Source organism: Dreissena polymorpha, chromosome 1, assembly GCF_020536995.1.
Source record: "Dreissena polymorpha isolate Duluth1 chromosome 1, UMN_Dpol_1.0, whole genome shotgun sequence".
Lineage (NCBI taxonomy): Eukaryota > Metazoa > Mollusca > Bivalvia > Myida > Dreissenidae > Dreissena > Dreissena polymorpha.
The window spans coordinates 40,168,358-40,456,715 of NC_068355.1; the positions used below are offsets into that span (position 1 = coordinate 40,168,358).

The 288,358-nt window shown below is 35.9% G+C and overlaps 13 protein-coding genes and 1 long non-coding RNA gene across 47 annotated transcripts in view; 7 read left to right on the plus strand and 7 right to left on the minus strand.

The window, feature by feature from the left end:
* The first annotated feature begins 304 nt into the window (after positions 1–304).
* LOC127877458 (uncharacterized) lies at positions 305–3,780 on the plus strand. Of its 2 annotated transcripts, none has more exons than XM_052423372.1 (3): positions 305–1,297; positions 1,669–2,881; positions 3,261–3,780. In XM_052423372.1, exons 2-3 carry the CDS (start codon positions 2,638–2,640, stop codon positions 3,623–3,625), a joined length of 609 nt encoding a protein of 202 aa, XP_052279332.1. In that variant the 5' UTR covers positions 305–1,297; positions 1,669–2,637; the 3' UTR covers positions 3,626–3,780. Both variants share the same exon structure in this region; 1 of them encodes a protein (XP_052279332.1).
* Positions 3,781–20,121: 16,341 nt separating this feature from the next.
* Positions 20,122–48,922, plus strand: LOC127877468 (cilia- and flagella-associated protein HOATZ-like). The gene is made up of 4 exons (XM_052423386.1): positions 20,122–20,380; positions 24,179–24,217; positions 24,592–24,722; positions 48,143–48,922. Exons 1-4 carry the CDS (start codon positions 20,197–20,199, stop codon positions 48,311–48,313), a joined length of 525 nt encoding a protein of 174 aa, XP_052279346.1. The 5' UTR covers positions 20,122–20,196; the 3' UTR covers positions 48,314–48,922.
* A 14,753-nt stretch (positions 48,923–63,675) lies between these two features.
* Positions 63,676–67,530, minus strand: LOC127877474 (polyubiquitin-C). Of its 8 annotated transcripts, none has more exons than XM_052423444.1 (6): positions 67,409–67,529; positions 66,296–66,803; positions 65,912–66,067; positions 65,206–65,683; positions 64,761–64,988; positions 63,676–64,173 (listed from the first exon to the last, which is right to left on the minus strand). In XM_052423444.1, the coding sequence occupies exons 2-6, from the start codon at positions 66,797–66,799 to the stop codon at positions 63,938–63,940; spliced, it is 1,602 nt and encodes a 533-aa protein (XP_052279404.1). In that variant the 5' UTR covers positions 66,800–66,803; positions 67,409–67,529; the 3' UTR covers positions 63,676–63,937. The 8 variants fall into 8 exon arrangements, with proteins under 8 accessions (XP_052279404.1, XP_052279406.1, XP_052279388.1 ...); XM_052423446.1 differs by having other exon boundaries at positions 65,206–65,611; positions 65,840–66,067; XM_052423428.1 differs by having other exon boundaries at positions 65,206–65,383; positions 65,612–66,067; positions 67,409–67,527.
* A 9,730-nt stretch (positions 67,531–77,260) lies between these two features.
* Positions 77,261–102,067, plus strand: LOC127877518 (fibropellin-1-like). 6 transcript variants are annotated; one of them, XM_052423457.1, is made up of 12 exons: positions 77,262–77,564; positions 82,623–82,777; positions 86,019–86,151; positions 87,359–87,507; positions 88,684–88,820; positions 90,162–90,287; positions 92,940–93,155; positions 93,335–93,463; positions 93,865–99,537; positions 99,927–99,988; positions 100,390–100,490; positions 101,055–102,067. In XM_052423457.1, the coding sequence occupies exons 1-12, from the start codon at positions 77,517–77,519 to the stop codon at positions 101,227–101,229; spliced, it is 7,104 nt and encodes a 2,367-aa protein (XP_052279417.1). In that variant the 5' UTR covers positions 77,262–77,516; the 3' UTR covers positions 101,230–102,067. The 6 variants fall into 6 exon arrangements, with proteins under 6 accessions (XP_052279426.1, XP_052279417.1, XP_052279459.1 ...); XM_052423499.1 differs by having other exon boundaries at positions 77,263–77,564; positions 93,865–95,295; XM_052423485.1 differs by having other exon boundaries at positions 77,266–77,564; positions 93,865–97,038.
* A 346-nt stretch (positions 102,068–102,413) lies between these two features.
* LOC127877558 (serine/threonine-protein phosphatase 6 regulatory ankyrin repeat subunit B-like) lies at positions 102,414–115,484 on the minus strand. The gene is made up of 6 exons (XM_052423532.1): positions 115,350–115,484; positions 112,319–112,446; positions 111,778–111,874; positions 111,055–111,248; positions 109,048–109,176; positions 102,414–106,871 (listed from the first exon to the last, which is right to left on the minus strand). The coding sequence occupies exons 2-6, from the start codon at positions 112,412–112,414 to the stop codon at positions 106,665–106,667; spliced, it is 723 nt and encodes a 240-aa protein (XP_052279492.1). The 5' UTR covers positions 112,415–112,446; positions 115,350–115,484; the 3' UTR covers positions 102,414–106,664.
* Positions 115,401–138,247, plus strand: LOC127877547 (uncharacterized). Of its 2 annotated transcripts, none has more exons than XM_052423512.1 (10): positions 115,401–115,555; positions 115,900–116,020; positions 116,437–116,840; positions 117,705–117,788; positions 118,867–119,004; positions 122,760–122,868; positions 128,812–128,897; positions 130,208–130,427; positions 134,390–135,598; positions 138,028–138,247. In XM_052423512.1, exons 1-10 carry the CDS (start codon positions 115,517–115,519, stop codon positions 138,069–138,071), a joined length of 2,454 nt encoding a protein of 817 aa, XP_052279472.1. In that variant the 5' UTR covers positions 115,401–115,516; the 3' UTR covers positions 138,072–138,247. The 2 variants fall into 2 exon arrangements, with proteins under 2 accessions (XP_052279472.1, XP_052279482.1); XM_052423522.1 differs by having other exon boundaries at positions 115,900–116,011.
* Positions 138,248–139,574: 1,327 nt separating this feature from the next.
* Positions 139,575–168,613, minus strand: LOC127877575 (eukaryotic translation initiation factor 4E type 3-like). Of its 3 annotated transcripts, XR_008048489.1 has the most exons (8): positions 168,432–168,613; positions 161,033–161,105; positions 160,468–160,562; positions 158,128–158,188; positions 154,570–154,636; positions 154,026–154,181; positions 147,396–150,884; positions 139,575–147,240 (listed from the first exon to the last, which is right to left on the minus strand). XR_008048489.1 is itself a non-coding variant. In XM_052423556.1 (7 exons), the coding sequence occupies exons 1-7, from the start codon at positions 168,578–168,580 to the stop codon at positions 150,832–150,834; spliced, it is 654 nt and encodes a 217-aa protein (XP_052279516.1). In that variant the 5' UTR covers positions 168,581–168,613; the 3' UTR covers positions 139,575–150,831. The 3 variants fall into 3 exon arrangements, 2 of the variants coding, with proteins under 2 accessions (XP_052279516.1, XP_052279526.1); XM_052423556.1 differs by having other exon boundaries at positions 139,575–150,884; XM_052423566.1 differs by lacking the exon at positions 168,432–168,613 and adding an exon at positions 163,340–163,398 and having other exon boundaries at positions 139,575–150,884.
* A 1,646-nt stretch (positions 168,614–170,259) lies between these two features.
* Positions 170,260–171,285, minus strand: LOC127877586 (uncharacterized). The gene is made up of 2 exons (XR_008048490.1): positions 170,747–171,285; positions 170,260–170,430 (listed from the first exon to the last, which is right to left on the minus strand). It is a non-coding gene; the product is annotated as an uncharacterized LOC127877586 (long non-coding RNA).
* Positions 171,286–175,066: 3,781 nt separating this feature from the next.
* On the plus strand, positions 175,067–181,509 carry LOC127877565 (probable imidazolonepropionase). The gene is made up of 8 exons (XM_052423544.1): positions 175,067–175,443; positions 176,017–176,123; positions 176,611–176,675; positions 177,001–177,275; positions 177,686–177,911; positions 178,338–178,556; positions 179,016–179,176; positions 181,322–181,509. The coding sequence occupies exons 1-8, from the start codon at positions 175,292–175,294 to the stop codon at positions 181,410–181,412; spliced, it is 1,296 nt and encodes a 431-aa protein (XP_052279504.1). The 5' UTR covers positions 175,067–175,291; the 3' UTR covers positions 181,413–181,509.
* Positions 181,510–181,835: 326 nt separating this feature from the next.
* On the minus strand, positions 181,836–200,991 carry LOC127877587 (OTU domain-containing protein 5-B-like). Its single transcript, XM_052423593.1, has 9 exons — positions 200,401–200,991; positions 196,000–196,093; positions 195,079–195,143; positions 192,898–193,054; positions 192,277–192,431; positions 188,761–188,955; positions 187,246–187,432; positions 186,706–186,822; positions 181,836–186,045 (listed from the first exon to the last, which is right to left on the minus strand). The coding sequence occupies exons 1-9, from the start codon at positions 200,836–200,838 to the stop codon at positions 185,888–185,890; spliced, it is 1,566 nt and encodes a 521-aa protein (XP_052279553.1). The 5' UTR covers positions 200,839–200,991; the 3' UTR covers positions 181,836–185,887.
* Positions 200,992–214,267: 13,276 nt separating this feature from the next.
* LOC127877591 (uncharacterized) lies at positions 214,268–223,311 on the plus strand. The gene is made up of 3 exons (XM_052423607.1): positions 214,268–215,301; positions 218,721–218,969; positions 221,122–223,311. The coding sequence occupies exons 1-3, from the start codon at positions 215,228–215,230 to the stop codon at positions 222,635–222,637; spliced, it is 1,839 nt and encodes a 612-aa protein (XP_052279567.1). The 5' UTR covers positions 214,268–215,227; the 3' UTR covers positions 222,638–223,311.
* A 9,490-nt stretch (positions 223,312–232,801) lies between these two features.
* Positions 232,802–243,281, minus strand: LOC127877595 (uncharacterized). 3 transcript variants are annotated; one of them, XM_052423628.1, is made up of 5 exons: positions 243,231–243,281; positions 237,491–237,569; positions 234,950–237,178; positions 233,913–234,123; positions 232,802–233,760 (listed from the first exon to the last, which is right to left on the minus strand). In XM_052423628.1, exons 2-5 carry the CDS (start codon positions 237,567–237,569, stop codon positions 232,941–232,943), a joined length of 3,339 nt encoding a protein of 1,112 aa, XP_052279588.1. In that variant the 5' UTR covers positions 243,231–243,281; the 3' UTR covers positions 232,802–232,940. The 3 variants fall into 3 exon arrangements, with proteins under 3 accessions (XP_052279588.1, XP_052279579.1, XP_052279597.1); XM_052423619.1 differs by lacking the exon at positions 243,231–243,281 and adding an exon at positions 242,745–242,872; XM_052423637.1 differs by lacking the exon at positions 243,231–243,281 and adding an exon at positions 242,745–242,872 and having other exon boundaries at positions 233,592–233,760; positions 234,007–234,123.
* Positions 243,282–246,522: 3,241 nt separating this feature from the next.
* The window catches only part of LOC127877921 (uncharacterized), a 219,059-nt gene continuing 177,223 nt past the window's right edge, over positions 246,523–288,358 (minus strand). Inside the window, 13 exon segments of the mRNA XM_052424245.1 lie at positions 246,523–250,627; positions 251,597–251,700; positions 255,117–255,266; positions 259,855–260,067; positions 264,754–265,398; positions 267,310–267,360; positions 268,772–268,940; positions 270,014–270,207; positions 272,496–272,667; positions 274,164–274,374; positions 274,376–274,924; positions 275,580–275,705; positions 276,457–276,533. Of these exon segments, the coding sequence (XP_052280205.1) occupies positions 250,550–250,627; positions 251,597–251,700; positions 255,117–255,266; positions 259,855–260,067; positions 264,754–265,398; positions 267,310–267,360; positions 268,772–268,940; positions 270,014–270,207; positions 272,496–272,667; positions 274,164–274,374; positions 274,376–274,924; positions 275,580–275,705; positions 276,457–276,485 (2,691 nt within the window). The 5' untranslated portion in view covers positions 276,486–276,533 and the 3' untranslated portion in view covers positions 246,523–250,549.
* Positions 283,556–288,358, plus strand: part of LOC127877682 (dnaJ homolog subfamily C member 2-like) — a 242,849-nt gene continuing 238,046 nt past the window's right edge. For all 16 annotated transcript variants that reach the window (XM_052423908.1, XM_052423898.1, XM_052423850.1 and 13 more), the window contains exon 1: positions 283,556–283,719. In XM_052423908.1, coding sequence (XP_052279868.1) covers positions 283,629–283,719 — 91 coding nt within the window. In that variant the 5' untranslated portion in view covers positions 283,556–283,628. The remainder of the gene's footprint in view (positions 283,720–288,358) is intronic.

Genomic DNA, 288,358 nt, shown 5'->3' on the forward strand with positions numbered 1-288,358 from the left:
ACAGTGCTCGATGTGCGCACATCCCGTTGAACGTTGCCTTAGTCCCCAATGGATTCATCCACATAGTGCATATGTTTGTTTACTTTCGGAAAATGGAGAACGTCTGTGTTCATGCAATTCTAAACACATTTATCGTCAATATTTGCCGGAAATTATGAGGTTTTGTAAGTAATTAGCTGATTACTGACTTCAGTAAAGGTTGCACGATTGATCGTTTTAGGTGTCCTTCTTTTTGGTCAAATGTCCGGACATTTTTAATGGACTGTCCCGATTTGGACCCGATAATTTCTGGCATGTATGTGTTTATTACTTAAACCTACTTTGTTATAATTAACAGTTTGAACACTTATAATGTACAAAAATAGCAGATATTTACACTGTATTATGGAGAAGTGTGACCATTGATTTATTTTAAATGTGGTGTCGTAACATAAACCAACTGACAGTGGTTATGCGATATGAGTACCTGTAACAACTCAACCAGAACAAATAAACAGACACTTAAACAGATTTCAAGGTTAAGTTCAAAACGAAAGGAGAAATAAAAAATGGCTTCCAATTTAGAGAGCTCATTTCATAAAGGATCAGATTGGTTATTTGACTTCTTGCTCCATCTGCCAGGAAAAGGACAGAAATACATAGGCTGAATTTTACTGTCAGGAATGTTGCAAGTTTTACTGTACAAACTGCATGGAGTACCATAAGTATTTTTTAAAGACACATGAAACTTTGGGTAAAAAAAACATCAGCCAGTGGCCTCAGAACAATGTGGATGCACAAGAGCAATCAAGTTCATCAGACCAGCTGGTAGAGAAATATCAACCAGGTGCAGCAACCAAGCCTGATCCAATAATAATAGTGACAAGTAGAAAGAAGTTCAATGTTCGAATTAAGGGTGATTCAATCAAATGATGGATAAATGGTATCTGTGAGACATCTAATGGAGAACTCCTCATCACAGACCACTACAACCGTAAAGTGAAGCTGCTGAATCAGACCTACAAGATAGTGGATCACTATGAGTTGCCTACCGGTAATTATCCAGTGTCCATGTGCAGCATTGACTCCAGTCTGGTGGCAGTTATAATCTTAGAAAGCAGAGAGATTCACTTCATCAGAGTGACCACCAATGGTCGGCTGGTACAAGACAGGAAACTGAACCTCCAACATGACTGCTCTGGTATTGCCCATCACCACGGCAACCTGTACATAACATCAGGAATAGCCCTGTACCCGTACTCCTTAGATGGGACACTGTTGAGAAAGTTGTATGACGATACAACAGGTCTTTACAAAAGTAATGATCAACAATTTGTCAGTTCTTGCACAAATTTTTTAATAAATACGTAAGAAATTTAAGTTTTGTTAAATGTAAATTATAAACTGATCATGTCTCACATATGCAATCCATTTTCTATAAGTATAATTAACAGAAGTATTATATTATTAAAACTATATTTTCACAGAATGAAATGATAATAAATGTTTCTATGGTGATTTTTATTTTTATATTTTTTAAACTGATCTATAGCACAAAAACTGATAAATGACATTCAAAAAGGACTTTTTATAGTTAAATGTGTTTTTCTTTCTAAAATGTTTTAAGCTTGTACATGTATTTGGGTTCATTGAATAAGCACCTAATCTTCAATACCTTCCTTGACGCAGGTAGCTCCTGTGCAGTTAGTCATGATGGAGAAAGGATATATGTGGCAAACAAGAGCATCAAGTCCATAGACTTTCAACTGGTCACTCTGTCCAGGGATGGCATAGTGATCTCCAAACTTACTGAACATGAAATTTGTTTGAGTGAACGATTTCCACCTGGCCTCCATGTGACAGATTCAGGACAAGTTCTGGTATATTACGAATTTTCCAAGAACATCTTCCAGATAGACAGAGATGGAAGAGAGAAACTGGCAGTGGTGGTCAGAAGTAAGAATAAAGAGCCATTATCTGTCTTCTTCAGCAAACGCACAGGGTCACTCATTATGGGAGCGAGAGATAACAATAACATTAAGGTGTTTAAGACACAGCGACTGTTGGAAAATGATGATAAATCACAATTTAGATATACATCAGTAAAGTTGATAGTTTAAACAGTATTTTAATTATATATGTGCCATTTGTCATCAGTAAAATGGTTCTGACATTTAACAAAATATTGTAATACATTGATGATTTGTAAATGAGTGTTATTACTGGTATATCATTACTGTGAAACCATTATTAATCGTCGGGCATTAATTTTCGTTAATGTTGCAAGTTTTACTGTACAAACTGCATGAAGTACCATAAGTATTTTTTAAGACACATGAAACTTTGGGGAGAGAAAACATCAGCCAATGGCCTCAGAACGATGTGGATGCACAAGAGCAATCAAGTTCATAAGACCAGCTGGTCGAGGAATATCAACCAGGTGCAGTAAGCAAGCCTGATCCAATAATAATAGTGCGGAGTAGTAAGAAGTTCAATGTTCGCATCAAGGGTGATTTTACCAAATGTGATATAAATGGTATCTGTGAGACATCAAACGAAGAACTCCTCATCACAGACCACTACAACCGTAAAGTGAAGCTGCTGAATCAGACCTACAAGATAGTGGATCACTATGAGTTGCCTAATTATCCAGTGTCCATGTGCAGCATTGACTCCAGTCTGGTGGCAGTTATAACTTTTGGCAGCAGTGAGATTCACTTCATCAGAGTGACCAACGGTCGGCTGGTACAGGACAGGACACTGAACCTCCAACATAACTGTTCTGGTATTGCCCATCACCACGGCAACCTGTACATAACATCAGGAACAGACCTGTACCAGTACACTGTAGATGGGACACTGTTGAGCAAGTTGAATAACGATACAACAGGTCTTTTGGAAAGTAATGATCAACAATTTGACAGTTATTGCACATATTTTTTAATAAATGTGAAACAAATTTAAGTTTTGTTAAATGTAATTAATAAACTGATCATGTCTCACATATGCAATTCGTTTTCTATAAGTATATCAGAAGTGTTATATTATTTAAACATTTTTTTACAGAATAAAATGATAATAAATGTATTTACGGTAATTTTTTATTTTTATATTTTGTAAACTGATCTAAAGCACAAAAACTGAAAAATTACATTAAAAAGGACTTTTTATAGTTGAATGTGTTTTTCTTTCTAAAATGTTGTAAGCTTGTTTATGTATTTGGGTTTATTTTATTTGAATTATGAATAAGCACCAAATCTTCATTACCTTCCTTGACACAGGTAGCTCCTGTGCAGTTAGTCCAGATGGAGAAAGGATATATGTGGCCAACAAGGCACAAGAGGACAGCAATCTGGTCACACTGTCCAGGGATGGAAGAGTGATCTCCAAACTAACTGACCCTGCAATGTACTGGTTGGAACAACTACCACCTGGCCTTCATGTGACAGATTCAGGACAAGTTCTGGTATGTGGTGTATTTTCCAGCCTTGTCTTCCAGATGGACAGAGATGGAAGACAGAAACTGGCAGAGGTGGTCAAAAGGAAGAATGAAGTACCATTATCTGTCTTCTTCAGCTGGCGCACAGGGTCACTCATTATGGGATTGTTGGATAACAATAACATTATGGTGTTTAAGGCACAGTGACTGTTGGAAAATGATGATGAATCAAAATTTAGATATACATCAGTAAAGTTGTTAATTCATGCAGTATTTCCAATGTGTATATATGAGTCATTTGTCATCAGTTAACAGTGTTCGGACATTTAACAATATATTGTAATAAATTAATGATTTGTAAATGAGTGTTATTACTAGTATACCATTACTTTGTTAATATGTTATAACGTATGAATGATATTATATTATTTTTGCCATTTAAATAAGAATTATTATAAAATAATGTCTATTATGCATTTTGCAAATTGTTCCTAAGTCCATATTTATTTACTGATAACATGATTAAATCAATGTGCTATAACAAGAACTGTCACTAAAATTGCTGATTTCCCCCAAAGTATTGTTCTGAATGAAAAGTGTTATATTGACATTTAAAGAAGGTGAAAATATACAAACTTTATTTATATATTTAAAAACAGATAAAAAAAACAATAACAGCACTAAAATACTGAAGACATACTTCAGAAATGTGTACATTGCACTGCCTCTTAGTGTTCTGTATCATTCTATAAACTCTTTAAATTCCTGAAATTCTAAGAGTGTAATACTCAAAAATAAATAAAATTAAGCACATTTTTAAGAAAACAGGATCTCCATGAAAATATTTTACAAGTTTAGGTCATTTATTAGTGACAAATTGTTGACATTAATTATCTTATATTACAATTAAAAACTACAGATTATTTGAAAATAAATGAATAAAAAAAATAAGAGGGCTAAACATAAGGTTACTCACCTGAAACACCTAGAAACTAAACTTTCATTAGCAGTGCAGGTGATACTTTTTTACATTCAATTGATCTGAAGGGAAATGTGTATATGAAATGGGGCGAATATTTCTGAAGCAGAGGAATCGGCCATAAATTAAGTCATATAAGAGCCCTGTATATACAGGTAAATATTGCCCAAAGTCAGTCAAAAGAGTGCCCTATGGCTATAGGGGAATGCGGCTCAATGTCAGTCAAATGAGAGCACTGTGGCTATAGGGGAATGTGGCTCAAAGTCAGTCAAATGAGAGCACTGTGGCTATAGGGGAATGTGGTTCAAAGTCAGTCAAATGAGTGTCCACGGTGGCTATAGGGGAATGTGGTTCAAAGTCAGTTAAATGAGAGCACTGTGGCTATAGGGGAATGTGGTTTAAAGCGAGTCAAATGAGAGCACTGTGGCTATAGGGGAATGTGGCTCAAAGTCAGTCAAATGAGTGCCCACGGTGGCTATAGGGGAATGTGGTTCAAAGTCAGTCAAATGAGAGCACTGTGGCTATAGGAGAATGTGGCTTAAAGTCAGTCAAATGAGAGCACTGTGGCTATAGGGGAATGTGGCTCAAAGTCAGTCAAATGAGAGCACTGTGGCTATAGGGGAATGTGGCTCAACGTCAGTCAAATTAGTGCCCTGTGGCTATAGGGGAATGTGGCTCAAAGTCAGTCAAATGAGAGCACTCAAATGTGCGTATAGGGGAATGTGACCAAAATTGAGTAACATGAAAGTCCTGTGCATACAGGGAAATGTGGTGAAAAATTCAGTCAAATTTTAGCCCTGTGTACAGACAACTGAGCCCTTATTCAGATGAGAGCTCTGAATGGGGCCCAAATTAAGCAAATTATAGCCCAGTAGTTATAGGTTAATGCTGCTCAAATTAAGCCAATTAGAGCCTTGTTGTAACCGGTAAATGGAGCATAACTGTATTCATATCAGAGACCTGTTGATACATAGGACTGTGGCCCTCATTCAGATAATAAAAGCCATGTGGATACAGGACTGTGGCCCTCATACAGAAAATAAAAGCCACGTGGATACACAGGAATGTGGCCCTCAATCAGTAAATAAAAGCCATGTGGATACAAATGAATGTGGCCCTCTTTCTGGATATAAAAGCCATGTGAATACATAAGAATGTGACCTTGATTCAGGAAATAAAAGACATGTGGATACATAGGAATGTGGCCCTCATTTAGGAAATAAAAGCAATGTGGATACATAGGAATGTGGCCCTCATTCAGGAAATAAAAGCCATGTGGATACATAGGAATGTGGTCCTCATTAAGTAAATAAAAGCCATGTGGATATATAGGAATGTGGCCCTCATTCAGTAAATAAAAGCCATGTAGATACCTAGGAATGTGGCCCTCATTCAGTAAATAAAAGCCATGTGGATACATAGGAATGTTGCCCTCATTCAGTAAATAAAAGCCATGTGGGTACATAGGAATGTGGTCCCCATTCAGTAAATAAACGCCATGTGGATAATAGGAATGTGGCCCTCATTCAGTAAAAAAAAGCATGTGGATACATAGGAATGTGGCCTCATTAAGGATATAAAAGCCATGTGGAAACATAAGAATGTAGCTCTCATTAAGTAAATAAAAGCCATGTGGATACAGAGGAATGAGGTCCTCATTCAGGAAATAAAAGACATGGGGATACATAGGAATATGGCCCTCATTCAGGAAATAAAAGCCATGTGGATACATAGGAATGTGGCTCTCATTCAGGAAATAAAAGCCATGTGGATACATAGGAATGTGGCCCTCATACAGTAAATAAAAGCATTTTGGATACAGGAATGTGACCCTCATTTAGTAAATAAAAGCCATGTGGATATGTAGGAATGTGGCCCTCATTCAGGAAATAAAAGCCATGTGGATACATAGGAATGTGGCCCTCAATCAGTAAATAAAAGCAATGTAGATACAGGAATGTGGCCCTCATTCAGTAAATAAAAGTCATGTCAATAATAGGAATATGGCCCTCAATCAGTAAATAAAAGCAATGTGGATACAGGAATGTGGCCCTCATTCAGGAAATAAAAGCCATGTGGATACAGGAATGTGGCCCTCATTCAGTAAATAAAAGCCATGTGGAAACATAGGAATGAGGCCCTCATTCAGTAAATAAAAGCCATGTGGATATGTAGGAATGTGGCCCTCATTCAGTAAATAAAAGCCATGTGGATACATAGGAATGTGGCCCTCAATCAGTAAATAAAAGCCATGTGGATACATAGGAATGTGGCCCTCAATCAGTAAATAAAATCCATGTGTATACTGAGGAATTGGATCCAAATTCAGGTGATGAGATCCTAAAAGGTGCCCAAATTCAGCCAATGTGAGCCCTGTAGATACAAGTAAATGGGGCTTAAATTCAGCCATAGAGAGCCATGTATATACAGGTAAATGAGTCTCAAATTCGGCCAGATACAGGTTAATGAGGCTTAATCCAGCAAGATACAAGTGAATGGGGCTTATAAGTTCAGCAATAGAGTCCTGGAGACACAAATGAATGGAGTCTAACTTGAGTCACATGAAATCTCTGTGGATACTGGAGAATATGGCCAAAATTTAGTCAAATGGGATCTTTTGTGAATACAAGGGAATGTGGTCCAAATTCAGTCATAAGCCCTGTAGATTCAGAAAAATGTGGACCAAATTAAGTAGAATGAGATCTCTTATGGGTACAGAGAAATGTGGCCAAAATTCAGTCATATGAGAATATTGTGTATGAGAATATTGTGAAAACTGAGAAAGGGGTCCAAATTCAATAGACTGAACACAATCAGCCATTATGGACGCTTGATTCGCTTACTACATATAATGCACGTATTATTCGGTTACCTAGTTCTTCTTCAATGCTATGAGGGTCAATAGCTGGGAGTTGGATTATTGCAACTATATATTCGGTTACCATGGTAACACTACGCTCCTAACAAGACATCGTCTGTTTGTTAATGTTATTAGATTTATATGCTTTTTTCAAGTCAACTAGTGTTCTAGTCCAAATTTTTGACGCTCTTAAATATTAAGCTACTTTTTATATGGGTAATATTTGGAGTTCCAAAGAATTTAGCCCATATAAAAAGTATCTCTTAAAGGGATCTTTTCACGGTTTGGTAAATTGACAAAATTGAAAAAAGTTGTTTCAGATTCGCAAATTTTCGTTTTAGTTATGATATTTGTGAGGAAACCGTATTACTGAACATTTACCATAGTCCAATATAGCCATTATATGTATCTTTTGACGATTTGAAAACCTAAAAATTATAAAGCGTTGCAACGCGAAACGATTGAATAATTTGGAGAGTTCTGTTTTTGTCGTTTAAATTTACGAAACTACGAAGATTGCTTATATAAGGTATAAAATACTAATACCGTTCATGCTCGGCGGAATAGCCGAGAGGGCTAATGCGTTTTTACTTCAGACTAACTCCAGGACTCCGGGGGTCACTGGTTCGAGCCCTGGTACCAGCTACTTTTTTTCCTTGTTTTAATTTATTCTTGATTTTTTTCTGGAGCTTTTAAGATCCAATGTTTACATTTATCAATATAAAGCATTTAATGACAAACTTCAAAATATGCCAAAATCTGTGAAAAGGCCCCTTTAATTCTTTGCGCGTCTTATAAATGAGACTACTAGTGTTCCAAAACATTATTGTTAGTAATATAATATTAAAGTTAATTCATAAAAAAAACGATTGTTGCCCAGTCGAATCCGAACTGATATCTCTGATGGCAATATCTGTATAAGGGTGTTTTTGCTCTAATCGCGGTTCGCCCCGTTATGATTCCTTTCCGACGGAGTAACTGAATCGATTAAATGGGCAATTAAACGCGAACAAATCAACCTTCAAATACGAATAATAGTTTATCGACAAGCTTTTCGGCTACAAACAATAAAGTTGTATTAAAATAAAAAAAAATAAGCGCCTGTTCTATGACCACACACAATTAGTAATGCACAACAATTAAACATTAAAAAAAGTTCAGTACGGAAAAGGGGGCATTGAAAATGTTCAACCACTTACTCAACACGAGATTGATAGTCCCCTACTGGTTACAACGGAGCGCAAAATAGATTTACTCTGGTCCGTCTGTCCGTCCAAATGCGGATGCTGCGATAACGCAAAGCTAAAAGCTGAGTTGGTGAGACTCGGCATGTTCATAGAGGGTTATTAAGGTAATAGTTATGTTATTTATTTTAAGTTTTTCTTCAGACCAAAATTGTGGTTGCTATGGCTGGAGAAATAATTGCAAATAAAATCTACATCCTATTAGAAAGGAAAAGTTATCACGTATGATTGATGTAACTAATGGAGAACATTATTACTCCGACAACATGAACGCGGTAGGGGACTGGTGGTTTGTCGGCGAAAAGGCTGTTGTACTAATTAACCACATAAACGAAACGTGTTTAAGCATTAAGTTGAGGGAGCTGTTCGAGAAATTACCAGAAAGGGATCGTAAAAAATATTTAGTTAAAACCATCTAAATGGAAAATGGTTCCCGCGTAGATCTGCAGTCTTCATTATAAAACATTATAATTAGGGCACATTTACATCACGATATATTTTTGGAAGATGCACATACTTTGCGCCGATATTTAATCATATTCAAGTGCAGTATTTGTTAATTAATAAGGTATCTTTCACATTTAATTCATTTCAAGGAATATATTGGTCGTGCCGCTATTTATTTTGACGCTGTACACTTTAGTCATTATCTCATACACATTGTTTTTACTGTCTTGAATAATATAGGGTCCTTGACCCGGTTCCTCGAAATGTTCGTCGCTACTTTTAAAAAGCTGACAGTCCATCAAATTAATACCTACATAAAATGGATTAAAAAAATCCAGCATTATGATAAAAAATATGTAAATCACCTTAACGTACCTATTTGTTTACGATAAACACATCGATTAAATATTAACAAACAATTTAAAAAAAAAGAACAATCTCGAAACGGAAAAAGAATTATTAGCACAACCGACTTATTTATGTCAGAATTCACATTTATTTTACATGCCATCAGGCGTCTAAGGGATTTAATGTCCTTTTCGACCGCTCGAATTAGCGACTAAAATTTTCTTCAAGCGAGAATGATATCCGAAATACACGCTCACTTTAAGATCAGTCGGCGCCTTTTATAGAGTATTTCGTTTGATAGAAGTGTCTTTTAAACGAAAAAAAAAACAATTAAGGCGGATAGTGTCGTCCATGACACCACTGTACGCACATGCAGTCGCAGAATAAAGCTCTGATATTTAAAAACAATCCCTAGCAAAGAGGTGCATTGATGGCGAATGTTTGATAATTGCTTCAAATGTCCAGGTTGTTTGTATCTTGTTTGACAAAAAAAGATATATATAATATGCATGTCCGATTTTTAATTATTGTAAAAAAAGCAAACAACAAGAAAGTAGTCCCTTCAAGGTCAAAAGTAAAAAATACAATCCAAGGGAAGTAATCAGCTTTAAAAGGGAGATAATTTCTTAACCTGTCAAATGATATAATAAAATTTTATTTCAAAGCGGCGCAATGAAAGTCTCGTGAAGAGGCCAGTAGGACCTGTAAATAAACTCTGAAACACACACGGGTCACAGTAGCGGATCCGTGGTCTAGTGGTAACACACTGGCTTTACAATCCAGAGATCGCTGGTTCGATCCCCCGCTGCACCTAACCTACTAACTCGTCTTTCGCATGAGACGTTAAACCGAGGTGCAGTGTACTAGGTGCTATACACCGGGCACTAAAAGACCCAGGGTCACCTCTGGAACGGGGTGTCTTCTGTATCTTGCACTATCCCCCGTAACCAACTAACACGTTTTTCTGGGGGCGATGGCCATATGGGAGGCAATCCCGGTGCACTCGATAAAAAACAAAAAACAAAAGGGTCATTGTGTTTCTCACAAACACATCTTTATCATTTAAATTATGTCGCATGTATATCGAATGATTAATATACAGATGTTAATCGTGCTGGTTTGTTTTTTGTCCTCTGTAATCCACTGTTGATTCATTGCGCCAATATACAACGATTATCGTAAGTGTAATGACTGATCACATGTGGGTATTCGACAATGTCGCTTTCTCATTTCACGCGTTTCCGCGGCAACGGTAATTTGTGTCACATCCAATAAGCATATTCTTATTAATCATTGAGAATAATATTGTCGGTCATTTAGATCGTTAGTATTAAGTTAGAATTTCTTGTTACCTTGACATCTTGTCGCACGCGGGCACCGATGGATATGTTCAAACGCGTTAATTGCCAAAAACAAAGAACAATGTGCTAATGATCGTAAAACTGTTTCTTTCGTCCTGGTGAAGCTTACTGTTCACTTTACGTTTTTAATAATTATGTACAGAACTCTTGTAGAATCTTCTAGGGAATTACAATTATATAAAGAATAATCTGTAACCGTGTTCAACAATCGAATATATCACGTGTTTAGCGCTCAAGATTTTCAGCAATTATTATTTATTTAGAAAAGCGCATGTACACTATGTTCAGTTTTAACATAATATATGAGCCGCGTTCTGAGAAAACTGGGCTTAATACATGTGCGTAAAGTGTCATCCCAGATTAGCCTGTGCAGTCCTGCAGGCTAATCAGGGACGACACTTTCCGCTTTTATGGTATTTTTAGTTTCAAGGAAGTCCCCCCTTACCGAAAATCAAGTTTAGAAGGAAAGTGTCGTCCCTGATTAGCCTGGGATGACACTTTACGCACATGCATTAAGCCCTGTTTTCTCAGAACAAGGCTCATATATTATGTTCTTGAGTTGAAATTAATATCTGAAGAAAAGCCCATTTTTAACGTTCCATGCAGAAATCCGAAGTCCTCTATTTTTAGAAATATCTCAATTTATTGACAAAAATGACATTAACTTGCTCAGAAACATAGTTCAAAGGTTGCTCCGTTATTAGTTATAAAGGGCTATGTATTGCATTCGTTATACTTACAAACCCGGTAAGGACGAAAAAGCAGTTAACTTCAAGATTATTCAGCAAAAAATCAGCATTTGACATTTCATGGATATAAGTATTTGCATATTTTCAAACCATACACTGAACATAAGAAGCAGTTGCACAATATGATGGAAAACCGAATACATGTTGTGTCGTGGTGAACTATGTAAGAGACTAAAATTGTTATTATATGTGTATGTATATATATTAAAGCAATCGTTTAGTACGCCGAATGCAACGGTGTTTCTTTCTTTAAATAAATTAATACTTGTTTTTATTGTTATATATTTTGCGATTTCGTTTTTCAACCAATTTTCATTCAACTGAATTCGAGTTATCTCGTTAAACCGATAGCGGTTTGCTTGCAACGATTTTGTTCTCAACATATCCCTCGCAAAACAAATCGCCGACCAATCTTCAAAATGAAATGCACCGGAGTAGATACTATTATAAAATATGTGATATTTTCCCACTTAAAACTTATGCATGCTCTTTGCGTTTCTAACGTGTAAAGTTTTAAAGTGTTGAAATTGAACAGCTACGAGGGTACCAGTAAATTGTCCCGATAAGAAATATTTAAAGTAACAAAATAAAAATCGTGCGTTAAACTTATGCACCGCCTCCTCCCTAAATGCGTAAGGATTTAGAACTGGCCGGCGTTCTTCCTTTCGTGCGTAGTAGCATGTGTGCGTACGTGCGTCCGTGTTTCCGTCTCTGTAGACAACTTTCATGTGTGCAGCTTCTCCTACATCGTGCATGCCATTTTCATGAAAAGTTTACAGAATATATATCTATAAGGGCTACAGCTACAGCGTATGTTCTCATAGCTTCTTGTTATTTTAATTTGTTTAGCTTTGTGTATTTTCTCTTTATTTTCTTCCCTTTTTTTCTCATTAAAATTATATTGCAAAAATTCTTACTGTATCCTTCGATAACCATGCAAGCATGGCATAGTACGCCCTTTCTGTGAACTATTCTTATTTAGTTGTATTTTCTAGCGTTAACAGAAATTTTCTTTCACTTGCACTGTCAGTTTTTTTAAATAAATAATATTTTGAAATATCTACATTTAACCACGAGTCCATACTATAAAAGAATACTTAAAGTTATGCCTGACAGAACGTCACAACTAAAACAGCGAACGGCGACATACATATATCACAGTTGTGTAGATACAAGTAATTCAAAATCAATTATAAGATTTAACCCACTCACCCTGTTGGAACACTTATTACACTCCTGCAAGTCAATTAAGTCATTCCCGATGTATGCGTGGACGACAGCGACGACGTTAAGTAACGGTACAAGAAAACACAGCACAGCGCGACACCATGTGAACAATTCCATTTCTTAGCGTCTCATGTCGGAGACTGTCAAAGCATGATTGTCGTTTGTCTTAGATCATGAAAAGACATAGCGACGCGGCACATGTGGTAGACGGCGAAAGTAAGAATCGATACTTGATGATGTCTTTCGCGACATAGAAATTCTGCAAGGCTACAGCTCGTTTTTAAATCAGGTCAAATTAAAGAAAAGTGGAGCAAAAGCATCGAACTGCTATAATGGTGTTTGGATTTTTCATAAGTAATTTTTGGACAGATTTGCGTGGGTAAGTTTTCTCTGCGATCCACATTTAATGAATAAGTTTCAGTTTCAGTTTATTGGCAAAATCAGCAAATACATGCCTTTGGCCACATAGTAAACAAATATACATAAAGACAAAGACCTATAGGTGTATTCTATAGGTCTTTGATAAAGATGATCACACAAATGAAATATTAAACAAAACACATTTCACATAAATGGATTATTAAATAAATACGTGAATACATGATACATAATTGGTTTTCAACGTTAACATGAAACAACAGAGTAGCTAGCTAGCAAGGTAATCATTTCTTTTTAACATAGCATTGTAAATAAATTTGGAAATATTTCTTAATTTTCTAGAGTTAGAACGTGACATCATAGATACGAACTTGTTGACAGTATAGAACGATTGGTAACAGTATACTTAATTCTTAAATCTTGATAACGCGTACAAATACATAAAAAGTGATATTCTGTTTCAACCATGTTACTGTTACACAGTTTGCATTTTCTGTTTTCTCTAGGAATGTTATTGTATCTACCAGTTTCAATTTCTAAAGAATGGGCGCTTAATCTGAATCTTGTTAAAGCTTTTCTATGGCAATCATTATCAACACATTCCAAATATTTTTCAAATGTATAATCCTTTTTAAATTTAACATAATAATATAATTTACTTTGCGAATTTATCATATCATTCCATGACTGGACATATTGATCTCGAAGACGTTGTTTAAGTTTTGGATAATGGTCTGTTATGTTAACATTTTCGTGCAATACATAGCTAAAGCTTAAATTGTCAATAAGGTCTTTGACAGATTTGTCCAGCATAGTTTTATATTAGTGTTAACTAACATGTTATCTGTGATATTCTTATCGTACATAGATCGAATAAGTGAGTTTGGTGAATTAATAATTTTGCACCAGAATTTAAGGGACCACTCTTTACATATAATAGATAATGGAAAACGTCCTAGTTCGCCTAAGACGGCTGCATTTGATGTCTGTTGTCGTACACCTAATATGTATTTACAAAACTTTAGATGTAATTTATCAACCTCACTGTTTTTATAGATCCCCCAAACTTCACAACCGTATGTAATTATAGGTACATCTAGACTGTCAAAAAGTAACAGTTTTGTTTTTACATCGAGTTTTACTCTACTAAATATAGACAGAAGGTGATTATATGCCTTTAAGGCTTGCTCATTCAGGGTTTTGACAGCGTCATTGAGTGACCCATTATAATTGAGTTTGATACCAAGGTAAGTAAATTTGTCAACAATTTCAATTATTTCATTATTCAATGACCATAGGTAATTATGTTTAGTTTTCTTTTTTTGGAATATACATATTTTAGTCTTTTTCACATTTATTTTTAGACCCCATTTTCGAGAGTAAGTGTCTATACAATTCAGCTGGGCTTGTAAGCTATAAGGATCTGTTGTAAATAACGCTATATCATCCGCAAATAATAACATATGCAAAGATAGTGTATCAATATCCTGACAAGTGAGATTCTCAAAATCTAAACTATCAGTTATATCATTTAAAAAAGAATAAATAGGAGAGGAGAAAGAGGCTCCCCTTGTTTGACCCCTAATGAAATATCGAAGAATTGCGAGAAGGAATTGTTATCTGTATTTTTAACACAGGATTTGACATTTTGATAGATCGATTTAATCACAGTTAACATCTTACAACTTAGACCAAATTGAACTATTTTTACCCACAGTGCGTCATGGATGACCGTGTCGAATGCTTTTTCTATAATCTATAAATGTGCAATAGAGTTTCATATTATTTGCTAAGACGTTTTGGATTATAGAGTGAAGTGTGAAAATGCAGTCAACCGTACTGCGATTATCTCTGAATCCAAACTGAGCATCATTATATATGTTTTCACTTTCACACCACTTATTAATGCGATAGCGAAGGATTAATGAAAATATTTTAGACATTATATTGACCAAAGTGATGCCTCTATAGTTAGAGGGATTATTCTTTTCACCCTTTTTAAATATTGGAACAATGGCGCCTTTTGTCCATGACTCTGGATAACTTCCCGTGTTAAAAATATAATTGAAAATATGAACAAGATAGGGTGCAATAAAATCCTTGCAGTCAATGAAAAATCGGCAACATTTCCTGTAAGATCACTGCTTTTATGTCTTGACATAAAAGAAATTACTTTAATTACTTCATCAACAGACAAAGGACAATCTAGACATTCAATATATACTCCGTCGGCTGAGTCCTGAAATCTAACATCACGAAAGCAATTGTCATTGGGCATTGCAGACATGTTTTTTTTAAAGTGATTCACAAATTCATCCACATTAATTATATTTTTATCAGATTTATTTTTTAATATACTTCCAGAACTTACGCGAGTTAGATTTGCTCAGTGCGCATAATGCGTGTTTTTCTTTATTATAATATGCAGTTATAACTTTGCGCTTCAAACAACAATACTCACGTTTTATATTTTTTCAGTTAAATCACTTTGAGTTGCCTAATTATCCAGTGTCCATATTGGTAAAATTCGGATAAGTCGTGATTACATAGTCAACAACGCTAGCACCAAATGAACTTCTATTTAAATTGTAGCAAGTAAAACGGCCCGGCTCGATTCTACCGTTAACTATACAAACACTACATTCTTTAGACAAGTTCAATAATTTGTTACCGAACCCGTTCGAGATATCATCATTGGAGTTCCGTAACGGTAAACTATTTACATCATAGTCCTCCACTGGCATATTAATAAATCGTTGTAAATCAATATTTTCAACAAAGTCAGACCTTTGACCCACTCGCGCAGTTAAATCACCAGTTACAACAACATCGCCGACCTGTTTATATATCCGTATAAGATTTGAAATATGTTCGAAGAAATCATACTCAAATAGTGGGGAATAAATTGATTTATATACGCTCGAATCTTCGGGTGGGATATAGTAATGGATGAAATAAAGATCATTTTCAGTGCCAATTAACGATTTCTTAATCTTAATGGAAATACAGCCTAGCTCATTGAGATCGACAAGTTCAATGTGACCCGAATATGTTTTCTTATAATATACAATAAGCCCTCCACTACAACGTTTAGCTTTCTTATTGAATTTAGGTCTTGGGCAAGAGAAATTGTCAAATTTATCTAAATTGATATTTACGTTTTTTGAATGCCACGTTTCACATAACAGCATAATATCACAATCATTAAGGTAGCGCACCTCTAATGGGCACATATCCAAATATTATCTAATTAATTATTTTCTTAATCAGCATCATTTCACTGAACTACATGCAAATTTGTAGGTAGGCTTTCCATGCTTTTTAAAAAAATATACCGTTTTTTTCAAAACCACCCCCACGCTCAGCTTTTGTACAGTTTATTTTCACCCCTGGGGTATATACAAGTTCCATAATTCATTCAAATTTACAAATATGGGCTTGCTGTTGGTGTGTATAGATGCAGTAAAGGTGTTTAAAATTTAAACAAGATGAAATAAGTATTCTTTTACAGACATTTATTTTTTACAAATTTTTATCTATGGAAGAGCGCCATGAAATGTAAGTGATTTCAGCCAAGTAAAAATTGGGTCGGTTAAAAATAAAGTGTAATAAAATTCAAAACAGTATCATTTAAGTTATATTTTAAACATAGTTTTTATAGAAACACTATATACAGCAAAAATACCAAGAAATAGACAGATTTACCGTTTACTTTTTGAAATAAAAATAAAAATGAAACATGCATCATTCGTATTTTCAGCAGTAAATCACCTAATTTAGCCATAACGTTGTTTTAATTTTAAAAATTTCAACATATTAAACAAAAAACATAGCATATATGCTACATTAAATCAAATTACGTTAGAAAAAAATAAAACGTGTCGCAAAAAGTATGCGATGTCGGCAGGATTCGAACCTGCGCGGGAAGATCCTAAAAGATTTGTAGTCCATCGCCTTAACCACAAGGACATGACAACTTCACATTTGTACATGCTTAAACTAGATATCCATAAGTAAACAGGTAAAAAGGCTCGCTAATCTTTGAAGAAATCGCGAAATCGTATTTTTTTCAGATGATATTTGGATCAAAGTCAATATTTATTGTGAAAATAATGTATTCTAAAGGAATTACGTAAACAAATAACAAGATTCGAACTTTGAAAAAAATAAAATGCATCTCTCGGAAATAACCGATCATTGAAGATCGGCAATGATCGTAAAATAAATCGCGGGAAATCATTAGAGGTGCGCTACCTTAATTAAGTTCAGAAAGTCATTATCACACAGTTTATTAACAATACCCTGAACATTCCAGAGTAAAAATTTGAGGTGTGTCTTGTTATTGTCTTACGGTCTATGAATAAGAACTTCAACGGAAGATTAAGCTTTAATTAAAAAAATGTTGAATCACGTGCATGTGCACTTTTTTTATTGCTGCAGCTACTGTTATTGCTGCCGCTACCACTTCCACATTGAAGACAATGCTATTGCGGTGATCTTGTATGAAAATTAGTGAGCCATAAACGTTTATGAATTGGATTGCCAGTAAACGCAAATAATATATATTTATATAACTGTAAATAATCTGTTCTATATAAGGAAAAGATTAATTACAGTTTGATAAGAACCACTCACTTTTTACAAGCAATGGTACACCTAATAAACAATAATTAAAGGGTTTTCTCATAGTAAAGTGTATCGACATCGTTCATCGTTTATATCTTCTAATATAAAAAAACTGTTTAACTTCAGCTGCACAAACAACAGAGAAGCTGTATTAAAGCAACATATAAAACATCAAAATAATCCCTGACACACTGTGTGAATAAATTTCATTAAAGAAGATATTATTTTTGTAGTTGGCGAATTTGTTGTTGCGTTGAAGTTCTTATTTTATCAATTATAAAAATCGAACAGAAAACGTACTTTTTTCAGTATGCATGCGGAGCAAAACATTTAACTCATTAAACAGATTGCATTTTAATACAACTTCACGGTCTGTGTACGTTGTACTCGTATTTGAGTATAGATCTGGCAATGCTGATTTAACTTTTAAGCAACACAATTAAAATTATGTCAGTTTAATTACGCTTTTCTAAAGAAAAACATTTAGTTTTAATTGAGGCGATTAATTTCCAATTAGCTATATTAACGATATTTAAAGACAAACATATTTATAGTAAACCAATATTATAAGTACCGGTACTGATGATTTATCAATTATTAACATATATCATTTATTTAACTAATGCTACAAAACGTTCATTTGGCATTGTGTCAACAAACCTTAAAATTGCAGAGTTGAATTTACATGAGTGTTGCTCATATATATCAAAGACCTATAGTATTCTATAGATCTTTGTATATATAACAAGAAATATCTTTAAAAAAGATATACGGCGTTGATTGTGGTCGATGTTTATGAACGATCAAAAGTTATCTCTATGAGATAAAAAGTAGCGGATGCCTTTTTTCTGCGCAGTTGTTAGCTACATCATAAGCAAATCAATTACGGGGTGTTGCGCCAGATTTCGTGGCTTATTTTGCTTTATGTGATATTATTACTCAGATATCTATATTTACAGAATAGAAAAACACAAGAAACATGAAAATAAACGAGTGCATATAGGTCAGCCGGCAATACTCGAATCTTATTTAATTGCATAATTATAGTATAGCGAATTATTGTGGTCATGCTTAATAAACTGATCTAAATGGATAAATATTTCTAATTAATTTTATCAAAATTGGTCCTTATCATGCAAATTTTGAAACCATATTAAAAATCGATGATTGACATACCACAATAATGTCGCCGAATATCTTTATTTAGTATCTTTCTGATCAAAACAGACTTCAAGTGCACAAAGTTTACGAGACGGCGTTTATATAAAGATTTCTGCAACTGACCGCAAACTGACCTTGATACCTTGCGGATTGGAATGCAATGCATTACAGTCACTACGTTATTGTCAGTAAGACACAATGATCGCAACCCCTTTTGCGAACTCCGGTGATGAACTGTATATAAACTCTGACTTTCACAAAATGACCGCGTGTTGACCCGAAACCTCGCGGGTTGAAATGCAATGCAAGTAAGTACTAAATATGACAACATAGCCTTTAGTTAAACGCTTTTGCGCTGGTAATTCTCTGAAAATAAAAGGTGAACGCACAAACTGTATTTATGTCGAAAATTGATTGTAAAACTGTTCTATCTATTGGGCCTTTTTATTAGAGATAAAATTGTTTCATGCAGTAAAACAGTGTTACAAAGACGCGGATATGTTTCCAATGTTCTGGTGTTATACTCAAATCAGCCAATGGAATAAATGAAGTGTATTCATTCGTACCTAGCCGCGGGAAATTTTATTTGAGTATTATTGGACACTTACAAAGTCAGGGTAAAAAGCTGGCTTATTCAGCTTACGCCGAAAAATGAAGAATTATGTCCTGTTGCACCACACTTTTGTTTTAACTAAAGTCTAAACATGTGTGTTCAACTCTAACGTCTGCGCAGGCTTATCATGGACTTAACCAAATATATAAATAAAGCTGATTAAACTGCATTTCCCGTATGAAAAGATTTCCCTTAAACGAAAAATACAATTAATAACAGTGGAAAGTATCGTCACTGGTTCGACTGCACTGGCTAATCTGGATCGACGCTTTCCCATGTTTTCGCACATGCAGTTAACCCCGATTTCTCAGAGCGAGGCTAATTTCAATTGATAACTTTTATTTTCCATGTTTTTATCATAATTTGAATATTTTATTGAACAAGACAAAATATATACAAACAAAACGGTTGTATAAAAAACAGAAGTATTTTTGTTTCAAAATTAACCGCTTAAATGATGTTTGTTGTGAACTAAATTGTCCATATGCCTTTTTTTCAATTAATCGATTACACAATGCTGTGATTTTAGTTCAACGTAACCTCATTCCATGTTTATTATCAATCTGAACGCCAATCGTGATACATCGGCTATCTCGGATTCCTCCGTAAGATTGATTTATGAAATAAATCGTCTGCTGATCCAGAGTGTCTGAACGCATCGGACAGTGGGCTACACCACACACGATCGCCGATATGGCGGAATTGTCCGAGGTGTCCCGATTGGTTTATTATTTTCGATGAAGTAAGCGATAATTTGTTTACATCGGCAACAACAGAAGTACAGAATGGCTGTAGTCGTAGATCTCACGAAACAAAACGAAACTACGACGTTCTATGGCTCATCTGAAGAAGACGTTAGCTATGCGAATAATTTCTGGCAATCTATTCAACTTCATCCGCCCATGGAGTCGAGACTCGTGTCCAGTGACATCAAACAACGATTAAAAGTTGCTCCACCAAGTTCACAAGGTTTATTTCTGAACATTTGTGAACCCGTACGCACTCACTAAATTTGACAATGATTCTTAATTGTTTATGGATTTTCAAGTAATCTTGGGCTTAAAAATATGTGACAGAAAATGCCATATGCCAGGCCATTAAAAACATGAACTCAAAGTTGGAAAAATTAAAAATACGAAGTAGTCTGCAACACGGTTAGTTAGCAACAGTAGTCTTGCGAAACTCAAATATTTAACTTCACATAATAAGATATTGCCTTTTTATGACGAAAATCCTTTAATTTTAACTGCAGAAGAGAAGAATGAACAACAACACCACTGTTGGTGATTGTTTTGTTTTATTTCATTGGGTAGATCTGCGGTTAATAGGTTAAACAGCACTTATATAAAATAAAACATGAATGAACAAAGATCCTACATACCTTTCAAAGTAACAATCAATAACGTTTATAACAATTTAAATATATGGAATTCAAGACATCAAAAAGAATAAGTTATTTCCAAGCACTGTCTGATTTTTTAAACAATCATTAACTTTAAAAATTCAGATATTGTTACAGACATACAGTCTGAGTTTTATTACATTTAATTTTCAAAAATCCATTCATACTGGCAGTTTTGTTTTCTGGCAGAGATGTTTTCTGACAGAATTGACAAGTTAGTCATGCAGATTTGTTTTTATGAAATACCGCAAGATAACCTGACAGGCGAGTTAACTGGGTTTGAGTATATACTGGTCATGTACGTAATTCCGGCCACTTTTGGGACTATTTAAGAAAAATCTTAAGTGTGAGGCAACTGGTTGAAACTAAACTTCACATATATAATCCTGGGTTCAAAACTCACCTAGCATGAAAATTTAAATAGAATTAGATCGGCGAATGTTACTTAATGAACAGAAAATGATGACATGTAAACTATCCATTTTCGTAGGTTAAATGTACCTAAATAATCGGCCACTTTTCAGTTTGATCTGAATATAAAATTACAAAGCAATATCTTTTGACAAATGTCCTCAATTTCAGAGTATTAATCAATGTTTATACTATTAAAATATTTGACTTGAAATTTAAAATAAATGCGAAATTATTAAACCAGTTACTCCCCCTTTTTTCTTTTTCATAAATATAAACAATGGGAAACTGCTCATTCATAGAAAAATATTTCTTTTTAATGTGTTTAATAAATTTTTTCAAACATAGCTAAAAAAGTAAATACATTTTGTTTGAAAAGTTGACTTCAGTGTTGATTATTAGTAAACGCTTATATATAATATTAAAACATGTAATCTAGTAATATTCTTATAAAGGGAGGTAATTCATATATTAAAAATTTATATTTAGGTTCTGATTTGTATGTTTTGAATATAAGTTTTTGTACACTTAATTGGTAAAACTTTAATTAAAGTTTATTAGATAAAATAAAAATAATTTTATCAAATATATTTGTTTTTTATATGAATATAATTGTTGCAACTATTGTTGACATCACTCTCCCCATGAACCAAATATTTCCTGCAATATGTGTGACATTTTAACACAAAAGTTTCCAGTGATATGGTTCTTACATTTGCAAAATATTAAGAGTGGGAATGGTTTTCATGTTGATTTTTCTAAATAAAAACAAAATATGTGCGTTAAGATCATGAAAATGATTTTACACAGGTGGCCGATTTTTTACGTACAGGCCGGAATTACGTACATTACCAGTAATTAAAAGAAGAGAAATCAAAAGTTGACCCAACTCACATGTTTGAGCCTGAGAAATATGGATCAAAGAACCAACACCTTGCTGCCTTAACATGTCAATAGTGCTGGCTTATACATGTATAACCAAATATATTATCTGAAAATATCCAGAAACATTTTAATCCATGGTTAAATTCCAGCCAGAAAATCTATATTGGACTGCTGTTTGTCAGATATCGTTTTTTTATAGGACCAATATTGTATAAGCAAATTAAACTTTTTTATGTGATGCAGTTATTTACTTCTTCACTAATACGGGTATAGCAGTAAAACATTTATGATAATGTAAACAACACTATGATATGACTGAACATATATATTTATTTTGAAAACACAGATTCAGTGGAAGAAGCAACGAAGTAAAAAAAACACATAAAATTATGATTCTATATGCATGTAAATATACAAAAGGTATCAAGGTATTACCATGCCTGTGGCTTGTGACTTATGTCACGTAAAATTCAGAGCACCAACAGCCCAAGTGTATTATAATATGCATTCAGTATTTATAAATAGAAAACATTTGCTCTAGTATATAAATAGAAAACATATACCCTATTATATAAACACACATTAATAATTAAATATTAATACATTAGGGACAAATAAAACATATCTTTTAATAAGCAATTCTATTGACCTAAATTTACAATAAAATTATAAGTTTTAATGGATTAAAAAATTAAGTATAAGTTATGCAAACCCATAGAATATCTTGTTTTAAATTTGTTTAAGAAAACACATTAAGAAAGAAGTGAACATAATACAATTTATCTTAAATAATTATTCCTACTAGATTTACTAATTGATCCTTGATAACAAATACCTTGTTATTATTGTTGTAACAAATTTTATTCTTAGGAGCGTTCAATCATTAAATTCTTTTTGAGCCCGATCATCTTACAGTTCCGCCTTTGATGAAATATACAGTTTCATTTTTGGTTACTTTTGCGATGATTTGATGGACAGCTGCTAAAAAAGAGCACATATCGGTATGTTGATAATGATTAAAATACATTTGCATCAATGTTTTTATCATGAATTTTTAATACATTCCCACATGATTCATTCATGTTAACTTGTAACTTAGGCAGATGAAAACTATCTTTAGATCAATAAAAAGTAATTGTATTACTAGTGTTTCAATAAACCAGGGCAAGCCCCAAATATTATATAAATGTCCAAATTTATATTCCATGTACACCCAAAACAATTGTTCAGTTGGAATGTACAGTAAATATTAAACTTTATTGAATGCATCGCAAGCTCTATCCTTCGAATATAAACAAAATAATATTTACAAGATGTTACTACCTTGAAGTCATTTACCAAACAATTTACATGAAGGTTAAAATTATAAGTGGATTATTTATTGTAATTTGCAAATACTTAATATTTTGTGAAAAATCTCCTTAAGAATGGAAGTACACAATATCTTTGTTTATAGTCTTATTTGTTTTGAACTTTCTGCCAGATGGGTAGGACAATATCTTAAATCAGAGGCTGGCTTGGAACATACACATTTCCATTAAAAGTATTATTACTATATTAAGACGCTATTCACCTGCTTTTGCAAAATTAACTATAAGTTGCGTATTTTTCATTTACCACATTTGTGTTTCACCGTATGAGCGTTCGTATATTTAAAATATTTAAGCAAAGTTGCTGCATATATATACATGCTGGCTTATTTGCTTACAATGTATATGGGGCAGTGAATGGATTTACATCTGATAGACATTGGATTTATTTTCTGATATGCTATTTAGTTAATGAATCTGTCCAATAAAGCTTTTTAGGCGATATTGCTGTTCAACCACCATCAGCTAATTAATATCACGATTTTTATTAAGTTTTAAATAGACGGATGATTACCAAAAGAAGAAGGGGAACTAACTTTCATTTTTACTGAAGTTTAAAAAAGTAACCTGGTGAAGTTAAATCTTTTGGTCACAATAGAAGGATGATTCATCAATGTGCCAGCTCTAAAAGAACCCCCTGATTACATTAATTACATTTTTATGTTTGATTATTTTTCTAATAAGATATTTTCTTTTCAGCACGACATGTGTCCCAGTCAAGGCAAGAAGAGCAACCAGGTATTTTCTGTTAATATATAGAAGAGACTACTTTTATATCATATGGTCTGTTAGGTTGTGTTATTTAAAAAATGAGGGCATATTCTATCGAAAAGGATTTTAAGAGGCTCTTTCCGTAAAATACAGAGAAAATGTTTGGAAACTAAACAAAATATTCTTTTAAAAAACTATTCCTTAAGATTTTTGTATAAATTAAATTTTAATAAATTCCATGAAATACCCTGTTGATAATGATGTCAGCTAAGAGCAATACAAATTTTCATAGGATTTATGTTTGGTATGAGATAGCATCTGTTGAAAATTTCCACAACTTTTCAATAGTTTTATAATAGGCACATCCGGAACAACTGATATTTGTATTTATTGCTTTTCAGGTTTTAGAGAATTCATATCTAAAGCGAGAACAATGGAACATTTAGAAGAATATGCAAGACTTCAGCAGTTTGCAGAGGCAAAGGCAGAAGACAAAAAATTATTAGAAAAACACAGAGAAACTAGGAAGAAGGTAATTCAAGTATAACTAGACAGAACTTAAAAAAATAATAATACTTCCAATAATTGCCCTTGTTCAAGGACATCCATTTTCTTCATCTGACTAGTTGAAATATCAATCATATTGTCAAAGAGAAATGCAAGATTTGTGCCATGTTCGGCTGTTTTCAGTTATGCAATTTCTAGATTGTCGTTGTAGTTAGGGACATTCTTGTAGTTTTTTCAAAGAAAGTGTCTCAATATTATTGAAATGTCAATATTTATCTCTTTTTTTTCCAATGAAGTTGGATTAAAAAAAAACAACCTGTTAGCAAATATCATTATAATTTATGTAATATTCATTTAATAGTTAAATCAATATTGGCATAAAACATAATTGACAATCATATCTAGTCAGTCACATGTGAAGACAGTGTGACCCATGTCCCAGGTTCAAGTGTCATATATGAGCCTCTAACAGCCTGCGCAAACTTCAATATTCACCGCACCGTTTTCGGACAAATTCAGAAATAACATGCTACACATTTTCACAATACATGATGAGTTGGAAAGACTGTATCACAGATTAGAGATCAATTTGATACTTACTGCCAATTATACAAGTTTTGCAGACCATAACTTCCATAATTGAAACTTCAATTTATTTGCACATGCCTTGCATGATCACTCTATTCAGAAGAAGGCTTAATAATATTGGTGTCCCAAGCTCAAAGGTCAAGGTCAAATTCCGTTAAAAATAATTTCATTCTTGACATGTTGCCAAAATAAATCTGGTTGTAAAATGCGTTTCTCTTAGCCTAAAAGGATATCCTTATGTTTCATGAGGAAGGCACTAAGAGTAATAATTTCTGTACATGATTCATCAGATTCAATCATAATTCAGTTATGCTCCATGATGTTAAGGATCCTGGCATAACTTGTAATGCAACCTTCTGACCTGTAGTAGTCAGAAGTGCTTTCTTGCACAACAGTATCTAGTTATCATCACTGGCCAGCATGTTAAACATTACTTTTAAGTCCTCCTGAGCTTAAAAGGGCCTTTTCACAGATGTTGGCATGTATTGCAGTTTTTCATTAAATGCTTTATACTGATAAATGTAAGCATTTGATCTAAAAAGCTCCAGTAAAAAAACAAGAATACAATTAAAGAAAGAAAAAAGTAACCCTCAACTGGGCTCGACTACTGACCCCTGGAGTAAAAGTCTATCGATTAGACCACTCGACTATCCATGCTCATATAATGAGTGATGTATTTTAGACTTCATATAAGCAATCCTCGTAGTATCCCAAAATATAATGACAAGAGCCGAACTCTCCAAATTATTCAATCGTTTTGCGTTGCAACGCTTTATAATTTTCAGGTTTTTAAATAGTCAAAAGATGCATTAAATGGATATTTTAGAGCATGGTAAATGTTCAGTATTACTCTTTCCTCACAAATATCATATCTACAACATATTTGGGAATCTGAAACAATTTTTAGCTTGACTATTATAAATGAAAAATATATAGTGGAGCTATCCTACTCACCCCAGAGTCGGCGTTAGCGTTGGAATGTTAAAGTTTGCGTACCACCTCAATTATTTTCCATGTCCCATGACATATTGCTTTTATATTTTGCATACTTCTTTACCAACATGACCCCAATCTATAAAAAGAGCAGACAACTGTATCAAGCATTTTGTAAGAATTATGACCCTTTTTTCACTTAGAATATGCATATTATTGATAAATCTATGTTAAAGTTTGCGTACCACCTCAAATATTTTCCATGTCCCTTGACATATTGCTTTCATATTTTGCCAACTTCTTTACCAACATGACCCCAATCTATAAACAAGAGTAGACAACTGTATCAAGCATTTTGTAACAATTATGTTCCCTTTTTATACCTAGAAAATTGAAAATTTGGTTAAGTTTTGTGTTTAGGTCCACTTTATTCCTAAAGTATCAAAGCTATTGCTTTCATACTTGCAACACTTACTAACTATTATACGGGGACTGTGCAAGCAAAGTTATGTATCTCTGACGGCATTTTGACAGAATTATGGCCCCTTTTATATTTAGAAAATTGAACATTTTGTTAAGTTTTGTGTTTTGGTTCATTTTACTCCTAAAGTATCATAGCTATTGCTTTCAGAATTGGAACACTCACTAACTATCATAAGAGGACTGTACAGAAAAAGTTGCATAACTCTGGTTGGCATTTTGACGGAATTATGGCCCTTTTTTGACTTAATTACATTGAATATTTGTTAAATTTTGTTTTTATATCCCATTTACTTCTAAAGTATGAAGGCTATAGCTTTCGAACTTCAAATGCTTTCTTACTCTCATAAGGGTACTGTACCTGGCAAGTTGAATTTGACCTTGACCTTTGAATGACCTTGACTCAACGTCAAATTATTAAATTTTGGTAAAATTGCCATAACTTCTTTATTTATTATCAGATTTGATTCATACTTTGACAAAACAACACTTTCCTGACATACCAAAATAGACTCCACCAAAACCATCCCCCAAGCCCCACCCTAGAATACCCCTCACCATTTTTTTTTTAAACTTATTTTTTTTAAGATCATCTAATAAATGACCACACCCCCACATTATACCCCCCTCTCCACCCCCTCCCCAACCACCCCCCACCTAAAAAATTTTTTTTGTGGAAACATGGTAAAAAAAACACAGATATTTATTTATTTTATTTTTGAAGGACCGTCCAACCATCCCATCCAATTTATTGCTATCAAACTTGAAATAAAATCTAATTAGTTTGTTTTATTTCTTTACAAATGTTCAATAAATTGTGGAAATTATACTTGAACTTATTCAAAACATAAGCGATCAGTATGTTTTAATTATGGTCCTCTTCCACTTTGAATATGACTATATTACCTTGACCTTATTGAATATGAACAATTTTCCTATGATGGCTTACGTCATACTGTCAAGCACTTGAAAAGTCGAGCGCGCTGTCTTCTGACCGCTCTTGTTTTAAATTGTGTCAATTTACCAAACCGTGAAAAGGCCCCTTTAACTCGCACATGTTGAGCTTTGGTGATCGCCTTTTGTCTGTCATCAGTAATTCTTAAGCAACATAGAACATTCTAGAGGATGTTATAATTGCCCAATCTTTATTAAACTTGGTCAGAATATTTGTCTTTGCCTTGTTGGAAACTGGATCAAGTGGGGTCAAAAAGCAGGTCACTAGGTCACATTATAAATAAAAACTTGTGAATACTCTTGAGGACACATTTATTGCCAAATCTTCATGGAGCTTTTTTAGAAACTGTGTCCTTATTTATCTCATCTGCATTTAAAATTGAGTCACTTTGGGAATTACAAAATAGGTTCCAAAAATGATATCAATGTTGAGTAGCATGTAGCATGCAAAGCCTTTGATTAAAGGTAAAGGTAACATTAATCTCAGAATTCCAGAAAGTTTTGACAAAGCTTTGTTGAAAATGGTTGAACTTATTGCATTTACAATTGGTGCTTTTATTTGAAGTCATCACAGGCTTATCAGGGATGACACATTACTGGTTTTTTTTTGGGGGGGGGGATTTTTATTAAAGGAAGTCTCTTCTACCGGTAAATGAAAATCCTTCCTGTGTAGAAAGTATTGTCCGTGATTAACCATGGCAGAATGCACAGGCTAATCTTGGACAATACTTGATGAACATGTGTCAAGCCTGGTTTTTTTAAGAGCAAGGCTTTTTAACATTAGTTTCAAGATTATCTTGGTTCTTTTCCCGCCAAGTCAACAATTCAACAGACACACAGATAATTGTCCTACAAATACTTTGTGTACAAACTTCCATATGGAGTTAACTTATTTTCAATGGCCGGGCTCCCTCTGGCTCAACATTTTCTGTAGCCTAATTTTCATTTTTATGTCTTAATTCTTATTATTTTGGATATTTTATGGGTGAAAATGCAGTAAACCTTGTAGCAAAATAGAATTTTGTGTACCCAAATTTCCTTATTTGTAGCCATTGGTTAATTTGGCGAAATGCAGAGTAAGCCCTGAATGGATATGACAAGGGTCATCTCTGTCATGTTTAATAACAACAAGCACATCTGATGTTCTCTAGTATAATTTATTTTTAAGTAGAATAATGATAACTTTTTGGAAACAACTATGATTCCAACTGACTTTCACGCACGGTTCAGAGCACGGCTCATTAAAATTTGTTCCAAGATGGTTCATTCCCCGCCATGACAATAACAGACACACATTTAATTGCCCTACATCAATACTTTGCCAGATGGAGTTAACTTATATTTAATGGATATGACAAGGGTCATCTCTGTCATGTTTAATAACAACAAGTACCTCTGATGTTCTCCAGAATCATTTATTGTTAAGTAGAATACATGTAAGGATAACATTTTTGAAACAGTTATGATTTGAACTTACATTCTTTAATGAAGTTTTTATAATTAAAATATCAAGTACAAATGGACATTTATCTAAATCTTTATTATATGATTTGTCATAATAACTTAATCTTGAAACAGACAAATAATATATTTTAAAGTAAAACAAATGACATTTTATTTTGTTGATTGTTGGTATTAACACTCATTTAATATCTACCCTATCATATGACCAACAACAGTTTGATATAAAACGTGTAAATAGAGTCTCAAATTAAAGAAACACAACATTACATTGCATAATAAAACAAGCTATACTAAAAAGCATATACAACTACAGAAACTATCACTTAACATTCAATGTTGTTTTTTACATATAAACGAATTCATTGGCTATACTTTTTTTCTTTCTATTATTGATAAGTTTCTCAAAAAGAAAATAAATAAAAAAAAGTACAAATTTGAATTATTGAATTGAATTATCAAAAATACATTGATATAAATACAATGTTAAAAAATGGTATAAGCTGGGAAAAACTAGCTACAATGTAAGTTTTAAAAAAAAATCCTTGTGTAGTGATGAGGTTTACATAATAAATATTAAGTTAAAACTGATACCAGCAAACACCATGCAACTTCCACCACATAACAAAATTTCAATAAATGACATTAAATAGTAAGTTGTGAATTTACATTATTTACACTGCCAAACAATTTGAAATATGGAACCATGAACAAAACGCAACTTTTACATAAGTTTCTTTAATAAATATTTGAAAATATCTATTCATATCTTAATTTTGTTTTGAATTCTCTAAAAATGGTTTTTAATGTTTTATTTAAAAAAAAAATTCAAAGCTTTTCATTTCAAATAAAAAAGCATGAACATATATTATAGTAAATATGAAGTTGGTAACACATGCATAACAATGACAAATTTCTAAACACTGGACAGTAATTCTGTCCCTTATAAAATCACTACAATATGTCTATCTAACAGTAGTCAACATTGAAATGTATTCAACAGTTCAAATCTCCATAATTCAACACAACATCAGACATTTCAGTACCTTATACCGAGATACATCCAGTCCACTACTTCCAACAGTTGACATCCCATCTCCCATGAATCATGAGGTATATCCACTACTTCCAACAGTTGACATCCTATCTCCCATGCATCATGAGGTATATCCACTACTAACAACATTTGACATCTCATCTCCCATGCATCATGAGGTATATCCACTACTTCCAACAGTTTACATCCCATCTCCCATGCATCATGAGGTATATCCACTACTTCCAACAGTTGACATCCCATCTCCTGTGCACCATGAGGTATATCCGCTACTTACAACAGTCGACATCCCATAACTAATGCATGAGGTATATCCACTACTTACAACAATCGACATCCCATTACTCATGCATGAGGTATATCCACTACTTTGAATAGTTAACATCCCATCTCCCATGATGAATGAAGAGAAAGTTCTGCACCTGAGGCACATTCACCTGGAACAGGTGGTCCACACTGGCCTTGATGAACTCTGTGCACTTCCTCCACAAGTAGACACTAACCTGACTTGGAAAGCACCTCTTCACGCACATCTATATCGCCTGGTAGCGTTTCCTATGAGACAGCTCATGAAGCGTATGTTGCTGGAGTTCCCGCAGGGTGAACAGTCTGAATGCAAGGTCCCTTGCAAGCAGAGCTGGACTGGTTTGATTGCATTTTTCCAGAACCCAGTTGTGAATGTTGCCATCTGTGTCCAGCATGTTGCTGAAAAGGTCCTTGTTGAAATCCATCTGACGTGCTAAAGCTATGAGATACTCCCAAATATCCCTTTATTATGTAATTCACAGCATACTTAACTACGGAATTCATCACAGATGTTTCATTTACAGCGGATTCACACAAACTATGTTCATTCAGCGTAGAACTACAAATATCAGACAGCACCTTGGGACTAAGTTCCAACAAACTAATCCTTCCACACTTACGTCCTCTTGGAGTCTCATGCAAACTGACATCAGATAACCTCCGGTGCTCTCCAGATTGACTCCTGGTCTTCAAAACACGTATGCCACTGATCTCTAGGTTATCTGCATACTGACTCACAGGTTCAATAGCACTGAGATTGGTCAAACTTAAGTCATTCTTGCTTTCATCTGCAGCATCCCAAACGCTATCGTCTGCTGAAGAGGAATTTACCTCCCCTTCAGGTGACTTAATTTTGGAGGCCCGTTCAGGGGTCAACCTGTTCAGTTCACCTGATGTGATATTGGGGGATATCAGAAGACTGTATACCTGTTGATCCATTGACATTAGTCTCCGTGGAATTTGACGCTTAGATCCCACGACTCTGCTATCAGGCGTAAGAGCGCCTGGTGAGATCTCATTATTAGCAAGCTCCTGGTGATTGACAAGGCGAACCTTGCACAGGCTGGAAGACTTTCTCCTTAAAGGGCTGGCTGGTATACAAGACAATAACTGTGGACTTGTTAGCGAAAGTTTTGAGTCTAATCCAACAGGATTACTGGCACTGAGATTTTCTGTACTGGTTTTGCTCTTCTTATTAACTGCAAACAGATTGTCCACCTTGCCACTTGCTTTTTCCATCATTTTTGTGTACAACAATGTCATTTCCTTCACAGACTTCCCAGCAAAGGCCTGAATCTTCTCTTTATGTCTAAGTGAAAGAACGTTGATTTCTGAGAGAACTTTGTCCTTAGAGTCAGCAATATTGTAAACACATTTCACATCTTTTGCAAGGTCTGCAGACTTTGGAGACCCCTTCTGGTGTTTTTTGTCTGTTACAGACCGGATTTCTATTTCTGAGAGAACTTTGTCAGCAATACTGTCAACATATTTCACATCTCCCTCAAGGTCTTCCGGTTTTGGAGCCCCTTTCTGGTGTGTTTTTTCTGTAACAAACCCTTCCACTATGTTAATTGGAACGTCACACTTGTTGTTGACCGTAAGTTCCGCACCACATACGTCATTTTTCAGTCGAAATTTTGCCCTAGATTCCCATAAGCTTTGTAGTGACCTAAAGTCTTGTGATTTTACCTCGTGTTTTGGCGCCCCATTGTCATCAGATTTTTGATGATGAGTATCAGTAGATCCATGATTATTAATTGGTTTTGTGGATACATGTTCCTTTCTGGCTAAAGGCTGACATACTATTTTAAGAACCTGTTGAGCCTTTAGTAGTTTTGGAGTCTCAGTCACTAATTTCATGGTTTTTTCAACTTCCAGCTTTATGCGCAGAGGTTTGATGGGTTTAAATTTAGCATCTTGAATCTCAGTTTTACCATTTCCACCACTCAATATCTCCGCCTGATTAATTCCGACACTACTGGAGACCCCAGGGTCCTTCCCCATCTCCTCATTGAAGAGCGACACTGCAGGGTTATTGGGCGTGTCCACAGGGAGAGGTTTGGGGAGCAGGGACAAAATGCTCTTGCTCCTTCTCACATGCCTCACACCAGGGTCCGCCTTGCAGCCCAACGACCTGAAATATTAAATGTAAACATAAACATTAATTTTATCTTCAAGGAAATTTGAAAAAGTCTGCTTATCTATTGTGTAAATAAACTTAATTTGCAGCAATATGAATAAGCATTAACCATTGAGCAATTGGTCCATGAAATGTTTGCCCCTAAATTCTATGTTCTTTATACATGAAGTACTTAAAGAACAAATGGGTAGTGCCATGCAAAACTGGGTCTTATGCCATATGCTGCCAGTGTAGCTCTAGATAGACCTGTGCAACCATGATCTTATAAGCAAACTGTTGACCAAACTGTGCGGATGTGCATGGCAGTCTTTAGCTACACTCAGCACATAATACAACTCTGATCTGCATCATCAGAATGTTAGTTAGTTAATATCTCTGAGATGGCTGTTAGCACTGTTGTAAATGCCCCTATAATCACTTAAAGATATGTCACCTTTTAGTGTAACACAAAGGCATTACATGCAACCTATTTCTCAACAGGGTGAACACGCAAGGTATCTTAATTAAAAACTTGCTGTTTGAATGATACAGCAAAAGCAAACGCTTTATCATGCCCAAATGTCTAGCATTAAAACATGAATTTTTGTACCTTTGAGCTAGGGACACTGGCCTTGTATGTTTATTGTCATTACCAAATGATAGTCCTTTTTTTGTTTTTTAATGAATGATAATTTTAGTACAAGTAATGATATATTGACCTTGAAAATATGGCTAAGTATACAGTGCGTGACGAGTTATATTCAAACTTTATTTTAACTTTTGACCTCTAAATGTGACCCAGACCTTTAAACATGGGAAATTGCCACATGCAATCATGACAGGATTCTCTAGATTAGGGTCAAATTTGACCTTTGCCCTCCAGTGTGACCTGTGACAGATGGTGAACATTTGTGAAAGTTATTTTAAATTTGCATTAATAAAGTTACAGAATGGAATAATGCATGCCTGTACACTCAAATGCAACAGCTATATCAAGCTTCATGCAAGGCAGCAAACATAAAACAGAAATATATATAAGAAAAATGTTGAAAGGCCCTTTAGGCAATTAACCGAGTCCCCAAGAAGGGAATGGATCTGAACAACACGAAACTGCAACCTCTGGCACCCATGATTTTCAAGCAATGTTTCTCTACTGCCATATAAGGAAAACTGCAAGTTAAGATAACTTGATGTTCATAGCAAGTTTATAACTGAGACAAATTTATGAATGCCCTTTCCCATGACCCACAGGCGACTATGGTTTTCAATGAGAAACGTTTTTATTCCCCAGATTGAATGATCGGGGGCAGGGCTCGACATTAACTTTTGGAGCCACTTGTCAAGTTGGACAAGTAGACCAAAACTTCACTTGTCCTGACCAGAAAGCAACTTGTCCTGACCATTATATCTTATTTTGCTCAGTTCTTTGCAAAATATTTAAATAATACAAAAAGCTCAAATCATAAAGACTTAAATCATTCAAAATACATGTTAACATAATTTTAGGCAATTTCAATACAAAAAGAACTGACTAGATAACAGGAAAACTGGATATTATTGATTTTTTAAACATTATACAAAGCCAAAATAACTGACAAAAACTTGTGTTTTGCCACCATACTACTTTAATTGTCTTAAAGATCAATGTGTACCGGTGTCGTAAAATGCATATTCAGTACAAGGGAGAATAATCTTGTTATATTGGCAAAGAAAAATGTTAAGGGTTGCTCCCCTTGTAAACAGTACGGTGTAGTATCCCATGGAACTATTGGAATATCTCTTCCTTTGTCGTTTAAACGTAAACAAAATATATATTTAAAAAAAAGGGTGGTTACTCCACAGAAATAACGGATTTACAGGCATTTGTTCTAAGTAATTTAATTATAACGACCACTTGTCCCGTCGGACTAGCAAATTCTTTATTAACTTGTCCAGACTAACACTTTGGTTGGCCCAAACAGTCGGACTACCTTTAATGTCCAGCCCTGATCGGGGTATATTGTTTTTGGCCTGTCTGTCTGTCATTGTATGTGTGTGCCCCAAAACATTAACCTTGGCCATAACTTTTGCAATATTGAAGATAGTAACTTGATATTTGGCATGCATGTGTATCTCATGGAGCTGCACATTTTGAGTGGTGAAGGTCAAGGTCATCCTTCAAGGTCAAAGGTCAAATAAATGGCTTCAAAGCGCAGTAGGGGGCATTGTGTTGAACTCATTTTATGAACATTTGTCATGCAATTGTGCTAAAAGTGTGATTTCTCAAGGTTTCACATAGCAATGCACATAGCTTTCACATAAAGTTAATCCTCAACTACATACAACTAAGAGTACAGTCATGATGTGCAATTAAATTTCAAAATCTTCAGAAACTTTTATGTTATTTTAAATAAAGAACAATCACTCGTAAACAATATTTGAAACTTTGCTTTAGCACGTTGAGATAATCATTATGTAAGCACAGTTCAAAGAGCTGCACAAGCTTTTATATGTATTTTAAGACAAAGGGCAATGTTTTTCTAATGTTCTAATGAACTTTCATAATTATTTGTCAAAAAAATAAACTAGTATGTTTCAAAATAGCAAAGGGAAACTGCCCCATTCACTGGTGGCCCATGCGTTTTGGTCTGCAAAATTGGTCAAAATAACATGTTCTGACCTAGTTTCAAAAGATTTGTTATTAAATGTTCACCTGTATAATTTATGATAACCGAATCAAAACCTAATCCGATTCCAATTTTCAATGAAGTTGGTCTGTAAAATGTCCTTTAGAAACGATTTCTGATTATTTAAATCAAAGTGTTCATGTCTGAGACTTCAAAAATGAGTTTGAGTACAAAAGCTTTGTAACATATGTACAAACAGACAGACAAATGCAATTCTTACTCTATCCCACTTGTATACATGAAATATGCAATTAACTGGTGTTCCAATCGGCAGAAGTTGGACATTTGTTAAAACAGAATGAAAGTGTAAGTTATTTTGCTGTATATAAATGCAAGAAACTAAATCAACATGGATAATATCTGTACCAGTAATGCAGCTAATGGCTAACTGAGTTTCCAAGAAATTATTGAGTACAGCTCAGTATAAAACACAAACATGATGTTTTCCTGGTAAAGTACTTTTCTGCAGGAAAAATAGATCCTAGATTGTTTTCAACCCCATGTATTAAAAAATTGCATGTTTAACCTGGTTGCTAAGTAGCTAAAATACAGGAATTTTATGACAAACATTTTTATTGGATTGTTTGTGAATACAAAAATTCAATTTTTATTCTATCATAGCAATTGAGCAGAGCTAGACCAAAAAAATGAAAACATATAAGTCTACTTGCACATTACGAGTAATCTGTACATATTTGAAATATTTGTTTGTGCGCTCTGCCAACAGACCAGTTTTTGTGGTTATCTGGACATGGTTTTTAGCTCGGCTGTTTTCCGAGAAAACCCAAGGATTTTCATAGCCAGCTCGTAGTCCGCCGTCAGCTGTCCACCGTAGGCGTCGTGCTTAAACCTTAACATTGGCTCTAAAATCAAAGTGCTTCCACCTACAACTTTGAAACTTCATATGAAGATGCACCTTGATGAGTTCTACACGCCACACCCATTTTTGGGTCACTAGGTTTGCAGCCGAGCGTGGCACCCGTTATGCGGTGCTCTTGTGTTATTTGATTTATGTTAATAGTATGATGAACATCGCTTTCATGCCTAATAAATTGGTCAATATGGTGGAATAACTCTTATAAAATTAATCAAAAATGGTAATCATAGAATTGTTCAAAACACATTAAGAAACTGTTATTGACATATTGTAATACAATCTCCAAATATCTCCATTTAATATATTCCTGGTAAAATTTAATTCAAATTCACCTAGTTAACACGATAGTGTTTATGTAATGATTCTCTTACTGACCTTGAAACCTTGCGAAAGAAAAGTATTGCATTGAAGTGAGGTAACTATTCCACTGCTGAAACAATGGCTTGTTTAAACTCTTTCCCACTCAGAGGCAAATTGTAAATGGCTATGTGCAAACAGCATAAAACCAGAACAGCTTGCGAGTGACTCGCAGTCTGTTCAGGTTTTATGCTGTTTGCTGCTCATCAGTATCTAAGGGTTGGAGATGAAGTCTTTATAACAAAATCTAGTAAGAAAGGTCTTTAATTAAATTTAACTTTCTAAGGGACTACAAATGCTTAAAAATACGTATCTAAGTAGTAAAGGGATTATAAAGCTTTATCTGTTTATATTTTCGACAACAATTGAAAATATTTTAGTCAAAACCAATATCAAAATAGGGAACAACACTACTTCTGCGATCTTAAATGTGGCTTTGCGCCTAATGCAATATGGTAGGAATTACTAAATATTACAATATACTATTCAAATATAGCCTGTATGTACAACACTCTGGCACTGACAATCTTCTCAATATAAAGGGGCACACACAAACTGTCAAGAGTGCAGCGTGAAACTGTCCCATCCCTGAAGCCTTTTCATTAAAGATAAAATTGTTTCATGCTGAACAAGCCGTTAATATCGTTGCAAAATACACTATAGCATCCCTTTTCATACTGTATACTACAGAAATTAGAAAGCCAATTGAATTACCTTTAAATTTTTATTTTTTCTGGCTTTCAGGCAGGAAATTTTATTCAAATTTCATTGAACATTATAAATTCCTTTAAAAACAACTCATAATATCTGAAAATATGAACTGTAGTTATTATTCATAATCTGAACAAGGACCATTATCAGGGTTCCCAGCAAACTTGGAAATCAGGGAAGACCTTGAAAAAGAGTTTCACTTTTTCCAGTCAGGGAAAAGTCAGGGAATTTGAGAAAAGTACCTTAAATCAGGGAAAAATCAGGGAATTGTTTGGCCAGACTTTTCCAACTTGTGTCGAAAAGTCCATATTTTAAAAACAGCAATAATTCATCTGTTTTGGCTATGGTGGCTTTGTAGTATACATGTAGATTAGTGTACTACAGGTAATAGCAAACCTACTTCTTTCTCTGTTTCTCTCTGTTTATATAGCAGCTGTGATGCACCTATATATTTATTGAGGGTGTTTAAAACAAGAAATAGGTCGAAATTATGATCCTGGAATTTTTATTTTCCATCAGGGAAACATCAGGGACAAATCAGGAATTTTGTTAATACCAAAAGCTGGGAACCCTGATTATACAATGTTACCAGCGGTATATACTAAACATGTAACCCCTCAGTCTTGATATTTGAAGTTACAATTAAAGTAACAAAGTATCAAAGCTATTGCATTCAAATATGGCACACGTACTTACATCTACATCATGAGGGGACTGGGCAGGCAAAGTAAGATAACTCTGGCTGGCATTTTGATAGAATTATGTGCCCTTTTTATACTTAGAAAATTAAAAATTTGGTTTAGTTTTGTGTTTAGGTCCACTTTATCCCGAAAGTATCAAAGCTATTGCTTTCATACTTGCAACACTTACTAACTATCATAAGGGGACTATGTAGTCAAGTAATGTAACTATGACTGGCATTTTCACAGAATTATGGCCCATTTTATACTTAGAAAATTGAAAATTTGGTTAAGTTTTGTGTTTTGGTCCACTTTACTCCTTAAGTATCATAGCTATTGCTTTCACATTTGGAACACTCGCTAACTATAATAAGGGGACTGTACATGACATGTTGGCATTTTGATGGAATTATGGCTCTTTTTACTTAGTAACTTTTTTGTTAAATCTTGTGTATAGATCCACTTTACTTCAAGGTATCAAGGCTAAATTGCTTTCAAACTTTAAATACTTTCTTACCATCTTGAGGGTACTGTACCTGGCAAGTTGAATTTTACCTTGACCTTTGAATGACCTTGACTCTGAAGATCAAATTATTAAATTTTACTAAAATTGCCATAACTCCTTTATTTATGATCAGATTTGATTCATACCGTCCAACCATCCCACCCAAGAATCCCCCCCTTTTTTTCATTTGTGAAAGATAATGTAATAAATGACCACACACCCACACATTACATCCCTCTCCACTCCCACCCCTCCCCCTTTTTGATTGAAGAATTGAGATTGTACACTTCACCTTTAAAAATAAAAATAGATGAGCGGTGCTCTTCATTATTTTCTTTCTAACCATACACCAACTTATTGCCATCTTATTGAATAGATGAACAATGAAATCTTCTGCATCTCAATATATGTACATTAAGAGAACAATCTCAACAGATGAATACTGCTATAAAACCATAATTCAATGAATAATGCTATAAAACCAAAATTCAATGAATACTGCTATAAAACCATAATTCAAGGAATACTGCTATAAACGAAATTGTTGAGAATAGTGTCATACAACCAAGCTCCAATTTATCATACTGATATAAGACTAGTTAATACTGTCATTAAACTGAAACCCAATGAATAATGCTATAGAATGAATACTGATTTAGCCGTTTACCACTTAGATATATATTTTCACACGTTTGTAGTCCCTCAGAAAGTTCAATTTTTTTTAAGACCTTTCTTACTAGATTCAAATTTTAAAGGCCTTATTTCCAACTTGTTACTAGATACTGATGAGCAGCAAATAGCATAAAACATGAACAGACTGCGAGTTACTCGCAGGCCGATCTGGTTATAAGCTGGTTGCAAAAGTCATTTTCACTTTGCTTCTTATGGGGAAATGGTTAAAACCAAATCCAAACAAATACTAATCTAAAACTGAGTCACACTGAATACTGATTCAAAATCTAAGTCACACTGTATACTGCTTCAAAACTGAGTTACAATGAATACTGCTTTAAGAACTTATTCACACTGAATAACGCTTCAAAAACTGAATACGCTGAATACTGCTTCAAAAACTGAGTTGAAATAGTGCTTCAAAAACTTGGCCACAATGAATACTGATTCAAAAACTGATTCACACTGAATAATGCTTCAAAAACTGAGTCACGTTGAATACTGCTTCAAAAAATGATTCACACTGAATACTGCTTCAAAAACTGATTCACAATGGATAGTCCTTTAAACTGAGCCACATTGAATGCTGCTTTCAAACTAAGTCACAATGGATACCCCTTTAATCTGACCCTCCATGAATACTATGTTAATCTGAGTCCCAATGAATACTACTTTATAAATTAATCTGAGTCTCAGTAAACACTGCTTTAATCTGAGTCCTAATAAATACTGTTTTAATCTGAGTCCCAATGAATACTATTATAATCTGAGTTCCAATTAATACTACTTTAATCTGAGTCCCAATGAATACTACTTTAATCTGAGCTCCAATTAAAGGGATCTTTTCACGCTTTGGTAAATTGACAAAATTGAAAAAAGTTGTTTCAGATTCGTAAGTTTTCGTTTTAGTTATGATATTTGTGAGGAAACAGTAATACTGAACATTAACCATGCTCTAATATAGCCATTATATGCATCTTTTGATGATTTTAAAACCTAAAAATTATAAAGCGTTGCAACGCGAAACGATTGAATAATTTGGAGAGTTCTGTTTTTGTCGTTCAATTTTGTGAAACTACAAAGGTTGCTTATATAAGGTATAAAATACGTCACGAATGTGTACTCGGCGGAATAGCTCAGTAGGCTAGAGCGTTTTTACTTCAGGACTCTGGCAGGACTCCAGGGGTCACTGGTTCGAAACCTGCTCCGGGCAATGTTCTTTTCCTTTTTTAAATTTTTTTCTTGATTTTTTACTGGAGCTTTTACGATCCAATGTTTACATTTATCAATATAAAGCATTTAATGAATAAGTTTAAAAAATGCCAAAATCTGTGAAAAGGCCCCTTTAATACTACTTTAATCCCAGTCCCAATAAATACTGTTTAAATCTGAGTCTTAATAAATACTGCTTTAATCTGAGTCCCAATGAATACTACTTTAATCTGAGTCCCAATAAATACTTCTTTAATCCCAGTCCCAATAAATACTACTTGAATCTGAGCCCCAAATACATACTGCTTTAATTTGAGTTCCAATGAATACCTTTTTAATCTGAGTCCCAATAAATATGCTTTAATCTGAGTTCCAATGAATACTACTTTAATCTGAGTCCCAATAATACTACTTTAATCTGAGTCCCAAGGAAAACTACTTTAATCTGACCCTCCATAAATATTGCTTTAATCTGAGTCCCAATAAATACTGCTTTAATCTTAGTTCCAATAAATACTGCTTTAATTTGAGTCACAATGGAAACTCCTTTAATACGAGTCCCAGTGAACAATTAATACTTCTTAAATCTGAGTCACAATAAATACTGTTTAAATCTGTGTCACATTAATACTGCTTAAATCTGAGTCACAATGAATACTGCTAAAATCTGAATCACATTAATACTGCTTAAATCTGAGTCACAATTAATACTGTTTAAATCTGAGCCACATAAATACTGCTTAAATCTGAGTCACATAAATACTGCTTTAATCTGAGTCAGAATCGATACTGCTTAAATTGGCATCACAATAAATACTTTTTCAATCGGAGTCAAAATTAATAGTTCTTTAAAACTAAGTCAAGTTTAAGACTGATTTTATCTTATTCACAATTAAAGTGATGTGCATCTAACAATATATGCTATGTTTATACGTGTGTTTTGCAACCGTTGTTTATTTTTGGTGTTTTCACTTCATATACACTTATATTTGTTAATGCGGTTTCAACATACTAAAACAATATCCCGGAAAGAGAAAAATAATGCATTTGAATATCAACCGTACTTTCGTGATGACAGCTGACAACAGAAATGATTCCAAAATTGTACGATGTAAATCTTAATTTAGTTTTAGTGCAGATTCAGTCACACAAACACTAACTCTGATCCTAATAAAAAGACCGATCCACTCGACTTAGGACTGTACAGTCATGTAAAGTATAAATATAAGTAATATATATTTTTTATAAACAACTGGGTCAGATGCAGATAATCGGTCAGTTACCACATTTTAACGAACTCTTTTGATCTGTTAATTCTTTTCAGCTCAATTCAACAGTGTAAAATGTGCATCATATCACTTAGATAATGCATTCTGAGTCTTAATTAATACTGCTTGGTCTAAACGAATAAAAACGAAGGAGTTGCAATGACTAAAACACTCAGACATATTAAACAATTATTTGAACTGATTTCCAATGAATATTGTTATACAATTGAGTATCTATTCATACTGATATACAACTGCATTCCAATGAATACAGCTATAAAACTGAGTCCCCCAAAATACTAATAAAACACTAAGTTAAAATTAATACTGGTGTCCAAATTAACAATAAATTAAGAGAAATAATGTAGGCACAGAACAAGCATGGACCCCATTGGAAATAAGCTTTCAGCTTAATAGGTTATCCATAGGTCCTCAGCATTCATGCTCATATGAACGTACTACTGTTAAAAAACTCTTGTATTATTAAAAGTATGCATACAGTAACAGCGTTTAATTTGTTGCTCTTAAATTGTGAATTTTTTTTTTAATCAGCCTTTAAGTCTTAATTCCTTGATGTCTGTGATATATTATATGTTAATCAGTGATCATTTCTATGTCTTATGTGTCATATATGTGTATGTGCCTTTGACCTTAAATGTAAATAAATAAAGAAGCACAGATAGTAATAGAGTTGAACTTGTATGCTAAATAACTCCACAATGAGTATATATATAACAAGAGCACCGCCTTGCGGGTGCAGACCGCTCATCTATTTTTTTTTAAAGGTGAAGGGACTCTCATTTTCAATCACGAAGGAGGGAGGGGTGGAGTGAAGAGGGGTGTATAGTGTGGGGTTGTGGACATTTATTACATTATCTTCCAAAAAAGCGAAAAAAAAAAAAAAAATCGGGGGCGGGGGGGGGTGGGGGGGGATGGGGGGTATTTTTTGGGTGCGATGGTTTGACGGTATTTCAAACATAACCGTTTTAAAAAAAAAATGGGGGGGGGGGTATAGTGTGACGGTGTGGTGGTAATTTGTGAGATGATCTTAAAAAAAAAAAAAAAAAAATCAAAAAAAAAATTGGGGGGGGTGGGGGTATAGTGTGAGGGTGTGGTGGTCATTTGTGAGATGATCTTAAAAAAAAAAAAAAAAAAATTGGGGGGGAGGGGGGAGGGCACGGGGGATGGTTTGGGTGGAGTCTATTGTGGTATGTCAGGTAAGAGTAGTTTCGTCGAAGTATCAATCAAATCTAATCATAAATAAAGAAGTTATGGCAATTTTAGCAAAATTTAATAATTTGACCTTGAGAGTCAAGGTCATTCAAAGGTCAAGGTAAAATTCAACTTGCCAGGTACAGTAACCTCATGATAGCATGAAAGTATTTGAAGTTTGAAAGCAATAGCCTTGATACTTAAGAAGTAAAGTGGATCGAAACACAAAATTTAACCATATATTAAAAGTTACTAAGTCAAAAAAGGGCCATAATTCAGTATCAATGACAACCAGAGTTATGCAACTTGTCCTTTTACTGTACCCTTATGATAGTTTGTGAGTGTTCCAAGTATGAAAGCAATATCTATGATTCTTTAGGGGTAAAGTGGACCAAAACATAAATCTTAACCAAATTTTCAATTTTCTAAGTATAAAGGGCCCATAATTCCAAATGCCAGTCAGAGTTACATAACTTTGCCTGCACGGTCCCCTTAGGATATTTCTTAAGTGTTGCAAGTATGAAAGCAATAGCTTTGATACTGTAGGAATAAAGTGGACCTACCACAAAACTTAATCAAATTTTCAATTTTCTAAGTATAAAAAGGGCACATAATTCTGTCAAAATGCCAGTCAGAGTTACATTACTTTGCCTGCACAGTCCCCTTATGATAGTTAGTAAGTGTTGCAAGTATGAAAGCAATAGCTTTGATGCTTAAGGAATAAAATGGACCTAAACACAAAACTTGACCAAAATTTTCAATTTTTTAAGTATAAAAAGGGCACATAATTCTGTCAAAATGCACGCCAGAGTTATATAACTTTGCCTGCCCAGTCCCCTCATGATAGTAAGTAAGTGTACCAAGTTTGAATGCAATAGCATTGATACTTACTGAGAAAAGTGGACCTAAACGCAAAACTTAACCGGACGCCGACGCCGACGCCAAGGTGATGACAATAGCTCATATTTTTTTTTCAAAAAATAGATGAGCTAAAAATAAAATCAATATCCATTCCATGATCTTTTGCAAAGTGGTAACATCATCTCAATGTGACAGGTCATTGGCATAAACATAATATTTAAAGTAACTGAATTCTTATTAACAAAGTATTGCTTATGAAAAAGTTGTAATTTAATGTACAGTTTGAAATCAACTTACATTTTGCTTCTCAAATCTGTGTTAAGTAGTTCCTCACAAAACACAACAAACAATGTTGAGAACTGAACATACGTTAGATTAAATATAAAGCAAATCGCCATGATCCAATCAAATCAAGTAATATTCATCCAATTATTAGAAACCATTATAAAAAAAAAATCCCAAATGCCATGTATATGCCAGTGACATGAAAGGACCCATGTCATTTTTACCTGGCCCCAAAATTTCCTGGCTTCCTCCATATTCTGGCTCAGCCATGTTGTCTCAAGCAGTGGCAGTCACCTAATTGGCAATTGACACCTCTGGCTCCTTCCTGCCTGTTTCACACCTCTCACCCTTGCCTGCAAGCCAGTAAACTGTCACCAATGGACCCTGCCCATGTCTGTTCAATAAGACTAGTGCCAGCAGTTTCACACCTTTCATTACACAAGTTTGTATTAAGAAAAAGTCCATTTTTAATTGGAAGTCATAAAACAAATTGTTATTCTATACATAAAATTTAGACGCTAACTTGAAATTTAATGATTAAAAAAGCAAATAATTGAAATTTCAAAAATTCAAAATGTTTATTTTTATATAATTAATTATACCATGAATATGATCTGAAAGATCTGTTATATTATTGTTACTTATGCAAGTATTTGAGCTGCAGTTTCATAATTTATAAATATAAATAAACCTTACAAACAAATAACAGTTCCAACAACCTGCTTAAATAAGGTTGACAAGCTTGCAAAAACTAAAACTAAAAAACACTATATAGGCTACACTTTGGGTAAACAGGACTTAATGAATGTGTGCAGAGTGTCCCCCAAGATTAGCCTGTGCAGTCTGCACTAGTTAATCAGAAATGACACTTTTCACACTTTTTATTGAATTTTAAGTTTGAAGTAAGTCTCTTCTGAATGAAAATTCCAGTCTAGGCAGAAAGTGTTGTCTGTGATAAGCTTGTGCACTCCTCTGAGATGACACTTTAAAATGTCAAAAATAGCATTGGAATAATTTTCTGTGTAAACGATCGTCAGGGATTCTTTAATTATGGGTTTTCGTCCATAAAACATTAATTAGTTTTCAGATTTTTATTTCCCTGCATAGTTCAAGTCCAAGTTCATACTACAGTATCGGTAAATGCAATGCTCATCTTTGAACCCATTGGTAAAAGTTCAATCTTAAAGTAACTTTCTGTATAAAATTAAAACATGTATTATTATTTAAAATAAAGTGCAAACATATATAAAAGAGTATCCGGAGAGGCGCCCCTCCATAGAGGTGCTCCCTGGAGAGGTGCCCCCTAATTTTAAGGGGGCGGAGAGGTGCCCTCCCATCAAATCTGGAGGGCAAATAAGTCAGAATTAAGTAGGCCTCACAATAATTCAATTAAAAAAGATCCTATGAATAGACAAATCCTGCAGGATCAATCTGCTCAGGGTGTTTTTTAAAGGGAAGACAATATTTAGGGGGCACTTATCCAGGTCATCAATTCTGACAAGAGGGCACTACTCCACCCCCTATTTTTCAGCAGGAGGGCAGTTTTCCGCCCAATAAAAACAGTTAGGGGCTAATATCAGCTCAGTGAAAAATCTTTGAGGTAGCACCTCTCCAGGGGGGGGACGCCTATCCTAGAATCATATAAAAGTAATTTATACTATACTGCGCGGTATTTTACAAGCAGGTGATGTTAGTAATGGATACCATGTACGCTTTCCATATTGCATATTCATATCCGATTGTCTATGCAATATGCTTTTTAAAGTGTCTCTTAATTTTCTTAAACATTTCCTTTGTCTCTAAACTTTCGGACACCTGTAGTTATTGAATATTTTTTGGACACTTAACAAATATGATTATTTTTAAATGTTCGAAAACTAAAATAGTTACAGTCATCAGTCTGACAAAGTCCAAAAAAAGACTGCTTTATCAATTGCCTCCTTACAAAGAGTGTTTTTTCACAGCAATAAATTTGGTTGCCCATTGTCCGGACGGAGTATTTACCACACCCTGCCTTTTTTTGTTCATTCCCGGACAAACAGCACCTCTTAAATTTGTCAACATGCAGGACAACTGGCACCAGATTAAATACTCCACTGGCACGTCCTAGAGGGCTAATGTCCGTACCCCACCCGCACAATGTGCCCCCAAATTAAGTGCTGTGAAAAAACACTCTTTGAAAGGAGGCAATTATGTGCATTCATGGCTGGTTACCTGGTGTGGTTAATTTATATTCATGTTATAACAAAACAAATGAAAACTTTTAAATGTAGAATTTATTTTGTATTAGTTCCCTACCGGTTACACCGGAGGGGACTTATGGTTTGCGCTCTGTGTGTCCGTCAGTCAGTCAGTCTGTCACACTTTTCTGGATCCTGCGATAACTTTAAAAGTTCTGAATATTTTTTCATGAAACTTGAAACATGGATAGATGGCAATAAGGACATTATGCAGGTCATTTCATTTTGTTCCTACGTCAAAAATTCTGGTTGCTTTGGCAACAAATAAAAACTAGAAATGGCGCGGCAGAGGCCGACGCGTATCCCCACGCCGAATGTTTGACCTAGGTGTGCCCCAGGGTTGGTAATGGGGCCATGCATAGCTGAGATTGACCGTATTGTCATAAGAGAAGTTCATCATCAATTAGAAGTGAATTGGTGTAGAAGTGAAGAAGTTATAGTAAAAGGCAATTTTGGGTGGGTGTGACATATGTGGGCAGGGCGCCCTAGGGTTGGTAATTGTGCCATGCATAGTTGAGATTGACCGTATTGTCATCGGTGTAGAAATGAAGAAATTATAGTAAAAGGCAATTTTGGGCGGGTGTGGTCTATGTGGGCGGGGCCCCAGGGTTGGTAAAGGGGCCATGCATAGTTGAGATTGACCCTAATGTCATAAGAGAAGTTCAGTATCAATTTGAAGTGAATCCGTGTAGAAATGAAAAAATTATAGTAAATGGAATTTTTTGGCGGGTGTGGCCTATGTGGGCGGGCGCCCCAGGGTTGGGATTGGGGCCATGCATAGTTGAGATTGACCATAATGTCATAACAAAAGTTCAGTATCAATTTGAAGTGAATCCGTGTAGAAATGAAAAAATTATAGTAAATGGAAATTTTTGGTGGGTGTGGCCTATGTGGGCGGGGCGCCCCAGGGTTGGGAATGGGGCCATGCATGGTTGAGATTGACCGTATTGTCATAAGAGAGGTCCAGTATCAATTTGAAGTGAATCGGTGTAGAAATAAAGAAGTAAATGTAAAATAACCTAAAAAAATGAGTGATAATTTCTGACGCGGCTCCACCCCAACCGCTATAACTTTTGACCCAGGGGTCAGATCAAAATTCCAAATAGTGCAGGGTCGCACATATGCTCATAGCTACCATGTGTGTAAGTTTCAAGGTTCTAGTGCTTTTAGTGTAGGAGGAGATAGTGGCCAGGACGGACGGACAGACAGACAGACAGACGGACGGACGGACGGCGGAGATAACCACAATATCCCCACCTTTTTTTCAAAAAGCGTGGGGATAAAAAAATTAAAAATCTGACAATGGTGGAGCCGGTAGGGAACTTATATTGCTTGACAATAGTCTTGTTTCTCCTGGTATGTAAAAGATATTGCCACAAATGTCAATTATATTCAAATTACTGGCCATTATAACAATCCTCATACTTAGACATCAAGGTTGCAGTAAAATATATTTAATAGAAAAGAGCAAAATGAGCCCATTAGTCTGTTTGTGTTAACCCATTACCACTTAGATATGTATTTTGACGCATTTGTAGTCCCTTAGAAAGTTAAATTTGATTAAAGGTCTTTCTTACGTAGTTGGAACCAAGTTTGTAAAGTGTCAGTTCCAGCCCTTAGACACTCATGGGCAGCAAACAGCATAAAACCTTAACAGACTGCGAGTTACTCGCAGGCTGTTCTGGCTTAATACTATTTGCACATTGCCATTTTAACGTAGCATCTAAGTGGGAAAGGGTTAAGGGAAGTGTTCAAGGCCGAGTCATTATATTATACTACTCCTCGGGAGTTCTTTTGACCAAGAACTGGTTTAAGATCTCCCCCATACACCCAAAGTACTGGACTAGTCCCAGGAAATGGACTCTGAAGAGCATTTCAAATAAGACTTAGGCTTTCTATGCAATAGTGCTTAAATAAATAGGTTTAAACTAAATGAAACAAATCAAAAGCACACACACTTCTTTGTTGTTTTCTTATAACTCTGTTTTTATGTAATCACAGAAAGAGGAGGTATCCAGGAACAAAGGAATCAAACAAGTGGAAAAGCTTGAGGACAAATTGCCGAGAGAGGATTATGAAGTGGAAGAAGAAAACGAAGTGGATGCGTTGAAACAGTTGGATGATTTTGAGAATGAACGATTTGAGAATCTTGATGATTCTGATTCAAATTGATCTAGACTGTGCACTTTGGTTGATTATGTTATGATATTTTTGTGGGTTTTTTTTGTTGGCAACATATGATTATTAACATGCATGCAAAAAGCTTTTCATCCACATTGTATATACATTTAGCTGTAAAATATTTAAAACGATATTGAACAAGCAGCAATATGAGGGAAATATTTATTAAGTTGTGTCATACAACTCATGTAGAATGCCTAATATGTACAACACATTTTAAATTGTTTGCTTATTTAATCATTTGAAATAAGATAATAGGCACCTTAGTGGATCTGCAGTAATGATGTAATTGATCGTGTCAGCATGCAACAAATGCATTTTTGGAGTGAGAAATAGTTTATTTGGTAGATCTGAAATCATATCTGCTTCATGTACATAAAAACTAATGTTACCAAGAGCAATGATTTTTGTTTCTTGATTTAAGCACAAAACCTCCAAGTCTCAAGGTTAAGGGACATAAAGATAATGAATAAGGCATTGGAGTTTGAAAAATAAGATCATCTTCAAAATGTATAAATTAATTGGTTGCTTGATTGGTTGCTTGACACATATGTATTGTTTGTTTCAATGCTCAGTAATAAATATATCTTCAAAACTAAAGGTTGTCAGATGGGAAACTCTTAGTGAGTGCAGACAAATCAGTATTTGTAGTTAAATCTTTATGAATTAAAAATAAATGATTCACTTCTACAGTATGCGCAATATCAATAACAGTAATTTAATGTAGTTAAATTTTCATTTAATTACCGTAGTCTTTTTTTGTATGTTTGAAGCCCACTCCCTGCTATAAAAAACTATTTATGGAATTGTGCACGAATTGTATTCATTTTTTCCCAATGATTTAAGTTATACCTTATACAAGCAATCCTCGTAGTTTCACAAAGTATAACAATAACAACTGAACTCTCCAAATTGTTCAATCGTTTCGCGTTTGTAACACTTAACCATTTTTAGGTTTTTAACTTGTCAAAAGATGCATATTATGGATATTTTAGTGAATGGTTAATGTTCAATATTACTGTTTCATTGCAAAAATCATAACTACAATGGAAAAAAAATTGTGAATCTGAAACAAATTTTTATAGCATATAGTTGCCAGTTTGTCCTTCCGTACTTTGTACAGAAAAAAAAGTTACAGTTTCTCATAGCACCTTCAATACTTTACCGATCTCTTTCATATTTGGCATGTAGATACCTTGCATGGACCTCTACCTTTTGATGACGTTTGAGGTCACTGGGGTCAAGGTCACCAAGGCATATAATAGACTTTTGTTACAGTTTTTCATAGCACCTTCAATACTTAACCGATCTCTTTCATATTTGGCATGTAGATACCTTGCATGAACCTATACCTTTTGATGATATTTGAGGTCACTGGGGTCAAGGTCACCAAGGCTAATAATCAGGGATCATATTTTTTTCGGTTTTGTCGGTCCTAGACAGATTGGGGTCATGAAAGACAGAATGAAAATCCCAAACAGTCGGTCCGATTCTGTTAGCTAAAATTCCCGAGTCATGAAGTCGATTACACTGTGCACATGCTAACATACCCTCATTTCATTCTGATCTCGATTAGGTGTGATAAACAACTCGCTGCAGTCTCTAAACCGGTAAGGACCAGTTTATTGCACGTCAGCCGACTAGTATCAGAGTATGACCCCAAGCAGCGAAGATTCGCGCGGTTGTGTATTAGTCATGCGCGAATAACCCCGTGTCAATATCAATCAATAGTTTCACTGGCTTATACCTTGCACACTAATTGGTCAGTAACGTGTACTCGTCCACGATAAAATCGTTGAGTTACTTCGGAGATGAAAACCTCGATGTTATCCTCGTGGAAATTGTGCATTTCATGCATGATACAGTAAACTTTCATATAAACAAAGAAGAAAATCTAATATTCTGCAATAATTATACACTGAGAGCACGCACTGTAACTTGACAAAACATGCCTATACATTTTCCACCAGCGTGATAATTCGGCAATAAATGTGAAAGTCGCGGATCTGATCGACAGTACAGCCAAAAAAATTTTTATAGGCGGAACTTGTCTTCACATAAAAAAGTACACAAGAAAAATAATATAAATTGTATAAATCTTTAGTAAAAATCGTGTTAGAAACAAAATAATTCGTGAACATTATTGTTTGTTGTTGAATAACCCACGACCGGAAGTTTAGATGCGTGGATTCAAATCACTCATGCTTTAATCCTTACGCATCTTAACTATTGGCCGTGGGTTATTCGACAACAAACTTTATAACGTACACAAATTATTTCTTAACTATTTGGTTTTGTTATTGTCAGTAGCCAACAAACGAACAGACATTTGTTTGGTTCAGTGCATGTTTGTAAGCTATTATCGAGTCGACAACGATTTAAAACATCGGTATTGACTAACACAGATTACTAATAATGACAACCGTTCACTCACTGTTACGATGAAAAAGTCAGGGCCCGTATTCACCAAACAATTCTTAGACTTAAGTCTAAGAATAAAGAAAATTCTTTAAATTAGAATATTCAAGAATTTCTTTAATTTTGAGTCAAACTCTGCAGTAAACATCTATATCTATATTATACTTCATATAGAACATTTTGTTAATGATATAATAACCAGCAGAGGCCTGTATATATTCAAGCACTGAACACATTTTTCTTGGTTCTAAGTCTATTCTTTATTCTTAAGTCTAAGAATCGGTTGGTGAATACGGGCCCTGATCAAACAGCACACGAAACAACAATGAAATAGCAAATGATAAAACCAATTGAGAAAACTCGTATGTTCCGTTTAAAAAAATGCCTAAGGGAATTTAACTTGTACATTTATGATACCACCCTCATGAATGGCAAAATCAATGGCATATATTTAAACGTAATTTGTCATGATTTCTGATATAAATTTTTGGACACTTTTTTTCCCCATTTGAATCCAGACCGATTGATGTTGCGGGAAAATATGATCCCTGCTAATAATAGATTTTTCCATCACACGTTTGTTACAGTCTCTCATAGCACCTTCAATACTTTACTGATCTCTTTCATATTTGGCATGTAGGTACCTTGCATGGACCTCTACCTTTTGATGACATTTGAGGTCACTTGGGTCAAGGTCACCAAGGCTAATAATAGATTTTTCCGTCACACTTTTGTTACAGTTTATCATACCACCTTCAATACTCTTTCATATTTGGTATGGAGATACCTTGCATGGCCCTCTACCTTTTGATGACATTTGAGGTCACTGGGGTCAAGGTCACCAAAGCTAATAACAGTTTTCCGTCACACTTTTGTTACAGTTTCTCATAGCACCTTCAATACTTTACCGATCTCTTTCATATTTGGCATGTAGGTACCTTGCATGGACCTCTACCTTTTGATGATGTTTGAGGTCACTGGGGTCAAGGTCACCAAGGCTAATAATAGATTTTTCCATAACACTTTTGTTACAGTTTATCATACCACCTTCAATACTCTTTCATATTTTGTATGTAGATACCTTGCATGGACTTCTACCTTTTGATGACGTTTGAGGTCACTGGGGTCAAGGTCACCAAAGCTAATAACAGATTTTTCCGTCACACTTTTGTTACAGTTTCTCATAGCACCTTCAATACTTTACCCATCTCTTTCATATTTGGCATGTAGGTACCTTGCATGAACCTCTACCTTTTGATGATGTTTGAGGTCACTGGGGTCAAGGTCACCAAGGCTTATAATAGATTTTTCCGTCACACTTTGGTTTCAGTTTCTAATACCACATTCAATACTTTACTGATTTCTTTCATATTTGGCATGTAGGTACCTTGCTAGACCTCTACCTTTTGATGAGGTTTGAGGTCACTGGGGTCAAGGTCACCAAGGCTAATAATAGATTTTTGTATGTCAAGGTCACACGTTTGTTACAGTTTCTCATAGCGCCTTCAATAATTTACAGCTCTCTTACATATTTGGCATGTATATACCTTGCATGGACCTCTACCTTTTGATGACGTTTGAGGTCACTGGGGTCAAGGTCACCAAGGTTAATAATAGATTTTCTCAAGGTCACACTTTGGTTACAGTTTCTCATAGCGCCTTCAATATTTGACCGATCTTTTATATATTTGGCATGTAGGTACCTTGCATGGACCTCGACTACCTTTTGTTGAGGTTTGAGGTCACTGGGGTCAAGGTCAAGGTCACTGAGGCTAATATTAGATTTTCTCAAGGTCTCACTTTTTTCCACACAATTAACCCATATATCGACAAAGCATCATTGAGGAGCATCCATCAGTTTTACTGATATCCTTGTTTTAATTTTGTCAATTAACCAAAACGTGACATGACAAATATTTTAGCCGTGCTCTGTGAAAATGGAGTTGATTGCATGTGCTTAAAGTGTCGTCCCAATTAGCCTGTCCAGTCCCCACAGGCTACTCAGGGACGACCCTTTTTGCTTTAATGATATATTTAGTTTCAAGAAAGTCTCTTCTTAGCAAAAACCAAGTTTAGACGAAAAGGTTTGTCCCTGAATAGCCTGTGATGACTGCACAGGTTAATCTGGGACGACTCGTTACTCACATGCATGAAACCCCTTTTTCACAGAGCACAGCTCATTTGGTAACATCATTTTGCTTGTGTTTGACATTTAAGATCTATATGTAACCTTTACGTAACCAAGGGCTACAGTTGCTGCATGTGAAATGTTACCCTAACATAGTAATCATTTGCACTGTATTTAATGTGTTAACAATCCAAGGGTATTTAATGCATACAGGACCATATATTTGATTGGTGTGACTGTAACATTTAAGCATAAACAAATGCTGTCGGTAACTGCAATCCGTCTGCATATTGTGAAAATAACAAGTTTTACTTGCCTCATCAACAAAAAAGTATTGCTTAGTTGAATAATGCTTGTATATGACTTAACTGTCACTTTTGAATAAGGGAGAGGAGAGAAGATCACCGAAAGGTATATCTGCAAAACCATGCCCCAAAAGATTTGTCAAACAAAGACTCACACATATTTCAATGTCATAGACTCAGCTGGTGCATTCAAGAATTCACAATTAAAGAAATTGCTGGCTCAAACATATTACAACTGAGATGCATCTCGCTGCATTATTTGAAGAAAACAAAACTGATGTGGTTATATTACCCAATAAACAACACAAAATGTGTGTGTGCAGCAATGAAAACACAAATGTAATTATATAAAAAATATTTCATCAATTATGTTAGATTCAATATTATTCTTACTTTATGATCTAAACTAAAACATTCCACAATAGTTTTAGTTTACACTGTGCTGCTTATAAATGATTCCCTCCTTTAGTTTGTGAACGTGCTAATGTAAATGTTACTGAAAAAAGTCAGTAACATTACACAATGATCACATGCTTAGCAGTTTAACCCTTTCCCACTCAGCATAAAACCAGAACAGCCTGCAAGTAACTCACAGTCTGTTCAGGTTTTAGGCCGTTTGCTGCTCATCAGTTGAAAATGAAGCCTTAAAAACTTGAATCTATTAAGAAAGGTATTTAATTAAATTTACCTTTCTATGGGACTACAAATGCGTCAAAATACGTATCTACGTGGTAAAGGGATAATTATCTTACACAGAGGTGCAAAGTTGTGCTTCTGTTATTTTATGATTTTCAATCGTGAAAATAAATTTGAACAACTGATCAGGAGGTGTTTTTACTATTTGTGGCAAATCCATCTTTCTATTGTTGGGCACGCACTAAGTAGTGTGACATACACTGAAAAACAGTTTTTTACCAGTGATTTTTTGCCCAACTGGGAAAAGTACCAGTGCCATACCAATTGGGAAAAATCAGCACGAAAAACCATGAAATTGAGAACATTCAAGTCGTGTAAATTTCAAGATTGAGAATTATGTGTCTTTTTAATTGCTTAGTATAAATTGCAAGAACAAATTCAAATATACATATACATGCATTCTGGCTTAGAATGTTCAGTTTCAGTGCTCATTTTATTACTGCACTTGCAGATAATGCACTTTAAAAAGAAATTGTAGACATTTTCCTTCCTGTTGATTATTTTTCAGACACTAATTTTGAATTTTGTAGTTTTACCTCAATTGAGAAAGAACATTTTATGAGTACTTTATACAGAAGGCTTTCCATGCATGGCATTTATTGAATTGCTGGCGGACATGATCAACAAAGAGAAATAAAGACAAGAGAGCCTGAAAGGCCCAAAGTTGCTCATCTGAGATACAAAGGAACTGACCTGCTCAGTGCAGCCCCAAGATATCATTAGAACAAATGTTCTTACCAAGTTTCATGAAGAGTGAAGTATACATGTAACTTTTAGAGTGCTAACAAGGTTTTACTATATCCATATTAAGTGTAATTCCCCGACCCCTGGCGGCCATGTTTTTAACAGTCCGGAACTATTTTTGATTTGATCCAAAATGTCATTTTCGAACACTTCCAAGACATCATTGAGACAAATCTTCTGAATAAGTTTCATGATGATCGGACAACAAATGTGGCCTCGAGAGTGTTAACAATGTTTAAATGCCCCGCCCCCTGGAGGCCATGTTTTCAACCAACTCGAACCTATATTCAAATTCGTCCAAGATATCATTGGGACAAATCTAACCAAGTTTCATGATGATCAGACAATAAATGTGGCCTCTAGAGTGTTAACAAGGTTTTACTATAGTCATATTAGGAAAAATGCCCCCCCCCCCCTGGGGGCCATGTTTTTCAACCAACTGGAACCATTTTTCAAACACGTCCAAGATATCATTGGGACAAATCTGACCAAGTTTCATGAAGACCGAACAATAAATGTGGCCTCTTGTATTAACAAGATTTTACTATAGCCATATGAGGGAAAATGCCCCGCCCCCTGGGGACCATGTTTTTCAAGCAACCATAACCATTTTCAAACTCGTCCAAGATATCTTTGAAATGAATCTTATGACTAAATTTCATGAAGATTGGACAATAAATGTGGCCTCTAAGAGTGTTAACAAGGGAAATGTTCACGACGCACAACTCACAAAAACTCACTATGATCACATTGTGATCAGGTGAGCTAAACAAGAGGGCCTGAAAAGCCCAAAGTTGCTTACCTGAGATTCAAAGGAACTGACCTTTTCTGTGCAGCCCAAGATGTCATTAGAACAAAATGTTCAAACCAACATTCATGAATAGTGAACACCCCGGCAGCCAAGTTTTTTAACAGACCAGAACCATTTTTCTACACATCCAAGATATCATTAAAACCAAATATTCTGACCAAGTTTCATGAAGATTGGACAATAAATGTGACTTTAAGAGTGTTAACAAGTTTTAACAATAGCCATATAAGGAAAAATGTTGGCTGGTAGCCATGTTTTTAAACTAACTGGAAAAAAATTTGAACTTGTCCAAGATATGATTGCAACAAATCTTCTGACAAAGTTTCATGACGATAAATGTGGCCCGACTGGCATCTAGAGTGTTAACAAGAGGGCCATGGGCCCTAAGGCGCTAACCTGAGATCCGAAGGAATTAAACTATTCTGTGAAGGTGGAGTTCAAAATGATAAAAGTACTTCATGAAACATAAATATTATCATAAGGTTCACAAGAAGTAATTTGCTCACCCCTGGAAACCATGCTCTTCAGAGAACCGGAACCATTTTCAAACTAAATCAAGATATTACAGGAGCATATGTTCTCAGCATGTTTCATTAAGATTGAACTAAAATGTGACTTATAGAGAGCTCACAATGTTTTACTATAGCAATAAAAAAAAATCTGTCACCCACCTTAAGGCCTTGCTTTTAAACAAACTGGAACTATTTTCAGACTTACCTTGCAATGATATTTCCAATTACAACAACAATCAACCCTATTTAAAACACAAATTTTTGATAATCACACCAAAACTACCGACCTCATCGATAAACTGTGTGCCATTACAATTGTATTCCACTCTTATCGGTCTTAAGGTCTTTGATGGGAGTTTCCAGCTGGGGCCTATTTCTAGGGACTAAGGGCATTTAAGCTGCAAGCCTGTTACATCATATTACCATTTCAAAAGGCATCAATGAATACTACTGTACCAGAACAAGTCAGGCACAGTCAATAGGGAGGCGGAAAACTACAACGGGCGAGGCATGGTCAGGGGTGACAACCCCAAAAAAGGGTAAGGGTTAGGATTAGGGGTCGGGTTAGGGTTGGGTTTAGGCTAACCCAAACCCTAACCCGACCCCTAACACTAACCCAAACCCTAACCCTAACCCTCTAACCCCCCCTTGCGCAATACCATACCATGCCTCGCCCGTTGTAGTTTTCCGCCTCCCCAGTCAATAGAGAATTAATTAGTTGCTGTTCAGCAGGTGGCTGAATGGGTTCAAGTGGAGAGATAAGAGTGCATTCCTGAAAAGCCATGCATTCATGATTTGAGGTCAAACACAATTAAAGTTATATACAGTTGTTTCCCCCCAAAGTTATTTTCTGTGAAATCAATATTACTACTCAGGGCTCGACATTAACTTTTGGAGCCACTTGTCCAGTCGGACAAGTAGACCAAAACTTCACTTGTCCTGACCAGAAAGCAACTTGTCCTGACCATTATTTCTTATTTTGCTCAGTTATTTGCAAAATAATTAAATTATACAAAATGCTCAAATCATAAAGACTGAAAGCATTCAAAATACATGTTAACTTAATTTTAGGAAATTTCAATACAAAAAGAACTGACAAGATAACAGGAAAACTGGATATTATTGATTTTTTAAACATTATACAAAGCCAAAATAACTGACAAAAACTTGTGTTTTGCCACCATACTACTTTATTTGTCTTAAAGATCAATGTGTACCGGTGTTGTAAAATGCATTTTCACTACAAGGGAGAATAATCTTGTTAACTTGGCAAAGAAAAAATGTTCAGGGTTGCTTCCCTTATAATCAGTACGGTGTAGTATCCCATGGAACTATCAGAATATCTCGTGCTTTGTCGTTTAAACGTAAACAAAATATATATTTTAAAAAAAAGGGTGGTTACTCCACAGAAATAACGGATTTAAAGGCATTTGTTCTAAGTAATTAAATTATAACGACCACTTGTCCTGTCGGACTAGCAAATTCTTAATTAACTTGTCCGGACTAACACTTTGGTTGTCCCGGACAGTCGGACTACCTTTAATGTCGAGCCCTGCTACTTGAAATTTGGAGAATATTTAATAAAGAGGTTTCAGAGGGCATACCGGGGAAAATATGTTTCTTGCACTGCATCCCCAACCAATCATCATCGTAATAATCCTCTTCAGAAAGGAACAAAAAATAAATAAATAAATGGCAATTTAACTGTACATCTTATAGGTAGAGTTAATATTCAGATGACTGAGTGGAGATGATGAATACCATAACATGCATACATTTCATTCACAGTGTACATTGGTAATTTCTAAGTAGAGTGTAAACAAGGTTACACTATAACGCCATTTAAGGAAACTACCCCGTCCCGTGGCAGCCATGTTTTTCAACAGACCATTACCATAAAGAAACTCGGCCTAGATATCATAAAAGCAAATGTTGTGACTAAGTTTCATAAAGATTTGACTACAAATATGAATTCTAGAGTGTTAACAAGGTTTTACTGTAGCAATAAAAGGAAAACTGCCCCGCCCCTGGCAGTCAATGCCCATCAACAAACTGAAACCATTTTGGAACTCAGCTGAGATACCATAAGAACAAAATGTTCTGAAAATTTTTCATCAATATTGGACTATAAATATAACTTCTAGAGTATTAACAAGGTTTTACTATAGCCATATAAGGAAAACTGCCCAACTCTCTGGCGGCCATGTTTATCAACAGACCGCAACCATTTTCAAACTGAGCTGAGCTATCATAAAAACAAATCTTACAAAGTTTCATGTAGATTGGAATATAAATGTGACTTCTAGAGTGTTAACAAGGTTTCACTATAGCCATATAAGGAAAACTGCCACGCCCCCTGACGGCCATGTTTTTTAACAGACCAGACCCATTTTTTAACTCAGCTGAGATATTATTGAGACAATTAATCTGACTACGTTTCATGAAGATTGGACTTTAAATGTGACAAGGTTTCACTATAGCCATATAAGGAAAACTGCCCCGCCCCCAGGCATACATGTTTTTCAATGGACCGGAACCATTTTTGATCTCAACTGCGATATAATTGGGACAAATATTCTGACCATGTTTCATGAAGATTGGACTATAAATGTTACTCCTAGAGTGTTAACAAGGTTTTACTATAGCCATATAAGGAAAACTGCCCTGCCGCCTGATGGCCATGTTTTTAAAAGGACTGGAACGATTTTCGAACTCAGCCGAGCTATCATAAGAACAAATGTTCTGACCAATTTACATGAAGATTGGACCATAAATGTGACATCTAGAGTGTTAACAAAGTTTTACTATAGCCATATAATGAAAACTGCCCCGCCCCCTGGTGGCCATGTTTTTCAACCAAGCAAAACCATTTTCGAACTCACCTGAGAAAACATTAAGACAAATGTTATGACCAAGTTTTATGAAGATTGGACAATAAATGTGACTTCAAGTGTTAACAAGCGTTTTCTTAAATTTTACCTAGTTACCTAGTTTTTGACCTCACATGATCCAGTTTTGAACTCGCCCAAGATATCATTGGGACAAATCTTGGGACGAAGTTTCAAGAAGATCAGACAAAAAATGTAGCCTCTAGAGTGTAAACAAGGCAAAATGTTGACAACGGATGATGCACGACACACGACGGACAAAAAGTGATCCCAAAAGCTCACCATGAGGACATTGTGAAATGCCCCACCCCTGGTGCCCATGTTTTTCAACCAACCGGAAATATTTTTCAATTCATCTTTGATATCATTGGGACAAATCTTCTTACCAAGTTTCATGATCGAAAAAAAAATGTGGCCTCTACAGTGTTAACAAGGTTATACTATAGCCATATAAGGAAAAATGCCTTGCCCCCTGGTGGCCATGTTTTGCAACCAACCCAAACAATTTTCGAACTTATCCAATATATCATTAGGATGAATCTTCTGACTAAGTTTCATGAAGATCGGACAATAAATGTGGCCTCTAGAGTGTTAACAAGGTTTTACAAAAGCCATATTTAGCCATATTAGGAAAAATGCCCCGCCTCCTGCTGGCCATGTTTTTCAAGCAACCAGAACCATTTTCAATCTTGTCTAAAATATCATTGGGACCAAGTTTCATGATGATAGGACAATAAATGTGGCCTCTAGAGTGTTAACAAGATTTTGCTATAGCCATATACCGGTAAGCTAAATTGCCCAGCCCCCTTGGCGGCCATGTCTTTCAAGCAACTGGAACCATTTTGAACTCATCCAAGATATCATTGGGACCAATCTTCTGACCAAGTTTCATGACGATGGGACAATTAATGTGTCCTCTAGAGTGTTAAGAAGGTTTTCACTAAAGCAATATAAAGCTATGTTTTTAAAACAACCGGAACCATTTTCGAACTTGTCCAAGATATCATGGGGACAAATATTCTTACCAAGTTCCATGATGATCGGAAAATAAATGTGGTCTCTAGTGTTAACAAGGTTTTACTATAGCCATATAAGGAAAAATGCCCCTCCCCCTGGCGGCCATGTTTTTCAACCAACCGGCAGAATTTTGGAACCTGTCCAACATATTATTGGGATGAATCTTTTGACAAAGTTTTATGACGATCGGACAATAAATGTGGCCTCTAGAGTGTTAACAAGGTTTTTACTAAAGCCATATATAGCCTTATAAGGAAAAAATGCTCCACCCCAGGTGCCCATGTTTTTCAACCAACCGGAACTATTTTTTTCAACTCATCTAAGATATCATTGGGACAAATCTTCTGTCCAAGTTTCATGATGATCGGACAATAAATGTGGCCTCTACAGTGTAATTAAGGTTTTACTATAGCCATATAAGAAAAAATGCCCCACCCCCTGGTGGCCATGTTTTTTAACCGACCCAAACCATTTTCAAACTCATCCAAGATATCATTGGGATAAATCGTCTAAATTTCATGAAGATCGGACAATACATGTGGCCTCTAGAGTGTTAACAAGGTTTTACTAAAGCCATATAAGGAAAAATGCCCTGCCCCTTGGCAGCCATGTTTTTCAAGCAAACATTACCATTTTCAAACTCATCCAAGATGTCATTGAGACCAATCTTCTGACCAAATTCATGAAGATTGGACCATAAACGTGGCCTCTAGATAGTTAACATGTCAATTATTGATGTTGCACGACGGACAAAAAGGCGATCACAAAAGTTCACCATGAGCACATTGTGCTCAGGTGAGCTAAAAACAAGAGCTGCATCTGTGAAACGCAATGCCCCTACTGCGCTTGTAAGTCCCACAGCAGCTATTTTAGAGAGAACAAGACCATAACTTTACCAAACATCAACAGCTCGGAACGAAACTCACTTTATCTGTAAGTCATGTAGGTAGAATCGCATACCAAAATTGAGCTCAGTATCTGAAAGCATTGCATATAAAACCTCTAAAAAACAGTGATTATAAAGAAAAAATCTATGTTCAAGTTATTACAGAGAAAATATGCAAGTCCAAGGCCCATAATTTTGCCAAAAATCAATGGACTGTAACAAACTTCACAGGGCTCAACAATAACAGTTGTCCTATTGCCACCAGCAAATAAATGTTGTGTCCGGGAAAGTTATTTTACAATCTAGTTGTCCGCCCAGGCAAGTGCAAAAAAACAAAGAGCATTAAATTATATCTTAAATTAGACTTTAATTGCTGTTATCATTTTGTTAAATGTGCAAAAGTAAAAAAGGTTTTGTGGTGTATCATTTTGATCTTTATTAAAACAAGGGCTGTTTGTAAAACATGCATGCCTCCCATATGGGCTGTTAGTTGTAGTGGCAGCCATTGTGTGAATACGTTTTTGTCACTGTCACATTGACCTAGTGACCTGAAAATCAATAGGGGTCATCTTCCAGTCATGATCAATGTACCTAAGGAAGTTTCATGATCCTAGGCATAATTATTCTTAAGTTATCATCAGGAAACCATTTTACTGTTTCGAGCCACTGTGACCTTTGACCTAGTGACCTGAAAAATAATAGCGGTCATCTGCCAGTCATGATCAATGTACCTATGAAGTTTCATGATCCTAGGCGTAAGTCATCTTGAGTTATCATCAGGAAACCATTTAACTATTTAGAGTCACTGTGACCTTGACCTAGTGACCTGAAAATCGAAGGGGTCATCTGCCAGTCATTATAAATGTCCGTATGAAGTTTAATGATCCTTGGCATAAGCATTCTTGAGTTATCATCCGGAAACCATTTTACTGTTTTGAGTCACTGTAACCTTGATCTTTGACCTGAAAATCAATAGGGGCCATCTGCCAGTCAGGATCAATGTTCCTTTGAAGTTTCATGATCCTAGGCGTAAGCATTCTTGAGTTATCATCAGGAAACCATTTTACTGTTTCGAGTCACTATGACCTTGACCTTTGACCTAGTGACCTGAAAATCAATAGAGGTCATCTGCCAGTCATGATCAATGTTCCTATGAAGTTTCATGAATTATTGATCCTAGGCATAAGCGTTCTTGAGTTATCATACGGAAACCATTTTACTATTTCGGGTCACCATGACCTTGATCTTTGACCTGAAAATCGATCGGGGTCATATGCGCGTCATGATCAATTTACCTATGAAGTTTCATGATCCTAGGCATAAGCGTTCTTGAGTTATCATCCGGACCATTTTACTCTTTCGGGTCACCGTCACCGTTGACCTAGTGACCTGAAAATCAATAGGGGTCATCTACAAGTCATGATTAATGTACCTATGAAGTTTCGTGATCCTAGGCGTAAGTGTTCTTGAGTTATCATCCGGAAACCATTTTACTATTTCCAGTCACATGACCTTGACCTAGTGACCTCAAAATCAATAGGGGTCATCTGCGAGTCATGATCGATGTACCTATGAAGTTTCATGATCTTAGGCCTAAGCGTTCTTCAGTTATCATCCGGAAACCATCTGGTGGACGGACATACGGACGGACTGACACGAGCTAAACAATATACCCCCTCTTTTTCGAAGGGGGGCATAAAAATCAATGGACTGGGATAAATTTCACACATCATCTGTAGGTCATGTAGGTAGACTCACATACCAACAAGGGACGTTTTTGTCAGAAACACAATGTCCTTTTCTGCGCCGCTTTGAAGCCATATATTTGACCTTGAAAATGAACTTGACCTTTCATCACTCAAACTGTGCAGCTCCATGAGATACACATGCCTGCAAAACATCAAGTTGCTATCTGAAGCAACATAGAAGTTATGAGCATTTTTCGAAACAAACGGAAAAACAGACGGTCCGATCACTATATGCCCACCCACCTTCGGGGGCATAAAATTCAGCTCAATAACTTCTTTTGTGTTGTGTAAAAAAAACTTCATAAAAACAGTATTCAACTTCAATAACTTTGCCAAAAATCAATAGACCAACATGAATTTCACACTTCATCTGCAGTTCATGCATGTAGACTCACATACCAACAAGATGTGTTTGTGAAACACAATGTCCCCCTATATGATGTTTGACCTTGTAGGATGACCTTGACCTTGTGAAGGATGACCTTGACCGTTCACCACTCAAAATGTGCAGCTCCATGAGATACACATGCATGCCAAATATCAAGTTGCTATCTTCAATATTGTAAAAGTATTCATAAAATAAGCCATTTGGGCCACATATATTTGACCTCTGACCTTAAAGGATGACCTTGACCTTTCACCACTCAAAATGTGCAGCTCCATGAGATGCACATGCATGCCAAATATCAAGTTTCAATCTTCAATATTGCAAAAGTATTTATAAAATAAGCGTCTTGGGCCACATATATCTGACCTCCGACCTTGAAGGATGACCTTGACCTTTCACCACTCAAAATGTGCAGCTCCATGAGATACACATGCATGCCAATTATCAAGTTGCTATCTTCAAAATTGCAAAAGTATTCATAAAATGAGCGATTTTGGCCACATATATTTGACCTCTGACCTTGAAGGATGACCTTGACCTTTCACCACTCAAAATGTGCAGCTTCATGAGATACACATGCATGCCAAATATGAAGTTGCTATCTTCAATATAGCAAAAGTTATTGCAAAATGTTAAAGTTGGCGCAAACAGACAGACCAACAGACAGGGCAAAAACAATATGTCCCCCACTACTATTATAAAAATCAGCTTATGTAAAGCATGACTTTTTAAATACCATAAGAACTGCCTGTTTGGGATTCGCATCACAAAAAAGTTATAACTAATCACCAAGTCCAAGTGAAACAAGTGCAAAAAAAATCCAAATTTTTATTTCCACTTTTAAAACATTTTCAACTCTGAAACATTCACTGACTGTTTTCAACATGATGACAATAAGCTTAAATTAAGTTCTTGGTTTCATCTACATAAATGATGGAATTAAGTAGTTTTTTTTAAGTTATTGTTAAAATTTAAAACTTGAAGAACAGGTTGATGAAGATCTAAGTACTAATTGCACATGTCAATAAATTACCAATAAATACAGTTTAAGTCTTTGACACTCAATGCATGAACTTATAGGCCGCCACGAAGACGCAAGACCAGGTGGAGAGTTGACTCTTTCTGGATGTTGTAGTCAGAGAGTGTGCGACCATCTTCCAACTGTTTACCAGCAAAGATCAACCTCTGCTGATCTGGGGGAATTCCCTCCTTGTCTTGGATCTTGGCCTTGACATTCTCAATGGAGTCAGAGGGCTCAACCTCGAGGGTGATGGTCTTTCCAGTCAGGGTCTTCACGAAGATTTGCATACCTGAAAGAACAAGACATTATCATTAAACTGCATAATAAGGATATAAAAGATTTCATTAGATTTTTTTTGGCAAAATTAATTATTTCAATTTGTAATAAAACCATTTCCAATTTTAATATATTTTATGCTTTCCAGTGGTGTATAGAGAAATACCAGAGAAATAAAACTGATATTTCACTCTTTAAACCAGTGAAAAATAACAGTGAAAATTATCTATATTTTTTTAAGTTTAACTCTGAAATGACATCATTTTTTCGACTAAATGACATCATTATAAAAGCCAAATTCTCAGGTAAACTCTTTTACAATGTAAATAAACGGTGAAAAAACACAACAAAAAACATTGTTTGATTCGGCGGAATGTAATTTTAATTCACTTGTGATCATAGAAAATATGTATTTTCTATGATCACTCGTGAAATAAAATCTATATTCCACCAAATATCATCTCTATATTATTTGCATATTGCTTTACATTGCCCTATCACTTACCATGCATAGGTTTAAAACTCTTTATCATAAATGATGTTAAACAATATAACAAACAATTAACATTTCAAACGGCCTAAGTTTTGCAAAGAATATACCTCCTCTAAGGCGCAGCACAAGATGCAGGGTTGACTCTTTCTGGATGTTGTAGTCAGAGAGGGTGCGACCATCTTCGAGCTGTTTACCAGCAAAGATCAACCTCTGCTGATCTGGGGGGATGCCCTCCTTGTCTTGAATCTTGGCCTTGACATTCTCAATGGAGTCAGAGGGTTCAACCTCAAGGGTGATGGTCTTGCCTGTCAGGGTCTTCACGAAGATCTGCATACCTGAAGAATAACCAAAACTATAGTTTTAAGAACTGCTCTCTAAAGGCTGTATAAATAATTGCTATTTATGTTATCATTTCACAGCTCTTAATTCATCTTATTGCTGCAACAAGCGTTAGCAAGTGCTTTAATTTTTTTTTTTAATCTGATTATTAATTACAGTAAACAAATCTTACTCAATAAAAACTTATAACAGCATGTGTTTTACAAAATTTACCTCCTCTAAGACGCAGCACAAGATGGAGGGTGGACTCTTTCTGGATGTTGTAGTCAGAGAGGGTGCGACCATCTTCCAGCTGTTTACCAGCGAAGATCAACCTCTGCTGATCTGGGGGGATGCCCTCCTTGTCTTGAATCTTGGCCTTGACATTCTCAATGGAGTCAGAGGGTTCAACCTCGAGGGTGATGGTCTTGCCCGTTAAGGTCTTCACGAAGATCTGCATACCACCACGCAGACGCAAGACCAGGTGGAGGGTAGACTCTTTCTGGATATTGTAGTCAGAGAGGGTGCGACCATCTTCTAGCTGTTTACCAGCAAAGATCAACCTCTGCTGATCTGGGGGAATCCCCTCCTTGTCTTGGATCTTGGCCTTGACATTTTCAATGGAGTCAGAGGGCTCAACCTCGAGGGTGATGGTCTTTCCAGTCAGGGTCTTCACGAAGATCTGCATACCACCACGCAGACGCAAGACCAGGTGGAGGGTAGACTCTTTCTGGATATTGTAGTCAGAGAGTGTGCGACCATCTTCCAGCTGTTTACCGGCGAAGATCAACCTCTGCTGATCTGGGGGAATCCCCTCCTTGTCTTGGATCTTGGCCTTGACATTCTCAATGGAGTCAGAGGGCTCAACCTCAAGGGTGATGGTCTTTCCCGTAAGGGTCTTCACGAAGATCTGCATACCACCACGCAGACGCAAGACAAGATGGAGGGTGGACTCTTTCTGGATATTGTAGTCAGAGAGGGTGCGACCATCTTCCAGCTGTTTACCGGCAAAGATCAACCTCTGCTGATCTGGGGGAATCCCCTCCTTGTCTTGGATCTTGGCCTTGACATTCTCAATGGAGTCAGAGGGCTCAACCTCAAGGGTGATGGTCTTTCCTGTAAGGGTCTTCACGAAGATCTGCATACCACCACGCAGACGCAAGACAAGATGGAGGGTGGACTCTTTCTGGATATTGTAGTCAGAGAGGGTGCGACCATCTTCCAGCTGTTTACCGGCAAAGATCAACCTCTGCTGATCTGGGGGGATGCCCTCCTTGTCTTGGATCTTGGCCTTGACATTCTCAATGGAGTCCGAGGGCTCAACCTCGAGGGTGATGGTCTTTCCGGTAAGGGTCTTCACGAAGATCTGCATACCACCACGCAGACGCAAGACAAGATGGAGGGTGGACTCTTTCTGGATGTTGTAGTCAGAGAGTGTGCGACCATCTTCCAGCTGTTTACCAGCAAAGATCAACCTCTGCTGATCTGGGGGAATTCCCTCTTTGTCTTGAATTTTGGCCTTGACGTTCTCAATGGAGTCAGAGGGTTCAACCTCGAGGGTGATTGTCTTGCCCGTCAGGGTCTTCACGAAGATCTGCATACCACCACGAAGACGCAAGACCAGGTGGAGGGTAGACTCTTTCTGGATGTTGTAGTCAGAGAGTGTGCGACCATCTTCCAGCTGTTTACCAGCAAAGATCAACCTCTGCTGATCTGGGGGGATTCCTTCCTTGTCTTGGATCTTGGCCTTGACATTCTCAATAGAGTCAGAGGGCTCAACCTCGAGGGTGATGGTCTTTCCTGTCAGGGTCTTTACGAAGATCTGCATGATTCTAAAAAATGTAACGTCAGGTTTGAAAAGGACAAAGAAGATTACATTATTAAACTGGAATGAATTAACTAACTAAATGAGCTGAACTGCCTATGGTGTAATAACGGTGTACTGTGTAGGGATGGTGAAATATGGTGTGTTTACCTAAAATGAGACAAAAGTAATATCCAAGTACAGTCAAAATACTTTGTAACAGACTAATGCTAGAAATCTTTCCTCTCTATCTGTACTGTTAAAATTGCATAGGAAAACGATTCAATTTAACAAAGAACAGTCGCCATCTTGAATTTAAATATTCAGATGCTGAGAAAATCATCGAACACACCATATAATGGAAAGTTTAATTTAAATTTATTTTCTGCCCATTTCTTCCATTTAATAATCGTGCGTTTTTCATTCTATTGATTTATTGTAATTAAACTCTGAATCGCCGATCTATTTAAAATCATACGGTTCAAAATCGAAACAAACATGGCGGTCTGAAACAGTGAGATTGAAAGGCGACGAGAAAATCAATAAAACAGAATCATAGACTGAGAAACGACATGCATATAGTTAATTTAATATATATAATCTACATCATAATTTGATATCACAACAACTTACCTAAATGATGCGACGCAATGTAATAGTAGTGTGTGTGTTTTAATTATCGCTTCTGTTCTGTTCTTGTCCGCCTAGCTGAAGAAAACGAGTTTATATACACTTTTGTCATGTGACTTTTGTGGCTGTATCTATTGGAAGATTCTAGAACAAAGATATATGACGTCATTTAGGCCCACAAACTAACACATTGTTTGGCGTTACCGCCGGCAATCTTCAGAACAAAAGTGAGAACAAAAGTGTGATTGACAGATCTAAAGTCGTGTTTCTGCATGTCACCGCCAGATGTTGCCTTTGGTAAAGAATAGACCTGTGCCGGAAAACAAATTAGCCAATCAACCATATCATTTCAATAAATCAACAATAGAGATCTAATCATAATTAAGTTTCAAAGTAGATTCTACACGCGTATACTTATTTTATTACGCGAAACAAAGGCCTTTATCAGATTCCAGACTAGACAGGAAATATGTATTTGAGTTCTACCTTGTAATTGAAAACTGATGTTGCAAAAAAGTCTTAAAAATAGTACGTTGACATTATGTATTACGATATTAATGAACAATATTATTATAGAATCTATCATCTCAAATTATGCTATTTTTTAAATTTACGGCAAAACAATTCTGTGTGTACAATAACTAATTATGACTTATTTTAAAGGCTTTTCTGGATCACTTGTGTAGGCACATTTCGAATTTTCCGTAGGTGTTATTATATGAAATCAATCGCCCGCACACCACTTAAAACATTGAGCAATAGGCCTACAGAAGAAACCCTTTAAACGAACATTTTTAAAGCCAGTCAATACAGGCGTTTTAGCATTAAAGCTTAAATAGTGATAAACAATTGTAGCAAAGAACATAATCTTTTATTTAAAGCAGCAATTAAGTGCTGACAAGTTAAGATAAAACAACAATGAAACGTTACGTGTATTTCACAGTTGTTTTGTATACATACAATCGGGCATTAGCACATGTATACGTAGACATAATCAAGCGTCTTCTTTGTTGTTGTTTTTCATCATTTTAAAAATAAGAAACATTTTGCAAAGCATTCTTTTTGTATAGTATTATATTTCATATATCAAATTCATAATATGTCTAGCTTCTTTTGTAATAAAACGTGTTATAAAAACAATAGTTGTGGGTATTTAGTCGGACTAAAAATGCTTCGGAGGATATGGTGGGGGACTGAAACTGGAAAGGTGACGCCTGTCGTAAAAAATAGTAAATAGGTAAACTTCATAGATTGTTAGTGACTCAATTGTACCTTTAACGTTTAAGTATTTTTTATTAAAGAATCCATTCAGTTAATAATCCGTAAATTACTGCATATTCCAATACACAATCTCCAAAAGCCAATTCAAACACGGAACATTGTCAAATGAAAGGGAGACAAAGGGGCATGAGAGGTTTAAAAAAAAGAGTGTGAGGCATGAACATGGAAGGGGGCCACATGCATATTTGCAAAGGATGGGGCATAACACTGGAATGGGGAAGAGGCGGTGTCTTTCTACTGTAGCTTAATCCCTAATGTGTATACAGCGAACAGAAGGAAAATGTTCAATTTCCAATTCTTGTTAACCTTTTTATTTCCGAAAATAAATACAAGCTCTTTAAAACTCAACGACATCCAAAGAGCTTCATGAATACAAGCAAAACATTGGTGACGATAAACTAAAGTGTGTGCTGTTGGCCTATAAATGTTAATACCTCGTGATATTGGTTAATATATTATGTATTTATAGTACTTATGTCGGTTGCACCATACAGCGGTTACAAATCAGGATACCGACCAGGCTTTTACGCAATGACGACTACACAAATAATGAATAACAAATGCTATTTGTTAGATGTCGTTAAGACTGGGTCCAAAATGTGACGCACACCTGTTTTGACCTAGCCTATTGACTCGAGATGACAGTGAAAAACATGTAACAAATGAAAACATACTTTCACTTCAATATGTCCATTTGCTTTAAAGTTATATGAACAACATTATACATATTTACAGAGACGTAGTTATCTACGTCTCCGATGTTTATGTTCCATTTATCTGACATCGCCTTGGTCTATGTATAGATGTCGATCCATAACGCTCTCACAATTACTGTATAAATATTAAGCCGCTTATCATAATTTGAGCCACGCAAACAATTACATACACTGACATTATATTACCTAAGTATCATTATATCATCAGAAAACTTGGTGATATTCACGTAACAAATGCAACCTATATGTATAATACAAGCGTCATGTAACAGCATGACTATAAATGTGTCTAGTGATTGTTAGGGGCCTAGCTATGTTATATGTAGTTCTGGCTACCATAACTTTAAATGTCGGTTTTAATAATTTTTGACTGTCGCGACTTTTTGTACAGGTCTGTCAATACTATATAAACTGTACGCTGAAGTTTCTTTAGCTATGTTATATGGTGATATTCACGTAACAAATAAACAAATTAAGTAATATGTTTAATGTTAATACCACATGTATACTGTTTTCTGTTTCGTTTATCTATAGGAGATTTAATTACCAAAACAATATCAATTTGATTTAATCCCATGCCTATAAATAATATTTCGAACATAAGTGTGTAGATCTATATGATTACTATGTTTATAATGTCAATGTTAACTGTATTTATCGCTGACGAAGTGTAAGATCTATATTGTACTGTTTATATTATGCTTATGATTTGTGTGAACTATTGTAAACTTTTGTCAGATTATTTGTTTAGTCCTCCATGTATATGGAGGAAATAATGTTATATATCATTTTCATGATGTTTTCGATAGTGATTATCTATTATGCGGTATTATACCCATGTACAAAGCAGAGAACAGTTGTATAAAATACAATTAAATATTATGATAGACCAATACAACACTATAAGTGGAAGACTCCCTGGAGGGACAAGACATTCCTTAAACTTCATTGTAATTCAACAACACGCACATGTACATGATATCTTTTTTGAATAGAAACCAGTTGCTTTTATGTGACTCTGTTTCGAGAAATTCAGTTAACTTCCCTGATTAGATTACAGAGTTGATGGGCAGGACGGAAACACTAAAGTGGAGAGGGTTCGTCTTAAAAGAAGAGGGGAATAAATAAGCGATAGGTAAAACTATGGTGAATAAAAAAACAAAGGAGTCGAAAGTAGCGGGAGGCAATATATCATGTGAAAGTTAAAAGCCTTTAATTATCGCGTTATATTTCAATATCGACATCGTATTGACCCTATTTACAGATTTCCAATTTGTATTTGGAAAATAAAGCGCATGTCTGTGCACTCATACAATTTTGGACATGGTTACGAATAAAACAGTTGTCTTAAATTGTATAATCTCTTTTGTACTAGTTGCAAAATAAGCGTAATAAACAGATTACTGATTTATGTAATATAGGTTGTCAGTACAATACACTATGTAATATAGGTTGTCAGTACAATACACTACTGATTTATGTAATATAGGTTGTCAGTACAATACACTATGTAATAAAGGTTGTCAGTACAATACACTATGTAATATAGGTTGTCAGTACAATACACTACTGATTTATGTAATATAGGTTGTCAGTACAATACACTATGTAATATAGGTTGTCAGTACAATACACTTTCATAAGCGTAGTTAAGCCTATAAGCGTAATCTGCACATTCTTCGTTTCTTTGTATAATGCTTACAGTGGATTCAAACGCAATAAACATACACTATTGATGAGCCTTAAAGAGAATGCGTGTCATAGAGTAATATAGTTTGGTAGGATTTGTATATTTCAAAGTCCTCGAGGTCTTCCCGTGCCCAGAGCTGCATTATGTAAGGACCCGTATTGTATCCAAGCGCCCCATCCTTACAAAATTACTTGACTCAAGAAAGTTCGCTCGAAGTTTGAATTGCAGAATGCTTAGTTTTAGTCTGTGGTGGGAGAGAGAGGGGGTGGAGGCATTGTACCCGGAGGACACACACGAATAACCTTTGATAAGCTAGCACCTTTGGGAATTTCTTCAAACGAAGAACCGCACTTATACACTTTCCTTACATCCTTTAAAAATAAGCATCATGAGATAACAATGAAAGCATATCATACAATACAAAATGTACAAATGTGAATAACGTGTGTTTGTAAGTTATGACAGTTGTACTTTATTTTATCTCTGCGACTGTTGAAAATACCTAACCATTTATCAGCATTCAAAGACAACTTTGAAAACTACAAACGAAGAAACATAAACCAGTTTAAGTAAATTTCAAATATATTCCTTTATATGTCGGTCGATCTGCATGCAACCTGTCACCTACGCCTCAGTAGACTGTTTACAGCCCTGCATTATCATTTTTATCGAGATAACTCTCTCCTACTTCTTGTACTGTACTTATACTATACAGAGTTGCGTTTTCTTATCTGCTCATAATTCAGCCAGAAGAGAAAAGGAGCTTTGATATTGTATTGCAATACATCTCAAGAAGTAATTGTGAAATTAGAAAAGAAAAAAAAAATTATCAGTCTGTTGACAGATTAACGCCGCAGTAAAACCTTTCTATCTTTTGTGCTTTTTCCTTATTCGGGATATTAAACATATTGTTGGGCTACACTGCTTGTGAAAACTGAAAGAGTTATCAAATGTGTTTTTTAACCCACATGTAACTTGATACTCATTGTTGGTCTTGCCAAAAAGAGATCCAACGAGATACTATAACTAAATTTACACAAAGGAACACGTGTATTAAACAACCGGAAAAAATATTTATCATTTTGGTTACAATTGTAAGACAATTTGAACGTTTGGCGTATATAGACATAAGAGTTGTACGAGCATCCTAATAAATGCTAATTTAGGATAAATTACTCATAATACTATAAAACATGAATAGTTATGTGTATCACATCTTATTTAAAACTTACAATGTGAAACAGCAGCTTGACCAGCTTAAGATAAACCTTTTAACAGAATGTGGTGCTTGGTGTAGTGTCAATAGGCCAATTGTCAGGCAATGAGACGCAATACCAATGTAACAGATTGGGAAGTCAAGTCCACGAACACACAAACACGAGTAAACTATGGTCACCGCCTATGAACGGTCAGTTCAAAGCATTGGAGTTTTATACCAGTCCTAAGGAGCTCCAACCCTCTAACCCCGCATTGTCACAAAGCATTCAATCGTAAATTGACATAAACCACATAGCATCACAATCCAAATTTAACAGCAATAAACGGTAAAACAGAATTAATAATTATTAAACTACGCAAATACAAACCATAAAACAAAAATTGAATCTTTTTGAGACACGATAAAGTTAAACTCGAAAAATATACCGGTAGTTAAATATTTAGATCAGCGCCAGGCACAATCAGGAAACGCGTTCGTACCAATAGCACTTACTTATATTTATTGAGGACACAATTATATCAACATAATTTTAAGTATTTTATATGGACATCGGGTACTTACTTAGTATTAATACTCTTTTATAAAGCTTCTTTAATAATATTTAATTCTCACTGTGGATAGGACAATAATTTTTAAATCATGAGATATTCTGTTTAGAAATTACAACATAATTTTTCATAAAGTAACGAGTCCCTTCAAGAAAGATTTAAAAAGTTTTTTGTTCACATTATTCATGAAATCTTTACTGCGCTTTTTTTTTAATTTATCTTTTAATACGAGTTTAAGCGATGAGCACCCTTTCTAAAACTCATTTTTAAATTTAAGATTCTACATAAGAAATACAATGTTTACTTTTTTCTTTGTTTGTCGCTGTTCATTGGCCATTTATAATCGTTGTTGTTGCGAAGGAATTTTACCCAATTTTGGACAGAATGACACTATTTTGAGAGAAACTCAAAGTGTGGGGCCCGGACGTAACCTGCCATGTTTTCGTTGACTTCGGAATTATTCCGACAATATGTATGTGTATATGCCTGCAAATGCAGTACCCGTATGGGCCTAGTATCACGAACGTTCTCAGGTCTTTATGATATTGAACACAGGCGATGGTCAATATCGTTTTAACATATTCATCTAGAGAGTAAATCAATAAAAAAAATGTTTTAACCAGTAAATGGAAGAACAATATTTTAACACACATCAAAGCAAAATCACGTGGCGTTATATTTTTAAAATATGGTTACATATGTTTTTCGATTTTTTTTGTATCGGTTGCGGTGACGAAATAACGGTTTTCGATAGTTTTTTTATCAATGATTCTACGTTGCATTAAGGGGTACCTTATTCTGCGGAAGTAATAAGGATACTATTTCAGAAATAGTATCAGACATTATTAAACGAAATTGGACATGGTAATCGAGTTTGTATTGCGACAATTTTAATGAACCTAACTCTTATAAACTGTGTTTCTTAGTATATATTGCAGTTACCTCCCTTAAAAGTGTCTTACTATTGGGCATTGAACAATCAAAGCAAATGTTTATGAAAAATAAGAAATTAAACATATTCAATTCAAATTACCTTTTTTATGTTTCTGTTTTATCAATGTGTTCGTTTGATGGGTCGAATGTTTGGTTAACATTTATCACCTGCTATGATTTATTTCAATTATGATTTCATTGGGAAGGTATGACGAGTCACTAATTGACGAGCACATCATTAATAAGCAGTTAAATACTTTAAGTAAAATGAAAAACAATAGACTTCTCAAGCGGATTTCACCCAATGCACTTAAAACGTTGGCCTAAGACAATACAATGAACTGAATATTAATGAGCGATTTCATACGAATGGCTGGTTGATGAAGATTAATGAGGTTCAGAGTGCAATAAAAAGTGTAGAATGCAATTATACTGTTGAATAATTTGGCAGAGACATGTGTTTTAATGAAATAATTGGTTCCTTACACGGAAAATGACGATTTGGTGTAAAAAAATAAGTAGATAACTGCAAACATTTTCCGTTTTCAGAACAGTTTTGGTGATATTTTAATTCGTTGGATTTAGGTAAAAAAAGTTATGAAGTGTCAAATTAAGTCCATGTTGGCTTACATCATTTTAATACATTTTTTATTTGTGATATGGTAACGTTTTAATACTGGTATCAGGAATGAATAACATAATTAAGTATTTTTATTTCTCAATTGCTCTTACATTTTTAATTCTTACAACAACAACACAATCATTCTATTCGTTTACTTTATTGCAATAATTAAAACAACTAAGCTTAATATCTTAACTTTTCATTGGGCACTTATAGTCTCAGGGTCGCCCCTGGAAAGGCGCCTCCTTTGTACATCTTCCACAATCCAAATAACAATAGGGGCAAATGCTAAACGGGAGAAAATCGCAGAGTACTCCTTAACCTTTATTCACATTTGAAGCAAAACTGATACATAAGCCCGTGTGAAATATGTGCAAATGCGATCAAGACAAGATCGTCCGATGTACCTACATCTACATGTGATTTACAATAGGGGGCTATTATTCTGCTGCAAACTCTTGGATGATAGTGGGACCCACTTTGACGTTACCAATTGTTATACGGAAGTCGGACACTTAGGCCTAAAGTGGTTCGTTTATACTGACATAAGTGGTGTTCTTGGAAGAAGAACAATATTTTTTTGTTACACAATCAAGGAGGGTCTTAAATCGTCTCTGAAGGCTTTTTGAGCCTCTCTTAGGTTGGTTTCTTGGGTAGTATCAGTGTTTGGTGCCTTAAGGTTAGATATTCAGAACGCTCCCAGAGCGTGCATCAAACCTGGGACATTTGGATCGATCAGCATGGTACTAATGGTAAATATTTCTGCAAGAAAGATTTAGTGTTTGTTTCTATCATCAACTGATTGGTTCATTGTCAGGACGTGCAGATCTGATGTGTTAATTGTCAGGATGGGTGGATCTGATTGGTTGATTATCAGGACGTATGGATCTAATTGGTTGATTGTCGGGGTGGGTAGTCTAATGTTTGATTGTCAAGATAGGTGAATCTGATTGGTTGAATTGCAAGATGGGTGGATTGGATTGGGTGATTGTCAGGATGGGTGGATCGGGTTGGTTGATTGTCAGGACGTATGGATCTAATTTGTTGATTGTTGTAATGGGTAGTCTGTTTGCTAAGATAGGTGGATCTGATTGGTTGAATTGCAGGGTGGGTGGATCGGATTAGGTGACTGTCAGGATGGGTTGATCGGAACGGTTGATTTTCATGATGGGTGGATCTGGTTGGTTGATTGTCATGATGGGTGGCTATGATTTGTTAATTTTCATGATGGGTGTATCTGGTTGGTTGATTGTCAGGATGAGTGGCTCTGATTGGTTGATTGTCAGGATGGGTGGATCTGGTTGGTTGATTGTCAGAATGGATGGGTATGATTTGTCAATTTTCAGGATGGGTGTATCTGGTTGGTTGATTGTCAGGATGAGTGGCTCTGATTGGTTGATTGTCAGGATAAGTGGCTCTGATTGGTCGATTGTCAGGATGGGTGGATCTGATGGGTTTATTGTCAATATGGGTGGAATTATAGCGGAACATATTAATAAATCATTGATTGAAATTTTAAACGGAAAACGGTTAAACGACCAAAAGACGGATGGAAGCACATATTGGTTGTTTGTTTGATGAATTGTTAAGAACTTGTTTACATTTTATAACATGACCGTTGATCTGTCCAAAACGAATCCGCTTCTGTTGAATGAAAGTTGACAAAAACTCATTCTGTTCCCACATGTTTGAACCGACGCGTGAACACGCATATTTCATGTTTAAATTTTACAAAAGATGTACATTAAAAATTCACCAATAAATACACATATTGAATGAAAATCGTAAAGAGTGAAAATAAAGTAAAGAGTGAAAATAAAGCTCATTCAATTTTCAAAACGTTGAAATGAACTACTACAGAGAAAATTGCCAATGTTCAAGTGAAGAGACTGCGAACAGGTAATGGTTAACTCTTTCAGTGCTGGAACCGAATTTTGAAGGCCACGTTCTGTGGCGTCGTATCTGGATCCAAACTGTTTGCTATTCTGATAGTACTCTTTGAAAAAAATCGAAGAAAATGCTAATTTTAGAAATTAAGCAGACGACATATTAGCAGAAGACAAATTTCCCAGCGTGCAAAGGGTTAAAATGTGCAGAGTGATGCTCCACTACACCGCTTATGACAATAACTAGTTTCAGATGGGGGAATATTTGGGGTTTTCCGTTTACTTAAATTGTTTGTGTTGGATTAATTATCTAATGATTAACAAAACTAATTTAATTAACTGGTAAAAAATATATAAAAGATAACAATCAAACTTATTTCAGATGTTAAGATGCAATGATAGGGCATTGTTAACATACATGAATAGCATGCGCTACTTATTATCATTCAACTTAGGAAATAGAGCTGAACTGGTTAGACAACGATTTGTTCACGATTCCAATTGTATTCGACATCATATGCCGACTGAGATGTACATGCAACCGGAAGATCGCATTGACTCAGCCTTTTTGCGGTAGTCAATAACTTATTCAGTTAAGTTCACAGAGAAAAGAAAGTGCGAATCCAGCATCTGTTTGCAGTCGTAAATAACAGACATAAAAAGTAATATAACAATTAGCACAATAATTCATTGTTGATATGAAAACGTATTAACAACGTATTAACATAAGTTTGCGAGTGTTGTAATAATATATCGGTATTAATTTATTTACATCCCAATACGTAAATAAGAATATCAATCAACATAAATGAAGCAAAGCAACTTTTTTTAAGGACACACAAAAACGTTGTCGTTATTTCGTGTTTTTTTTTGTTGCAGAAACGAAATGTCTCTTATTGCAGTTGTGACATAATAAAACAAAATTAAAAAAAAAACGAAAATAACCGCTCTCTTTTGTTGACGCATGTATTTTTTAATTCGAAAGTAAAACGCACGAAAAAAGTGAAACCGCTCGTGACAAGGAAACAAAAGAGATATGTTGTGTGGCCCTCTCGTACTGCACCAGCGTAATGACTAGGCACGAAGAGGACGACACTTACAGATGGAGGCTTATTGTAATCTTTGGACCCGCTGACATTTTATGTAAACATCCAAACTAAAGTGTAGTCGAACTTGAGTGTCGCTCAATGAGCCTGGATTGAACAAGCGGTCGACAATGGACGGAACGCTGACATTGTTTGTGCTCCTTTCAACAGCTGTCGTGGTAAGTTTTTTTAACCAATACAATTTCGCTACTTATTTTTATTTCACCTATTTACGGACATATCACCACAAACATTTAAACTGTGTAATTGTCGAGTTCCGAACGTATTCGCTGATGTTGCGGAAGACGATCCGCCATTTCGCACATGGATGAAAATAAATTTATATAATTATAGTCGGTTATGCAAGCATCATATTAACTTCACTAGCATGCACAATGTGAAGATGGATGTTAGCCCACGTAGCGTTATTGTTTTTAGAACGTTGCTTAGTTCCAAACTATAACATTTTTTTTATTGTCATTTCAAATTTAAGCGTCAAACAGAGAATTTTTTTTCAAAATCTGCATGCAATGATGCACATTGTCAAACACATAAACAAATACTTGCCTAATTTTCTTTAATTCGGCGGTTCCATTCAATAAACGAACACTCGGATTTGAAAAATGGTACTAAACACATTGAATGTCAAATTAATGCGTGTCATGATATTGGCAGCTGTGCAATACAGCGCATACATACGGTCTAATCGAAATCCTTTGCCACTGAATTACTTTATCATTATTTCAGGTTAAGGTCGTATACGTAGTATCATATCTAAACCGAAGAAAATAACGAATAGACCGATTAGGAGCGTGATGCTTATAATATCTGTCATATATTTTCTATGCCATTAATTCGTATAGTAAGATAAGCCTTTGACTTTCCATGCTGATAAGCCCTCTGATCAAGATAATAACCATACCGCTGACCATACAGGTTTATAATGCACCAACGTGAAATGTAATTTAGGCACATCCGTTGCAGGCTCATCAACACGTGCGGACTTAATTTGAAACAGCAGAACTATATTAGACTGACGCAGTATTTTATTTCAAAAATCAAATTCACGTAATGCCATATTCAGATAACACTTGGCAAATCGATTCGCTGAAGACAAAGCGTTAAATCTGGTTATATGACTGATATCGTATGATAGTTTGTCATTAAAATGTTCAGAAAATATGTTCTACCATATAAAAAATAGAGCTCGTTCAAACGTATGTCTCCTTTCATCATGATATTTCCAACGCGCAAAATATCAACAAATGTCAAAAGTTGTTTTGTAAATAGCGTATGCAACATGAAAGGCCCCGTCGATCATCAATGGCGCATAATAGGAACGGCGTTTGACAAATGGTAATGGATGAGACTACAAACTTTTACCGAAAGATGGATTACTCGAATCACTGTTGAGTTAGGTGAAAGAGACTTGGGCATACCTACATGATTAAAAAGGAATGTGAATATTTTATAGATACATCTTCAAATCAGGCAGTATTCCTTTACCTGATAAGGATAATATCAAATATATGACTTGCTTACACCTTTTTGTGAATATAGGATTGACATTATGCGAACTGACTGGCAAACTAACTTTAGACTGCTTATACCTTCTTCTTAGTAACAAATAGGCTTAGTGAAATATTTATTTATTTCTGTTGATGATTATGAAGGCATTCACCCACTTTTACATGAGACGTGCTCTGTGAAAAGGGGGTTTAATGCATGTGCGTAAAGTGTCGTCCCAGACTGCACACGCTTATCGGAGACAACACTTCCCGCTTAAAACTGGATTTTTGCTAAGAAAAGACGTTCTGTAAACATAAAATATCATAAAAGCGGACTGCACAGGCTAATCTGGGACGCCACTTTACGCACATGCATTTAACCCCCTTTCCACAGAGCACGGCTAATATATATTATAAAGACATTTTATACATGCACCACCTTTATACGCCCATGCAATAGCTCAATGTATTTGTATTTTATCTTATGTTTGAGATTTCGAATTCTTGCCCGCTCATATTTGGACTTGAATAAATAATTATACGGTCATTTCCCTCTACATCTGATTCAAATCGTACTGTTTGCTTGAATTATAATGCGCACTTACTACATGCTAACAACTTAGAACTGTCATCAAGACAAGACAAGACAAGACAAATATTTATTCAGACTTGCACAGTGTACATCGTCTAAACACTAGATATTTCACATACAATTATGTCACAGAGATAAACATAGTAATAATATAAACATAAGGAGCATCGTATACGTTTAGGAAAAGTTACAGAGATAAACATAGTAGTAACAATAACATAATCAGCATCGTATACGGTTACGAAAAGGCAAGGTAATATATGGAGGATTGCTATATAAATTGATTAACAGCATTAGTAATATTATTTCTTAAAATCAGAGCTTCTTTTACAAATTTGGCTAACTTAATAAGTTCAAATTTATTCGTTGTATTCAGCAACTGGTGGAATTTGTAAAAAGAAGGCCTATTGTAATAACATTTCTTTAAATAGTTTTTTCTAATATCAACGTATAATGGACATTTACAGACAAAATGGTACTCATCTTCAATATCTAATTCGTTACAACAAAGGCAAAAACGTTCATTTCGTGGTATATTTTGACCAGCATATCTTCCAGTTTGAATTCTCAGTGGTAGGCTGGAAGATCGAAGCTTTGCGACATAGTGTCTTAGTGATTTAGGTAATAAATCTAAATAATTTTCGTATACAAATGTTGACTTAAACACACGGTACATATCTAAAACAGAGCTATTTTCAATGGATCGAAACCACTCTTGTTTATAAGTATCAATGACAACAGTTTTAAACTGTGGTATAACTATTTTAACATCGACGGAGCTTGGATTATTAAACACGTATGAAAAACCGTAAGTGTCTAACAATAGTTTAACATTAGATACCCAATTAGAACGACCATTTTGACAATCATTTAATGCTTGTATATAAATCGATTTTAAAATTATGTTATCAGTTTCAATAAGTTTAAACCAACATTTAACCATTTTAACATATCTATGGATAAATAGTGGGTATCTTCCTAACTCGCCATACACCACAGCATTACATACAGTTTGCTTAACGTTTAACAATCTTTTACAAAACTTTAAGTGTATCCTCTCCAATTCCATGGATTTTGCTTTACCCCATATCTCACATGCGTAATTCAGTATGGATCCAACAAAGGCATCGAATAGCTGGAATTGTGTTTTTGGTTTTAAGTCAAACTCTTTACATTTGTTAAATAAAATATTCATAGCTTTAAGTGCTTTTCCACATAAATATTCCTGATTTAAATTAAAATTTCCAGTGTAATTAAAAACAGTTCCCAAATAATTAAAATCATTTACTACTTCTATTTGCTGACCTTCAAATGTCCATGTTTCAGATGGCAATAATCTACCCCGTTTGCGAAACACCATTATTTTAGTTTTATCGGTATTAACCTTTAATCCCCAGCATTTACAATAATTTGAAACAAGATCCAAGTGTTTCTGCACTTCCGCGGGCGATTTACCAATTATAGCCATATCATCTGCGAAAAGTAACAAAATCAATACAATGTCATCAATACTTAGGCCGGAAGAGACGTCATTCTGTAAAAACATTTCTAAGTCTTCTACAAATAAGGAAAACAACAAAGGGGACATAACTTCACCTTGCCGTAATCCTACAGCGTAGTTAAAATAGTCTGAGTATGATGAACAATGCTTAACACATGATTTAACATTTTCATACATACTTTTTATTATTCTAAGCAATTTACCTTCTATGCCGGCCTTGTATATTTTCAGCCATAATGCATTACGGTAAACAGAATCAAAACATTTCATCATGTCAACGTATATTACATAAAGTCTTTTATTTTCATTTATATATTTTTGAACCAGGGACATGAGAATGTATATAGCGTCAATTGTTGAGCGCCCTTTTCTGAATCCGAATTGGGCGTCCGAAATTATATTAAAGTTACTACAAAAAGTTTCTAATCTATTGTTAACAACTGAGGTAAATAGCTTAGATAAACAACTTAGAAGAGTAATCCCTCTATAATTGTTCACATCAGATTTATCACCTTTTTTATGTAGAGGGATTATAATACCTTCCGTCCATTTCTCGGGGAAATGACCAGAGTTCAACACAGCATTAAACAAATCACATATATGCAACGCTAAAATATCAATACATTCAATCAAATATTCGTTTAAAATATAGTCACTTCCATATGCTTTGTTGCGTTTCAATCGTTTTACAGACAATCATCATCGGATAACTATGCCTTACCATTTCACTCCAAGCCATTCACTCTACCAACTAAATCGAACCCAAAACCAAAAAATAACACCAAATAAAACAACCAAATAACGAAGCAACCAAGCAAACAGAGAAAAAAAAACACAACCAACCAAACAAGTTAACCACAAACAACCAACCTCATACAAACCAAAGAACTATAAAACAAATCACCAACTGACCAATTAGTTGCCAACCGAACCTAATTACCCTCTACCCAACCAACAAACCAACCATAAAAACAACCAAACATCCAACCTAACAACCAGAAAACCAACGAGATAGCCAGCCAGTCAGCCAACCAACGAACCAACCAAACAAACAACAAAACAAACAAACAAACCGACAACCCAACAACCAATCAAACAAACTTAACACACACGCACGCACGCACCCACTCACCCACCCACCCACCCACCGACCCACCCACACCCCCCCACACACACAACATAAAATAATTCACCAACTAACCAATCATTGGTCGAAACCGAACCACCGTCTCTCAACTCACTCACTCACTCACTCACTCACTCACTCACTCACTCACTCACTCCCACTCACTCACTCACTCCTCACTCACCTCACTCACTCACTCACTCACTCACTCACTCACTCACTCACTCACTCACTCACTCACTCACTCACTCACTCACTCACTCACTCACTCACTCACCTCACTCACTCACTCACTCACTCACTCACTCACTCACTCACTCACTCACTCACTCACTCACTCACTCACTCACTCACTCACTCACTCACTCACTCACTCACTCACTCACTCACTCACTTACTTACTTACTAACTAACTAACTAACTAACTAGCTAACTAAATAACAAACTTACTTACTAGTTAAGTTAATTACTTACTTACCTTACTTACTTACAATAACGCGTCGTCTACAGGCCGCACTTGGTGGGGGGAAGCTGGAGCTGCGATTCATAAGCTACGTCAACCCGAGAGGGCTGGGGTCGAACGGCCACTGTTGCGACGGCAGGTCCATCTTCTGCTTCAGCTCCTGCGACCACTACTTCACTGTTTGTTTGGACAATAGGAATGGGTATGTACCTTCAAATAAATAACACCAAGCGCGTAAAATGTCGTCTCCGATTAGAATGTGAAGTGTACTGTCCGTACAGGTTTACCAAGGGCGGCACTTTCCGCACACAGTTGGTTAGCGTGTGGCTATGATATTAAAGGGGCCTTTTCACAGATTTTGGCATTTTTTTAACTTATTCATTAAATGCTTTATATCGATAAATGTAAACATTGGATCGTAAAAGCTCCAGTAAAAAATCAAGAATAAAATTAAAAAAAGGAAAAGAACATTGCCCGAACTAGGTTTCGAACCAGTGACCCCTGGAGTCCTGCCAGAGTCCTGAAGTAAAAACGCTTTAGCCTACTGAGCTATTCCGCCGATTACACATACATGATGTATTTTATACCTTATATAAGCAATCTTCGTAGTTTCACAAAATTTTACGACAAAAACAGAACTGTCCAAATTATTCAATCGTTTCGCGTTGCAACGTTTTATAATTTTTAGGTTTTAAAATCGTCAAAAGATGCATATAATGGCTATATTAGACCTTGGTAAATGTTCAGTATTACTGTTTCCTCACAAATATCATAACTAAAACGAAAATTTGCGAATCTGAAACAACTTAAAGGGATCTTTTCACGCTTTGGTAAATTGACAAAATTGAAACAAGAAATATCTTTAAAAAAGATATACGGCGTAAATAGTTTAATGAATGAGATCAAGTATAGCGAATGTCTTTTTCTGTGCAGTTCTTAGCTGCATCACACGCAGTACGGGATGTTACGGGGAGTTTTCGCGGCTTATTTTACATTATAACATATTGCTGGTATAAACCTATAGATACAAAACAGAAAACCAAAAGAAGAATGGAAGTGAAATTTAAACATATGAGTCAACCGGCCACACGAGAAGTATCCGTATTTATAGGCGCGTTCTTCGAACAAACCTGTTTTAGTGGTTTGTCGGGCATTGCTATTTGATTCGATTATTAACAGTATAAATTATCATCGTGCTAATGCTTAAAGTGATATTATGGGCATTTTGCACTGTTGAATTGAGCTGAAAAGAATTAACAGGTCAAAATAGTTAGTTAAAATGTGGTTACTGATTAATTATCTGCAACTCACCTTGCTACCAGTTGTTTATAAAAATATATTTTATACTCGATATTCTTACGTGACCCACCCAGTCCTGTAAGCTGAAATGATCCGTAAAACAATTTCGTGTCTTTGTGTCGTATGAACAAATCTGCACTAAAACTAAATTTAGGTTCAACTCGTAAACGCATGATCAGTTGTCAAACGAAAGTACGGTTGATATTCAAATGCATTATTTTTCTCTTTCTGGTATATTGTTTTAGTATGATGATGCTGCATTAATTAATATAAGTGTATATGAAGTAGAAACATCAAAAATAATAAACGGTTGCGATAGACACCTATAAACTGTTACATGCTCATAATATCACTTTAGTACATTAGGCAATATGGACGAATAATTATTGTTAAATTTATCAACAATAATATTTATCATTGTATTGTTGAAAACACATTAAGAATCTATTATTTACATACCATAATTATATTGCTGAATATCTTCATTTAACATATTTCTGGTCTAAAGAAAATTCCAGGTCACCTAGATCACGGATAGCGTCTTTATTATATAACGATTATTTTACTGGCCGCCAACTCCAGTGATGACCTGTATATAAACTCTGAATGTCCGCGAATTGACCCGATATACCTCGCGGGTTGAAATGCAATGCTTTAAAGTGAGGCCTCGCTTCCATTGCTCTTTATACTTTTACATGTTAACATGTTGACAGGAATAAGGAAGTAAGTACTAAATATGAGAACATAGCCTTTTAAGTATAAACGCTCTTGCGCTGGTAATACTCTGAAAATAAAAGGTGTACGCACAAACTGTATTGATGTCGAGAATTGAGTGTAAAACTGTTCTATCTATTAAGCCTTTTCATTCGAGATAAAATTGTTTCATACAGTAAAACAGTGTTACAAAGACGCGGATATGTTTCCAATGTTCTGGTGGTATACTCAAATCAGCCAATGGAATAAATGAAGTGTATTCATTCGTACCTAGCCGCGGGAAATTTTATTGGAATTTTATTGGACACTTACAAAGGTCAGGCTAAGGTGAAAAGCTGGCTTATGCAGCTTACGCCGAAAAAGTTGTTTCAGATTCGCAAATTTTCGTTTTAGTTATGATATTTATGAGGAAACAGTAATACTGAACATTTACCATGGTCTAATATAGCCATTATATGCATCTTTTGACGATTTTAAAACCTAAAAATTATAAAGCGTTGCAACGCGAAACGATTGAATAATTTGGAGAGTTCTGTTTTTGTCGTTAAATTTTGTGAAACTACGAAGATTGCTTATATAAGGTACATATACTTCAAGTATATGTACTCAGCGGAATAGCTCAGTAGGCTAAAGCGTTTTTACTTCAGGACTCTGGCAGGACTCCAGGGGTCACTGGTTCGAAACCTGGACCGGGCAATGTTCTTTTCCTTTTTTTAATTTTATTCTTGATTTTTTACTGGAGCTTTTACGATCCAATGTTTACATTTATCGATATAAAGCATTTAATGAATGAGTTAAAAAATGCCAAAATTTGTGAAAAGGCCCCTTTAATTAGTGAAATTATCATTTTGATTGATATATATATATATATATATTTGATAGTGAATTTTTTTTGCAGAAAAGTTGATTGTTCGTTATATTATTATTTATCATTCAAAATGATGTTTTCACTAATTAATATTATAGCCACACGCACGCTAACCACCTGTGTTTCCGCATTGCAGCGGACTTTATGGTTAAAAGTAAGTTCTATGAAATAGTCAATACCATAAAAGCTGCGACACATTACGCACGTGGTGCTTTTAATAAAACCCGGTTTAGCCATGATGTATTTACCGAAGGCATTCACCACGTATCAGCGTCCTACCCAACAAATTGGTTATAGGGTCACTAAATGAGGGCATAATGCGGTTTAATTACTATATGTGATCAGTTTATGTATGAACGTTATACATTTTTGTGGTTTAGATCTTATTTAAAGGTAAAATTGTTAACATAAGCAAAATATGAATTTTTAAAATACAATAAAATATGAACGTGCCAATTTATAAATTCATAGATAATGCATGCGAGAAAAGGAACGGCATTACTGATGATCGCAATGCAAAGCCAATTATTAATCACGGTGTGATTACTTTTATTTTATGCAGACCGAACAACATGGTTTCTTGTCCACACGGTTTGACGCGCACTGGCGTCATAAATGACGCGGACACGATAACGTTTTGGAGCAGCATCGGCGGAACGACGAATCCTTTGACATTCTCTTTCACCACGTGGCCTGTAAGTAACAGTTTGTATGGTCTAATCTTCACCAACTCTGATCAATGTATGGTTAATAAGTAACCGGTGTTCATTTACATCATAATTGTTGTCAGTGGCATGTTAAACCCTTTGCATGCTGGGAAATTTGTCGTCTGCTGAAATGTCGTCTTCTGAATTTCTATAATTAGCTTTTTCTTCGATTTTTTTCAAATGAGACTATAAGAATTGCAAACAGTTTGGATCCTGATGAGACGCCACGTTCTGTGGCGTCTCATCTGGATCCAAACTTTTGTTCTGTGGCGTCTCATCTGGATCCAAACTGTTTGCAAAGGCCTTCAAAATTCGGTTCCAGCACTGAAAGAGTTATGTTAAGAAGCCAGGTAGCATATAAAGTTAGGATGATTACGAATAGCCAATTTAGCCGCATTTAAAAATGACGATCTTATTTCGCGGCGAGCGTCTCTTTCAATAAACTATAGGCCAGGGTTTTGTTAAATGTCCATAATAAATTAGACTAACCAATATCGTCAACATTTTATCACACGCGTGCCATGCTCGCAAGTGTCACAAACATGACATGTTACATAACATATACACATACTCAAATATTAAGTACATTCTTATGACTTATAGCTCCTTTAGGTACTATTATGACATATTAGTTTTTTGACTACCGATATGTCGTCGACAGTTACGTCATCGACGGTACGTCAGCGATGACGATTGCCTCTGGTCACGTTACTTATATTCTATGTTAACAACGTTTCACACTATGGTTTGCAAATTAACGTTTTTTGGTTAAGTGGATATCCATTGATTTAATTATGTGTAAGCTTCTAGTATCGCTCATTGGATCATTGTCGACCTGAAATGGCTTGAAGTCACCCTGTGGTGACTAGAAGCCGATTCATGTCACCCTGGGGTGACTTCTAGCCGATTATCGTCACCCGGTCGGCTTGAAGTCACCCCAGGGTGAAATGCATCGGCTTGAAGTCACCCTAGGGTGACAAGAATCGGCTTCTAGTCACCCCGGGTGACTTAAAGCCATTTCAGGTCGACAATGACCCAATGCGCTCTAATATCCGTGATGTGAGTTCATGATATTTACCAACATTTAGTCGTTTATTTCGTGTATAACGGTAACTTTGATATTGCGTTAGCAAGTACATGTACACACGGTTCAGATCGGATTTATTTCATATATGTTTCTTAAATTACTATAAAGGGTTCCATAAAAGTGAAAATTGAGGTTCAAGACCATGACGACAACTCAAACGACTATGTTGATTTCATACCGTCCCAAATCGAAGCCAAGCCGGCAAGCAATCGTGATCAATCACCGGAAGTGAGATTCGAAATGAACCAGCGTACAAGGTAAACTATCCACGGCTATGTACCGTAGTTTTGAATGACACGTTTAGTCAAATAAACGGGTGCTATTGACACCCGAGTCTTGCTGTGGACGTGTCTCTGCTTTTCCCATGATCACATCGTGCCGTTGAATACATAGTATTCTGAACAAGTTAAGATAAGGAAAATTAAACGGACAGTAAGTAACCTGGCACAGCCAATGAAAACTTTTTAATTTTGTGAACTAAATGTACAGGAAGTTTTGGATATAATAGGCATTTGCATTACGTGTCTTTCGCTAAATTGTTCAGACAAGTGTCGGGCAATTTGTTTCGTTTAAACAATCAATTACAGATCAGAGCAAATTGTCATCCGCACCAAAGCGGAAAAAGCGTCTTAGAAAAATAGGCACATGTAATAATGTTTGTGACTCATTTAAAAGAAAAAAAGATCGTGCATACTTACAACATTTAATAAATTAACATGCAGTCTCTGTGTCGATTGCACGTTAATATTACAGGTGCATGCAGTGTGCAGTTTGATTTTTTTTTAATGGTTGGTTGTCCGCCGTCCCTCCTTTAACCAAAATTACAGGTCGCCGTGGTGTAATGGATATGGTGTCCGCCTGGCAACCGGGGGGTCATGGGTTCGATCCCCTCTGTGGGTGCGTTCTTTAGATCTCCCCCAAAGACATCACGTACTGGTTCTAGGCCCAGGAAGGAAACGGACTCGAGAGCATTTCAATAAGCCTAAGGCTTTCGATGCAATCGAGCTAAAATAAATAGGTTTAAACTAAACCAAAATCCCCCCATCTCCTTGTGGTCCTCGGTTGCACGACTCTTGTGATCCCCCCCCCCCCCATCTCCTTGTGGTCCTCGGTTGCACGACTCTTGTGTCGATTTCGATCACACCTATGAGTAACATACACACGAACAAAATGATCAGTTCTTGCTTGGTATTCGGTAAAATCTTTAAAGCTGGAACAAACATTGAATTATTTTAAAGCAAAACATGAATTACCTACAGCTTTGTACGTAACAATTGGACAAGACATTTGCTAGAAACTCATACTCGTGTCGCTATGTTCTATTTAATAATAAGTAAAGGAAATAAAATATAAATAAATTGACAATAACAATAATGTTAAAAAAATGTCTTCACAATATCTATACGTTTATTAATTAGCTTGTTCACCATCAGACTGTCTCTAGCGTACCGCCTGTACTGTGACGTCAACTACTACGGTTCCCAGTGCGATGTCTATTGCGTGCCCAACGACGACGTACGCGGTCATTACACCTGTGACAAGAACACTGGAAAGAGAACCTGCATCGACGGTATGTTAGAAATATAACACGAGACCGCGCTTGACTGCATGCAAATGTAAAGTATAATAACAGAGAGGTTTAAGTAGGGCTAAATTGAAACGTGGGCAAGTTACTTGAACACTGCCCTATTTTTTATAGGAAAGTTACCTGAATCAAAATCATGATTGTTATAGGCATGTTTTATGAAGGCTCATGACTGGTACAATTATGTTACCTGCACACCACCTTATTTGTTAAAGGCATTTTGTCAGAAGACCGTCCTAATTGATACATGTAAGTTACCTGAAAAACTGCCCTGATAGTTATGGGAATGTTTCCAGGAGACCGCCCTAATTGATACATGTAAGTTACCTGGATCACTGCCCTGATTGTTATGAGAATATTTCTAAATGATTGCCCTAATTGATACATGTAAGTTACCTGGACCACTGTCCTCATTGTATGAGCATAGTTCCTGATGATTGCCCTAATTGATACATGTAAGTTACCTGGACCACTGTCCTCATTGTTATGAGCATAGTCCTGATGATTGCCCTAAGTGATACATGTAAGTTACCTGGACCACTGTCCTCATTGTTATGAGCATAGTCCTGATGATTGCCCTAATTGATACATATAAGTTACCTGGACCACCGCCCTGATTATTATGAGCATAGTTCCTGCTGATTGCCCTAATTGATACATGCAAGTTACCTGGACCACTGCCCTGATTGTTATGAGCATATTTCTTGGTGATTGCCCTCATTGATACATGTTAGTTACATAAACCACTGCCCTGATCGTTATGATAATATTTCCTGATGATTGCCCTAATTGATACAAGTAAGTTACATGGGCCACTGTCCTGATTAGTATGGGCATATTTCCTGATGATTGCCCTTATTTATACATGTGAGTTACCGAAACCACTGCCCTGATTGTTATGAGAATATTTCCTGATGATTGTCCTAACTGATACATGTAAGTTACCTAAATCAATGTCCTGATTGTTATGAGCATATTTCCTGATGATAGCCCTATGTTATACATGTAAGTTAACTAAACCACTGTCATGATTGTTATTAGCATATTTCCGGATGATTGCCCTAATTGATATAAAGTAATTTACCTTAACCACTGCCGTGATTGTTATGGACATGTTTTCTGAATACGGACTTTTTTGTTTTGGATTTGTTATCTGAAAAAAACTTGCATAATTTGTATGGGGTTTAATAAAAAATACTTCCCTTATTGTAAATAAAGAACATGCCATTTAATCAACAGAACAAATAACCAAATACAATTTGTTAAATTATAGCAAGTAAACGCAAGCGAGTAACAAAAATCTTGAAAGAGCAATTACTTTTTCAGGTTGGTCTGGTGACCAGTGCAATATTGACAAAGACGACTGCTTTGGTAACCTGTGCAAGAACAGGGCTCGATGCGTGGATAGGTTTAAAAGCTACGACTGCGATTGTAAAGACACCGGATACAAAGGTATGACTTAATTATGGCCCGGTCTAACGAATATGTAACGGAGAGAAAAGTGACAAAATATGCAGATTATGGTTATCCGGTGATAAAATTTACCTGCTCTGCCGCTCAAGACTCTCGCAATCGGTGTGTGAAGCGTATGAAACACACAATGACCGCACAAGTACCGGTGATATAACGGGAAAAACGTACGTTTAACGGATATGTACCGGATAATTAACGATCGGCTAATGGATATTACCGTGCGAGTAACGGACTTCTACCAGATAAAACGGCGGTGTAACGCATTAGGACCGGACAAAACGTTCTCTCAACGTGAGAGGAACGGAAAAGTACCGAACACCATCGGATGCAGCACCACGACCTCCAATGTCAGCCCAGACGAACTTGTAGTCAGAATCCACCAGAGCTAGCAGGGCAACAGAGAAGTACTTCTTCTAGTTAAAATACGTAGACCCGGACCTGGACATTTGCAGGCAATAATTATGTTTGCCATTAATAGCACCAAGAGTATGGGGAAATTTCAGCCGTCCCTGAAGCCGTCCGCTATTCGCGTCCAATGGGCAGCTGTTGTTGGCAACGGCATCACCTCGTCAGCTTACTCATCTATGACTGCTCTACAAACCTGACGTGTAAAAGATAACAGTATAATAACATGATAACAGTATGGATAAGCTATCGTGGATTATAAGTGTATGACACAGTAGATAATCCATAAGGTAAAACTATACTACTTGATAAACCGTGCTTATAACTGGGTGCATTTCAAGATATGCGCACAAAACAGTTCAAATGGTAATATACACTTTAGGAGGTTAGTGTTGTAGTGCGCGCACTCATCTATTTGCCTTTTATCCAATAACTAAACACAATGCAATATATATATATATATATATATATATATATATATATATATATATATATATATATATATATATATATATATATATATATATATATATATATATAATGACTAACAGAAGCCTTTTTAAATAAATTTGAACTTAATAGTAAATTAAGTGCTACTTACTTCTGGCATGAGAAGAGAAATAGTGTTGTGGGGTACCCTCCAGCCGAATCGCATATCACGGTACTTTGAACTAGACGCAAGATGCCGCAGCGCAATTGCTAGCTTCATCCCTGGTTCCATTAGAAGTCTGTAGTTGTTGCGCTGTTTCGTTATCATTGGGCCCACTCGTGCGAGAATCTCATCAAACATCTCGGGTGGCATTCTCATGAAGTTGGTGAATGCGCGTTTGTCCTCTCGTCGTAGTTCGACCATAAGTTGGTCACACAGACCGAACTGACGCCTCCGCTCGGAGCCCAGCCAAGCCCTGATCCACCATCGGCGCTGCCTCCGTCTCATTGCTCTCTTTTGAGCAAGTCGATGCATGGACAGATTAGCATCCAAAAGGCCAATCTGGGCCTGCACGAGGGTGGCACGCCACTCTAATTGAATGCGAGCACGACACTCCATTGCACATGTCCTTCTCACAAGGCGTACCAAAATGAGATGATACTTCGACCCATAAGCTCATTACGGTTAAATGTATTTCAACAGTTTTGTTCCGCCACATTTCTCGCACTTTGTATACGTTAGCTGCCCGTTATTTTCTGTTGAACATGCGTTAGGTGTCCGGAACGGTCCGGTTAATTCGTTGCAAGTCTTGTATTAGTTTGGTAGTTGTCCGGTGGTGGACCAGGACAACCGGACATTAACGAACTTAAACCGGATACGTACAGGAGGTGTAACGCACGTGTTCCGAACAAACCGTAAACTAACGTATGAAGACCGCACATCAAACGGAGGTCTCTGTCCGTTTTATCCGGTGGAAAATTTTGAACATGCTCAAAACTTCCCAACGGACGAAACGGATGTAAACGGACATCGCCGAACAAGGAGCGGATTCACCGGATAAGAACGGACACGAACGGATAAAATGATTTTATGTCCGTTTCTCGTCCGTTACCTCGGTGTGACCGGGCATTTAAGAGATACTTATTTTATGCTTTCCGATGGTTTATAGTTTAATATCGTTGAATTAAAACTGATATTTCACTGTTTCAAACAGTGAAAAATAACAGTGAAAATTATCGATAATTTTCTTTGTTTGACCGGAACTATTTTTTAGATATCTTTGATTTCCCCATTGTCGATTACTCTGAATTGCGTGTTTATTAAAAATACGGATAAGCTTCACTTGAACATACATGTAAAAACTATTTCGGGGTGCCCAAAGGGGAATATTTTCCGGAACGGCTGCGCCACTCGTGAAAATATCATTTTCTGTGATCACTCGTGAATTAAAATCGATATTCCACCGAATCCAACAAATAACCTCTATATATTTACATAATATTCGTGTAATCACAGCCCGTTCGCAGAATAGGGTTTTGAAAATCAATGCAATACTTATTTCTGCTTTAAAGATTATCGTCATTAGCTATTTCTTAATTTATAGTATAATGTACATTTTGTTTTGGGCTATATAAAATGGAACATACACTGGACATCGACATTTCCATCGGTTACTTGTAAAATAGACGGCGATCGAGTAATATTGAAAAACATTCAGCGCTTCGATCGTAACTTATACTAGCTATTAAACAATGACGCCACCTTTTTGAAAGCAAAAACATTCTGTTTTGTTTCAGGTACATTTTGTGAAACGGACATTGATGAATGTGTTATACAGCCCTGTGAAAATGGCGGGACTTGCATAAACACGCCAGGAAACTACACGTGTTCCTGTTCGCCATCTTGGACCGGTGCACATTGCGAAACCACTTCGAACATTTGTATCAGTAAGCCCTGCGAACATCAAGGAGAGTGTATTCCAGATGGCATCTCATTTAGATGTAATTGTACAGGTGAACAATGTTTTGAATGATTGTTTTATTGATAGCAAGTAAAGTTTGATCTATTTCAGAACCGATACATCACGAACAAAGCATTATTTACTACAAAGCCTAATTAATGATACAACAATTTATTTATTTATTTTTCGGCTGGCGATATAAATCTAAATATTCGAATTGTGGTTCAACAGGTGGGTGGACGGGAATGAGATGCAACATAAATATCAACGAGTGTAAGGAAAGACCCCGCTGCAAGAACGGTGGAACGTGCATAGACCTAATGGGATCCTACCAGTGTGTCTGCATATATGGATTTGAAGGTTCGAAACTTCAAATCAGAAACTAGAGGGAAAGGTTTTTTGACACAAAGTGAAACTTCAGCTTACCAACGGGAAAGAAATCTTATTATAGCACGTGGTCCTATAGTTTAATTTCCGAACAGTAAATTAGTAAAGAAACATTAGACGCAACAAACAAATACGTGAGAAACACGGTCATCGTCTTTGAACGGTCCGTGCAGAGCATAGATAATCCTGAAGTAAATGGAAGCCATTTGCACATTAATGTTAAATCGGTCTTTGCAGATCTACCAATTGAGTTTCCATTACCAAATGTCATGCTTGCGTCATTTTATCTCGAATTATGTTAAATTAAATATCTGTTTGGGAGAATCGAAACATTAAAATATATACATGTATGTTTATACTCCAATTTGTTTCAGGAAATCATTGTCAGGTAAACATTGACGACTGCAAGTCCAATCCTTGCATTCACAACTCGATCTGTGTTGATCTCGTCAATAACTATCGCTGCGACTGCAAGCCTGGCATGACTGGCAGCTTCTGCGAAAACGATATACCCGAGTGCGAGTCCCATCCGTGCAAGAACAACGCAACGTGCGAGGAGTTCATAGGCGGGTTCAACTGTACATGCGCACGAGGATTTGATGGACATCTGTGTGAAAATAATTTAGATGACTGCGATCCGATGCCGTGCATGAACGGAGCAAGTTGCGTAGATGGTGCCGATTCGTACGCCTGTATTTGCCCCAAAGGGTTTGAAGGTTCCCATTGCGAGGCGGATGTGAACGAATGTGAACTGAATACTAGGCTTTGTCAGAACAATGCGGTTTGCATTAATACGGATGGGTCGTTCGTTTGTGATTGCCTCGAAGGATTCACGGGCGAAATATGCGACACTGATATTAATGAATGTGAATCTAACCCGTGTTCGAATAATGGCACCTGCGAAAACCGGATAGGTCCTTTTGCATGTCTTTGCCCTAAAGAATTCAAAGGACAGTTTTGCGAACGTGAAGTCGATGAATGCGAATCGACGCCTTGTGAACACGGAGGATCATGTACGGACGCCGTTGGTGGTTTCTATTGTCAATGTGCTCCGGGTTTCGATGGGGGAACGTGTGCAATAAATGTGAACGACTGTGATGAAATTAAGTGCCAGAATGGCGGAACGTGTGTAGATTTGGTTAATGATTACTCGTGCCTTTGTGCACACGGTTTCTCTGGAAAAGGATGCGAGTATGATATCGATGAGTGTGTTGATAAGCCTTGTATGAATAATGGAACGTGTGTTGATCAAGTAGGTGACTTTGTTTGTGTCTGTGGTAATGGTTTTACTTCCAAATTGTGTAACACAAACATTGACGACTGCAATGGGTCCCCGTGTAAGAACAACGCAACATGTGTAGATTTCGTGGCCGGTTTCTCATGTCTTTGCCCAAAGGGTTTTACGGGTAATGTTTGTAAAGAGGAAATAAATGAATGCAGGTCAAACCCATGTCTTCATAACGGCTCTTGTGTCGACCTAATTAATTCATTTAAATGTATTTGCCAACCCGGATTCACTGATATATCATGTGCAATGGATATTAATGAATGTTCTTCATATCCATGTAGAAACAATGGAACCTGTTCAGATTTAATGAATTCGTTTTCTTGCCATTGTGCTGACGGCTTTACGGACCTTACATGCGGAACTAACATCAATGAATGTGAAGGGATCACCTGCCATAACCATGGAATCTGCATCGATGGGGTAGGAAAATTTGTTTGCGATTGTGAAGCGGGTTTTACTGGAGATGAATGCGAACTTGACGTGGATGAATGTTCAAATGTTACCTGTCAAAACAACGGTACATGTGTTGACTTAATTGCTGCTTTCAAATGTCAATGTATGCATGGCTTTACTAACACTTATTGTGAATCAGATATCGATGAATGCGTCAACGTTAAGTGTCTTAATGATGGTTCATGCCTGGATCTTGTTGGAGGATACAGATGTCAATGCGCCAATGGGTTTGCTGGAAATAATTGTGAAACAGATATTAATGAATGCGAACATACGGAGTGTGAAAATAATGGTACATGCGTAGATCTTGTTGGTGATTACAAATGTCTATGCGCCAACGGCTTTACGGGCAATAATTGTAAAACAGACATTAATGAATGTGAAAATGCTATTTGTTTAAATAATGGAACATGCGTGGATACAATAGCGAATTACACGTGCAGTTGTATCAAAGGATTTACTGGAATTCATTGTGAAAGTGACATAAATGAATGCGAAAGCGTTACATGCCAAAATACTGGCACTTGTGCGGACTTTGTGGGGGGTTTCAAATGTATTTGTGCTAATGGATTCACCGGTACACACTGTGAAACGGATCTAAATGAATGTCTTCATGTGATATGCGAAAACTATGGAACTTGTTTGGACTTAGCAAATGATTTCAAATGTTTATGTGCCCCAGGGTATACTGGTGATAATTGTGAAACCGAAGTTAACGAATGTCTGAATGTTTTATGCCAAAATAATGGAACATGTTTAGACTTGTTAGGAGAATTCCAATGCCAATGTGCAAAAGGATATACTGGTTTTAATTGCGAAACTGAAATAAATGAATGCCTAAGTGTAACATGCAAGCATAATGGAACTTGTTTGAACCTTGTACATGATTTCAAATGCCAATGCCGAAAAGGTTTTACTGGTAAATATTGTGAAACTGAACAAAATGAATGCATCAATGTAACATGCCAAAATAATGGAACTTGTTTAGACTTAACGGGTGAATTCAAATGTCAATGTACCAAAGGATATATTGGTATACAATGTGAAAGCAATATAAATGAATGCCTAAATGTATCATGCCAAAATAATGGAACTTGTGTGGACTTACTTGGTGAATTCAAATGTCAATGTGGCAAAGGATATACTGGTGTACACTGTGAAAGCGATATAAATGAATGCCTCAATGTATCATGCCAAAATTACGGGACATGTGTGGATCTCGTAGGGAAATTCTATTGCAAATGTTCGGATGGTTTTACTGGACATACATGTGCTGAAAACATCGATGACTGTGCTGACAATCCCTGCATCAATGGTGGGAGTTGCAAAGATCTCGTTGCGAGTTACAAATGCATCTGTGCACCAGGGTTTTCAGGGAAAACATGTTCTGAAAATATTGACGAATGCTTGTCGAATCCATGCAAAAATAATGGAACATGTAAAGATGGTTTAAACGGATTTGCGTGCGCTTGTGTGCAAGGTTTTCAAGGAGACATCTGTGGAATCGATGTTAATGAATGCGATGACGACGTGCAGCCATGCTTAAATGGTGGAACGTGCGAAAATGGGCTCGGTGTCTACAGCTGCATATGTTCTGATGGGTTCTCAGGACAAAGATGCGAATATGACAAAGATGAATGCGAATCCAAGCCATGCATCAATGGCGGAACGTGTCAAAATGTGATTGGGGGATTTGTGTGCAATTGCCATAAAGGGTTTTCTGGGAAAACCTGTGAACAGTACATAGATGAATGTACGACGACACCAACGCCTTGCTTGAATGGTGGATCGTGCCTAAATTTAATTGGTAACTATGCATGCGCATGTAACCTGTCTTTTACAGGGCTCGCATGTGAAACCGATGTTCATGAGTGTCGTTTTAGCGCGTGCCAGAACGGAGGTATTTGCGAGAACGTGCATGGCTCGTTTATTTGTAATTGCATGCCTGGGTTTGACGGCAACGATTGCCAGCATGACGTTAATGAATGCGAGTTTGATGTATGTAGCAACAATGGAGTTTGTGTAAATAATATAGGCTCTTTTTCCTGTATTTGTGGTACCGGTTACACCGGCAAAGTTTGTACTCAGGAAATTAACGAATGTGAAAGCTCACCATGCAAAAATAATGGTACATGTGTTGATAAAATAAGAAATTATGAATGTTCGTGTCCAAAAGGGTTCGGGGGGCAAACTTGTGAGGAAGATTTAAACGAATGCGTCAAAAATACATGTAAAAACAACGGGACTTGTTTTGATTTACCAGGCGACTTTGAATGTCATTGCAGTCCATTGTTCTCTGGAAAAACGTGTGAGTCTGACATAAATGAATGTGCCTTTGAAATATGTGACAATAATGGTACATGTGTTAACACTCACGGTGATTTTAATTGTAAATGTGGGATTGGTTTCGAAGGCATATTTTGCGAAACAGACGTCAATGAATGCTATTTGAATCCGTGTGTCAATGGTGGTCAATGCACAAACCTTTACGGTAGCTATACTTGTTTTTGCCCCAGTGGCGTTACCGGTGTAACTTGTGAAAGCGATATCAACGAATGTGGTATAGGAATTTGCAAAAATGAAGTAAGTTGTAAGAATGTCTTTGGTTCTTATATATGCGAATGCAAATCTGGTTTTGAGGGAAAGAATTGTAGTGAGGACATTAACGAATGCAACAGCAATGTTTGTAAAAATGAAGGCCGGTGTGTTAATACTCTGGGGTCTTTTTCGTGCGACTGTACTCAGGGTTATACAGGAGACTTATGTCAATATGACATTGATGAATGCCTCGTGGTTTCTGGGCATTGTGTCCATGGAACTTGTAAAAACACTCAGGGTTTTTATATTTGCACTTGTGATATTGGTTATTCGGGTTTTTCTTGTTTAGATGATATTAATGAATGCAAAGATTCCATTTTGTGTCAAAATGGGGGAATCTGTGTCAACAATCCAGGTTCATTTTCTTGCATATGTGATAGCAGATTTACAGGAACTTTCTGTGAATCCGACGTGAACGAATGTCTTTCGGAGGTTTGTTCAAACAATGGGACATGCAGAAACGTAATAGGCTCTTTTTTGTGCGAATGTCAAACAGGATTTGAAGGAAAATACTGTGAAACAGACGAAAATGAGTGTGTCGGAAGCGTTTGTCACAACGGTGGATCTTGTGTCAATATGTTAGGGTCTTACCGTTGCGAGTGCATGGTGGGATTTGTAGGCGATGATTGCTCATTAGTAAAAGACTTTTGCCTCGGTGTTCAATGTGAAAACGGCGGCGTCTGTATCAATAGTTACAAAACATTTCAGTGCGTATGTGAAACGGGTTTCCGAGGAGAGCTGTGCGACATGAATGTAAATGAATGCTCAGGATCGGTTTGTTTAAATGGTGGTCAGTGCATTAACACTCTTGGGAGTTTTAATTGTTTGTGTACTCCAGGTTATACAGGGCAGAACTGTGTTTCTGACATAGACGAATGTGAACTTTTAACATGTCAAAACAATGCTGCTTGTGAAAATCTACATGGGTCGTTTAACTGCACTTGCCAGAGTGGGTATACGGGTCGGCTTTGTGAGAATGACCTGAACGAATGTCAAAGAAATCCTTGTTTGAATTCCGGCCGTTGTATCAATACACTCGGTTCTTACGCATGCCAGTGTCAAGCTGAGTGGACCGGAGAATCGTGTGAAAGGGATGAGAATGAGTGTATTGCCAGAAATCCTTGCGAGAACAACGCAACCTGTATAAATACCATTGGAAATTATACGTGTAAATGTGCACGCGGCTTCGAAGGACGGCATTGTGATCGCGATGTAGACGAATGCAACGACAATCCCTGTCGTAATGTCGGAAACTGTATAAATACCCTTGGCTGGTTTATTTGTGAGTGCATAGAAGGTTTCACGGGTACTGACTGTAGTGAAGACATTAATGAATGTCTATTAAGAAATCCATGCATGAAAAACAGTTCTTGTTTTAATACTTTCGGTTCTTTCATTTGCAATTGCAGAACCGGTTTCACTGGTAACAATTGCCAAGATGACATTGACGAATGCGCGGTTCAGTCTGATGCTTGTGATCATGGCATGGAATGCGTTAACACAGTGGGTTCATTTCAGTGTCATTGTCCGATAGGTTTATCGGGTCCCACGTGCTCAGACCTGATAGCTGATTGCAGACAGACCGGGTGTTCGCATGTCAAGAAATGCATGTCTGTAAACAATTCTTTCAAGTGCATGTGTCCTGATGATGTGCCCGAATGTGAAATACATCCTGAGCAACTGCAGAAATCTATGTTAGAACTATGGGGTAATCATCTTTTACTTTTTATAGAAATCATAACCATCTAAGAATTTGAACCTCTGCTTTTAAATATATCATTTTTAAGCATATAAAATAGGCTAAACAGTTATTCGTTTCCTTATTTTAATACTTTAAGTCGCGCAATAGTACTGCAAATGTCTTGTGATAAGTAAAGGAACCGCATTGTATAAGTTTTCTCTCCTTTCGATGCAGCGGAAGTTTCGCTTTATTCGTATTTAATGTTTAAATTGCAGCTTCTTTGTTACAAAATAACAAATTCGCTTGAAACAGTGTTCATTGTTACATGTAGGAAGACTATAAAAAAAAGACATATTAATATTACCCTGACGTCAATAAATGTAACATTATTTTATCCTGGTATCAAATCATTTCAGAAACCGGTGACAACGCTCGAGGGAGCGTTGGTAAAGCTGATAAGCAGGGGGCGGAGGAAAAGGTATGGAAGTCGGGTTGCCAATATATATAACGCAAAACTTAAGTCGGGAACATGGGTTGCTGTCACAATATTTGAACGACATATGAAGGAGGGGGGATGTTGGGTATTCTTGCTGTTGTTAAAGTTTAAAATAATGTATACTTTGTTTTATAATTAAATGATGGATCTGTATGTGCGCAACTGTACTGAAAGGCACATAAATAACTATATGCACAAAGTGACGTCTGAGATGATTAAATACTGCTTTCATTGCTAATGTACATGCCTGTATGCCAATGTTCAGTGAATTTATCATTTTAGTATACGGTGATGTATTTAACAGTTGGTTTTGTCCATACGCGTATACATTAAACAACAATGTACAAAGCAGTTATACCTTATATTGGCATATTCCGTTGCAGTTAAGTTGGGTTGATTCTAACTGGTACGTGATACTGATACTCAGTGCGGCCACACTCGCCTTGATCTTCATCCCTGCGGCAATTGCAATAAAGAAGCGCAGGCTAGTGGTCAATTTTTATTGTTTATTAAACTGTTACTCCTTCTCTCTCTCATCTAAGCTTGTTGTGATATTAGTTAAACGAGTAAGAATGTCAACGAATTTTTATTGATCAATTAAAAAGATGCATAAAAGAAGAAAAAAATCGCGTAATAGAATAATTAACAAACAACTAGTCATAAACATGTAACTGCTTATCTCTTACACAGTAACAAAGCCGTTCAACATTCAACTATGAGAATATGAGCCTTGTTCTGAGAAAACAGGACTTAATGCATGTGCGTTAAGTGTCGTCCCAGATTAGCCTGTGCAGTTCGCACAGGCTAATCAGGGACGACACTTTCCGCCCAAACTAGATTTTCGGTAAAAAGGGACTTCCTTTAAACGAAAAGTACCATAAAAGCGGAAAGTGTCGTCCTTGATTAGCCTGTGTGGATTGCACAGGCTAATCTGGGACGACATTTTACGCACATGCATTAAACCCAGTTTTCTCAGAACACGACTCATATGTATAGGTTTTCATCATGAAGTTATTTTCCAGTATACGATTACTTTGCTCGTTTGCAGGCATAAGCGAGCTCGAGCTATCGACATGATCAACTACTATCCGACCCAGGAAGAGCTAGCGGTGCACGGATTCGACAACCAGCTGTACGGAATGGAGATCTTTCAGCCCGTTGAAATCGTCACCGACAATCAGGCGACGAGTTCTCATCAGCAGCCGAATTCATTTGGACATTGAATTATCGGGGAAATACATCTTGTGCGGGCACCGGCCAAAATCCTTTAATATTGAATACTACGTAATTAATAGAAAAAAAAATAAAAACCGATTTAAGAACAGTCGGCCGAAATACTTCGGCTATTGAATTATCGTTAGAGTTAATACACACAGGGAATCCGTCGTCCAAAATCCTTTGTGTATTGAATTTAATTTAATTGCAATTAATATACGAAACAACTCATCAAACTGATCAAAACACTCAGCCCGTACACAAGAAAAAAACGTTAAGGGTCGCCACAACAATTTGGGGTCTGACGGGTTTGTGGAAACACTCATTTTGTACACCTTACTGTAGCGATTCGATCGATTTGAAGACTAGTTGCACCATTTTTAGTCAAGTATACATTGATGAGGCGCTTGCTTTAAATACTTAGTACCTCGTTCTATCAACCAAAGTGTTTTGTTGGACATTGCCATGAAGTGGATTGTGGTTCATTCGTATGCATGTTATCACAGGGACCAATGCTTTACCAAAGCGATGGTATTTTGAAACATTTTTTTCTCAAGACGAAGCTTTGAATGAATACATATGGACCATGTGTCCGTCGAATAAAACATCGTTTGGACATGTTTACATTACATGTATATTATGTTGTTTGAAACAATGTGATGGCTTGTAATCTCTATATGTGAATACTTAATTTTATATCAAAATATGCATACTTTTGATCCACCATGCATGTATATATGTTTCAGATAATTAAGTGCATATTATATGAATTATCCGTGTTTTCAGAGTGTGTGCTATTGCAATTTGCCGTAAATATGCTATGTCAATACAAACATTTAAATTTAAGTTATTTGAAACGATTTTAAATCGACCAACCTATAATCTCTAACGACTCCATTCAATAAGGTTATGTTGTTGGTGGTGATTTTAAATTGTGTCTTGTTCTGAGAAAACTGGGCTTAATGCATGTGCGTAAAGTGTCGTCCCAGATAAGCCTGTGCAGTCCCCACAGGCTTATTAGGGACGACACTTTCAGCTTAAACTGTGCGGACTTCACAGGCTAATCTGGGACGACACTTAACGCACATGAATTATGCCCAGTTTTCTCAGAAAGCGACTCAATTGATTTCTTAAAGCCTTATCAGGCGCCCTGAACTGAGTAAATGACCATCTCAGATAACGTACACAACTCTTCTTTTCATAGTTTTTAATATTTCAAGATATTTAGTTTCAATGAACAATCAACAACAAAGAAAATGCAGGAGGTGTGCAAAAAAATCATTTAATATAATAGTATTTAAAATGAACATCTACAATTTGTGATACAAAAACAGTTTTTTTATTCCCAACATTATTTGTTGACAAGTTTTTTTTCTTGAATAAATAAATATGTACAATTATATTTCTGTAAATTACCAGTACTTAGGTATAACTGGTGAAAACATGGGGCAATGTACACTCGATTACACATAGAACCAACTTAAATAAAAATGTGTTTAATTAAAACTTTAAAAGTAATTTGGACAATTATAAGTTTATTAATGGTGTCCACAATATCTAGGGGCCCAGATGTATTATAAGAGGAGACTTAACTATTTGGGATTTGCGGGTCACATAAATCATTTGGACAACAAACATAATTGTACAGGGAAAATTTCAATATGAATTGCAATGTCAATTGCCTTTTATTGTTTTTTTAAGCGTAGGGGTATTTTACAACTATATGGAAATGCCTGGCTGTGATAAAACAAGGCAGTCCAAAAGAAAGCTACAACCAAGATTATTTTGATCTTGAAGTGGTGATCTTGACTTGGAGCTAGGGTGACTGACTCAAGACTTCTGAACATCTCATTTACATTACCCTTTCAAGTAAATACTTTTAAAATTAGTATAGGAGATATGAAACAGATAGAAAAAAAATAAGAGTAAAGTACATTTGTATTTAACCTTTAGGTGCGACCTTTTCCTTGAGCAAACGTGGCTGACACATGCTTTCTGAACTTAGTCTCACTGACCGTATCGTTGTGGTCATATTTAATGAAAATCCTTCAAAGGATATTAAGCGCACAAAAAAACGGAAGCTCAAACTTATTACCTTAAGGTATGACCTTAATTTGAACCGTCAGAACTGACTCGTAAGTTCTGGACATTGAGACAATGTCTCATCCACCATACTATGTAAGGCACATTTCAAAGAAATCTGTTGAAGGAAAGTGGGCAGACACAAAAATGGAGGCTCTAATTTTGACCTCCAATTGTTACCTTGACCATCAGCCTGTGACCTTACTAATTTCTCCTGCACATCTTCTCACTGATGTCAACATTTTAACAATGTTTTAAAGGGAATAAGAGATATAGGCAGGGAATGTAAATAAAAGCTCGAACTCCTGACCTTAGTTTAAACCTACATGTATTTATTTTAGCTCGATTGCATAGAAAGCCTAAGGCTTATTTGAAACGCTCTTCAGTCCGTTTCCTGGGCCTAGAACCAGTACTTGGTGTCTATGAGGGAAGATCTTAAGAATGCTGCCACAGTGGGAATTGAACCGGTGACCTCCCAGTCGCTAGATGGACACCATAGCTACAGTGACCTCGTGACCTTCAAATGTGACCTTGACCTTGTGCCAGCATCACTGACTCATGACTTTCTGATTACATTTGTATTAACTAAATTACCTAAACATAAAAGCCAAGTTTTATGAAATTCCTGCAAATGGTATAGAACATGTTAGTATTGAATGGACACAAAATTTGAGGCTCAAACGTTTGACCATGAAGTAGGACTTTTGTCTTGAGCCAACCAAGATTTATGCCTTTTGCACATTGTCTCAAAGCCCTTAACATTTGAGGGAAGAATTATGAAAATATGTCAAAGGGTACAGGAGCAGACATAAAAGTGTTATGAGCAAACTGAAGGTCAGACGAAGGGTATTTGTGTAACATATCCCCTCATGCTTTTCCGCAGGGCATTAACAAACTAGAAGAGGTTCATTTAAACATGTACAAGTAACTATCAGAAGTCACAGAACATGCCAGTGTGTCTTACAATTTTAAACAATACTGATTGTTTGATATTTCACACAAAAACAGAATGTACATCAGGAATTTGTGGTATCATTTTTAACATAATTAACAATACCATATTAAACAAGAGGGCCATGATGGCCCTGAATCGCTCACCTGACTAACCAAATACAATCCCAATCCAGATTTCATCAAGATTAACATTCTGACCAAATTTCATAAAGATTTGATGAAAACTGTGACCTCTATTGTCTACACAAGGTTTTTCTATTATTTGACCTAGTGACCTAGTTTTTGACCCCAAGTGACCCAAATACAATCCCAACCCAACTTTCATCAAGATAAACATTCTGATCAAATTTGATAAAGATTGGATGAAAACTGTGACCTCTATTGTCTACACAAGGTTCTTCTATTATTTGACCTAGTGACCTAGTTTTTGACCCCATATGACCAAAATACATTCCCAACCCAGATTTTATCAAGATAAACATTCTGACCAAATTTCATAAAGATTGGATGAAAACTGTGATCTCTACTGTCTACACAAGGTTTTTCTATTATTTGACCTAGTTTTTGACCTAGTGACCTAGTTTTTGACCCCAGATGACCCAAATACAATCCCAACCCAGATTTCATCAAGATAAACATTCTGACCAAATTTCACAAAGATTGGATGAAAACTGTGACCTCTACTGACTACACAAGGTTTTTCTATTATTTGACCTAGTTTTTGATGTAGTGACCTAGTTTTTGACCCCAGATGACCCAAATACAATCCCAACCCAGATTTCATCAAAATAAACATTCTGACCAAATTTCATAAAGATTGGATGAAAACTGCAACCTCTATTGTCTACACAAGGTTTTTCTATTATTTGACCAAGTTTTTGACCTAGTGACGTAGTTTTTGACCCCAGATGACCCAATACAATCCCAACCCAGATTTCATCAATATAAACATTCTGACACAATTTCATAAAGATTGGATGAAAACTGTGACCTCTTCTGTCTACACAAACAAATTGTTGACGGACACACGCACGCACACACATAGGGACGCCGGACATCACATGGTCATATAAGCTCACCATGTCACTTCATGACAGGTGAGCTAATAAAAACCATTAACATTACCATGAACATGCATCTATGATAGTGATTGAAATACATTTGTCATGAAATACACAACAAGAAAACAGTCAACCATAATTATATATTTTTCTTTTAGTTTAAAATAGGTGCATTTGATAACAGATTGTTCAGTATCACATTGTTTTCTAGTAAACAAAGTGAACTACCGGTATTACAACAAGTGTGTACATGTATTTATCATTTTAAAATTCAAGCAATGTCCATGAACACAATAGAACACATTTTTGACAATTGAATATTTAATACCACACAATAACGATTGCTTAATTAATTACTTTAATAAATATTTATTGTGATATGAGATCATAAAAATTATCCAAAATTAAAATTACACATAATTAAAAATAAAAGTAGGATACACTGAAATTTGCATTTACATCCATTATTTAAAAAACAACAACATAAATGTCCCATTAAATAACAAATTGAACAGACCCACCTGTTGTTAAAACAGATATGCCCCCTTAAGTAAAAAGTCACAAGGAACAAGCTTTGATCGTAGAGATAAGAACCTAAAGAGTACATTTTTTATAAACTGTTTAATTTAGAAAATGGAAATGCCAACCAATTCTTACTTCGGATGGAAATGACAACGAAGGCTGATTTTGGTTGGAAATGGCAACCAAGGCTTATTTCAGTTGGATGTGGCAACCAAGGCTAATTTCAGTTGGATGTGGCAACCAAGGCTTTTTCCGGTTGGATATGGCAACCAAGGCTTATTTCAGTTGGATGTGGCAACCAAAGCTAATTTCATGTGGAAATGGCAACCAAGGCTTATTTCTGATAAAAATGGCAGGGTTTAATGCTTATAATTCAAGGACAAAAACTCCACAATTATTTAGGTAAACAATTTGATTTAGATATCTAGAGAAACATTTTGTTGCAAAACATTGATTGTAACAGTTGGAACTGCACATGAAGGCCCATTTCATATTATTAAAGGGCCACTTCTCAACAATCCCAGGGGTGATTTGGCAGATAAAATATTTCAGCCAAGGCATTATGCTATACACATTTTTCAAAACATTTCCTGGGAGTTAAAGGTGACAGTGCAAATCAACTTAAATATCTGTATTCAATGTTTAACAAATATATTAAGTCTGCAATAAATACAATGCAACATTTACTAAATAGCCAAGTAAATAACCACCATTTGATGGAAATATAAATATTAATTACAGATTCTCCTTTAAAACAATCATGAAATTGATCTACAAGTGGGTAAACTAACTTAAGCCCATAAAAAAATATAATAAATAAAAGCTCAATTAAACTCATTCAACAAAATGTAATCTTTCAACTGACGTGGCACCTCTAATTCTCCGACCCTGTGAACAGGGTTGCCATTTATGTGATTTCGGATCTTTGCTCGACACAACTGCTGCAGGGAACTAGGATTCTGAGACATTGTCACAAGCCTATCACAAAATTCTGGATACTTCATAAGCTCTTTAGGAATGTCACCAGTTTTCTGTAATCATAGACAAATTAGAAAATTTAATGAGTCTTTGACACTGATGCTCCCACAACACATGTTTTGGCTTATACAAATCCATGATCTAATCTATCCACGCCGCCTATGGCCCCCATTAGTCAGACAAGACTGGTTGAAGTAAAAAAAAATAATTTTCACAATCATATGCTCAATGAAGTCACAAATCTGTGAAAGATTGAGTGAGATTCACCAAAAGCTTGGAGGAAGTAAACAAGAGCAACGCATAACGGGTGCCACTCTCAGCTACGGGTGCAGTTTTGAATGAATGAAAGCTTGTCAGATTTTATTTTATTTTTAAAGGTCACAGTCACCTTGACCTTTGACCTATTGACTCAAAAATGGGTGTGGCGTGTAGAACTCATAAAGGTGCATCTACATATGAAGTTTCAAAGTTGTAGGTGGAAGCAATTTGATTTTAGAGCCAATGTTCAAAAGCTTAACAAAATGTTAAGGTTTTAGCACGACGCGGATGTCGGACGACACGACGAGCTGACTATGACAATACCTCGGGTTTTCTCCGAAAACGCTGAGCTAAAAACACAAAATTTTGTAACTACATATTCTAAAGTGAAAAAACAGAACAAGGACCATACTTTGCCAAAACTTGTAATAGTGCTGTTTTCACAATCATCTATACGTTAACATAACTCAATTATGAACATTCATTGAGAAAGACCCATCCTCAAGTCCAAGAGGATTTCAAAACAACACATTTTGGGATTATTTATTCTATAGAGGCAAAATTGACTTTGGGGCATACTTCTGCCAAAACTCATCAAAGCCTAATCTTTTTCTAGATCTTCAACAAATTTCGGTCATTTGACTGTGAAAGTTTGAGTGATATCCATCCAGTAGAAAAAAGGAGTTGAAAACACAAGCTTCAGGAGACTACATATATAGGGGAACAAGAGATGTGTTTGTCAGAAACACAATGCTCTCTAATGCCCCGCTTCGATTTATTTTTGTTGACCTTTGACCTTGAATGATGACCTTGACCTTGACCTTTCACCACTCAAAATGTGCAGCTCCATGAGATACACATGCATACCAAATATCAAGTTGCTATCTTCAATATTACAAAAGTTATTGCAAAAGTTTAACCAAGGTTAAAGTTTGTGACAGACAGAAAGACAGAAAGACAGAAAGACAGACAGACAGACAGACAGACAGACAGACAGACAGACAGACAGACAGACAGACAGACAGACAGACAGACAGACAGACAGACAGACAGACAGACAGACAGGCCAAAAACAATAATTATACCCCAGATCATTCGATCCGGGGGCATAAAAACAGACAAAGGGGCATAACTCGCCAAAACTTTCCACAACTATAACTGTTGTTTGTTCAATCACTTACACATTGAAGTGATTCAACTATGAAAGTTTGAGTGAGATCCACCCGGAGGAGTTGAACAATTGTGGAACTATATACATGAAACTCCAAACAACAAATTTAAGTTACAAGACTATTTTTGCTTAATTATTATCACTGGTAAGTGAATTTCAGTATTTTGATTCATTTCCTTTAATCTTTAACACGCTGTTTATTTTAGGCACATATTGATCAATAAATTATGTATTTGTTATGAGCTGGATTTTAATTTATAACTTAAATTTGTCATAAGATCCTAAATTAGACAGTACTGCCACTATTGAATGACAAATGATATGGATCTCATTTAATCTAAATCACAACCTTGAATGTACAACATGCATGATTTTACAACAAATATAAAAAGTGTCATGTCACCCATACAACACATAAGATTTTTTTACAAATAACTATGCTTTTTATGAAATTACTGTACTTCTAACAGTAATATCCTTCGGCTTTATGTTAAGACAACAAGACATGCCTTGTAAGGGTCAATCCTGTTTTTGATTATTGATAGTTAAGCTGCTACTTTTTTACTCATCTCTCCGACTTTCACACATATTTTTATCAATAGACTTGTAGTAATTTAGTGCAATATTTATAATTAAATGTTCCTGGAAATATATTTTATTCATAAATACAAAGTATGCATTTGTTTGAAAAGAGAAAAACAAAATGTTGACTAAACGATGAATTTTAAAAGTGTATGTAAGTGCAATAATTGCATAAGTAGGCAAGTTAAACGTTGCTTATGATGGAAAATAGGACCTACCATATTTTTAAAGGAAAGTTTAGCTCCCGCAGCCAACAGATACTCTATGACTGCAACCTGACCACTGGAAGCTGCTTGGTACATTGGTGTCACACCCCAGTTGTCTTGAGCATTCACATCAGCCCCATTCTTACAAAGTTGAAAGTATAATATCCTTAATATCATTACATATCATCATCATCATCATCATCATCATCATCATCATCATCATCATCATCATCATCATCATCATCATCATCATCATCATCATCATCATCATCATCATCATCATCATCATCATCACCACCACCACCATCATCATCATCATCATCATCATCATCATCATCATCATCATCATCATCACCATCATATATTATCATCATCATCAACATCATCATCATATATTATCGTTATGATACCACAGACACAGGGATGAAGAAAAGTAACTGGGTATTCAAATATAACTGAAAACATGTCATAATGTATCTGGGAAAAAATGTGACATTCCATGTCACCCCCAAATTATCTAATCATGACTGGCAAGAATTGACATCATACAGTTGTCCTTTCAATGATAATATACAAACAATGTCAATATTAGGCAGAACTTGTTTGTTGCTTACTGCAATCATATCAACTGAAAAGCCACTTAAAGGTACTGTCTATTACTGACATACATGACTTTTTACCCCAAAAAAGCAAATGCAATTTTCAATTGACTTTTTGCATTATTTTGCCAGTTTTTATGATCGTTGTATCAAACTTGCATGACGTATGACAAAGTTTTTGGGAGAAAATGATGAGGCTGCTAGCTCAGTTGGTAGAGTCCTTGCCCATGAATCTGAAGATTGCAGGTTTGATACCCGCCCAGCCACATAACATATGTAGGAATGGTAATGGAATCGTTCCCACTGACTATCTCCCTCTACCACTGTTTTAAATAAGGCACTTGCCACTTACGGGCATAAGTTTGTGCCCAAAGTACTGGAAAACCAGCTTTCCAAGGAAAAGTGTGAAATTTTGTATTGGTTAACTGACCACTGTGATATGATAGATAAAATGGTGAAACATATAAAACAAAAATTAAACAAGAGCATCGCATAACGGGTGCTAACGCTCGGCTGCAGTGCAGTTTTGAATAAATGAAAGCTTGTCAGAAGTTTTTTTATTATTTTTTATTAAAGGTCACAGTGACCTTGACCTTTGGCCTAATGACCCCAAACTTAGTGTGGCGTGTGGACCTCATCAAGGTGCATCTACATATGAAGTTTCAAAGTTGTAGGTGAAAGCACTTTCATTTTAGAGCAAAATGTCAAGGTTTTAGCTCAACGCGGATGGCAGACAAAGAGCTGGCTATGACAATACCTCGGGGTTTCTCCGAAAACAGCCGAGCTAAAAATAAATAATAAAATAACAGTTTACACAAGCTGTTGTATTGCCAAAGTTGACATTGACCTCTAAACAAGACCTTGATCTATGAGGTAGGGTGATAGATGTTTGACACAACACGTTCTCTCATGATGGTGAAAACTTGTTGTAGGCTACACATGTGTTTTAAAATTTCATGAAAAATGACATAGTAACAGTTCAGACTAGCTCAGATGAACATACATACAATGGCTCATTCTGACGGCTACATAGAACTTTCTGCAAGCGGGCTCAACAAAAACAAACTAGAGCTTTGTCACAGACGTGACGAATACCCCCACATGCCGCATTGACACAGAATATTTTGCATATTGTCTTCACAAAAAACAGAGGACACCATGCTCAATGTTTAAAACGCACTAAGTGACCCAGTGACCTAGTTTTTGACCCAGCATGGCCCATGTTTGAACTTGACCTACACATCATCTAAATAAAACTTCTGGCCAAGTGTGGTGAAGATCGGATGAAAACTTCTTAAATTAGAGAGCGGACACGTTTGTGGGGGTATAAAAAACAACTCATGAGAACCTCTGCATTCAATTATTGTATTTCAATATTAAAATAATATACAACACTGTTTAACATAAATTGCATATTTACCTTGATCAACAATAAGGCACAGTTTGGATACAAGCTTCCGACAGCATGCAGTGGGGTTCCACCATGTCGACATTTTACGTTGACAGAGGCACCAAACTTTATTAGTTCTGCTATACAGGCACTGTGGCCTTTGTAGGCTGCCCAGTAGAGTGCAGTTTTGCCGTAATAGTCCTTTTTGTCTATGTTTATTGTGCCTGTTAAATGGGTTAGAAGACAGAAACAAAGTTAGGCCCTGCACTAACAATGAGTCACATGCACTTTTTAATATATTGGCTATATCTGAGAGAATTCAATATAAAGAACTAAATTGATTGGGTTATTAAACTATGTCAAAATGTTTAATTATTTTTTGTTAACCTTATTATTTTTGCTTTACTGCATCTAAATTGGTTTGCTAAGAGACAATAAAATGAAAATAATAAAATAAAAAGTAATGTTGGTGTTGTACAGCCTGTATGGCCAATGGAAACGCATTAAAATTTGCTCCCAAACAACCCTGCTTTGAACAAAGGCTTAGGAAAAATATGTGGCAGGTTGAGTTTTATTCTAGTAAATAAATCAAAAGATTGGTAAAACAGATTCCTGACACAAATCTGTAGTGCAGTTTGAAGAAAAATGGATTTGATTCTATTACTTAAGAATGACTGAAATAACACTTTACTTATGAGTTTGTGGCTGTGACCCCAAAAGACTCCCTTTTATTTAGATAATCATCCCACTGACCATGTTTATGAATGATCTCATGGATTCTTCTGACATTTCCATGGCTGGCCGCATAATGCAGGTCTGTCCAGTTGTGGTTATAACTCGGAGGTGGCACCTGGCCAATATATTTTAAAATACTTAGAAACATTCAATACAATGTTTGTTAATATACTGTGTTAATTGTTTCACCCAATGCTCAAACATTCAGAACAATGATTCATTAATTGTCTGAGTCAATGCCCAAATAACTTATCTCACTTCATCTTACATCTAAGTTTTGTCACTGCAATACCACTATTGCTTATTATAAGCGGCTTATAATAAGCAATAGTGGTATTGCAGTGACAAAACTTAAATGTCAGCAAACATGATCTGTTGCTAAATGGCATAAATTTAACCTTGAAGTAGTGTTAACATTTCTTAAGCAAGTAATACACCTATGCCAACGAGTATAAATTAAGAAACATATCTTCCAACAGATTAAAAGTTGTTTCTAATAATTGACTGTGAAACTGCACTATTCTGGGTTTCCAATTTTTAAATCAATCCAAGTTCATACTTGATAGCAATAGAAGTAAGTAGGCTCCTTGTTTTGCTGGGCTAATACAGTACTGTAATCACACCACATTAGGCTGCTAGCTTTTATACCCATCATTGGTCATGTCCATGCTTGCTGTCGTAAAATCCCTATCACAATGAAAATGAAAGATCAATAATGTGGAAACATAGCTCGCATTTTTCCCTAAACAAATAAGGAATCTGTTAAATAATTCTTTAGAAGGTAGTATGATGGTACATGTAGCTGGTTTCAGCCAAAATGTGATTGTAGCTTCATTTATCTTATCATGCAAAACTAAGACAACAGAAATAGGCAAAAGATTCTCTGTTCATCCTGATTTGTGTCCCCATTTCCCCATTTTTTAATGATTCCACAGACAAAATCGATGGATATGTTAGGAAGCCAAACCAAGCTTATAACACAAATGAACCAGGGATAGACAGATTATCTTTCTGTATCGTCTGTCAGGGCTTTTTCTCATAATTTTGGGGAATATGAGCTATATCATCTACATTGATAATTTTGAGAGTCAATTTACTTTAAATTTTGTAACCTTTTTTCAAAGAATTGTATTTGCTTTAAAATAACCATTGAATTATTAAGTAAATAACCATTTAATTATTTAGCAAATTCAATTGATATTTAAAATAAATTAATACAATTTTTGAAGTACAATATAATGTTTATGTTGATACTTGATAGTCTTGAAAACAAATTGTGTGTGCATATGTCACAGGGTGAGAAAATTGTGCGGCCAGTCCGGGACTCGAACCAGGGACACATCGCTGACAGGGCGAGTGCTCTCCCACCTGAGCTTACCTGGCCGCTACACAACATCTCCCCTTACGTGACCAAGTTCAGACAGTGACATACACCCCCACTTGAATATGTATTCGTCCTCGAATACAGGGATTCGGGGTGATATATAATTATTCATGGGTCTCTGTAGAAGTATACCCAGGTAATGTCACGGTCCCCTGTTGGAGGGACTAAACTTTAACAATGTTTACAGCTGTTTACAAAGTTATCGATACTTTCTCTTTAAAAAATATCTCTTTACTGTTATATCAAACTGTCTGGTTCTACCGCTAGTTCTTGTAATAGTGTATATGAGTTTCTTGTGTGTTTAAAAAACATAAAAAAAACATGTATATGTGTATATATGAGCTATGTAGTTGTTTTTCATGTGCTTAAATATGCTTTTTTATACTCCCTTTTGTATGTGTATATATGTGCTATTTATTTGTTGTAATATGTAGTTATTGTGCATGTGCTTGTATAATTTATGCTTTTAAACATGAATTGTGTGCTATACTTGTTTTAATATCTTAAATTTTAATATAGGTCTGCAATGCTTTGTTTGTACAACTTAAAAGTGTATAACATATGTTTTAATTATGACCTATGCAAAAACAGCTCCAATATAGTTTTTATGTATACCGTAATTACTCTATGTTTTCGAACACTCTAAGTTTTCGGACACCCTCTTTTTTAGCAAAAATAATTATTTTTCGTGACTATTTTCGGACACACGAGTTTTCGTCCATTATTTATGTCTCTAAGTTTTCGGACAGTATATTTAACAGCGCTATTTTACCAAATTACGAACCTGTTTTCGATATCTAATGACACTTCGATCATGGGGTTTTACCACCAGATTAACATCATAAAATATTGCGGGTGAATGCCTGAGGGCAATGGACCATTACATTTGCATTATTGGGTAAATAACCTTGTAAACCGGTATTAAACAATGGTTTCGCCCGATAGCATAAGCATTATGACAATTACCAGGGGTAGTTCCAATTAACAGTTCAATTATCTACCGCAATGCAACTACCCCTCCTCAGTAAAATAACTGTGACAAATACTAAATGTTTCAAATTGTGATGCACCCTATTACAAGTTTAACAAACAATGGAAGGTGTTACACAACAACTATCGGAAATGAACAAACAAAGAATTCATAGTTTGCTTTTTTTGTTGCGTTAATTACAGGTTCATACAAGCGTGTATCGGTACATCACATGCTCATTTTTGAACTCGTTGGTCAAAGTACAACCTTGAAGTAACTTTCTGTCAAATAAATTAAGCATTTACAATTATTTAAAATGCAGTGCAAACATGTATAACTGTTATTTATATACTATACGGCATGGTATTTTAAAACCGCGTGCTATTACCGGTAGTCGTTGATACAATTGACACTATTTTCGGACACTTCCATTTTCGACTCTAAGTTTTCGGACACCTGTATTTTGTTAATATTTTTCGTATCTAAGTTTTCGGACACGAAAAAAAATAATTATTTTTAAGTGTCCCAAAACATAGAGTTATTACGGTATTTCCCTTTGTCGTATTTGTGTGTAACTTACAAAATATTATGCTTTTAATGAACATTTTTACTTAATTTTGTGTTTTATATGCTTTAAATATGTCCTTGTACTATAAATGCTTATATAATATCCTTAGATCACATGATTCTGCTTTTATCCTGTTTTTAACTCGACTAATATTCTCACCACATGCACAGTTGTATATGTATATATTTAAGTCTTAAGGGCTTAAGGTGTTAGGTTTTGCACCTTTTTTTATCACTGTTGATAGGATTTTCCTGAGTGGATTGAGTAACTCGGGAAACCTATCAATCTTTTTCTTTTTAACCCCCCACGCATGGCCATAATGTATTAGTATTGAACATAGCCATATTATTATAAAAGAAGAAGAAGAAGAAGAATATGCTTAATCTTTCTTTCTTTCAGCTCAATATACACTTGTTATATATTAACAATTGTTTTGTCGGGAAATAGCTCATGAGCTTATGTTTATTGTTATTCACATCCGACGTTAAATAAAGATTCTTGTATCTTGTATCTTCTTGAATACTCTGAGCTTTTCCCCACTCGGAGTTGGATTATTGAAACTAGTTCTACCGCATTAGTTGTCCCCGACAGTTGGAACCTTCACTCGATAAACCTCTAATTTATTTGATTTTATAAAATATATTGTAATGTTAAATGACATCACTTACAAGATTCCTAAAACGGTACTGCAGCTGCTCTTTTTGGCGTTTTATGTCAACATTTGCAGGAAGTGATTTATTTACTTGGACACCGCCCGAAAATTATGTAGTCAGCGGCAGGATTAAAAGAGAAATATTTATCATTTGCCTTATTGATACAACTATATTATTACAAAATGTTTGAAATTCCTGATGGAGATGATGATTTATGGAATGTAAGCACGACTATACCAAGTCTTAGACAATAATATTGTTCAAAACTGAGTATTTACGAAATATAATTCGTACCCGAGATGATTCGTAACATATTGAAGTAAAAAATGAAATTTCTCATATTTAGTTCTTATAGATTGACTTGATATTTGTGTGAGTATTTTGTTTATATTTTAATAAAGATTGAAAAGCAGAAATTCATTGGTACTATTAAAAAAGTAAAGTAAGTCATACAAAATGTGTGTGCTTTTTCAGTTTTCCTTTTAAACGTTTAATTTAGAAACAAATATTGTGATACCTTTACATGTTAGTGCACAAAATCATACAATGAAAGGTATGTTTTCAGGACGATTGGTTTGAACCATTTGCGAAAATGCAGGGCAAGAATGGGTCAGAGATCAAGGTCAAGGAAAATCCTCGCCACACTCCTGTCCTAGACAATGAATGTCTCTCTGCAAGTAAATCATGTCAGTCAATGATCTTATATTATTCCTCATCACCATTAAAATAACCCTTTCCCACTCAGAAGTAAAGTGAAAATGGCTACATGCAAACAGCTTAAAACCAGAACAGTCTGAAAGTAACTCACAGTCTGTTCGGGTTGTATGTTGTTTGCTGCTCATTATTTAAGGGTTGGAAATGAAGCCTTTAAAACTTGAATCTAGTAAGAAACTTCTTTAATAAATGTAACTTTCAAAGGGACTACCAATTCGTCAAAATACGTATCTAAGTTGTAAAAGTTAAATCTATAGTAATTAAAACATACTTAGCATAGTGAGTCACTAAACCTATGTCAGCAACCCATTTTTGTTGAATTTAGTAGATGAATAAACAATGATGACAAATATGTGTTAGAATACAATAATCCATGTATATTTTACAGGCAGCAGTGACAAGAATAACAGATCAGCCTTGGCCACAAACATGAGCAACAACCAGCAACCAAAAATTTCCGCAAACAAGCCTGGGCCTAATATAATTTTAAATGAGCTACCAAGTAAAACTGCTGCTGCTGGTGATATATTGAATTTGAGCACTAATATAGTGTCTAATACTAAAGCAGCTGGTGGCAGCCTTTGTTTGCAAAGTGGCGACAGTTCCAATCAACTGACAAATCAATCATCTCATAATATGTGCATCAATATAAGACAAGTGCCTGCTGGCAGTAATGAAGAAAGTGAAGTATTTGCAAACATTTTCCCTCTACCAAGCAAGTCTGTTGTAGACCTCAAGACACCAAATCGGAAAAGGAAATTTCCAGGTCCTGCTGGTATACTTCCTAAACTTGTAAGTAAAATGAAAAATAAAATGCTTTGGTTACAGAGCTTTTTTTTCCGATCCTTTTTGCTCTTTTTTTTATAGGACCCTCATTTTGGTTAATTTTTAATTAATTATGGTATTTTTAGTGTAAAATATCCCAACAGACTTTTGCAGAAAATATTCATACTCTTGTTTAATGTTTAATACTGAGAGAAATTTTGCATAGGTGGATCCAACCTATTTAAACTTATTTCTCTTCTTTTCCCCACTAATAACAGACAATCGAACTTTGCAATTCTGATGTATCCCTCTTTTTGCACATTGATTCTCTTTTCGCTGCATTTTATGTCAACAAAGATGTATGCATTGCACCAACGCCAAAACGAGTGAAAATGCAAAAGACTTTCACAATCTTTTATCCCATCCGTATTACGTATAAACTATGCACTTTTTTGGAATTCTAAGAAGGAACTTTGATGAAAGTACATAAGGCGTGACATGCTCAAGAAGTGGTTGTCAAAGCCTTCAAAATCACTAAAATCGTGGAACTAAAGGGGGGCTTTGCTCCCCTGGACCCCCTAGCAGGGCTTTTCCCTGCACCCACCAGGGGCCCTAGCAGCCCCCTGGACCCCCATTAAATCGTTCATTATCCCGCCATCCAGAAATCCTGGATCCACACCTGTTTTGTATATTGTATCAGAGAGATATGTGCAAGTTGTATATTGCATTTCACGCATGCTTTAAATAAAAGGGATGTCACTTGCTCTTAATAATTTACTAATTTACAAATACAAATAAAGACATAAGAGCAATTCACTGAATTCAACTTGCAGATGATTCTACTGAAAATTTATTAACATCATTCTATGGTACGTAAATACTATTTTACAGAGCAGTGGACAGTGTTTAGATGCCCTGTCTCCAAGCATCCTTGCTAACCAGAGAGTTTCTCCAGAGATCAGCAAATCCCCCACGGTACATATAATTATTGAATATTTGTTAGGGTTTAAGGAAGTCTCTACTCTTATTTGTGGATTAAAATTAGGATGGTATAACTGTTGGCATCTTTTATGGCTTATATCATTGAGGAAGATTTGTTAATACTTTAAAGTTGAAATAAAATCTTAAATTATTAAATTTATATTAATATGTACCTAACCCTGATGTTAAAAATAATCATGTAGGACAGAATAAAGGCTTTATATCAATCAAATTATTTACTAGTATGTATGCTTTATTTTCTTTAATATACTGTAGGACATAATAGGTGGTCGCCACAATTGAAAATGTCTGAACGATATTAATTTGTTCACCTTAAAGTAAAATTGAACCATTATATGTGTATGCTCAATAAAAAGGGCTGCATATTGTAACCACTTTTTCCGTCCGTCATATTCTAATTTTTGATTGATTTGAGGGATTTATTGCCTGTTGAACACAATGTTATTTTTAAAAAATCAACCCAAACATTGACCAAGGGTATCATTGGGAGCATCCATCTAATCTTGTAAAGTTATGCTTAATTCTGACACCTTAAGGTTAAATAAAGGATATTTGTTGGATTCGGTGGATTATCGATTTTAATTCACGAGTGATCATAGAAAATATATCTTTTCTATGATCACGATTCACGATTTTCACGAGTGAATTAAAATCGATATTCCACCGAATCCAACAATTTTTCTTTTTATGTTATGCTTTTTTTCACAGTTTTTATACATTGTCAAAGAGTTTAACTAAAGAATTTCGCTGGAATAATGACGTCATTTCGTCAAAAAATGACGTCATTTCACAGTAAACAATGACAATTATCAATAATTTTCACTTATAATTTTCATTGTTTGAAACAGTGAAATTATCAGTTTTAATTCACTGGTATTTCTCTGTAAACCACTGGAAAGCATAAAATAAATAAATGCAATCTACATATTCATATTCAATAACATATTGCATTTGCATGAAAGTTTTGAGTAAAATCTGTGATACTCTGAAAAGATGTAATCAAATTATTAGTGTAATATTAAGTGGTACATTGTAGTTATGTTTTCTAAAGGAAGAATCATGCCCAGTTCTGTCCCAGACCAGTGAAGATGTGTTTGTGGACACCCCATGGCAGTCTCTGATGCGAGACCTTGGTACAGAGGCACCCAGGCTGCTCAACAAGTTCTCTATAGCTGCCACACAGCTTCTGGTTGGTTATTCAAGAATCGGAAAACATTTCCACCAAATTCTTTAATTATGCTTGTATGAAATGTACATGCTGATTGTGTCCAAAACATTTAAGTACACTGATAGTTTGCATTTGAGTCTACAGTTATATGCAAACAGCATAATTTTGAATTCACTGGGACTGTAAGAAGAAATTAGCAAAAAAAGCATTACAACTAGTAGTGCTGCAACAATACGCCAAAAACCATATTGCAATATATATTGCAGTTCAAAAACCCGTATTGCAATATATCACAATATATTTCTAACTTGTACCAAAATTATAACTTGCCAATTACTCGATAATCTGGTATATTCCAGTTTTAAAGCAAATTTTGGTAAATATTTACTATATACCGGTAAATGTGCTCAAGAATAACAAGAAACACAAACATTCGCAACTTTTCTTAAGTATCAAATACATTTTGGCATTTGTTACTATTTAAAGATGTGATGAAATAACATCCAACCCGGGCGTTTTTTTCCACTGAACACGCGTAATTCACCTGACGTGATGTTCCCATTTTTATATAACACAAAATACACCCATACTTTCCATGCGACGTTCTACATGTCTGTATAATTTTCGCGCGCTTTTTATTGAGACAAAGGATAAAGCACTTTTTATTTGAAGCTATAATTTTTTATTGTCGCATTAGCATTAAAATTTTGAAGCGTATTTCCGAAATTTGGATCACAAATTTAATAATGCTCAATTCAGAATCGAACGAAACATTTACAGCTGTGCGCAATTAATTCAACGATAATCTGTTCAAAAGCATCGAACGAATGCTCCGATGTAACAATGTTACTCCGTATAATATACTTTTCAGAATGCTATTTTTACAAAAAAAAATATTTACACTGCTTTGTTTTGTTTACCTTGTTATCATTATTTCAGATGGCTTTTCTGGACGAAATGTGAATTAATTTTTGTAAAATTTTCGTACTGGTATGATGAAAATCGTATCGCAATACAATATGCGGATTGCGTATTGCGATATATACTGATATACCGGTATATTGTTGCAGCACTAAAAACTAGAGATGTGACCAGATTAATGGGTTTGAATTAAGAATGAAAAATTGCAGTGTTGGAATTAACCATCAATTTTTAGCTCGGCTGTTTTCGGAGAAAACCTGAGGTGTTGTCATAGCCAGCTCGTCGTGTCGTGTCGCAGCCGTCATGCTAAAACCTTAACATTTTGTCAATGTTTTTAACATTGGCTCTAAAATCAAAGTGCTTCCACCTACAACTGTGAAACTTCATATGTAGCAACAACTTGATGAGTTCCACAAGCCGCATCCATATTTGGGTCACTAGGTCAAAGGTCAAGGTCACTGTGACCTCTAAAAATTAAAAAAAAAATTCTAACAAACTTTCATTTATTAGCTCATCTTTTTTTTGAAAAAAAATTATGAGCTATTGTCATCACCTTGGCGTCGGCGTCCGGTTAAGTTTTGCGTTTAGGTCCACTTTTCTCAGAAAGTATCAATGCTATTGCATTCAAACTTTGTACACTTACTTACTATCATGAGGGGACTGGGCAGGCAAAGTTCGATAACTCTGGCGTGCATTTTGACTGAATTATGTGCCCTTTTTATACTTAGAAAATTGAAAATTTTGGTTAAGTTTTGTGTTTAGGTCCATTTTATTCCTTAAGTATCAAAGCTATTGCTTTCATACTTGCAACACTTACTAACTATCATAAGGGGACTGTACAGGCAAAGTAATGTAACTCTGACTGGCATTTTGACAGAATTATGTGCACTTTTTATACTTAGAAAATTGAAAATTTGGTTAAGTTTTGTGTTTAGGTCCACTTTATTCCTACAGTATCAAAGCTATTGCTTTCATACTTGCAACACTTATTAACTATCATAAGGGGACTGTGCAAGCAAAGTTATGTAACTCTGACTGGCATTTGGACGGAATTATGGACCCTTTATACTTAGAAAATGGAAAATTTGGTTAAGTTTTGTGTTTTGGTCCACTTTACCCCTAAATTTTCATAGATATTGCTTTCATACTTGGAACACTCCCAAACTATCATAAGGGTACAGTAAAAGGACAAGTTGCATAACTCTGGATGTCATTTTTATGGAATTATGGACCTTTTTTGACTTAGTAACTTTGAATATATGGTTAAATTTTGTGTTTCGATCCACTTTACTTCTTAAGTATCAAGGCTATTGCTTTCAAACTTCAAATACTTTCATGCTATCATGAGGTTACTGTACCTGGCAAGTTGAATTTTACCTTGACCTTTGAATGACCTTGACTCTCAAGGTCAAATTATAAAATTTTGCTAAAATTAGCCATAACTTCTATATTTATGATTAGATTTGACAAAACTACTCTTACCTTACATACCACAATAGACTCCACCCAAACCATCCCCGCCCCCTCCCCCCCCCCCTCCGAATCACCCCCCCCCCCCTATTTTTATATATTTTTTTTTTAAGATCATCTCACAAATGACCACCACACCCTCACACCATACCCCTCCCCCCACCCCAATATTTTTTTTTAAACTGTTAAAAAACACAACCCAAGAATCCCCCCTCCCCCCCACCCGAATCCCCACCCCCTAAATTTTATTTTTTTTTAAGATCATCTCACAAATTACCACCACACCCTCACACTATACACCCCCCCCCACCTCACCCCCCCCCCAATTTTTTTTATTTTTTTTACGATCATCTCACAAATTACCACCACACCCTCACACTATACCCCCCACCTTTTTGAAACGGTTAAAAAACACAAATATTTATTTTTATTATTTTATGTTTGAAATACCGTCCAACCATCGCACCAAAGAATCCCCCCCCCCCCCCACCCTCCAACCCCCCCCCCCTCCCCGATTTTTTTTGTTTTTTTTTGCATTTTTTCGCATTTTTGGAAGATAATGTAATAAATGTCCACACCCCCACACTATACACCCCTCTTCACTCCACCCCTCCCTCCTTTGTGATTGAAAATGAGAGTCCCTTCACCTTTAAAAAGAAAATAGATAAGCGGTCTGCACCCGCAAGGCGGTGCTCTTGTTAAAAAATGCCCCTGCAGCGGAGCGTTGGCACCCGTTATGCGGTGCTCTTGTCTAATTAAAATAAGGAGAAAAATTGTGACCAAAACAAAACCTTAGAAATAATTAGGACTTTGGATTAAAAGTGTTTGAAATAAAGGTGATCTACTGTAATTCATGGCAGATTTTATTGTAGGATAAAATTTGAAATACACATTAATCACAAAATTAAGCTTTAACATGTATATATGCATTTAATACATTTGCATTATTTTACAGCTTCGTCTAAGGTATTGACAGTTTCAAAGGAAATATTAATGTTTAAATGTGTCTTTGAAATTAGCTAGACAAGCTGATTTGTTATATTCTTGCTTGAGAACAAAAGATGTTAATAACATGCCCATGTATATCTGAAAATATAAGCAGCTAATATTAAACCACTACATGATCAAATTTTGATTACCAGAATCAGCATTCTTAATCACGATTACAATTCTATGTGCTTGAACAGCATAAAAAACGCTTAAAAACATACCAATTCAAATAAAAGTTTTCTGTACCTTACAGGCAGAAAAAAATCTGAATATAATAATAATAATTATCACTGTAACATTACAAACCATCTAACACTGTTACATAAAAAATATGCAAATTTATTGAACTAGTTTGATATGGAGATTAAGATGTCAACATTTGTTTGGTATAACAGGCAGGCAAGAAGCAGTTAGTTAACGGGAAGGCTGCCCTGGTGTTTGGAGTTATTGACATGGTGGAGAGCCATGGAGCTGAGGCTAGCATCACAATCAGGGACCCTTCAGGTATTTTGAATGTTAGCCTCAGTTTTCTGATGATTTAAACATTGTATTTGGCCCGTGCTCTGTGAAAAGAGGGTTAAATGCATTTGTGTAAAGTGTCATCCCAGATTAATCTGTGCAGTCCGCACAGGCTAGACAAGGACGACACTTTCCACCTAAACTTGATTTTTGCTAAGAATAGACTTTCTTTAAAAAAAAATAATACAAAAGCGGAAAGTGTTTTCCCTGATTAGCCTGTGCGGACTGCGCAGGCAAATCTCGGACAACACTTGTAATGGACATGCATTAAACCCCCTTATCACAGAGCACTCCTCATTTGTACCTGATTTTTTTTTAATTTGGTTAAGTCTTGTGCTGTGTTAGGGGATGAGTTCCAAAAGGAGGACTCACCTGTCAGGTATGGAGACCACAACCAAGCTCACTTGCAATGGGCGCAGGTATTAAATTCTTGGCACTTGCAATGGGATTAGCAGCATTATAGATAATTTTTGACCCATGGGGGTAAATACCCCCACTTTTCAAAGCATGGGGGTAAATGGTCAATTGCCTTGCTTGAAGGGAAATTTCCTAAAAGTGAAACAATAATATAGCCGCGGTACAGACACACTACTTGAATCATGTTATACACATACTAAATCAATAAAAATCTTCCGACAAAACGTCTTTTTTAATAAAAATTTTGACTATGTACATAGATATTATACTATGATATACTATGTACAATATCTATGTACATTGTCAAACTTTTTTTTTAAAGACGTTTTGTCGGAAGATTTTTATTGATTTAGTATGTGTATGCATTATAATAAACAACGGGTAACAACAAAAAAAAAATAATAAAAAAAAATTAAAAAAATAATAATAAATATAAACATTGACATCGAGCGCCTATGGCTATATGCAGAGAATTTACAGCATTTGCTTAAGTCCACATTGGCTTGCTTAAATGTACGCATGGAAATGATAAATTGAACGTATCTTGCTATTTCTTATGCGTATATAACGCTGATACGCAGCTTATCTAGAACGCTGGAGCAGGTATTGAACACTTGTCACTTGCAATGGGCCCAGGTTTTGAGCCCTTGTCACTTGCAATGGGCACAGGTATTGAACCCTTGTCACTTGCAATGGGCCCAGGTTTTTAACTCTTGTCACTTGCAATGGGCACAGGTATTGAACCCTTGTCACTTGCAATGGGCCCAGGTTTTTAACTCTTGTCACTTGCAATGGGCACAGGTATTGAACTTTTGTCACTTGCAATGGGCGCAGGTATTAAACCCTTATTACCAAGATGACAATTGTGTGTTCTTTCCTCCTTGCTACGAAAAATGCAAAGCCCTATATTTAGTATTTTATAAAACAACACATATGTACTACATTTTGCATGGTATTTTACTGACCAAACGCATCACTATCTATATGAAACAAGAAATGTCTTTAAATAATGACAAATGGCATTGAAATAAATATTGAGATTTCAGTTTTGCCAGAAAATGATTGGTTACATGTACATGACTCAGAATCATTTTCTTTTTTCTTTGCCACCAAGAGAAAACAAGTTTACGACAGAGAGCAAAACTTGAACCAGTAATATATACTGCCCCATGTTTTAACTGGAAGAAACCTTAACACAGTAGTAATGAACTGAAACATACAAAATGAATTTATCATGACTGATACTTTTACAAAAACATATTTGCATATTTAAAAAAATCATGTACCATTAAAATGGGGAAGTTGAATAATGGCTAATAAAAAATCTTAATTCAAATATGAATAAATATGCACAGTAAGTTGATTAATATCATTTCAGTTTTTATTAGGCACTATTTAAAGGGATCGGGGATGTGAGCTCTACAGGCATTTGTACGTTTTTGAGCATCATTGGCCCTGTGAATTGGAGCTTAGTAATTGCTATTTATAGAAAACTTATTTAGGCTAAATAAAAGTTATGACGTAGGTGAAAGAAAAGTTTTGGCATTATCTAAATAAATACAAAATTATAAATACTACATTACTAATACAGTTAAATCATGTTTTGTTCCAAATGTATCCATATTTACATAAACATTGGCACCTGCACTCTGTCAGCTACATGCCTGTTCAAGGGCAAATAGCTCAGGAATGTGTGATCTCACACATCTACATTAATGGTGGTGACATGTTAGAAGTATAGTTTAATAACTTGAGAAATAGGAAAATAAATCAAACTTAATGATAACTGACAAGTAAACTGACAGTGACTCCTTTACATGTATACCCTCTCTGCAGTGGTATAACAACTAAAGATAACTAGAGTCATTTTCCAACCAGAAACTTTTTTATGCCCCCGGTAGGGTGGCATATAGCAGTTGAACTGTCCGTCAGTCAGTGTTTCTGTCCGTCCGTCCGAAAAAAACTTTAACATTGGCCATAACTTTTTAAATATTGAAGATCTCATGGAGCTGCACATTTTGAGTGGTAAAATTTCAAGGTGAACATCATCCTTCAAGGTCTCGGGTCGAAAAAAGTCAAGGGAAGTAATAAGCTTTAAATGGACATAGTTATCTGACCTGCCCACGTATAAATTTTTGTTAAATAAATCAAAGCGGCGCAGTAGGCGGCATTGTGTTTCTGACAATCACATTGTGGTAAAAGGTCAAGGTCATCCTTTACGGTCTACAGTAAAAAATACAGATTTAAGGGAAGTAATAAGCTTTAAAAAGGGAGAAAATTATTCAATATTGAACATAGCCACTTTATATATTTGGCATGCATGTGTATCTCATGGATTTGCACAGTTTGAGTGGTGAATCTACAGTCAGGGTAGTGGCTTTTAATTATTTGCTACTAAAAATAGACATTTGTTACAGACAATTATTTTCAAGGGAAGTAATTTATATAATTATAAATCTCATATTATATATTTCCTTACCAAGAATTGAAGTTCTTTTCACAGTTACTGTTCAGATTTATTAATTTGATTATTTATAACCCAAATGATTGATTTGTCAAAGTTTTTTTTAGCTCACCTGATTGCTCAGGTGAGCTTTTGTGACCGGTCTTTGTCCGTCGTATGTCCGTCAGTCCGTAACCATTTGCTCGTAAACACTCTAGAGGCCACATTTCTTGTCCCATCTTCATGAAACTTGGTCAGAAGCTTTGTCCCAATAAAATCTCGGCCAAGTTTGAAACTGGGTTGTGCCTGGTCAAAAACTAGGTTACTAGGTCAAAAAAAAGAAAAACCTTGTAAACACTGTAGAAGTCACATTTCATGCCCAATCTTTTTGTTACTTTGTCAAAATGTTTGTCTTAATGATATCTTGGTTGAGTTCAAAAGTGGGTCCGATCCGTTGAAAAACATGGCCGCCAGTGGGCGGGGCAGTTTTCCTTATTTTGCTATATAGAAACCTTGAAAACACTCTAGAAGTCACAAGTTTTGCCCAATCATCATGAAAGTTGGTCAAAACATTGGTTCAATTGATGTCTCGGACGAGTTTGAAAATGGTCAAGATCGGTAAAAAAACATGGCCGCCAGTGGGCGGGGCATTTTTCTCTATATGTATATAGTGGCAGTTTTCCTTATTTGGCTATAGAGAAACCTTGTAAACACTCTAGAAGTCACAATTTTTGCCCAATCATCATGAAAGTTGGTTAAAACATTGGTTTTATTGATATCTCGGACGAGTTTGAAAATGGTAGGGATCGGTGAAAAAACATGGCCACCAGTAGGCGGGGCATTTTTCTCTATATGTATATAGTGAAAACATGTGAACACAGTAGAAGTCACATTTTTGGCCCAATTTCCATGAAATTTCATCAGAACATTTGTTTCCTTGATTCGAGAGTTGAGTTCAAAAATGGTTCCGGTCAGTTGAATAACATGCCTGCTGGGAAGGGGGTAGTTTTCTCATTATGCCCCCCCCCCCCTTTCGAAGAAGAGGGGGTATATTGTTTTGCTCATGTCAGTCGGTCCCTCCACCAGATGGTTTCCAGATGATAACTCAAGAGCGCTTATTCCAAGGATCATGAAACTACGTAGGTAATTTGATCATGACTCGCAGATGACCCCTGTTGATTTTCAGGTCACTAGGTCAAAGGTCAAGGTCACGATGATCCGAAATAGTAAAATGGTTTCCGGATGATAACTCAAGAACGCTTATGCCTAGGATCATGAAACTTCATAGATACATTGATCATGACTCGCAGATGACCCCTATTGATTTTCAGGTCACTAGGTCAAAGGTCAAGGTCACAGTGACCCAATGCAGTAAAATGGTTTCCGGATGATAACTCAAGAACGCTTATGCCTAGGATCATGAAACTTCATAGATACATTGATCATGACTCGCAGATAACCCCTATTGATTTTTAGGTCACTAGGTCAAAGGTCAAGGTCACGATGACCCCAAATAGTAAAGTGGTTTCCGGATGATAACTCAAGAACGCTTAGGCCTAGGATCATGAAACGTCATAGGTACATTTATCATGACTCGCAGATGACCCCTATTGATTTTCAGGTCACTAGGTCAAAGGTCAAGGTCACGATGGCCCGAAAAAGTAAAATGGTGTCCGGATGATGACTCAAGAACGCTTATGCCTAGGATCATGAAACTTCATTGATACATTGATCATGACTCGCAGATAACCCCTATAGATTTTCAGGTCACTAGGTCAAAGGTCAAGGTCACAGTGACCCAAAGCAGTAAAATGGTTTCTGGATGAAAACACAAGAACGCTAATGCCTAGGATCATGAAACTTCATAGATACATTGATCATGACTCGCAGATGACCCTTATTGATTTTCAGGTTATAGGTCAAAGGTCAAGGTCACGATGACCCGAAATAGTAAAATGGTTTCCGGATGATAACTCAAGAACGCTTAGGCCTAGGATCATTAAACTTCATAGGTACATTGATCATGACTCGCAGATGATCCCTATTGATTTTCAGGTCACTAGGTCAAAGGTCAAGGTCACGGTGACCCGAAATAGTAAAATGGTTTCCAGATGATAACTCAAGAACGCTTATGCCTAGGATCATTAAACTTCATAGGTACATTTATCATGACTCGAAGACGACCCCTATTGATTTTCAGGTCACTAGGTCAAAGGTCAAGGTCACAGTGACCTGAAATAGTAAAATGGTTTCTGGATGATAACTCAAGAACGCGTTTGCCTAGGATCATGAAACTTCATAGGTACAATGATCAAAACTCACAGATGACCCCTATTGATTTTCAGGTCACTAGGTCAAAGGTCAAGGTCACGGTGACCTGAAATAGTAAAATGGTTTCTGGATGATAACTCAAATACGCTTATGCCTAGGGTCATTTAACTTCATAGGTATATTGATCATGACTCGCAGATGACCCCTATTGATTATCAGGTCACTAGGTCAAAGGTCAAGGTCACAGTGCCAAAAAAGGTATTCACATAATGGCTGTCAAGGTCACGGTGACTCAACTTAGAAAAATGGTTTCCGGATGATAACTCAAGAATGCTTACGCCTAGGATCATGAAAATTCAGAGGTACATTGATCATGACTCGCAGATGAAATAATGATGAAACTTGACCAGGATGTTTGTCTGGACAATATCTAGGTCAAGTTTTACATTTGGTAAAGATTGAATGAACCGACTCCTCTCAGATGAGCGAATCTTGGCCCTCTTGTTTAAATGATATAATTATTCTTTGATGTTCATAACATACCTGTGGACTTATGTCCATAGATATATGATAACTCTGGCTATAATCTCTTTTAAACCACAAGCCTTGGTTGTCAGTGATGTCTGACATGGTCATAATTGACTGTGAGACCCTCCCCACCCCCACCCTCGGTTGAATTTGACAAAATTCAAGGGAAGTAAGGGAGATGATTTCTTTACCTGCCAAATGATAAATATAAATTTTATTTCAATGCGGCGCAGTAGGGGGCACATCTCTTGTTAATTTCTCTCCCCCAGGTCGGATGCATGGCACCGTGCACAGAGACTTACTGAAGGACCACGAAGCAGAGATGCAGACTGGAACATGTCTGGTCCTTAAACAGGTAAGAACTGGTTTTCACAGATAGATTTTGATGCTGTGTTATGTTAGCATGTTCATTCTCCATGAAAGTCAAATAAAATGTTACTGGCAAAAAGATGTGGTAATCTTCTCACTATTGTTTGTCCAAATTCCAATAAACTGGCAATTCACATGCTCTTTTTGACTTGACATTAATATTTTACTGCTATTAAGGGCCATTTTTAGAAAATAACATCCCGGATGTCACACAGTTTTACTGGAATTCTCAGAGGATTGACAGACTTTCCTGGGTTCAGAATTCTAAAAAATATAATTGGGCATAGAGATATATTTTTATACCCCCGGATTGAATGATTGGGGGTATATTGTTTTTGGCCTGTCTGTTTGTCATTGTATGTGTGTGTCTGTCCCAAAACTTTAACCTTGGTCATAACTTTTGCAATATTGAAGATAGCAACTTGATATTGGCATGCACGTGTATCTCATGGAGCTGCACATTTTGAGTGGTGAAAGGTCAAGGTCATCCTTCAAGGTCAAAGGTCAAATATATGGCTTCAAAGCACAGTAGGGAGCATTGTGTTTCACAAACACAGCTCTTTTTTTTTTTTAAATAAAAGCAGATTGCTGCAAAATTAAAGCCACACGTTTACAAAATTGGTTATATGTACAAAGAACTTTTCCTTGTTGATGCAAGTATTTACCTTGTCTAAAAAAACCTGAAAAGGGGTTGAGTGACCTCTTGTGATAAATTTCAAAATTTACACGTTGTACATGAATTAATTTTTTTTCTACGCTACTTGTATTAAATCCTCCATTGAGCATATATGTCCTGACTTATGTTCTTGATTATAAATGATTTGATGTAAATATTAAGTGATACTGCGTGTTAATCTATAAAATCATCAATAGCGAAAAAATGAACAAGTTTGTTGTGTATGTATTTACAATGTCATTGACAAATGAACAAGGGATATTGAGACAAATATTAAAAGGATGGGTCATAATTCTGGAAGGGGGGCCACATATTTTAAAAGGATGGGCCATCAAAATGGAAGGCTTGCCCTCCTAGCGTCTTTAGCCTTTAAATTATTATGTTTCTTCTTTTCAAAATTGTTGTTATTCTATGTTCTAATTTTGTTTTGTAAAATCATTGAATTTACATTCATATATACATTCTAATATTGATTTGGTTACTAAATATAGCATACTGACACAAAAATTACTTAATTGATAATTATACGAATTAAAAGGATATATTAATGTATAAGTCTTAATAAACTGTCTGTTCTGTTCTTAAACCCTACTAATGTATTGGTCAACTTCTTTCTTAAGGTGAGCATCATAAGTGTTGGGAGCCGCAAACACTATCTGAACATCACGCCCAACAACCTGGTGTCCGTGTACCAGACCAGGCAGGGGGAGCTCACCTCGCGCCACTTCCACAGCAGCCAGGACTCTCTGTATTCTGTGCTAGCGGCCCTGGAAGCCAAGGCAGCCTCGGAGCAGAGTAGTCTGAACAACAGCCTCACTGGAACCCCACAATCCAGCTCAGGTGCTCGCTTTGCTTGTTTTGATTTTTCTCTCTTATATATTTATTAGCTAGGCTGTTTTCGGAGAAAACCCGAGCTATTGTCATAGCCAGCTCGTCATGTCGTGTCGTCCGCCGGCGTCGTGCTAAAACCTTAACATTGGCTCTTAAATCAAAGTGCTTCCACCTACAACTTCGAAACTTCATATGGAGATGCACCTTGATGAGTTCTACCCGCCACATCCATTTTTGGGGTCACTAGGTCAAAGGTCAAGGTCACTATGGCCTTTAAAAAAAAAAAATTCTGACAAGCTTTCGCAGTCGAGCGTGGCACCCATTATGCGGTGCTCTTGTTATTAATCTTTTAACCTATTTGTTTTATGTTGATTTCCTTAAAGGCCAAAGGTTAATTGAGAAAGTTTTGATCCTTGGTAGATCCAGTATTTGGTGTTTTTGAAGATCTTGAGAATGCTCCTTTTGGAAGATGAAACCCAATATACTGTGATGACATCACATAGCGCACAGCATATTGATTATGCTACCTCAACCTTGCAGTACTTTGGTCCTGTAATATGCTAGCACACTTTATCCAGGCAACCTTAACTGAGCGGTCAGTGGGCATAATTATGCCAGAGAGTCACTGTTGCCCTACTTTAACCAGAGGTTGTTGGCGAACGTCCGTAGGAATATATATTTATGTCCAACTCCCACACATAAAGCAGTTGGGCCAGAAAGTAAGCACCCAAATATTGGGTAAGCAGTTGAACACTTTCAACTCTGTAGAAGATCAAAGATCACTAACCGGGCCCGTAACCAGGCCCTGGGACCAAGGTCCACCAGCTGAGTTAGGAATATTTACAATAATGGGCCCACTGCAAATTTTTCTCTAATGAAAGGGCCAACAGTACACTTTCCCTCAATCATTAAAAAAGAGCAGATGTGTTTTAATTGTCCCTGATAAACAAGGGGATTTCCGATTAGCACTTATTTACTCGCTATCGAGTTAAGCCCCTAGGAATGTTTTCTTATTGCCTTGTAAACACATCCCCTTCTGATCCTGCATGCGTCATCTATCAATGGTTGATGTAACATGTCTTTTGATTGGCCAAGGAAAGAGACACAGCGAATGGAAGCAACTGACACAGGAGGTTGTAGGTCTAAAATTGCTAACGCTAATAAATTTTGAAAAACAAATAATGTTGGAAGCAGTTATAGAGGTTATATAGTTAATCGTCATTAATTTGTGCCGTTAAGTCTCTTTGTCTAAGTTCATGGCCCTTAAATTTGCAAAAAAAATAAATGGACCAGAAAGAAATTGATACTTTATCTGTAAATCATGTAGATAGACACATCAATCAAATATCAGGTCAACATCTGAAAGCTTTTGAAGAAAGTCTGGAAAATGAAACACCAGACGGATGGACAGACAATCCAATTGCCACCCTACCAGGGACATAAAAAACAGATTAATATCTGAAAGAATTGTGTAAAAAAACACTCCAGAAAACTGTTATTAAAGAGAAGTCCAAGGCCCATTACTTTGCCAAGTATCAATGTACCAGAACAAATTTCACACTTCATCTGTAGGTCATGTAGGTAGACTCACATACCAAAAATTAGCGCAATAATGGAAAGTGTTGGCTAAAAAGGCCAGGAAAAACTGTTTATATTGAAAAAAAATCTAATTCTAATCCGAGTTGAAGTCGTTGGTGATGGTCTATCTGCAGGGCTTTTTTTACTTTCTTTGGGACCCGCCGAAAATCGGCCCTTTCCCCTCAAATTTTTTTTCCCCTCAGGATGTAAATTTTCCCCCAGACTTCATTTTTTTCCCCTAAAAAAAAAAAAAAAAAAAAATTTTTTTTTTTTAAACTTTAAATACATAAGTTAACCTGATCCAGTGTAGAAAATATAACATATTGCATAATTAAATTATCTGTTGCCTTGATTTTGTTTTAAAAACAGCAAAATATGTTGAATTGATTATTTAAGACTTTCCTTATTTTCCCCAAAATCCGGCATTTCGCGTGATTTTTTCCCCCAAAATCCGGCATTTTGCGCGATTTTTTTCCCCTCAAAAAAGACCAGGCCCTTTCCCCAAAGTCAGATAAAAACCAATGATCTGTGTCGATGTAGGGGAAAGTAAAAATGTGAAGTAGATGATTAAAATTTAATTAAGAACTTACTTTAAAGGAGGTTTTAATTCAAAGAGAAAAAAATATGATTATATTTATATGTCAGTTATACTTTATGATTTTTATGCTCCCCCAAAAAATTGAGGGGGGGGGAGCATATAGTCGCCGCTTTGTCTGTCTATGCGTGTGTCCGTCCGTCCGTGCACAATTTTTGTCCGGGCTATTTCTCAGCAATTAATGACTGGAATTCAATTAAACTTTATGGGAAGCTTCACTTCCAAGAGGAGATGTGCATATTATCAGCTGGTTCTGGTCGGATAATTTGTCACAGATTTATGGCCCTTTGAAATTTTCCATTAACTGTACATATAGTGCAATTCTTGTCCGGGCTATTTCTCAGCAGCTAATGACCGTAATTCAATGAAACTTTATTGGAAGCTTCACTACCTTGAGGAGATGCGCATGTTATTTGTGGGATCTGGTTAGATGATTTATTTAGAGAGTTATGACCCTTTTAAATTTTTAAGTTGCTAAACCATCCATCATATTATTTTGTCTAAAGTTATGCCCTCAAGATGTTTCCTTTTATCTGAATATATATATATAGGATCTGGCACGAGTTGTCATATCATACCATATTTTATTAAATGAGTTCAGGAATTTTGTTAGTTTTCGAGTGTTTGGCGAGCTTACTAACGAATTTCCTGGACGAGTTTAATAAAATATGGTATGATATGACAACAAGTGTCAGATTATTTTATCACATGCTTTTAATTGAGCAAATTAAATAAATATTTATGCAAACATAATGATAAATCCCGAATGTGGTTTACATTTAGTGACGCCATTTGACGTTGTAACGTCATTTCAGCAAAATAACAAAATGTGATTGGTCAATAAACAAAAACTAAGCCAATGAAAACGCTTAAAAATGTTGTATTACACATGTGTAATATAAAAAAATATGTAATGGTTATATTACATGGGAAACAGGGTATGGCCTGTGATAAAGTGCAATATTGTGACCAAAAAACCTTTGGGGAGCATCACCCGTCTCTGACGGTTTCTTGTTAGTAAAGGTTTTTGATTTTCAAAGTTTGCTTTTCTTCTTTATTAAACATTATTCATTTATGAAATCTAAAACTAAACATTTGTGTGAATTTCACACCAATGTTTAAAAATTTGGAACTCAGAAAGGTGCCGATTTACTTGATATATTACATAAATTAATATGACAAAATGAGCATTAAAATTCACTTTGAAAAAAGTGTCAAATTAAAAAAAAAATGTGGGAAGGGACCCCTCTTTTTCATTCTCCCTGGTTGCTCCCCCCCCCCCTCCCCCCCCCCCCCCCCCCCCAGTTCCTGCTTTTTAAGGGGCATGGTGGAAAGCTGGAGTTATCCGGTGACATTTTGAAATAACTTGTCCAATCCAAGAAATGCCATGGCCTAACATTATATTTAAGGTATTTAAGCAAATTATTTCATTTGCCATTGAATATTTGCAACAATATATTACATTTCTAAAGATGTTTACCTATCTTATGTTAACCAGTCCAGAGGGGCAGATCATAGCATCCTGTTATTTGGCTGTAGATTTTAACCTTCAATTGAGCCAGACTTCCTTCTCAACAATTCACATTTTCAAGGATAGTTGGATTTTTTTTTTAGTAATGAGCATATATGTCCAATAACTTATGCTCGCTCCAACATCTGTTTTTAAGCTAAGGTCTTGGCTAAGTATGGCAACTTGTATGGTTTAATTTTGTGTGTCAATATATAAAAATAAAACTTGGGTATGATATTGTTGATGTCCAAACTATTCACTGTGCACACAATTTTACTTTTGCTTCAGGACGGTCCAGATTATCAAGCACTGGCACTCCCCAGCTTACTGGACGACTTCCAACAACGCCACAGTTGAATCAGTTATTCTCTGGACCAGGTTACAGAACACCAAATTCAGGTTACAACACACCAGTCTATAACAACTCTGCCCCCAACTCAAGAAGTGGGACACCTTTAGTGGGGCAAATGGTTAACGGCCAGAAAACATTTAACTCGGAAACAAAAAGTATTTTAACGCAAACATCTCATCGTGGTCAAAACATAAATACTGATACGCCAATTCCTTCTTCCAAGCTAGGATTTGACTTCAAATCAAAGGAGTCATTTTCAAATGGCGAAAACACCAATGCAAGCAATTTGTATAGTGGTCAGAATCAAAACACTGCAGCAAATGTGGGAAATAGACAAGAGACAAATTGTCCTCGAAATAACGATGCTTCAAAGAGAAATGTTTCAAATTGTGACAGTGGGAGATCTCAAACCAATTCTAATCTATTGATCACAAGTGTTGTAACTGCTGGTAAGGTATTAGGTGGATTTCAAAACAAATTGTCAATTGATAATATTTCTTGCAGCATGAGAAGTGACACAGAAAAGTTTTTAGGGACTTCAAACACTGATCTTCAGAATATTGGTAATACATTTTTGAATTCAAGATTAACAGTTGGAAAAGCTGTGAACATTCAATCTGCAAAAGGTGATGGAAAAACTATGGACATTCAGTCTGCAAAAAGTGATGGTAAAACTGTGGACATTCAGTCTGCAAAAAGTGATACATTTTCTTTTACAAGAGCTTGTGATCTCCATAGTTCTACACCAAATGTAAGCAACAGAGGTCGGTGGAAGTTCAGATCACCTTCATATCAAAATGTTAGTTTACCAAATTCACCAAATGTTGGAATAAATCAATCATGCTCTAACCAGGATCTGTCCTTTGCCAAATCCAAACTGGATGATAACAGCAGACTTATTCCAGAAATCCCTGCTAGAAATCAGGGACAGAGAAACTGCCAACTGAGTGCTGTTGCTCCAAACACAAACACACAGAACACACAGATAACTTTGTCCCCTATTGAGGTATCTGATTGCATTTTCAAGGCGAAGAAATTACGAAGTGATGCAGCAGTACCGAACAGTCGTTTAGCCAATCCAGTAACTTCTGCCAGCACAACTAAGGTTGGAAAATCTGCAACAGAAGACCCACTTTGGGATGATGGTAAATACTTCTAAATAATTTTTTAGCAATTGTTAAAACTGTTTTTCCTTGCAACCTCCCCATATTTATTGTATAATATTCACCAATAAACAAGACTTTTAAAGAAGTGAATTCAAAGTTTGGTTGAGGTCATGGTGTCATTTGCTTTAAGTTTTTGTCACATGGATTACAAAGTTGCAGCTATGGAAGTCCCATGAAACAATATGTCAAACTAAAAATGCTTTTGCCTTTTTGTATTGAGAGAGTAAAAGTTACACGTGGTGGGCAGGCGACTATTTTGGGCATTATATTTCAACCAAGTTTGATAACGTGCCAGATTTCTTGGAGCACTTATGAATTATTATAAACAAGAAATACCTTTTAAAAGATATTTGGCGTATATCCTGTCTTTAAAAATCTCATTGCGTCTAGATTGGTAATGGGGCCAGTTCCCTTTGAATTGGGAAAAATCGGGGTGTTTTGACTTAATTTGGGAAGTTAGTGTGTTGTTGTTGTTCTACTAACAAATGCTTCAGAATTGAGAAATAAAAAAAAAAATATTGTTTTTACTAAGGTTAAAAATTATAGAGCTTGAGGTGAGATGAACAGTTAATAAATGTTGAGATGTAAAAAAAAAAAAAAAAAAAAAAAAAATTTTAACTTTCAAGTGGGAATATTTTGGTCCCAAAAATATGCTTTTTCCCATTGAGAATGGGGCCATTTACTGGCCCCGAAATTAAGCAAAAACACACTGGCGGTTATTCAATTTGCTGATTTACTGACCCAGCACTGACCCTGAAAGTCTTGGGGATGGAATTTACCAGCAATAAGTAATTGTAACTGTGCCAAAATGAGTCTCTATGTTAGGTATAAACATTTAAGAGAGTAGTCCGCATCTCCCTACACTGAACAGTGTTACATCCTTTACTACAAAGACGCGGAGATGTTGCCAATATTCTGGAGATAATTCTCAAATCAGCCAATGGAATAAATGAAGTGTATTCATTTGGGTCTTCTGGTGTAAAAGGTCATTTATGGTGAAAAGCTGGATTAAACAGCTATAAAAAAAAATCAAAGTAAAATGGTTCACTCTCTGAGGCAAATAGGTTGATCTCCTGGAAATTTGGTGTTAATGTTTGTTGGCATAATATCATGGCATTTGGTAAGCAGTTAGATTGCTTGAATCTCTTATAAATTATGGCATGTGATTGAAAAACAGGCAAAATTTACCTTGTCCATTCTCTTACTTTATATTTGATTGCATCAACATGAAACTTGTTGCAAATATTTGTGGGCATACTATCTCAACCCAGTTTGAAATCCAGCCAGACCATGTTAAGCTGTTCTGAATTAGGGCCCTTGAAATAAAATAAAAAGGTACTATTGTCTTCTCTACCTAAAAAGGGTGAAATCAGATCATCATAAAACTTGGTGATGATTATGGGCTTACTTTCTCCTTCTTTTGAAGCATTTCTTAATTATTGCCTTTTAATTACAAACTAGGGTTGTCAACTCTCTAACTCAAGCAACTGAAATACAATCTTGATTTTACAACCAGCCATGTCGCATGAAACATTTCCTTATAATGGCGCTTGAAATATACAAAATTGGAAAAATTAATGTAGTCTGCGCTTTAACATGACTAGTTTTAATGGTATCAAAATCACACTTGCTCACAACATTTGTGGGCTGAAAATATGAACCAATTATGTTGACCAGCCAGATTTCCTTAAGCGTCCGAATTACGCACTTTGAATAATAAGAAATTTGTTTCATTGATATTGACAGCTCACTAACTCAAATGGTTCTAACCTTATACTCATCAAACTTTATCAATAAAATCAAGAACAGTAACGGATACATTTTGTGACAAGTTGGCAATACAAGTCCACTTTGGGAATATATTGATCATAAAGGTTGAGTTTTGAAACTACAAAATTAAGTCTTACCTGAAAGTAATATTATGAGCATCTTACAGTTTATAGGTGTCTATCGCAACCGTTATTTATTTTTGGTGTTTTCACCTCATATACACTCATATTTGTTAATGCAGCATCAACATACTAAAATAATATCCCGAAAAGAGAAAAATAATGCATTTGGATATCAACCGTACTTTCGTTTGACAACTGATCACACATGTACAATGTGAACCTAAATTTAGTTTTAGTGCAGATTTGTTTATATGACACAAAGACACAATTTTGTTTTACGGATCATTTCGGCTTACAGTACTGGCTGAGTCACGTAAGAAATCGAATATAAAATATATTTTTATACACAACTGGTAACAAGATGAGTTGCAGATAATTAGTCAGTAACCACATTTTAACTAACTCTTTTGACCTGTTAATTCTTTTCAGCTCAATTGAACAGTGAAAAATGCCCATAATATCACTTTAATCTGGTTCTAAGATTCATTTTTTTACATTGATACATGTATATTTCAGATTTAAATGAAGACATGCTGTCACAGCTTTCTGAGGACTTCTGATTTGAAAGAACAGTTTAAGGAAATGCAAGCAAAAGTTTTAAAAAGTTCAAAGCTGGTAAAATTGAATCAGTAACATTGCTTAGAATCATAAGACATTTACCTTTATTGTTTTATATCACTAAACATGTACTTGAACTTTGTTTTTGTCTTATGCATGAATAAAAGTTTTAAATTAAGTCAGTTTTGTAAATGTTCAACAAAGTGTCCCAATATTTCAGTTATAGATTGATAACTGATTTGGGCCTAGAGCTGTTTTGAGACTTATTTACATTGTCAAGGTATAGAAAAGAATATTGGTTGCAAAAATTTTTGGATATAGAACTGTCATTGTCCGTCTGTCACACAATTTTGTTAGGGCTTCATGTCAGAAACTATATAAGATTTCGACATGAAACTTCATGGGTGTGTATATATCATTGAGGAGTATTGGCTTGCACAAGAACCATGACCCTACACTTTCTTAAGTAAGAGTTATTGCCTTTTTTTGTATGATGTAACTTTTCAGGGCTATATCTCAGATGCGCTACTAAATTTCCACATGCAACTTCATGGGTGTATAGACATCAATGAGGAGAATCAAAAGCATAAAAACAATAACGCAACATTTGATTTTTTTATTCAATTGTTTATCGAGAGATTTGCACCCATCCATAAACACAATTTATTTGGCGGGGATATCAATTGAACAAATTTGCGTGTTAAATCTTTTTTTAACTTTAATTATCTTTTAGGGCTATATAAGATATCAACATGAAACTTCATATATGTGTAGATATCTAGTGCAGCAGACAGGAATGATCAGAACAAGCAAATTCGTTGAATTGATATCCCCCGCTAATATGCTTCTGGACACAAGTGTTATATTTGACACTCAAAAAAAGCATGTTTTCAAGATACAAAGGGCCATAACTCCATTATTAACAGATGGTGTACAATGCCATTTGGCGTGCATCATCCTCTTATCCATATATAAACTCGTACCAAGTTTCAATGAAATCCGCCAAAGCACTTCCAAGATATGGCTTCCGACACACACAAAAATGCATTTTTTCAAGATACAAATGGCCATAACTCCGTTATTAACAGATGGTGTACAATGCCATTTGGCTTGCATCATCCTCTTATCCATATATATACTCATACCAAGTTTAAATGAAATCCGCCAAACACTTCTAAGATATGGCTCTGGGCGGACGGAAGGACGGACAACGCCAAAACAAAGTCCCTCTGCCTATGGCGGGGGATAACAACTTTGAAAGAGGGTTACCAAAGGATCATCCCATGAAGTAATGAAAATCCGCCTAGTGGTCAAGGTTTTTAGAAGTAAATTGTTGACAGCATACGACAACAAACGTCGGAAGACCACCTTCCGCAATAGCTCTTAATGAGCAATGTGCTCAGGGGCGCTAAAGAAGTGTATTGTAACATATTTGCCTTACAATTTAAATAACACAGGCAGCTGTTAACACCAAACTGGCAAAAATAACTAAAACAACAAAGGTCTTGCGGTATAATAAGCTTTATTTTGACACCAACATCTCAAACATGTATAATGTAAGAGGACACTATGTAATATCTAAATGAATCGTTGTTCATTTGTATGATGTACATATTGAGATAATACAAATCCATATTCAAAAACTCCAAAATTGAATTTGGTGAAAGTCTTAAAAGAACACATTCTTAACAAGTTCCATTTAAATTTCATTTTATTATTTACCAGTACCGGTACTTAAAAAACTAATTTTGTCTTTTTTTACCAATTTTTTTATAGATGCACTCCCATGGACAATTTTATATAAATTGTGCACTAAACTTTAAAGCAAGAATTGAACTTTTTTCAAGGAGGTTTATGAATAAACGGTCAGGTATGAAATTAAAGAAAAATACTGATTTGTTTCTTATGACATGAAGTGATTACAACAATTTGACAGCAATCATATAATTTCATTATTAATTGAACTTATTCATCTTTTTTCTTCAACGGCATTTGTTAAAATGGTAAGGAAATATACAATACATGTAGTGAGGTTTTCCATCTTAATATTTGGACAAATTAAAAGCTTTTTGTATCACTCTTCTCAAAATCTTGAATGACTACTGACACAATACACTTGACATATACAATTTCAAACAAATGGAATGAAATAATAAACATAAACATGTGAATGAGCATTAAAACCATAAGTCTTTACAGTAATACAACATTCATGATTTTCTTTGCAAAACATATAGTTTCTTCGTCTGTTGTTTTTTATAATCAAATTTTATGCTAAAAATTGAAAGCCAACATTTTTCTGTGCAAAGATTATAGACACAGCATTTTTTAAATAACAAGAGATGTGTTTGTCAGAAACACAATGCCCCCTATTGCGCCGCTTTGAGGCCATATATTTAACCTTTGACCTTGAAGGATGACTTTGACCTTTCACCACTCAAAATGTGCAGCTCCATGATACACATGCATGCCAAGTATCAAGTTGCTATCTTCAATATTGCAAAAGTTATCGCAAAACTTTAACCAAGGTTAAAGTTTTGGTGACAGACAGAATGACAGACAGGCCAAAAACAATATACCCCCGATCATTCGATCCGGGGGCATAAAAAATAGCACTGTATTTGAAGTACCATACACAATCGGGTATCACCATATTCTATTATGTTATTCTACACATCTGAGGGGTCACTGAGTTCTCAATACAGTGTGTCATTTGATTGTGTAATATGTTAATGAAACACACAATTTTCCTTAAATTTCAACAAGAATGGTAGAATGAATCTTTAACTAGAGCTTGTTGCAGTAGTGACAAAAATGGGAAGGGGACAACGACAACGAGCGAGGCCTGGTATATGGGAGATAACCATGGGTTATTGTTAGGTTAGGGTTAGGGGTCGGGTTAAGGTTAGGGTTTAGGCTAACCCTAACCCAAACCCGACCCCTTACCCTTACCCTCTTGGCCCCCCATGTGCATTACAATACCATGCCTCGCTCGTTGTCGTCCGCTTCCCGACAAAAATACTTAATCGTGCGGATTATTGAAATACATTGCCAGTTGTAATAACACTACAAATTCACAAATTCAGCTCATAAAGGACACTTTATTAAGTTTAAATGTTGTCTGTTGAAAAGTATAGAAAACTTTATGGGACAATTTTTTGTCGACAAACAGAAAGACAGACTGACAGACAAGTCAATGGTGAGTCCAGTATACCACTATTCTTTGTTTCAGCTGTTTAAAAAGATATATAACACAATAATGGAAAATACTTGTATTTAAATTGACCCAGCAAGAAGTACACTATTGGCATCATATTTATTCCAAAAACATCAAAGGCACTAAAAACATGGCAATGGATAGAAATAAATGCCTGTCCTAAAAAATAGCCCAATATCTGGAAGTTTGGTGACCATTCGGTGAAAAGTGATAAAACTGTGAATTTTGCAAAAAAAAATTACATATAAAATGCAATTATTCTAAAATGATTGGCACTTTTTAGCTGGTATCAAACTTTGCCACCATATTCAAGAAAGTCTGGTGAAGATTTGATGAACACTAAATGATTAAAATAGCAGAAATGGCGAATGTCCATGTTATCTATCAACAAAATAAAACACCTGAAGTGGCTAGGGCAAATGAGCTGGTTACCAAATTTAACATTCATTTTAACAACAATCATTGCAAGAAAGTTTGGTGAATATTCTATGAAAAGTGTACAACATATAGAATGTTAACAGTGAACATGCGTAACTGCCCATCCCACCGGACATCCATCCACCAAGGGTGTTCCCATAATATGCATCCTCAAGAGAAAAAACAGTATAAAAGATCACTGAAATACATGTACAAACAATTTTCCTATGAAAACATTAAAGACTGAGATAAAGTTTTTTTCTCAATACATTAAAGACTGCATTAGATTTCTATCAAGCATTTTAAAGCCTCAACACCATCACATAACCTGATGCTTATATGGTATGTTTAAAACTTTAAAAGCTATAAAACTGTAAAGCATTTAGAACTAATTTTGGCTACTAACTGAGATAATTAAGACATAATTGCTGATTGTGAGAAAATCATTTCTCATTAAATAATTCAAATATTGATACAAATATTAACAAACGATAAATGTTAAAAAAAGCTTTATGTACTACTTACTGAGATAATCCAGTAGCAAAATTGAACACATCATAACCAATACAGTTGATATCATGCTGGCATTGTGGCATATTTGAGCTTTTTGAAAACTCAAAAACAACAAGAGCTGTGAAACACAATGCCCCCTACTGCACCGCTCAAAATGTGCAGCTCCATGAGATACACATGAATGCCAAATATCAAGTTGCTATCTTCAATGTTGCAAAAGTTATCGCAAAACCAAAGTTGAAGTTTTGGGACAAAATGACAGACAGACAGTCCAAAAACAATATATCCCCGATCATTCAATCCGGGGGCATTTAAATGGCCTTTAAACATATCTAACAAGAGATGTGTTTGTCAGAAACACAATGCCCCCTTCTGCGCCGCTTTGATGCCATATATTTGACCTTTGACCTTGAAGGATGACCTTGACCTTTCACCACTCAAAATGTGCAGCTCCATGAGATACACATGCATGCCATATATCAAGTTGCTATCTGAAGCTACATAAAAGTTATGAGCATTTTTCAAAACCTAAAAGCAAAACCTAAACGCAAAGGTTACGGAAGGACATACAGACGGACGGACGGTCCGAACACTATATGCCCTCCTTTGGGGGCATAACAAAAATAAATACAACTCATGACACAAGCCTGCTTTAAGAGCACTACAAAGTCGTACATTTCCTTACATGATATGGATTTCTAAATGCTCATGTAATCTCATGCAAAGTGATCAAGCGGATAGTACACATTCAAAACATCACAGCCACAGTTCTTGTTTATATTTACATTTTCTTGTCAATAGTGTTTGAAAAAAAATTCCTTTTTAATAAGCTTTTCCTTATTCTTGTCCAATTAAGATGCATGGACACTGGCATTTAAGCTTTTAGAAAACCCACAATTTAAATACTAGTAATCTATACCGTCCTTAAAGTTATGGTGATAATTGTGTTGTATCAAGTGGTGAAGCTGGTAGATGGGATAGTTTATCTTATTTATCCAAGAATAAATCAAATTAGTATTTGTTACACTGAACAATTATATGTATTAATAATTTAACTTAAAAATATCAAACCATTATATTTGTTTAAAAGTCCAAAGTAGGTCTAGGTCAAAGTGAGTTTAACTGAGCGTATTTGGGAATGGTCCTAGCCATCAACTGTTTCTGTATCTATGAGTTGATCCTTGAAGAAACAAACAAATGCAGTGAACCAAGAAGTATCCATATTGTTTCATTTGTTTGAAGTGCAAATAAGATCCAGAATAAGATCAAAGGAATATTGGCTGATACAGGTGAATAGGTAACGATCACAAGCAACAAGTGTGGAAATATAATAGAATTGTAGCAATCTGTTTTGGTGCTACTAGAAACCATAAAAGTGACCAACCCTGTCATGGATGGAAATATGTAAGGACATGACAAGCCCTTTATATGCCAACAGTATCAACATGCCAAGGGCGTATACAACATTTATGAAATAATAATTCATACTTTTTGTTATTATTTCAAATGTTATAATACAGATCAAAAGGTATACCAGTATACAATAGCTGAAATGTCTATATAGACTTCAAAAATTGACGTAGTTAATAAATCAAATGAAGAAACATTCCTGTGATACAAAATAGTACATGTACTTAACATGTTTCCAATGGCACTTAAAATAAATAATCTACACAAGCAAACCTTGTTAACTAGGAATCTCAGACTAGAAATTCTTAATAATTGTTTAAAAGAGAAAAAAAGAAACACAATCGAACATCCTCAGACATATTAATAGACTATTAAGAAATGACTGTCTTCAGTGTTAAAGCAATCTACCTACCCTTAGTAAATGAATATACATGTATTCATGTTTTATTTTCAGACAAAAACATGACAGTCTGTTAAAAAATATATACTTCCTTTCTCAATATATCAAAACATACAGTATTTAAGATCATTTTATGTGTTTATAACTCTGTTATCCTATCTTATATTACTTGATGATATAGTTTTACAATTCAAACATTAAAAAAAATATTACCAATTTGATTTTTTTATTAGAGAATTAAACCAATTAACACGTGAAAAAACACTGATTTACTTATCACATTTTAATAAATAATACTCCCTGTATATAAGGTAAAGAGAAACACTATCATTCTCTTGTAATTGTGTAAAAGTAAATATTCTGTGGAAATTATATCTCCCTAAATATACTGGGAGAATCACAAGGCAATAATTCAACAATTCAGTTTCAACAGCAACCACTGATTGAGTAAAGTTCAAATGTACACAAATGTATTCTTATTGTATGATAACTATTGTAGAATGCTTCTTTCCACAAACACAATAAACCATTATTAGTTGATAAACATTATTATAAAATAAACAAGGGACAAAATTGTCACAAAACCAGGTTTTCATTGTGAAAAAAAATCTGATAAAGGGAGAAAACTCAAACTGAACTTTTGAAATGAACAAACAAAATAAACCCCCTTTGTAAGTTTTTTTTTTTAAATCTATTTTTAGTCGTGGCGACCTTGACATTGGAGATATTGACGTGATTCTTTCGTGCGACACACCGTCCCATGATGGTGAACAAATGTGCCAAATGATTTTAAAATCTCACAATGAATGACATAGTTATGGCCAGGACAAGCTCATTTATGGCCATTTTTGACCTTTGAACTCAAAGTGTGACCTTGACCTTGGAGATATCGACGTAATTATTTCGCGCGACACACCGTCCAATGATGGTGAACAAATGTGCCAAATGATTTTAAAATCTGACAATGAACGACATAGTTATGGCCCGGACAAGCTTGTTCCGCCCGCCCGCCAGCCAGCCCGCCAGCCCGCCCGCATTCGCCAATCTAATAACCAGTTTTTTCCTTCGGAATTCAGTAGACAAATATTTTACACAAGACCACCTCCAAAAATCAACCTGTAACAGTTTTATTATATTAAGATGCTGTTGTTTTTTACATAGTAAAACTCAAAACAGAAACAAACTTTAGACAAAACTTACACTCTATGACACTGACAGTCTAACAAAAGAAATGTGTATAATCAACCACATCTGTTTATTACCAATGATAATACATATATGTATATGATGTTTGCATACAGAGATGAAAGTAACAGACAATAATACTAAGATAGGTGCATTCAAAATGTAACAAAGACCTTACATGTGAATGTCACAAAGACTATACATACAGACTGTAACAAACACCACACATACAGAATGTAACAAACACCACACATACAGAATGTTACAAGCACTACACATAGAAATGTAACAAACACCACACATACAGAATGTAACAAACATCACACATACAGTACGTAACAAACATCACACAAACAGAATGTAACAAACACCACTCATACAGAATGTAACAAACACCACACATACATAATGTAACAAACACCACACATACAGAATGTAACAAACACTGCACATACAGAATGTAACTAAACACCACACATACAGAATGTAGCAAACACCACACATACAGAATGTTACAAGCACTACACATACATAACGTAACAAACACCACACATACAGAATGTTACAAACACCACACATACAGAATGCAACAAACACCACATATACAGAATGTAACACAAACACCACACATACAGAATGTAAAAAAAACACCACACATACAGAACGAACAAACACCACACATACAGAATGTAACAAACACCACACATACAGAATGTAACAAACACCACACATACAGAATGTAACAAACACTATACATACAGAATGTAACAAACATAATATAATCAATGCACACTAAATTTTATCTTCTCGATATAGTAAGTTCTTAGAATACATAAACAATATGTTGATACAATCAACATCAAAGTAATACATATCTTAAATGAGATTGATCATTGTTCAGTATATTTCAACAGAGTTTATTGTCCAAAGTTCAAAAGTATAAAGCAAAATATGGACAGTCATGAATTTTTAAAGTATAAACTAACATTTGAACATACATTTAAAAATTAACAAGATCATAAAAACACATAAAACTTGTGTTCATTAAGTTGCTAACACAGAAAACTTACACCATTGGTTTATTTCATGTCCTTTTTCAAAGGTTATGCATCATTTAAGGGTACCTGCCCTTTCATACCATGTTATTCATGTTTCCATTTGAAACAAGCAAATTCATTGAATTGATATCCCCCGCCAATATACTTCTGGACACAAAAGTTTTCTGGACGGATGGACAACGCCAACTTGCATCATCCTCTTATCCATATATATACTCATACAAAGTTTCAATGAAATTCTTCAAAGCACTTCCAAGATATGGCTCCAGACACAAAAAAAAGCATTATTTTCAAGATACAAAGGGCCATAACTCTGTTATTAACAGATGGTGTACAATGCCATTTGGCGTGCATCATCCTCTTATCCATATATATACTGATACCAAGTTTCAATGAAATCCGTCAAAGCGCTTCCAAGATATGGCTCCGGACACAAAAGTGCCGGACAGACGGAAAGACCGACGGGCGGAAGGACGGACAACGCCAAAACAATATCCCTCCGCCTATGGCGGGGGATAATAATAAATATTTTGTTGCATGACTTTCTTAAATCCTTAAATCAAAACACACAAAAATATTGTGAATAACAATAAAAATAATTAAGATAAAAAACTAAACTTTGAAAAGCTCCAGACACTTCTGACACAATTTAACTTGAAACTATTAATATACATTGCATATGCACCAAAAAAAGTATTAAAAAAATAATTAATTCTCCGATGCAGTAAACTCTCACACATTATTCAACATTTGTCTTCAAGACAAAAGAAATAATCTAAAACAAGATGTGTTTGTGAAACACTATGTCCCCCCCCCCCATATATCTGACCTTTGACCTTGATGGATGACCTTGACCTTTCACCACTCAAAATGTGCAGCTCCATGCATATGAGAAGTTGTTACCAAGTTATAGTGTATATTAAATTAGCAATTTTGACCCATATATTTGACCTTTGACCTTGAAGGAGTATCTTGACATTTCACCACTCAAAATGTGAAGCTCCATGAGATACACATGCATGCCAAATATGAAGTTGCTATCTTCAATATTGCAAAACGAAGTTATAGTATATATTAAATGAGCGATTTTGACCCATATATTTGACCTTCGACCTTGAAGGATGACCTTGACCTTTTACCACTCAAAATGTGCAGCTCTATGAGATACACATGCATGCCAAATATGAAGTTGCTATCTTCAATATAGCAAAAGTTATGGCAAATGTTTAAGTTTGACGCAAACCAACAAACAAACCAACAGACAGGGCAAAAACAATTTCTCTCCCAGTATAGACTGGGGGACATAAAAAACATACAAAAATGAAAAATACACTACTTTTCACTTAGCATTTAAGTGGATTGTTCAAGAAGGAAGATCAGAAGACCTGAATTCTTACAATATTTTACTTAATATATTGCATCACTATTTTGGATTTTTTAAATATTATTTGCACTTTATAACAATCACAGATTGTAACTTGTGTAAGATTATAATATACTCTTTTTACAAGTATATACTGAACACATACATCCAGAATGTATTAATTAAAAAGTCAAATGACAACACAATGTCTTCATAGAAGTAAGACTTAAAACTTATCTTGTATATTATACTCAATTTTCAGACAACCTCATTTTGTAAAAAATAAATATTTTCGGTCACTTATTTTTTTTGGACAGCCAGCTTTTCACCCATAATTAAAAACTAAAGTTTTCCGACATGTTATATGCCACTTGGATTTTATCATAATTACAACCAGTGTGCGTTTATCCGGTGACACAATAAACATGGAGGTTTTCAACAGGATAATCGTCATAAAACCAGTAGACCGTACCAAAAGCTAAATGGGTTAACATCCATGCGCACTATAAATATGTTACCAGTAAACCTTATTGCGCTTAGTGACAACTTCATTCAAATGATGTCAGTGTGTGCCAATAATGACAATCTTGTGAACTACTGTGAAACCATTATTATTCGTCAGACATTAATTTTCGTCTTTTTCGTCCTTCGACCGATGGACGAATTCAAGATCTTAACAGTAATCATGTCCCATATTTGAAACAAAGACTGAATTACCGTAGGCATGAGGCATTTAAATCCAGCATAATCCACGCATATACACAGGGCTCGAAATTAACACTCGCACACTCGCAAAATGCGAGAAAATAAGATTGCAAAGGTAAGTTATAAGCCACTAGTATTTTTTGCAAGTAAAGAAATAGTGGGAAAAAAACGAGTTATATTGCTAAATGCGTTCGACGGCATGGACGCTAAACCGTAGGTCAATTTTTTGAACGTCCGAATACCCATATGCGGAAGCGCGCACCTTGTTTGTAGACTGGTATAATTATAGTACAGATACACGGATGGTATTGATACAAAGAACATGAAACAGTCGACTATTCACACTCAAGTTAAATCCGGTTTTGACACAAAGGGGTGTACATTATACAGTGTACTGACAACTGACATTTCCTGTAAAACGCGAATGCAATAAGGCTGTATCGACTGCGTCGACTTCGTTTAGGTATATTAGTGTTGATTAGCGCTAATTGTTAACAACTTAATACCCATTGTGTGTATTGTGTTATTCAGGGGTGTTGCAGATTATACAGCCAACACGCGGCGAATCCGGATTAAAGACAATACTATTAAACGCAATTAAAATATGACGATAAGTGATCAACACCTGACTGAAATATATTCTGCGCTTTTATTACAAATTAATAAAGAATATATTGATTTGTGTTTGGTTGTCCGTGATTGTAATGGAAAAAGACTAATTGGCAATTGGCTTTGTTGTTTAAAACACTCGTTAACGGTTATTCAGTCCCACTTATCCGCTAATCATAACAAAGAACGTGCCAATGACATTAAATAATAAGGGACAGTTACTATCACCTGAAATAACAGACTTGTTAATTGGCATATGCCAAACAAGGCCCACCTCCTGCAAGTGACTACCAAGTGTCACCCCTCTTTCCCCAGCACGATTTTTTTCGCAACCGCGTATTACATATATTACAAACATTACAAACAAATCGGACGCTTTTTTTTTCAAAACCAGAAATGGACGAATTTAAGTGCTGTTGAAATAGTCATTTTTTTAAAAAGGACGAAATTTCGTGCTGACGAAATTAAAATGGTTTCACAGTATTGTGTGTTACAACTTGCAACATTTGAAGGCGTTAAAGGCAACACTTAAAGAACTATTAACAATATTATAGTTCAACTATTTTGTTAAATCGAGTATAGATTCATATTATTATAGACAAGATGTTAATCTTTGACCTTAACTGATAAATGCAGCCTTGACATAATGTTAAATCCAACGCATTAAGTGATAACAAATTTATTGCAAATATTGCTAAAATATAATATTTAGTTAATTATTTGAGTCGTGTTCTGAGAAAACTGGGCTTAATGCATGTGCCTAAAGTGTCATCCCAGATTAGCCTGTGCAGTCCGTACAGGCTAATCAGGGACGACACTTTCCGCTTTTATGGTATTTTTAGTTTCAAGGAAGTCAATCCTTACCGAAAATCAAGTTTAGGCGGAAAGTGTCGTCCCTGATTAGACTGTGCGGACTGCACAGGCTAATCCGGGATGACACTTTACGCAATGCATTAGGCTGTGGCATTTACCAATATGCGTTCTCATTAATTTCAAACTTTGGGCAATAAGCTATATACAATAAATGTATTGCATCTTTTCATGATTATGCTGTATATCTCAATTTTTGGCCATAAACAATTTTAATCATCTTAAAGTGTCCAAACACTTTTGAGGTATAACAGTACTACATGTACTTGTTTGTTCTAAAAGCATAGTATTCAATATTTCTAGCATCATATCAAACAAAAAATAACTTGGACCTGGACAAAAAGTATCTTTTATACTAGGAAGATTGTTCGCACAGTGCATCCACACAGTCAGGTCAGTAGCTACCTTGTCCAATAATGGGACCACCAAACCGTGTGTGACTTTATAATGGACAGCAAAGCTCCTGACCAGACTACGAAAATGCACAAGTGTCGGATTAATGTTGGTGAGGATTAATAAAATGTTGCTGTTTTGTATTCCATGAATCTGTCAAAACTAAAATTGTTCTTTTCTATTCAAAGAAAAATGATATATTTAAACAGATGAAGTGCTTTGTTATTACTAACATATCAAGTAAAAAATTATTCAAACACATTGTTCAGCAACCAAGAATATCCAAATTAAAAGCTATCACAAAATGTTGCCTGTAGCCCCACTGGGTAAATACTACCAACCAAAATACCCAGCCCTCACTCCTATTGAAGCTTTTAAGTATATCTATATTACTATTATGTATACATGAACATTAATGCTTAACAAACAGGGAAATGTCACCAAAAGCTATTTGCCAATGAAATGTCAAAATCAAGCTAACAACAATTTTCTTTGGGAAAAAAACAAGTTCTGTTACAAAGGCTGTTAAAGAAGGGACCCTAAGGTGATACATGTAATGTGGCTAATAAAATGCATGTCTGTATCTACAACAGGTCTTCTATTATCACAAGTGTTGCTTTGTTCAAGATCGTTTTCCTCTGGCCTGGCCTTCAAATGCTTGATGCGTTTGAAAAGCTGCAAAAATAGAAGTGAACATTTTAAATACGATCTTAAACTGAGATCTAGAACCTATTAGCTTAACCCTGCTGAATCTCCATCAACATGTCAAATAATTACAATGGATTATTTACATTGTGTATTAAGCAATATTTTCTAAATAACAATAAGGCTGCAGGCCCTAAGACACTCAACCCAGACCACAAGGAACTTAACAGTTCTCAGAACATAGTGTTCACTAGGTTTCACATTAAAACTGCCCCAAGACCTGGCAGCCATGTTTTGTTAATAATCCAACCAGTTTTTACACAGATAAGATAAAACAAAACAATGTCTAAAAATATTCTGTTTTATTACAAGTGGGTTACAAAAGTGATTTGAGAGTGTTCAATTCGCTTTACTACAGCCAGATAACAAAATCTGCCCAGCCTCATGACAGCCATGTTTTTCAATGGACTAGAATAATACCTCAGTCATTGTAAATAATTACACAAAATGTTCAAGCCAAGTTTTTGCCTCAAGTGTTCAAAAACTGATTCTTTAATTCAACCAATTAAATTGTTTTTTGGCACTATGTGACCCACTGTCTAGATATAATCGGGATGAATTCATGTTCTTACAAAAATTCATTAAGACTTAGCAATAAATGTATGATCTTGAATTCACACACAAAAAATTGACCTAGTGATCTAGTTCATTACACAATATGATTAAGTTGTCAACTTTGTGAACAAGTTTTCAACTTGGTGACCAAGTTTTAAACTTGGTAAAGATATAATTGAAAAAAGGTCTATGCAAGTTTCATGAAAATTTAGCAATACATGTTGCCTCTAGGGTGTTCAAAAGCTTTTTCTTTAATTTGACCTAGTAACCTAGTGTTCACAAGTATTTTCTAGTCACAAGAGACCTAGTTTTTGACCCAAACTCCCAGTTTTCAAGTCAGTGGAAACATTATTTTGGGACAAATGTTCTGGTCAAGTTTCAAGAAATTTGGCAACAAATGTGGATTCAATAGTGTTTAGGTGCTTTTTGTTTAGTATTTAGTGACATTGTGACCTAGTATTTAATCACGTGTAATCCTGTTTTGAACTAGATCTAAATATCATTGAGACAAATGGTCTGACCAAGTTTCATATATATTGGGCAATAAATTGCTTACAAAGTTTTAGAATAGTCATATAAAGAAAACTGCCTCCCTCCCTGTGCGCATGTTTTTCAACAGGTAAGAACAATTTTTATAAACATTGCCTAGATATTTATAACACAAACAAATGTTCTGAGCAAGTTTCATGATTATTGGAATTTGGGAAAACAAATGTAACTTTTATAGTGTTCACATGGTTCCCCAAAAGCCATAAAAGAAAACTGCAATACACCTGATGGCCCTGTTTTATTCCAACTGACTGGAACCATTTTTGAATGTTGCAGCCATATTATTGGGACAAACGTTCTAAGCAAGTTATTTAAATTGGGCAATAAATGAGAGCCTTAGAGTGTTCAAAAGGTTTTAAAGGGGCCTTTTCACGTTTGGGTAAATTGACAAAATTGAAAAAAATTGTTTCAGATTCGCACATTTTTGTATTAGTTATGATATTTGTGAACATTTACCATGCTCTAAAATAGCCAATATATGCATCTTTTGATGATTTTAAACCCAGAAAATTATAAAGCGTTGCAACGCGAAACGAATTAATAATTTGGAGAGTTCTGTTGCTGTTATATTTTGTGAAACTATGAGAATTGATTACATGAAGTATAAAATACACCTGTAATTGTATCTGGAAGGATGGCCGAGAGGTCTAAGTGGGAGACATTTTACTCCAGGACTTCAGGGGTCAATGGTTCGAGCCCTGCTGAGGTCCTTTTTTTTCTTATTTTAATTTTATTCTTGATTTTTTACTGGAGCTTTTTATATCCAATGTTAACATTTATCAATATAAAGCAATTAATGACAAACTTCAAAACATGCTAAAATCTGTGAAAAGGCCCCTTTCATATAGCCATATAAGAAAATATTGACCCTCACCCTGGCAGCCATGTTTTTCAATGGATTATTGGATCATTAGGACAAATGTTCTGACACATTTTCATAAAAATTTGAAAAAATAAATTCGGCCAATAGAGTGTTTACAAGCCTTTTTTTAGTTCGATCCAATGACCAAGAGTTTGATCCCATTTGACAAAGTTTCAAATTTGGTAAAGATATCATAGGGACAAATGTTCTGAACAAGTTTAATGAGGATTGGGTGATACATGTGGCTTCAAAGGTATATTTGTAACACTAGACACAGGAGAGACAAAATGCGATCACAAAGGCTCCTCATAAGCACATTGTGCTCAGCCGAGCTAAAGCACAAAACAATTTTTTTTATTTGTACATGTATTATTTTATACTGAAATATCAATTGTTTTTACAATAAATGGCTAATATTATATTTACATCAAATGTGGTTGACATTTATATTCAAACTAAGCCTGTGGCATTTTGAATACATGTTTCATGGTTTCTGTGAAGATTTCAAAAGCTGACCGACTGGTATTCCCACATTTGATAAATGCTAGTTCTTAGTCACCCGATATACTGATTATATTATATCATCTCTCAATGCCCATTACCAAAATAGTGTCTCTTGGTTGAATATTTGACTACAAGAACTTAAGAGGCAATATCAAGAATTAACAAGAGCACCGCATAACGGGTGTCAACGCTCGGCTGCGGGTGCAGTTTTGAATAAATGAGGTCACAGTGACCTTGACCTTTGACCTAGTGACCCCAAAAATGGGTGTGGCGTGTAGAACTCATTAAGATGAATCTACATATGAAGTTTCAAAGCTGTTGATGGAAGCACTTTGATTTTAGAGCCAATGTAAAGGTTTTAGCAAGACGCCGGCGGATAGCGGACGACTGACGGCAGACGACGAGCTGGCTATGACAATACCAAGGGTTTTCTCCGAAAAATGTATATACATGCAATCACTCACAGAATAGAACTTAACATAGTGAGTTTAGTTTTGCTTACATAATATAAATGCCTCAATGTGATTTATTTCTTGTTTTTTTGTTTATTAATTTGGGTTTTACGGAAACTCACAACAATATGGTTATCTCGTGCTGTGATATACACATGGATTAAGCAATGTTAACTAAATTTCTGATACCTTTATAAAATGTTGCAGTAAAGTTGACAGTTGGCACTAGCTCTTTGACTTTCTCGAGAATATTTGATTGTTCTGCCAGGTGTGATCGGGTATTCCAAATCGTTACTATATCATCTTTTTCCCTCATGCTGACACTTATACCGCTTATTTCATCACCTGAATATGTATAGATTGCTGATAAATGAATAAAAGTTTAAATTGGTATTTCCTTACATTTCCATTATTTTTTCTAATCAACAATAATGTTCATAAAAGGTATACTCAGATTACAAGCAAATTGGTGCATTTACCCGGTAGGTTGTTAACTTAACTGTATCAACAAGTTAACACCATTCGACTTACACTGATGTTTGAGTAATGTGCCTTTAGGACTTCTTGATAAACAATGCTGTTAAATTTAATTGCACAAACAAATTGACAAAATGAACAAGTGTAAGTTATTAACATTACATGTCACCAGCTTAATGACTCAATTGTATGTGTTTACACATATGGGTTACATTATGTGTTCATTTTGACATATAGGCATAACACAAGTACAAACCTTCAATCAAGAAATCTGACAGATGCTCTCCAATTGCTGCCAACAAGAGCTCCTGCCACACTGTAGACTGAAATACAGTAAGTTTTTGGTTAGAAAAGATTTCATTGAAAGAGAAAATACAAAACAAGAGGACCAGGGGCTCTAAGATGCCCACCTCAAAATCCAAAGTAAATTAACTGTTCTCAGCTGGTAATCTTTCACTATAGCCATATTGGGAAAACTACCAACCCAGCAGCTCTTTTTGAATAGAAAAAAGCCATTTTCTAACTTGCTACAAAAATCATAAGAAAACAAGAGATGTGTTTGTCAGACACACAATGCCCCCTATTGCGCCCCTTTGAAGCCATTTGACGTTTGACCTTGAAGGATGACCTTGACCTTTCACAACTCAAAATGTGCAGTTCCATGAGATACACATGCATGCCAAATATCAAGTTGCTATCTCTAATATTTTAAAATTTGACCTTTGACCTTGAAGGATGAACTTGACCTTGACCTTTCACCACTCAAAATGTGCAGCTCCATGAGATACACATGCATGCCAAATATCAAGTTGCTATCTTCAATATTACAAAATTTGACCATTGACCTTGAAGGATGACCTTGACCTTCACCTTTCACCACTCAAAATGTTCAGCTCCGGGAGATACACATGCATGCCAAATATCAAGTTGCTATCTTCAATAGTGAAAAAGTTATGGCCAATGTTAAAGTTTTCGGACGGACGGACAGACACCATTTATTTGACATTTGACCTTGAAGGATGACCCTTACCTTCACCTTTCACCACTCAAAATGTGCAGCTCCATGAGATGCACATGCATGCCAAATATCTTCACCTTTCACCACTCAAAATGTGCAGCTCCATGAGATGCACATGCATGCCAAATATCAAGTTGCTATGTTAAATATTGAAAAAGTTATGACCATTAAAGTTTTCGGATGGACAGACAGACTGACATACTGACTGACTGACTACCGGGGGCATAAAAATGTTATGCCCAAGTTTCATAATGTAAGGTGAAACATGTGACTTCTTGAGTGTTTTCAAGATTTTACTTACAGTAAGTCATATAAGGTATTTTACCCCAACCCATGGCAGCCATGTTTCCAAAGGGCCAGAACCATGTTCAAGCTATGTCCAGATATTATTGGATTATGTGTTCTGAGCAAGTTTTATTATGTTAGCCACAAAATGTTATATTTTAAAGGATTTATAATAGCCATAACAAAAACTATCCGGTCCTTTTCAGCCATGTTTTCATCAGACCATTATCATTTTTGGATGTGACCAATATATTAATATAATACAAATGTTCTGAGCAAGTTTCTTTTAGATTGTACAGAAAATGTCACTCCTAGGATGCTAACAATATTTCACTAAAAAACTATATGGAAAACTGCCTCATTCCTTTAAGGCGTTAAGGGCATGTTTTTAAATGTATTGAAATTATTTTCAATCTCATCTCTTTCTGAGTAAGTTTCATGATTATTGCACAAAAAATGTTACTTCTACAACTGTCACATGAAGCCATGTTTTACAATGGACCAGAACCATTTTTTAACTATCCCAAAATATTATTAGAATAAAATTTGATGTTGATTGGACAAACAATGTGACTTCTACAGTATAAACAAGTATATCCATTCCATACAAGGAATACAGTCCGCACCCTGATGTCCATGTTTATTTATTACAACAGATTGGAACCATTTTCAAACTCTGCAGAGTTTTAATTAAAACAAATATTCTGAGTAAGTTTCATGATGATTGGGCGAAACATGACATTTAGTATTTTCATGGTTTACTACAAACAAAAAAGGAAAATTACCATGTCCCCCAGGCAAAACTATTTTTACAAGGGACCAGAACCATTTGTGACATCAGCAAAGATATCATTAAAATAAATTTTCTGAGCAAATTTCATGATATGTGGTTGAAACAGGTTTTTGTACAGACATACAAGGAATATACAGCAGTCCTGCCCAAAGGCTGCCATGTTTATGAAGGGAGCAAAAAAACATTTTCATTATTTAATCAGCATAGATACCATTAGAAAACAAGAGCTGTCAGAGGACAGCGCACTCGGCTATTTGAGTGTTTGACAGTATAACGTAAGCCATCATGGGGAAATTATTCATATTCAATAATTTATAAGACAATCTTTCAAAACTAAAAAAAGGAAAAAAATATCAAAAAAAATCAGGGGGGGGGGGGGGGGGGGGGGGGGGGGGTGGATGATGTTTAAAAAAAAATGGGGTGGGTAGGGGGGGGGTAGGGGGGGAAGGGGGGGTGGGGAGTGAGAGGTGGGTATAATGAAGGGGTGGGGTAATTTATAAGATGATGTTTAAAAAAAATCTGGCAGGGGGAGGTTGGGGGGGGAAGGGTTCTGGATAGGGGCGTGGGGTATTGTTTGGGTGGAATCCATTGTGGTATTCAGGTAAGTGTTGTTTTGTCAAAGTAATAATAAAATGTGATCTTAAATAAAGAAGTTATGGCAATTTAAGCAAAATGTTCAATTATCTAAGTGTAAAAGGGGCAATAATTATGTCAAAATGCTTGATACAGTGGTCTGCTCCTGTTTATAGGTTGGGGTCATGTTGGTAAACAAGTATGCAACATATAAAAGCAATATGTCAAAGGATATAGGAAATATTTGGGGTAGTACGCAAACTTTAACATACATTTATCAATAATATGCATATTCTAAGTATAAAAGGGGCCATAATTATGACAAAATGCTTGATAGAGTTGTCTGCTCTTGTTTATAGATTGGGGTCATGTTGGTAAACAAGTATGCAAAATATGAAAGCAATATGTCAAGGGACATTGAAAATAGTTGGGCAGTACGCAAACTTTAACATTTGCTGCATATTCTAAGTGGAAAAGGGGCCATAATTATGACAAAATGCTTGATAGAGTTGTCTGCTATTGTTTATAGGTTGGGGTCATGTTGGTAAACAAGTATGCAAAATATGAAAGCAATATGTCCAGGGACAAAAAAAATATTTGGGGAAGTACGAAAACTTTAACATTTGCACGCTAACGCAGATGCTAACGCAGACGCTCATGCCGACGCCGGGGTGAGTAGGATAGCTCCACTATATATATTTCATATATAATAGTCGAGCTAAAAATGATCTGAGCATGTTTCAAATTTCTTTATGGTATTGCAACAAAATATCAATCAATAAAATGCTGAATTAGGTACCAACAATGTACTTAAAATACCAAAGTTAAATTAAGTAAGTTTATAGGACTAATAGCAATATCATTAGAACGTTAGTATCCAAGTAATGTTTATTGTTTATTGGTGATATTCATCCATGCTAAGAGAAGATTTACTGTGAAAGCTTTACAGCAGTGTCACCAAGGGTTGGTACAAGCAGAGTAAGAAACAGTAGACAAATACGCTTGTGGTCTGTACATCATTCTATGATCAAAATTGAGTTTCCTTACAATGAGAAAAGTTACTTTCTTAACAGCCTTAACTGATGTCAGAGATAAAACAAGTTTGATGCAGTGATAAGTAGCAATTATTCCATTAAGTCAACTACCGTGTCCCATTTATGGCATTTCATTCTCCAGTTCCCACCATTACAGTTCTCTGGGTCTTCCCTAAAATCATATAAAAATGTATGAAGGCAACAACACAATTTTATTTACATACTGCATGCCTCAGCCGTATTTCTTGATTAACAGAGCATTCTAAATAGTGTGAACTAAACAGCAGTAGAAATATTGCATGAAATATTGCTGACAATAAATCTACAGCCACTTATCATTAGGGATCAGTGTTTATTATTTATTCCAAAACAAAATGTATTGCTTTTAAATTATTTGTAATATTAGACATATAAAAGAAAAGAAAGGACTTTCAGTAATTTTGCATAGCAATAATCAATTACAAGAGTTCCGCGGTCGGAGATGACCGCATTGAAGCCGGATTTTTTATTTAAATGACAGGAAAGTACCTTTCGTGTTTTTGTCAATGCAATACTTAAATTACTGAAATATTGTTCAAAGGTCAAAATGAAATGTAAGTACTTTTCAAGGCATGAGCAAACCTTGTGTTATGTTTTGAATGCATATAACAATTTTAACATTTTAACATTGAAGGTCACAGTGACCTTGACCTTCAAATGAATGACATTGAAATGAGCAGTGGTGATCTTCTAGTACTGGCCAACCTTTATGTCAAGTTTGAAGACTCTAGGTACAAGCATACCAAAGTTATAACATGGAATAAGAACTTTAACATTTTTACCTACCAAAGTTATAAGAACTTTAACATTTTTACATTCAAGGTCACAGTGACCTTGACCTTAGAATGAATGACCTTGAAATGACCAGTGGTCATCTAAGTGTGCTTGCAAACCTTCATGTCAAGTTTGAAGACTCTATGTCCAAGCATACCAAAGTTATAACAATTTTAACATTTTAACATTTAAGGTCACAGTGACCTTGACCTTCAAATGAATGACATTGAAATGACCAGTGGTCATCTTCTAGTACTGGCCAATCTTTATTTCAAGTTTGAAGACTCTAGGTACAAGCATACCAAAGTTATAACATGAAATAAGAACTTTAACATTTTTACATTCAAGGTCACAGTGACCTTGACCTTCAAATGAATGACCTTGAAATGTCCAGTGGTTACTTACTAGTTCTGGCCAACCTTCATGTCAAGTTTCAAGACTCTAGGTCCAAGCATACCAAAGTTATAACAACTTTAACATTTTTACATTCAAGGTCACAGTGACCTTGACCTTCAAATGAATGACCTTGAAATGTCCAGTGGTTACTTACTAGTTCTGGCCAACCTTCATGTCAAGTTTCAAGACTCTAGGTCCAAGCATACCAAAGTTATAACAACTTTAACATTTTTATATTGAAGGTCACAGTGACCTTCACCTTCAAATGAATGACCTTGAAATGACCAGTGGTCATCTGTTAATCCTGGCCAACCTTCATGTCAAGTTTGAAGACTCTAGGTCCAAGCATACCAAAGTTATACCATGAAATAAGAACTTTAACATTTTTACATTCAAGGTCACAGTGACCTTGACCTTCAAATGAATGACCTTGAAATGACCAGTGGTTACTAACTAGTTATGGCCAACCTTCATGTCAAGTTTCAAGACTCTAGGTCCAAGCATACCAAAGTTATAACAACTTTAACATTTTTTATATTGAAGGTCACAGTGACCTTGACCTTCAAATGAATGACCTTGAAATGACCAGTGGTCATCTGTTAATCCTGGCCAACCTTCATGTCAAGTTTGAAGACTCTAGGTCCAAGCATACCAAAGTTATACCATGAAATAAGAACTTTAACATTTTCGAGCACGCCGCCACCCCGCCCGCCCGCCCGCCCCCCCCGCCCGCCCGACAACATCAATCTATAAGCCGAGATTTTTTCGAAAAAAATCCGGCTAAAAACTGAATAAAACACATGTAAATATTCTTATAACTCCCTAAATGCATACTTGAGAAAAATAACAAGCCAACAGATCTGTTAACCTCAGTCCAGTTTTTGCCTCCTTAAACAGGGATCAAGTAATTGAGAAGGGGTCATTTAACTGAGTTTAATTCCCATAACATCGCAAAGAGAACTTTTAAATATGTTCACTTTTCCAAAGTTTTGGGGGAAGGCTTTTAAAACAACACATGCATTTATGAATGTCTTTAAGTTTCAATAAACTTGAATTTGAGAAGTACCAAAATAAGCAAAATGTTAGAAGCTAACAAAAGATTTATAAAATAAACATTTTCTAGCATATGGCCACCTTTCTATATATAGAATGACTAAATAATCACTTTTACATAAAGACAGCAAGTCCTAGATAATGAATTTTTTAACAAATCATTTCATACAAGTCCATATCCAGACCTACCAGACAGGCCGGCGTTCATGTCTCATAAGATGGTAGCTGTATCTAGATCCAAGCTTGCTAACACTTGGAATATTGTTATAAACACTCCAAAATCCCTGGAAAAAAACATGATTTCAGATTTAGATCAAGCAACTGGTACAAATTGATAATTAAGATATCTAGCTACTTTTATAATATTTATTTCAAACACACAACATGCTTAGTTAATATTGAAATGTCAATAAAATTTAGAAAATTTGTACCTGCTTTACATTTATTTATACCATGGAAATGTGTATTGTTAACAAAGAACCAAATGTGTATGGCATTACTGTAAACAGTGCTTTTGCCAACTAGTCAGTGTACATGTCCAGAAAAAAAACAATAATTAGCAAGAAGTCGTTTCAGTCTTTTAATAAATTCTTACTCTCAAAAAAAAGACGAGCCGCACTGGTCATACGAGTCATTAACTGTTCATATGATAAAGGATTGTCTGTAAACCTATTCAAGTACCCATATCTTGTGAAGTTTGAAAAATAGTAATAAGATAATTATAGTTGTGTAAAGAAGTTACCAACAAACTAACCTGAACGGTACTGACTGTATAAAGTTTCCTGAGACAAGCCTCATATTCCGCAGCTGATGTACCTGGTGTTGATCTGAAACAAAAGCATCATCCTTAAAAGTTATCTTATTCCCATACAGATAATGATTACCCTTATCTAAAATAAGGGCTGTTTTTAAAACATGCATGCCCCCCATATGGGCTGTCAGTTGTAGTGGCAGCCATTGTGTGAATACGTTTTTTGTCACTGTGACCTTGATCTTTGACCTAGTGACCTGAAAACCAACAGGGGTCATCTGTCAGTCATGATCAATGTACCTATGAAGTTTCATGATCCTAGGCCTAATTATTATTGAGTTATCACGAAATTATTTTACTGTTTCGAGTCACTGTGACCTTGACCTTTGACCTAGTGACCTGAAAATTTATAGGAGTCATCTGCCAGTCATGATCAATGTACCTATGAAGTTTCATGATCCTAGGCCTAAGCATTCTTGAGTTATCATCCAGAAACCATTTTACTATTTCAAGTAACTGTGACCTTGACCTTTGACCTAGTGACCTGAAAATCAATAGGGGTCATCTGCCAGTCATGATCAATGTTCCTGTGAAGTTTCATGATCCTAGGCATAAGCATTCTTGAGTTATCATCCGAAAACCATTTTACTGTTTCGAATCACTGTGACCTTGACCTTTGACCTAGTGACCTGAAAATCAAGAGGGGTCATCTGCCTGTCATGATCATTGTACCTATCAAGTTTTATGATCCTAGGCCTAAGCATTCTTGAGTTATCATCCGGAAACCATTTGACTATTTAGAGTCAGTGACCTTGACCTTTGACCTAGTAACCTGAAAATCAATAGGGGTCATCTGCCAGTCATGATCAATGTACCTATGAAGTTTCATGATCCTAGGCCTAAGCGTTCTTGAGTTATCATCCAGAAACCATCTGGTGGACGGACCGATGGACGGATGGACCAACATGTGCAAAACAATATACCCCCTCTTCTTCGAAGGGGGGGCATAATAAATTTTGCATAGATCTACATTCATTCAAGGGTTCAGGATCATGGGTAGTTCTGGATCACCTAAAAATCGATTTCACATAAAATACTTTAAAATCTATTGTCCGTACATAACAATTAAACCCTCTCTAACTAGTTTTAAGCAAATCCAATGTTGAAAGTTGCCAATTTACATCATTATGACAATCTGATATATTCACAGTGCTTCTTTTTGGTGTACACTAAATTCAAAAAGTTCAAAGGGTAAAGGCATGCTTCTGATTCTTCTTAATTGCACAATGTGTACATTAAAAAACAAGAAACCGTCGGAGACAGGTGATGCTCCCCAAAGGTTTTTTTTGTCACAATATTGCACTATATATTCAGATAAAAGGAAACATTTTGAGGGCACAGTAGTCGGGGGGACAAGAATTTTTTTATAGAAAATTTCAAAGGGCCATAACTCTGTGAAAAATCATCCGACCAGAACCCGCTGATATGCACATCTCCTCTTGGTAGTGAAGCTTCCCATAAAGTTTCATTGAATTCCGGTCATTAGTTGCTGAGAAATAGCCCAGACAAGAATTGCACTATATGTACAGTTAATGGAAAATTTCAAAGGGCCATAACTCTGTGAAAAATCATCCGACCCGAACCGGCTGATAATATGCACATCTCCTCTTGGTAGTGAAGCTTCCCATACAGTTTCATTGAATTCCGGTCATTAATTGCTGAGAAATAGCCCGGACAAAAATTGTGCACGGACGGACGGATACACGGACGGACAGACGAAGCGGCGCCTATATGCTCCCCCCCAAAATTTGTTGGGGGAGCATGCAAATATTTTTGGGGGGAGGGGGCAAACAAGAATAGTTGCACATAAAATGAATTTGATTCTAGCACGTGTTGATACCTTGATCTTGGATCAGTTCTAAGTGTACTTGATGAAACAGGGGGTTATCTCAAATTATGAATTTCTTTCTGCAAGAGTTCTTATTTCTAGCTATTGGTCAATACTCCTACTAATGGAGAGCAGTGCTATGATTGCATGCTTTGCATATGAAACACTTTCAAATTCTTAATAACCATGTCCAATTTAAGGCATGGGGCCTGAAGAATAATCTAAAACACTGCTGGCAAAACCATTGTACAGAAATATAAATAAGAGGGCCTGAAAGGCCCAAAGTCGCTCACCTGAGATAAAAAGAAATGACCTGTTCTTTGCAGCCCAAGATATCAATGGAACAAATGTTCTAACCAAGTTTCATGAAGAATAAACAACAAATGACCCCCTGGCGGCCATGTTGTTTTTTTTTAACAGACCTGAACCATTTCCTGAACTCTTCCAAGATATGTCCAAATTTCATGAAGATTGGGCAAAAAATGTGTCTTCTAGACTGTTCACATGTTTTCACTATATACTAAAGCGTTTCACCTGTCATGCCGGCTATTAAATGAAAAAAGTCAATAATTTTAATTATTATTTATTTATCACATACTGTGACGGGGAAAGCTACTTGGGCTCATCTGAGCCTAGCTTGAGGCACAAGAAAAGTCAACAACAATGTGACTAAACTATTTTTATTCTTTCCAAACATTCATCATTTATACTTAAGCAATAATGCAAACAATAACTAGAAATGGCGCGGCAGAGGCCGACGCGTATCCCCACGCCGAATGTTTGACCTAGGTGTGCCCCAGGGTTGGTAATGGGGCCATGCATAGCTGAGATTGACCGTATTGTCATAAGAGAAGTTCATCATCAATTAGAAGTGAATTGGTGTAGAAATGAAGAAGTTATAGTAAAAGGCAATTTTGGGTGGGTGTGACATATGTGGGCAGGGCGCCCCAGGGTTGGTAATTGTGCCATGCATAGTTGAGATTGACCGTATTGTCATAAGAGAGGTTCAGTATCAATTTGAAGTGAATCGGTGTAGAAATGAAGAAATTATAGTAAAAGGCAATTTTGGGTGGGTGTGGTCTATGTGGGCGGGGCGCCCCAGGGTTGGTAATGGGGCCATGCATAGTTGAGATTGACTATATTGTCATAAGAGAAGTTCAATATCAATTTGAAGTGAATCGGTGTAGAAAGGAAGAAATTATAGTAAAGGCAATTTTGGGTGGGTGTGGTCTATGTGGGCGGGGCCCCAGGGTTGGTTATGGGGCCATGCATAGTTGAGATTGACCCTAATGTCATAAGAGAAGTTCAGTATCAATTTGAAGTGAATCCGTGTAGAAATGAAAAAATTATAGTAAATGGAATTTTTTGGTGGGTGTGGCCTATGTGGGCGGGCGCCCCAGGGTTGGGATTGGGGCCATGCATAGTTGAGATTGACCCTAATGTCATAACAAAAGTTCAGTATCAATTTGAAGTGAATCCGTGTAGAAATGAAAAAATTATAGTAAATGGAAATTTTTGGTGGGTGTGGCCTATGTGGGCGGGGCGCCCCAGGGTTGGGAATGGGGCCATGCATGGTTGAGATTGACCGTATTGTCATAGGTGAGGTCCAGTATCAATTTGAAGTGAATCGGTGTAGAAATAAAGAAGTAAATGTAAAATAACCTAAAAAAATGAGTGATAATTTCTGACGCGGCCCCACCCCAACCCCTATAACTTTTGACCCAGGGGTCAGATCAAAATTCCAAATAGTGCAGGGTCGCACATATGCTCATAGCTACCATGTGTGTAAATTTCAAGGTTCTAGTGCTTTTAGTGTAGGAGGAGATAGTGGCCAGGACGGACAGACGGACGGACGGACGGACGGACGGCGGAGATCACCACAATATCCCCACCTTTTTTTCAAAAAGCGTGGGGATAAAAACAACTCGTATAGAAATACAGTTCATAAACTTTCAAAAGTTAATCATAGTTAACACAAGGTTTCAAAAACACTTTCATGTCTAAACTTGGTAAACAGTTTGTGTTCAGTATGAGGCAAATGCCTGAATAAAGCACTAGGATAAACAAACACCCGTGATCACTTTAATTGAATTCACTCACAAACTTCACTTACATTAAACAAATAATTAAGAACTCACTTTCATTGTATTATTCACTTAAGTCTAATGAAAGACACTTAAAGAAAACAAACAGTTTAAATCCATTTCTTTGGCTTTGATTAATCACTTATAACTTGTGTTAATCACAACACACTAAGTCACTTTAATTAAAAGACTAGCTGAGATTTGTCATTTAATAAATTCACTCTGTTCACTAATCACTTATTAAAAACATTTACTTGTTGTTGGATAAATTCACTAGGTCCTGTTCTTTATTAAATCATATTTTCACTTAGAGAAAAAAAACTAAGTCACTTTGCCTTAGTTATAACTTATGTTAATAACCGCACTTAGTTAAAAGAACTAAATTAACTCCACTAACTTAACATTCCCAGAAAGTGTAACATAGTAAATCACAAATTCAATGGGAAAGGCCAACAATGTGCTAGTCCCCTGATTCTGATGTGTAGCTGGCAACCTAGGTAAACATCTAATCAAATGAGAGCACTGCTATTCTTAGTATCAAGGTAAAGATAAGCACTAACCACTGATGTAAACTATCTGTATCCACACTTACAGAGAGTTTAAAGCATTTATTTCATTTCTTAAGAATTATCATACAATGAAAATATACCTGATCTATCATTAATGAATTTATAAGTTATTAACTATCATTAATGAATTTAAAAGTTATTAAAAATTGTAATTTAAAAAATCATTATTGTAAGAATAACTAGAGTGTTAACAAGGTTTAACTATAGCTTATATATAAGGAAAAATGCCAGGCCCCCTTGGCGGCCATGTTTTTCCACAAACCAGAACCATTTTCGAACTCATCCAAGATATCATTGGGACAAATCTTCTGACCAAGTTTCATGATGATCTGACAATAAATGTGGCCCCTAGAGTGTTAACAAGGTTTTACTAAAGCATGATATATAGCCATATTAGGAAAAATGCCCCACCCCTTGGTGGCCATGTTTTTTGCACAACTGAAACCATTTTCGGACTCATCCAAGATATCATTAGGACAAATCTTCTGACCAAGTTTCATGAAGATCGGACAATAAATGTGGCCTCTTGAGTGTTAACAAGAATTTACTATAGCCATATATAGCCATATAAGGAAAAATGCCCCGCCCCTTGGCAGCCATGTTTTTCAAGCAAAGGTAACCATTTTCAAACTTGTCCAAGATATCATTGAGACCAATCTTCTGACCAAATTTCATGAAGATTGGACAATAAATGTTGCCTCTAGAGTGTTCACAAGGTTTTACTATAGCCATATAAGGAAAAATGCCCCGCCCCTTGGCAGCCATGTTTTTCAAGCAAACGTAACCATTTTCAAACGAATTCAAGATATCATTGAGACCAATCTTCTGACCAAATTTCATGAAGATTAGACAATAAATGTGGCCTCTAGAGTGTTAACAAGGTTTTACTTTAGCCATATAAGGAAAACTGCCCCGCCCCCTGGCGGCCATGTTTTTTCACCGATCTGGACCATTTTCACACTCGTCCGAGATATCAATGAAACCAATGTTTTGACCAAGTTTCATGATGATTGGGCAAAATTTGTGACTTCTAGAGTGTTCACAAGGTTTCTCTAAAGCCATATAAGGAATACTGCCCCGCCCCCTGGCGGCCATGTTTTTCAACGGACGGGAACCATTTTTGAACTCAACCAACATATCATTTAGACAAACATTTTGACAAAGTTACATGAAGATTGGGCATCAAATGTGACTTCTACAGTGTTCACAAGGTTTTTCTTTTTTTTTACCTATTTTTTGACCCAGCATTACCCAGTTTCGAACTCAGTCGAGGTATCAATGGATAAATGTTCTGACCAAGTTTCATGAAGATCGGACAATAAATGTGGCCTCTAGAGTGTTCACAAGGCAAATATTGACGGCACACGGCGCATGACGGACAAAAGGCGATCACAAAAGCTCACCATGAGCACGTTGTGCTCAGGTGAGCTAAAAAACAAGAATGTATAAACATATGCATGACGGAAATCAACAATTCTTTGTGTTGTTTCATACACAATTTCAGACAAAATGAATATGCATGATAGCTGATCTGTATTGTTTTTAAGTCACATTAATATTTCGGTTCTTTGCACTTGATTATTTTTGTGAGATTATTTCATTTTCTGTGATATATCAAAGGCATTGATACGAAAGGTTTGTTTTTAAATCATTTATGTTGCTTAAACTCAGAGTGTGGTCATTATTTTTCAGAAAAGATGACACATATAAAAAAAATCATAAGACTAATAATAAGATAAATAAAACAATCCTCTTTGTTTTTTAATGCTGTAGCTTAAATTGAACTATACAAGAACAAAATTTTTGATGTAAGGATAATAAGTCTAATTATAATAGTTTATATGTTGATTATATAGTTTTGCTGTAGTTTTACCACCAAAACTTTTCTTGAAACAAACCATGACCTTCAAGAGTGAGGTTTGTGTAACGTGCTTCAGAATACCTTGGATTGATTTGAAACCATGCACTGCTTTATGTGCGTCATTGCCAGTTACTGCATTGATATACCTCTGAATACATGGCTCCATGACTTTCTCACAAACAGCCACATGCAATTTGTACTAGACGGGGAGAATTCCACATCCCTCCATGTAGACTCAGGAGTACCTAAAGGAACCGTTCTCAGCCCACTTTTGTTCCTGTGCCAGACGATTGCACAGGCCCATACAAAACATTCAAGACCACATCGCCCTCCAAGACAACCTTAAAGCCCTGGAAATCTGGGCATCTTCATGGAGGATGCCTTTCGACGCCAAGAAATGTAATATTCTGAGCGTTAACAACCAATCATCACACTTCTATGAACTAAATAAACACATCCTTCAACGAGTAGAAGAAAATCCATACCTAGGCGTTACCATATCTGCCAACCTAAATTGGGACACCCACATCAACAAAATAGTTAAATTGTACCCTAGGATTCATATGAAGAAACCTAAAATACTGCCCGATCACCTACAGACAAACAGCATACTTAGCTCTAGTCCGTTCAACACTTGAGTACAGCTCCGTAGTATGAGACCCTCATCTAGCCAAGCATATTGACAAAATCAAGCACATCCAGAGACAAGTGGCTAGATTGATCACTGGGGTTTACCGCTCACAGGATGAAGGATGTGTCATGTCCATGATAAATAAACTGGAACTCCAAAGCCTACAGGACAGACCAAAGATAAACCGACTCACTTCCTGTGCAAAGTAGTCGGGGGGAAGGACTATACTGATTTAATTTTGAGTGTGGAATAAGAGTTGTAACTTGTACCGGGCCAAAATCTATTTTATTTCCCGCCACCTGTCAAAACAACAAAACGAAAGTTGGAACCTTTCCATCACAACAGACATCGGTAAAAACGGATATTTACTTGTCTAGATAAAAAGTCCATGGCGTATTTAGTGGAACTCCAGTTTTTTCTGACGAATGAATTTCACTAATTGCCGATCGGCCCAACTGTGGACTTGCAGTGGCAACATTTTCTTTGACGTCCAAATTTGAGACACTGGGAGCCGCCATCTTGAACCCAGAGTGAGATCACTCGTCATGTGACCAAATATTAATCGATTACAATTTTCGATTGATTTTATACGCATTATATAACAGTTTATAATGAACGAATACATATAAAAGCGTTAAAATTATATAATATTGTATACGCTATACTAATTCTTAAAATGAAAAATTTCACCCATCATCAAGCACTTCCATCAATATCATATGACTGATCACGTGATACTTGCTAAGTGTCAAGATGGCAGACAACATTGTTCTGTTCCAGTTAATATTTGTAATATTATGCTCTTTAATTCCCGGCGTTGCCGCGTTTGACGCCGGGGATGCCATAGCATTGGTCCTTGGACTGGTTATAGGCATTCTAGGAATATGTGCGTGTCTCGGATATTACGCAAGGAAACGCGCTGGATAGTGAGACAGATGTGGGTGGTTGTGATTGGTCATGTGAAATGCTGACTGTGAAAAATAAAAGACGCACGCGTTTTATCATTCCATTGCCATTGAAACCCAGTGCTTTGAAAACGTTTCATTATTTTAATACTCATAATTGTATGCATGTGAACAGTTTGACTGTCAGACCCGCAAGTGTGTGTGATTTGGAATAAATTAGAACATCACAAGACACAAAACCAAACTGGGTGACTTTTCAGACATATTGTGGACAGAACAAAAATGAAGCAGATTCTTATGTTGCATCAGAAAAAATCATCTCAACTGTTTACCTAGCTAAAAAACAGGCAGTATGACATACATTTCCAGGATGCCCATTTTTATTATGATCTTCACTTCTAAATAAACAGCGGAAAAGAATTATTCTGAACTGTATAAATCAACAGCTGAATACCATTTTACGAAAAGACTATTAAACACATGGACTTCCAAGAAATTACCTTTCAACACATAGATTTGAAGAAGAAAAACTCAGCATTTTAAAGAGAAGATTGACAACATACAATACTTGTTCAACCAATATTCAACTCGAGTATACTCCATATGACAGGCACTGTAAATAAATCTCATGTTGAAAGAGCATTTTTGGTTTAAATAGACAATCAGCAGATCAAGTTGCAAATGAATTGTTATTATTGAATAAACGTGTTTATCTACTGTATAGTTTCAGAAATTTTTGTCTTGTAAATGTTCTTTGTTAATGCTTTCGCTTACATTATTGCAAAGCTTGAAATGTGTTAATTGTATATTATTCTTTACAATATAATGAAATATGGGTGTCTGGTTTTAAATTACCAGTAGTTATGTTTAGGTGGCATATTTGTATTGAGAGTTAAAATAAAAATATCTGCTTTTATGATGTTGGTATTGTGATAAAATAAAGTTGACATTGGCTTATATTCATTAAATCTTTTATATTTAATTGTCTCCAAACTAGCTATATTATTAAGTTAACATTCTGTAATTCTATTTTAGTCTTCAATTTGTATAACTTGTCCTCCATATTGCTTTCTAATTACTGCATAATGTGTATTTCTAATTGATACCTGCCATTTTAACAGTCTGTTGAACTAATAGAAGTTCACTATTATAATAGTTCTGATATTTGATAAGTGTTTGACATGATAGCCTGAAATAATGTCCTTAAATCTCAGACATGATTATTGTTTTGTGATGAAGAATTGATCATAAACATGTCATTGTTAATACTGGTAACCTTTTTATCCCCGCCGAAAAAAAATTCGGAGGGTATATAGTAATTGGTCGTGTCTGTCTGTCCGTCCGGCTGAAACTTTGTCTGGAGCATAACTTCAAATCTATTCAATGGATTTACTTTAAACTTAAAAAATAAACAGATGGCAACTAGGAGAAGTGCAGTGACCAAGAACCATAACTCTATCTACCTTAGTTTTTGAATTATCTCCCCTTTTATATAACTTAAAAGTAAATTTTTGTCCTGAGCATAACTTTAAATATACTGAAGGGATTTACTTGAAACTTGAAATATAAACAGATGGCAACTAGGAGAAGTGCAGTGACCAAGAACCACAACTCTATCTACCTTAGTTTTTGAATCATCTCCCCTTTTATATGATTTTAAAGTAAATTTTTGTCCGGAGCATAACTCTAAATCTACAGAAGGGATTTACTTGAAACTTGAAATATAAACAGATGGCAACTAGGAGAAGTGCAGCGACCAAGAACCACAACTCTATCTACCTTAGTTTTTGAATTATCTCCCCTTTTATATAACTTAAAAGTAAATTTTTGTCCGGAGCATAACTTTAAATATACTGAAGGGATTTACTTGAAACTTGAAATATAAACAGATGGCAACTAGGAGAAGTGCAGTGACCAAGAACCACAACTCTATCTACCTTAGTTTTTGAATTATCTCCCCTTTTATATGATTTTAAAGTAAATTTTTGTCCGGAGCATAACTCTAAATCTACAAAAAGGATTTACTTGAAACTTGAAATATAAACAGATGGCAACTAGGAGAAGTGCAGTTACCAAGAACCACAACTCTATCTACCTTAGTTTTTGAATTATCTCCCCTTTTATATAATTTTAAAGTAAATTTTTGTCCGGAGCATAACTCTAAATCTACTGAAGGGATTTACTTGAAACTTGAAATATAAACAGATGGCAACTAGGAGAAGTGCAGTGACCAAGAACTATAACTCTATCTACCTTAGTTTTTGAATTATCTCCCCTTTTATATAATTTTTAATTAAATTTTTGTCAGGAGCATAACTCTAAATCTACAGAAGGGATTTACTTGATACTTGAAATATAAACAGATGGCAAGTAGGAAAAGTGCAGTGACTAAGAACCATAACTCTATCTACCTTAATTTTTGAATTATCTCCCCTTTTATATAACTTTAAAGTAAATTTTGTCTGGAGCATAACTCTAAATCTACAGAAGGGATTTACTTGAAATATAAACATATGGCAACTAGGAGAAGTGCAGTGACCAAGAACCATAACTCTATCTACCTTAGTTTTTGAATTATCTCCCCTTTTATATAATTTTAAAGTACATTTTTGTCCGGAGCATAATCTAAATCTACTGAAGGGATTTACTTGAAATTTCAAATTTAAACAGATGGCAAGTAGGAGAAATGCAGTGACTAAGAACCATAACTCTATCAACCTTAGTGTTTGAATTATATCCCTTTATTTAATTTCAAAGTAAATTTTTGTCTGGAGCATAATGAATTCTCTCCCTTTATTTGTTTTTACAAATATTATTCTACTCTCTAAAATAAATGTTGTCATACAAGCAAACACATTTCGGCAGGGATTTGGCGCTACTGTGACAAGCTTTTGTTATATTTATTATGCCCCCCTTCGAAGAAGAGGGGGTATATTGTTTTGCACATGTCGGTCGGTCCATCCACCAGATGGTTTCCGGATGATAACTCAAGAACGCTTACGCCTACGATCATGAAACTTCATAGGTACATTGATCATGACTGGCAGATGACCCCTATTGATTTTGAGGTCACTAGGTCAAAGTTCAAGGTCACAGTGACTCGTTCTTGGATGCAGATTAGGACCACATTTGCAGATTATGTTATGTACTGGTGTCGTGGGGTCTCCGTCCGTCCACCAGATGGTTTCCGGGTGTAACTCAAGAACGCTTACGCCTAGGATCATGAAACTTCATAGGTACATTGATCATGACTGGCAGATGACCCCCATATTGATTTCAAGGTCACTAGGTCAAAGGTCAAGGTCACCATGACTCATTCTTGGATGCAGTTTAGGACCACATTTGCAATATATATTTTGTACTGGTGTCATGGGGTCTATCTACCAGGGCTAGCGCTGTCCCAAAATTTCTTTGAGCCAACCAGTTTTTAGCACACCTGAGCACAGCGTGCTCATGGTGAGCTTTTGTGATCGCCTTTTGTCCGTCGTCCGTCGTCAGCATTTGCCTTGTGAACAATCCAGAGGCCACAATTATTGTCCGATCTTCATGAAACTTGGTCAAAACATTTGTCCTATTAATACCTCGACTGAGTTCGAAACTGGGTCATGCTGGGTCAAAAACTAGGTCTCTAGGTAAAAAAAAGAAAAACCTTATGAACACTGTAGAAGCCACATTTGATGCCCAATCTTCATCTAACTTTGTCAAAATGTTTGTCTAAATGATGTTGGTCAAGTTCAAAAATGGTTGCGATCCGTTTAAAAACATGACCGCCAGGGGGCAGGGCAGTATTCCTTATATGGCTATAGAGAAAAATTGTGAACACTCTAGAAGTCACAATTTTTGCCCAATCATCATGAAACTTGGTCAAAACATTTGTTTCATTGATATCTCGGACGAGTTCGAAAATGGTCCAGATTGGTGAAAAAACATGGCCGCCAGGGGGCGGTACAGTTTTCTCTATATGTTTATTCTGAAAACATGTGAACATTCTAGAAGTCACATTTTCGGTCCAATCTTCATGAAATTTTGTCAGAACATGTGTTTTCTGGATATGCAGTTGAGTTAGAAAATGGTTCGGATCGGTAAAAAAACATTGCCACCAGGGGGGGGGGTCATTTTCCTTATATTTATATAGTAAAAAAAGCTTGTGAACACTCTAGTTTTTGATTGTGATAAGAGCCTTTTGACTTAAACCAAGAGAGGCAACTCTTAGACCAGTTTTACAGTTAGGGCATTGGAGTTGCTTCCCTTTAAACTGCATTCTTCATAATGATGGTACATGTACAATCAATTAAAACTAATATTTCAGAATGAAGTTATTTGTTAGCTCACCTGAGCACAATGTGCTCATGGTGAGCTTTTGTGATTGCCTTTTGTCCGGCGTGCGTTGTGCGGCGTCAACATTTGCCTTGTTAACACTCTAGAGGCCACATTTATTGTCCAATCTTCATGAAATTTGGTCAGAAGATTGGTCTCAATGATATTTTGGATGAGTACGAAAATGGTTACGTTTGCTTTCAAGCAAATGTTTTTCAAAACATGGCTGCCAAGGGGCGGGGCATTTTTCCTTATATGGCTACATGTATATATGGCTATAGTAAAATCTTTTTAACACTAGAGGCCACATTTATTGTCCGATCTTCATGAAACTTAGTCAGAAGATTCATCTCAATAATATGTTGGATGAGTTCGAAAACGGTTTCAGTTGGTAGAAAACCATGGCCGCCAAGGGGGCGTAGCAATTTTCCTTATATAGCTACAGTAAAACCTTGTTAACACTCAAGAAGCCACATTTATTGTCCAAATATCATTAAACTTGGTCAGAAGTTTTGTCCCAATGATATCTTGGACAAGTTTGAAAATTGTTCCAGTTGCTTGAAAAACATGGCCACCAGGGGGCGGGGGCATTTTTCTTTATATGGCTTCATGAATCTTCATGAAACTTTGTCAGAATATTTGTTTAAATGATATCTTGGATGTGTATAAAAATGGTTCTGGTCTGTTGAAAAACGTGACTGCCAGGGTGTTCACTCGTCATGAAAGTTGGTAAGAACATTTGTTCTAATTACATCTTGGGCTGCACAGAACAGGTCAGTTCCTTTGAATCTCAGGTGAGCGACTTTGGGCCTTTCAGACCCTCTTGTTTGTTTTTCGGTGCGCAAAAACTTATTAATGTTCAGGTCAAAGTACAAGGTCACAGTGACAAAAAACGTATTCACACAATGGCTGCCACTACAACTGACAGCCCATATGGGGGGCATGCATGTTTTACAAACATTTTAATAGTCTATATAATTCAATGAAAACATGTTTAGTTACTTCCACTTGTAATATTCAAACAGCTATACTTTGTGTAGCAAATCATTATTAGTTTAAGGGATATGTATGACAATTATTTTCTGGACATAACTGTTACTGTTCTTATTAAACATTCTATAACACAGAAGACATTTTTACAAAGCATGAATACCAAGTCAAAATATCTAAGATCACTGATTCCAGTAGTTGTATTCATTGGTATCTTTCAAATTACATCAATTTTAGGAATGTGCTGACCTTATACACACAGAGGCTTGTCATTTGACCTTTTTGATTGGGCCTCTCCTAAAAATACAGGTACTTTTAGACAAAGGTTCTAGCTTCGTTAAGGGCTAGTTAAGCATGGTACCTCCAATACATTACACATTTTTGGTGTAGCCTTATGGTCCTTATATTACACCATACTGAAGGTTAAACATAAAGAAACAAACGAAAAATAATTATTTCCACGCTTATACAAAGTGTTGGAACAAGTCATTTTACTTATAAGTTGGGTATGAAATTCGCCACTACCACATTGAGAAATATCTGTAGGTACATGTATTTTAGGCCAGGGTTAACCAAAAAGGTCAAACGACATGACCATGTGTTTTAATGTCAATTGTTTTAACATTCTTGATCATTCTGCAGGACGCAGATACACAAATAATTCATTTATATTTATAAATGGCCGTACTAGTAGTTGATTGTTCACATTTAAATATAAGACAATTTAAAACTCGTGTGTATTTCCATACAAAAACACACAATCACACATTTATGGGATTAATGGATAAGGATAAATATCGATATATATTTCAGAATACCGGTATATGTGGCTTTATGCGAATCCATATATTAATTTATCCAAACGTGGTTATCTTAACACTGTGTTGAGATAACTAACTACACAGATAGTGCAAACTGAAGACGCATAGATAGTAAGTAGTGCATGCAAGTGGCAGTAGCGTCTTACACAAAGTGATATTTAACCAGCTAACACGATTCGCTGCGTGCTCCGTCGGCATGTCGGCGACGCATTCTCTGTTGGTACATTCTGCACGGCAGATCGTGCAAGTCGTGTCGGACGGTACGCTTGTTAAATGCGGATCGGCCATGAAATCAGTGGATATACTCCAGGATACGAACGGAACTGGATACAGCATTCTTGTCGACAGGTATGCATTACTAGGTACATTTGGAAGGTGTACCTTCGTTATATAGAAATTAATAAACAACAATTTTTCATTTCAAATAGAATCATCCGTTTATTCAAACTTAAGCATATGTTTCTACTTCATGCTGTAGGCGATTATAATAGTACATATGGGAGGCAACTCCAACGTAGTTCACATTTGGATTGGCCTGGACCGGTTTTTCTCGCTACACAATGGCTATGTATTAAATTGTTATATGACATTACTTAATAAATAAAAGAGTTACCATAAATGCCTTTTCCTGACATGCGTTTCACGGACCCATTCCCAAGCGAAATGGTAAAAAAAAACAATTTGAAAAAAATCAAATAAGTGTCCAATTATTATTATATCTCAATTTTATTTCAATTATATCTAATCAAGTATATAACTATAATTAACATATTTTTTGTTATAATTGGAATTATTATAAAGAGTTATATTAAATTAGTTTTTCCCGAATTAGTGTTTTTTTTGCGTTCAAAAATCCAAATCCCGAAATTGCTTTTCCCGACATGGCCAGGAAAAAGGCCTGACTTAATTGTACTGATGTAGATCAGGCAATATTGCCGATATCGGGACAGACGCGGAAGTTCGGGCTCGAAACCCTGACCTGGAAGCGGACACTGTAATGGATGCCACCGGAAAATGCATTATACCGGGTATGTTTACCGTCTTGATATGTATGACTCATACAATTTAAATAAAACAACAAAAACAGAAAGACATCAACAACAACAACTAAAAGTCATATAGTAAGTTAGTGTACGTCATGCCTTACATTACCTTAGCTTAACTATGCATGTAACCACTATGTTGTACCATTATTTCGAACAGAACAATCCTTCAAATTATCGTTTCTGAATTACATTCAAAAACGCAAAATATGCTTTGTATACGCATAATTTCATCAACATATGAACACACAAAATACCGCTTTATGTTACCAATACAATCCAGTTTGCTGGTGAACAGCTAACATACATATTTCCTTATACTTGAAACGGTGACATACAATTGTAACTCTAACACAATCGCATAGCATTAAAAACGAGCGTACGCTGTTATTAATGCATAAAACAATAACGATTACTCTTTCTGCAGTAGCACAATAATATATGCCATGTTATTCGTATTATTGTACCACAGGTCTAGTGGACGCCCACACACATCCGGTCTGGGCAGGCGACCGCGTGCACGAGTTCGCAATGAAGGTATCACTGCACAATCATCTGAATGCACAATGACCAAAATAAAATATTCAACAATATCAAACTAAAGATCTAACAAGAAAATTTTTATTTTAAGAATTTTGCTCCAACATAAACTTCGTTTCAGCTCAACATGTAAACCTTTAAAATTACTTGTTACGTTTTTTTCATTGATTATGTGCACGAACGTAATTAAATGTAAAGAGTTTTCGGACATTGTTGGTTAGTGATAAATAATTGTTCGAGTTAAATTACCGGTAAATGTTATTTTTCACTAGATTTCTAAGTACCAACAAATGTATCAACAAAAGTCATTGTATGCTTCAAGCTTGCAGGGGCAACGTACATGGACGTGCATAAGGCCGGCGGCGGGATACACTTTACAGTCGAACATACACGAAACGCCTCCGCGGACGAACTATTTTCTTCGTTCAAATCGAGGCTGGAGTTCATGCGGCGCGCTGGGACGACGCTGGTGGAATGCAAGAGCGGATATGGACTTGACCTTAACACCGAGATGAAGATGTTGAAGGTCATTGAACGGGGTCGCGACTTGGACATTGGTATATCGTCGACATACTGCGGGGCTCATGCAGTGCCAAAGTAGACCATTTGATATATAAAATAATTTTGGACGCACCAAAAATTTACGGGCTTCATACTTTATTATGTAAAAATAAAATAAATATTGATACATGTATACAAAACAAGCTCGTTCGCATCGATATTATTAAGCAAATAATAACTATGATAGGACACTGACAGAAACAATATTTTACGTATGGTTTCTAAATCGGTGCATCTCCCGCCGATTGTTTGACAAGAAAAATATAAGGATATATCTGGAATATTGTTTGTTTAATCAAAATATGCACACTGTTATAGAAACAGCACATATTGTTTACCACTATTACTATTAAAATATGATAATCAAAACACGTGTTTATGTGACACTTTTGGTCAAGGCAAAATGAACAATTGTCTCGTATATGGAGTTTTTCTGCTTCTTGCAGGAACAAGACATCGGAAGAAGCTACCGCTGATATACTGACCAAACAAATACCAGAACTAGAGCGTCTAATGGCCGACCAAGCTTTGCACGTGGACAATATCGATGTCTTCTGCGAGCGCGGCGTCTTTGACGTGCAGCAGACGAGGCGCATTCTGGAGGCGGGAAAAACTCTCGGACTGAATATTAACTTCCATGGCGACGAACTGCACCCGACCGGATCCGCCGAGGTTAATAATAAAGCTGGTTTCTCTTTTTTTTGTAAAGAACAAAAGTTAGATTAAACAGCAATGTGTATATTGAAAAGAAATATATGTGTGTTTGTATTACACTGTTTATCAACTGTGTATAAAATGAATGGTGCATCGATGCTAAATTAAAGTTTATAATACTATTTAAATGCCGTTATAATTTATGATCGGTACCTGTCTTTTACGTGGTATGAGAATACAATCCATAGTGAAAATAAAAGCAGATCAAGGCTTAAAATTTCAGAAGCACGGGGGAAATTTTTCATGTGTAAAAATTATATTATGCACTACCGCAGAAAAAGTACGACAGGAAGCATGAAATATTAAACCACCTCAAGCCACACACGTGTGCGGATAAAAAAAACTCGCAATTATTTAATCCGAATTTTCAATCGTCCTGTTCAGATGGGCGCAGACATTGGCGCGCTAGCAATCAGTCATCTCGAGGAGATTTCCGACGCCGGAATAGTCGCTATGGCAACATCCGGCTCGGTGGGAGTTGTTTTACCCACGACCGCGTACATCTTGCGCTTGAGACCGCCGCCTGTACGGAAGATGCTGGAACAAAGCATGGCGATCGCTCTGGGCTCGGATTTTAACCCAAACGCTTACTGCATGGCTATGGTATGTTTGCTGGTTGGTTGATGATGACATGAAATGGAATATACATAACATAATGTTTGCCTTATAAAATGTGTATATCATATTTATTTACTATTATGCGCAATAAATGCTGCATATTATATATTCACAATTGATGTCTATTTTATAATAAGCAGAATCAAACACTTATTTCGTTTTATAGAAATGATTGAAACAGTTTTACGAAAAATACAAAATGTTATCAGATATAGATATATAGTTTAACAATTTGATTATAGCCTAACCCATGTAATGACAAGTACATGTGCATAAAAGTCGAAAGAATCAACTCCAACGAACAGACCAATGTCATTAAAACAAGTCTGTCGTATTCATTCGCCTACGTTTTCGTTATATCTAATTTCAATCTAAGGTTCTAACTTAAATTTGAAAAATCCGTTCTGTAGCACTAAACTGCAACCTTTAATGGTATCCTTTTAGCCGATGGTAATGCATCTTGCTTGCGTCATTTTGCACATGAGCATGCCGGAAGCTCTGAACGCCGCCACAATAAACGCTGCGCATGCGCTTGGCGTCTCACAGAAACAGGGGTCACTGGAGGTCGGAAAGCTCGGGAATATGGTCGTCTTGAATACGGACAAGTAAGCAACATTTTTCGGCGTAAGCTGAATAAGCCAGCTTTTCACCTTAGCCTGACCTTTGTAAGTGTCCAATAAAATTCCAATAAAATTTCCCGCGGCTAGGTACGAATGAATACACTTCATTTATTCCATTGGCTGATTTGAGTATACCACCAGAACATTGGAAACATATCCGCGTCTTTGTAACACTGTTTTACTGTATGAAACAATTTTATCTCGAATGAAAAGGCTTAATAGATAGAACAGTTTTACACTCAATTCTCGACATCAATACAGTTTGTGCGTACACCTTTTATTTTCAGAGTATTACCAGCGCAAGAGCGTTTATACTTAAAAGGCTATGTTCTCATATTTAGTACTTACTTCCTTATTCCTGTCAACATGTTAACATGTAAAAGTATAAAGAGCAATGGAAGCGAGGCCTCACTTTAAAGCATTGCATTTCAACCCGCGAGGTATATCGGGTCAATTCGCGGACATTCAGAGTTTATATACAGGTCATCACCGGAGTTGGCGGCCAGTAAAATAATCGTTATATAATAAAGACGCTATCCGTGAACTAGGTGACCTGGAATTTTCTTTAGACCAGAAATATGTTAAATGAAGATATTCAGCAATATAATTATGGTATGTAAATAATAGATTCTTAATGTGTTTTCAACAATACAATGATAAATATTATTGTTGATAAATTTAACAATAATTATTCGTCCATATTGCCTAATGTACTAAAGTGATATTATGAGCATGTAACAGTTTATAGGTGTCTATCGCAACCGTTGATTATTTTTGATGTTTCTACTTCATATACACTTATATTAATTAATGCAGCATCATCATACTAAAACAATATACCAGAAAGAGAAAAATAATGCATTTGAATATCAACCGTACTTTCGTTTGACAACTGATCATGCGTTTACGAGTTGAACCTAAATTTAGTTTTAGTGCAGATTTGTTCATACGACACAAAGACACGAAATTGTTTTACGGATCATTTCAGCTTACAGGACTGGGTGGGTCACGTAAGAATATCGAATATAAAATATATTTTTATAAACAACTGGTAGCAAGGTGAGTTGCAGATAATTAATCAGTAACCACATTTTAACTAACTATTTTGACCTGTTAATTCTTTTCAGCTCAATTCAACAGTGCAAAATATGTTATAATGTAAAATAAGCCGCGAAAACTCCCCGTAACATCCCGTACTGCGTGTGATGCAGCTAAGAACTGCACAGAAAAGGACATTCGCTATACTTGATCTTATTCATTAAACTATTTACGCCGTTTATCTTTTTTAAAGATATTTCTTGTTCATATTCATTCACAGCAGTTTCAGGGTTCACTGTGAAAAACGTCCAAAACTAGCATCACGTTTCTAGTGACACTTAGTGTGTCTATGTTGTAGCATATTGTCTGTGGTTTACGTTTCTTGAGGTAGTTTTTTTATGGACAAAATTGCAAACGCGGTAGGCATACCATAGAAATTGACTACGACAACGGCTTTTTTAATATAAAAACTATGTAATGGTTTGCAAACAATTCAACATCACAAAGTCCTGTTTTTTCAGGCACCTGCCTGCGAAACTTTCTGCATGTGCGTAAAATGTCGTCCAAGATTAGCCTTTGCAGTTCGCACAGGCTGTTCAGGGACGACACTTTTCGCGTAAATAAGGGAAGACATAAGCATAACATAAGTTCCAGAGGTTAATAACATTTAAATGAGTCTAATTTATATTTCTTACACAAGGGTGTGATTTTGAAAACACTTAAATAGCAAAATACCATCCGCTTACTGTTTTTTAAACCCTTCATTCTTTAAAAGATCCATTAAATAAACGGACTAGTTGTGAGACAATTTTAGCCCCCATAATAATATCAGCTGAAATGAGAAGAAATAACATCCCTGTGAACAAGCTCTACAAATATGTTTTTCTCAATGACATCTCAAAATTCAAACACACTATTAATATTACTACAAGGACCGTTGTTTTTTGCAGTGACACTTTCAATTAATACTTTTTATTTACTCAACCTACTAACTACCTACTTACTTACTGTAGTAGCTCCAATCGCAAGTCCAAATTCATTAACAAATTAATGTCGTCAAACTGATAAAATATGTATGTTGTTCTGTTACAGATGGGAGAATCTGATCTACAAGTTCGGTTGCTATAACGAGGTTATCGATTATGTGGTCTACAAGGGAAAGATTGTTCACACAAGACAGTAGAAAGAGAAGATGCTTTCTACTGCCAGACCGTCTTGGGTTTACTATATCCAAACTGTTGAGCATGGCATAAATACTGAATAAAAAAATCAAAGAGTAATATTCATTTAATTTATTGTTTAACTCACCTGAGCACAATGTGCTCATGGCGAGCTTTTGTGATCGCCCTTTTCCCGTCGTGCGTTGTCAACATTTGCCATGTTAACACTCTACAGGCCCCATTTATTGTCCGATCTTCATGAAATTGTGTCAAGATTTGTGCCAATTACATCTTGGACGAGTTTAAAATGGTTCTGGTTGGTTGAAAAACATGGCCGCCAGGGGGCGGGGCATTTTTCCTTCTATGGCTATATTAAAACCTTGTTAACAATCTAGTTTCTTTAAATTAAAATTAATATTGAAGAGAAAGTATAACAACCCCTGGGATTATAGTATCTTTTTATTATTAGCAATGAAACAGAGTTAATATAAATGAGCAGCGATCTGGGAAAACCTAGCTTTATGTCTGTGCACATCGCAGATAAGCCTCGACAGTCCTATATGTCTGTGCACATCGCAGATAAGCCTCGGCAGTCCTATATGTCTGTGCACATTGCAGATAAGCCTCGGTAGTCCTATATGTCTGTGCACATCGCAGATAAGCCTTGGCAGTCCTATATGTCTGTGCACATCGCAGATAAGCCTCGACAGTCCTATATGTCTGTGCACATCGCAGATAAGCCTCGACAGTCCTATATGTCTGTGCACATCGCAGATAAGCCTCGACAGTCCTATATGTCTGTGCACATCGCAGATAAGCCTCGGCAGTCCTATATGTCTGTGCACATTGCAGATAAGCCTCGGCAGTCCTATATGTCTGTGCACATCGCAGATAAGCCTCGACAGTCCTATATGTCTGTGCACATCGCAGATAAGCCTCGACAGTCCTATATGTCTGTGCACATCGCAGATAAGCCTCGGCAGTCCTATATGTCTGTGCATATCGCAGATAAGCCTCGGCAGTCCTTTATGTCTGTGCACATTGCAGATAAGCCTCGGCAGTCCTATATGTCTGTGCACATCGCAGATAAGCCTCGACAGGCCTATATGTCTGTGCACATCGCAGATTAGCCTCGGCAGTCCTATATGTCTGTGCACATCGCAGATAAGCCTCGGCAGTCCTATATGTCTGTGCACATTGCAGATAAGCCTCGGTAGTCCTATATGTCTGTGCACATCGCAGATAAGCCTCGGCAGTCCTTTATGTCTGTGCACATCGCAGATAAGCCTCGGCAGTCCCTTATGTTTGAACACATCGCAGATAAGCCTCGGCAGTCCTTTATGTCTGTGCACAAAGTATCATCCCAGATTATCCTGTTCAGTCCGATACTTTTTGCCTAGACTTGGTTTTTTGTTTAGAACAGACTTCCTCTTACAAAATATTTCATAAAAGCGGAAAGTGTTGCCCCTCATAAGCCTGTGCAGACTGCCCAGGCTAATATTGGACAACACTTTACACACATGCAATAAGCCTTGTTTTCCCAGAGCAAGACTCAAAGAGTTTATAAAGAGATTAACAATATTCAGAAACACCATCTGAATGTTTAATAATATTTCAAAAGAAGGAAAACAACATAAAAGCATCTGAAATAAATTCAATGTAAAAGAAAAACAACTGAATACAAAATCTGGAACCCAGGTTCCGAATTTCAACAAATATCCATCACTAACAAAAAATCTACTCTAAAAGCACAATCCACCATTTGAGTCGCGTTCTGAGAAAACTGGGTATAATGCATGTGCGTAGTGTTGTCCCAGATTAGCCTGTGCAGTCTGCAGGGGCTAATCAGGGACAACACTTTCTGCCTTAACTGGATTTTCGTGTAGAAGAGACTTCCTTTAAACGAAAATACCATAAAAGCGGAAAGTGTCGTTCCTGATTAGCCTGTGTGGACTGCACAGGCTAATCTCGGACGACACTTTACGCACATGCATTATGTCCAGTTTTCTCAGAACGCGACTCATTTTATCACACAAAGAGCACATACCTATACATCCAATGCAATTCATTTGTCTGTACATCGTTATTTTTAAAAAAAAAAAAGTAATTTATACCAGCTTTATACAAGCTTTTTTGAAAATGATATCTACAACTGTTTATCCACATTTCTATAGCCACTTGGTTCGCAACAGTTGCATGCATATGTCAAAAATTGCAAAAGACGAAGCACAATTTGTATTGTGAACAGTTTCAATCATTATCAACCACATGACAAAGTCAATGATAGTTTTATTTTGTCAATGCACACAAAGCTGTAACAACAATCGTGTTTATTGAGGAACAAGCTAGTTTTCAAAGTTGCAGTATGCTAAGAAAATGCTGCAATGAAAGATGGTAACTCACAAGTTAAAATGTAAGAAGGCACTGTGTTTGTTAATAAATATTTTTTACATATTAAAGGGACCTTTTCACAGATTTTTTGCAAGTTTTGAAGTGGCTTCAAATTGATAAATGTAATCATCGGAACTAAAGAGTTCCAGTATAAAACAACAACAAAAATAGCATGCAGCACCGACCCTTAGAGTAAAAGTCTAACACTTAATAGCCTAGGCCATTCATGCTAGCACCGACCCTTAGAGTAAAAGTCTAACACTTAATAGCCTAGGCCATTCATGCTAGCACCGACCCTTAGAGTAAAAGTCTAACACTTAATAGCCTAGGCCATTCATGCTAGCACCGACCCTTAGTGTAAAAGTCTAACATTTAATCGCCTAGGCCATTCATGCTTAGTGTTTTATTAATAATATAAGCTATCCCTTTAATGTCACAAAATATATCAATAACAACACAACTTTCCAATTTCTACCTTCGTTTCACGTTTGAAACATGTAAAGTTTTTAACTCTTCAAAAGATGCATATGATGGATATTTTAGAGCATGGTAAATGTTCAGTATTACTGTTTTCTTGCAAAAAAAACCCATAAAATCAACTAAAATTTGGGAATCTGAATTATTTTTTTTATTTTGTCAATTTATCAAATGTGAAAAGGTCCCTTTAAAGGAAAATGTGCATGTATTTCATTAGATTACAATTTCGTACAAGAAAATATGTAAAACATTTTATGTGACCTCAAAATAAACGTTCAACCAAAAAGTCAAGCCTTCCATTATTTTGATGTTTTAAAAACACAGAAAAACAGATAAATAAACATTAGAACTAAACTGCTCTCCTTCAATCGCTTTAACAACATCTTTATCACACAAATATTAAGTCGCAATAATAAATGTAAATATTTGTATAAAGTGTGATAGTAATAATAGTATGTTGGGTTGCAAATGGCTCATACAGACAAGTCAATACAATCAGCATTGTGTAGCAGTCTTAGTATATGCAGGGCATGTTTTTTCAGTATACATTATTTCCAAAAATCAGATATTTCACAAATGCTAAGATAAGGATGGTATATGGAAACAATAAAAGATAATGGTATCAAACAATGCATACCGATATATAATGGATAGGAATGAAAACAAACAGGCCAAATACAATTCCTGTGTGTAACAGTTAATCTAGTCTAGAATTTCTTTCTGTAATATCGCACAAACAATTCATAGTCTACACTTCTTCTTGCTGTAATACTCATTTATCTGTACTACATCTGTATTGCTTATGTAAATAAAAGATTTCCACTGTCAGAGCAATAATACAATTCAAGTGTTGGCAATATTATAAATAATAAGCACAATAATAAATGCAGTTCTTTATAAAAAAAAAGATACTGGAATATCAAAAAAATAACTTAACTAGCTTTACCCCTAAAGATATTTTCATGTTTATACTTTTTAAACATATACCACCCCCACACAAAGTGTTGAAATTATTGAAACAATAAGTTTTAAAGCTTAAATATGAGTCTCCAATATCAAGTTTAAGCATCAATTATGTAACGAAAAAAAAATGAAATTTCATAATCTGTGTTGTGACGGACAAACAGATCAGGGCTTTTTTCCTACTGTGAGAACGGCCGTTTTTCACGAATTTGGGAAATTTGCGACTCAAATTTTCACAATGTCAAGAAGTTCGTGACGCCAATTTTCACTATATTAGAAAGTTCGCGTTTATTTTTTCACAATTTTGACCAGTTTGCAACTAATTTTTTTTACAATTTGAACAGATCGCGACTCATTTTTCATTGTTCACAAAATCGGGGGGAGGGAGGGGGGATAAACAGCACAATTTTCTCAAAAAGAAAAGAGTTCAAACCAATAGAGACTTATAGATCAATTAAGTTTCCATTGCATACGTAAAACTCATTTATCACAAATAAAGCCATGATATGATACGCTAATATTTTTAGTATCCATCCCTACTCTAGAATTCCTTTATCCACTTTCCTCATTTCAAACTGCAATCGCTTGCCATATTGCTGTTACATGCTCTCAACTTTTGTACCCATCATTTTATTGAAGAGATTGAATGCTGCTTATCAAACATTCGCTAACTGTCAGGGGATGGGCAGGGGTTTCCGGTAGAGGTGCTTTCATTGGAAGGCAGCGGGGAGTTTGTACTTTTTTTAAAGTGGTCTATGTACTCTTGCTGCGACTGCGCGATCACTTGAGCCAAAATATCGTCTTCATCAAAATTTGCAAAGTCAGCTGAAATTAAAAAAACATAAATAAACTGTGATATCAATCCAAAATGTACCACATGTAAAAGCACGAGAGATTCTTTAAATATGGCAAAAAAATATCGTTTTCATTACCAGTAATAATCGTCATTAACTTAGAGACATGTATGTGATATTCGTTAATAAAATGTGCTTTTGATTTGAAATTACTTCATAAAATTACATTAAATGTGGATGCTGCTATGAAAGTCTCCCAAAACAAAGTGACCTAGAACCAAAAAAAAATATCTTTGAACCATCTAAGCTACAAGACCTTTCTTCAACATGTTAAAAAAGACTTAAACAAGACTATTGCCAAGCAATATATGTCCCCTACCGGCTCCACCATTGTCAGATTTTTTTACATTTTTTATTTGTTGCCATAGCAACCAGAATTTTTTTACCTAGGAACACAATGAAATGACGTGCATAATGTCCATATTGTCATCTATCCATGTTTAAAGTTTCATGAAAAAATATGAAAAACTTTTAAAGTTATCGCAGGATCCAGAAAATTGTGACAGACTGACGGACTGACAGACAGACACACAGAGCGCAAACCATAAGTCCCCTCCGGTGAAACCGGTAGGGGACAAAAATGTGTACTTGTAACTGTGAGCTGTAAAAGAAAACACCAATTCGAACCAACCGTATATGGAGTTGGGGAACTGGTTGACAATGGAGTGGGTTTCAAACTCATAACCTCCTGTTGCACCTTCCATGTAGTTACTTGCTCCTGCATCACACTTAGCCCCAGGGGAATTCACTGCAAAAGAGAAAATACAAAAATAAAATACAGTAGTTCATCATACTACTTGCAGATACATATCATGCATGGGTGAGATTTAGGTACTACATCAGTGGAACAAATACCCTACCCCAGTACTGGGTTTACCAAAACTCACTTTTAAATACTTCTAACAAATTTTAGAACTATTGGTTGAATGAACTTTGCATTGAAGGGAGGAGATCGGCTGAAAGGAGAGAAAATCACACCTCTGCAAGTTACGACATTTAGTGAAAACTGCTAAACTTAAGTTTGATGTTTAGGGATGATGGCAGTAGAAATATATTCAAGATCAATACCCACACAAGCAAATGGGCTGGCCACTAAAATCATTAGTCACATACATTTAATTATATAAAATACAAGCAACAAGAGGAACCTGTTTTTTTCTGAGTTGCTAACCTTTTTGTTCCGGAATTCGTGGTGAGTTGTGGTGGTCCCCTGACTCAAGCCTAGGTGGGCTATCCTGACCGTGGGTGGCACTGGATTTCTGGTGCGGCGATCGGCCCGTTCGGACCTCTGGGGAACCGGCACTCTCCAACAGCTGTGTGTTATCACTAGAGGAACTGCATGTGGCACAGGCTGTACGCTGGCAAACAGATAAAATATACATGTTGTCTGCATTTTTCTTGTTATCCTTGAGTCACTGATAACATTCACCTTACAAACACTCATCATATAGCTGTGGATAACCAACAAGCTATACTTTTTCACATAATCTCTCACAAGGCAGTCCCCAAGATGGCTATAACCCTTGCCAAGATTTTTTACCTTCTAAGTTTTACGGTACATAAGAGATATGAACCAGACAAATAGGTTGAGACTCAAACTTTTACTCATTTGAACTAAATCTTGTGGCCAAGTTCGATAAAAAGCCTTCACCTGATTGACTTTGTCTTTTGAAATTTTCTCTTCTGTTTATCATTTGATGCAAATTTCATGTAAATCCATTAAACAATATAGTAGATTTGGGGTTGAGAGGAATAAGGGACACTAAAATGTTTGACCTTGAAGTATGAAATTGACCTTGAGTTGACCTGACTCACTCATGACTTTTGTAGAGCGTCTGAATGACCATAACAATTTAGCCAAGTTTCATGAACATTCTTCAATATGTATTAAAGGAGATATGGAGCAAACTGGGAAACTGAGGCTCAGAATTTCGACCTTAAAGCATCGCTTTTCCTTGTGTAAGCATAACGGACTTATTTTTTCTGCACATTATCGCAATAAACTTATTAGTCTAATTTCATGTGATATGAAGCGGACACCACAATGGAGGCTACAACCTTTGACCTTGAAGTACAACATTGACCTTAAGCCAGCACTACTGACTCCTGCCTTTTGAACATTATCTCAATGCTTTTAACATTTGATGCAAAGTGCATGAAATCCACTGAAGGCTCTAGGATATATGGACTTTAACTACCTTGACCTTGAGCAGTCATGACTGACTCATGCCTTCTGCACATGATCTCAATTCAATTTAGGTGTTTTGTAAATTTTACTAAAATCGTTCAGACTATAAAAGACATGAAGGCTCAAACCTTTCACCTTTAAGTATGAACTTGAAACTCGACCAGTGTACCTGAATCATGCCTTCTAAAAATTCTCACAATGCCCCTAATAATTGAAGCAAGTGTTTTAAAAATCCGAAGAAAATGATGGACGGATATAGGGGAATTCTATAATCAAACTTCTGTTCTATGACAAGCAAATAATAAGCTTCTTTCTTGTCATCCTTGAGCTACTAGGGTTATGCCTAAATGTTTATTTAAACTATGAATAACCAACAAAAATATGCTTAAGTGATTTTTGCTTTCTCAAAAGTAGGTAAAGTTATGACTATGAGATTTATTAATATACAATCAAACCACAAGTTAGGCAATATACAAACATTCGAGTACAAAGCCCTACATGGTCATTAGTGCGGGCCCGTTTCTCGTTATCTTTGAGCCACTGCAGGTAGGACTCTCGAGCCACCTGCTCCTGCAGGGTCTCCTGTGTGACCTCCCAGTCTGTCTCTCGGATCTTATCCTGCAACATCGCCTGCTCAAGGTGCAGCTCCTCAGACTGGCGCGTCGCGTCGTGCACCAAGTGGGTCTCTGCAAGCTGCATTGACAGGAAGTACAAATTATGTTAGTTGTAATATTATTATAACATATGACTGAGCATCGATCTGTTTATTAACAGGTTTAATTTCATGTGCATAAAGTTTCATCCCAGGTAAGCCTGTGCAGTTCAAATAGGCTAAGAAGGGACAATCATTTTAGGAAAATCCATTGAGATCAACATTGAAGATAACTCCAAAAATCGTAGTCCGCACAGGCTAATCAGGGACAACACTTTACACACATGCATTAAGCACCGTTTACCCAGTTGAAGGCTAATATGTCAGGGTGCAGGATTATGTGAATTTGTGGAGTTCACAATTAAAAGTTAATTGATGTAAACACACCGGCAAGTGGATTTTTTTCCAAATAAGTTTTTTAAACAAATATTCTTACGAATTTCAACTAGTGCATATAAGACAGTTTCTGATGGAAATGTGAAATACATCAGAATTACTTTATTTAATAGACCTGTGTTCTTGGCCAAAAATTTGATGTTTACAGCATTCATGGACACAGTTATGCAACATTAAATTTTGGCACCGATTTCAGACGTACACAAGGATTTATTCTTAAACCTAAAGATTAAAAGATATCTGCAAAAACGGCAACAAAAACTGTCTTTTATGCAGTAACGATTTTTGCAATTGTATTTCAATAACTTCATATATCTGCAAAACTAAAGTTCTTAAAGGTGAGTTTACATTCTGTCCAGCCTGTGTGTAAACCCCTGTGAACCCCATTGATACTGCACCCTGATATATGGCATGTGAACAGGCTTGTGTTTTGCAACACTGTCTTTAATACAACTGTGTAAAAAATACATTTCTTGACTGATGACTCTATACAGACTAATTTAAACTCCACAACCTGTATATATTAAGGCACCTTTATATTTGTGAAATAAATTTTGGTGAAATTCTCAAAACTATTTCTGGCCAAACGGTCTTGTAATTCCTTTATTCCTTTCTGGCATTAACACCATTCTCTGCTAACTAACTAAAAACAAGAATATCAGTGAAACTGATGGATGCTCCCCGATGATGCGCTTTGTCAATTTATGTGTTAATAACCACCTAAAAAATATTTTATTAGCCTCTGTGACCTTGACCCCAGTGACCTCAAACCTCATCAAAAGGTAGAGGCCCATGCAAGGTACCTATATGCCAAATATGAAAGAGATCGGTAAAGTATTGAAGGTGCTATGAGAAACTGTTACAAACGCGTGACGGAAAATCTATTAATAGCCTCAGTGACCTTGAGCCCAGTGACCTCAAACCTAATCAAAAGGTAGAGGTTAATGCAAGGTACTTACATGGCTATTATGTAAGAGATGGGTAAAGTATTGAAGGCCCTATCAGAAACTGTAAGAAAAGCGTGGCGGAAAATCTATTATTAGCCTTGGTGACCTTGAGCCCAGAGACCTCAAACCTCATCAAAAGGTAGAGGTCCATGGAAGGTACCTACATGCCAAATATGAAAGAGATCGGTAAAGTAACAAAAGCATGACGGAAAATCTATTATTAGCCTTGGTGACCTTGACCCCAGTGACCTCAAACCTCATCAAAAGGTAGAGGTCCATGCAAGGTACCTACATGCCAAATATGAAAGATATCGGTAAAGTATTGAAGGTGCTATGATAAACTGTAACAAAAGCATGACGGAAAAATCTATTATTAGCCTCAGTGACCTTCACCTTGACCCCAGAGACCTCAAACCTCATCAAAAGGTAGAGGTCCATGCAAGGTACCTACATGCCATATATGAAACAGATCGGTAAAGTATTGAAGGTGCTATGAGAAACTAACAAAAGTGCGACGGAAAAATCTATTATTAGCCTCGTTGACCTTGACCCTAGTGACCTCAAACCTCATCAAAAAGCAGAGGTCCATGCAAGGTACCTACATGCCAAATATGAAAGAGATTGGTAAAGTATTGAATGTGGTATGAGAAACTAACAAAAGTGCGACGGAAAAATCTATTATTAGCCTCGTTGACCTTGACCCCAGTGACCTAAAACTAGGGCTGTCACGATTCACCGGTATACCGGTATATCGCGGTGCATGTCGTGAAAAAAATCGCACCGCGGTACGGCGTTGCCGCACCGGTTTTTTAAATAGTATTATATTAGCACAGATATAAATACATTACATAATTATTTTGATATAGATATCGTTTTAAAAACTGTAGAAGCGATTCAAAAGAGCTAAATAAATAATCCGTTAATATCCAGGTCAAGCAAGCGCTTCCACTGGTAGATGTTTAATTTTCACGTTTAAAATACGGCGATGTATGGGTCCGTACCTTTTTTGGCATTTGGGACAGATTTCCTTTGCAAATCAGTTCATAATTATCCAAAAGATGTTTACTCTATTTCTTATTTTCTTTCTTTAGTATATCGATCGTTCAAAGCATGGCACTTCCTAATCATGTTATCTAAAGATTATGAATAAGTCGAGGAAGAGTCAGAACGCTAAGGATTTTCAATACTGGGCCTGCTGACTCCGCATTTTAAACATGCCCTTGAAGCGTTCGATTTACACAGATTGTAGTCACAGCTATTGTAAACAACATGGCGGACATTTTAGAAAAAGACGCGAATAACAATAACAATAACAATGACTACTTCTATCAAGTTTATTACAGTTTCTGCTACAGTTTCTAGTCATTCTATGATACCAGTGTTTTCTGATTATTGAGTTTCATAAAGTTTGTAAAACTTGTTATTCTGCTGTTTTCTTCACAGATACATATTCTGTAAAATATCGCGGTACGTACCACGATACAGTGTTGCCGTACCACGATATACCGCGGTACGCTCACGGCGTATCGTGACAGCCCTACCTAAAACCTCATCAAAAGGTAGAGGTCCATGCAAGATACCTACATGCCAAATATGAAAGAGATCGGTAAAGTATTGAAGGTGGTATGAGAAACTGTAACAAAAGTGTGACGGAAAAATCTATTATTAGCCTCGGTGACCTTGACCCCAGAGACCTCATTAAAAGGTAGAGGTCCATGCAAGGTACTTACATGCCATTATGAAAGAGATCGGTAAAGTATTGAAGGTGCTATGAGAAACTGTAACAAAAGTGTGACGGAAGGAAGTAAGGAAGTAAGGACAAACTGGCAACTATATGCTCACTGAAAATTTTTGGGGAGCATAAAAACAAGCATTAAGACAACAAGTGTGCACTTAACCATACTTTTTTACCATACCAGTCAGTGTTTTAGACATTTTAACTTGTCCATGTACTGATCTTCTGTTTTGGGCTAAGGCAAGAGAACATTTGCAGGTTGAATGATGAAAGAAAAGTCTTACCCCAGGCTGAAAGTTGGCCAGAGGGAGTCCCAGCCCAACTCCAATGGTCTGTTTATATGGGTCTACGACAGAATTGTAGTGGACATTACTGTGGTAGCTGATGCGAATGGGCTCATTATCAGTCTTGTAGGAGCTGTGGAAAGTGTTCATTGGATCTGAAAGTGAATTTCATATACAAATTACACGTGCGGTAAGGTTTTCTTCGTATCCTTAGAAGTAAATCGATCAAAGGAAAATTTTGGTGAGTGTGGGAAAAACATATTTAGTAATAAAATTGCATTAAAGACTAAAGTACATGAATGCATGAAACATATGCATATTATCAATAACCATTCAGGAGTGTTATACAAAAATCTCAATGATGCCTCATTTTTAAAGTCTTTATTTTAGGAAAGCATTATTGATATGGCCCTCTGATCTATTAAATCAAGCTCAATAGGAATCATGACAGAGCTTTCTTTGGTAAAGCAAAGTTTTTATGGAATTGTTCCTGCAAAATTTAGTACAAGTTTACTCCTTCAATGTCTACAAATCAAGCCTTTGTTGCTTTACTAAATGGCACAGTGAGCACAAAAGGAAATATATTTCAAAATAATGAAAATATTTCACACATGTACTAACCTAAACTATACTGATACACCTCGATAGGCCTGTTATAAATTTCGCACATGGCTTGGATTTCTAAATGGTTTCCATGGCAATTGTCCATCCGCTTGCGATTCAGGTATGTGGTGAAATCTTCTGTTACATAATGGGAGTAATAATCAGCATTCTTAGCCTGGAAAAAAATGAAATCTTACACAACTATTTAAAGCTTGATATATTTAGAATGTTATCTTTTAATTCAATACAACTTATATACTAGTCAACTTTATCTTTGACCATGATTGTGACCTTGACCTTCAATGTAAGGACCTTGTTCTTATAAACATTACTAGAAATGGCGCGGCAGAGGCCGACGCGTATCCCCACGCCGAATGTTTGACCTAGGTGTGCCCCAGGGTTGGTAATGGGGCCATGCATAGCTGAGATTGACCGTATTGTCATAAGAGAAGTTCATCATCAATTAGAAGTGAATTGGTGTAGAAATGAAGAAGTTATAGTAAAAGGCAATTTTGGGTGGGTGTGACATATGTGGGCAGGGCGCCCCAGGGTTGGTAATTGTGCCATGCATAGTTGAGATTGACCGTATTGTCATAAGAGAAGTTCAGTATCAATTTGAAGTGAATCGGTGTAGAAATGAAGAAATTATAGTAAAAGGCAATTTTGGGCGGGTGTGGTCTATGTGGGCGGGGCCCCAGGGTTGGTAATGGGGCCATGCATAGTTAAGATTGACTGTATTGTCATAAGAGAAGTTCAATATCAATTTGAAGTGAATCGGTGTAGAAATGAAGAAATTATAGTAAAGGCAATTTTGGGTGGGTGTGGTCTATGTGGGCGGGGCCCCAGGGTTGGTTATGGGGCCATGCATAGTTGAGATTGACCCTAATGTCATAAGAGAAGTTCAGTATCAATTTGAAGTGAATCCGTGTAGAAATGAAAAAATTATAGTAAATGGAATTTTTTGGTGGGTGTGGCCTATGTGGGCGGGCGCCCCAGGGTTGGGATTGGGGCCATGCATAGTTGAGATTGACCCTAATGTCATAACAAAAGTTCAGTATCAATTTGAAGTGAATCCGTGTAGAAATGAAAAAATTATAGTAAATGGAAATTTTTGGTGGGTGTGGCCTATGTGGGCGGGGCGCCCCAGGGTTGGGAATGGGGCCATGCATGGTTGAGATTGACCGTATTGTCATAAGAGAGGTCCAGTATCAATTTGAAGTGAATCGGTGTAGAAATAAAGAAGTAAATGTAAAATAACCTAAAAAAATGAGTGATAATTTCTGACGCGGCCCCACCCCAACCGCTATAACTTTTGACCCAGGGGTCAGATCAAAATTCCAAATAGTGCAGGGTCGCACATATGCTCATAGCTACCATGTGTGTAAGTTTCAAGGTTCTAGTGCTTTTAGTGTAGGAGGAGATAGTGGCCAGGACGGACGGACAGACAGACGGACGGACGGCGGAGATAACCACAATATCCCCACCTTTTTTTCAAAAAGCGTGGGGATAAATACCTCTTCATAACCCATACAAAAATCAGTGTTCCTTATTGCAATAGCAGCAAAAATTTCAATGTTAGATTTAGTCTGGTAACATTGACTTAACGAGATACAAAATGATCTTTTTTTTTTTAAACAGTTGAATTTTGGAATTTGATGGGCAGACCCTTACTCAAGATCATCCATAAAACAAAACAAGATGAAATCGTAAAATGATTTTTAGATGCTAATAAATTGCATAATGTTTGTATTTTAACACTTATGTTATTTGTTTAAGGGTCTTGTTAAGGGTATGGTACTTTTATAGTTAGATTTTTTTTATTGCATTATAGAATTAGGAAGTGTTTATGGATCTTTAATGTTTAGTGGTCAGTTATTCACAAAATTATTGCTTGTACGATATCAATATGCAAATAAAGAACCATTGATTATGTGAACCTTTTTTGCAAAGAATTTTGAGCATAACATATGTTCCAGAATGGTATTTATTATCTAATAGTAAAACCCAAACAATACAAAAATACTAAATTGACAACTTCAAAGAATTGAGTATTTTTTTATTGGTTTGGATAAACACACTCCTTATGTGACTACGTTATGGGCCTCTGCTAAAGAATTCATCTGATTATTCAATTATAATACATAAACATATTTTATTTTATTTTTTTGTTCCTTAATTAATTATGTTTTATTTACTTACTAGATATTCTATACATTGTTTTCTAACGGTAGTATGCATTTCTTGATCCCCATACACCTGGTCCGCTGTCAGAAAGAAAACACTGTCAGAATAAGTAGTTCAAGAGGAGTTTATGACACATCCAGTTACAAAATAACATACATATATTTAACAAAGCTGTTTACAAACTACTATTGTTTTAATTAAAACAGTATTTTACAATAGAACTATCCAAGACCTATTCATGCACAAAGGGACAGAGTTTACATGGGCTAATATTATGGAAAACATCCTTAAAACGTTGAAGGATTTATTTTCCTTTCCATTTCCTTTTGACATTCTTAACAAGGTCTTGGTAAATTATGTTTTCTTATTCCCTTTTTCATTTTGATGTACACAAAAGGGTCAGCTATTATAAAGTTTTACATAATAATGTATGAATTTTATGTATAAAGCATGTTACAGAGGTAGCCATGGCATAGCGGCTTAAGTTCACATTTAGACTGTGAGATCAGGGTTCAACAGCCACTATGGGAGCATTATTTATATCCTCCCAAAAGACATTTGGTACTGGTTCTACCCAGGGATGAACTCGAGAGCCTTTCACTAAGCCTTCCATGCAATCAATCTAAAAATTAGGTGTAAACTAAAGCACGCTTTCAACAGTGTCTATCTAATAAATAAAACTCGGTTACTACAAAAAGCATACAACAACCAGACTAGTTCCATTTAAATGGAAAAAAGCAACGTGGTTGAATTGATATCCCCATCAAATAAGTTGACAGACAGACAGATGGACTGCAGACAACGCCCAACTCCATATCCGTCCAACTTTTGCGGGCATAACAACACAGTCGTAGCTCAAATCTCATGGGTCATGATGGTTTTCAAGAGGCATGTTTAAATTGCTAGAAAAACTGAAATAATATGTCTTGGCCTTACCGACAGCCCTGAAAAGACAAGCCCCATCCTCTCCCATCTTCCTTATAACAAATCCTTTCTTCTCTTTCAAGCCATTCTCAAACCACTTCTCGAGCTACAATTGAAATATGTCAAGAGATATATATAACATATTTTTAAGGTAGAAACATCATCATCATGTTACACAATTATTTCAACATTGAAGGTAATTACAATCCCTTTCAGATTTCTGTCTGCATATTGTGTGCACAATCTTACTCCTAGGAGCCTATTCTAATGAAAATACAAAAGTAGCACATATCAAATTAAAATCTCTGTAAAATACATATAAAGTATGCTCATTTGGTCATTGTCGGCTCAGGTTTTACTCAAAAGTACCCTGGGTACTCGAAAGCATAGTACTATGTATAGTGTTTTATACAGGAAGGAAAAAGGGCGTGGTGCAAAATTTCAAAAAAGGGCACTTTAGCGCGCGACATCCATAAAAAGGGCACACATATATCTGTATAGTGACTTAATAACAAGCTGTGTTACACACAAACAGTGTACGTATAGTTTTGAGATTTTTGTTGAATAATTAAACCAACAAAATCCAGAATGTATATTTTATTATGTGTTTTATATTTTCATGTTTGTAACAAAAAACAAGATTAAACACCATAGGATATATATCTTATACAAACTATAGCTTTTCAAAGAAGTCTTAGAATACTGTTAAATGAGTTACTCTCTTAAACAATTATTTATATTTAAAATGTTACACACATTGCACGAACAAGTCCTTTATATGCATCTTAAATGGAGATTCACAAACACTAACACTTTGTTGAATAGTCAGAAAGTTCTGCGTAATGTCATTGTTTTCATGACCACGTGTTGTATTGTGTACATTTTATTTCGCAAAAAGTGTAACTAGGAACGGCGCCGTACTGTCTTTTGTTCATTGTCAATTAATTCAATACACGTTAATTGGTCTCCGATATATACTTGTGTTGTGAATGTAACGTAACGTTATTAGCCGCGCCGCGCTTAAGTGTATTACGTCCCTGACGTCACGCCATATTTGTTGTTGTTTATATACGTCATGTTTTTATTTGAATCTGAAGTAAAAGGAAGAACCTGAACACACAACGTTTTGTACCTTTATTATCCCACACGATCGCGATATTGGTGCCGTTACAAATTAAAATGAATCTACAGAGAATACAGATACAGAGAGAGGGTCACCGCCGTTTCATTGAGAAATATTTGGAGAAAATCGAACAATCTAAGGAGAACGATTCATTGACCGATTTTCACGCTATTCTCAACGCTATTGAAGCGAAAGTCACGATTCTAGAGACACTGAATGAGAAAATACTTTCACAGACGGAGATAGAGGGATTGGAGGAAGAAATATTTCAAACAGACACGTATTCAGCGGAACTGGATATCCAGCTGTGTCGCTTACAAGCTTTCCGAGATCAACAGGAGAAGAGAGTAGCCCCGCATGCTACCGATCTACCACGAGATGACCAGAGAAATTTAAGTAATCAGCAGCGCAACAGCAATGGTTTGAACCCAGACGCTTCTTCTTTCTTTCCCGACAGAACTGTGACGCCAGGAAGTGTGGCGGCGAACTCTTACAGCCTGGCTCCCGGCGATGTTGTACTGAAGATAGGAAACGTGAACGCCACGAACATCAGCCACAACGAGGCCCAGGAGGTGATCTGCGGGGCCACAAACATCCTTCAACTCACAATCAAGAAAGGTCCCGGAAAAAGCGCCTCTATGTCACCCACGCCCATCGGGTCCGGTCAGTTTTCGACCCCTCTGGAGAAACGTGATAAATACTCTACACTTCCAGATTATCGTATCGGAACTGGGTACCAAGCACTTAATAATGTATCTAGTGTATATAATAGCGGCCAAGAAAGTAGTGCATATGACATGCGTCAGTTGGAACAAACTCCGCCAATGTCTGGGCAACAATCACAACATAATAAGTACCCTTATATGTCGAAATCTGGTATTCAGTTACAGTTGAATTCACCAACTCAAATTGATATACGAAATGACAACAGCTACAACCAAAGAGGAGATTATAACGATGGTGGTAGTTACAGTCAGCCAATGTCGCATGTGCAATATACGAACGAAAATAGGACTGAGTCTCCGTATCAAAGGCAAACATCGGTAGGTTCTAATCGTCAATTTCCTTATTCAGGTCACCCTCAAAGTTATTTTAAAAAACCTACTCCATTTTCTCCCGGTTGTGCAGATAACTTCACCGACAACAGCCCACAGCATCCACGTGCTCAAAGGCAGACGTCGTCCGGAAGTCAGCCAGTTGGTAATGTGTACGACGCGACAATTAGCCCTGGCTTTCAGTCCTGCTCTTACATGTCAGACGAACCTCCGCCTACCCCACCCCCACCTGACCTATCAACCGACTCGTTCCTTCAAGCGTTCCGGAGATTTGCCAGCAGGAAGTCGTTGCCCACGGTGATGGTATTAGACAATGCTACGACTTATATTGCTGCTTCCAATCACCTTAAGAAGCTATTCAACTACCAAGTCGTACAAGAAGAACTTAGCAAACAGTGGAACAGAGTGGCGATTTATTCCCAAAACGTACAACGTGCAAACTCTAACCATTAGAGACAGTCAATGATATTGAATAGAAACCATTTAAGTATTAAAAGTTAAACGCGCAATTGTGATTGAAATACTGAAATAGACAGCTGAGTGTACATGTAATTGAAATACGAGAGACAGTTAAGAAATTGTTATTCAGAAACTGAGTGATAAACATTTGATATTCATTTCAAATCAACGTGTATACTTGTGATCAAATTAGTGTTTCTGCAATCTTACGATTGTCACGAATGATTCAGGATTTCATAAGTAATGACACATATTCTCCTCTGATTGTTAATAATTGTCACTTTTCGCGGCCCCCAGAATGTTGTGAATGTAACGTAACGTTATTAGCCGCGCCGCGCTTAAGTGTATTACGTCCCTGACGTCACGCCATATTTGTTGTTGTTTATATACGTCATGTTTTTATTTGAATCTGAAGTAAAAGGAAGAACCTGAACACACAACGCTTTGTACCTTTATTATCCCACACGATCGCGATAACTTGTTTTGCTTACAAAGCAATTTGCATCAATTTCTAATTTACGTTTCGTCGAGAGTGGAATGCCAAAATCGGAAAGCGTACGTTGCGACATTCTAAACACGAATGATAAGTGGTACAAGTTCAATATTTTTGTAAAATTCATATCTGTGTTTGCCAATTAACATATTTTGACAAGTTACAAACGGGTCATAATGTTCTTAATTGAACCAATGGTGCAGGCCTACTACTGTTACAACAATTAACAACTTTTGGCCAAACAGGGTCCAAGACGGGGTAGCAACTTCTTTGCCGACATTCACACGTTATTGTAATCGTGACAATAAACAAGCACGTGCTCCAATTAAGCGCGGTCTGCCTAACAGTGAACAGCAAACGTGTTAAGATTGTCGTCTGCTACAATTCATTAACACACATCTACTGTGAGCCTGCGCCAATTGTATTGGATAGGAGGCGGAGCGTTATTTTAATCGACAGTTTTAATATGTCACGGGTTGCTATTTTCGGCGTATGGCCAATTTTCAGGAAGTACAGTGGACGTCATGGGGTTTTGTAATCGGCGTATGGAAACAATTATCGGGCGTAATATACGGCCGTACGCCGCTTAGTGCAAGCCCTGTAACTTAATTTTTATTAACTTAAAACTGTTTTGCATTAATTTGAAATCAAATCAATATTTTACAGATACAACTGGTGTTTTTGTTTAAATTTAATTACGCGTAAAAATAAATGTTTTGATATAACTGAATTATGCATGAAATGCACAATATCCACGTGAATAACATCGAGGTTTTCATCAAGTCTCCTATGTAACTGTGCACGATTGTATCCGGACCGATTGGTGGTACAAAGCCACTGAAATTATCGATTGATATTGACACATGGTTATTCATGCATGATGTATTCACAACCGCGCGAATCTTCGCTGATAAAAGTCGGCTTAGAAGCTTGGTTAAGAGGCAATAAAGATCAATAAGGTCGCGCACGGCGGAAAACAGGGCGGCGGCCTTTGAAAAGGGCATTGTGGCGCTGATTTGCTTTGAAAGGGGCAGCGAGGCGCTTCAAAAAAGCGGCGTGGCGCCGCGCCACGCTAAAACGGCCTGGATAAAACACTATATGTATCCTACTCGGGTAGGTACAGAAAATACACTCAAATGCACCAGGGCCTTCTCCGGGTAACTATGAAGTATACTTTTCGTACCCAGGGTATATTGTTGTATATTTTAGAGTAATGGGAGTATTTTAGAATAGTACCTTCGAAAACATCGACAAATAGAGCATCAATTACAGAATAATCATACTTCTTCTAGATTTTCTGATGGCGCAGGTGGAACATACTCGTCGTCACTATTGCGTCTAGTTTCTTCCTCCTCAATGGGAACGTTTTTTGGAGCAGTATGTGTTGCCATGTGGGTAACAACGGTGGACGAATGCGCTGTGTGTGCCCCTCTATGCTTTCTAGGATGATTCCTATGGGGAGACGTCCTGTGCCTTCGTTTATTATGACTGCTCGAGGCTTCGTGGCCTTCATAGGGCCCGGGGTCAACGTGAGCGGCATCTTCCCTACCTGGGGTGGGTAGCCACCGGGTAGGCGAGTTTATTACGCGCACTGGTTTTTCGTGACGAGTTTCCGACGTAGTAGCATGAGAATGATGTCGAGGATGGTGGGGTAAATTTTTGTCGACATTATCGGTTTCGTTTTTATTCTTGGATACCGTTTTCTTGGGTAAAATCGTCATGCTTTAATCGGGATGGGATCGTTAAAAACTTAACGTGGTTTAAAACGGTAGACTTGAAGTCGATGTGCACAGAAGTTACGTTAAAAAGATCAGTATCCTTCTTCGTTGCTGAACAAGTGACGTCACGGATTATTTTGATAAATGAAGCGCCATCTGTAATGGTTACAATCCAATAAAAACTTGTGTTTGGCTGGATTGACAAGTCAACTCTACTTTATTGTCATGAGTTGTTTTCGTTTTTACCATGATTCTGACTAAAACTGTGTAATTTAACCTACTTGTGAAACAAATGTGGATTTAAATTATTCATAATGCAACGATTCTAAAATAACGCATTTTGTGGGGCGAGTTGTCTGGTAACCTAAATCGTAGCGAATCGTGGGCTTGTTTTCGTAGTGGAATAGGGCCATTACCCAGCAATCTATTTCTTTCTACCCCGCCCCCACGCATGGCCATAATGTATCAGTATTGAACATAGCCATTATTATAAAAGAAGAAGTAGAAGAATTTTTCTTTGAATTTAATTATACAATTTTCGCATTTATTGAATCGGGAAGATTTGTGAAAGTCTACGATTCAGTTACGACACTGCCATGGTACGATTGAGTTAAGACGAATCGTGGGGTTCGGTTGAAGTCTTGCGAATAGGGTCGCGACTTTACTACGATATGTAAGAATCTACTGCGACTGTACTACGAATGATGCAGAAAGGTCACGACTAAGCCAGGACCTCACCGAACGCATCCATGAATAAGGCGGCCGCGTCAATAGATCCAAATCGCGAGAATCTTAGCGGGCTCGCATCTCAATCGGGATGTAGCCGTGAGAGTCTTGATCTAAATCGCGAGAATCGTAGCGGGCTCGCAACTCACTCGGGGTGAGCTCGTGAGAGTCTTGACAAAGTCGTAGCTGATTCGTAGACATGCAGATCACCGATTTCCAGATTGAGTCACGAATTACCTACGATTCCATTACGACGCACAGGACAAGAATGCACTACGACGCTGTTACGAGTCAACTGCGATTAAATTCAGTCTTGGAGGTCCTGGCCAAATTTAAAACATGTTTAAAATCTGGCCACGATTTTTCGGAAGCTCACGAGTTGCATGAATCACTTACGACCGGCCCACGACTTGCTACGAATGAGTAAGGACCTTCGCCGATTGAGCTACGAATGTCCCCGACCACAAAATATTGGAAATCGGGACAAATCAAGGGGAATCGGGTCGTAGTGGAATACCCCTATAACCCAAGTTACTCAATCCACCCATGAAAATCCTATCAACAGTGATACAAAAGGTGCAACACCTTAAGCCCTTAGGACTTAAATATATACATAAACTGCTGTGCATGTGGTGAGAATATTAGTAGAGTTAATTTTTTTATTGATTCTCCACTAAAGTAGCAAATTAGGATGTGGGTCGAGCTTAAAATTAAATGTTGCACTTACCAGCTAAAACCAACTTTTTATGAAAGTTCAATGCATGTATAACATTGAAAACATACTGGTTCTTCTAACTTTTTACCCGATTTCTGTTCACTTATGTTGAAATTAAGTCACCCTTAACTCAGCATGGTTGTATTTGATTTAACGACTGATTAATATTATCACAACAATCATTAAAATGTTATATGATTTGATGCTCCGTTAGACATTTTGAATGAAATATTAAAGTTCCATCCGGAGTGTGAAAAATGTGCTGGAAAAAAATACGTCTTATTGATCAGGTGTATGTATTCCAAAAAAAAGATATATATCAATCCAATGTGAATTAGTTAATCAAACTACTGTACCAGTGTTCCTTACTGGGATTATAGTACAATTAAGTAGGGATAAAGTTTGTAATATATCTCTATACAATTAAGAGTAAATAAATGGCAAGAGATGGTAACTGTATCTGTTTATTTCATTCTACAAGACACAAAATTATGTTTGATTTTGAACATGAACATAAACACATGTTAACAGTTCGAACACATTTGACCAATCGATTATATGTCTGAATAAGAAATGTTTGTACAGTTTTTGTACAATTTTTAATAAACAGAGCATTCAATGTCATTTTGGTCATGGGAACGTATCTGTTCTAGACGTGTGTTAATGTTTATAATGTTAATGTTTGTATGCAAAATATAAGCTCACAAAACAGTGTGAGAATAAACAATAACTTTCAAACATTAGGTAAAACAACATATCCTTCAAATGTTTTGTGTTAATTACTACACCACGTGCAAAATACCGAGCATTGAGTCCTATTTAATCGTGGTAACGTATCCGTTTTCTACATGTGTCAGCAATAACAATATGGTTTTATGGTATTTAATAGAAATCAACAGTAATGATAAAAATAGTAATGTGACAGTGATAGTCAAAATGTTATATGTTTTATATGTATATTACAAAACTTAAACATAAACATGCATGTACGCAACGAATGTTATTATTTTGCTGTATTGTACATGGTATGGAATGGAAGTAAATTGTGTTAATTTTTACATACAAATAAATACTGACAAAACGCAGAAGGAACGTTGACAATAACTTTAAAACACTTTCAAACAACACATGTGTCTGTTTATGCGTGTGAACGACTACATTGCACGTAAAACATCGATCACAATGTCATTTTCAATTTCAGTAACGTATCTGCTGCGTCTTAGTCCTCTTGTGTGTAGAATACGAATTTGATATTCTTCTCGTGTGTTGATGCCCATTCATAGAACTCGCTGGCATCTTGTATCGACACCTTAAAACTTGGTTTGTATATATTTACATAATCTTTTTAAGCCTGAAGTGTATTTTGTGTTTTAGTCGTTAATTGTTGATAATTTTCAATTTGAGTGTTTTGAAAGCGAATAATTGTATTTTTATGTTCCGATTAATTTGGCCTTAAATCATTAGAATGGTTTAATGATTTTAATTAAACAAAATTATCAGATTTTAATTAAACAAAATTATCATGGGTATACAAATTTACTCCGTACACACTGTTTGTTCTATATAAAATGTAAATATTACATAAAGTAATATCGTAAGTACTAGTACGTGTCTTAATATTTGTATATTAATTTGTTAAAGCGTTTGATACCGGTATCACGTTTTTAAAATCAATGTTTAATAATGTTGATATCAAATATAGGTTTATTTTTTATCACTTTTATATAATAGATCTACATATTGTGTTTTGTGAAGCACCATCGAATATTATTATACATAATTAGATAGGGGATTTATCAAATTAAAAAAAATCCACTTTTTCTTATCGCGTTGTATCTCGGCCCTTGGTTTTGCCATGCTGTCTGAAATGATGGATATCTAAATACTACATAGGTCTACCTTTTTAACACAGGCTACATGAAAAAAGTTATTTGTTATATTAAACTATGATATTTTATCATAACGAAACATTTTTATTCAAAATTTAAAAGCATATTTCACCTATAGCTCCTAAATATAATCACGTATCGTTTTAAAACAGATACGTTACCAGAAAAACAGATACGTTACCAAGAATGTCAAAGAGTTCTACAATATATGTCATCAAATAGCAACAAAATATAATTCTATGATATAAAGAGTAAAATATTTAATGTATGTCATAGCTATTTTCCCACGAAATTTGCAAACATCTCCACTTACCCTTATTTTCCAGAGCCTCTAATATTTTGTTTTTCTTTCTTTAAACAAAAATGGTGGAAAAACGCCGTCCAGCGATGTTGCTTGATACATGACGCCATCAGCTATATGACACCATTTGGTTATCGCGCAGAATACCAATTAAATCTCATTTAGCGAAAATCGGTAACGTATCTGTTCGTAACGTATCTGTTTGCCCAAAACTAAACTACATCAGATGCGTCATTTATATTTCTCAGTGAGAAAGGATGGTAACGTATCTTTTCCGTTTTAAAGAAAACTACACGTCGCCTTACCTTAATGAAGGCATCATTGCTTTTCAATGTTATTGGTAACAGTATTAATGTCTAGATGATGAAATATAATGTTTTGTGATTAAAAAAGGCAGTTTTAATAATCAAACGGGCTATACTATTGTTATTCAAGTAGCTATGAAATTTGTAAATGTTCAATGGTTCAGGGACATGGTTTTCAACATGAATATTTTCAAAAATAAAATATTCTTACAGAATTTGATGTATACACTAAGTTATTTGAACTTTATTTATACTTTTGATGGAGTTTTTTCATCTCATAATTTTCGGGAAAGTGATATATAACCAAACGCAGTATGTGCTGCGGTGGTTGGGGGACATTGAAAAAAACGTTTTAATAGCAACTTTACATGCTGGAATTATTGTAAAAAACGCACACGAAACATCATTTATTGTATGTTTTAAGTACGTAATGACACTCTCGTGAAATACACAGCAGCAAACATGTTTTCCAGCACCATCACAGGAAATTATACACGTGGGACAGAAATTACTCCTAATTTACTACTTTAGTGGAGAATCAATGAAAAACAGGATAAAAGCAGAAAAAAAACACGTGAACTAAGGACGGAACACTGATGTAGACAGCGCAGATTTAAATTCAGGGATCGTATCAGCGCTGACTACATAAGATGAAAGTGTGTTCCATTGTACAACTGTTCTTGGAAAGAATGAAAATTTGTGATAATCAACTGTACTTGGTGGTATTTGTTATGCCATGTGATGGTGATGGCGTGTGTGTCTATTGTATGGTGGAGTGAGATAGTGTAGGGGATTGACGTCAACATGATTATATACTATTTTATAGAACATAATGAGCCTAGCTTGTTGTGTTATTGATTGCAAGGTATTCCAAATCAAATCCCCAATTATATTTGTGACTGTGCCAGGGGTCTTGCTGTAATTATTCGTTACAAATCTGGCGGCTTGACGCTGAACATTTTCAATTTTATCAATATCCTTTTGATGGTAAGGGTCCCACACACTAGCGCAATATTCCAATGATGGTCTAACAATGCTATTATATGCCGATGCCTTAGTTTCCATTTTAGAAGAATGAATGTTTCGTTTTAAGAATCATAAGCTCTGACTTGCTTAACTACTAATTTTATTTACATGGGGTGACACATTTAAAGTTGAGCTTACTTCAACGCCAAGATATGATGCTTGGTTTACAACAGACAGAGGTTGATTGTGAAGAGTGTAAGCTGTTTTTACTGGGTAACATGCATGATATGTATGTTAAAAGACATCTTCCATTTCTGCTCCCACAATGATAGACTATCAAGATCTCTCTGAAACTGAATAGTGTAAGCCAAAGTTTTTATGGATCTGTACATGGCACAGTCATCAGCAAATAGACGGACGCTTGACTTCACAGACGAAGGTAGATCATTTATGTAGAGACGAAACAGAAGAGTCCCAAGAACTGATCCCTGGGGTACACCAGAAATTACATGGTGGAAGTTGTCCCATCTACAATAACCTGTTGACTACGGTTTCCAAGAAAAGCTTTAATCCAAGAATGTGTAGTGCCCGTGATTCCATAATGGGCTAGTTTCAGCAGCAATCTACCGTGATGAACAACACCAAAGCTTTGCTAAAATCCATGATGGCAACATCCATCTGGTCTCTCTGCATGGTAGAAGCTAAGTCATGGATAAAACCCACAAGTTGGGTTTCGCAAGACTGCCGGACACGAAAACCATGTTGGTTGTCCACCAAGATATTATAGTTGTCAAGATGGTTTAAGATGTTACTAACAACGATATGTTCCAGCAATTTACAGGCAATACATGTTATTGAGACTGGTCTATAATTACTAGCTTGGTACTTTTCATCATTTTTAAAAATAGGAGTTGCAAAAGCCATGGACTAATCAGAAGGGACAGAACCAGGAATAAATTAAGTGATTTGTTAAAAATAATTGTAAAAATAGTAGCGATTTCATTTGCACATTCCCGTAAGATTCTGGGTTTGATTTGATCTTGCCCTGCGGCCTTGTAAGTGTTCAGTTTGAGGAGTTTCTTAACACCATTTACCGTAATATTAATTGATGGCATGTTTCACTGAAACAAAAGTAGGCGTACAAAATGAGTTTCTTGTTCTAAAAAATAAATTATCAGATCTTATCACTTACACATGTTCAAATGGTTCCGCCTATGTGTAAATAAAATACATAAGAGTGGTTCAGTTTAACACTTGGAGCAGATACAAGAAAATCAAAGATCTATGAATAATCGTGTTTATTGATAGATCTCTGAGTATATTGTCGTTTGTTGTTGCGAGAGGCTACTTACGAGTCAACGTGGGACAGAGGCTATGTGGGATGAAGGTATGTGGGAAGAGTAAATGTGGGAAGAGGCTATGTTACCTACGACGAGTCAACGTGGGACAGAGGCTATGTGGGATGAAGGTATGTGGGAAGAGTCAATGTGGGAAGAGGCTATGTTACTTACGACGAGTCAACGTGGGACAGAGGCTATGTGGGAAGAGTCAATGTTGGAAGAGGCTATGTCGGATGAAGCTATGTGGGAAGAGGCTTTGTGGGATGAAGGTATGTGGGAAGAGGCTATATGGGATGAAGCTATGTGTGAAGAGTAAATGTGGGAAGAGGCTATGTCGGATGAAGCTATGAGGGAAGAGTCAATGTGGGAAGAGGCTATTCGGGGAGAATATTATGTGGACAGAGTCTAGGTGGGTGTAGTTATACAAACGGGTATTGTAGGATACCGAAGAACATGCAATCACACACCAAGCTGATTTGTGGAACTCTCGTCGAAAAACACAACAACATAATCACATACATTAAGTAAAAATGTCAGATTCACACATAAAATAAACATACCGTTATGTTTTATTCCTAGCTGTATTAAGTACAACGCAATCATATATGATCAACATATCCTACTATAGAGTGTTTGAAAAGACGTTGCACAATGTCTGCTAGTATATAATCGTTTGTAAAAGTACGATCTGGTAAATTTATCCTAGATTAAAGCATGATAAAGTTGGTTAGATATAAGATCCTAGCACGTTTGTAACAACCATGTACGAGACTCCACGCCAAAAAGCCACTATATTATTCGTGATTTTCGTGATATTCTGAACAGTCTCCATCAGAATCTAATTATTTTAGAGCGACGACTATCACTTCTAGCTCATCATGGACAACAAACTGTGACGTTCTAATCACGTCCTGAGGGTTAATAGCCGAGATTACTTTTACTTTAAATAGTACACTGTTGATTGCTTTGACTTGGAAACGATGTATTATCTGTGGCGACCTTCGTTGTAACCCTTGGTACATCTCATCTCATCTACGCATGTGGTCCCATCTGGGACATATGCCGCCAACCAGCTTCATCCAGGCGTCTCAGTTCTGGGCGAGTCTCTCCAGCTGCCCCCATGTTTGGCCTATCTGCTTAGCATCTGCGTCCAGGTCATGGCGCCAGGTGTTTCTAGGCCGACCTCTCTTCCTTTTCCCTTGGGGGTTCCATGTGAGAGATTGCCTTGTCGTATTGGATGAAGGCTTGCGAAGGGTGTGACCTATCCACCGCCAACGTCTCTGAAGGATGTCTTCTTCAACTGGCTGCTAGTTTGTTCTTCTCCATAAGTTTTCGTTGGAGATCTTGTCTGGCCAGCGGATCTTTAGGATCTTTCTGAGGCAGGTGTTGATAAAGACCTGTATTTTCTTTATGGTGGTGACTGTGGTTCTCCAGGTCTCTGCTCCATAGAGAAGTGGTGGCTTCACGATGGTATTTAAGAGCCTATTCTTGGTGGTGATGCCGATTGCGCTGGTTCCCATTTGTTCTTCAGCTGATGGCAGGCTGCTTGTGCTTTACCGATACGGGTTCTGACATCTGCATCCGTTCCTCCCTGGTTGTCCAGAATGCTGCCGAGATAGGTGAAGCTGTCCACCTCCTCCAGCGCCTCGCCATGTATGTATGTATTTCTTTTGACCTTGCAGTCAAGGCTAAACCATGAAAGTGCAAGCACTTATTTCCAATGGGGTCCTTTGGTTTTTGCTGAAGAGACAACAACAAGAAGAGACAGTATTGGGATACAAGGAATCCGAGTGCGATACCCTAGCTCTTTGCGAATAGATCCCTTGGTTCTTTTACGTGCTCAGTGTATAGCACCGATACACGCGAGAATTACCTGGGTTTCATACCAGTACATCTCTAGTTGGGTGGGAAACACTTGAAGCATTTCTGACATTTCCAGTGCCCGGGCCGTGCCATGGACTGTGATGGGTGTGTTGTTGGATGCGTTGGCCATGAACACCTTGCTCTTCCCTCTGTTGATGGTGAGTTATCCGCTACCATGTTTGACTTTTTCTGCATCTGTTGTTGGGTGTGTGAGAGAAGAGCCGAATCATCGGCAAAGTCGAGGTCTTCCAACTGTTTCTAGAGTGTCCACTGAATTCTATTCCGCTTCTGCTCCGTTGATGTCATCATTACCCAGTCTATGGCCAGCAGGAACAGAACGGTGAGAGTGAGCAGCCTTGCCTCACACCGGTTATCACTTCAAAGACATCCTTGATCTGTCTGCCATGAACGATTCTGCAGGTCATTCCCTCATAAGACTTCCTGATGATGTTGGTGATCTTTTCTGGCACTCCGTAGTGCTTCAGAATTCTCCAGAGAGACTCTCGGTCAACGCTGTCGAACGCCTTTTCATAGTCAATGAAGTTGACATACAACGGCGAATTCTACTCCAGGGATTGTTCCAGAATGATGCACAGGGTTGCGATCTGATACGTGCACGATCTCTCCTTTCGGAAGCCTGCTTGTTGGTCACGAAGATGCGGGTCTACTGCGTCTTTCATTCGGTTCAACAGGATGCGACTAAACACCTTTCCTGGGATGGACAACAGTGTGATTCCTCGGTAGTTGGAGCGGGAGCTGAGGTCGCCTTTCTTGGGAAGCTTGATGAGGTAACCCTCTTTCCACTCTGTTGGAATTTCTTCTTCTTTCCATATCTTGCTGAAGAGTCGGTATAGTAGCTCCACACTGGTCTCCACGTCAGCCTTAAGCGCTTCTGTCGGTATACTGTCAGGTCCTGCAGATTTGCCGTGCTTCAATTGCTTGATGGCGCTGCTGATCTCTTCCTTTGTGGGAGTGCAGCATTAGATTAACAGATCGATGGTAGCTGGCAGAATCTCCGGTGTGTTCGCAGGAGCTGGCCGGTTAAGTAGCTCCTGGAAGTGCTCAATCCACCTCTTCTTCTACCCTTCGTCATCTGTTTTTACTCCTCCATTTCTGTCCCTTACTGGCCTCTCTGGCTTGGCAAACTTTCCTGCTAATCTCTTGGTGATGGAGTACAGATCTTTAGTTCTGTTCTGATAGGCCGCCTCTCCCGCCTCTGTTGCAAGCGTCTCTAGGTATTTCCGCTTGTCTGCTCTAATACTTCGCTTGGCACTCCTATTTGTTTCGATGTATTCTTCTTGTGCTTTGACTTTTGCGGCTCGTGTTCTGCTGTTATTTAAACTTCTTTTCTCATCTATCCGCAACTTTCTGAAGCGTATCTGCTGATATCCACTCCTTGTGGGTGTAGGACTTGGAGCCCAGTACTTATTGACATGTTGATCAACCCTGGGTATAATAGCTGCGAATTCTTCGATCTGATTAATGTGAGTCCCCTTCACAATGTCGTCTTTCACCGACTTGTCTCTACCAGGACATAATCTAACGCAATCAAGAAAGAAACTCTCTGGTGCAATCACAGCAAGTTTTCATAATTTAGTCCACAAGCAATCAGTTCTTACATGATATAATAAACACAAGGCTGTATACTTTTTTTATTCATCTATTTTTGATAAAAAAAACAACACCATCTGTATTCAATTTCACAGCCTCAATTTGCAGACGGCAGAAAAGGGAAGTAACTTTTATTTTAAACATACTGGGTTACCTCCCTTACCTGGGTTGTCTCAAAGCGACGCTACATGGAGCTCATTTCAGACAATTTGTATCAACGTTAACATAAGACGTACGTTTCTGTTTATTTGTTGGTTATTTTGCCTTATATATGATCATGCATTTATCGAATATGTGTGTATTTCGCCATTTCGCCTTCACGACTGTTAGGTCTATACTTATTCTATAAAAATACATGTTATATTTAGGGAGGTTATATATACAGAGTGTTTTAGTAATTTACTATGTGCGATATAATAGATTTACGAGTTTGTTGATGATTCCCTATAAATGTGTACATTTTAATTATTTACTTGCGAAATAATTATATATATAACAATGTGTGTATGATTTTATCCTTTTATGTTATAAAACGTCCATTTGTTTTGTATTGTTTATGTTTAAACATTTACCTACATACCATGCCTGTATAAACTCACATTAACAGTTGCAACACTTTTTATAGAGGGATATAACGTGCACAAATCAACATTTTGTAAGAGGTACACATGGTCATAATGTATCAATGCTTACAGCCCAGAATTTATTACATTTTTACTCAATTTATTATTTTTCCTTTCAAATGAAAACCGGTGGGTGCAAAGAAGTTTCGTCAATAATTACTAGACTTCATTTAGTGATAAATGTTGTTCGGTTACACACAATGAAAGTGATATATCGTTTCTTAAACATATTCTATTTATGCATTGATCTTATTGTGAATAGACCCTAAATAGGCAAACAAATGGTATTTACGGCAAGTATATCATTTACAAAGTGCCGGGCACGGTCGATTTCAAACCATTGTTTCTTGGGCTTTAAATCACCGATTTGTGTTTAGATAATTGTTTAGAAATCATTGAAACTGTTAGTTACTTTTGACTGGTCCCTTTCACTACAAAACAGAACATATGTTTGTAACATTAAAGCATTTATCTTTTTTAAGTAAATAATATTATTGTTTTTTGTGTGATAGTATTATTCTTTGGGGATGTTTTGATGTGCCAATGTTGCGGTTGTGAGTAAAAGTGAAGCCAAACGATGGGTACGCTTCTATGTGAGGCATAAGCTTATAGGACTTTACAGTATTTATAGAAGTAACGGGAAAATTGACAACAGTAACTGTATGTTTTGATTTTATTGAAAAATTCGAAGACGTTCGCTGTGTTGGGGATAAGAGTTTGTGTGTTTTTGTTTGGAAAAAATAATCTGAAGAAAACAAGTAAAAATATATATCGATTTGTTCCTGAACTTTGTGAAATAAGGTACTCTTCAACTACAAACTAGTTGTGCATGTCTATTTTTTAAATCAAGAATAAAGTGATCTATGTTAATTCAAATTCAAAGTCAACACAACTGTATTGTATTACAACGTAAAAGAGACGCCATTATTTCTAATATAAATGACAAAAAAGAGTAACAGTGATAAATTGTCTGCCTTGAAGGAAACGATATTAATTGTCTAAGAAACTATTTTTATGCTAACAGACACACGTTTTCGGACTTTTTTTTCAACGCGTGATGGGTAAATCCACTGATATTATGTCGGGGATCACGACTGTGCAATAAATGCTCAAAACCGTCATGTCGGAGAGGCTGAAGCGTTCGGTCGGTGCCATATGTATATGTTGCAATATGTAAGTATACGCATGTAATACTCATGTCAAATAAACGCAATAAACAGGAAAATTTGCTCCATTCATGCTCCCTGAAATGCCAATGATTCAGAAAAAATGTAGTTTTGTAACTCTGGAACTTCAGGTCATTTTGTTATGAGGTCTAGAAAACATGCTATCTTACGAATATTGAGACGTAGAATGTGCAAATTCATAATCCTACAGTCTCACAAGTGTACTGTTTTACTAATGAGTTCGCTTTGCATATTTACGGAACAAGTTACTGTATCTGAAAATGCAGAAAAACACCCAATTACATTTGACAACTATTATTATTGTATGAACTAAGTTAATAAATATTATACAATACACATGCTTTTTTCCGATTGAACAAGTATTTGGTAGATCACTTCGATTTACATACTACTGGCGCTAGGTGATTTTCCGATACTGTCGGACAAGATATTGTATCGTATATGACGACAACAGACGATTCCAATTGCAATTTTTGGTATGTGGGTTAAACTTGTTGAATAATGAAACCAGATTAATACCTCTTATAAATGAATTACATATAAGCGGATTAACACATAATAGCTTACACATTCCGCACTTCTTATTAAAAGGTATACAGCTTCATGAATGTCATTTTTCTTAAATGGTGACCCACAAACAAAATGCTGATTCAATGTTATTTTTATTACTTTGCGATTTATTCATACAACCACTTCTTAGTGCTATACCACTCCTCCACAACAATTAAGTAATAAATGTTACTACAACAATAAGCAACAAAAGTCATCATATCCTTGAACCTTAATGAAAAGCACATTTTGCAATTTGAGCGTTCGCTGATCTCGTATAACCGAAGGAATAATGAAGTTTAAATATACCATTGAATGCAATTACTGTATCGGTTTACCCGTATTATAAATAACGAAAGTGGTTATTTGTACAATTGGACGTTTTCAAACGAATGGATTTTTTGAAGTGCACGAAATTCGACTAAGACAAATCGAACTATCATTAAAGGTTGTTACGATATAGCATTACTATTTATTACGATGTAATCTTGTGTGAACATTTGCTGTCAGCCCCTACATCGAAATGTAACTACTGTCCAACATGCCCGATTTGTAACAAAGTACTTCAATTATTATTGCTCCGCCTTATCAAGATATTAGTACACGTTAAAATTACGCTTAAACTGTTCTTGTTTAAAATGCATATCGATTTTAATGGTCAATATGCGCACGCAAAATTAAAGACGCGTGCGAGATACCCTTGAAAACAATCACTTTACTTAAGCAATCACAATTTGAATGAGGATGTACAACATTAATATTTCTTCGGAAACGAATAGATCAACAATATTCACCCGATTCTTGTAAACTCAATTGCCCAAGCACTCTTAAATAATTAACTTGCTAGACTCGCGAAAGTAAGGACGAAATTTGAATTATAACTTCAATTTCCAGCTATGTATTTGTTACTGAAGATTTTACATTTCGGTGTGCTCTTGTTTGGTAGTGTTGGGAAAGGGGATCCGGAGTATCCCACCTGTCCGGTATGTTGACATCAAACCAAACTGACGTGCCTCTGTTTTGGAACGGGGATCCAACCCTGGTCGTCTAGGTGACAGGCGCGATACTCACAACTTCGCTTACTGGACAGCCCGTTATAATAGCATCAATAATATAGAACTCAGAAGTGTTTTTTCGTAATTAATGGGTAATAATTATGCAGTGGCAGCGTTCGCGCAAATTCATATTATATTCTCATACAATAAGCAGCTGCTTATTAAACTGTCGGAAATTTATGCCAGTATTATTTACCCATTGTCAATAAATACATTCAATGAACATTAACCTGATCGAGCCATAATTAATAGTGTTAAATCCGATTGTCCGATTAGGGTGTATTACACCTAAAATGTGGCGTATTAGTTTACAATGTGACAAACTGGCTTAACCTTTTTGCAGTTACTGTGAAAAAAATATTGTAAAGATATGATCAGCTTACTGAAGGGATACGCGTTCATTGTCAATATAAGCATGCGTTGAAATCGATGGTTATCTTTATCGAATACATATATATAACAAAGAACACTAGTAGTTCATTCAATGTTTCACGTTTATGGGTGTTGTAACATGATTGACTTTTGCTCGCGAATGAACGCACGGAAATTAGTATAGTCGTGGAAATAAAAGATGCTGTTGTCTTGAAGGATAATAAAATTCAAGAGTTTGCGATGGATTGGTGGACTTTTCAAAGGGAACCGATGTTTGTCGATATTCATTGTAAATTGTGATGGAGCTGAGCGATGAACAATGTTGCTTATTTCCTCGTGCTTCAAAGACATAGGGTAGCTTACGTTGTTGCTAGACGCTAATAATTGTTAGAAAATTAATGAGTGTAATGCATCCTTTCTTTTGTATAAGCGGATATTGCTTCCCATCGATCAATTGTCGAAATACAAAGTAAAATGTGCGTGAACAAACGTTAATGTATTGAGGAATTGAAAATAGCCTTCAATCTGTAAAAAAGGAAACATGATTATTATAAAGTACTTGACTCCGATATATTGATGAAATAAAAAAGAATTGAAAGGAACGATAAAAACAGCTTAAAAGTGAACTCGAATGACCAGAGAATTGTGGGAAAACGGGTCAACTAAAATATTTGTGTATTAATACAGGATTAAAACATTTGTTTGAAAATATTCTTTGCTATCAATACAACTAATCGATCGCGTATAAGTGTTTTCCCTAGCTAATTCTGTATCCATTTATATGAGTAAATCATGTGGACACTATTGCAAATGCGCTGAATGAAATTTGATGTAAACATAGAAATATGAATATGCTTTAATAAGATTTGCGGCAATAAAATATAACCAATATGTGCTACCCCAGTCGAGAAACGAGCATTGACGAATTTCTCGCGGAAATGGTGGAACTTTTAAATTGCTACAAGTAAGTACCGTACATTGCGGTTGGATATAACATTTGGAGATAGTGTTTAATGAACTTTAATGAATGTAAATATACCGGTACTATATATTTAAATGCTAACTGAATTCTTATCAATCTAAATATAAGATATATTTAAATAAACAGTCAACAGGAAGTCGTACGTATTAGCAGGTAAAGAAGCCAATGTGATAGGTGTTATTATTATTTTTTTTTTTTTTTGAATTTTAAAACATTTTTTTTTCTAAAAAATATTTTCGAAATGATACCCAAAAAGCTATGGGTAGTCCATTGATTTGTGTTTAGAGAAATTTCAGCGAAATATCCAATCTGATCAATTATAGACTTAGAATAAGAAAAAAAATGTCGGTTGTGTAAAATTTGTCAGCGTATTTATCTTGCATCGCATTAATATTTTGCACGTTTTCTTGGTATTTTGTTATGGCGCAAAGTGTTTGATATGCAATGGATCATTAACTGGTAATCTTTTGTGACTCGCACGCACACATCTTTCCCGTTTTAAGGCAATCACATACTTTTCACTTTCAACAGGTAGCCATGTTTTGTGAAAAAAACAACAACGAGAAAATGACATACATGTGTAGACTATTTTTTGAACAATGAAAACAGATATAGAATGATGTAATAATTGTTACATCTGTTTAAAAGGTTTGACATTATGAAGTCACTATGTTTCTGTGAAACACATTATGAAGTCACTATGAATATGTTAACCTCAACCATGTGCAATTGTCACAAAACATGTGTATTTTCTGTCTATTAAAATGTATTTATCTTGGAATGATAAATATTTTGTATTAACTTCAAACGCCCGTTGATATTGTATATGAGTGTTAATGAGTTAAAATTCTAAACTTAAACAATAAATATATGTTCTGTTAAGTTCTGTTCTGTAACCAGTGAGGTGCTATTCTTTACAGATGTTTAAAGGGTATGAAAAATATTAGCATGCAATGCTTTATCGTACGTATTACCGGTATCTTTATTAAAAACCATTCGTCAATTAAAATCGCATCTCTATATCAGTTAATGTGAAAAGTGGCATCTATAAATTCATTTCACATTCCGTCGGGATCATCGCTCTGTAAGTTTGATCCTTGAATATTCCAACAGGATAAACCTGGATTTTCTTTGAGGCTAATCCAGAGGAAGTCGGAGTCAAAATTGCTTGCGGTACATCAATAAAATCAATAGCACGGTTTCATTTACTAATGACCGCCCTATATCAAGCACGTATTCCGTAATACCGGGTGGATTGTACATTAGAAGGCGGGTTTTAAAAAAGCTGCTAAATCTATAGACATAATCGATTAGGCAAATACTTGTGATTTCATTGAAATTGATATTTTCTTGCAATGACGCTAATGTGTCAAATTAAGAATTGTTTTTAATGACGACGAAGGCGATGTTAAGCCAATTGCTACTATAGCTGCTGCTACTCCTGATGTTGAATCGATTACGATCTTCACTTCTGCCTGCTGCTTTACTATACTTGCTTATTAAAAATCTTGATCATCGAATGATATCTTTTGATTCATAATGTTTACTTTGCGTTATCAATTAATACAGTTTTAGAAGCAATTATTTGATAAACAAGTAATTGGACCTAGTTCTTTGGTTTTCATACGGTAACTGTCGCGGTATAACCCGCGTTCATTTTTAAGGCCACGTATTGAATCATATCATTTTATCGCCGTCATCTTTTGCAAAGACGTCGCACTAATTCGTTGACTCTCTTTACTTCTCATTTAAGCCTCGATTGATTCCACATTAAAAACAGTAGATTCCAATTATTGATATGTTATCAACAACAAGGCTTTAGTTTGCTTTATGTGTGTAGCCAATCAATGTCATATTTCATAAACTTTCCCATATCTTTCGTCACAGTTGAAATGTCGGGATTAAGGCAACGTTTTCTCACGTTTGCTTTTGTATTAAGTAATAATGCACCATATAGCAAACTCGCAGCAAACATACTGCTTTACATATTTATTTTGTTCAAAAGGCACTTCATATTCCATATAAGGGATTCGATACTACTGATTTGCTTGGCCTTTTTTAATAACGTACCATAAAATGCACTTGTACATTTAAGATGAATTAAAACATTAAACGCTGTTCGGTTTACGAGTGTTTGCATAACATTCGACTATTTTATCGCTTTGATGGTATAATGTTTATTTTCGATTAGTCGCCTTATATTAGTAATTATGCATTATTTGTAAACTTAGAGCTGATCATTCATAAATTAAAACAAATGTGACAATGCCAAAGGAACAAGATTTACCAAATAAGTTCTTTGAATTTAATTAAATTTGAAAGCAAGTGCTCAATATACGCTACAGATTTACTGCATTATACCTGAATCCATTTCCAGTTATTGAGCGTTTACAATTTGTAATTGTTAATATAACCTAGACCCTACTTGTCCCTAATTTAATTCCACTCTAGATCTGCATTAAAGCTGTCTTCAAACAAAATTGCAGTGCAATACCTCCATCCGTACTAACATTCTCGAGCGGTAATTATTGTGCATGTTTGGTAACCGTGAGCTTGGTCGCATAGGCCCCAATTTCAATCTCTGGCTAGACAAGCCTATAATCTACATACACGTAAAATTTCAGGACAAAATCCCCATCAAAACTGATGTTATTTAAAGCTATAGTGACGTTGGCCTCTAATTACAAGAAGGGGTATACCCGTGCTAAACGTTCACCACAGTTACAGGTCTTTATTGGGGACAGTTCATGAAGACCCTGAACATATTTATTACGTTTTTTCTATATGTAGTCAATATAGAAATATCCAGGAGTTGCATCCAAACTACATGTATAACCAGAATAAGTACAAAATGGAGCTTAATTCGGCTAAGTTGTAGATCATGATATGGAATCTGGTCAGAACGACAATGTTACACAAAAATCTCTCACTTTTGAGATCACTCTTAGCGAGTTGGATGCCTTGATTTTGTCATTTTAGCGGGTTTGGAGCGCGCCAAAAACGACAACTCGCTGAACGGCTCATACACGTGCCAAAACGACTATTTTGCCATTCGTCGTTATTTTGTGTTGAGCAATACGACAATATAAAATGCGCCAAGACGCCAAAAGATAGGCGCAAAAACGAGACATTTATGTGTCGTGCAGTCGTTCTTGCGTCTAAATACTATGTCTTGTCGCCTTAGCGCCTCTGATAAGTTGTTCTGGCGTGTAGGTGGGTGCGAAAATCGCGGATACACAAACACGAAAAGAATATTCATTGTCGTAATTAAGGCGCGTACTTTTGTCTTTCTTGCGTGCATTCGTGTTCGCATCCTTCAACACGCAACACCGATATGGAAGATATCAGCCACCATTATCACTGCAGTTTCATATATTTTAAATGGTATTTTGTTTTTTCAGCCATGACCGCGGGATTAAGACAATGGCAGATCCTGATTGGCTGGAAGTGGTCGGTCATCCTACAATTCCTCACGTGCAGTCGCTGCGCGCGCCGCCCGCCCAGGTGGCGCTTCATACTTCGAAAGAACAGTTGATAGGTCTTACGTCACAGAAAGTCAGCAGACGGTACTTAGAAAAGTTGCAAAAAGAGCGGGAAAGGAACCAGGAAGTGCTAACCGAATGCGTGGAACATCTTCCCATGGTTATAAGGTAAGAGTCCACGTGTTTAGCTTCTCGTCTTGTAAAGAAAACACTGATGTCATACAAACAGTATTACCGGTATATTAGCATGGAAAAATGACAGATTTATTCAACTACGAAATATCTCAAGTTTGAACTTAAATGCAGTTCAAGCTTAATTGACATGACGCCTTATCAGTGATCGCTCCGCCCACTTAATCACGTGGCTCAGCGGGAAGAAAACCTAGACAAGCTAACATCAAAATGGCTTCTTTGCCTATAGACTGCATATAGATTTACGCGATATTCCGGATGATTTTATGGACTTGTTTAACACCATATTACACTTGTAAAGGGGTTGATGCCATTTAGTTATTCTGCTAATGCAAAAAAAATATACGATTAAAGAGAACAAACTTGCTTGCGCGCTTACCGAAATCGAACCCGTTATTACGTGTAATGGTGGTATTTGCAATAAATTAACACTTCACCGGTATTTACCCGTGTTATTAACAAAATTATTACCGAAACATTCCCCCCTACCCGTGTATTTGACACGAAATAGCGATTTATAACTGGGAATTCGGTGACGTTTTACGCGCTTTCTGACGCCGGGTGGGTACCTCAATCCCACATGTTATTCCGTATAAAGGTGATATTAATCATATTAAAAATTGCTTATGGGACATTTATCAATCACTTTAATTTAAAGCGCAAAAACAACACAGTAAGTTTGGACATTGTCTGATAACAAATTAGCGTTGTACGAAATGGATTACGGTCAGGCTATTATAAATCAATAAGGCTACCAATATCAGACGCTCGCGCAGGTACCGACTTCCCCGAAGTTACCGCATTTATTGGTTAACTAATATCAGTAATAATAACTCTTTTACAATAGCATTTATCGATACGTCTTTATTAAAATAATAACAAAATGGTTTTCACTTGTTTCTGACACACACAGAAACGCGATTTTAACGGGGATTTCGTAAAGTTACACGAATTGGGTACCAAAATTCTCAATTATTTTACATGCACACGTGACATAATACATACTTAATCATGCTTAGTTATTGCTTATATGACATTTCAAGTTTGTGAAATACATTAATGTGCTATAAAGGGGATCTCGGTAATTCTTGAAGCTTCCACTCGCTCTTGTCAAGACCGCATTGCCGCGTTGGAAATGGTATAAATTTAATTCATCTAACTTATCTTTCTGGATACCAAATGTCAGGGTTGCATTAACCCTTTTTACACCGTTTTTGCCATATTTCATTTCCGTTTTTTAATCCGAACAAAATAAACGAAACTCGTTTAAAAAAGAGATCTAGGCATTCGAGCTCCTAGTGTGGATTAAAAGCGTTTATTGGTGACACCACATGAGTGCAAATGTGTAGATACCGTTAATAAGATAATATATCACATGTCACCTTCAAATAACATGTATGATGTCAATTAAGTGCATTACTATCAGAGTAATAAAACACAGCATGAATTAGGCTTATGCTGGGTTTTATTTCTCTTTAAGTAATGCAGATGATCCTCGCTTCTGACCTAGTAACTGATAAAACTATTTATAAAAAAGTGAAATATTATGTGATAATCAGATCGATAACATAAACTATTTAAATCTGCTAGTATATCCGATAAAAATATATTATAATTGTCTTTGACAGTGTTGACGTTCAGTTGTTCGTGGTGACGACCGCATGTATCAAACATCTCTTACACTTCTCAAGATCTCTTTTCGGCTTTGGAAACGATATAAATTAAATGTCACCAACTAATCTTTCAGGATATCGATTGTCCGAGTTACATAATCTCCATTGACACCGTTTAACCATTTTTAATCGTTTTTTTAAAGAGGAAAACAAAAGAAACACGTTGGAATAAAAGTGAACCTAAACATGTAGCTTGTCTAGAAAATGGCGGACAGGTCGTTGCTAACGAGTGCGCCCGATTAATCGATCGCTGATTGGTGGATCAATTCTAGTGGGCGGAGCGATCATACATAAGGCGTCATGTCAATTAATCGTACTAGAAAGGTACGTTGGTATGTATTATTATATCGTGTAGGCTCTGGTAAGCGGTCAAGAAAGTCATAAATCTAACACATAATAAAGTAATAAAGGCTTACCACGGGTTTATGGTTCATTATCGTTTATCTGTGTTACAGACGGGTGGAAGAGGCGGAGAGGGATGTACCCCGCCAACAGAATCGTTTCCACGCGCGGCCAACAAAGGCCAATGAGGCGAAGAACCCCTTCTGGCAAGAAAACATGGACGAGTGGATGAAACCCGAGCACCTTGATCCGATTCCGTCGCCGCGCTCGAAATTCCGCCAACGCTTTAACGAGATCACGAAGCCGTCTACAGGCAGATCTCAGGAGCGACGGAAAACGGCGTCGCACGCCTCCTCCGACAGTGCCGCAGACAGCACAATATTGAATAAGGAGTTCGTCCATTATAACGGCTTTCAGGGTAGCCAAGAGACGGACGTCAATAATCTCAAGTACAAGTTTGGCAAGAAGAAATCTCACTCAGCCATCGACGCATCACGCCCGCCACAGTTTAACCCCAAAGGTTTCGGCAGCGTCTACGACGCGATTGAATTTGAACGGCGGTACAAGAAAGTCTACGACTCCAATCAGAACGTGCATTTCGTGCACTCGAATTTCCTCACTGGACAGAGGATATTTAAACGTTCTAGACTGCCGCCCATAGGCCATATCCAGTCTCCAGAAGCCGACGGTGTGAACGGCCGTGACATATTTGCCATTATGTCTGTCCAAAAATACAATCATCCCAACGAAGCACTGCAAAATCGCGGACCAATGACGTCACCAAAAACTCAGCGGAAGACCGTACATTCCAGATTTCCATCTCCTCCATCAACAAAGTTGAAACATCGTTTAGAGATTTCTCAGCAAATTGATGTACCCGTCGGATTCGTTCCGGGTACCGTTAAATCAACCGGAAACACTCCCTTCGATGGAGTAAACGGTCAACAAAGTGATATTTTTACCAAAGATGGGGCTTACAAACTTCCGCTATGGTCATGCGAGGGTGATAGCGCCATCGGGACACTGACCGAAGAAACGAGCCAGTCCGAAGAAACCGGAAACAAGTATGCGCTCTCCGCCACAAGCAAGCGAACAAACACTACGCACGTCACCGATGACTCAATCGCTAAACGAAAGATAGGGAAAAAGAACAGCGGAGAGCGAACTATAGAAAAGGATGACCACGACGACCAAAGCATTCCTGATCAGGACGCTGAACCGTTCAATATTTCCGTTCACGTTGCAATTAAGCAAAAAGAGAACGGGGCAAGTGGTGGGGACGACTTCGAAAGTTTACGCATGCGCTCAAGACAACTTCCAGTTTTCAACTTCCCAGATTACATTGAACCGAAAGTCGGTAATTCCGAAGAAGGAACACCGCGACGCAATGAAAGAAATGAAGAAAGGGTTATTTATCCATCCATGTCGCCATACGACAATACTGTGATTAAAGAAAATGGTGATAAAGTTATAAAAGCAACTAATATCTCGATTGCCACTAATCAGTATGGATTTATCACACATAAGGTCCAGTACCCGGAAAGGTTCGTTCTAAACGACTCGTTAGTCGAGGAAGACGAAGGAGAAGAAGACGACAGTAATGATGACGTCGCAGACGACACATTGTAGAATAAAAGACTGAAGCTTACACAACTTAAATCATAGTTGTTAGATTTGAAGGTTCAGTTTTCGGCATAGAATACGTGTACAAGCAGGAATATTTTTGACATTTTCTTACTGAATGCACGGGCAACGAAACTAGGAAGCCGATAAGATAACGATTGAAACTTCTGATAATCGCTGTTTCATTTTAATGTGCACTTTTTGGCACACAATCTGGAATGACTTGAGTATTTTATGACATGTTTAATAACAGAGGTGACAATTATGTATACAATTAAACCAGCTCTGTGTAGACAAATATATGCGCATGAGAGAGACACTATTGGTTAACGATACAATTGTGCGTACAGATAATAGAACATGATCTCAGAACATGACATTTACATATGTAATCATATTGGCCACACATTTACATAATAACGCACTGTCTATCTCGGCACAATATTTTTTATTTTAAGTCATTTATTTATGCGTATTTGCATATGTTAAGCAATGTTTGATTCCGGAGTTACACACATCAAGTAAGGAGTCAGATTTATATAAAACTGGATTTGCATAAATGATGTAGTATTACCGGTACATTTATTTATATGAGCGTTACGTCTTTATTGACGAAAGGAATAGTTATTTATAGTGTTGTTGACTTTTTTATGTTTATTTATAAAAAAAATTCCATGGAGTGCCAAATTTGCTTAGTTCGTCACCTGAAACCCCAAATCCAGTCTACGCAACTCGGAATAGCAGTTTGAACAATCCACCAACTTTGTCTTACAATAAATTTGCATCATCAATTGTTGTGAAATAACATAAACTTTCTTCAAAAACTTAACAATCTGCTCAAGAAGTAATACAAATACCTCCAATCCTGTCGCTGATAAGCAAATTGATAAACAAGTTTTGTTTAAGTCAGAGCATACACGTAAGGAAATAACAAAGTTTTGACAGCATAACGCGCAATACAGGAGTCCCCTGCCGGTCGGGTGTAAACCGCAACCAATTAAAAATAAGCGTTCTTACTGCTATCTATTTGTACACCTGTATTGCTTTACGATGAAATCAAATGTACATTATTTAAGCACATCAATGTTGACTTTATATTTTCAAACTTTCATCCACAATTGAACTCTGGTGAAAAAAGCTGTGCATATAACCGTCCCAGTGCTATTTATTGTATATCAAATTTCATGATTTTATGTAATGTACCTTTACTAAATTGCACAACAATATGTGCGGACGGACGGGCTGAGAAGCGAATAGACATGACGGTCGGAGGGTAGGGTGAAACCGGTAGGGGACTAATTATTACAGCATTTCAGCAACTATCCATTGCCTTCCGAATTTGCTTTACACCTGTCTATTCTTCAGATGATTCGACCACTTATTTGACATCGTAGAGCTCAGTAAAATGTGCAAATTAAATGGACACGTTAAGTTAAGAATTTATACAAACGTTTATGTGGATCAGTAGATATTCGGTGTACTGAAGAAGTATACCTTAAAATAAGCATTGGTTAACATTTGTTCGACCTATTACTCCCCTAAGGCAATAACAAGAACTATAAGTCAACTAAATATGATTAATTACCCCATATACCACTGTAACCGACCCACAGAGAGACCGACAAAGCGATTCCTTAATAACCCCGCTACTTGTTGGTATAGTAACAAGAGGGCCAAGATGGCCCTAGTTTGCTCACCTGAGAGGAGTCGGTTCATTCAATCTTTACCAAATATCAAACTTTACCTAGATATTGTCCAGACAAACATCCTGGTCAACTTTCATCATTATTGAACTAAAACTCTGGCGCATGGAGTGTTTTTATTTTTGTAAGATTTGACCTGGTTACCTATATTTTGAGTTGACCCCCCTAACCAAACATGAAACTTTGCTTACAAAAATAAATATGACCAAGATTCATAAAATCTGAAACAAAATTGTGACCTCTAGAGTGTTTGCAAGGATTTTGTATAATATAATCAAAATTTGGACAGTCTAAGGGCAATAATTATTATAGGTTATTAGACGTTTCACAGTACACTACGGAGATATATTTGGACGAGCACACAGTTTGACGTCATATTGGACGAGCCGTTAAGCGAGTCCAATATGACTTCAAACTGTGTGCGAGTCCAAATATATCACGTATTGTACAGTTTAAACGTCTAATAAGCTTTTTATTCTATATCCCTTTCTCCAGCTCTTTGTTTCATTTTAATTTTGATTTTAAAATGCTTTAATTGAATCTATACTATTTTCCACAGGTGGAAGTAACGTATCCTGGATAGTATATTCAAATAAATATATAAAATCATGTTTAATGAGAGAAAAAATGAAAAAAAAAACGTGAACAAAAAAACCCAGAGGGTGGGGATTTTTTTTCCGCTTTTTTTATTTTTTTTCCCTCTCATTTAACGTGATTTTATATATTTATTTGAATATACTATCCAGGGTACGTTATTCCACCCGTGCTATTTTCAAGACAAGCGCCCAAGTCGATTATAGTACATTCGGATACTTTTTCTCGGTAACGGCTTTTATCGTTATAAAACAATTGCTTAGTGCACTTGTACTCAACTGTCCAATATGGAACAAGAAATATCTTTAAAAAAGATATACGGCGTAAATAGTTTAATGAATGAGATCAAGGATAGCGAATGTCTTTTTCTGTGCAGTTCTTAGCTGCATCACACGCAGTACGGGATGTTACGGGGAGTTTTCGCGGCTTATTTTACATTATAACATATTGCTGGTCATAAACCTATAGATACAAAACAGAAAACCAAAAGAAGAATGGAAGTGAAATTTAAACATATGAGTCAACCGGCCACACGAGAACAAACCTGTTTAAGTGGTCTGTCGGGCATTGCTATTTGATTCGATTATTAACAGTATCGAGAATCATCGTGCTCATGCTTAAAGTGATATTATGGGCATTTTGCACTGTTGAATTGAGCTGAAAAGAATTAACAGGTCAAAATAGTTAGTTAAAATGTGGTTACTGATCAATTATCTGCAACTCACCTTGCTACCAGTTGTTTATAAAAATATATTTTATATTCGATATTCTTACGTGACCCACCCAGTCCTGTAAGCCGAAATGATCCGTAAAACAATATTGTGTCTTTGTGTCGTATGAACAAATCTGCACTAAAACTAAATTTAGGTTCAACTCGTAAACGCATGATCAGTTGTCAAACGAAAGTACGGTTAATATTCAAATGCATTATTTTTCTCTTTCTGGTATATTGTTTTAGTATGTTGATGCTGCATTAATTACTATAAGTGTATATGAAGTAGAAACATCAAAAATAATCAACGGTTGCGATAGACACCTATAAACTGTTACATGCTCATAATATCACTTTAGTACATTAGGCAATATGGTGGAATAATTATTGTTAAATTTATTAAAAATAATATTTATCATTGTATTGTTGAAAACACATTATGAATCTATTATTGACATACCATAATTATATTGCTGAATATCTTCTTTTAACATATTTCTGGTCTAAAGAAAATTCCAGGTCACCTAGTTCACGGATAGCGTCTTTATTATATAACGATTATTTTACTGACCGCGAACTCCGGTGATGACCTGTATATAAACTCTGAATGTCCGTGACTTGACCCGAAACCTCGCGGGTTGAAATGCAATTCTTTAAAGTGAGGCCTCGCTTCCACTGCTCTTTATACTTTTACATGTTAACATGTTGACAGGAATATGGAAGTAAGTACTAAATATGAGAACATAGCCTTTTAAGTATAAACGCTTTTGCGCTGGTAATACTCTGAAAATAAAAGGTGTACGCACAAACTGTATTGATGTCGAGAATTGAGTGTAAAACTGTTCTATCTATTAAGCCTTTTCATTAGAGATAAAATTGTTTCATACAGTAAAACAGTGTTACAAAGACGCGGATATGTTTCCAATGTTCTGGTGGTATACTCAAATCAGCCAATGGAATAAATGAAGTGTATTCATTCGTACCTAGCCGCGGGAAATTGTATTTGAATTTTATTGGACACTTACAAAGGTCAAGTCAGGGTGAAAAGCTGGCTTATGCAGCTTACGCCGAAAAAATACAGACTTTTTGGATCCAATACCGGAATATATTGGACGGTCACGTGGTACATATGAAGAATGCCGATTGGATGAATTTATTGGATATAGAATAATGGCATTTATTATGTGATTTTCCTCATTATCAAACTTGACTGAGATCTTTCAGCAACTTTGATAAAGAATGCTTGAGAAATGTGAATGCTAGAGTGTTTACAAACCAAATGTGGACGGACGGCGGACAAAGACCAATCCTAAACCCCACCTGAGCAATCAGGTGAGCTAATAGTATTTTCCACCGATCTGAGCCATTTTTCAAATTGTCCGAGAAATCAATAAAACCAATGTATTGACTGAGTTTCCGACGATTAGGCAAAAAATGTGACTTCTATAGTGTTCGATCACAAGGTTTCTCTCTAGTCACATAAGGAAAACTGCCCCACCCCCCTGGCGGCCATGTTTTTTGACTGATCGGGACCATTTGCGAACTCATCTGAAATATATACAAAACCAATCTTTTCACCAAGTTTCATGATGATTGGGCAAATAATGTGACTTCTAGAGTGTTTACTATATAAATATAAGAAAATTGCCCCCCCCCCCCCCGGCAGCCATGTTATTCAACTGACCGGAACCATTTTCGAACTCAACTCTTGTATTAAGAAAACAAATGTTCTGACCAAATTTCATGAAAATTGGGCCAAAAATGTGACTTCTAGAGAGTTCACATGTTTTCACTATATACATATAAAGAAAAATGCCCCGCGCACTGGACTTCATGTTGTTTCTCCGATCTGAACCATTTTCAATCTCGTTCGAGATATCAATAATACCAATGTTTTGACCAACTTTCATGATGATTGGGCAAAAATTGTGACGTCTAGAGTGTTTACAAGGTTTCTCTATAGCCAAATAAGGAAAACTGCCCCGCCCACTGGCGGCCATGTTTTTCAACGGACAGGAACCACTTTTGAACTCAACCAACATATCATTAAGGCAAACATTTTGACCAAATTTCATGAAAATTGGGCCAAAAATGTGACTTCTAGAGTGTTCACATGTTTTCACTATATACATATAAAGAAAAATGCCCCGCGCACTGGAGTCCATGTTATTTCACCGATCTGGACCATTTTCGAACTCGTCCGAGATATCAATAAAACCAATGTTTTGACCACTTTTCATAATGATTGGGCAAAAATTGTGACTTCCAGAGTGTTTACAAGGTTTCTCTATAGCCAATTAAGGAAAACTGCCCCGCCCACTGGTGGCCATGTTTTTCAACAGACCGGAACCACTTTTGAACTAAACCAACATATCATTAAGGCAAACATTTTGACAAAGTTACATGAAGATTGGGAATGAAATGTGACTTCTTCAGTGTTTACAAGGTTTTTCTCTTTTTTTTGACCTAGTGACCTAGTTTTTGAACCAGCATGACCCAGTTTCGAACTTGGTTGAGATATCATTGGGACAAATCTTCTGACCAAGTTTCATGAAGATCGGACAATAAATGTGGCCTCTAGAGTGTTTACGAACAAATGTGGACGGACAGACGATGGACAAAGACCGGTCACAAAAGCTCACCTGAGCAATCAGGTAAGCTAAAAACTGGTGACATAGATGTAAATTCTTGATCTGTACAGTTAGTTCATTTTGGCATATAATTGACATGACGCCTTATCTATGATCGCTCCGCCCACTAGAATTGATCCACCAATCAGCGGTCGATTAATCGGGAGCACTCGTTAGCAACGACCTGTCCGCCATTTTCTAGACAAGCTACATGTTTAGGTTCACTTTTATTCCAACGAGTTTCTTTTGTTTTCCTCTATAAAAAAACGATTAAAAATGGTAAAAAGGTGTCAATGGGGATTATGTAACTCGGACAATCGATATCCTGAAAGATTAGTTGGTGACATTTAATTTATATCGTTTCCAAAGCCGAAAAGAGATCTTGAGAAGTGTAAGAGATGTTTGATACATGCGGTCGTCACCACGAACAACTGAACGTCAACACTGTCAAAGACAATTATAATATATTTTTATCGGATATACTAGCAGATTTAAATAGTTTATGTTATCGATCTGATTATCACATAATATTTCACTTTAAAAAAAAAAAGTTTTATCAGTTACTAGGTCAGAATCACTATAATTTAAAGCGCAAAAACAACACAGTAAATTTGGACATTGTCTGATATAAAATATTCGTTGTACGAAATGGAATACGGTCAGGCTTTTATAAATTAATAAGGCTACCAATATCAGACGCTCGCGCAGGTACCGACTTCCCCGAAGTTACCGCATTTATTGGTTAACTAATATCAGTAATAATAACTCTTTTACAATAGCTTTTATCGATACGTCTTTATTAAAATAATAACAAAATGGTTTTCACTTGTTTCTGACACACACAGAAACGCGATTTTTAACGGGGATTTCTTAAATTTACACGAATTGGGTACCAAATTCTCAATTATTTTACATGCACACGTGACATAATACATACTTAATAATGCTTATTTATTGCTTATATGACATTTCAAGTTTGTGAAATTAATTAATGTTCTATAAAGGGGATCTCGGTAATTCTTGAAGCTTCCACTCGCTCTTGTCAAGACCGCATTGCCGCGTTGGAAATGGTATAAATTTAATTCATCTAACTTATCTTTCTGGATGCCAAATGTCAGAGTTGCATTAACCCTTTTTACACCGTTTTTGCCGTATTTCATTGCCGTTTTTTAATCCGAACAAAATAAACGAAACTCGTTTAAAAAATGAGATCTATGCATTCGAGCTCCTAGTGTGGATTAAAAGCGTTTATTGGTGACACCACATGAGTGCAAATGTGTAGATACCGTTAATAAGATAATATATCACATGTCACCTTCAAATAACATGTATGATGTCAATTAAGTGCATTACTATCAGAGTAATAGAACACAGCATGAATTAGGCTTCATGCTGGGTTTTATTTCTCTTTAAGTAATGCAGATGATCCTCGCTTCTGACCTAGTAATTGATAAAACTATTTAAAAAAAGTGAAATATTATGTGATAATCAGATCGATAACATAAACTATTTAAATCTGCTAGTATATATATATTCGATAAAAATATATTATAATTGTCTTTGACAGTGTTGAGTGTTGACGTTCAGTTTTTCGTGGTGACGACCGCATGTATTTATAAATCTGTTACACTTCTCAAGATCTCTTTTCGGCTTTGGAAACGATATAAATTAAATGTCACCAACTATTCTTTCAGGATATCGATTGTCCGAGTTACATAATCCCCATTGACACCGTTTAACCATTTTAATCGTTTTTTTTTAAGAGGAAAACAAAAGAAACACGTTGGAATAAAAGTGAACCTAAACACGTAGCTTGTATAGAAAATGGCGGACAGGACGTTGCTAACGAGTGCGCCCGATTAATCGATCGCTGATTGGTGGATCAATTCTAGTGGGCGGAGCGATCATAGATAAGGCGTCATGTCAATTGATGATACCACCATGTGTTCTCTTTCTAGGAGTATTGAGCAGTTATTTGGGGTTGAGTAATAAACCGCCAAAGTTCAACTGTTCAATTAGATATGCTACATATTGTAAAAAAATATAAAGTAATTTGTCTAGTATATATTAACAGAAAATGTACGCTGTGAAGATACTAGCCTGTTTACCAGTAATTTATAACAAAACGTATTTAATAATTGGTAAATGTACATATAATCATTAAACGTATTTAGCGGGTACCGGTTAATGAAAACTACGTCATTCCGTTTGAAGATTGAATGTTACGGCCATGCACAAACGACATCATGAAAACAAGAAATTACGTATGACTACCGGGGTAAATAATATTTACGAAAAATAAAAAGCAATATAGATATATAGTATAAAATATAAGATATTTGTCACTCATATACACCAGTAAAGAAATTTCAATATACATGAATTCACAGGTTAATTTGCATCATGTGAAGTTGTGTTTTTCAGTTGTATGTTACGATTCATCTATAGTGTTATTCACCTTAAAAACAATCATCCAATTTAAAAGAAAATGATCATAACATTTAAATACTGTCATGCACTTCGCTTTTAAGGTAGCGCACCTCTAATGGTCACATATCCAAATATAATCTAATTAATTATTTTCTTAATCAGCATCATTTCACTGAACTACATGCAAATTTGTAGGTAGGCTTTCCATGCTTTTTAAAAAAATATACCGATTTTTTCAAAACCACCCCCACGCTCGGCTTTTGTCCAGTTTATTTTCACCCCTGGGGTATATAAAAGTTCAATAATTCATTCAAATTTCCAAATATGGGCATGCAGTTGGTGTGTACAGATGCTGTAAAGGTGTTTAAAGTTTAAACAAGATGAAATAAGTATTCTTTTACAGACATTTATTTTTACAAATTTTTATCTATGGAAGAGCGCCATGAAATGTAAGTGATTTCAGCAAAGTAAAAATTGGGTCGGTTAAAAACAAAGTGTCATAAAATTCAAAATAGTATCATTTAAGTCATATTTAAAACTTAGTTTTTATAGAAACACTATATACAGCAAAAATACCAATAACTAGACAGATTTACCGTTTACTTTTTGAAATAAAAATAAAAATGCATGGTTCGTACTTTCAACAGTAAATCACCCAATTTCGCCATAACGTTGTTTTAATTTTAATTATTGAAGAATGTGCATAAAAATTGCAACATATTTAAAAATAAATATAGCTTATATGCCATATTAAATCAAATTACGTTAGAAAATAAATAAAACGCGTCGCAAAAAGTATACGTCGTCGGCAGGATTCGAACCTGCGCGGGAATATCCCAAAAGATTTCTAGGCTATCGCCTTAACCACTAGGCTACGGCACCTAATAGTAGGCTCTTCAACCTTCGAAGAAATCGCGGGAAATCATTAGAGGTGCGCTACCTTAATAGGGCTTTGTTGTACCGGTATGTCAGATTTTAATGCACCCCTTTTCTTTCACTCATATTTTTTTTATCACACTTTGATACTCATATAATTGATAATTATAATTATATAATGGGATGCATTATTATTTTTTGTTATTTTTGAAGTGCTTCTGCAAGAAATAAAACGGCTAATGCATAGCTTTGTTTTGTAAAATTGTCGGTGTTTAGTCTTCAGACCACCTTTACCTTGATGCTAATGACTAACGAGTATACATTTTTTTATAGATAAGAATACATGTATTAATTAAACAATATTGACATTAAAAATGCAATATCTTTAATAGTATTTAGATGTTATGATGTTGTTGTTAATGTTTTCGATATATTGACTAAACACGTGCCGTTATCTATACGACATAATGTTTATCGTAACTGTACCCAGTGCTTTTGCCTACCAGCGCATCGCGCATGCGCGAAAATTCGGAATCAAAACAATAACAATGAATTGGTCTATAGACATAATCGTTTGCATTTCTAAGATTCATAGCAGATTATTGAAAAAACGTTTTACGTGTGAGCAGTAAAGAAACAAAACCTACTGAAATTTAATTGAAATTTAAAATGTAGAATGTATTATTATTTCATTATTTTATCAGATTATGCTTAGCGTTGAGTGTATATGTTAAAATGTCAAATGAACGTAACCGACACATTTCAATGTCAAGAAATATAAAAGTAATATGATATCAAAATTTAACACATAAAAGTCACTATGAAGAAACGTGACGATGGTCTTAATTTTAGCGACCATTTACTGGTGAAATAAACTTTAGAATAAGGAACCTTTGATCTCTAAGATTATTAATGCAATTTTTGTATCATGTATGCATAAAAAAGTCGCATGTCCATTACTAGTATAGACCATACTTAAAAGTATCACATATGGTATAATGATATATATGACTATGTTAGATGTTATCAAGAAAGTTGTAGTATAAAAATAGCGGTCAAGTGTAACTGCTTCATACTACCAGATACTCAATTGAGACTATTGTATCAGCACGTTCGAGTCTTTGGCGCATACCCACAAAGCTTCTCAGTTAAAACTGAGGTTAATTTCTTAATTTCATAAAAACATCAAGTTTTTTCAAATGGTTTAACTCAATTAAACATCAAGATAATTTCATAATTTTAATAAACTAGTAATTCATCTATCAATAGATCTATAAATAGATCTTGTAATTCGACCTTAGCTGAGCTGGATTTTTGAAGTTTTGAAGATAAAGCCCCTATGCGCTTCGCTTCTTTTGATAAAATCAATCCACGTCACTAACATTCGTTAGAATGAAACTCTCTTCTTCAATCACGAGGGATTTGTTGACCAGGTCTGAGAACGACGTAGCGGAGCGTGACGTAAATAATGTTCGACCAACATTCTGACGGTCATGTCTGCCATCACCAAAAAGGTCCGCGTCTGATAAATCATCACTTGTGAACATTCCGGTTTCTCCATTGTTTGATTCAGTCCAAGCGAAATCGTCCAACCTTTGTATCTCCGTGTTTTCATCCAGTGAATTGAGGTGAGCAACTGCCATTAGATTTGTAAAGGCATGTGGATGAGAACGTTCAACGGTGTTTGGCGCGGAACTCAAAGACAATACCGAAGGATTACCATCTGTGGTCATGAAATGTTCTTCCCCGGAACTCTTGTCATGTAACCTAGGTCTTTCTATCGTCGTTTGAAGGACAGAGTACGAAACCGTTGCTGTTAACTGTGTATTTTCTTCAGACATGTATCTAACATTTTCAACAACTTGAGCGTCGGTATTTTTATGACGTCGCGGCTCTTCCAATGGTATATTCAGTTTATACCTGCCCACTACATCTTTTACATGATGTCCAAAGATATTGTCTGTCTTCTGTATGTCATTATTTTTGGAAACAAGATCTACAGAATCGCTTAAATCGTAGCCGCTCTTTGCCCCGTTTGGTTGTTTTTCTTCGTTTAGAAATGTCTGTGAGACACTTTCCGGTTTGCTAGTATATTTTATGTGTTTGCTTCTGACATCCGGCTTTTCCTCGCTTTCTGTGTTCTTGTTTAACTCGGCTAAATTATGTTTTGGCGCGTCCACATAACTGTAATAATACAAACATTTCTAAAACAATAATAAACATAACAACATCAGTCTATGTTAAAAAGGATATTAAATTATATTGTATCTTTACAAATAGTCTTAGAATTAAAAAAAAACTGTAGGAAAAAAAGACTTGAAAGCAAACAAATAAACCTTGCGTTGTCTTTATCTTGAGTTTTCTTTTCATTCGATTGTTTTCTGTCTTTCTTCACAATGTTTCTGACGTTAGTTACGCTGTTTTGATTACCGATTTGCAGGACCTGGCTTCCAACAATGTTTACTACCCGCCCGCCTTTTGATCCGGGTAGATTTCCAAGTGGATCCCACAACTCGTCTTCACTGCTGTCAGAATCTTCTGTGTAAACTGTAAAAGTAAATATTTAAATATACGAATAATGAACTTCAGATATATTTCAAGAGAGAAATTATTCGTGTTACCAACCGTAATATTACATTATACATGACATTACATGCAGCACGCCAATTAACATACACATTATAAAGGCTGGGTTCTACAACGAATTTATAAATAATTCGTTTTTATGATATGATCGGTTTCCGTAACCTCAGCACACACAAACTATGCAAAATGACTTTAGCTTCATTCATTAGCATCGAATGAAATATCAAAGTGATGACATATTTATTGTTAAAAACAAATAAGCGTTTGCCAACTAAACAAAACTTTAAAATTGATTGATTCTTGAACTTTCATATTACAATTGTACAATGTTGTTTTACTGCTGGATCGCGCATAAACGCTCGTCCTATTAGCTGAACAATATTTTCAAACTCCCTGAACTAATCTAATAACATTAGGCTCCGCCAATTTTTTGTTGCAGAATAACTCACACTTATTGTCCTTTTTGTAAAAAACAAACACGTCGCAGCTCATGTTAAAATAAGATTTTGTTATAAATGTTGATTCATGTTACCAGGCTTTTCTCAATATATTAGGGCACTCTAAATGCTGGAACATCTTTTTAGTCAAAGGAAACTACTGTATTGTTCTCCTTTTGTAGCAATTAAGGTTGGGCCAATATAAGTTGAATTTGTCTGTTTCTCAATTTTGAACATAATTGTAAAAACTGACATAGTGTTTTGTTCCGTATAGATTACAAATGAAACATTATCCGTAGTAATTTAAATGTTTATACAAAAACATTCGTTTTTTTAATAACCTTAATTACCATTATCTGCAGGACCCTGGTCGTACATCCGTCTGCTTTCTTGTATACTTGTAGGATTATCGATTTCCACGTCGTTCGTTGACAGGTTAGAAATCAACATCTCAGAAGTTATAATCCCTCTGCCATTATCCATCTGACCTCTTGGTTGTTGTTGCTGCTGCGTCTGCTGCTGCATTTGTCTGGGAGTATATTCTGTCGCTCTTTGTCGTCGTGCACCTGGTGCCTGCTGCATTGCAGAATGCCTTGGGTGTGGTTGGTTTGTGGCATCATACCCGTCTGCAGAACGGTTGTTTGTACGACTTGTGTTTGTCGTTTGCCCGTCGTTTACAAGCCCCATTACATGTTTTTCGTCACCGCCATCCCGTCTGTATTGCGGCTCCTCGTTCAAAGGCATCTGATTGTGTCTGAGAAAATGACTCTGCTCTCCGATCCTTGAAAACTGACCTATTCTATGGTAACCATGAAATTCAGGTTCCTCTGCAGGTTGATGACCAAGTTCAAGACCCATAGCCCTAGTCGGTCGCGAAATATTTTGTTGAACACCGAAAGGTGCTACTGGTTCACTATAAGGTGTGAACGATGTATTCACGTTCGCATACACGTAACAAAACTCGGGTTGTGAATATGTTTCACCCGTTCTAAGAAAATGATCACCGCCTTTTGTGTAAGAGGACGCAGCGGAACCTTGGTTAGGTTCAATGCTCATTCGTCTTTCAGCATCACTTATGTTGAAGCCATGCTGGGTAGGGTCATTGATTCCTTTATACAAACGTTCAGTGGTATCCTGCGGCGTGTATCGTGGCACTGACGTCGTATAAGCACTTGTACCAGCGACCCACGCTTGTTGAGGTGCGTGCCTTCTGTGAAATTGCTGATGGGTCGATGAACCTGTTCGTAGCGACGTTTGTCTAAAATCCTCTTGTACTTGTCGCGGGTTCTCTATAAGTTTTCTTCGCCGAATGGCGTTTTTCATGATTGCAACAATTCTGTCGTACGTGTGTTTAGATTTGTCATACCAGTCAATTCCGCTGACACTGACAAGTCCGGGAGGTATCCGATAATTGCGTCGGTTAGGAGGCTGTGAGTGGACTGGTCGGACACTGAACTCACAGTCCGACACTAAACCGCCCTTGTGTATCGGACCGATCCTGGTAACTGCGACTGCCTCTTCAATGAAAAACTGAACCTGTCTCGAATTTTCCGTATTATTGGAAAGATAGACCAAAACGACATTTGCATTTTTCAGAACATCTTGCACAACTTGAACATGAGACTGCATGAACTTTTCGTCGTCAAATAATTCTATCCGTAACTTTTCGTTTAGCTCTTGAGTGACCATAGCTTTGATTTCATCTTTCATATCAACAGCATAATCATAATCATTCTTGTCATACACAATTACTGCATCACACAAACGTTTGATATTTGACCGTTTGGACCCTATTTCCTGTTTTACATATTGTTTGATAAACTCCTTGAGGTCTTTGAAAGAATCATCAGCCTTGTCCAGCTTCACGTCTTCACTGAATTTAACGCGCTTTTCAGCGTGTTCGCCTTTTTCATCTTTGATTGGCATAGAGGTAACTGTTTGTTCTTTTTCTTTCTTTTGTGTTTTTGGGTGATGTTCATCATCTTCTAACAATTCTGATTGTGCTCCTCTCACTGTGCTTTGAAGATTGTAATGGTTTGACGGTTGTTGATCTTGATCAGGCACAGAATAATCATGAACGTGTGGCAGCAAAGGTCGTTGATGATGCACCAACTCCTGGCTCAATTTAAGTGGGGAATACCCAATATTCGTGAACAGTTGGTCCGAACACTTTGGCACATTTGAGATAGTGTGATTTGCTGGTTTATCATATTGTTGCGAACACTCTGGTAAATTTGACGGCGTGTTGAATGTCGTGTAATGCAATATTGTTACCAAACGCTCGATCTCGTTTGGCGAGGGAGGACCGCCTTGCTGGCCTGGAGGGTGCGAAGGGATGGTTACAGCTTCCCTTTGGAGATCGTCCTGTGGGTGCATATTTTCCAAAGAAAAATTGGGACTTATTGCTAGCGGAAGGTCTGTGTGCAAGTCAGGAGGACCCGGACTCATGTCGTATCGTATGTCAACATCTAAAACTTCATGACCAGATTCAGTGGAAAAGTCCACGTTCGGAAGACTTCCAGACGCTTCATCTTCATTGCCCCCTGATTCATCTGAACCACTAGAACTTTCAGCATCATCTATAACAAAGAAGCTACGGAATAGATACACAAAAACAACGAGAAATCAGCAGTATTATTCACCTTTGCATTGAATTATGTATGAACTAATTTATTAATCATCAACTTAGAAAAATGTAACGCATAAACTTGTTAAAATTACTAAGTATTCAATGGACTTGGATATTCATTTAGAAACCCTTAATAAGCGATATATCACAAATAATACTGTCGTGTAGCACATTGTATCGCGTTGCATTTAAATGACACTCAAGCATAGTTGATGTTCTTTTCGCACATTACGTAGATAGGTATATTTCTAAATGTGTATACCGTTAGAAACGGCTGTTGGCGAGGAACTGTTTGGTAAAGCAAGTTGAAGAATGGTGAAAATCTGCAAACACTGTTCCATCTGAATATAAAAATATATATTGTTTTTCCTTAATAAATGTATCCATCTCAAAATACAAGTATAATGTGACAGTTTGGAATTAAAATACTGCAGTAGTGAATCGTTTCGGAAAATCAAGTTACAAAGCCATACCATCACTAAACAATAATGAAATTTTATTTTAAAGCAAAAGGTTTCCGCTAGCTAACACAACGACAAAAACAAAAAGAATTCAACATCGACAAGCTGACTTTATCGGGAAGCGGACAACGACAACGAGCGAGGCATGGTATTGTATAGCGCATGGGAGGGGGGGGGGGGGGGTTATATGGTTAGGGTAAGGGTAAGGGTTAGGGTTAGGGGTCGGGTTTGGGTTAGGGTTAGCCTTAACCCATACCTTAACCCTAGCCCGACCCCTAACCCTAACCCTAACCTAACCATAACCCAGGGTTATCTCCCCTATACCATGCCTCGGTCGTTGTAATTGTCCTCTTCCCGACTTTATCACCCTGTAATTATTGTTAATGTTTCAAAAATCGATTGCAAAAAGCAATATTTACCATGGACCATTACACGTGTTCAAAGGTATTTAAATGATGTAAGGTCTAAGATTGAAAACTAAAAAAATGCCCAAACATTCTTTCTTAAGTACCATTCAATACAAAATAAACTGAAGCATTAAACATAACAAACCCGTGAACAACGTCTGTTTGAATGATGATAACCAAATTAAACTTAGCTACACACAAAACAAAATAGTACCAGGTTATCAGATAATGTTTTCAAATAATGAAAGGACATTACATACAAATCAGATAACAGAAGCAAATGTTAATCACTCTTATCAATTTAATTTACATTAAAATGTGATTATGTCACTGATTTGGAAAATCCAATGCCAGAAGTCATTCAAAATTTTAAAATGTTACATTTGCGCCTTTTGTTTTTCGTTTTTTAATATTATAAATACATGTATTACAAAAATAACAAAGAATCGATTTTTTCTTGCTTTATCAATAAGACCCTATAATAAAGCAATTTTCCGGTCGAGTAAACATCAGACTGCTTCTATCTTCTATTATAAATCAACGTCACTCTCAATTCTCCAATTCCTATTTTGAGTAACAAAATATTCATGATAGAGAAAGAGATTTTGGACAGGTGAGTCTGGTAAGACTGTTGAATTAATTGCTTCTCTGGTGATTTTTTGCAAATAAATCTAACAGAAAGAAGCACATTGTTTTTGTAATTTCTCTGTAATGAATGTCTACTCACAGTTAGGAATTTATTATAAAAAATATGTATAATTTTATAAGAATACCGATACCAGTACATCAGATAAATGGACCACATATATAATAACCTATTTTTGTTTATTAAAGCATGTTTTTATTTGAACTTTACACACTAATAGTAATTATAAATAAATTAGTATACATGTATTACGTATTAAAGCAGTTAAACCTTGTGCTGCAATACTTGTGTAGGACCATATAGCACATACGAGAAATATTCACTAATAGTCATGTTAGTAGCTCGAATTATAAATAACATGTACACATAAATCAAGTGTGCATCAAATGAATTATTATGACAATCATAATGATTACGATTAATGTATTACTAATTTATTGTTAATCATAAAAGACGTATAGGTTTTGGTGTTGACTTATGTCTACTGGCAAATTTGATCAATCCAATTTCATAGACCTTTTATAGTTATATATATATTAATGATATATTGTGATTTAAAGATTAAATGTTTTGTTTTGTTTAATCTGAAGCCTTCAAAAACGAAAAAAAGTAACGTTAACACGTCTTAGAAAAGTATTTCCTTTACAGTTCTGGGAAAATATTCAAGTTCTTTTCTTTATTTGAAAGCCAGTGAAAATTATATTTACTTGAAGAAGCATACTGCTTTTTTCTTCATATATTCTTTCTATATGCACAGAATCCATCAGATTACAAATTAATTTGTAGGAGGTAAATTCAAATTTGTACGCTTCTTGCGATTTTGATGATTCCATTGACACGTGTAAAGTTATGTAGGAAACTTTATTAAATGAGTACATCCATGTCTTTTTGAAGTATAACACTTTGAACCAAAAATGCGTTGTAATTATTTGCTTTCAAGACACGTTTTAAAATAAACAGTTCCTAGTTAAGCTATAATCTATCTGGGAGGTCATTAAAACGTTTATTTTTCGATACTGCGTGGGTTTCTTGATTAAATTCAATAATTTTCGGAGGATTGTGTTCAATAATTGATAAAGACAAACTTAAAAAAAAACAAATGTGGATGTATATTAAACTTGGAAATTAAGTGTTTGTGTGTTTGTGTTATGAATGTGAACAGCTATTTTAAACGAAATGCTCTTGCTAGTATATAGTGTGTCATTCACTAAAAATAATAAGTTAATATGGATCACATAGACAGAGTATTTTAATTCTTTGCAACTTTTTTGCTAGCTGTGGTGATAAATAAGTTCACATAATTCTTTGCAATTATTATGACAGTATGCTCTAATGGTTCGTTACATTGTGTTTCATTTTTACCGAATCAGCTCGTCCGAGCTCCACCGGGCCTCATAAGATTATGTGAAAGCAAAATGGACGCAATGTGGGAGCAAAATGGACGCAATGTGGGAGCAAAATGGACGCAATGTGGGAGCAAAATGGACGCAATGTGGGAGCAAAATGGACGCAATGTGCGAGCAATATGGGAGCAAAATTGGAGCAATGTTGGAGCAATGTGGGAGCAATGTGGGAGCAAAATGGACGCAATGTGGGCGCAAAGTGGGAGCAATATGGGAATCATTTCGGAAAAAAATGGTAGGAAAATGTGAGCAAAATGATAGCAATGTATGGGTAAAGTGGTCACAATATTGGATTAATATGGGAGAGATGTCAAACATGTGATGTACTATAATTTTCGACATCGCGTTTTTCAACAGTTTGGTCACTGTGCTGCAAATTTAGTTATCGACCATTTTCCTGGTCATTGCAATTCGTGTTATATTAAGTACTTGGGTTTCATAAATGTTTCTTGAACTGTTGTCCATGCATATGTAACTCTTAATAGGAAAAATAACCCATTACGTTAGTGTTAGAATTCTACTAGTTCTCTACAGACTGCTACAATTTGTGTCCTCTATCAACCACCATAATCCTGGCTGATAATAGCGCATTCTTAACTTATCAACAGTAGCCGTTTCGTTAATGTGAGATACTGGTGCAGTGCTTTTTACGCCACTGTCCTTAATCCACACAATAGCTAAATTTAGAACGGCGATGGTTGTTTTGTTAGTCTTGATCAACACAGAAGAGTAAATTAATAGCACACACATTTTTTCGTATTTAACCGGCATTTATCTATATATTTAATCAGGTTTGTGTAGTTGGCCCCGTGAATGTAAATAGATCTATATGACACTGAGCGAATCAATGTCTCATACTGCGCAAACGAAATTCGGAGGCCAAGCATTGTGTCCAGGATAGAATCATGTCATTGTGTTATGTATATACACATTTATTGTTATCAAAGACTTTTCATGTTGAAATTTATATACTAGTACACAAAATTGCAAATAAAGCCCGTAAGTGTATGTTGAATGTTATTAATCAAGTCGTTCAAAAAGCTCTTCCTTCCCCGATGCATGTCATCAGTTTAAGAGATTATTTAACGACAATGCATTGATGTATTAACTACAAACTAGTCAATTATTGATTTGGATTAGAAACAATACTAGTAGTCTGCATTGAGAAGAATAACGTTTACCCGGTTCTCGATCTGTAATTTCACAGCCACGCCCCTTAAACAACTCACTTGAAAATGCACTCCGTATACACAAGTGTTGTTGTTGTTTTTTTGCTTTGAACTAAATGGGAGAAGGTTTGAAAAACGGATTGCTTAAATGGACGAATTAGGTGCTTTCACTGTCTTAAAAATATAGGCTTGAGTATCGCTTAGAGGGGCCTTTTCATGTTTTGGAAAATGGACAAAATACAAAATGTACAACAAAAAAAGTTTCAGATTCGCTAATTTTCGTTTTAGTTATGATATTTGTGAGGAAACAGTAATACTGAACATTTACCATGCTCTAAAATATCCATTGTATGCATCTTTTGACGCTTTAAAAACCTGAAAATTATAAAGCGTTGCAACGTGAAACAATTGAATAACTTGAAGAGTTCTGTTGTTGTCGTAAATATTTTGTGACACTTCGAGGATTGCTTATATAAAGTATAAAATACATCACTCATTGTGCGAACACGGATGGCCGATAGGTTGCGTTAGACTTTTACTCCAGTTGTTCCAGCCCAGTTGAGGATTACTTTTTTTCTTTCTTTAATTTTATTCTTGTTTTTTTTTTACATTGATCAATAGAGCATTTAATGACAAATTTTAATACATGCCAAAATCTGTGAAAAGGCCCCTTTAATAATTTTCAAATACCAAATAGTCGAAATAAACTCAAAACAAACTAACAAATGTACCGAACCTGATTAATGTGAATTTTGGGCCATCGATTCTCTACTACCGGTATATAAAATATCTTTCAAATACCTTTCTTGAAAATGTGTCAAATTTAAAGGGGCCTTTTGACGTTTTGGTAAATTGACAAAATTAAAAAAGTTGTTTCAGATTCGCAAATTTTCGTTTTAGTTATGATATTTGTGAGGAAATAGTAATACTGAACATGTACCATGCTCTAAAATATCCAGTATATGCATCTTTTGACGATTTGAAAACCTGAAAATAATAAAGCGTTGCAACACGAAACGATTGAATAATTTGGAAAGTTCTGTTGTTGTCGTTATTTTTTGGGACAATATGAGGATTGCTTATATAAGTAAAACATACATCCGCTTTCACCATTAGCACGGATGGTCGAGTGGTCTAAGCGGCAGATTTTTTTTACTCCAGGACATCAGGGGTCAGTGGTTCGAGCCCAGTTTAGGGTTACTTTTTTTAATTGTATTCTTGTTTATTTTTATTGGAGATTTTTAGGTCCAATATTTAAATTTATCAATATAAAGCATTAAATGACAAGCTTCAATACATGCCAAAATCTTTGAAAAGGCCCCTTTAAACACTGCACCAGTAATTATTTTTTACATTCTAACAATTACTTATATTCATTAACAAAGATAGTTTTTAAACATATGACTATAAAACAAAATATTAATTTATACCTTTTCAGAAGAAATTCTACAGATGTGAAGTTAAATACCAACTTAAAATAAGGTTGCAAAAAGAAACTGCATTTTTGTCGGAAATTCCATGTTTATAAATATCCACATACAGGCCAGATGTTACAATCGGGGCATAGTTGTAATAATGATTTGATCGCTGTGGGTAGATACATAATAGGTTTTGGTCGTGAAACTTAAAATGTTGATTAAACAGTATTCCTGTGAACAATATAATGACAATTTCTAAACTTATAGTTTCAATATCGTAGCTGTTTTTAACTGCTTGATTGTTATGAGGACCAATTAATAATACGTTTTAGCTAAATGTGCTTTACTTTTCATTTAAACTAAGGCATATCTAACGTTTAAACAATTTTCTTTGAAAGTAATTAAAACAAAACCCACAGCAACAGAAGGAAACACAAAAACTGATAGCACAAAGAGACAAATCTGAGTATGCTTTAGTTCAAAAAGTCTACATCTTACCTAGGCGATTGCTTAAGAAAATGCGATCGATTTCGAATCCACGTTTGACCGACATATCGAATCCATACTGGCCTGAAATTTCAAATCCATATTTGACAGAAAGTTCGAATGAGTATTGGCCTTAACTTTTAATTTCATGCTGGCCTGAAATTTTGATTCACAAATATACTTGCCTGAAATTTCGAAAACTTACTGGCCTGAAATTTCCGGTCCTAACTGGCCGTAAATTTCGAATCCCCACTGACCTAACTTTTCGGGTCCATATCTGCCTGAAATTTTGATTCGTTACCGGCCTGAAACTTTGATTCTCTATGAACTTGTCTGATATTTCGATTCCATATTGGCCTGAAATTAGATTTCTTAATGGCCTGAAATTTTGATTATTTTAAAGAAGCTTTTTGTAATATATGTTCATGTTTGAAATTAATTCGTTGATTCCATTATCTCAGTTTGGAACAAATGAAATCTTGGAGCGGAACAACCAATGACAAGCATTGTGTGTTCAAACAACAGATAGCCGTGGCGTAATGGATTCTGTGTACGACTAGCAATCGGGAGAACGTGAGGTCGATCCCCAAAGTGGGAGCGTTCCTTAGTTCTCCCGAAGACATCAAGCGCTGGTTCTGGTCCCAGGAAACGGACTCGAGAGCCTGTCAAATAAGCCTTAGGCTTTCGATGCAATCGAGCTCAAATAAATATGTTTAAACTAAGCAATTGATACATATACACATGTTTTTGAAAGGAATTTAAAACGCTAACAAATTTATGAACACCATGGGCATTGTTTGTTTCGGGGTCGTTAAGTGCAAATGTCATTTTATATTGATACCGATATTTGGGTAACAAATCTTCTGAAGCTATTTCCATGAGCATATTATGTATCTACGCGGAGTAGTATACGAACGCGAAAAAACAGTAACTTAAAATTACTTTGTCTATGAATATTCGTTAGCAGGTACGACTGGTAAGTTAAATACAATCCTAAACAAAACGAATGAATAAATATTGAAAGATGCATTATGTTTTTATGCATTTACATAAAATGGCAGACATATATACATTAGCGTACGAGTATTAACCGTTATGCGGGTGGATTTCAGAATTATGGAACAACACTCCACTTATCAATTTACTTTAAACGTTTAAACATTTCTTACATGGGTTTTCGTTGCATGGTCTTAACATTTGATAATAAGACTCTAACGTTTACGTTTTAACAAATTTTTTTTTTAATGTTATACCCTTCGTGTTGGCAAACAACTTAGAAATTTTGAATATCACCATACAATTGAAAAATAAGAGAAGGTATTTCAGTTTAAGGTATGAATAACATATACAAGACACACAAATCCGCTTGCGTGAAAAATAAAGAAAGGCCAAAGGGGATATAAACGCATCTATGAAAAATAAAGGAGAACGTGTCTATGAACATAAACGTTTCAAGCCCTCATTTCTAAACAACGTAAGTACATAAAAAATCGGGTATATGGAAATTTAAATGGGGACAAATATTCTCATACTCATATTCGAAAACTAAGTGAAGCTTAATTTCCGCTTTATAAAAAAGTGACCGCATATTAACGCAGGACAAGCGTCCGCCTGTTTGAAATAATAAATACGAGGGTCAATATTCGACGTAAGATAATACGCATTGCATAGTTCTCTAGTTCTCTTTGTAATGTCTGAATGAAATATAAGGGTGATGCAACTATGACATTTTTATCCATTTGTTGCAGTAGTGACGAATTCAACCGACGCCAAAAGAAGTCATATGAAGCAATTTGTTACAAAGAAAATTGGACCATTGGGTGTGGCAAGTTTTGAAGCAAGGGGCATTCTTTGAACAAAGTTTCTAGAGAACAACAGTAAAATTCTGCATATATTATTGCTACTTTTGAAGATTGGGATTTCAGAGGAAAAGCAGCATGGCCATGATTTGGTGAAACATCAACATCATCTTGTTTAATTTAACCAGGTTCCTTTTTTTATGCACCCGGTAGGGTGGCATAACGCAGTTGAACTGTCAGTCCGTCTGTCAGTCTGTGCTTACTTTTGCAATATTGAAGATAGCAACTTGATATTTGGCATGCATGTGTATCTCATGGAGCTGCACATTTTGAGTGGTGAAAGGTCAAGGTAATCCTTCAAGATCAAAGGTCAAAAAACAAAATCCAAGGGAAGTAACAAGCTTTAAAGGGGGATAATTTCTATTTTATATCATTTGGCAGGTACAGATCATTTTCACAAGGGAAGTAATATTTTTAAAAGGGATATAACCCCCCCAAAAAAATTAATTCAAAGCGGCGCAGTAGGGAGCATGGTGTTTCTGACAAACACATCTCTTGTTCTTATAAATAATTAGTAAAAAAGACACACACATCAGGCATTGATATGTGTAATGAACATGATTTTCTACACACCAATGCAAAAAAAAACAAGAGCACCGCCTTGCAGGTACAGACCGCTCATCTATTTTTCTTTTTAAAGGTGAAGTGAACTATCTCAATACTTCAATCAAAAAAGATGGATGGGTGGGGTGGAGAGGGGTGTATAGTGTGGGGGTGTGGTCATTTATTACATTATCTTCCAAAAATAAGAAATAAAAATGCAAAAACAAAATAAATTTTTTTTTTGGGGGGGGGGGGGGATTCTTTGGTGGGATAGTTGGACGGTCTTTCAAAAATAAAATAATAAAAATAAATATTGGGTGGGGTACTAAGTCAGCAAACAATTGAAAGATTCCAGCATTTCTACTCTGATTTTAATAGTGTATTCAATGCACATACATTTAAAATATGGCATGAATTGATTTACAATTAATTTCAAATTTACATAAGTCTTTCAACAGATGAATTTGTGAAAAAAAATCTGTCAACCAAAATAATATACATATATATATGCAAAAAGAGAAAAAACTTATGTTGTGATAAGTGATGCAAAGCCTCATTAATTGGCTTTCAATTAAAATAAAAAACTCTCAAACCTATAATATTTATACAATAATGATAACACATACAGAAAATATACTGTGTTCCATAAAGAAATTACAAAAGAAAACCAAGTAATAAAACAATGTTAGGCAGTCAACATATTCATTAGTTAAATACGTAACACGTTAATTTTGTGCATGAAGTGTCCAAAAATGAAATCGAAGGTAAAGCTAAATAAAACTGTTAAAACAGCTGTACTTTCTAGGAATGCGATATATGATAAAAAATCCGTCAAAAACATGTAAACAGTGTAATTCATCATAACTTGATTGGTCCTTATGAAGTATTTCCTCATTTATGTATTGTTCATATAGTGTTTCAAAGTAACACAAAATTGTTTATTTATGAGTATTTACCATGCTTCATCGTCTGTTGACATTTTTTCACAAGAAATTAACCTGTCCTGCAAGGTCAGTTTAAAGGCTATTTATAGTATGCAAATCTTGAAATTCTTGCAGCCAATCAGAACCCACGAATCAACCGGAAGCTTATTTTCATGATGGTAGTTTGACACGATCAACACAGTCGATTATTTTGATGTTTAAAGACGATAAACATTTGGAAAAAAGCAACACATCTTAAAGAAGAAAGGTTAATAATTATTTTCATTATGATTCATGGTCATATATTTATAAAATATTTGTGATGTAACAACTTTATGAAAATTACCCACGACTCAACCAGCATACAACTTTGCAAAATTTAATACTAGAGCTAATCAGAATTGCGATGAATACTCACAACGCCGCAAGTTATAATAAATAGTTATGACAATCAACTTATTAGGACATGACATAAGCAATTTTTGAACGTAGGATAATAACTGCACATGTACAAATTTGTATAATAAGGAACAATTCATATAAGTTTGATTGTTGTATGTTTTAAGGTAGGAGAACTCTGTTATACAAGTCTGTGTCTATTGACAGACAGACACCCAGCCGTGGGGAATTCAGCTTACCTGCTAAACTTAGAAGAGGAGAATAATGAATTGCAGTAAAATTCTAATACTGTAACAATCCAGAGTATTGTAATTGGACCTGCATCATGCGAAAATGAGTCTTATGCCATATGTGGCCAGTGTAGGCTTCAGATCAACCAGCGTAATCACACAGACTGGTCAGGAGCTAGGCTATGAAGTTGCATAAAATGAGTCGCTTTCTGAGAAAACTGAGCATAATGCATGTGCGTAAAGTGTTGTCACAGATAAGCCTGTGCACAGGCTAATCAGGGATCAAACTTTCCGCCTAAATTGGATTTTTGCTAAGAAGAGACTTCATTTAAACGAAAAATGTCAGTAAAGCAGAAAGTGTCTTCCCTGATTAGCCTGTGTGGACTGCACAGGCTAATCTGGGACAACACTTTACGCACATGCATTATGCCCAGATTTCTCACAACACAACTCAAATGTGTGGTCTTATAAGCGGACAGCGTAGCTCCTGACCAGACTGCAGATGTGAAGTATGGTCAGGAGCTTATCCTGCATATATGACATTAGACCCATTTTCGCACATTGCTTCTTATGTGTAATCAAAATTGTATTGCAAAATATTTCCAAACTTCATTCTATTAAGAATGCCTCATTATTACACAAGCGAAATTACTACATTCCATTTTATTTAACATGCCTTTACTGTAATTGAAAATTTTATATGAATTTATTATTTTAAATGTGAATATTGACATGAGCATTTTGATATATTTTACTGCTTCTACCAAAAATAAAAACGTTAACAGACTATCACGCATTTTGGAGCTGCTGATAATCCACATATGTTATTGCTTATGGTTAATGGTAGTTAAAACCTCCTAATATCAAGTTGTAAAAAATATACCACATATAAAAAAGGAAATACTTACCATCACCCATTTTGCATGTAATCAACATGTCTTGTTGCTTATAAATGCTTATTCATAAGGGTTAGCAAAATCTTTTATCAACAATTATTGACCAAATGTAACAGAAAAAGTTCCACGTTTTCTAAACCTCCAAACAAAAAAAACAAAACGAAAGACCTAATACATGTATACTCACATACACATATTTGCAACAATTATAAATATGACAGAGCTGGATCACTTTTAACACATTGTAAGATCGTAAAACATGACTTACATATTATGATATACATGTACTACAGACAAGAAACATGATTCAATAGCTTAATGTGTGTGGTATTACAGCTACCTGTAATCTTGAGATAATAATATTATGCTTACTAGTACGTCTTTTACAATACAAAACCTTACAAAAAGATTTACAATACAATAAGCTACTGAAAAAAATTAAAAAATTGGGAGGACAAGTAGATTTTGTATCTTCAAACCTTTGAATGCAGCAAAATTAACAGATATTAAAAGATATCTACCTTTTAAATAAATATATTTTAAACATAGCATCTAAGCTAGAAAAATGACTTCAAATGTCTTTGAAACAAAAAATCTTTCAAAATTATGTACAAGAAAACTTGCACCAAACACATTGAAGGACTTCAAAATACATTATATAATAAATGTACAATTAATTAAATATTAAAAGTAAAGGACAAACAACATGTAAGTCTTTACAAAACATTATAAATACCAGTTACAAATTAAACACTGTTGCAAATATACAAGTTTTCAGACACTTTATCATACTTGTCAAACATCAATATAAATGGACTTGCTCACAGTTTGGTAAAATTTACAATGTTCAAAAACATGTTTTTCATTTAAAAGAGAATATATGCATAATATTGAAACAAGAAAATGAGAGTCCTTTCAAAGAATCATGTTTAAGATATTGGTTATTCATGGGAAATCATCGTTCAAAATCGGTAAAATAATAAAGAATTAGAAACGTTTCTTCACAGATAGTTTGTAAAATATCTAGATAAGTAATGTAAAATTCAAGCCATGAAGATCAAAACCAGAGTGATGTAAAGTTATAATTTGCTTCCAAAAGACATGGGTTTGTATCACAGGGAAGGCAATAGTTTTTATTCAACTTATTTTTAGTTAAAACATCAACATTTTTGTTTGAATTCTGTGAATAAATCCTTTTTACAAAGAAATCATTATGCATAGAGGCATTACCCTTCGCTCATACTGTTTCCAAGTTAACAAAACAATAAAATAAATGTAAGGATTATCACCTTTTAATGGCTGCACAGTACAATTTCAAAACATTGTTTAGAAAACACTTATACCCTAAACAAATGCTAATGTTTTGGTTGTCCTGCCTATCAATAAGACAAATTTATTTAATTTCACTTTTTGTCACTTGTCAATAGCTGATATAACACGACATGAAAACCAAACACTTGAAAGATACATTGCCATTATGCTAATGCCCACGAGTCACAATATCAATTAAACATCATAGGAATACTACAACAGCTTAATTTTAACAATTATATGAGTTGTGTTCTGAGAAAACTGGGCATATGCATGTATGTAAAGTGTCGTCCCAGATTAATCAGGGATGACACTTTCCGCTTTTGTGACATTTTTTCTTTAAAATGAAGTCTCTTCTTAGCAAAAATCCAATTTAGGTGGAAAGTGTCGTCATTGATAAGCATGTGTGGACTGCACAGGCTAATCTGGAACGACACTTTACGCACATGCATTATGCCCAGTTTTCTCAGAACGCGACTCATATGAACTACACACATAACTAGAAATGTGTCACAGACACTCATGAACCCTAAACACATATTTGACAAGACCAATTCGCTTTATGTTATACAGTGGACAAAATGACAAACAGCTATTATTCAGAGAAAAGTGGTCAGTCACTATTCCTTTGTTAACAATCATCAACACATTAACTACATTCAACTGTGAAAGTTTGAGCGAAACAAAAACATGCATAACATGATGCAGTTAAGCAAACAATTAAATGCATTTAATAAAATAATGAATATTTGTGAACAATTTTTTAGAAACATAATTTTTTTCTTTTGGTAAAACTGATTTAACTAAAACCATTAAATTGGTGGACTTTCATATACAAGCACATTGATAAATTGAAAACAAAAGATTCCAGAAAAATGTTGTTATGAAAATTGACTTGTCAGACAAGATACCTTATTTGAAAAATCACTTGTTCTCCAGAATTTTATTCAAAACAAATCTGTGAACAAACGGCACCAATACATATTCATTATATTACCAAAGATAAGCAAATATATTAAACAATGACCATGTTCTTAACTGTCATAAAATAGCATGTTACACAAAACATGTTTTAACTTCATTCCATGTTCTAAACACACATATTTACATGGTTCACTATATACAAGTTTCAGTCCATTCTGTGGCTACGCCCACAATCTGGTGGCATTATCAGGTCAAGCAAAGAGCTTCTGCATTATCTGTAAGCCAGCTGTGATAGAGGTTCAACTTGTGGTCTTGCGGTTGAACCTTAATCAGAAATCATACACACATGAATCTAGTGCCCATCATAGCATAATATAAAATTAAAATATTAAAATAATTTGAGTGTTCAATCCAGTTTGCATAAAAGATGCTGCATGTTGAACAATATATATGTTATTACCACAGTTGCCCCCTCCGTGGTTGAAGCAAAGTCAGTATTGATTTGTTAGCATTATAAAATAAGTTCAAGTCAACAAGTAGGTCAAAATGAGTTCAGTTGTTGTGAGTGTGCTGGGTATTGAAGTATTAAAGATTTTTATTAAGTTATGTTGATGGTAAGCAAACCGCCATTTTGGGTCAACCAATAATTCTGACCCTCCCAATAAGTCATAAACTAGGTGAATGCCAAGGGCATGTGATTTGTGAGTTTTAAAAGTGTTTAACCCTTTGCATGCTGGGAAATTTATCGTCTTCTAAAATGTCGTCTGCTGAATTTCTACAATTAGCATTTCTTCGATTTTTTTCTTCAAAAATTACTATCAGAATAGCAAACAGTTTGGATCCAGATGAGACGCCACGTTCTGTGGCGTCTCATCTGGATCCAAACTGTTTGCAAAGGCCTTCAAAATTCGGTTCCCGCATTGTAAGGGTTAAAGATAACATCCATGCCAGTGTCAAATCTTTGAAGCAAGCAGTAGTAATGTTAGATGAAACTCATGGCAAATCCAATATAAATCTCTCTATTTCATGGTGAAGGTATTGCAAGGGTATACATTAAACTGATTCATTAATCTTATAAAGGCAAAAGCCATGATATTTATTCCATCACACAAAACTTTGTCTAAGTTTGAGCCAATAAATACACAAGTTTTAACCAAAGTTTTTTTTTTATTTTATCATTTTACAAAACGTGAGACCAACCAGATTGAACAATTAACAGACAAGACTCCTATGCAAACTTGGGTATCAATTCCATGCTTATCAAAATTCAAGTATATTTGGTTCCCTACTTACCTGTTTCCATTCATTGCGACAGAAGATTCTGTAGGAATCGTCGCCATATTTACCAATTCCATATAGCTCTCGTGGGTACTGCCAGTCCTTTGTTAAATACTCATCTGTAATGGAGAAATTGAAAATAGCACCAGTCAACCAAATTTGCTATAAGCTAAGCCATTCAGAATACTAACATATATTCCATATACCTACACAATGTTTCACACCCATTCGCATAACCGAGAATCAGACCAGTAACAGACCCAAAAATGTACGTCATATTGAAAACCTTTGTTGTTTATTACAAACCTTATGAAGGTCAAAATGATGAGTTTGTTTAAACAAGAGCACCGCCTTGCGGGTGCAGACCGCTCATCTATTTTCTTTTTAAAGGTGAAGGGACTTTCATTTTCAATCACAAAGGAGGGAGGGGTGGAGTGAAGAGGGGTGTATAGTGTGGGGGTGTGGACATTTATTACATTATCTTCCAAAAATGCGGAAAAAAAAAATGCAAAAAAAAATGGGGGGGGGGGGGGTGGGGTGGGGTGGGTGTGGGTGGGTGGATTCTTGGGTGCGATGGTTGGACGGTATTTCAAACATAACCGTTTCAAAAAAAATAATTGAGGGGGGGGGGAGGGTTGGGGTGGGGGGGGGGGGGGTGGGGGTATAGTGTGAGGGTGTGGTGGTCATTTGTGAGATGATCTTAAAAAAAAAAAAAAAAAAAAAAAAAAAATAGGGGGGGGGGGGGGATTCGGGGGGGAAGGGGGGGGGGTGGGGTGGGGGGGGATTCTTGGGTGCGATTGTTGGACGGTATTTCAAACATAAAATAATAAAAATAAATATTTGTGTTTTTTTAACCGTTTCAAACAAAAAATTGGGAGGGGGGGTGGGGTCGGGGGGGGGGGGTATAGTGTGAGGGTGTGGTGGTCATTTGTGAGATGATCTTAAAAAAAAATAAAAAAAATTAAATAAATAGGGAGGGGGGATTCGGAGGGGGGGGGGGAGGGGGGGGGGGGGCACGGGGGATGGTTTGGGTGGAGTCTATTGTGGTATGTCAGGTAAGAGTAGTTTTGTCAAAGTATCAATCAAATCTAATTATAAATAAAGAAGTTATGGCAATTTTAGCAAAATTTAATAATTTGACCTTGAGAGTCAAGGTCATTCAAAGGTCAAGGTAAAATTCAACATTGCCAGGTACAGTAACCTCATGATAGCATGAAAGTATTTGAAGTTTGAAAGCAATAGCCTTGATACTTTAGAGGTAAAGTGGATCGAAACACAAAATTTAACCATATATTCAAAGTTACTAAGTCAAAAAAGGGCCATAATTCTGTAAAAATGACAACCAGAGTTATGCAACTTGTCCTTTTACTGTACCCTTATGATAGTTTGTGAGTGTTCCAAGTATGAAAGCAATATCTATGATACTTTAGGGGTAAAGTGGACCAAAACACAAAACTTAACCAAATTTTCAATTTTCTAAGTATAAAGGGCCCATAATTCCGTCCAGATGTCAGTCAGAGTTACATAACTTTGCCTGCACAGTCCCCTTATGATAGTTAATAAGTGTTGCAAGTATGAAAGCAATAGCTTTGATACTGTAGGAATAAAGTGGACCTAAACACAAAACTTAACCAAATTTTCAATTTTCTAAGTATAAAAAGGGCACATAATTCTGTCAAAATGCCAGTCAGAGTTACATTACTTTGCTTGCACAGTCCCCTTATGATAGTTAGTAAGTGTTGCAAGTATGAAAGCAATAGCTTTGATACTTAAGGAATAAAATGGACCTAAACACAAAACTTAACCAAAATTTTCAATTTATTAAGTATAAAAAGGGCACATAATTCTGTCAAAATGCACGCCAGAGTTATCTAACTTTGCCTGCCCAGTCCCCTCATGATAGTAAGTAAATGTACCAAGTTTGAATGCAATAGCATTGATACTTTCTGAGAAAAGTGGACCTAAACGCAAAACTTAACCGGACGCCAACGCCGACGCAGACGCTGAGGTGATGACAATAGCTCATAATTTTTTTTCAAAAAATAGATGAGCTAAAAAATAATTATGATATAGATTTGTGGTTTGCATTCTTTTTTATCACTAATAATAAAAGCAGGCCTTATTTTCATTTACTTGTTACATCAGCGGAGCATACAGGCTGGTTTAAACTTCAACCACTGTGGCATGCTTTGATTGTTATAAAAGAAATTAACAGAAAACCTGAAAACATATACATGTTATACCCTCTTGAAACATAAGCTCTTCACAGAAGTGACATAAAACCTTTAATTTCATGTAGTAATACCTATGAAGAAATAATGTAAATACACATATTATATAAATTTCAAGTTGAAAAAGGGATACAAAACTTTATATTTTTTTAAAGTATTATAATACAAATGGCACATGAACAGTTTTATATGATAAGAAACAATTCATTCAAATTTAATTGTTGTATACTTACAAACAGACACACAGATGTCCATGTTTGATACAGATGTCTATACTTTGTTGAAAAGGTATAATACATGTAACTAGCTTAATGCCCGTTTGCAATATGTTGAGACCATTGTCATTAACGCTTTGATTATTCAACAAGCTGAACAATCCACATATTGACATTTGGCATTTAAGTGACATTGGACCATAGTGAAACACCTTTTCCCCATAGCTGAAACATTTGGTAACATCTTTTAACGTCACAAGATGAATCATTAAGTTACAGTCTGTATAGCAGTTTTGCTGCCAAATTTAACATTTGACCTTTAAAAGTGGCCTTGACCATTGAGGTAATTCTTATACGAGGCACACAGTCTCACCATGGCAGAGTTTTTTTCCCAGCCATTTTGGGAAAAGGAGTCTGGTCAAATTGGGATTTTTTCTAATCCATAAAAATCAAAATACAAAATCATATAAATTACAGTTATATATTTTGTAGGAGGTTTAAAGAATAAAATTGAGATATATAGTCTAATAATCTTAAGTCATAAAACACATCTTTCTAAATTTCTTGGAAATTGGGATTTTTTTTTAAATCTCAGTTTAAGGTTGCTTACGGCAGTTTTTATAAAGCAGAAAAACCCCTGCATGGTGACAAAAAGTGGTGCCTAATTAAAAAATTGGTGAACAATAATGTAACACAGACAAGCTTTTTTATGGCCACAATTGCTCTCTGACCTCCAAGTGTGACCATGGAGGTAGGGAGAAGGATGTAACACGCAATACCCCACATCCTTATGTTGGTCATTTGAAGTAAGTTATTTTAAAATGAACAACATAGTTACATTTTAGAAAAGCTGCTTTATGTCCAAAATAGACCAAGACCTCTACATATGACCTTGACCTTTGATGTTTGGAGACAAGTGTTACACACTACACATCATCTCATGGGGTGAATATTTGTGGAAAGGTTCCAATCATCATCATAAATGAAACAGTTAAAGTACAAACAAGCTCTGATGCACATACACTGAGCCTCAGTGTAAACTTTTTCCATTATAATGACTGGGCTAATTTTCAAAGCACTTCAACTCACGTGAGAATCTGACAATTGTGTGAGCTCTTTTCTCATGTAAACCAAGTGGTTGTAACAATCTTGCCATAGCAGCCGGGTCCCCTTTACGCGCGGTGTCAGGGTTGGACCACTTGTTGAAGAATCGCCATAGCAGCGGAATCGCTGCTGAACCTATACATCCAAAAAGGATACAATAAGATTATAAAAGATTAAAGGTCATAAGATTAAAGGTCATATTGATATTATTTCCTTTAAATATATAATCATATTAAAACAATGTGTATTTCTGTTTTTAAGGCATATCATTTATCCAGAAACAATATTATTTATTTAACTACTGATTTTTCCCATTGAAAAATCATGAGGACCACTGTCTGTAATTATAAAACCCCATATCATACTATTCATTAATAAATCATTAAAATCAATACCTATAGGTTAAGCAAATCAACGAACAGATGCAGAATCTGTTCAGAGACTTGTTTCAAAAAGTAATTTTGGCACCATTTTAAAGTATGAATAATTCCCAACTGGGCATATGAATAGCACAATTACAAGACAAAGGCTGTTTGTAAAACATGCATGCCCCCCATATGGGCTGTCAGTTGTAGTGGCACCCATTGTGTGAATACGTTTTTTGTCACTGTGACCTTGACCTTTGACCTAGTGACCTGAAAATCAATAATGGTCATCTGCGAGTGATAATCAATGTACCTATTTAGTTTCATGATCCTAGGCATAAGCTTTCTTGAGTTATCATCCGAAAACTATTTTACTTTGTCAATTCACCGTGACCTTGACCTTTGACCTAGTGACCTGAAAATGAATAGGGGTCATCTGCGAGTCATGATCAATGTACCTATGAAGTTTCATGGTCCTAGGCGTAAGCGTTCTTGAGTTATCATCCGAAAACCATTTTACTGGTTCGAATCATCTTGACCTTTGACCTAGTGACCTGAAAATCAATAAGGGTCATCTGCGAGTCATGATCAATGTACCTATGAACTTTCATGATCCTAGGTGTAAGCGTTCTTGAGTTATCATCCGGAAACCATTTAACTGGTTCGAGTCACTGTGACCTTGACCTTTGACCTAGTGACCTGAAAATCAATAGGGGCCATCTGCAGGTCATGATCAATGTACCTATGAAGTTTCATGATCCTAGACGTAAGCGTTCTTGAGTTATCATCCGGAAACCATATTACTGGTTCGAGTCACCGTGACCTTAACCTTTGACCTAGTGACCTGAAAATCAATAGGGGTCATCTGCGAGTCATGATCAATGTACCTATGAAGTTTCATGATCCTAGGCGCAAGCGTTCTTGAGTTATCAACCGGAAACCATTTGGTGGACGGACCGACCGACCCACATGTGCAAAACACTATACCCCCTCTTTTTCGAAGGGGGGGCATAAAAAGGCAAAAAAGTACCTTTGAAGGAAAAAAGTTGCCAAACCTTTCTGGCTGTCTTTGTCTTTATTTACATTTTGAAATGCAGCATATCTCCAGAAATATTTCCATAGCCGTTAACTGTTTATGGACTCCTAGACATTGAAGTCTCGGAAGACTCCACCATTCATCATAAGCCAGCATAGTATGACCAGCAAAAGGTACACTGTTAGATGTTTTGCCAGGCAAGATTAATAGGCAATAAAACACTTGTTTAAAGACTAGAGCTTTGTCACAGACGTGACGTATACTCCCACATGCTGTCTTCACAAAACAAGAGAAGCTAATTTATGGCAATTTTTAAGAATTATTATGCCATTATCATTTATGGCCATTTTTGACCTTTGAACTCAAAGTGTGACCTTGACCTTGGAGATATCGACATAATTCTTTCATGCAACATACCGTCCAATGATGGTGAACAAATGATTTTAAAATATCACAATGAACAACATAGATATGGCCCGGACAAGCACATTTATGGCCTTTTTTGACCTTTGAACTCAAAGTGTGACCTTGACCTTGTAGATATCAACGTAATTCTTTCGGGTGACACACCATCCAATGATGCTGAACAAATGTGCCAAATGATTTAAAAAATCTCACAATGAACGACATAGTTATGGCCCAGACATTAGCTCATTTATGGCCATTTTTACCTTTGAGCTCAAAGTGTCACCTTAACCTTGGAGATATCGACCTAATTCTTTCGCGCGACACACCATTCAATGATGGTGAACAAATGTGCCAAATGATTTTAAAATCTCACAATGAACAACATAGTTATTGCCCAAACAAGCTCATGTATGGCCATTTTTGACCTTTGAACTCAAAGTGTGACCTTGACCTTGGAGATGTCGACGTTATTTTTTTGCGCGACACACCATCCAATGATGATGAACAAATTTGCCAAATGATTTTAAAATCTCACAATAAATGACAAAGTTATGGCTCGGACAAGCTCATTTATGGCCATTTTTGACCTTTAAACTCAAGGTGTGACCTTTACCTTCGAGATATCGACATAATTCTTTCATGCGAACACACTGTCCAATGATGGTGAACAATTGTGCCGAATGATTTAAAATCTCACAATGAACATCTTAGTTATGGCCCGGACAAGCTTTAGGGACAGACCAACATACAGACCGACAAAGTGACTCCTATATAGCCCCCATTACCATTGGTAATAAGGGTATAATAACAATAAAAGTCATTTTTAATGTAATTTTTTTTTAATTTACATGTGTCCTTTTAACGGCAAGACCTGTTATTTTACAGATTCAGCATATTCATGATTTCATTTTTCAACTAGAAATGTGTCACACACACTGATGCCCCCGTGAAACATGTTTAAACACAGACACATTCACTATGTATTCTATACTGGACATACGGACATAATTCAGCCAAAACTGGTCACAGCGAAAATTGCTTTCTTACAATCATGTGCACATTAAGGTTATTCAGACGTTTAAGTAAGAACAAAATTTACCAAGCAGAAGAGATAAAATCACAAAATAGTGGGACAATATACAGTCGAAACCCAATGGGTCGAATTTCTGGTTGGCTCGAACTCTCATCAAAGCACGGATATTTTATTGCTATATATTTATATAAATTTTTGTTGGATGGCTCGAATCTGGGAGGCTTGAATTATAGAATGGCTCAAAGTTTCAACGTCCCGGTGACAATTTTCACACGTTCTTTTGTTCGGATGGCTTGAATTCACTTCGGGTCGCATAAACTGTTAATCGATTAAAACCTCTTGAGTATACGCACTCAATAATTGATTATACACCGGTTGTAAACATGATACCAACTTGATTGTAAATTGATTTGAGTAAAAGATGACATTTTGTATTAATGTAATCAGAAAATATCTTTAAGAGTGTGAGAACTCACAGCATGTTCAATGTCAACTGGATGTGATAGAAAGCTTCGTTGCTCGAGAACGCAACACAGACTGACCAAAAGTTTTCTTCATTAATTTTTTTAAAATAAATCAGTAAATGTAGTACTGTCTCATATGTTTATGATGTGCAAATAGTGCTGATGCATGTTTCGTTCCTTTACGCTCTGTGTTTCCAGATAATGTGCTACGTTAAAATGTGCTGATATAATTTACTTTATGATAATTATTTGATTGTATTTGTAAATGTTCTAAAATATTGATAAATACAAGTATTAAGTATATATTTGGTTCTTATTTATTCAAAAGCATAAAGTAGTACGAAGTAGTACGGAATTTAAGCAATATGTTTACTCTTCAATTTGAGGTGAAAATATACTGCAGACTTGTTCGTAAACAGAAGTTTATTAGAATTGGCTCAAATTCTGGATGGCTTGAACTTAAGTTGCCCGTTACAACGAGTTCAAGCCATCGGGTTTTGACTGTATTATGAAGTTAAAAACAGACAAAGAGCCACAATTCACACAAAAGTGGTTTCCATTCTTCACAATCCTACAAATTAAGTTAATTCAACTTGATTCAGCTGTGAAGGGTTGAGCGAAAGCTACAAAGCATTAAAGACGAGATGAAACCACAAAATCTTGGGACAATATATTCTGTAGTGGAACAATATACAAAATGCCATAAATCTGCTTAAATTTATTGCAGCCTAAATTTCTTTCTTTACGATTACCTACACATAACCGTCATTCAATGTGAAATATTGAGGAAATTCAGCCAGTATTTTAAGAGGACTTGAAGACAAGCTTTTGGACACATACAAACCCATCTACAAGTGCAATTTTTTATGCCTTCCAATGGGACACATACAAACCCATCTACAAGTGCGATTCTTGATGCCTTCCACTGGGACACATACAAACCCATCTACAAGTGCAATTCTTGATGCCTTCCACTGGGACACATACAAACCCATCTACAAGTGCAATTCTTGATGCCTTCCACTGGGACACATACAAACCCATCTACAAGTGCAATTCTTGATGCTTTCCACTGGGACACATACAAACCCATCTACAAGTGCAATTCTTGATGCCTTCAACTGGGACACATACAAACCCATCTACAAGTGCAATTCTTGATGCATTCCACTGGGGCACATACAAACCCATCTACAAGTGTAATTATTTACTCTGTTCTTTTTACTCTCAACTCTGTTGAGGCATACAAAAAATGGACAAACTGTTGATCATTCCCTTAAAAGCTAGAGCATATGCTAAAAGTAGAAATACATCTAGAATTAGGAGTGCATACTGAGGCACTCTGACGTAAGGAATAAGCCATATCTAACACACTATTCACTCATAACAGTAGCCTCTTATGCAACACTCCACCCACCAGTGGTCCTGTTCAAGAAGATAGTCCCCACAAGGAGTTTCCATGGGTCATGGAACAGCGACTCCTGGATGAGATTGAACGGAGATTTTGGTGGCGTCCATGCCATGTCTCGATGTAACTGAGGCTGAGGGAGGAATATTCCGGACAGGAAGTACCGACTCTCCACTTCCGGGTCAGGTGGAGAACTCGATGGAGAATCTAACGTCTCTAGCTCTGAAATAGGAAGAACACAGTGGGGAATCTTATTCATCCAGCTCTTAAATAAAGAACATAATTAGGAATTTCATGTATCCAGCTCTGAAATGGGGTGAACACAGTGGAGAATCTAATGTATCCAGCTCTGAAATAGTGAGAACACAGTCGGGAATCTAACATTTCTAGCTCTGAAATAGGGAGTATTAGGGAGAATATGGTTGGGAATTAAACTTTTCCATTTCTGCAGTGGGGAGAACACGGTGGAGAAACTAACGTCTCCAGTTCTGAAATAGGGAGACCAGGGTTGCAAAACTATCGTCTCCAGATCTAAAATGGGGAGAACACAGTGGGGAATCTTATTTATCCAGCTCTTAAATAAAGAACATAATTAGGAATCTCATGTATCCAGCTCTGAAATGGGGAGAACACAGTGGAGAATCTAATGTATCCAGCTCTGAAATAGTGAGAACACGGTCGGGAATCTAACATTTCTAGCTCTGAAATAGGGAGTATTAGGGAGAATATGGTTGGGAATCTAACTTTTCCATTTCTGCAGTAGGGAGAACACGGTGGTGAAACAAACGTCTCCAGTTCTGAAATAGGGAGACCAGGGTGGAAAAACTAACGTCTCCAGATCTGAAATTGGGAGAACACAATAAGGAATCTAACGTCTCCAGGTCTAAAATGGAAAGCTCCAGGTCTAAAATGGGGAGAACATGGTGGGGAATCTTAAGTCTCCAGCTCTGAAATGGGTAGAACACAGTGGATAAACTAATGTCTTCAGCTCTTAAAATGTGATGAAAACAGTGGCGAATCTAATATCTCTAGCACTAGCTGAAGCTCAAGGTCGAAGTTTCAATTTCAAATTGCTTGACACAAATGACAAGACCTTATCTATTTTTGAACCAGATAAGGGCAGGCATCGTTTATGAGATCACGCAATTATACCCTATTGTTGCAGACAAGAGCAGCATGGTGGTGTGGAAGCTTATATCTTACGTCAAGGCATATGTTGTCCATTTGTTAGGCACAAACACTCTCAATAAAAATTTAGCTTATCTCTGTTGACTTTTGATCTTCATACTTTTTAATTTTTTGTAGTTAAATGTTTGCAATGGGTTATGTTAAAACTATAAAATAAATCAGACTAAGGAAAGCCCTTGTGATATGTGATTTACTTTCATTTGAAAACGAGGCTGACCTTTTCAGTGAAGCAAGACCACAAATAGAGTCTACATTTATTTTGGGACATAATTATGACAAAGTCTGTCGTAGTCATGATACATTTTATCATGCTTATCATGAATAATCAACAGAAAGATGTTAAATCAACAAATACAGATCTTACTTGGCATGAGGATTTGAAATTCCCCCAGTAAAGTTTTATTTTGATATTGTATATTTTTGCAACCCCTTTTTCGACCCCTTTAAACTATAAATAATGTTGATAACATTCATCAATTAGTTGCATAAAGTATCAAAAAATACTATTATTCTTCCATGAACAATCATTATATTAATTTTTAATCATACAATTGATTTTCATACTATTTTATAGCCACACTGTCAAATTATATGAGACTTAATTGTAACAAAATACGATAGACACAAAACCTCTATCATTTCAAAGCAGCAAAATATAGTGGCAACAACTGTTTTGGAACAAACAATCATGCCAACTTTAGTGCAGTCAGAAATCAGTATATTACTTACTAAAACTCATAATATCTGGCCAATATTGAAGATAAATTTATATTAGAATTTCAGGAACACAAACGTTCTTCATTTTTGGGAAGTAAACATACATGTGTACTATGCTAAATACTCCATAAAGTGAAATGTGGGGCATGCCTCTATTTAACATCCAATCAGGACAGAGGCCCCAATCTAACACATAGATATTGTGAAATGTGATATGCATGCATAGAGCACTGTTGTTATTCAGCCAATCGTCAGTTAACTCTAAATTTAGATTAATGCAATCAGTGCTTTCCACAGGATTTTTTCCAGGCGCCCCGGGGCTTATAGGGGTGGTTCGGGAGAGGTGTCCCATCCCGACATTGTTTAAAATTTATAGTTTAACCTGTCAATTGACGTTCTGTGGTGCGTTTTAACCCGAAGAAAAACAGCGTCATAATACTTTATTTGGTGCACTATGACTCTTCAAGAAAACCCCCCAGCTATAAAGTCATTTATAAAAAAAAAATTATAAAAAAAAAAACTTTTCCGCAAAGATAGTAAAATCCCGACTCGAACGATTCCCCCAATACATCCGTATCAACCCGACTCTATTACTGCATACTTACCATTTTTCAAGAATCCTTTCATTACCCGATAATCCCATTTTAAAAAGCACCTTCTGGGAAAAATTGAAGATAAAAGTGCTCAATAATTTCTTTTACAACAAACGTTGCCATTTTTCTAAAGTATCAAATAAATTTCGGCATAAGTGACTATTTATAGATTTGATAAAATATTGCCACTTAACATGCGTAAATTGCTTGACATGGTGTGTGCTTGTTAATACAACACTCGATACACCCACGCTTTCTATGCACATGACCCGACGTTGTACATGCTGTATAATTTTCGCGCCCTTTTTATTGGGACAAAGGGTCAAGACAAAATAAATTATCACTTTTTATTTGAAGCAAGAATCTGTTAACATAGAGTTAACATTAACATTCGGAAGTGGGTTTCAGTTTACAAATTAAATTATTCTCATTTGAGACTTGAAGAAAACATGAATAGATGCGTAATGAATTCAACGATAATTTGTTAAAACGCTTTACGAGTCAAGTAAATGTTTTGACAGTATTATTCATGAAATGCACAACTTCCACAAGGATTACAGCCATCATCAGTCTTCTAAGTAACTGGCCAAGATTTCTGTGGCAATTACATGTACGTCACGAGTCGTCTGCATGATTGAACTGCAAGTAGTGCCTGCCTACGAGTGCTGTCCCTTATATAAAGCGTACGCTCTCATTGGCCAATATTGATTTACCAAAACAGCGACGCTCCGCCCTTAAGCGGGCTTTAGTGGGGTTAAGCGTTAGATGTAGTTGACAGAGGATCGTAAATCGGCTATCAAAATTTTTGGCGAAGTCGTTATCACTTTGATCTTAAGAATGGCTAGTTGCAGTAACAGCCAAAATACACTGATCGGAAAATTTCAGGCACCCAGCGAACTCAAAATTCAAGCGTCCCGGTGCGGGACTGTTAAATGGCCTGTGGAAAGCACTGGCAATATGTACAAACTATTTTATGAAAATGAGTTGCAAAATGAAAATGAATTTATGTAAAACATCAATATGTATAGGTCAGCACTCATTTTGTTATACACAATCCGTGCTTATGGTGGTTTATAGCCTCTGATATATAACACAGAATACACCATAATATTATCTTTAGACTTGATTCGGCCATGAAATACAAAAGCAGTTGGCTTTTATTTCACTACGATGTCTATCTATTGAAACTAGCTACCCCTATCATAAAAACACCATGGTGGGAGTGCCTGATTAAATCAATAATTTTCCGATAAATTGCTGATAAGGTGTCAAAAACAACACAGGTGCACGCGAGTAGTAGAAATGGTTTGTTAATAAAAGGCATTAAAGGGACAAGCGATGGTAAATATAAGCCAGACAGAGCTTGAATAGAGGATTTTGTAGTGAACTTATAAAATTTATGTTTTTAACGAATGTTGGGACAAATTGTCTCATATTATGATGCTGGGACAAACTCCTGAAAAGCGGGACTGTCCTGCGAAAATTGGGACGTCTGGCATGTATGACCAGAAACAACGAATGGTAAGAAAAAGGAGAAAGGCACAGCGCCCTATTTTTGCCTGCCGGTAAATCTTTCCCTACATATACCTTCATTATCCTACCCTACATATACCTTCATTAACATACCCTACATATACCTTCATTATTGGACCCTACATATACCTTCATTATCAGACCCTACATATACCTTCATTATCAGACCCTACATATACCTTTATAATCAGACCCTACATATACCTTCATTATCGGACCCTACATATACCTTCATTATCGGACCCTACATATACCTTCATTATCAACCCTACATATACCTTTATTATCAGACCCTACATATACCTTTATAATCAGACCCTACATATACCTTCATTATCGGACCCTACATATACCTTCATTATCGGACCCTACATATACCTTCATTATCAGACCCTACATATACCTTCATTATCAGACCCTACATATACCTTCATTATCAGACTCTACATATACCTTCATCATCAGACCCAACATATACCTTTATTACCAAACCTTACATATACCTTCATTATCATACCCTACATATACCTTCATTATCAGACCCTACATATACCTTCATTATCGGACCCTACATATACCTTCATTATCGGACCCTACATATACTCTCTTTATCAGACCCTACATATACCTTCATTATCAGACCCTTCATATACCTTCATTTTCAGACCCTACATATATCTTCATTATCAGACCCCTAATATACCTTCATTATCATACCCTACATATACCTTCATTATCAGACCCTACATATACCTTCATTATCAGACCCTTCATATACCTTCATTATCAGACCATACATATGCCTTCATTATCAGACCCCTAATATACCTTCATTATCATACCCTACATATACCTTCATTATCAAACCCTAATATACCTTCATTATCAGACCCATGAGTAACGTCCCAATCCTCGTCATAACTGTCGCTCCGCTGTGACAGCTTGGAACTAGGGGACCGAACACAATCTGCTGACCCACCGCTGTATGCTGGTGATGCAAGTTCGGACGATAGTCGCCGGACATATCTTTCCCCACCTGGACTCATTATCCCAGACATTGCTTTGCCCGATTCCGGTGTCCCAGATACTGAAGACCTTGCCACCCTTTTTGGAGAGTCAAAACCGGACGAGTAAGCATGTTCCTCTATTCTATTAAAATGACCCATTTTTACGCTATTAAGGTAAGCGTCCTGAACGGTTATTGATTCAGTTACATTAAACACTCGTTCTTCATCCTCCGTTAGAACAAAATGAGAGTCACCTGGTTTTTGTAAGACTTTGTTTTCTCCCACCATGTGTTCACTTATCATGAAATTGTTCGCGAAGGGGGATCCCCCAAGTACATAATCCTCGTCAACTTCCCCTGAAAGTCCCAGCTCGTCTTGTGTATCCAGTACAGCACTTAGATGAGTGGGGTCGAGCAAACTCGCCGAGCCATTTTGGTTCTCCAACACCACAACCTTCTGACGGTTATTGTTGTCAAATTGAATGCCGATCCTTTCCTCTTCTGCTCCGCTTGAAGCTGGAAATCAACAAGGTATACAACAAATAAAATTCCAGTAATCAGTATTCACATTTACTAATAAGTCCGCATAAAACATTAATAAAAATAAAAAGAGCTGTCACCATAGGATGACTCATGCCCCCTATAAACGCTTGATAGAAGTAATGAGCTTTTTTCGAAACCTAAACGCAGATTTTATAACCTAAACGCGGACCCTAAGTTCAAGGTCAAGGTCACAGGGGTCAAAATTTGTGTGCAAATCGAAAGGCCTTGTCCGTATACACATGCATACCAAATATGAAGGTAATATCTCAAGGGACATAGAAGTTATGAGCATTTTTCAAAACCTAAACCCAGATTTTGAAACCTAAACGCGGACCCTAAGTTCAAGGTCAAGGTCACAGGGGTAAACATTTTTGTGTGTATGGAAAGGCCTTGTCCATTAACACATGCATACCAAATATGAAGGTAATATCTCAAGGGACATAGAAGTTATGAGCATTTTTCAAAACCTAAACGCAGATTTCAAAACCTAAACGCGGACCCTAATTTCAAGGTCAAGGTCACAGGGGTAAAAATTTGTGTGCGTATGGAAAGGCCTTGTCCATATACACATGCATACCAAATATGAAGGTTATATCTCAAGGGACATAGAAGTTATGAGCATTTTTCGAAACCTAAACGCAAATTTCGAACCTAAACGCGGACCCTTAGTTCAAGGTCAAGGTCACAGGGGTAAAAATCTGTGTGCGTATGGAAAGACCTTGTCCATATACACATGCACCCCAAATATGAAGGTTATATCTCAAGGGACATAGAAGTTATGAGCAATTTTGGAAACCTAAACTTTAAGTGTGACGGAAAGACGGACAGACGGACAGTCCGATCACTATATGCCCCCTTTTTTTCGAAAGGGGGCATAAAAATGTACCTAATAAACAAGAGATGTGTTTGTCAGAAACACAATGCCCCCTACTGCGCCGCTTTGATACATGTATTTTGACCTTTGACCTTGAAGGATGACCTTGACCTTTCACCACTCAAAATGTGCAGCTCCATGAGATACACATGCATGCCAAAGATCAAATTTGCTATGTGATGTGAAGGGACATAAAAGTTATGAGCATTTTTCGAAACCTAAATGCGAAACCTAAATGCAAAGTGTGACAGAAAGACAGACAGACGGATGGTCTGATCACTATATGCCCTCCTTTAGGGGCATAAAAAAAATCACCTAATAAAAAATTGCAATGTACGTTCTTTCATGTAGAGCAATTAGTATAGCAGGCTATGGCCGAGAATCCGGATATCCTAATTGCTATTGATAGATGATTCATACTGGATAAATTAATAAGGTAACATTATAACCGGCAGAAAGGTTTACCCCCAAAGCAGTCTGGTTTGTTGACTGGTATTGGTTTATTGGTTATTGAATTACCATGAAATTACCATGAAATGATGTACAACTTTGCACAGTTTCATAGTTAACTTCCTGTCTAGCAGAAGTTGTTTGCATTCAGCTTCTTATCAAATAGAATGTCAAATCGGCAATATGATCAAAATACATCAATGGCATGCATGCTGTACAATAATAAGTCAAATGATTTAGCATGTAGAAATAAATTGCCTTCAAAATCAATAATGAAAACTTCATATTAATACGTAAAAAGAATGATTGAACACAAATGTATTTCATTCCTATGACTTTTTTCATTTACAATCAGCATTCTTTTAGTTTAACATGACCATAATTGTTTGATTTTCTGATCTTGCCACACTTATTACAGAAAGATCAGGTGGGTGGGACTTAAGTGCAAACAATGGAAAATGACTCCTTGCTGAAGTATAGTGGTTTTATTTTGGCCATAAATAAGCATTCAATTTTCTCAGAGCACAAGCTTTGTTATTGCTAAAACCTGTAATACATACATGGGTATATCATGGCACTGTCATTAAAGCTGGCGTCTTCCTCTTCTTTAGCTGTAAACAGAATTTAACAAGAGATGTGTTTGTCAGAAACAAAATGCCTCCTATTGTGCCGCTTTGAAATAAAATTTCAATATTTCATTTGGCAGGTTCAGTTATTATCTCCCTTTTAAAGCTTATTACTTCCCTTGGATTGTATTTTTTTACTTTTGACCTTGGAGAGTGACCTTGACCTTTCACCACTCAAAATGTGCAGCTCCATGAGATACACATGCATGCCAAATATCAAATTGCTATCTTCAATATTGCAAAAGTTATGGCCAATGTTTAAGTTTTCGGACGGATGGACGGATGAACGAACAGTTCAAATGCTATATGCCACCCTACCGGGGGCATAAAAACTGTAGCAACACATACCGGTTATGTTCCATAAAACATCACCACTATAGTACATTTATCGCACATTTTTGCAGCCAGTTTGGTAGTACCCTGTACTTCTTGGATTCAGCAATAGAGCTCTGCACATTTCCCAACACACACAGAACCATGATCTACAGCTTTATCAAAATAAACCAGGCAACATTTTGTGATGTTTTAAGATTTTATTGCCCTCAATAAGCACACTGCCACCTTCAAACTGGGAATTTCACTTTGAGAAATTTTGTTCATTGACAAATCTGCGAGAAAGCATTTTGATTTATGATTTTTTTTAAATATTTCCTACATAGATTTTCAATTGGTAAATTATTAACCACTGAAGGCACTGGGAGTGAATGCTTTACAGGACAATGTTATTTATTGAGTCATGTTCTGGGAAAACTTGACTGTGTATAAATGTTTCCCAGATTAGCCTGTGAAGGACAACTCTGTATAAACTGGGTTTTTGTTGAGAAAAAACTTATTTAAAGGAAAAGTACCATAAAAGTGGAAAGTGTTACCTCTGATTAGCCATGTAGACTACACAGGCTTATATGTGACAACACTTCAGGCACTTGCATTAAACCCAGGCTTATATGTGACAACACTTCAGGCACTTGCATTAAACCCAGGCTTATATGTGACAACACTTCAGGCACTTGCATTAAACCCAGGCTTCTATGTGACAACACTTCAGGCACTTGCATTAAACCCAGGCTTCTATGTGACAACACTTCAGGCACTTGCATTATACCCAGGCTTATATGTGACAACACTTCAGGCACTTTCATTAAACCCAGGCTTATATGTGACAACACTTCAGGCACTTGCAATAAACCCAGGCTTATATGTGACAACACTTCAGGCACTTGCATTAAACCCAGGCTTATATGTGACAACACTACAGGCACTTGCATTAAACCCAGGCTTATATGTGACAACACTTCAGGCACTTGCATTATACCCAGGCTTATATGTGGCAACACTTCAGGCACTTGCATTAAACCCAGTTTTCTCAGAACAAGGCTAAATGACAAACATGTCTTACATGCTCCGATGGTCATAGCATCTTCCATTATCATCCTCAACTCTACAAACTTCAGTGACGATTCTTCGTCTGGTTTCATCTGCACTGATACATAGCCGCATTCCGGAGAGAAAATGTCCAACGAAAATCTATTTCCAACTTCAAATTTCTCAACAGAGTGGCTGTTTAACTGTAAGGCAGAAAGGACAAATATAATAACAAGGATAGACAAATCAAGAAGTTCTAATGCCCTTAAAGATTTGTTTGTATCCAGAGTGGAGTCTTGACAAATAAAAAACAGAAACATAATTCTGAAATACTGAGAAGAAAGAATAATAATATCTGAACTCAGCATAGCCTCTCAGTATTTGCTTCTATATGCATCCCTTAGGGGGCATGCAAACGAATTCAAATTCTATCATAAGTGTGTGTGTCATTGGAAAAACTGGGAGTACAAAGTTAAGAAAAGCTGTCCATTTAACAGTCAAAAGAACCTGTAAACTATGTAATATTTTTTTCAGGAAACAAAATAAAATGTTGTAAGTGACCATATACCTTAACTTTATAAATCTAATTTTAGATTGAGTACCAATAATAAGCAACTCATATTCCATATTTACTAAGGAAAAACTTATAGGTTTGAGCTGTTTTCAATTGTTCAAATGGATTACCTCTAAGTTACGTGATAACGTGCAGATAATTTTATGGGTTAAATAAACGTATTAACAAAAATATATTTATCAAATTGTAAAACATCATTTTGGCATAAATATTTATATACTATACATAATTTAAAGTGGCAACTTCAAACTAACATCAATAACTTGATAAACAAGAAACCGGTGATGCTCCCCAAAGTTTTTTTTTGTCACAATATTGCACTATATATTCAGATAAAAGGAAACGTCTAGTAGTTGGGGGGACAAGAATTGCACTATATGTACAGTTAATGGAAAATTTCAAATGGCCGTAACTCTGTGAAAAACCATCCGACCAGAACCGGCTGATAATATGCACATCTCCTCTTGGTAGTGAAGCTTCCCATAAAGTTTAATTGAATTCCGGTAATTAATTGCTGAGAAATAGCCTGGACAAAAATTGTGCACGGACAGGACTAACGAACGGACGTACACATGCATGGACAGACGAAGCGCCGACTATATACTCCCCCCCCCCAAAAAAAAATTTGGGGGAGCATAAAAAGTAAACAAATGTAAGCTTAATTTGCTTTTGAAGTTCTGACCAACAGGAAACTGTTCTTACGATGATAGCCACGACTGGATCGTCAGACTTGGCGTTGTCCAGGTGCACCTCCAACATCCAGCCCTCATCTGTCCGCGTGAGGATGAGCGAGCCTGCGCTGTACTTCATAGACGTCGAGTGAATGTACGCGTACTTGATCTGTCCAGTGAAAATGTTCGGAGCTGACATTGTCTCGTCTTCATATTCTCCAAGAGCTGTTTCAAAAAAAGTAAATAAGCAATTTGTATTGACAAGGCACAGTTTTCTTGATGGTTAAAAACTCCATGTTTATAGAATTGCTGTTGTACAAGTGTTTGGGTTCAATTAAGCGTGGTCAGCAATGATGGTTACCCCTGCCATGTTTTTTTCACTTAATTTACTACATCAAAGAACTACTTCAGAGCACACAAGCAAACAAATCCACTGCATTTGAAAATTGGTCTTTTTTTACTCAAAGGTGTTCTAATAGACATTTCATTTTAATCACTTTCTGTCCAACACCTATTGTAATTATTGCGCTTTATTAGACTAATGTTCTAAGAAAGGCACAAACATAGACAAGGAAATTAATGTACAGTATTTAAAGTGACTGTTTAAAGGCCCAATTTACCTATCTTGGGGCCTCTTTATATCTGATGAACTCAAAACATTTTAAATGCAACAAATTCTTTTTTGAGGCATCTTTTCCCATCTTCTATATCTAAAACCTCTTCGCCGAACAACCCCACAGCACAAGAACACACCAAAATTGAATATCTTTCACTTATCAGTAAAAAACAAGACTGTTGTCAAGCAATATGGTCCCCTGATGGTGTAACTCCATTGTCAATTTATATATATATATTTGTTGCCATAGGAACCAGAATTTTTGACATAGGAACAAAATGAAATGACGTGCATAATCTCCATATTGCCATCTATAATCCATGTTTCAAGTTTCATGAAAATATGGGCTGTCAGTTGTAGTGGCAGCCATTGTGTGAATACACTTATCTGTCACTATGACCCTGACGTTTTACCTAGTGACCTGAAAATCAATAGGGGTCATCTGCCAGTCATGACCAATCTACCTATGAAGTTTCATGATCCTAGGCCTAATTATTCTTGAGTCATCATCAGGAAACCATTTTACTGTTTCGAGTCACTGTGACCTTGACCTTTGACCTAGTGACCTGAAAATTACTAGCGGTCATCTGCCAGTCATGATCAATGTACCTATGAAGTTAAGTGATCCTAGGCGTATGCATTCTTGAGTATCATTCAGGAAACCATTTTACTGTTGCGAGTCGCTGTGACCTTGACCTTTGACCTAGTGACCTGAAAATCTATAGGGGTCATCTGCCAGTCATTATCAATATACCTATGAAGTTTCATGATTCTAGGCGTAAGCATTCTTGAGTTATCATCCTGAAACCATTTTAATGTTTCGAGTCACTGTGACATTGACCTTTGACCTAGTAACCTGAAAATCAATATGGGTCATCTGCCAGTCATGATCAATGTTCGTATGAAGTTTCATGATCCTAGGAGTAAGCATTCTTGAGTTATCATCCAGAAACCATTTTACTGTTTCGAGTCACTGTGACCTTGACCTTTGACCTAGTGACCTGAAAATCAATAGGGGCCATCTGCCAGTCATGATCAATCTACCTATTTAGTTTCATGATCCTTGGCGTAAGCATTCTTGAGTTATCATCCGGAAACCATTTTACTGTTTTGAGTCACTGTGACCTTGACCTTTGACCTAGTGACCTGAAAGTCAATAGGGGTCATTTGCCAGTCATGATCAATGTACCTATGAAGTTTCATGATCCTAGGCCAAAGCATTCTTGAGTTATCATTCGGAAACCATCTGGTGGAAGGACCGACCTGACCAACGGATGGACCGACATGTGCAAAACAATATACCCCCTCTTCTTCAAAGGGGGGCATAAAAATATGAAGAACTTATAAAGTTATCGCAGGATCCAGAAAAGTGTGACAGACAGACTGAAGGACTGACAGACTCAGAGCGCAAACCACAAGTCCCCTCCAGGTTTCACCATTAGGGGACAATAACAGCTAGAAAATGCTGCTATAATTGAAAATTCGTCCCAACTTTCTTGAGTCAAGTAAGTAAATTTGATAGGAATGCTGGGACACAATCAGGGTCCTCACATGATGCAGCCTCATGTGTGGAAAGACCTCATAGACTTTGAAATACACAAATGTCAGCTCAGTCATCCATTGACAGTTATCTACTAGTAAATAGCAAATGGATAGGCCAGAATCCTTACACTTGGATCTTTTGACACTTACCACTCACATACTCATTTTGACATGTTTGTAGTTTACAGGTACATGTATTAGAAAATCAAATTAAATTAAAGAATTTTCTTAATACATGCAAGTTTTAAAGGCTTCATTTGCAATGCTAAGGTACTGATGAGTAGTAAAAAGAATAAAATCTGAATAGACTGATGATTGCAAAGCCATTTTCACATTGCTTGTCTACATAAATCACCTAGGTCCTCTTCCTCATTGTAGCCGCTGGTGTCATATCTCTTGGGCACCACAACGTCACTGACATCAATCTCCGGCTCCTCCATCTCCATTGATGACGGTCCCGGGGCCAGGTTCTCTTCACGTTTTCTGTGCCTCTCGCTGCGGGAGTTCGCCCGGATGTTTGCCAGGACCTGAAATATGTGTTTTTTCTTACATGTTAAACTTTCAGTAATAAAGTGTTTGGGGTCTAGATAAATTTAACTCTTTAATAAATAGGTACTGTGGTAATTGCCAGTCTTCACTTAATTTCATCCTGCAATCATATTCTTAAATGGGTATTGGGGATAAGCAATTGTTATTTTCTTATCTTTAGATCTCTGTTGATGTCAGTTTTATTAGATAATTTTAGCTTGTGTTATTCGTTTATATTACATTGTAATGCTTCCTGGTAAAGCTGACACTTTTTTGCTGTTAGTTTACATTTTGTTTATGATTATTGAGAATCTTGTGAGGCTTTTAAACTGTGAGAACCAATGAGAACTTGGACATTACAGTAATGTTGTGAATGTTTTCAGCATTTCAACTCTTCACAGGGTCAAATTAATTTAAATTATAGTATAAGTTTTAATAACTATTGTAATAAACATTTACATTATAAAATGTATGCGTTTAGGGTGATTTATAACAAGTTTTTTTTTTTATAAATCTCATGGAAAGGTTCCTATATATGCTTGAACAAGATGGTGTGTTTAATCAACACATATACCCCCAGTGGAAGCATGACCTTCATAATTAGTCCTAGTCCCTCAGAAGGTCACTTTCAAGGTCAAAATGAGGCAGGGCCCTCAATCTGTCAAATCCACGGCCGAAATTCGGCCGCATTCCCCCCCCCCCCCTGAAAAGTATACTTTTTTCCCCTTTTTGGGGGAAAAATTCCCCCTAAAAAAAATAATAAAAAAAATTATTTAAAAAATTATCATTTTTTTAATAGATAGATGTCTCATGATTATTATATCTCAATCCTATTTTAATTTAATCTTGCCAAACATACTAAATTATGAAATAAGCAATGAATATAGTGCAAAACATGTATAAATGTAATAATTAGAGAGTAAGTTAAAAATCCCCCAAAAAGGGAAAGGCCGCGAAAATTCCCCCTGCTATGGTTAGCGACCCGCTTCCCCTAAAATGGATTGAGGGCCCTGTGAGGTCAGGTGATGTAATCATATTGAGAGTATAATCATGAACATCCATGCAAGTATCAAAGATTTATAGCAATAGGTGTTAATACGAGATGAAATGCCTCATTTTGGTTTAACCAATATTTGGGAATAAGTCAAAGTACTAAAGTAGGTCAAAATGAGATAGGTCAGGTGAATAGATTGATACTGTTCAACAACATTTTTGTTGCAAGTATCAAACTTGTAAGAAGAATTATTGATATTAACCTTGTACAGGCGCACGGACAACTGAACAACCTGACAGCAATCACAATATGCCTCTCAGGATAACTGGTACTTGATGCATAAAAAAAGTAAAGCAATACAATGTGGAACACAAATTCAAATTGCAATGTGAAAAACAACACATGGAATATTATTTTAGACATAGACTTTTCTGACAACGTATAGAAGAACATATTACACAATAAAGAGACCATAATGCCTCCCAACATATTTCTTCTCACCATTAACTCTTTGTCCACAGCTTCACCTCGTTTTGCCCGAACTTTCTCTACCTTGTTTTCTATGCTTTTACGTTGAGAGTCGGAACTCTTCCTACGTTCATTTTTGCTTTCTTTCATTTTCAGTTTGTTTGATGGCGACATTTCACCTTCAGAATCCAAACTTTTCTTTCTCTGTGGAGAAATTAATGTATCAACAGGGACTTCATCCAGAAGCAGACAATCTTTTCACAGCGTTTTCTTTTTCCGATACATCTTTTGTTCGTATTTTCTTAGCTGTCACATTTACATCCACTGATTTCTTACGCTTTTTTCTGCTACTTTCTTTACTCAATTCCTGGTTCACTTGCGGCACAGATGGTGGAGATGGTGATTTAGTTCCAGCAGTTTCAAGCAGTTTGTTAGCTTCATTGATTTTTTCAACATCCTCTTCAAATGATCTGTTCTTTCCTTTCACAGGCCCAAAGGCCATTTTCACCACAAGTTTTTGAGACAAGGTTTTATTGGGACTTTTCTTCAGTCCCTTCTTTGAACTATCATCCTTTTTCGGTTTTGAGAATGCTGGATGAGAAACCAACAGTTTTGATGAGGGCGATTTCAATGTTTTCACTGAATCCGATTTTTGTTTCCGTGAGGGTGTTGTATTGGCTGTATTTTTTTTTCCCCGGACTGAGAAGTCAACTTCTTCAGGGTTGACATCTAATCCAACTTCTGCAACATAACGCTCCAGCTCTGTCCTCGATCGAAATTTTTTCCCATCAGGACTGAAAAATGGGATGGTTGTGATGATATTTTTATATGATCATTGATCCTAAACATATTAGCCAGTTTACCAGTTTAATACAAGAGCGTACATCAAAATAATAGTGGACATTGTCATTCACTAGATGCAACATTCACCCATCTTTGACTTTTACAGATACTACATAGTTACATGATATAAGCAGCTAGAAAGTTTTCAAAGATACTGATGCCCCCACTAGTCATGCTTTGACACAGAAACATACTACAGACAAAAAAACAAAGGGTTATAATTCTGCAAAAACTAATTGCCAAAACTCTGGCCATCAATCTCAACCCACTAAGCATTTAAAAAGCAGCAGAAAATACACAGTTTCGGGACTAAATACTCTTCAATGGAAAAACAGATATGAAGGGAAATGCTTCAGCCAAAACTCCTTAAACCTATAGCAAAATTTGCTCACCAAATTAGGGTTGTGCTACAAATTGGCAAATTTGGCTTAAGAAAATTTTACTTGGCTCCTTTTTCTTCATAAAACCTCATTAAACCGCCATAATGAAAATTATTACTATGTTTTAAGGTAATTTTGGTTCAAGAACATTTGTTTGTTCAATTTAGTACTCTCTGGATTAAAAAAGTAAGCCACAACTTTCTAACAATAAGAAGAAGAGACAAACCTTTTAATATACACATCATATTTTCCTGCTGATTTTCCCAGTTGTCTCTGTACAACGATTCTTGACCATCCTTCTGGCAATGTCTCGTCATGGTACATAGGGGCAGTGTCATATGTGTGGTCCAGTCTAGAAAACAAAACAAACATTATTACTGGTAAAGAGCGGAATTGTTGTGTGTTTGGTCAGGTCTAGAAAACATAACAAAAGTACAAGGAAGAAATGTTGTATGTGGGCAGCACCAAAGCATTATGATATCTGAATTTCTGATTATATGGTCCAATGATTTAATTGTATTTTTCCATGAAAAACTGTGGTAATATTAATAATCAAATTCAAATAAATACTCAAATTAACTACTTGATATCCTAAGTATAAGATCAATGCTATTTTACACAATCATCCACAGGGCCCTCAATCCATTTTAGGGGAAGCAGGTCGCTACCCATAGCAGGGGGAATTTTCGCGGCGTTTCCCTTTTTGGGGGATTTTTAACATACTCTCTAATTATAACATTTGTACATGTTTGCACTATATTCCTTTCATATTTCATAATTTAGTATGTTTGACAAGATTAAATTAAAATAGAATTGAGATATAATAATTATGAGACATCTATCTATAAAAAAAAATCTTTTTTTTTAGGGGGAATTTTTCCCCCAAAAAGGGGAAAAAAGTATACTTTTCAGGGGGGGGGGGGGGAATGTGGCCGGATTTCGGCCGTGGATTTGACAGATTGAGGGCCCTGATCCAATAAAGTACTTTAATTAATACCTTACATGCATTATATATGGCAAGCTATTGAATTAACAAAATATTTAAAATTTTAAGGACACTTTTCACAATCTCAACATATTGGAAAATTCACTGGCTTTTACACCTTGTATTTGAAGCCTCTGGCGATGACATGGTTGCTGATTTAGTTGTGCTGATGTAGCCACCAAACGTTTATGGTTGCTGCAAAAGAGATATAATTCTTAATTAATGCTGTTGCATATTGCATATTGAGCAAATTGATATCTTGAGCATTACAACAACACATGCCAAAATGACAGTAAACATTAAAGCAGTGTTTCAATGATCACCATTATGAATATTTGAGGCAGTACATATCCCTTAGTAGGCCTACCATACAATTTTGGGGGTTCACATTAAAATGTGGGGTAAGATAAAAATAAGGATTGAAATCATTTTGTGTGTTATAAGGAATGTTAATATTTTATAAAAAAGAAACTTTTATGAAAAAGTAGTGTTTACTTTGTAGTTTTCAAATTGTTTTGTCATTAAATAAAATATTTACAAATATATTTTAATTGTACTGTGCTAATATAGATCATTTTTAATTATCATTACCAAATTTACAATTACTATACACAACAAATAAAGCCAGCGATATACTACATACAAATGGATTTTAACTTATTAAGTACGGTCTGCACTTAATTGCTTGCCAGATTACTAGTTTTAGGGCTAATTTCATACGATACTAAATGCAGACAACTTTTGCTGCACCATTTTCAGGAAGTTGACAATACAACTTTCAGTGCTTTCCACAGGAATTTTTTCAGACACCCAGGGGTTGATGGGGTGGGGAGAACTGTCACCTCCTTACTTTTTTCTAATTGTTAGAGGCCAATTACGTCATTTGGTGTGCTATGACTATAAAGTTATTGATAAAGACAGTGCTCCAGCTAGGCCTAAATTGAAGGGCGCCACTGTTTTTAATTTATTCTTCATTCACTGTAGACATTATATTTGAAGGGTTCAATAATGGTTCAATAACAAGAAACAGTCGGAGACGGGTGATGCTCCCCAAAGGTTTTTTTGTCACAACATTTCACTACATGTATATATTCAGATCAAGGAAACGTCTTGAGGGGCATAACTTTGGACAAAATAATACGATGGATGGTTTAGCAACATAAAAATTTCAAAGGGCCATAACTCTCTAAATAAATCATCTAACCCAAACCCACTAATAACATGCGCATCTCCTCAAAGTAGTTAAGCTTTCCATAAAGCTTCATTGTATTCCAGTCAGTAGTTGGGGAGAAATAGCCCGGACAAGAATTGCACTATACATTGTATGTACAGCTAATAGAAAATTTCAAAGGGCCATAACTCTGTGATAAATCATCCAACCATAACTGGCTGATAATATGCACATCTCCTGTTGGTAGTGAAGCTTCCCATAAAGTTTCATTGAATTCCCGTAATAAGTTGCTGAGAAATAGCTCGGACAAGAATTGCACTATATGTACAATGGAAAATTTCAAAGGGCCATAACTCTGTGAAAAATCATCCGACCAGAACCGGCTAATAATATACACATCTCCTCTTGGTAGTGAAGCTTCCTATAAAGTTTAATTGAATTCCGGTCATTAATTGCTGAGAAATAGCCCGGACAAAAATTGTGCACGGACGGACACACGCACGAGAAGACGAAGTAGTAACTGTATGCTCCCCTCAAAAATTTTGGGAGAGCATAATAATGGGAATAGTATATTCTAACAATTATTACTAACGTATAAATAAACATGCAACAGGAAGCATTCTAGAAACGCCAGCGTGCTTGAAAGTACCCTTTTGACAAAATACTGTGTATCAAAAGTGCCTTTTTGACAAAAAGCCCCCCATGCCCTTTTCAAATCTTAGCTGGAGCACTGATAAAGACATATCAGGAATTTCAGTAGATTTTGAAAACCAGGAGTCAAAATGACTCAAGGTCTTAAAATAATGAGGGGTCAAAATAAACATGATAATGGTACAAAAACTGAAGTTATTTGAAATGTTCCTAAATGCAGGTTCAAGGTTTTGTAATAGCTTATTTATCATAATAATGAATAAAAAAATAATCACAAAAGCTTTTTTATTTCCGTACATTATAATTTTTGGTCCTTTTTTTAAGTTGGATTGTGAAAACAAATGTGTCAAAATGAAGCAGTGCTAATTTGTTGCAGGAGTCAAAAATGAGAAAATTGCAACTTGCATGCATCAAAATGCAGGATCAAGCTTCAATTGAAATCACTGATATATTTATAAATTGTTTTTTAATAGTTTAAAACATTTTCCATATAGATAGTATAATCGCGACTCAAACGATTCCCCAATTCATCCGTATCAATCCGACTCTATTAGTGCACAACTACTTTTCCAGTTTCTTTTCATTACCCAATAATCCCGTATATTCTATTTTTAAAGCAAACTCTGGTTAATATTGACGATAAATGTGCTCAAGAATTTCATAAACACATTTTTTTAAGCATAAAATGAATTTCTGCATAAGAGGCTATATAAAGATAAGATGAAATACTCCCACTAAACAAGCATAAATCAACTGACGTGATGTGGGCCTGTTTATACAACAATCAAACCACCCATGCTTTCCATGCCAATGACAAGACATTGTGAATGCTGCATAATTTTAGCACCCTTTCTATTGAGACATACAGGATATAAATTAGCACTGTTTATTCGAATTTGCGCTAATATTTACATTAATTAGTGTGTTTTGGATTACAATCGCGTTAAAATTAACATTTTGGAGTTGGTTTGGATTACAAATTTTTTTTGCTTATTGGAGATTTCAACAAAACATTAAGGTTGCATAATGAATTCACTGATAATTTGTTTAAACGCTTTACAAGTCGAAACAATGTTTTGACAGTATAATGCATGAAATGCACAATTTCCACAAAGATTTCAGCCGGTTGCCATCATCATTCTTCTTATTAACTGGCCAAGATTACTGTACATGTAGGTCACGAGCCGTCTGCATGATTTAACTACAGGTATTGCATTCCTACGAGTGCTGTCTTTCATAAAGTGTGCACTCCCATTGGTCAATATTCAGGGGCGTGATTAAGGTGAAGTCAGAGGGAAGGAAAATTATGCTGACTGATTTAGACTACGCGAATTGCGTGCAGACCGCATTTATTAACCTCAAAACAGACATTTAAACAAGCACTTTCTTAAACTTCATTAGAAGATGTATTTATGGAAATCTTTTATCTTCACATTTAACATATTAGATATGCAAAGGGAACATTATTAATTGTGATCAAAAATAAAATGTGCTCCGATCCCTGTCAACAACAACGGCAAGTTTTCAGTTGTAATCAAAGTTTTTACCTTGGAAATATGATCAAAACTGTGAAGAGTATTCAACTCACAACACTTTACAAGAGGCTGCGTAGTTCAAATATATTTTTACATGGAATACACTGCTTTACCAGGACAGTCGATCTTGCGTACCCATTCAGAAATTGGTATAGCTCTACAGCTCATCCACTGTTGTTTCTATTCAAATTTGAAGTTGTTTTTCAATAATTTGTCAATCTCCGAAATTTTGTGAGATTCCTTCGTTAAATAATCTTCAATTTCGCTTCACAATGTCGCCATTTGCACACGAATCAGCAAAGAATTATCTAACAAATTTTAAAAGACAGACTTTTATTGAAAGATTGTAAAACAACATCCAATGATATCACTTGTTTAAAAAAATGATCAGTTAGAATCAACGGAGAGGTTTTGCAGGCCGCGGATATTTCAGGCTGTTGTAAGATGCTTGCGGAATCAGTTGAACCCCCCTCCCCAATTTTTAACGAATTTCCGCCAATCTCGGAGACAAACCCCAGACAACCCGATTTGCGATCCATGTATCCACAGAAAAATCACAACCCTGAATATTGATTGTCCGATACCAGGGGGTTTTCAGCACTGTTTGTGCCTCCGCAAAACGGAGGCACTCCCAAAGCAAACGGACCCGATCCCAAACCGAAATTATAAAAATAAATCCCAATTTCCAAAAAAAAAAAAAAAAAAAAAAAATTTTTTTTTTTTTAGAATGAAGTGTCTTATATTTTGTATGAATAACCAGTGTTTGTTTTGGTCAAAAATATCTGCTATAAGGTTTTTACTGTTCAGTGCTTATCTCAGAGTGTAACTGTAACTGAAAACAAAACTGCAAACTACTTGAATAAAAGTTGAACATGCCAAATATTGCATCTGTTTATATAAAGAAGACAAAATAACAAATAAAAACAAATTTATTTAAGCATGATAAATTCACGATTTTTTCCCAAATGATCGGTTTCATCGAAGCAAAAATTCCCAAAATGGCCAATTTTGTCGATAAAAAATTCCCAATTTGGTCAGACTCCTTTTCCCAAAATAGGAAGAAAAACCCCTGGATACAATAACCCTCCACCTTTTATAGTTGGGTAAAGCGATTCATGTTATTGACAGAGAATAGTATTAAACTAGGCCTTCAAAATTTTCGGCGAAGTCATTATTGCTTTGATCTATAGAATGGCAAGTTGCAAATATACACTGTCTGGAAAAGTTCCAGGCGCCTTTCCGACTCTATCAGGGGTGTAAATTGTTCCAAATTTGATATCCGGAAAATTGACCCGAGAGTCTGAGGCCGTAGGATAAAGCAAATAGAAGACAGAGACATTGGAATAGAAAAAATTTCATGATGGACGACATTTGCAACGCAACATTGGTAGAATTGTACGGTTTTCAGAAAGTAGCAAAGAGGTTCTGTCAGTTACTGCTTATGTCATCAGTGCTCCAGCCAGCTTTTCAAAATAGAGGGGAGCTTCCCCAAAAAGGGCAAATTTTACACGTAATTTTGGAAAATAGGGCATTTGGTGATAAATATACCTAAGTATATACTTTGGTTATACTATACACTTAGTTATTGTAAACATTAGTGCATTGGATGACTTCACCAATTGTATGCTGTTCGTCATTTTTTGTAATGAAATTATAATAAATATATTACTATCTACATTGGCGCTAAGGAAAACAACTTAGTAGCCAATTTCCTAACAGACTTGGGCTAGCATCCGACTTCACGCATTAGAGATATGTAGATATCATATTTCTTTCCGGTGTGTGTGTGGGGGGGGATTTTGATTTTTTTTAATCACCTATCATCATTGAACTGCATGTTAATCTTTCAGGTTCCAGTTTCAGCATCAGTTGCCTTTTAGAAGAAAATGAAATGAAGAAAACATGAAATAAATTCAGGGGTTTCACTGGGTCAAAAAAACGTTGTGACTGTCACTACTTAAATTCATTGCTTTAAATAACTTTGAGCCAATGTTTGTCCACAATAATAATATTTATTAAAACAAAAATCTATAATATATTGACAAATTTAAAGTCTCAACAATGATCAATGTCACCATGAAGTAGCATCCAGTCTGGAGATTAAAATGAAACATTGTTATTGTTAATAATAGCATATATTTATTTCACAACACGTTATTTCAACTAATGTCAACAACGTTTACAGTTTTGTTAGGTCGCGAAAACATATGACAATATCAACATTACATTTTACCTGCAGAGTGATAAATCCTCCTTCCAAACAAGTTCTTAATTTTTTGAAATAACAACTGTCTGCCCCTATTCATGTTAAAATTCATCATGATTGAGGACAGACAGTGTTTTAAAGTTCAGAAATAAAATCCAAACACAAATATGTTTTCCATGACGTAATTTCGGACTAAAAATTATCTGCATATTCGCATTAAAAAAAGATGATTAATTTTCAAATGTTAATAGGTATTTTGAATTAAAAATCAATATTTTTGCAAACAAACAAAATAAAGCTAAAGATTTCAGAAGTTTAAAAAAATCAATAGTGCTGAGTTTGATTTCATTCGAGTGTGATTGTGCCTAACCAAGCGTGACCTCAGAGATAATCTTTCACAGCATGTTACTATCGTCTGCAACAAAAGGCTAATTAGTGATCTAATAACAAACCATGCCCTTTGGGCTTGTTTGTTCACATTGTGTTGACTTAATACACCCAAGGCAGTCATGTAAGGGTGTTATCTGTGTATTCATGTCGATGTTTCTGGTGATTTATACGGCCTGAAAGCAGGAATTTAGAGATTAAAAGGGCATTTGACAGAAAAATAGAGGGGCGCTTTTTAAGTGGGCAAATTTTAGAGGGGCGCGGCGCCCCTCTAATTATTGCTTGCTGGAGCACTGATCATGCCGCTTACCAATCACAAATCAATTAAGAAAAGACCAGGCAAAATCAGTACCAAGCGCAAATGTCCGGAATGCTGACAAGGCTATGACAATATTAGTTCTCAAATGATCCCAAACTCAAAGAATTGTCCCCCCCTCAAACAAAATCATCGAGTTACATTCATCTCAAAATTGACCCTGGAAATCTCGAATCTGGATTTTTGGAATATTCTGGAAAATTGACACCCATCTGATAAAGATTGAAGCGCCCTGGTGAGGGACCATTTAAATGGCCTGTGGAAAGCACTGGACTTTGTCATATTTAACACATAGGTGTGAGCAGCAGCTTCTTAAATTAGCACCACTAAATTGCAACTCACACAAATTGTTTGCAACATTGCGGTAAAAGCTCAATGTTGAGGCCTCAGAAGCACTCATAACAGCTGTAACAAATACTGCAGTAAGAATGACTAAATAAGTTTTCAGTTGCACTGAAGTCAGATACCGTCACAGAAAATGTACATGCGATTTAAAATTGTTGTATTACTGAATACAACTAAAAAAATATTAAATCCGATTATAAGAAACTATCCGAAATGATTGCTACTACCATTCACAGGAATGCCATTATTTGTGTAACTTTTCTATAATAGGTTAGTTCCCGTAAGATGCATTTGTATTGAAATTTGTTATATTATTTTAAAACAGTGTTTAAGCTGTAAAATGTAAATGGGAAATTACTTACTTAACCTACTTTTCAGACAAAAACATGGAAACCCGCCATGTTGACATAGTTTACAAAACACTACACCCTAGTAAACTGACATCATTTTCTTCATCCGGAACAAATACTCGCAAAGAAACGGATATAAGACGAGTACAATAGATGTATAGCCGAAAGATTTCATTTAATATTATCAAAATTTTATTTCCGCTCTAAATACCCACATGAAAATCATTTTTTATTTATATAAAATAAAAGTGGAGTGTAACCTATCTAATCGTTTTATAAACACCGATCCAAATCCACCTCAGAAAACGCTCTGAAATATTGCCGGTTGCATGTTGTTAAAGATTTCTTCACCGGAGTTCAATATGATTTTACCGTTGCCAACAGAAGATGATATTACTTCTGTTTCAAATAAATTAACAGGTACTGACATTTGGAAGCCTTAGTGATTGATTGACTCTCATAATTCAGTGTGTTTGTTGTCAAGTTACATTTACTGATTTATGTTGTTCAACCGTTCATTTCTCAATCGAGTATCTAGTCCAACTTGTTGACGCTCTGTCTCAAATATTGAGCAAATGTTTATGACTCCAGAAGGCCGTTTTATCAATATATCTTAGCGTAATCTTACGTAAGATTCGTAGAAATTTGTTGTACGCTTATCGTAAGTACTGCGAACCGTTTTATCAAAGAAATCGCAGCTAAGATGTCGTAAGATTTGTGCTTAAAGCTACGACTGGGTATGACCACTCGTAGTTCTGGCTACCATAACTTTAAATGTCGCTTGTTATGATTTTTGACTGGAGTGACTTTATAGTTATGGACCAACCCCATTGGGAAAGTCAACCAGAAATCCCGAAAATTTGACAGTTAACAAAGACCGGTCCAAAACAGCTTTTATATGCAGTTATTGGCCCAAATCAACCACTTGATTTGAAAGATTAATATTTTTCACATTTAACTGATATATTCTTTCACAAAATACTATCTAAAACATTTAAAATTTATCTACTCTTCTCTTACGTATCAAGAAAATGTGAAGACTTTCTTGAAATGGAAATCTCCTGAGATTTCATGGTCATATGACGTTATTTCTATTTTTAGTATTAGACTCTCGTATGTGTGACTCCGTATGGAGTCCTCTCACTTTATAAAATATACAAAAAATTGAAAAAGTACAGCGTCGAGCAGTCCGCTGGGTCAAGCATAATTATTCTCCATATGACAGTGTCACCTCCATGCAACAGGAACTTGGTTGGCAGATCCTACAAGACAGACGAAATGACACTAAATTAATAATCTTTTTCAAAATTGTTCAAGGTTAAGTAGCCGTGCCGCTGCCATCATATATCGAGCGACCCACTAGATTCACTTGTCACATGCACCCCCTCTCTTTCAGACAGATCCATACCACTGCAAATTATTATAAGTTTTCATTTTTCCCAAGTGCTATTGTGATGTGGAACAACCTCCCTGCCACTACAGTATTACATCCTGATCTTGAAGGGTTTAAGCGGTCCCTGCTTTCCCCTTCTGCCCCTTGAACTCCGAGAGACATGTTTTTATCAGCTTTAACTTTAAATTACTTCACCATGCATGATTAATCGAACATACTTTTATCTTTCTCACTTATTCACTTTTAACACTTTTATCTTGCACTGACTACGCACCTGTCAATAATACCAGCAAGGGGAGTTAGACAGTATAGATAGATAGATAGATAGATAGATAGATAGATAGATAGATAGATCGATAGATCGATAGATCGATAGATAGTTTAGATAGATTAGATAGATAGATGGATGGATGGATGGATGGATGGATGGATGGATGATTAGATTAGATCAGATAGATGATAGATAGATAGATAGATAGACTTGACCTTAAAATATTCCCGGTTGCAGTAATTTATATTCATTCACTAATTTATGTAGAAATGTATCCAAGAAAATGAGCTTTCTTTGATTTATAGCGTGACATAAATATGTTACGACTCTGGTTGACTTTCGATACGGGGTTCGCTTCAGCGTACAGGTCTGTTAATACTATATAAACTGTATGCTGAAGTTTCTTTAGCTAGACCACTCGTAGCGTTCGTAAACATGGCGGTCGCACGAGCTTTAGACGTTGGTAAACCAAGAGAGTTGAGAATGTTTCGAGAAGGAAAGGATTTTGCGATCTCCGTGATGGTGAAATATTGATATTGGACGTATTTATGTTTGATAACGTTAAATATATTCGTTATATCATTCTCTGCATTAAACGTCCAAGGGAAATGAAATTTGTGATGTTGGGATAATTAATTCGTTAAATAGGTAAGTATTTAGTCATATTTGTTCAATTTTTATCAAAACAAATGTTTATGGTTTCTTTTTAAGTAAAACAGTTAATTTGTCATTATATCTTGAATTTTAAAGGTTGAATTATAATTCGGATATTGCAATATTTCGGACGTTGCTATTCAAGTTAGTTAGAGATGCAATTTACTGATATACCTTTTTCGCATAAAGTTATGAAGTTTTCTTCTCTCTTATAATGCACTGTATGGTGTATGCAATATCTGCCCCACCGATTATAAGTAGTAAACTTTGCAAACCCAAAATTACCAATGTTCTGTCAAAAATAGATTTATGAATTTTACAGTCAATATACATATGAACAGCTGAGCAACATCAATCTCACACTGCAAGGTTAGATACAGGGTAGCAAAGTTATATTATGATCGAGTTGTGCTCTTGCCCAATGTTATTTTAATGACACTGAATCACACTGTACAATATCAGTCAGAGTCAGAACTAATAGTGTAACATCATAAAACATTTGAATAAAATAGATGCCCCAATCATTCAACAAATTTAATTGAATTGCATTTTCACATATAAAAGTGTAGTTTATTTGCAGGTTCATTGACGTGTCAAAATGGCCTGGGTCAACACACATGACGCCTCTGTCTTTGACAGCTTTGGTTTGAACTTTGAAGATATGACAATAAATAATGTGCATTTATGGATATACCATTTGAGGGACTATGGCTAGTATTGTGAAAAAGTGAAATACTACTGTAATGATCATGGAAATATTTTAGTTTTTACATCAATGCATTGCACATTACTTAAATATAATGTGTTAAATGCAAATACATAATTTAACATTTTAATTTCTTTTAACAAACAGAGAAGATTAAATTATATTAGTTTATATCTGTAAAATTAAGTGTATCTACACATAAAAGATGCAAATCAATGTTGAATTTATAATTGAAATTAATTTAAGATTGCGTTAAGCTTATAAGCATTCTATAGCTACCTTAATAAACCATTTAACTGATGATTGTTCCAACTTAAACCTAGCTTTTTTGAATTTTTCATTAGACCTTTCCTGGAAGAAAACCACCTGGGAAACCTACTTGGCGACTCCGGCTATTCGTTAAAAAAATATGTATAAACGCCCTTGCTTAGGCCAACAACAGATACAGTGGTTAGGTACAACCATGCCCAGTCAAGTTGTTGGATTGTGGTTGAGAGGGCTTTTGGACTGCTGATAGTAGATTAAGGTATTTACATTTACAACATCTTTGTTTATTTTGGTCATATTATAACAGTTAAAAACATTCAGTTATTTTAATCAACATATGGCAGCATTTACCATATATTTACCCACAAAATATATAGATTGACAAGTGCAATGCTTAATATCTTTCTCTTTAGAGCAACATTGTAATCATCACATCTACATCACAATCATAACAATTTAGTGAATGTAAAAAGAGGGAAGCCTTAAGCATTGCACCCGAATGTCCACTCTTGTCTGTCGGTATATCTGTGGAGGGTTTTGCATAAATGAATGACCTAAAAAAGGAATTGTAGCTGTTAAAGTAATGTGTAATTTTTTTTTTCTAGTTTTGATTGTATATACGTTTGTTGTTTGTTCTGAAGACTCTTGTCTCTTTTAATGACTGATGGACTTGTTTGTGTATCTCTACCTGAAGTAGGGGCATCAGTGAGGAGACACATCTAGTAAAAAAACACATTTGAAACAGATTTTAAAGTTGCTTTTATGTATGCACATGCATATGTTGATAAAAATGGATGCCGTAGATAGTTGCAAATTTTGTTTTATTTATTTATTTATTTACCCATATTAGTCTTTAATTCAATTAATGAAGATATCAATTAAATAAAATGCATAATAAACATCATTGATAATAAATTTGATATTGTAATTTAATCTCAGAGGTAATATTTTTTGTTTTTCTCTATCGACAGGTGTCTACATAAAACTGGAGGATGTTTATTCATGAGACTCAATAAGTGCTGTCAAATTGTCAATCAGTGGATGCATGAATGCGCCTACACAACTTTAGCATAGATCAGCAGGTACCACTGCCTGAACAACTTATTGAGGCACAGGAAGTGGATTATGTTGTGCACGGTGCCCCACAATAGGATAAAATGCAGCACTTATAGACATGATTAACTTATTTATGTAGGTGTTGTGTCATGCTCAATTATGCATGAAGTGCTATAGGTCAGCCATTGTGGTCTGTCTGTGCCCGGCTTCATGCATTATCCACATTTGATGCTATGTTGATGAAAGTTGGAATGTTTTTGTTAATAATATCTAGGCTATCCTCAAGTGTGGTAAAAATCTTTGTAAGAGTGTTAATATTGACAAGTTCTATGTCATTATTTTTTGTTGATCTTTAGCTCGACTATTATATATGAAATATATTTAGTGGAGCTATCCTACTCACCCCGGCATCTGCATTAGCGTTGGAATGTTAAAGTTTGCGTACCACCTCAAATATTTCCTATGTCCCTTGACATATTGCTTTTATATTTTGGTTACTTCTTAACCAACATGACCCCAATCTATAAACAAGAGCAGACAACTGTATCAAGCCTTTTGTAAGAATTATGGCCCTTTTTTCACTTAGAATATGCATATTATTGATAAATCTTTGCTAAGTTTGCGTACCACCTTAAATATTTTCAATGTCCCTTGATATATTGCTTTCATATTTTGCATACTTCTTTACCAACATGACCCCAATCTATAAACA

Coding starts and splice junctions, on each gene's coding strand:
- LOC127877474 (XM_052423396.1), bottom strand. CDS start 66,799: ATGCAGATCTTCGTAAAGACCCTGACAGGAAAGACCATCACCCTCGAG. Junction 64,989..65,205: donor TGTGCTGCGTCTTAGAGGAG/GTAAATTTTGTA, acceptor GTTATTCTTCAG/GTATGCAGATCTTCGTGAAG. Junction 64,174..64,760: donor TGTGCTGCGCCTTAGAGGAG/GTATATTCTTTG, acceptor TTGTTCTTTCAG/GTATGCAAATCTTCGTGAAG.
- LOC127877575 (XM_052423556.1), bottom strand. CDS start 168,580: ATGGCGGCTCCCAGTGTCTCAAATTTGGACGTCAAAGAAAATGTTGCC. Junction 154,182..154,569: donor GTCAGATTTCTTGATTGAAG/GTTTGTACTTGT, acceptor ATACATATTCAG/GTGATGAAATAAGCGGTATA. Junction 150,885..154,025: donor TACTGCAACATTTTATAAAG/GTATCAGAAATT, acceptor CTATTTTTGCAG/CTTTTCAAACGCATCAAGCA.
- LOC127877558 (XM_052423532.1), bottom strand. CDS start 112,414: ATGATGGGTATAAAAGCTAGCAGCCTAATGTGGTGTGATTACAGTACT. Junction 111,875..112,318: donor CTTACTTCTATTGCTATCAA/GTATGAACTTGG, acceptor TATATTGGCCAG/GTGCCACCTCCGAGTTATAA. Junction 111,249..111,777: donor TGAGATCATTCATAAACATG/GTCAGTGGGATG, acceptor CCCATTTAACAG/GCACAATAAACATAGACAAA.
- LOC127877595 (XM_052423628.1), bottom strand. CDS start 237,569: ATGGAACAGTGTTTGCAGATTTTCACCATTCTTCAACTTGCTTTACCA. Junction 237,179..237,490: donor GCCAACAGCCGTTTCTAACG/GTATACACATTT, acceptor TCTTTGTTATAG/ATGATGCTGAAAGTTCTAGT. Junction 233,761..233,912: donor CAAGATAAAGACAACGCAAG/GTTTATTTGTTT, acceptor GTATTATTACAG/TTATGTGGACGCGCCAAAAC.
- LOC127877587 (XM_052423593.1), bottom strand. CDS start 200,838: ATGACGATTTTACCCAAGAAAACGGTATCCAAGAATAAAAACGAAACC. Junction 193,055..195,078: donor AACAATGTATAGAATATCTA/GTAAGTAAATAA, acceptor ATTTTTTTCCAG/GCTAAGAATGCTGATTATTA. Junction 192,432..192,897: donor GGTGTATCAGTATAGTTTAG/GTTAGTACATGT, acceptor ATTCACTTTCAG/ATCCAATGAACACTTTCCAC.
- LOC127877591 (XM_052423607.1), top strand. CDS start 215,228: ATGTGCTACCCCAGTCGAGAAACGAGCATTGACGAATTTCTCGCGGAA. Junction 215,302..218,720: donor GAACTTTTAAATTGCTACAA/GTAAGTACCGTA, acceptor TTGTTTTTTCAG/CCATGACCGCGGGATTAAGA. Junction 218,970..221,121: donor CATCTTCCCATGGTTATAAG/GTAAGAGTCCAC, acceptor TCTGTGTTACAG/ACGGGTGGAAGAGGCGGAGA.
- LOC127877468 (XM_052423386.1), top strand. CDS start 20,197: ATGGCTGTAGTCGTAGATCTCACGAAACAAAACGAAACTACGACGTTC. Junction 24,218..24,591: donor AAGGCAAGAAGAGCAACCAG/GTATTTTCTGTT, acceptor ATTGCTTTTCAG/GTTTTAGAGAATTCATATCT. Junction 24,723..48,142: donor ACAGAGAAACTAGGAAGAAG/GTAATTCAAGTA, acceptor ATGTAATCACAG/AAAGAGGAGGTATCCAGGAA.
- LOC127877547 (XM_052423512.1), top strand. CDS start 115,517: ATGTTTGAAATTCCTGATGGAGATGATGATTTATGGAAT. Junction 122,869..128,811: donor CACAATCAGGGACCCTTCAG/GTATTTTGAATG, acceptor TCTCTCCCCCAG/GTCGGATGCATGGCACCGTG. Junction 130,428..134,389: donor AACCCCACAATCCAGCTCAG/GTGCTCGCTTTG, acceptor CTTTTGCTTCAG/GACGGTCCAGATTATCAAGC.
- LOC127877518 (XM_052423457.1), top strand. CDS start 77,517: ATGGACGGAACGCTGACATTGTTTGTGCTCCTTTCAACAGCTGTCGTG. Junction 93,156..93,334: donor ATTTAGATGTAATTGTACAG/GTGAACAATGTT, acceptor GTGGTTCAACAG/GTGGGTGGACGGGAATGAGA. Junction 93,464..93,864: donor CTGCATATATGGATTTGAAG/GTTCGAAACTTC, acceptor AATTTGTTTCAG/GAAATCATTGTCAGGTAAAC.
- LOC127877565 (XM_052423544.1), top strand. CDS start 175,292: ATGTCGGCGACGCATTCTCTGTTGGTACATTCTGCACGGCAGATCGTG. Junction 176,124..176,610: donor CGGAAAATGCATTATACCGG/GTATGTTTACCG, acceptor ATTGTACCACAG/GTCTAGTGGACGCCCACACA. Junction 177,276..177,685: donor GGGGCTCATGCAGTGCCAAA/GTAGACCATTTG, acceptor TGCTTCTTGCAG/GAACAAGACATCGGAAGAAG.
- LOC127877458 (XM_052423372.1), top strand. CDS start 2,638: ATGTGCAGCATTGACTCCAGTCTGGTGGCAGTTATAACTTTTGGCAGC. Junction 2,882..3,260: donor TACAACAGGTCTTTTGGAAA/GTAATGATCAAC, acceptor TCCTTGACACAG/GTAGCTCCTGTGCAGTTAGT.